The 288358-nt window shown below is 41.4% G+C and overlaps 3 protein-coding genes across 13 annotated transcripts; 1 reads left to right on the plus strand and 2 right to left on the minus strand.

Annotated features, from left to right (window-relative positions):
- Positions 1 to 6854: 6854 nt before the first annotated feature.
- CUNH4orf33 (chromosome unknown C4orf33 homolog) lies at positions 6855 to 24451 on the minus strand. 5 transcript variants are annotated; one of them, XR_005880379.1, is made up of 9 exons: positions 24038 to 24355; positions 22032 to 22161; positions 18078 to 18258; positions 16154 to 16214; positions 13221 to 13272; positions 12935 to 13134; positions 9649 to 9807; positions 7774 to 7860; positions 6855 to 6894 (listed from the first exon to the last, which is right to left on the minus strand). XR_005880379.1 is itself a non-coding variant. In XM_021226892.2 (7 exons), the coding sequence occupies exons 3-7, from the start codon at positions 18256 to 18258 to the stop codon at positions 9702 to 9704; spliced, it is 600 nt and encodes a 199-aa protein (XP_021082551.1). In that variant the 5' UTR covers positions 22032 to 22161; positions 24372 to 24451; the 3' UTR covers positions 7228 to 9701. The 5 variants fall into 5 exon arrangements, 3 of the variants coding, with proteins under 3 accessions (XP_021082551.1, XP_021082552.1, XP_040610388.1); XR_005880378.1 differs by lacking the exon at positions 6855 to 6894 and having other exon boundaries at positions 7228 to 7860; XM_021226892.2 differs by lacking the exons at positions 6855 to 6894; positions 24038 to 24355 and adding an exon at positions 24372 to 24451 and having other exon boundaries at positions 7228 to 9807.
- A 363-nt stretch (positions 24452 to 24814) lies between these two features.
- Positions 24815 to 158481, plus strand: Sclt1 (sodium channel and clathrin linker 1). 3 transcript variants are annotated; one of them, XM_005069675.4, is made up of 21 exons: positions 24819 to 25018; positions 31518 to 31585; positions 39324 to 39376; positions 39857 to 39926; positions 45086 to 45141; positions 49157 to 49292; positions 52142 to 52264; positions 53710 to 53775; positions 58628 to 58698; positions 78077 to 78167; positions 83228 to 83319; positions 90286 to 90463; positions 92088 to 92186; positions 96544 to 96615; positions 103487 to 103561; positions 105799 to 105944; positions 118501 to 118693; positions 120932 to 121128; positions 153476 to 153554; positions 155897 to 155992; positions 158180 to 158481. In XM_005069675.4, exons 1-21 carry the CDS (start codon positions 24985 to 24987, stop codon positions 158240 to 158242), a joined length of 2058 nt encoding a protein of 685 aa, XP_005069732.1. In that variant the 5' UTR covers positions 24819 to 24984; the 3' UTR covers positions 158243 to 158481. The 3 variants fall into 3 exon arrangements, with proteins under 3 accessions (XP_021082553.1, XP_005069732.1, XP_012968498.1); XM_021226894.2 differs by lacking the exons at positions 78077 to 78167; positions 83228 to 83319 and having other exon boundaries at positions 24815 to 25018; XM_013113044.3 differs by lacking the exons at positions 24819 to 25018; positions 31518 to 31585; positions 39324 to 39376 and having other exon boundaries at positions 39856 to 39926; positions 49219 to 49292.
- Positions 158482 to 171942: 13461 nt separating this feature from the next.
- Positions 171943 to 227732, minus strand: Jade1 (jade family PHD finger 1). Of its 5 annotated transcripts, none has more exons than XM_005069676.4 (11): positions 227593 to 227732; positions 210826 to 210903; positions 201052 to 201137; positions 198306 to 198463; positions 196384 to 196571; positions 193275 to 193486; positions 189191 to 189358; positions 187825 to 187941; positions 184292 to 184813; positions 178795 to 178912; positions 171943 to 175633 (listed from the first exon to the last, which is right to left on the minus strand). In XM_005069676.4, the coding sequence occupies exons 2-11, from the start codon at positions 210875 to 210877 to the stop codon at positions 174750 to 174752; spliced, it is 2505 nt and encodes an 834-aa protein (XP_005069733.1). In that variant the 5' UTR covers positions 210878 to 210903; positions 227593 to 227732; the 3' UTR covers positions 171943 to 174749. The 5 variants fall into 5 exon arrangements, with proteins under 5 accessions (XP_005069733.1, XP_012968545.1, XP_040610390.1 ...); XM_013113091.3 differs by lacking the exon at positions 227593 to 227732 and adding an exon at positions 227243 to 227552; XM_040754456.1 differs by lacking the exon at positions 227593 to 227732 and adding an exon at positions 226149 to 226249.
- Positions 227733 to 288358: the final 60626 nt, after the last annotated feature.

Below are 288358 nucleotides of genomic sequence, written 5' to 3' on the forward strand. Positions count from 1 at the left end.
TCCTTGGGAGATAAAAGCATTGAAAGATTTACAAGGATGTTGGTTCAGAAAGGCACAACATGACATCATGATCCAGTGGCACTAGAATACCTACTCCTAGAGCACGCGTAGACTGGAAGGCTGAGGGAGCAATCAAGTGGACTTACTCACAAAAGCTCTCCTTGGTTTGGGATTTGAAAACTAAATATTAAATAGTTGCTCTTTCCAATCCACTGACAGATAACTGATAGCATGTTACAGGGAGTTAGTAAAACTCTTTCTACCATCACAACAAATGATTCAGAGAAATACATCATTCTACCCTTGAATAATGTCAGAGGCATTAAGTAGGGACAGAAAAGTGAAGCTTTCTAACAAAGACGAACACTGTGTACATCAGTGCAGAAATATGTAGCATTGGGGTAGAGAATACTGCCTACAAAAGCTGACTACATCATAGCTTCTCCATCTATATCCCAGGGAACATTTCAGAAGAGCAGACAGAAAGATTGTGAGAGCCAGCTACAAAAGTATCACCTAGAAAAAGCCGAACAAACAAGACCAGAACAATGCAATGTCAATAGACATCCTATGTGGAACAGAGAAAATTTCACAGGGCACCACCTAGTAAAAACTATAGACAACTAATGACCTCTGGGAGGATGAGAACTAAACTTTCCCAGGGATAAGCCCCTTTATTAGTAATCCAGTACTAAGTGGTTAACCTTGAAGTCATATACACACAAACGACAAAAATGGACTCAAGCAGGTTATATTATGTAACAATAATAAAGAGAAATGGGGCTATGGGCAGTGGAGAGGTGGGAAAGAGGAGACCTGGGAGGGACTGGAGGGCGGAAAGGGGAGAGGGAAAATGATGTAATTCTAACTAAAATATATTTTAAAAAGCAAAGAAACAAATTACATTGCAAACGGTTTTAAGCTGTGCTGGTGAACCTTCCGCGCCTGCCTTCCCCACAGGCTCTGTGATGTGATTCTCTCCTGGCTGAAGCAAAGCATATACTGAGAGCACTGATGCGAGGTCGCTGCTTGAGTCTGGAAATTGACAACTGTGTGTCTTAACAATAAAAGATAAAGCCTCAAGGAGGAACTGGGGACATAGTTCAGAGGAACGGTTCTTTACTATACAAGCATAAAGACTTGAGTTTGGATTCCCAATACCCATATAAAAGCCAGTACAGCAGTGACATCTGTAACCCCAATGCTGGAGAGGCAGTGACGGGTGGAGTCCAGGGGTGAGAAGTCTCAGTGGCCAGCCAGCTTAGAAAAAATAGCAAACTTCAGGGTCAATGAGAGCCTCTGTCCCTGTTGACCTCTGGTGTCCACTCGCATAAGCACTGGCACATGCACATGTTGGATTTTTGTTTGTTTGTTTGACTCTTCTGACTGGCCTACCACTCAGCTCCCACATAAATCACACACATGGAGGCTTATTGTTTTTTATGAATTTCCAGCCTTAGCGTGGCTTGTTTCTAGCCAGTTTTTCTTAAATTATCCCATCTACCTTTTCTAATTTTTGTGTATCTTTTCTTCTTACTCTGTGGCTTGCTGTGTCCTCTCTCCTCCTTTTCTCATTCCTCAATCCTTTCTTCTCAGATTTCTCCTCCTATTTATTATCTCTGCCTGGCAGCCCTGTCTATCCTTTCTCCTGCCTTGCTACTGGCCATTCAACTCTTTATTAGACCAATCAGGTGTTTAAGATAGGCAAAGTAACACAGCTTCACCAAGTTGAACAAATGCAACATAAAAGAATGCAAAACATCTTTGCATCATTAAACAAATATTCTCAGCACAAACAAATGTAGCACATCTTAAAAAATATTCCACAACATGCACATGCATGCATGCTCAAACACACACACATTTGCGAATGCATGAATGCACACACACACACACACACACACGAGAGAGAGAGAGAGAGAGAGAGAGAGAGAGAGAGAGAGAGAGAGAGAGAGAGAGAGAGAGAAACTTTAAGAAAAAAGAGAATGGCGAAGTCTGAAACTTTGGCAGAGTTAAGAGCTAAGAGCTGTTAATTTATCAATGAGATAAGAATTGGGCTCTTGGTCTCAGAGTAGCTGCTACCTATTTACAGTCTGCAGGCTGATGACAATGGCAAATGTGCTCTAGATGACTAAACCATAGAGAACAACCTACATGACACTTAATCAAAAACATCTCTGTGGGTCATGCGGACTTAAGTGACTACCTCTATAATAGGGACTTGGGCACATGGGAGAAAGCACTTATACTACAAGGAATAGTATTGCTAGTTGGAAGTATCAACTATCCTGTAGCGTGCGGTATATTAACCTCTTTAAACAACATCGTGTAGCAAATTGTGTGTGTTCATTTAAAACATAAAATAATAGAAAAACTTAAGTAAACAACAATTTCCTGCGATTTGACTCTCCTACAGATATGATATCAGGATTCTGGGACAGAAGAAAGGAAAGTTAGCTTTAGAAAAAAATATGAACTCAAGTTATATATGCCTCCATCAGTACATATAACATAGTAAATTATATATGTATATATAATAAAATGTAAGCTGTAGATGAAACAGGACAGAGAATAATTGAGCTATTAATAGTATAAGTGATCTATACACAATAGTGTGAGCAATAAGCTGCTTTTATAGGAATTTTCAGTCTTCGACAAGTTATTCTAAATCCTGATGAAGATGACAGTTAATAAGCTTATACTTTGTGATAACATCACAAAAACAATTGATAAAATAACAAGAAATACCTAACTAGTCCAAGACCAAGAGACAGTGACCATGAACAGAAAGTGGGCTGAGGAGAATAATTACAGCAGTTGGACTATGATGTTTCTACTGATTGGGGAACACAGGTAGCACACAAGCATTCTATATGCCTTCCTTAGGCTGAAGACAGTTGCTATCAGGTTTGTCTCTATCTACGGAGTGGTTGGTTTCAGTAGGACTATCCCTGGACTCCATTTATAAAATGTGTTTCGTGAAAAAAATGTCATAAAACTCCTCTACCAACCAAAATGTAAAATGGGGTGTTTTCAGAATTTAAAAAGTCATTACTATGTGGGAACACCTGTACTTACTATGTTAGATCACTTGTACATACTATATGGGACCACCTGTCGTTACTATGTAGGATCACCTATCTTTACTATGTGAGATAACCTGCAAAACACATTTAAAGATTTTGTTTATTACTCTAGACCAAAGGATATGTCCAATATAAAAGTAAAAGCATACAAATTTTCAAAAGACAATCAATTCTAGCTTTAAATTTTGTATTGATCATTTTTTCAGAATATTAGAAAACAAGTGACTTTTAAAATCGCTAAATAAAAAACAGGAAACAACATTTCATCCTGTAAAAACAGTATTTGGTAGAATCAAGAATGCATTTATTTAAAGAATTAATTATTACTATCAGATTTTTAAACACTTCTGAATTTATCTAAGATACTTAGCACTACCTCAATGGCATGCAGTCATGAAGATAAAGTTCTTTTGACAAATGTCAGGTTCGTGTTACAGCAGCAATTTTTTCCCTATGGTGGGATGCCAGGCTCAGTCTTAATGCATGGGCGAGGGGCCTGGCCCTGCCCCAACCTATTCTGCCACACTATGTTGACTCCTCGTGGGAGCCCTTACTGGTATGGAGGAGTGGACTGAGGGTGGGCTGGGGGGGGGGGTGAGTGAAGGTGGAGGAGGTAAGGGGGTGGGAGGGAGAACTGGCTGGAATGTAAAATGAAATAAAGAAATAAAAAATGGAAAAAAACCCAAAAACCTCTCAGCTCCTTCTCCAGCACCATGTCTGCCTGCATGCTATCACACTTTTGCCATGCTATTAATGGACTAAGCCTCTGGAATTGTAAGTCAGCCCCGCTTAAATGCTTTTCTTTATAACAGTCGACATGTCGTGGTGGTTCTTCACCGTAACAGAACGCTGACTAAGGCAATAACTAAGGTTAAGAGGCTTTCAACAAGATGACTGTTGGGATAAAGGGCAAGGGGGACCTTGGCGGATTCCATGGCAGACCCAGGTTGACCGAGACAGGCCATGCAGACAGAGCTTAACTGAGAAGTTTTATCAGAAAGGGGAGGGAGGGAGAAGGAAAGAGAAAAGAGATAAAGAAACACAGAGACACAGAGAGGGCAGAAGAGAAGGAGACAGGAAAGTCTTGTCTGCCCCAGGGGAAGAGCAGAAAAGAGAGAGGGAAAGACAGAGAGAGTGCCAGAGAGAGTGTAAGTGGGTAGAGGTCTTTCTTTTAAAGAAGCCCTTTGCACCTGCATCATGGAACCCTGGACTGGCCAGGATACTGCCTGAGTGCGTTCTGCCAGGTAACAAGGACAGGCCAGCATAATGCCTCAATCCTTAAACGATCTTCTGTATGTTTTAACAAAGTGTATGTAGGTTCAAGTCTTTGCTTTTTTACTGCCTTGTCATTTTTCTAGTTTTCCGGAAGTTCTTTGTATGTGTGGGATCCAGAGCAGCTTGGCTACACTGCTGACCTGACAGGCTCAACAGAAACTAGCTAAAAAGTAGGCCTGAGTTTAGGTTTACTGGCAGACAGCACCATGTTCGAGGAAAAGCTGTAAACTGACACCATCCAGGGACAGCCAGCATCTAGGGGAAAGTACCTGGCATTCCAAACATTCCAACCATTAGGTAAGACTAGGTAAGAATGGCCTATGACCCTGAGCCCAGCACTCCTCTATTCCAGTTTCACCAAGAAACCCCTAGACAAATGCCAGCCAATCAGGGTCTTCAACCCCCGAAATTCGGTCACCACCCAACCTCTACTAAGACAAAAACCCTACCCCATCCAGGCTCAGCACTCTCCTACCTACCACTGTATAGGACACATGGAAGGCCCAAGCTCAAATAAAGGTTCTTTGCTTTTGCATATGGATTTGGTCTCCGTGGTGGTCTTTGAGATCTGGGCATAAGAGTATGTTCTGGATAAAAATCATTTTGTTGAATATACATACATATATATGTTAATTATATGTTACATACACATTATGTTTTTCCTTCCCAATCTACAGCTTCCTTTTCACCTCCTTAGGGGAGGATATTGGCGAATGTGATTTTTTTCTTTAGTTTTTATTTGTGTAGTCTGTGCATGAGTATATGTATATACATATTCCTTTAATCCCAACACTATGGGGGTATAAAAGACAGGAGCAGGGTGCTCAGTAGTCAGTATAAGGCATTCATTCTCCAGCCACATTGAAAATAAGAATATCCCAGCCCTATCAGAAGAAAGAGATCTCTGGTAGCTCTGCTGCTTTGCTTCCCTGATCTTCAGCTTGAACCCCAATTTCTGTCTCTGGGTCTTTTAGTAATTCCTGTTACAGATGTAAATCCCCTGACTCTGTTCTTTTTCAAAATTATCTAAGTCAGTTTTAATCCCTCTTTATTGCCATATAATTTCTGAATCCACTTGTCAGTTCCCCTCTCTTTCATGAACTGGCAACACAAAAATCTTTAGAGATTTTTCACTGGGATTACTATGAATCAATTAACACAAAATTTAATAATATTGAATCTAATCAGTATAGAGGTTCTGTAATTTTGATTAACTTTAGTCTTAGTTTTTTCATGTTTTGATTGGATAAGTAGTTTTGAACTATGGGCTGTTTATAACAGACAGAAATACAATATATACTCATATATTGACCATGTGTTGATACAAGTTGACTAAATTTACTTGCATTTATAGAAATCTGTTGTAAGTGCCTCACTTTTCTGTGAACTATAATCATTTTTCTGTATTAATATTTTGTGTATGAATGTTTTGCTTGCACATATATATGTGTATACCTGATACCTGATACTATCAGAGGTCAGAAAAAGGCATCAGATCTCCAGGAATTGAAGTTACAGATGGTGTGAGCCAACAAGTGGGTGCTGGGAGCTGAACCAGGGTCCTCTGAAAGAACAGCAAGGTTTCTTACTATTGAGCCATCCCTCCAGTCACTGATTTTATTTATTATTAATTATATGTTGCTACAGTGCTAGAAATTAATCCCAGAGCTTCTGACATGATGGATAAGTTCTCCACTAAGACACACCCCCAGCTCTTACATTATGATCATTTAAATGTAAATCCTACATTTGAAAATATTTTAACTCATTTCCTTATAACACGTGTCTTCTATTCCTCTAACATACTTTCACTGAACTGGCTAAAATGTTTCATACAATGTTAAATAAGAGAGATAGTTAGTGAAACTGTATGTGACTTTAGGAAGAGAACCCAACTGACATTTCCAATCTAACTGGAAGTTGGGAATATCATTTGACTAAATATGATAGAAACAGTTATTTTTTTAGTTTTGTGAACATATTAGACAATTTTTCTCCATTTAACAAGTCTGCTGGTAGGCAGTCCAGTTTTGATATATGACACTACTGTTCTTCCTCTGTCTTTTTATGAAATTCTCCCAGGGTTGTCTCCATAGGGTCAAAAATGCTGGGTAAATTCATAGACAAGCAGTCGAAGGGAAAAGGAGAAAAAGTACTGAGTTAGTTTTTATAATAGCTTTCTTCTTTCAACATTTTTCTTTTCACCCTGCTGGGAATTGAAATGAAGCAAGCACATACTAGCTATATACTCTCCCACTGAGGCATAGCCCCAGATTGAAATAACTTTTCTTCAAGCCCCACCTAAGACCAAATACAGCCTCATGTCACTTAATAGCATGGGCATTTTCCCAGAGACACATCCATATTTGATTTTTATCTCAAGTGTGATGGGGGAAGTCCTTCTATGTATATGTTTCTCTTACTGGTTAATGAATAAAGCACTGTTGGCCAATGAGGAAGCAAGATAGGCGGGACTAGGAGTTGAGGAGGATTCTTGGAAATGTAGTCAAGTGTGGGGGGTCACCATGTGATCCTGTAGAAGAGAGAACACATCAGGATGCTGTCGTCAGAAAGATAAGTCCTTATAGAAATATATATTAGTAGTCATGGGTTAATACTTAAAACAGAACTAGCCAATGAGAAGCCCTGGATATTGGCTGACAGCATTGTAACTAATAGAGTCTCTGTGTGTTATTTTGGGGGTTAAAGTGCCGACAGGGCCCCAGGTGGGAATCCTGCAACACAAGTACAAGTTTATAGTGTACGCTTATGTAAACTCAGTATCATCTAATGTGACCTATTGATGCTATCAAGAAATGCCTTCAAAATTAGGGGCTTAAAGCTGCTGCTTACATAACAAAGCATATTATTCTACCATAAAACTTTTAATAAGAAATATGCTCCAAAATGATGATGAAAGTACAGTATACTAAATTCATAAGCAAGTCACACAGTCATTTATCATCATTGTCAAGCATTTTGTGCCATACACATTGTTATATTTGATACAACTGGCAGTTCAGTAGGTTTCTTTATGTAAATATTACCACAGACATGTAGTACATTGTGCCATAATATTACAATGGCTATGTTATCACATTTCAGCTCAAGTAGAGCGTTACAAAAGCAGCACCAGCAGTCTGTTACTAATCAAAATGTTGTTATACAGCACATGACACAAACCATTCCATGGCCATACTACCTGCAAAGGAATCTGGGAAAATACAGGGGGGGGCTTTGTTTTTGTGGAAATAACATTTCCAAGAAAAGGCTCTAGAATTTCAGCTTCTGTTATAAAAGAAGCAACAATAGCAACAAACACACACACAAATAATCTTTTTTTTTTTAATGGAAGGAGATGGGGAAACTATACCGTTGATAGGCAAAAAAGTGTTTAAGTGATAAACTTTACCTTCTGTGAGTCTGGCCTCTGAGCTAATGATGTTGAGAAGGACTAAATATGATGCAGAAGTTCACAGACCTTATTAGAAGGCAAGCTCTGAAACAGTACAAAATTTGTGAGTTCTAGACTTTTAATTTGTATATATTAATTACACAGGATAGTGGATTTTACTTTGGCATATTTATACATGCATACAGCTGTGGACATTTTTATTCCCCACCACATCTTTTTCCTATCCCTATCCTCTCCTTAAATCATCTTCCACATTTCTAATAAGATACTGTCCAATATTCAGATGTTTTGCTTTGCTTAACTTTCATAGATAAGGAAAAACCATGAGTCTGACTTAATTTTCTTCCATTTTCCTGAAAATGGCATGATTTTGTTCTTCTTCTGGCTGAATAGTATGTCATTTCTGTCTCTGTCTCGTGTGTGTGTGTGTGTGTGTGTGTGTGTGTGTTCTTTATTCATTCATCAGTCGACAGACACCTAGACTGATGCCATAGCTTGAAACTGTGATGAACACAGCTATGCAGGTGTCTCTGAATTATGCTGATTTGAATTCCCCCGGGGATGTACTCAGAACTAGTAGAGCTGGATCATATGATAGCTCTATTTCCAGTGTTTCTGAATCTCCATACTGATTTCCACAGTTGACAGGACTAATACAAATCCTTATGGCTAGTAAACAAGGGCCGTCCTTCTCCTTACCTTCACTGGCATTTGTTACTTTTTTAAGGATAGCTATCTTACTGTTTTCTGACTGTAGACACAATGTGACCAGTCACCTCACATTCTTGTTGTCATGCTTTCCTCATCATGATGGACTATATCCTCCTTCAGAATTATTTTTGTCAATTATCTTGTAACTACAGGGAGAAATGCAACTAATGCACAAGGCTTGTTCCTAGATATTCTTTTTGCTGTGAATGAGACTGCTTTCCTGATTTCTTTCTTGGTAATTGGTTATTGGTGGTGGTGGGGGGGAACGCTATTATTTCTGCATATATGCTGACTGCTCTATGTGCCACTTGGCTGAATTGATTTATCAGATCTAAAAGTCTTCTGGTATAGATAACCCAAGCAGCTACAGCCATCTGAATTGCAACAAACATGTTACTAGTCTTATTCTGGAAAGTGATGAGCCCCTGAAAATAAAGTTCATTTTGCAGCTGTTGGTGGAGCACTCTGCAGCTGTGTCTATTTGATCTGTGGTGCAGTTTCACTATGAGGCTCCTTATGTTGGCATTTTTGTTTGCATGATCCATTTATGTAACAGGGGCTATTGATTTATTATATTTGAGTCTAACTTCAACCAGGAATGTTTGACACTTCAAAAATCAAATGAAGATTTCTGACATCTTGGTTAAAAGCATTAAGAAAATATTACTTATCTGTAAGTAAAAGTAGCAACTCTATTTCCAGGATTCAAGACTATTTCAGGCCGGGCGTTGGTGGCGCACGCCTTTAATCCTAGCACTCGGGAGGCAGAGGCAGGCGGATCTCTGTGAGTTCGAGGCCAGCCTGGTCTACAAGAGCTAGTTCCAGGACAGCCTCCAAAGCCACAGAGAAACCCTGTCTCGAAAAACCAAAAAAAAAAAAAAAAAAGACTATTTCATTTCTTCCTATACAGTAAAAATATCTAGTTAAATAAATCTTCTATCTTGATGACTTAACAGATATAGACCATCTCATCAACTGAAATAGATTATTGTTTTCTACTAATTTCAAGGATGAACAGGATATTTAAGTAAAAATTACTTTACATTACACATAATTTCAATTTCTTTGTTAGTCACATATAATTTGCCACAGAGATACATTTTAGTGACATCTGTTAAAATGTTTGTTGTTGAAATGTGTTTACATATCTTATTAGATTACCTTAAAAAATACAGAGGAGAAATGATTGACATGGTTGGTTATCTACTATACTTCTACATATCAGGTTTCTCTATTAGCCACAAGTCTGATTCTGGCTGCTTCCATTCTTCTCCAAGCGGGGTGTTAAAACTGAAAGGCTTGAAATATTCTAGACGGTGGCTAAAAGTAAAAAAAGGAAGAAACTGAAATGAATTATGCATTTGTGAAATTGTGGTCCTATAGAGCTATTTGTTTTGTCACACTGGTGATAGTACAGCATTCCATTTTAAGGAATAACAAATGTTAAATGTATTCTCTATGTACAATTTTCTTATTGTAGCTATCAAATACTCAGTTCTAAAAACATTCACCCATATTTCAAAGCAGTCTTCTTCAATTCTACACATAGCTCCCTCACAGCTCAGGGGAAAAGTAAATATCAGCTCTCAAGGGGCTCAGTAAAGTATCTGCTAAAGAAATACGAATCCCATTATCGTAATGCACATAAAAATGCCAGGTGTAGTGGTGCTCACTTGTAAATCCAGTACAGGGAAGGCAGACACAGGATGATACCTGTGGCTCACTGGCCAGTCAGCCTGCTCTTAGTAAGCTCCAAGGCCAATGAGAGACCCTGTACCAAATGAGGTAGACAGTGCTGCAGAAGAACAACACATGAAGGTATCTTTCAGAGTCTACCTGCACAAGCACATGCGCGCGCGTGCGCGCACACACACACACACACAGAGACACACACACACACACACACAGAGAGAGAGAGAGAGAGAGAGAGAGAGAGAGAACAGTTTAACTCATTTTAGCTGTAAGCCAATTTTAAGTTCTTGACTATGTTTTTATATTCAAACTTTCATAAGTTCTGGTGAATAAAGGACAGAGACAGATGTGTGTTCTTTCTCTGCCAATGTAAAGGAGGCTAACATAGAAGAGTGATAATCTTGTTTTCGTTTCAGAAAAGTCATTACTATTCTAAAGTGTTCTCTTGTGGCTTAGTGAGTAAAGAAAGGCTTTCACCTGTGCTTCAGTAAAGCTCTGAGCTATAGGAAATCGCTCTGCCATGCTTCCTTCCTAGTCAATGTACATTCATATGTCCCTGCAAAGGTACTAGCACATCACCTTAGTATGATGGCTCTCAGTAGGTGGCACCTAGATTTCTATTCCCTTCTGCCCACCTGGCCAGGATGAACCAGTTTAGTTACATCAATAAATCCCAGAGAAAGATGCCAAGGATCAATAGGGAAGGAAGAAACACAGAAAAAAAGCTAGGCAGAACGAGTCAGGACTAGGAGAAAGGCAAAGTAGATGTTTAAGTGTGTCATGCAGAATACAGGTATCTGCCAGAGGAAATGAGAGAAAAAAAGAGTTCAGTAAAAGCAAGAGAAGTTGAATGTGCGGAAGAAAGGGGGCGTCATATTCTAAAGGGAAAAAGGCAGGGATTTCTAGCAAGCATGGTGCTGCCCACTAGGATGTCTTTGCTAGGCTCTGCTAAACATCCAGACTCCCCAGTGCTGACCACACTGAGTACACTAAGAGACAGGAAGAAGAAAACAAAGTCTGCCCTAAGAGAGTACTGAGTTTCCCTCTTTAAGGGACTAGTCCTCAGAGTAATGCATGAAGCATTCAGAAGGCGCTATGTTCTTCCAACATGACAGATTCAGATGCCAGGAAACAAGACTAAAATGGGACAAGTGTTGAAGGTACCATGGCTTAACTATCTGTTGCCTCGCAGGAGTCATGACCTCTGACAACCACTCAGAGGGCATAAACTTGAGTTCCCACAGATAACATAACTGTTAAAGAGGAATCCCTAAGCCACACTGTCTCTACCACATATTTATAGGTCACTCAGAATTACTTAATGCAGATGTCATTTACCAATTAAGACGTTTTATCACAAGCATGGTTGCCTAGAAACATAGTTGGTACTCTTATTCTAATGAGGCAACCAAGAGAACAGTGATGTGACTAAGTACAAGTTCTTTAGTAACAAAGAAAATAATTTATAATCCCTCTATCCACACTACAAAACACAGATCCCTCTGGCTATTATAATATCTAGGAAAAGGATCATATATTAAATTGAAGGCATAACAGTATCAGCTGAAGGGTCTAAGCCCAAGCACAGAAAGTTGAGCTGGGTCATAAGAAGAGAAAGGGCACTGCTCTCCCATTCCCCAGCCTCCAAGAACCCTAGAGACAATCAGGCACAGCAGGGAATCTAGTCAAGCAGGAACTAGTTTATTACCACACAGCAAGCATCTTTTAAGGGAAAAAGCCTGCAATGGGGGGAGGGTGTGACAACAGCCAGCCAATGGTTCTAAAGATCAGCCTATCATGTGCCTAGGTGCCCTATGCTTTACCTAGTGAACATGAGCTGTTCATGCGGTGGCCTCATCTGGTTCGATCTAGGCAACCCAATAATCGTTTTGTAAACAACTCTGAACTCACCCATCTGGCTTCGCCTTAGCACCATCTTTGACTGGCTTGTATGCTCTACGTAAGGCAAGGAGTGTGATGGTAATGTCCCATCTTTACCCAAAATGCTCCCCGTTTTAGTCTCCCCATTGTGTGTTACCATTCTTTAGCACACAAGTCAAAACCCTCCTTTACATTAGTCAAAGCGTTGCTCCTTCCTCTGCTGTCCAGCACTTACTGCATCGCAGTGGGCTCAGGACCCTCACCTTCACCGAGAGGACTTATGGGCAATGTATAGTACTCTGAGCAAACACTTTACTTCTCCTGGCACTGATTGCCCGCGGGACAGATGTGTGGGGGTAGCTTTGTTGTTGTTGCTGTTGTTTGGTTGCTTGTTTTGCCTTTTTTTGTTTTTTTTGTCTTTTAAGTAAGGATCTGGAGGACTTGGATCAGAATGTGGAGAAAAGAAATTATTTGGGTCTGTAGTTTATGAAAAAAATATAGCACAGATAAGCTTGCTTGAAAAAAAACAGTATCAGCTGATGTAAACTCACTGGTATTCTTCTTATATAATCATGAAAGACTACTTTGCTGAAAATAATGAGATGCCCTACCTTAGTCAAAAGTTGAGGGTCAGGAGGGTCCTTATTATGTACTCATATATATTCCATATTCAACTATCAGGTGTTACTACTGCTCCACCAAGAACTAATTCCAGCACTAGGGATGCAGAGGCAAGCAGATCTCAGAGTCTGAGTCTATGGAACGAGTTTCACAACAGCTAGGGTTACACACAGAAACCCTGTCTAAAAAAACAAAAAAAAGTAATTCCCAAAATTCTGTAGTTTGAATGTACCTCCACTTATTTTCTACTTACAAATCAGGTCTTTGTCCTTGGTGGAGTTCATGCTGTGGCACTGGGTAAAGGGCTTCATAACTTCTTTTATCATTTGACCCATGGATGGCAAATGAGTTGAATTTTGTCACATTTGGTGGAAAATAACTCCAAGGAAGAAAAGCTATGCCTTTCCAGTTTGTCTCTCCTCTGAACACTTTGAATGATAATGCGAGCTCTTTCTATGAGAAACATTAAAGGCAAATTTAAACTTATAGGTACACATGCTGTGCATTATAGGTTTAGTTTCATATGTTTATTTACTCACTTTCCAAACATTTCTTCTTCCAGAGAGTAAAAGAACTAAATGCTGTCCATGTCTGTAGAATTAAGATTCCTCATGAGTGTTAAAGAATAACAATTAAGATTATACTTTCAGGGATCATTTCTATAGTCTGTCATTTCTATAGTCTGTTATTTTCTTTTCTAACTATAATATATGTACTTGTAGCTAAATTTCCAAATAAATAAAAAGTGCAGTATAATATTGGATAACTATAGGGAGAGCCAGTGTGTCAATTATTTAGAAGCTGCAACTTTGGAATTACTGTTTCATAAACAACTGCTGACAAATCATAGCATTTCACTGGCTAACACTACTTTTCATATTCGTTACCCACTGAGCAATTTCACTGGCCCCTGCTTTTCATATTCTTTAGATAGGAAATTATATAAAATACTTCATTTGGTTAGATTAACACAATGTAAGAAAAAAGAGATAATCATGATACTTAGGAGTTTAAAATAACAACAGCTGCAACAACTAAAGCACTCCAAGGAAAGCTGGAGCTGATTTCCAAGCCCTAACATAACAGCTTAACTAATGGTTATTTCTGTAAGAAACTTCCTTGAGGCCCATTAGGAAGGTAGAAGATGTAAAATATACATTGTCCAAAACTAGCGAACAAGGCACAGACTTTAACCTGTTTGTTTTTTCACACTGCTATCCTTGAACAGTTTGCCATCTGTTTCCCAGCTTTCTACCATTTGCTCAGGCACCAATGTCAAATCTCCAAAAGCAAGCATAATATTTCCTCAAAAGGAAATTCTAATGGGAATGAGTAAGTGGGATTATCGGAGTCTGTAAGAAGCAATGGATTGCATGTATTTACATGAAGCAAATTTTCCGCCTCTGGAAGTCTATCAAACATTTTCACCCAGATGGCCCTTTGTGAGCTTTTAGAGGGAAGATTTTCTGCAATAAAGTACTCCAACAGAAGACAAGTAATGCTTTCCATTTAAAAATCCTCTGATTAATTTTGATGTTTTTATGGGGCTTTGGAAGGATCCTAGGATGCGTAAAACTTCTTGCAAATTACAACCATGTTTTTCTTGCTGTTTTTCTAGCTGCTAATTAACCAGTACAGGAATTGACTGCCTGAGACAAAACCATGATTATTAACTATCCTGATGTATAGGAAACCAAAATACCTGAGCATCTTAATTTTAAAAACTTTTATACTCAATGGCTACCATTCAGTTTTTTTCTTAATGGAAAACTGTTTTTCTATTTATCCAATGTTAGATTGCCACTTCATGAAAATAATCCGATACAATATAATAATAATAATAATTAATAATAAAAAACTGCAGACACCAGTGAGATGGCTCCACAGATAAAGGAGATTGCTGCCAAGTCTGATGGCCTAAGTTCAATTCCAAGAACCCACTTGGTAGAGAGAACGGACCTCCACATACTAGACATGGGGCACATATGCACACGAACACATACATACACATATCTAAAATAAAAGAATAAGTACTTTGTAAACTTGAAAGTTTTGGTAAATCCAAATACTTTGTTGTCTTTTAGTCAAATTAAAAATGTTTGTCTTTTTTTCTAGACTGTGGGACAAAAGTCAGTACATGATAGTTAAAATTGTCTGACTTTTCATGATAGTTATTAAGAACTAATCATGGTTTTAACAAAATATTTTAACATGCTAGCTGAAAGATAATATGAAAACATATCTAATTATTCTGATTTTAAAAAAGATAATGCAGGCCTCATGTGGTAGTATGCATCTTCAATCCCAGCACTTGAAGGCAGAGGCAGGTGATTTTTGTGAATGCCACCCTAGCCAGGACTGCATAGATAGACCTAGTCTCAGAAAACAAACCACAACAAAAACAATTGCAAATAAATGCATTTTCCATGTTAGAGTTAGCAAAAAACAAAACAAAACAAACAACTACCAAGTTTCATGTGGATTAATTGTAGCTCGATTGTCAGTCTACAAAGGAACAAAGACTACTGGACACTGATACTGAGAAACATTTAAGTGACATCTAAAATAAATAATAGCAATATATAGAAACATCTCATGTATTAAAAGTAATGCTGTAATTTAGGTAACAGTAATCATACATTTCCTCTTCTTATATCTGTTCAGAAAAAAAAGTTTGCCGCCATGTAAAGAAAGTTCCCAAGTAAATATTGAAGTTCAGACAAAGAAATTCCAAGACAACTGGGTGTAGTGGCTCACAGGTAATATTTTTACTGTGAGTCTTGGAAAATTCTGATATGATTTAAATTATATTCTTGGGCATTAAATGCAAAAATGATATACTACTCATTCAAAAGAATGAATGACAACTAAATGAAAATTATATAATACATAAAATTCAAGTTTAATCATTCAAAAATCTAAAAGAAACATTTCTGTAAGTTCATTATATCTTCATGTCTCCCATATTTTATTGAGAATAAACTTTTTCATACAATAAATTCAGACCACAGTTTCTTCTATCTCTTGGTAGATTCTCCCCATCAATCTAACTACATACCTTCTTTCTCTCTTTAGAAAACAAACTGGCAAATAAAATAAACTAGATATGAAGATAATGTCTTGATTAGGGATAGGAACTCTCCCTTCACTTCTAGATAGTTAATATATAATAGTGCAAACATATAAAGTAATGATTTATTGGTACTGTTTTCCACTTTGTAAAAAAATTATCACGTTTATTACAAAATCATTTATATCGATAAACCAAAAAAATCACATCAACATATACACTCAAACATGTAGGATATAATCTAAACATAAATTCTAAAAGTATGCATTGTACAAGACAATAGAGATTTAAAATTGATACACGTTAATATTACCACTATGTAGCTGAACTTACTACTTATAACTAGAAAACAAAAATGTTCAAATCATGTAGTAATAGTTTAATAAAACAGTTTATACTTACGGACAAAGTTCAACTTCTAAATACTGCTCAGTTGTATCGTTCAAGAAAAATGCTTCTACAACTTATGAAAACAGAACATGGGAAATTTTATTTTGCTTACACAGTAAATAATTTATTCCTTACTAATATAAAGTGAATTACTAAGTTTCTTAAATCATCATACTATCCCCAGTAGGAAAGGGAGAAAAATAAATACAAAGTCTGGAAGAAAAGCATAGGAAATAAGTCACCCTCAATTTTTCCCATAGAAGTCTGCTATAAATTCAAAGGAAATACAAAGCCTAGCGATGGTGAGGCCATAGGGAAATCAACATGTCTGCAAAGATGGACTTTAGCCCAGTTATCTTCCTCTTGGAATTTATCCCAAGGAAACAAATCAGACAACTAGAAAAAGAAATTAAATATAATTCTACCCATCAGAGTATGACTCAAAAAACTAGAAATGATATAAACAGCTATCTCTTCTTACATAAGATTATTTCCTGGTACATAAATCCCCTACTATTCATCAAAACTTATAAAGTACAATACAGGATGCATACATTCTATGTAATAGAATATAATGGTGCCATTAAAATCAAAGACAGTGAAATATGTATGAAGCAGTAACTAAAGGTTGGAGCCATGAGCCAAATGTGGATGTAGACATGTGCACGCATGTGACTGTGTGCGCCAATGACTACCTGTCTACAACAAGGGCACACCAAATATGAGGCATGGTGAGGCTGCTGTGGTGGCTCAACCCTGATGATCCGAGTTCGATCCCCAGAGTCCACACGGCGGGAGGAGATAACCAGCTCCACAAGTCCCAACTTCCACAAGACTGGAAATGTTTTTTCAGCTAATTAAAAAAACTAATTAAAAACCTACTGGTTATTTGTAAGTGGTGACTTTTTATTCTAATTTCAGGGTTATTTTGAGGATGAGTTGCTTTAAAAATTAGTTAATTGAGAATGTAATGCATCTTTCTTGTAAACAGTTACAGTAACAGCACAAAATATATGAAGTGAAAAAACCACAGTCCTTTTCTTTCTATTTTGGTCTAAAACTTGCCAGACCTTTTCTAAGGTTCTACAAACAAATTACCTCTTAAGATATTTTAAAAATAAATATGAGATCATACTTGAACACAATTTGCTTTTTTGCATTAAAAACCTTAGCTGAAGGGTAAATTAAAATTTTCATTTAGAGAGTTAACAAATCCTTCTAGTTTCAAAGTGAAACACAGACTTAGGAAAAAAGATTACTTAGAAGCAAGGCTCTGTGCTAACTAAGTAAATAAATCCCAATACCCTGACTGAGAAATCTTGGAGTAAATTCTTAATTTCTATGTAATGTAGTGTTTTATATCTACGGGGATGGCATCATGAACAGTACTTCAGAAAGAACCCTGCAGCTTGATGAGGATGTAGTACAAGAAAGTCAGAGAACAAACCTGAAACCATTTAATTTCCTGTCATGTCTTTCAGCCTTAATTTGATATGTGAGATTACTTGAGAGCAGAAAGTAAATATTAAATCTTATGCTGACAGAATTTCTCCAGTAAGTAACACATTCTCAATTTTCCATACAAGAAGTTATTTAGGTAAAAGTGGCAATTTAAAGATTCTTAAAAGACAAAATGGGGAAAAAAACTCCAAAAACGAGCTCTTTTTTGAGAAGATGACATAAGTAAAGGAAGGAAATGTGGCAGCAACACAAACATCTGTATTTGTCATGCCATTTTTCTCTGTTCTGTTCATATATTGGAACCCATTGGTAATGGGAGGGAAGTCACAATGACAGATGGGTAGTCAAGATCAGAAACTGAATGTCAGTTGTTCAGAAGCATATTACTTCCTAACAGCAAGATAAAATAATAGTTCTCTGAGAGGTTATTAGAAAAAGATTTATGTTTGTAATAAAATACAGTACTTCTACTTACCTTCGTAATTCCACAGTTCACTGAAAGGCTTTCCTGCTTCTCCAAGAGGAGCTGGAGGATCATTGAAAAATGGAGCACTAACTTCCATCTTCACACCCTTTTCCCCTGGACTCAGCCGGACACACACTGGCTCATGCTTCACTGGAAAGCCATCCCAAGTGTATTCAATTCTAAAATCCATCTGAAGAAGCAAATTAAAACAGATTTGTTAACAACATGTAACAATGTCCTTTACTTGAAAATTGCAGTGCCAAACAGAAGACAGGTAGGCAGTAGAGTGACAAGAACAAGATCCTAGGAGTCAAACGGCCATCTGGGTTGTGGCAAATCATGGAGTCTAAAAGATTCATGACTTTTAATCTTGAAGTAGCTCTGTTTATTTGTAGTATGCAAAAATCATTGTAAAATGTTATAACTAAGTCCACTGAAGAAATTATAAGTGTACTTAGTTATACAAGTTTATGTATTTTCCATATTTAGTGAAGATTAATCCTTCACATAAAAATAAGTAAATATATCTACCTCATTAATAAACAACATTGTTTTTAACAGATGATAACATTATTTGTGTATATCAATTATCTGTAAATATTTTCCACTTTCATAGCATTTATTAATTGTATAAAATAATGGATTTTATTAGGACATTTCATACATGTATATAATACATACTTATCATCTTCAATTCCCTATTACTATATCTTGCTCACCTCCCCATGTTCCCTTCTTCCACTTCCAAGCCGTCCTTCTACCTTCATGTATTATCTCTCTTGTTTTCTTTTTCTATTTTCAGTATATTAATTCATATATACTAATATAAAAATACTACCTGTTGAGTCCATTCATTGTTGTTCATATACTCATACATGTTTTTAGGCTCACTATTTGGTATTGAGTAACCAGTTAGTGGGCTCATCCTTGGGGAAGACTGACTCTTCCTTTCTTAGCAGTCATTAATTGCCTGTAACTCCTCAAGAGAATTGAAGACCCAAACATAAATCTACACACCAATGAACACCTGATTTGTAATAAGAAGCCAGAAATACAGAGTGAAAAAAAAAACAACCACCGCATCTTCAACAAAAGAGAAATGTAAATATGAACCCAGCCACAAAGCCTTTGATCCACAATGGTGTCCTGCCTGCAAGACATGCTATGGTGGCACAAAGCTTGTAGCAGAAACCAATCTTTGATTTGGCTTAACGCCCACATATCTGACATTGCCTGGGTGGTCAGGAACCTGGGACCAGATAGGCCATGGACCTAGGGGAAAACCAAATACTACTGTTCTACAAAAGGAATATAGCAAAATAATGACTCCTAACAACACTCTGCTATACCCACAGATCCGTGCCTCACTCAACCATCACTAGAGAAGCTTCCACCTGCAGCAGACGGGAGCAAACAGACCCACAACTGGACAATGTGCATACAGTGAGAGCTTGGAACACACAGTCTGAAATGGATGTCTCCATCAAACCTTTCCCTTCAGACTTCAGGCAACTTGATGGAAGCAGAAACAAAAAGACTGTATAAGAGCCAGCGAGGGTAAAGACACCCAAGAAACAAGGCCTTCAAGACACAACAGGGACTGATACTTGTATAAATTCACTGAGACAGTGGCAGCCCAAACAGGGTCTGCACAGGTTCAAGCTAAACAAAAAGTCATTTCCAGTTGACAACTGCTCAGAAAGGAAAATTTAGTTTTCTCCACTGGAGTCTCACTGAACATACAAACAACTCTTAAGGATAGTCACCATGCCCAGTAGTATATGACCAACTCAAAATGAACTTAACAGTATTTGGGAAGGTATTTGGTTGGTTGTTTGGTTGGTTTTGGATTTTTTTGTTTGTTTGTTTGCTTGCTTTTGTTTTGCTTTGTCTTATAATGCTTTCTCTGGGCGCTTTTTTAAATCTTATTGGTCTTTTGCTTATATCGTTTCCGATTTTGTGTTTTTATGGGTTTTCTGTGTGTAACTGCTTCTCAATACTTCTTTGCTGTTGTTTTTTGGGGCTTTTGGGGGGGTTGTTTTGTTCTGTTTTCTAGAGAGAGAGAAGGGGTGGATTTGGATGGGTAGGGAGGTGGGGAGGATATGGGAGGAGATGAGGGAGGGAAAACGGTGATCAGATTATATGGGAAAATCCATTTTCAATTTAAAAATTAAACTAAAATGTATAATGTTGCTGACATGTTAATCTGAAAACAGCATAAGCTCAAGACAACTAAACCTTCTCCCAACTCCTTTAGTTATTTACTAAGATTTCACCCCGACTGTCTTTCTCTTTCTTTGCACATAGGCTGATGAAATAAATATCCTAACTGTCCATGGCCATCCTCACCTGGAGTGATCCTGACATTCTCTATCACCGCTGCACTTTTCCACTTCGATTCCCATAACTTACACCACATGATATGTATTTATTACTCAGTCTAAGCCCGAAGGCTTTAACTAGGTGATATTTACAAGTCAAATGAATACTGCTCTGGTATCTACAACTAAAATTCTGAGTGTACAGTTTTAAGCAGAAGAAACCCACTGTGTCAGTTACATCAATGTCTTGTTAATGCTATGTATTAATATAATAAGACCTTTAAATCACATCCTTTACCTAAGGCTCTAGAACATTAAGGAATAAGGGCTAGAAAGATTGTAAGAGCCAAAGGTCACGGAGAACAGGAACAAAATAGTGTGTTCTAGACACGACAGGACTATTATACTCATGAACTCATAGTAGATATGACTATGTGCACAAGACCTGTACAAGATCAAGACAGCCAACATTTCAGCATGAAAGAGAAAGGGATTCAAATGCACCTGATCCCTAGGTGAGGAGCAAATGACAGTTGATGGCTTCTGGGGGAAAAAGCGTTTTCTTTGAGGGTGTGGCCCCTGGTACATTGACCCAGATCCAGTCATGGCCCCATATGCATGAGTATAATAGCATCACAAACCAGATGCAGTGATTATTTGAAAAGAAAATTAAGTTGGAAGGGGGTAAAGAGGCAGGAATGGATCTAATAAGAGTTAAGGACAGAAATATAACCAAAATCATTGTATGCATATATGAAATTCTGAAAAAATAAAGATATATTATGGTATATATACATTATATATAATGTATATGTATAAATTTGTGAACAGCCTTTAACATATACATGGAGATAACTGTAAGTGTGGGTATAATGTACCATTCAGAAAGGAGATAAAGAATGAGTAATACTAAGTGATTCGGAAAGACATAATTCAGACAAAGGGAAACTTGAGTCATCACAGAGGATATAAGCTAATTGTTTTTCTATCTAAACTCTGTCATAGTTGTGTGGGAGTGTGTGACTGTGTGTTTGAGCAGCTGCCTGTTTGTGAGTTCATCACAATAAAAGTTGTAAATGAACAATTTGAGAATATTTTATAGTTCAATTTAAGGCTAAATCTCTTAACTAGCACTATGACGAAACATTTACAGAGTCAGCACTAACATTATCTAGGAGTTCCCCATCCCTCCACACACTCTTCAGCTGCTTTGGCATTCTTAAAACAAGGTTGTTACTCTGTAGTCTTCACTTTCAGCTTATCTTTCTCAACATACACTTTAAAACTTCAATCATTTTAATTTCTATATAAGGAAATAAAAAGAGAGACAGACTCCTGGAGCATTCATTCAGGAGACAAAAAAAAAAGCTGTAAAAAGATTTTAAAGAATGCTTTTTCAATAAAACAGTTGTCATAGAAAATTTCCAAGTGCCTTTATTTCCAAAACAAAATCTTTTAATTTTTCTACAGTACATACTTCTTTTTTAGTTTGCCTACTGCATTACACCACACATTTCTAAAAGAAATGGAGGAAGGAGGAAGTGAAGTCAGAGGAATCCGTGCCAGCTGGAGGCAGAGGGAAAGTAAAATGTTTTTAGTGGGAGCTTCTGACAGACTTTAAAGAGAAAATGCAAGGACATACCTATAGAACACACACCCGGAAGCTGTTAGTTCTAGTTTGGTTGTGGTCTCCAGCTCAGGTCTTAGAGGAGGGCTCCCTGTCAGGCTCCGCCCAGCACAAGCTCTAGGGGGCAGGACTCGGAGTTCTGAAACTGACAAACCCGAGTTTTCAGGGAAATTATTTCAAGGACATACAAAACGAACATTTGAAGCCTTTTAATTATACCATTTAAGTCTGGGCGTTTACTCCTTTTACTATTTTAAGAAGGAAGGATAATTCAGCAATACAAACATTATAAAACCTTTTGAAAATAAACTGTAAATCACTGAGATGATAATAAAATATGTAAAGCAACAATTCATTTATTTCAACTAGAGACTATAAACATTAAAACATTAGATATAATTTATACTACCAGTAGTTAAAGGTTGTGCTACTGAAACCACACTTTCTGGGCTCAAATCTTTGGTGTGATGTGATAGCTTTGAAACTTGCTTACTTACACTCGAACTTGGTATATTGTTCAGGTTTATTTTGCAGAATACTAGTTATTTCGTGTCAACTTATTAAAATTACTAGTGGTCCATGCCTTTAATCTGAGCACTCTGGAGGCAGAGGCAGGCGGATCTCTGTGAGTTCGAGGCCAGCCTGGTCTACAGAGCGAGTTACAGGGCAGCCTACGAAACAATGCAGAGAAACACTGTCTCAAAAAACAAACAAAAAAATTACTAGTGAAATCTGTCATTAATTTTTCAATGTATGGAAGTTCAAATGATTTGTGTTTATTTTTACCATGATGGTATAAAACCAAGCAGGTTAAGTACAAACATAAAGTCCTATTTCACTATTCAATGTAGACAAAACCCATTCATTTTTATATAGAAGTCACACTTTGCTTTTTCTGTGCCAGTATATTTTATTAATGCTGAGTGTAAGTATTAATTTTATAGCTACTTATACAATGCCAACTTACATTACAATACAGCATTCAAATGTAGGACACTGTCTTAGAGAGGAGTCAGTAGAAGTTTCATCAGAAAGTATTCTACACTGAAGAGGTGAAGCTTGCCCAATCAATGTTAAGTTTTTGTGTTAAGCTTATGGGCACTAAAGACCAGACCAGGTTGAATCTTCACTTACTCAAAGCTAATTTAAACCTTTGTACAGCTATTACAGACATACAGACATTTTAAAGCTAATCTTTTTAGAGGAAGAAGGCTAACACTCTTTACGCTAGTTTATAGGTACAGGGTTACAAAAGTTCTGAAGTTGTTCAACAGAAAGTCTAACAGAACTTCATCCGGCACATACTTGCCTTTTGTTGTTTTTGTGTGTGTCCCTGCAGAAGAGTGTTCACACCTGTGTATGGATGAGGTGGGTTGCTTTCTCAAATGCTATTCACATATTTTTAAACTTTTTTTCACCAGGTATTTTCTCCCAGAAAAACTAATCTTATTAACATACCTGACCTTTTGAGACAGTGTCTCACTGACCCTGAAGTTTTCCAATTTGTCTAGGATCCTGGCCAGAGAGCACCCGTTTTGCCCCAACCTTCTGTCTGCACCTCCCCAGTACTGGCTGGCACACAGGGCCCTGTCTGGCTGGGCCCTGTCTGGTATGTGCGTGCGTGCGTGCGTGCGTGCGTGCGTGTGTGTGTGTGTGTGTGTGTGTGTGTGTGTGTGTGCTGGGAATCCTAAATCAGGCAAGCACTTCATAACCAAACCAAGCCATCTCAGATCTCAGGACCAGGACATACTTAGTGAACCTTTATTTCAATGTGTAAATATATAATCAACTAAAAAGGTTCTATAAAGCCAGTGATAAACTATAGGTGAGCTTTTTTTTTTTTTTTTTGCTAATGTCGTTTACTCCAGTATTTTTGTGTACGTGTATTTGTGTGTTTTAAGCTCTACGGCTCAAACTCACACAACACCACGTCTTAAAAGTGGAAATGGTAATTTTATCTACCAATACAAATTTTACTTTTTTTTTTTTTTTGCAAAATTTTATCCTTAGATTTGAAGTACCTGCAGGGTTTGCAGGGTAGCCGGAAACCCGACTACGTGACCGGATTAAACATTCGACAAGGGCTCTCTTTTCTAGCAGCAGGAGGGTCACTACTTCCAGACCTAGAAGCCACAGCTCCAAGCTCACTTGCGGAGGACTCCGAGTCCCCTCACCCCAGGACCCACAGCCCTCCCCGCACACGCCCCACAAACGCCTGGGGTCTGCCAAACCAAGACACGCAGAGCAACGCAACTATGTATCTAGTGCCTGCTCCCGTCACAGTTTTCGGTTGTCCTACAAAAAGAAAGAAGAGAAGAAATATAAAAAAAAAAAAATCAAATTGCGCCACACTACCTCAGACACCCGCCGCAGCACTGCGGAAGGCGCCAAGCGAGGCCACTCGGCCCCCAGCGCGCTCAGGGCTCCGCCCCGCGCCTGACAGATAGCCAATCACCTGCCGCAACCCGAGGCAGCGGGATGACGCTCGCGCCGACGCACGCGTGATGACGGACGCGGCGTCACCGTCTCCAAGGAACGGTCCGGGGCACCGCTTTCAAAGTCGCAGGGCGGGCCGAGTGGACTCGGCGGCGGCTCGGGCTTCCCCGCGGTCCTGGCGTCGCCCCTCAGCCCCGCGGTGACGCCGCGGCCGAGCCCAGCGCGTCGCAGGGTCGCCCTCCCTCCGGCCGGCCGCGCGCCGCCCCGCCGCCCCTGCCCCCGCCCGGGTCCGGCCGAGCGGAGTCTGATGCGCGTCGCCTGGCTTCGGCGGAGCTGCGGGCCGGGCTGCGCCGCCGCGTGAGTGGGATGCTGATGCCTCCGCGCCGGGGTTCCGGTGCCCCGGAGAGCCCTTAGCTTTTAGTTTGCCCTCACAGCGGGAGGCTGTTTTTGTTTGCTTGTTTAAAAAAAAAATCTTACCTCCCCACTCGAGGAATCGGTAAAGGTGATGAAAACTCCAAACTAAAATATCGAAATGGCCACAGAATCCGACTTACTGAGAGACCCAAGTAAGCGCCCTATGCCCTGGTGGAAAATTCATCTGTAAGATGCAATGTCGCTGTCATTGACCTACTAATATGTTTTGTTTGTGGTTGGGTCCCAGCGTGGAAATATGTAGAAAACTTTAAGTCCGCTTGGTGATGTACATGAGATTATGTGTGTACTTAGCGAAGCAGAACCGCTGGTAAATACTCGTAGATTCCTTAAGCGTGCATAGGAGGCAGCTAGACGCGAAGTAGGTTTGTTATGCTTCTCTTGTGCTCGGAGAAACTCGAGGGCTGATGAGCCAGGAAGAGTTTCCAAGTCTGCAGTTGAGGACCTGCAGGCACTGCTCTGGTCATTAGTTTAATAGAGATTTGTTGAGCTACTGTTTTATTACGTGCCAGGTGCTGTACAAACATAGCTGGTGGAGGGATGGAGATATTCTTGTTCTCTCAGCATGTAATTGGCGGAGGGAGATACATAAATCCCATAAATACACTGACGCGGCAACTGCTGACTCGTTTGCATCAGTTACCAAGTAGAGTTGATGCAATTATTGAGCAAACATCGAGGTATAAAGGAGAATAACATGTGACACATGATGCTGAACAAACATTGACTATAACGCAGCGATTAAATCATGGCCAGAGGGGATGCCATTTGGACAACTTGACGTATCAATATGTGTTTACTGATAAGAACGGTGTAGGTATCCCAGATATTTGCAGCATTGAAGGGACTGGAACGTACGCTTTGTTTAAAGACAGCAAGGTTGCCTTGAACAGGATTATAGAGGTTTATTGAGGATTACAGTTCAGTTAGCTACAGCCATCATAGGTAAGGAATAATCTAAGGAGGATGTGGAGATTGAGGACTGAGAGAGATGAAAACAGGAAGAGAGCGACAGGGAAGGTTAGGGAAACATGCTGAGCTCTGTATTGGAAGCATCATAGCCCAGGGGTTAAGGACATAATCTCTAAATTTGTTTGTCTAGCTCTCACACTTCCTAAGTTTGATCTTGGGAAAATTCTTAGCTTCCTGTGTCTCTGGTTTTGTTTTCATTGCTTTTCACTCGTGAGTGTAAACCCTAGTTCTATGTTGTTGTGGGACTTAATTAGGATGATACAGATGAAACCCTTAGCATGGTAACTAGTACATGTTAAATATCCCGTGGGCTCTGGTGCTCTCTCTCTCTTTCTCTCTCTCTCTCTCTCTCTCTCTCTCTCTCTCTCTCTCTCTCTCTCTCTCTCTCTCTCTCTCTCTCTCTCTCTCTCTCTGTCTCTCTCTCCCTCCCTGTCTCTCTCTCCTCCACACACACACACACACACACACGCACACTAAAATCACTACACTACAACAATAGTGTTATTGCTTCAGTTTGAAGTGAAGAAAACCGCACTCCATAAAGATGAGTAACTGGCCACAATCTGATGTGGGACAGGAATTGTATGAGTGAGTTTTGCTTGGTGGAGGGTTAGAAGAATAAAGCAACCATAATTCTTAGATTAAAAACTGAGTTCCAAATACTAGCAAGCCCTAAGTAAGACAATTTATTTATTTTAATTGAAAACTGAATGGTAGTTCAGTAAAAGACAAGCATAGTGGAAGAAGTTCTTGAACAAACAGCAAAGCCTTGAAATCTGTGTATTCAGGAAAAGGGAGAGTGGAATTGTAAGGTTGGTATGAAGAGATGAAAACCTCATGTTCTAGTTAAAGGTGTGAGTGGTCCTAGCCACACCCACTCAAACTGTGTGCTGAAATACAGGTGGATGTCGTTCTCTGCATTGACTTCTGTCAGTCTTCTCACTCGTTCCATTTGGTTTTGGTTTTTTTGTTTTGGGAAGATCTAGCCATAGATTTTCTGTGTAGCCCAGATTGGCCTCAAACAAAATACAATCTTTAATTTTTTAAAAAAATCCTTAAGATTATATCTCTATGTCTTCAGGGTACAGGAGGATTTCTTTGATAGATTTGACTTTTAGTAAAAGAAAATGATACGTTAATAAACTTGAGTATTACATGATGCCACCAATATCTCCAAAAATTACAAATGCAACTGGTTAGTGCATTTGCATATTTATGTGCATTTGTTTATAACATATACACAAAAGAAAACAAGTAAGCTAAGTGCATCATTGCAAACTGAAAAATTCTTGTAATACAATTCAGGTCTAGAAATGGGAATGGCTAGAACCCCCCCAAAAATTATCCCTCCCTCTTCCTCAAAGATAGTGAAAGATAGCCACTGTCTTTAATTTTATTCCTTAACTTAGTTTTTTCTGTGTTTTAGTTTTTAAAAGATCATGAACCATATATTCTTCTGTGCCTCATTCATATTTTTTTAATTTATCTGTATCATTACATATAGATAGAATTAGTTCATTTTAATTACATACACACTTGGCAGTTTTTAATGAATCATATATCTATTATTTTGATAGATGTCTGAGATAGTTTAAGTTAGTTGGGTCACTAGGAATAGTACTGTTGCTTTTTTGGTTGGTTGGTTCTTTGTTTGCTTGTTTTTTTTTTTTTTGTCATGGTTCTTGTGCTCAGTCACACACATTTTAGTTGGTTATATTGCCAAGAATTGTGTTTGTATTTAATTTTGAAGTTTAGTGATTTTAAACTCCCATCAGCAATGTATGGAAATTCAGTTTGGTCCACATATTTACCAGTCTCTGTGTGGTTGCAAACATGTGTCTTTGTGGAGGTCAGAGGACATCTGATGTCATTCCTCAGGCTTTGAACTTTCTTTCTTTCCTTCTTTCTTTCACACTTTTCCTCCCCCACTCTTCTCTTTCCTTCTTTCTTTCTTTTTTGAGACAGATTCTCTGACAGGACAAGACCTTGCCAAATAGCCCAGGCTGATTGGTTAGGAAGCCCCGGGGCTCTCTGTTTCCAGCTCCCCAACACTGAAATTGCAAGGGTGTTTCCCCAAGGCCTACTTTTCTTATGTGGACTCTGTGAATTGAACTCAGGACTGGAGCCCGAAAAGCAAGCACTTTACCAACTGAGCTTTTTCCCCAGCCAGCCCTTCTTTTCACCAGTCTTGAATTTTAATTTATACTAATTTTAATTTATACTTTCCTGATGTCTACTGAGCTCCTTTTCAGTTAGTTAAACTTTTCAGAACTTTTTTTTGTATACTGAACCATTTTTTCTGTTTCTCGACTGATTAGAAATTCTTTATTCTAAATACACTGTCTTTGACAATTATAGATCTTGGAAATGTTTTCTATTTGTGTTTTTATTTTCTTAATGTTCTTTTTTTAATGAATGTAAGTTCTTAATTATATGTTAGTCCAGTTTGTTGGTATTTTTTGTTTTAAATGTTGTCTTACTTTCGTATTTGCTCTGATGTGACACCATGACCAAGGCAATTTATACAAGAAATGTTTATATGGGGGTTTACTGTTCCCGAGGGTTATAACTGTCATGGTGAGGAGCAGGGCAGCAGGCATGGTGTTAGGTGTTAGTTAGAGTGGTAGCTGAGTGTGCACATCTTGATCCCAAGCACAAGACAGAGAGGGAATGACTGGCTTTTGAAACCTCAGAGCCCACACCAGTGACACACCTTCTCCAACAGGACTCCACCTCCTTGTCATGTGAGACTGTGGGGGCCATGCCTTTTTAAACCACCACAAATGTTTGTTTCTTTTTGCTTTCTTTCTTTTTTTTTTTTTTTTTTTTGCTTTGCTTTAATTTAAAAAGTCTTAGGTTATAGAATTGTTTCTTGGTTCTTTTCTGCAAATTTATTATTTTGTATTTAGATCTACAGTTCACTTGGAATTGATTTTTGTGAATATTAAATTATTTTCCCTCAGTAGTCTGCTTGACCTAGATCCATAACCAGAAAGATAACCCGTTCTCCATCTACTGCTGCCCCAGTTCCTGAGTACCCCTTTGATCCCCACTTATTACCATAAATGCATAAGTATGTGTCATTATATTAATTGACAAATTTTGTTTAGTCTTTTACATGGTTTGACTCTTAAGTGTGTTCCGAAGGCCATGTGGTAAAAGCTTAGTCTCATCTGTTGATGCTTGTAGGAGGTGGGGTCTAACGGGAGGAAGTCAGTGTCTGTGAATTTCCTTGAGAAAGATGTATTTTGCCCCTAGCCCCTGGCTCTTTCTCCTTGCTTCCTGGCTGCCACTGATAGCCCTGCTTCACCTCAGTCCCTGCTGGGATAAATGATGCTCCTTCTTACCCCTGGCCTGTAACAGCAGAGCCAAGCGACTGAGCTGAAACCTCGAGCCACAATAAACTCTCTTCAAGTTCTTTTTCTGGGGATTTTACCACAGGGATGGAACATTTTCTCTTATCACCATCATGCTCTGTAAATTGTAACCTTATAATGCATGCTGCTATCTGATAGAGCTAGCCTGTCCTCTTTTTCTTCTTTTATAAGGAAGGTTTTCTTAGTTCTCTATTTCCTTTCAGAATTGGCCTTTCAGTTCCTGTAACAGTATTTTTGAATATTGATTGAAATTTCATTAAGTATAGACCAATTTGGGGAAAACTGACTTTAGGAGACAGACTTAAAACTGTGAATTCTCTTTTCACTTCTTTAGGCCTTTAATTCTACTGATTAATTTATCAAATACAAAAATGTTTTTGTGTAGGAATTTTATACTCCGTTTGTGAGAGTTATTTTTAATGATACTAGAAATGACTATCTTTGATTATTTAAAATTTGTAGTGTCACTATATATTAATGATTAATCTTTTGCATTTTGGCCTTGTAACTAGCAACATTATTAAATTTACTTCCTGATTTTCTTTGTGTTTTCTGGAGTAGTTTGCACACATGTAACTGAGTTTCTTCTTTCTGTGAATCTTCACACCTCTATTTAACTGCTTCAGTGTTGCATTAATTAACTTGGACTTTCACTAGAGTGCTGAATAAATGTCAGAAGAATTTATTTTTATGTTAGCCCTAAGGGAAAGGTTTTCAATATTTTTCCTCTTTAAGTGTGATGTTTATAGTGCAGTTCTTTGGTTTTTGGTGTGTGTGTGTGTGTGTGTCTGTGTGTGTGTGTGTGTGTGTGTGTGTGTGTGTGTGTGCGCGCGCGCAAGCGCGTGTATGTTTAAGCATCCATTTTAATAAGGTACTACTTGTCTTTTTTTTTTTTGGTTTTTTGAGACAGAGCTTCTCTGTATTGTTTTGGAGGCACTACTGGAACTCGCTCTGTAGACCTGTCTGGCCTCTAACTCACAGAGATCCACCTGCCTCTGCCTCCTGAGTGCTGGGATTAAAGGCATGCGCCACCAAATGCCCAGCGGTACTTCTAGTCTTATACACCATAAATATACCTTGAATTTCACCAAATGTTTGTTAAAATAAAATATGAAATTACTATATTTTTAATCCTCTTATTTGTGAGTTTATTACTAGATTCATTTCTGTTACTTCCTTCATGTGACTTTTTTGAGTTTATTTTACTGTTCTTTTTCTAACTTTTTGCAACAGATTTGTTTCTTCAAGCCTTTTGTTTTGTTTTGTTTTGTTTGTAATACAGATTGAGCATACCTAATTTGAAAATCCAAATTCCAAAACACTCTAAAATCTGGAACCTTTGAGTGCCGATATGCTAACAGATTTTTGTGGTAACTTGTATTTGGGATTTGCAGATTAGAAGTACTCAACAAAGTCTATACAAATATTTGTGCATGTGCTTACATGCAGTGCGTGTGTGTGCGCGCGTGCACATGCATATAGAAGCCAGAATACAACACGAGGGAGTGGTTCTGTCCTTCTAGCCTGTTGGTTCTAGAGACTGAACATGAGTCCTCTGGCTTGATGACAGGTGCCTTTGTCTGCAAAGCCATCTTGCTTTCCCTGTCTCTTTCCTAATGGGAATACAGATGTGGCATATTAGTGAGAACTCTTCAGCTTTATTCTGGACTGTCCTTTTCATGGTCTCATGGCATTCCCCTTAAATTGGATTCTGCGTCCTACAATTTCTCCTCAGTATAGAATGGGTAATCTTTTTAGCTGGCCTTAAGAATTCTAAAGAATTGGTCCACAGCTAGGTATGGTGGTGGCTCATGCCTGTAGTCCTAGCACCCAAAAGGCAAAGACAGAAAGGCCAGCCTGGACCACATGTGAGTTCTAGATTAGCCTGAGTGAAGCACTATCTTCAAAATAGAAAGAAAAAAAGGAAATAAGGAAGACAGAATATAATGCATATCTTCCCAATCCTTTTTTAGTGGTGGAAGTGGGAGAAAAAAATGGGCATGTTTTTCCACTTCTGCCAAAAAATACTGATAATTCAAACTTATGAAAAAAAGATAAGTTCTTTGTAGTTGTTCTGTATTCCATTTGGGAGTCATTATTTGGTTTATGAATATTAAAAGACCTAATTTTGTATTCTAAAACGATGTGCTGAAATTGATGATTCATCTTATGAGAAGCAATCTTGCAAACTAGAAATCTTTCATTGGATACATCAGATAGTATCTGCTATTTTTCTAACTTTACAAAATAGTCTTACTGAAATTGGTTTTCTTCTTTGTTTCAGGTAATAAACTGAATGATATTCTTAGGCAGCATCAAATTGAGCATATTTTCGAAGATCCAGCTATGCAGGTATGTGGAATGATTCTAGTATAACAAACTAGATTGAAATTCAATTGTAAATATATCTATATCCTTATGAATTATTGATTATAGTCAATACAAATCTTCAATATATATTCTACTTAGAATTATTCACATTTGAAATTGCCTATTACCTTTGAAATTTTGCTTTTAGCTTTGATTCTTATAAGGGAAAATTTGATTTTGCTAACTGAAAGTGAATTCTTTGTCCATGGAAATTGCTTATTTTTTTTTCTATCTTTGGAGCTGATGTTATATATGTTAAAGTATCTGAGATCTGAAATGGAAATTCACTCAAGTTTTGAAACATACTAAAGTGATTTCTCAAGATGTGGCTAGCTATATAATTATTTCAGTTCTTACAAATTATGATATTATTGAAAAGGCTGGGAATATTGATTAAGGGTCCTGCATGTGTAAGGCTGTGAGTTTGATTCCTATCTCCCCTACTAAAAAAACCCAGAAATTATAACTGAAGCATAAACTAATGCAGATAATAATAAAATATGCATTAGTATTTTAATGTTTATTTCCTGAGGTACTTTTTTTTACTTTAATTTCAGATTTTATCAACAAGATAAACTTAATCTTATAGCATAGGTCTGAAGGTTTGTTTAAGCAGTAGCAGCAGCAAAAGACACATCTTTGGAGCCCCAGAAGCTCTCTGGATGTGCTATTGCACATGGCTGGAGTCTATATTTGGCTTAATCGTGACAGTGTATTTACCAGTAACACAGCAGTGATTGCAAGACAACCATCAGAGGTGTCTGTATTATTCATTGTGATTGTAATTATTGGAAACCTCAAAGTAGCAAAACAGTAGGGACACATCTTCCCTTACCATTACACAAACTGTAGCAGCTCTAATTCTTAGCAGGTGTAGGGTCTTTTCTACCTGTACAGTTTTTATAATCATAAAACAAATCTTGATTCCTATTCTTAATCTTCATGGGAGAATATTGTTTCTGTCTCCCAACTCCTGTGTAGTTCTCCATGTCTCCCAGACTTCCATTATCATGCCTTGCTTTTCACTGTGTTTTGCAGTGGAGAGAGAAGGGGTGATATAACATAAATGGGTGTTGATCTCCTTCCTGGCATATCCTTGACCACGTGTAGTTCATCCTTGTAACAGCTGAGAAGCATGGAGAAAAGTAGAACACAGTCTGCAGATTCAGCCCTGGAGCCAGAAGTGGAGTGGTTGGTGAGGGTAGAGGGGCTGGGCTACAAGCAAAGAAGGTATGCCAGGAACTCCTAATGACATGCTCGCAGTTCTGTCCACAGGGAGAACCCACAGTTGTTGAGAATTTTAAATTCGTTGTGGTATTTGGTGTGATAGTGGCTCCTCCTGTGTGGTAGCCTAGCTTTGGAGAAGAGAGTAGTTGCATTGCTCTTATTATCAAAGAGCACTATAGACAGACTCTACCTTGAGAAGAGGCTATTGTTTGAGATGGAGCATTCTAGAGTCCCAAAAATAAGGAGCAGTTGTAAGTTACGAAGTTTTTGGGCATAGGACCTGGTAGAAGATGGTTAGGTGAAGTAGCAAGGGCTGAGGCATGGGGAGCAGGCAGACATAGATGTGGTAAGAAATTTAAAGAGCACAGAGCTCAGACTGTGAGGACGTAATGGAGGAGCCTCTGTGGCAAGGAACCAGTCTTGTTGCTAGTGCATTACAAAATTCATGGATATCAGATTACTTGGCCTCTGGAGCTATCTCACTGCTGCCTCTGGCTTGCTACCAGCAGTATTGAGAGCCTTGAACTCAGGTTCAGCAGTTAACTCTACTGCCTCAGCTTCCTCTCCACACACTGTGTTTTACTGCTGGGCAGAATGTGAGAGTCAAAGAGTGCTGTGTTCTTTCTTCCTCTCCAGTGTGAAACTGAGTGGTCTTGTACTTCGCTGCCTCTCCAAGGTCACCCTTCCTCCATTGGACATTTGTCACTCTTTGGTACACAAACTTTGGAGGCTCTGGAGCTCAAAGAAATCTGTCTAGTAGGTAATAAGCAAATGACAGAATAGGAATTTATACCATCATATCTCTATAGTACATAGATTTTTATAACCATCCACAGACAATATTAAATCCCTTTTTAAGAGCCCAAGAAGTTACAGCATACTGTAAGACAAAGTAAAACTAAATGAAATGAAATTGAAGTTTAAAGGCATCTATGATTGTAAAAACTGTTTCATTTTACCACACCAGCCCTTTCTCAAGGCAGCCTATGATTCCTCCTTTGGGTGGAGTGAGAATGTAGTGAGTGGTCTCCATAAGCAACAGGAACATACCAATAGGGGCCTCAGTAATTTTAAAAGAAGAATCTGTGTAACAAAAAGTAACAATATGATAAGACAAACAAAGTTTTAGATCTTTAAAATGTGATAGATCCTCAATGTCAGACTTGAAACAGAAGTAATCTGTAGACTTGAAAACAACTGAAATTATCTTTTCAGAGAAATTTTAGAAAAGTGAATGAAGAAAACATACTTATGGGACACAACCAAAAAATAAATATGCAAATTTCTGAGAGTCTCAGGAGGAGGATAAAAAAATTGTAAAAGTTACTTAAAGAAATAATGAAAACTTATAAGACCCTTGGGAGAAATCTAGATATCTAGAATCATGTTTCCAAAATATGTTCAACCCCAAAATGGTTCTGAAAGTTCAGTTATAAACAGCTTCCTCTGTTGCAAGTTTGATATGTTTTATGTATGCCTTATGCTCCTTATGCTAAAGCATTTAGGAGATACACAAATGATAGAGGAAAGAATCAAAACATACTATTTATAGAAATCATCAATACTGTGAAAGAAAGCAAAAGAAGATGAGAACAAAGGAACTTCAAGCAGATTGCATTGGTAGTAAGTATTGACAGTAATTACTTAAGTAATCCTCCAATCATAAGATACAAAGCAAGTGAATGCTATTCGTAAGACAGTCACTGTGGCTTAAAAGGACACTCACAGGTTAAAAGGAAGAGAAGGGAAAAAAGTACCCCATGCAGGTAGAAAGGAGGGAGGGAGGGAAAGAGGAGAGGAAGCCATTGACTTTTCTTGTCTAGGGTTTTTTATAGAACTATGGCAGAAACTGAACAGACATTAAGATAACTGCTATGAGATTGTTTACTGCTCTCTCATAGACCAAGTCAGTGGAGACTCCATTCTACATGTGCCACTGATCCAATACATGAAATGCTCATACGTTGTTCATGTGCTGTCCACCCACTAAGGGTAGTGGAACACCCCTGGCCCCATTTCTGACTTGAGATTGGCTAGCTGCTGACATTTACTGCTTGATATATTTGGCTCTGGCCAACATAACCATCATAGACCTTGCAAGTGTCTTGCTTGCTGTTAGTTGAACCGTGTTCCCTTTTTTTTCTCAGATTTACATGATCAGTTTATAGCTTTGCCATGGCAGAAAGTTAATGCTATCTCAACCATTAGCAGATAGCTGCAGTTATTCTTGGTTACCTCATATTTAGGTCCTTGTCTATGGGGTCATGTAAGCTGGTCTCCTAGGTAGAAAATTCTCAGGAGAAGCCATTCTTACTTGCAGTTTCATCTGTCACAATTGGCTGCATTATACAAAAGGTGGACCATAGTCCTAGTGGCAAGAATGTAGGAAGAACAAAGTATTGGTCAGAGTACAAACTGCTAATAATAAGATCATAAATTCTGGAGGTCTAATATGTGCATGCTATCTGCCATTAAGAATAATATGTTGTGATTTGGTTGTAAATATCTTTTATGTTCATTATTCAGCCTCACACAATCACTAAGTAAAATTTAAAAGCACAATGAAGCATTTCACACGATGGTTAAAAAATCAAACAGTGGCAATGTCAAATGCTATTTTGTGGTTTCTTTTCCCAAAGGTTCATATATCGGAGGCTTGGTCATTGCTGTGACAAAGTTCAGAAGAGGTAGAACCGCATGGGAAGTGGCTAGGTCTTTAGGGGCTTGTTTCTCAGAAGATACTCATGCTAAACTGTAGGAGTGAGTTTGTCTCATGAGAGTTGTTACAAAAGAGAAAGCCCGATCTCTGAGGCACTCTTAGGCTTCCTGTCTCAGTGTTATCCTTAACCTTTGTATGTGCTTCCAGCATGATGCCATCAGCCATGTGGTAAAGCCAGGAAGGTGCTCGCCAGAGCATAGCAGAATCTGGCTCTTGAACCTTTAGAAGTGTGAGCTAGTTGGACCTTCTTTCTTAAGACATTATACAACCTCTGAAATTCTGTTGTAGGGATGGAAATGGACTGTTGCAGCCATGCACTGTTGTGGTGGGAGTGTAAATGCTATAGACATTCTAGAAAATCATTCGGTAACTTATTTAACAGCCATTAGACTCGTCACTTGTGCTCCTGAGCATCTATTGCAAATGAATGACAACTATGTTTACACACATGTGCACCAGCATGCTCACATACATGAATACACAAACCTGTATATAAGTGTTTATAGCAGCTTTACTTATAATACAGACACCATCTGTAGGAAAGTGGTTAAATTAAAACACTTACCTAAAAGTCTCTTAAGTGTGTAGTTTGTACTTGTAATATACTATTGTTGGACAATAGAAGTGGTTAGTTAACTCAGTATGGTGGCTTACACCTATAATTCATCACCCAGAGGATCGACGAAGCTTGAGGCCAACCTAAGCTACAGAGTAAAATGTGTTCCCAAATATCCAGGATATTGTACTGAGGGGAAAAAAGCCAGTCCCATGAGATTACATTCACATTAACAGTCTTTTTTAAATGGGGAAAATATATGCATGCATATCTAATGGGTCTGTGGGGAAGGGAGGGTAATGGAAAGGTAGTGTGGCTAAAAGGGGCACTGAGGGATCCTTGACTAATGAAAACGCACGTATGTGGGGGGGGTTCTTATGTCTCACAATGCTTGGTATTTATCCTTTGTGTCTTTTACATCCTGTATCCCGATCCTACCCGTCTCTGCCTCTGCAACCCCCCCAAATAAAACAAAATAAAGTTTAAGGGAGGAAAAAAGAAAAGAAAAAGGAAGAAAGGGAAAATGTCATCATGGAAGCTTCAGTGTGACACAGTGAGTCACATAGTAACCCCCTTACATCTTTACATGCGTGTGTTCATCACAGAAGTCACTGGTCTAGTTGGAGTCCCTGGTCTCTGTTACACCACTGATGCTGGGCCCTCACTGGGACTCTTTCTACCCATTTCTGTCATAGAGACCTGCAGCCCTGGCTTCACAGGACTGACACCCCCTCCCCATGCTTCTGCAGATCACAAATGGGGTGGACAATGGGGGATGGGCCAACACTTGACCCTGGTTCTAGGCCTGAGTGGTTACAGGGTTAGTCAGCCTGCCAGCTCTCCTCTGTCTTCACCACCAAGGTGAGCTCGCCAGCACTGCCCTGGCTAGTTCATCCCTTGCAGCAATGAGCAAGGGGTGAGATCAGTTCTCACACACCTAAACCTTCAAGGTCAGCTCTTCTGTGTTGTCAGGCAAGCCCTGAGTACTGCAGCTGATGAGGGGCAGGGGTAGCTCTCCTGTTCTTATCAGCTAATCTCTCTCACCTGCCCCTTACCAGCTGATGCACTCATGAGAGAGGGCCCGACACCTTACGGGGGGGGGGGGGGGGCAGCACAGTAGAGCTGACTGTATTCACAGAGGCAGGGGCCAGGTGGCCCTGGGGGTGTGAAACTAGGAGAGCAGGTCACACCCCTCTCATCTGCCATGTGGTAGTGTGGTTGAGGGAAAGATGCCCACCTCCCCTCACCCCTTGACACCTGACCCAACAGGTGAGGATCAGGGCCAGGTTTCCCACACTCATGGGTAGCTCATCTGTTCCCTCCTCAACCAGGTCAGCTCCGCTGTGCTGCCCAGAGAAGGTGCAGGGCTTGCTTTCCTGGGTGTTGCCGCTGGCTAAAGGGGTCAGCTCCCTCACCAGCTAGAGGCAGTTGGGAAGGGGGAAAAGCACCTTTCCCTCACCCCTACCACCACACTGCAGACTAGAGAGGCAGTACCAGCTATGCCCCTCTCACTCCCTCAGGGGCAACTCTACTGTACTGCCCAGGTGAGGTTCAGGGCCTGCCTTCCCAAGGAGTTGGGTCAGGTGTCAAGGGGTGAGGGGAGGTGGGCATCTTTCCCTCAACCACACTACCACATGGCAGATGAGAGGGGCGTGACCTGCTCTCCTAGTTTCACACCCCCAGGGCCACCTGGCCCCTGCCTCTGTGAATAGGGTCAGCTCTACTGTGCTGCCCCCGTGAGGTGTCGGGCCCTCTCTCCTGAGTGCATCAGCTGGTAAGGGGCAGGACTGGTTCTGGTGTTGCAGCCAATGAGGGGCAGGGCCAACTCTGTACAGCCCTATCCTCTTGGCCTTTGGTGGTAACAAGGACCTCAGACATCAACACAGACCATGCCTGTATCAGGGCCATGAACATAGGCATGGGCTCCTGCCCAGATTCAGACATCACCATCACCATGTTAGCGTAGCAATCAGGTCACCTAACTCTGTGAGTTCGAGACCAGCTGGTCTACAAGAGCCTCTAAAGCCACAGAGGAAACCCTGTCTCAAAACTCCAAAAAACAAACAAACAAAACAACAACAACAAAACGTTACCATCATGCTCTTGTATGTGGTATTATCTATCTGGGTTATGTCATTATACTACAGAAGGTCCCCAGCCTACAGTGGTTTGACAAACAACTTGTCAGCTTTTGATGATGTGAAAGTGATGCACATTCACATCTTTTCTTGAATTAATGATATGTAGTCCAATAATGATGGGCAGCAGCTGTGAGCCCAGCTCTCAGTCAGCTGTGTAATCACAAGTGGGAACATACTCTGCAGGCTCTGGGTTGCTGAGCCCCTATGTTTTCTAGGGCGGTGAATTAAATGCATTTTCAACCTCAGGTGAGATTGTCATCCATCTTAAGTTAAGGAATATCTACATGTTATATTGTGACTTAACAAAATGTTTCCATTGAGGAAAGTTGCCCAATTTGCCTGTCATAATTTCCTACAACTACTACAATGTAAACCCAGTTATCTCAGAAAGAAAAAAAATAGAGTTTAATAAATACTTTTAAATTCATACATTGGAATTAGATTTATTTAATTTATAAAAGGTAGAAATGAGCAAATTAAATTCAGTAAAAGAAGAAAGGAAGTAGAACTTGACTAGTGGAAAAGAATGGCTGTGTGCAAATCATTTTCAGAGATCAAAGGGAAATGACTGTTAGTGTTTGAGAAAACTACTGAATTTTCTTGTGAGTGTTTTCTTCATTCTAGGACTTAGTGTACTCCCCAGTTTGCCCTAATGCTTATTGTTTTATGTGTTGTTTTCTAGGTAAATGATCAAATTCTCTGTATATTATAGTAATAGTCACATGCTGTTCTTTTTAAATCTTCCTTACACTGTGTTGACCAGAACTTTGAACAGTAAGCAGCCTTGTATTGTTACTGAACTTAATGTAAGCTTCCCTTGTTCATCACAAATAATAATTGGTGTTGATGGTTGGTAGATATTTCATCAAATAGAATATTATTCATAGTTCTTACTGGCCAACTTTTATCCTGTGTGGTTAAATTTACCAAGGGCAAATCAGTGTTTTTCTTTTCTTCCTCCTTTTGATACATTTTGCAAAGTTATAAAAATTTTAATGACATTTAATTTTAAGCCTGTTTCAATTTTAGCTATAATACTGTGAGAAAATGTTTTTAAAAGACTATTTTCTGTTACAGAACAGTGTGTCTAAAGGAGGCAGAGGTGATGTACTAGTAAACTCCAAACAAAGGTAAAGTATTACCTGTTACATATTATTTTTAAGTTGCTTGACCATTGAAAGAGTTCCTTTAGTTTAGGAATGTTTATTTTATGGCTTGCTATAATTAAGCATTAATGACATACTATTGAGTTCATAAAAATATTGGTGGAGTCTATGAAAGTGGATTATAATGGAGGATGATCTTGCCTGACTCGAGGATATTTGGTAATATCTGGGAGCGTCTCTGATTTGCTTACAGGTAATCCCTGTGGAAAGTGAGGCTTTACTGACTGGAAGCCAGAGAAGCTGTTAGTACTCAAGCCCTCTCTCCTCCTGCCCCTTCCACACAATCAAGGAGGTTCCAGTCTAAAATATTACTTGAGCTAAGAAAAAAAAGCAAACTATTGATTCCTACTAAACACAAATTTTTATTTTTAGATTTATTTACTTGTTAGATAATTAAAGTAAATGGAACTGAATACAGTCTTTTAATTGTGTGTTTTCCTTTAGTTCTTTACCTCTTATTGTTGAGTATGAGAAACATCTGGAAGAGCTAACCAGACAGGTGACCTATTACCAGGTAAAATTCGTAATCACTAAGCTTTTGTGTGGCTTTACTCTGAGAAGAAAATATGGAGGTCTCATTCATCTGTAGATGTGTATGTTTAGACATCTCTTCAGGTTTCTTTTAAATCTGGTATTCCATTGTTCTTGTTCTCTGGCAGAGGCATATTTCAGAAGCTTGGAGCTGTGTCCTAGTTGCTTTATTATTTGCTTGTATCTCTGTGCTCAGAACTGTTTCATAGCCTCTCATAACTTACCCTTATTCTACCCATATTAGTCACTATTTGTAGAATGGTTTTCCCCCATTTTCAAATCTATTTCTGCCACATGCCACTATCTTACGTCTTTAGATAAGATATTATTAACCTACTTCCAGTATAGGCTTAGGTTCTAGCAGATTTTTATTTTTATTACTAGTGGAATTATTTTATTATTTAAGAATAATAAAAATAAACTCATGAGGCTATCTATAGGCACATCTGTCTCAGGCCTCTGAGATTAGGCTCATGAAAAACTAAATATAATATAGGATTGTTATTTAAGTTACTCACATTTCATTTCTTTGAGTTGAAATAAATACCTTTTACCCTTTGTCTGAAATTTTTGATACCAGAATAACAATATAAATATTTCATCTTTAAAAGACTTCTTATTTTTAAAATTAGTAATAGGTTTCCCTATGGGGTTTTCCTGGTTTGTAATTTGCCTTCCATGTGTACTTGCACTTTTCCGTACCTCCTTTTCTCAACTATACCCCTTGGCCCTAGTGTTTCCTTCTCCACTTTTTGTTTTGTTTTCTTTTGTTTGTTTTTTACGAGACAGGGTTTCTCTGTATTGTTTTGGAGGCTGTCTGTCCAGCCCAGCCTCGAACTCACAGAGATCCGCCTGCCTCTGCCTCCCGAGTGCTGGGATTAAAGGCGTGCGCCACCACCGCCCAGCCTCCTTCTCCACTTTTGTTGTTGTTGTTTTCCCCACTGTCTTCTCTTAAAGTTGCTGCTGCTGCCTCCTTCTAAAATGTATAAAGAGTTGTAAAACTTAAACACTAAAAACAAAGCTGCCAATCAAATAATGGACAGTTCACAAACGAAAGAAATACAAATGACAGATAAATATTTAGAATTATTTCTTAATCAGAACTTCTGTGTCTCAGGCTAAGCCCACCAGCTGATAATGGCTGCTCTTTGTTAGAGCTTGAATAGACCAATGATTGTATTTGGTTTTGATACTAGACCCTGAATCAATTCACTAATGGTAAAGAAAGCAGGGTTAATTTGATGCAAATGTGAGAAAGCATAATGACTTTGTATAAAAATAACCCTGGAGACTGATTTTCTCAGAGTGCTACTATGGGGCAGACTCTTCTAGCCCCATTTTCTTTTCTCTTAATGCACGGATAGGAAGACATTCTGTGCTGTTTTAGAGTAAGCATTGATGACTTTCCATCTCTCTTACAAAATACCTGAGAAAAATCAACTTAAAGGAGGGAAGGTGGATTTTTGAAAATGGTTTCAATGGTTTTGAAAATGAACACCTGGCTCAATCCTGAGAAGAGACAGAATATCATTGTAGCTGGAGAACATGGTGAAGGACTGTTCACTTTATGGTGTCTCGGAAGCAGAGAGAAGAAAAGGGGTGTGATGACAAAATACACCCTTGGAAGGCATATCCCTGCTGACCTGTGTGTTCAAAATAGGCTGTGTCTTTGAATTGTCCATTAAGCTTTGGACTAATTTGTTGATGAAGTTAGAGCCTTTATGATGCAAAGTCCCACCTCTGAACATGAACTTTCAAAGTGAAAGTCTATGGGAGGCATTTTATACGCAACCTTAATATAGGCCTTTGAGTGTCAGGTAAATCCCATGGCTTGTGGAAACAAGAGAGTTAGATCTAAATTAATCATTTTTACATTATTTTTTGATTAATAGATTGATATATACCTTTTCTAAGAGAACACAATGCTTACAATTCCTAAGAATAAAGTTAGATATTTTTTGTATAAAGTTTATATAGATTTTTCATTTCCAAGTTGATTCCTTTATAAACTTAAAATAAAGTTATAGAACTAGATTCTGTATTATCATAAAGACAATTTCTTAAGTTAATTCATTTCCCATTCTTTATGATGATTTTTTTTTTGCTTTTGACCATTTAAATTTAAACCAACCATAACAATGTCTTTTTTCCTTTAGATAGGCAATTAAAGAACAAAAGTTCTTTTTGTGTAAATGGTGTTTTGCTTTTAGTTTTAAGACTAACAAATCTAAAGTTGCTGCTGAATTCATTCTATGAATTGCTGTGATGATATATTATGTATTTCACTTGTTTCAGAATAGCTAGTTGTCTGGAAATTAAACTCTCTTAACACCTCTTATAACCAGTATGATCCTGTGTCTCTTTGATGAGCTGTTTTTCTGAAGTGCTTGGCTTAAATTTCTCATTTGGTATTTGTAACCACCTCTGGGTGATTACTGACTTAGTTATACTTAGAAGCTACACTAGTAAGCCCAGAAGTTTTCAATGATAGTAATAGTGTTACATTGTTTAGAGAGGAAAAAAATGATGTTGATATCTGCAGGGTCTTTGCCCAACCATGGAAGGCTGAGCTGGGTCCTAGGATGGGTAAGTGAGCTGCTCATCCATTCCCCAGCCTCCCGAGATCCCGGAGACAATCAGTTGCAGTGGGGAGCCTAGTCAAGCAGGAACTTGTTTATTGTCCCACAGCAAGTACCTTTTAAAGCAAAAAAACCCCACAGAATGGAGAAAACAGCCAGCCAATGGTTTTACAGATCAGCCTATCATGCTCCTAGATACCCTATGATCTATCTTGTGAACACAGCTGTTCATGCAGTGACCTCATCTGGTTCGACCTAGGCAACCAATCATCTTTTTTTGTAAACAACTCAGAACTTGCCCTTCTGACTTCCCCTCAGTGCTGTCTTTGACTGACTCATATGCCTTACAGATATCTACTTCTAACAACAGTATATCTGTCGCACCTGCTGTGCGGCCTGCATCCGAGAATGTAGCATGTAGCGAGGTGGTCGGGATAGATGACACAGAGACCGGTCGGTTGCTTTAAGAAAACTTTATGCTTCCCAAGTCAGCTTAGGAGGAGACCCCAGTCTGCTTAGGAGAGAGCTCTCAGGAGAAGTCTCTCTAAGAAAAAGGAGCTTCCCTTTTTAAGGACTTCTGCCATTCATCTACATACCATTCTTTCCAGACTTCTCACCCTCCTGGCTGGTGGTTTAATCTCAGGCCCCAGAATCAGGGAGACACCGCAGGGAAACAGGAAGAGGCATCTAGCCATAGGGCGTGTGAAAGGCATGGTATCTCAGTGAGCGAGCCCTTATCTGAGCCCTATCAAGAGCTTTATAGCACTGAATTGTTTTCAGTAAACATTACACAGCTGCCTGCTCCCAGGCCGAAGGGGAAGTGGGTTTCTGCTCAAGGTCTGGTGTCCCCACATATATCTGTGCCCACGTAGATATAATTAATAAGTAGAACTAATTTTAAGAATTGCAGATGTACTTGGGAATAGTGGTGAGTGCTTTTGGTCCCAGAATTCAGGAGGCAGAGGCAGGTGGATTACATTGAGAGACTCTCAAAAACAAACAAACAAACACATAAAATCTAACACATTGAGAGAAAAAAGAATTACAGCTGTGACCAAGAAATGGTATACCTTCAAAGCAGGGAAGGCATGCTATAATTTTATGTATAAAGATTCCTACCCTCACCCCCAAAAAAATATAGTAGGGAAATTTTGATGATATAAAAGGTGCTATATAGATTTTCTTTCCTTCTAAATAATTAAACATTTTATAGTAAAGTTGTTAATGCAACTTATGTAGTACACATGTATTCTATGTAATCATTTACAGTATTAGATACTTTTCAAGTTAGTGTTTTTACAAATATGATCAATACTCAGTTATCTGGTAGTACGTTAATTCATTTTAGTTTGACTGAAATTCTGACCTAGCCAGAACTTGGGAAAAATTCAACTTCAATGCCAGTTTTGTATTAAAAGGTGGTTAGTGACTTAAGCCAAGCTGCTGTGAGCCTCTCTGAATAGGATAGAGATAGACTTGGAGAGCTGCCTCTTCACACATCTCTTGCCAGGTCTGCTCCAGGCTTGGCTCTTCTCCTTTATCCTAGAGTGTACAATCAAGACTGATGGATGGATTTTGAGCTGACTGTACCTTTGTCTTAAACATGTATTTCCATGACCAGCTCTTACTGAAAACTGACTCCTTATTTTGCCATTTTGCTTTTATTAAATTCCCTCTGCCTTTCCCTTTGAAATATTAATAATGTCTTCATTACCTCAGAGAAAATCAGTGAAACTTTTATCTCATTCTCTTTACAGTATGGATTATAATCTTGATTGTATTTTAGCTGGAGGGTTTTTAAGTCATCTAGCCTGCTAAATATGTCAGTGACCATGTCTTTACCATAGCAACCTTGTTTAGAACAGACTTCAGACAGTTACTAAGGGTGGTGAGATAGAGAGTGAATAATTGCTAAAGAAGACCTTAATTTTCTTTTTCACCATTCCCATTTTGCCTCTTGAAGTAGGAGAGAGTCTACATACTGATATGGGCTTCCCCTAAATTGAATTAATTAAGATATGTTTTCAAGTTATAGCAGTCAACCGGTTGTTTTGTTGTGTGTGTGTGTGTTTTTTTATTTTATTTTCTGAGACAGGGTTTCTCTGTGGAACAGCCCTGGCTACCCTGGAACTCACTTTGTAGACCAGGCTAGCCTCAAACTCACAGATATATCCCTGCCTCTGTCTCCTGAGTGCTGGGATTAAAGGCAACTCACATATATTTACCTGCCTTTCTCTCCAGTGCTGGGATTAAAGGCATATGCCACCATGCCCAACGCAACTGGTATTTTTATTATACTGATGTGTATCTTTTCTTTTCCTGGATATATATTTTAAATTTCTCAATTATAACATAAAATATTTTTATTTATAATCCATTCAAAATGAATGATTATGTTTGGTACATTATGAAACTATCTATATGTGATACTGCTTGTTAAATGTAATGAATACATTTTATCTGTGAATACCAAAAAGTCTGACTGCTTGCGTTTGAATTGAGTACTAAATGGAGATCTAATTGTCTGGAGAATGTATTACTTTGCTATGTTTTATTCTTATAGAAACACATGGGTGAGATGAAACTACAACTTGAAACTGTCATCACTGAAAATGAAAGGTAAATCAATAGCCAGTTGGTCTTTTGTTGCTCCACATAACATATATTTTTGTTCTTTGATACAGAGTACAGTGGTTTAGCATGCAGACTCCTAGGCTTGAATTTCTGTTGACTATTTGCTTCATAAACTGTGACTTTAAACAAGTTATTTAACTTCTTTCCTTTGGAACTTTCTTGCCTATAAATTGCAACTAATAAAATAATCTTTTTCTTCTTTTTCTTTACTTACTATTATTATAAGGGTTTTTTGTGTGTGTATGTGTGTGTGTGTGTGTGTGTGTGTGAGAGAGAGAGAGAGAGAGAGAGAGAGAGAGAGAGAGAGAGAGAGGGAGAGGGAGAGGGAGAGAGAGAGAGAGAAACAAACTTACTGAGTTTATTTAGTGCCACTCGCCACTCTCATATGTATTTTTTAGGACAGACTACATGGTATTGGGTAACCACTAATTTTGTCTCTCTCAGTAATTAGTCCTTAATTGCTTATAGTTCTTCCTCTAAGGGTAAAGCCTTGTTAGGTTTCCCCTTGTCATAGTCTTGTCAACCAATGTCATTGTTCAGATCTTTGTTTAGGTTACCATGTTGTTGAGACTTCTTTCTCTGACTTGTGCAGCAGATGTCCTGTTCCTTGGCTCTTAAAATCTTTTTGCTTCCTTTTCCTTTGTTCCCTGAGTCTCAGATATTGGGGTAGTATTATAGAATATGGCTGGGCACCTCATAGTCAGTTTACTGTATTTGTCCAAAATGTGTATTGCTTTCAGCAATAGAGACATAACTCCAAAGTCTGTGGAGCAACTAAAGGACAATGCCAGTAGCCTATGTTGTTGAGATAGGATGTCCTTTGGACTCCCTGACCAAGGTCTCGAAAGGAGTAGTCTCATGCTTGATACTGAGGTTTTTGTTAGACTATAACAAAAGAACAATTTTTCACGGGCTCATCGTAAGAAATAAAGTAATAGCTTGAAATAAGGCCCATAAATATGTTACAAATATAGGTAGTGTAAAAATATGTGTAGTAGGAAACATACTGATTGAATACAAACAACAAGCTTAAAAGCTAAAACTTTGATTTCTCTATCTATGATTTCCTTCTAGTTCCCATCCTCATTCCCTCTACAAAAAGTAAACACTATATTGAATTCTGCTTAATAATATATTGTTTAGGTTTGCATTTTAAAATTATCATTCAGTATTTTAGAACTTAATTCTTCACTATCATGTACAGGTATGAAAATTTCAAGATATGAAATTGCCAAGTTGTAGGTTTATAATTTGTATGTCAACTTAATTTATAAGTTGTCTATATTAGCTGGTTTATGTTCTTACCAGTGGCATTTTTTAATGTATATAGATCTATATTTCCAGCAGTAACTCTAATTAAACTTCTTAAATACTATTATTTTTGCTGTTAAGTAATTACTTCTTGTGATTTAATTTACATTTTCTAAATACCGATATGCTTGTCATGAAATGTTTATTCTTTTTTATATACTTTTCTCATGAAATGTTTATTCATCTCATTTCTCAATTTTTATTTTTCCTACTAAGATATGTCCATCTCTTTTTTTAATAATTTATTTTTATTTTGTATGCATTTGTATTTTGCCTGCATGTGATGAGGAGTGAGGGTGTCGGGTTCACTAGAAATGAAGTTACAGACAGTTGTAACCTGCCATGTGCTTGCTGGAAATTAAACCCAGGTCCTTTGGAAGAGTAGTCAGTGCTCTTAATCACTGAGCCATCTCTCTAGTCCTCATGTCCATCTCTTTTAATTACCTCCTTTAGTAGAATTTTAATCTTTCCTGCACCATCTATGAGGATATCATGGATATATAGCTTTAGAGTTTCAGGTACTTTATAGATCCAGACACGTAAAATGTAAATAAGAGTGCCAGTTGTCCATTGCAACATTCTAGATAATAATATCTATTCCCAGATTGTGATGTCCTTAATGAAATAAGTTTCTCTTTTCTTATTTAAATTTTAAGGTAATGGAGTCCCTCCCTCTTTTCCTATGGTTACTTTATTTTGTCTCTCCACTAGTGTGTCCTCTCTCAGCTTGTCAAAGAGAATTTTAAAACATGTTTATCAAGAATTGAGTTCCTAAGAAACTAGAAACTGTAGAAATTTTATATATGTTATGTTGTTGACTTGTAACTAAACCAAAAATAACATGGCCATTGGGGGTGGGAGGAAATGTCCCTAAATTCATTCAATGCATGGACTCCTAAAGTTTGACTTTCTTTTGTTCGTATTCTTCCATATTATATAGTACTTTATGTTTTATTTCTCTGTTCATTTTAATGTATTTGTATTTAATGTCGTTCTGGTTTATTTCCTATTGCTGTGTTAAACACCATAAGCTAAAACAAATTGGGGAGGAAAGAGTTTGACTATAGCTCATAGTCCCATCATTAGAGGAAACACTCAGGTAGTTCAGAGACCCTGGAGGAGGGCTTCCGATGGTGTGCTCAGTCTACTGTCTTCTACTACCTAGGACCACCTGCCAGGGGTGGTGCTGCTCACAGTGGGCTGCCTCACAAGCTTGCTTAGAGGCCAGTCTGGTGGAGGCATTTTCTCAATTGAGGGTCCCTCTTCCCAGATGACCTCAGCTTCTGTCAAGTTGACAAAAAACTAACCAGCACACCTTCTTTAGAATTTTGTAAAGTTCCTATGAAACTTTAACTTAACTTTAACTATAGTATCATTATCTCTCTTTAAAGCTCTGCTTGCCAACTTTATGCCTCTGCCCCCTCTCAGGATCAGTTTATGCAGCCCAAAGATTCTTGGGTGTGTCCAATGGAGCTTGGTTGACTTACCAGGGGATACACACTTAAAAGACGATTGTTTAACCATGAGCTTAGATTTCAGAGATTTGGCAAGACTAAGAAAGAAAAGGTGGTAAAAGACATTTGTTGAACTGCTAACAGAAATCTAGAACCATCTGTCTTTTGAGTTAGTGTTAAGTGAAACAGTTATATAGTCAGTCATTCATAGTTAATCTTCTTTCCCAACATGACTGGATTTAGAATCACCTGAAGACATATTCTTTAAGGGTTTGCATATAAAGGCTTTTCCAGAGAGGGACACACTGAATGTGTACAGTAACATCCCATGAGTTCTGGACTAAATAAAGAGGGAAAGCTAGAAATCCAGATGAGTGCTAGCATTCCCATTACTTTGCTTTCTCTGATCTACTTAGAGTTGAGCACTTAGCCTTATACTTACTGTGCCTTCTCCATTGTAGTGTGGTATCTATATGTCATGAGGCAGAATTAAACTATTCCTCCCTTAAGATCCTCTTGTCAGGTTAAGATCCTTCTGTCATGTATTTGGTCACAATACCAATAAAAGTAAATACTCACTAATATTTGAGTGCCTATTAAATGTTGGGCATTTCCAGCTATTCTTTCTCACCCAGCACAATTCCTTCCTCTTCGCAAGTAGGCTTTCCTATTTTTTTTTTGCCTTCTGTATGTCTTTAAAAGTAAATTTAACCTGAAATATTATGGTGATCTCAGGGTCCATCCATTTTGTTCCTTGAAGCTGAGTAAAATTCAGTTCATGTGCCATCTGCTGATATATATATATATATATATATATATATATATATATAGAATGTGAGTTGATTCCACAACTTCGATGTTGTGAATATTGCCACAGTAGAAATGGATATGCACATATAATATCTGTTGTATGCTGATTTAGATCCCGTCAAAGTATATCCCCAGGAGTGGTATAGATGCATCATACTATAGTTCTGTTTTCAGCTTCAATAGTGGTTGCACTAAGTTGCATTCTTAACATGCTTGCCAACATTTAAAAAAGGAACCCTGTCTCAAAAAGAAACAGAAAAAGAAAATATCCAAATTTTTATTCACATAGATTTAATGTGAATTTTTTCACTTAAATGACTGTTGTATGAACAATTATGTTTGACCCATGTTGATTTAATGACTCCCCCCAATTGGTAACTGTACTGTTATTAAAATGAGTATAATGTTAACTGCTTATCGCAAAGGTTGCACAGTAAATTAAAAGATGCTGTTGAAAAGCAATTGGAAGCCCTTCCCTTTGGCACAGGGATAGGAAATGACATCTGTGCAGATGATGAGATTGTGAAGAACCTCCAGGAACAGTTGCAACTAGCCATTGAAGTAAGTGACATACTATTTTTATTTAATAAGTTTAAAGTCTTCAAAATATGTGTTAATCTTTACATTCTTATTTTTGGATATTATAATTACATCATTTCTCCCTTCTCGTTTCTACTCCAAACCCTCAAAAACACTCTTCCTTGCTCTTTCAAATTCATGACCTTTTTCATTAATTGTTGTTGCATATATATACATGTACACTCTGAATATAATCTGTTCAATCTGTATAATGTCACTTGTATTTTCGATTTCAGGACTGACATTTTGGTACAGAACAGCATAACAAAATTTATAGCACCTGATTTTTCTGACTTAAAACTTGTAGTAAATGCTCTTAGCATTGGTGGCGCACGCCTTTAATGCCAGCACTCGGGAAGCAGAGGCAGACGGATCTCTGTGAGTTCGAGACCAGCCTGGACTACCAAGCGAGTTCCAGGACAGCCTCCAAAGCCACAGAGAAACCCTGTCTTGAAAAACCAAAAAAAAAAAAAAACAAAAAAACAAAAAAACCTTGTAGTAAATGCTCTTACTGTTATAAATACAGCTTCAAATATATTTCAATTGAATCATATATCATTTGAACAATTTTCGTCCTTTCAGAAAAATTAATGTTAAAAGAAAATTCTAAAGAAAGGAGTAATCAATGATTTAGTTTCCTTATATTGACATGTTTTTTGTTTCCTTCTGATATCATTTTCAATTTTCAAAGATGTAACATAATTATTATATATTCTCTGGCTTTTCCTTCATGGTTTTTGAAATTTCTTTTATTCTGTGTCCTGTGCAATTCATTTTTCATTGTTACAATTTTTGTGAATTTGTACATAAGGGAGCTTTATTTCACTTTATAATTTTAGATCTCTGCATTTCAGGTCATTTGTATGTTTTCTTAGTGCATGTTATACTTAGTAATCACTTGATAAAAACTTAAAGTCCTGTATTCTGAAAGCATACTCAGTATAGATCAAAATTGCCTATCTTTTAGCTCTACCTTCTCAGGAATACAACAGGTAATTCCCTAGTCTTCACTAGATAAAGAATGTATAGTTAATTTTCCCTCATTGTGATCATGTGCAATGGCCAAAAACAGCTTGAAAGGATTTTTTTTTTTTTTTGGCATATGGTTCCAGAGAATTCAGACTACATAATGGGGAAGCCATGGAGGCCATCAGCAGAAACAGAAAGATGAGAGATCTCATCTCTTCTCATCTACACACAGGAATCAGAGACAGCAACCTAGAAGTGGGACAAAGATACAGAGCTTCAAAAACCCGCCCCAATTATGACTTCCTCTAATAAGGCCCATCTCCTAAAGTTTCTATAACCTCCCTAAACAGCATCCCAACTGAGGACCCAGAGTCCAAAGACAGGTGCCTACTGGGATATTGATCATTCCAGTAACAACAAAGAGAAAACGTTTTTGTTTTGTTTTCCAATCTTAGTCAAAACTTGGTAAGAACCCTTAGACAGTTTACTGTTTGTATGGTCTCAGAGGGTTAAGTTAGCATTTCTTAGCCTTTTGGTTTCAAGACTCTACGTGAACCACCTACCTTATTTAAGTACCTGAAAGTACTTTTTTGTGAATTATATCTATTAGTCTATTATACATTAACAATTTTATTTTTTGAATAGTGATATAAGCATACTTTGTACCAGCCTTCAGCACAGGAATGACATAGCATATACTTTAGAAAATTCCATGGTGATAGATGAGAGCACATAGTAAATGGCTTCCTGTTGTTATAAACATAATTTTCATTTCAAAATCTCCTGAAGATCTTAAACCCTGAGTTGGTAAGACTGTATTCAAAAGTTAATTGATTAATTAAAAAAATCTCATCCGCGTTGGTGGCACACGCCTTTAATCCCAGCACTCGGGAGACAGAGGCAGGCGGATCTCTGTGAGTTCGAGGCCAGGCTGGTCTACAGAGCAAGTTCCAGGACAGCCTCCAAAACAATACAGAGAAATCCTGTCTCGAAAAACCAAAAAAAAAAAAAACCAAAAATCTCACTGTAAAATGTCAAGTAAAATAGTGTTACATTATGTGTAACACATAACAAATCATATGATTATAATTTTGTTTAAAAAAACTTAAAAATTGTATCCCGGGAAGCACATTTATAAAAAAAAATGTATAGACATGAACAGAGTCAACATTTATAAAGATTATTATATTCAAATAGTAGTATTTATTAGCAGGGCTAATACCTAAACTTCTAAGTAGTTCTTTATTGCTCTTATTTTCCATATTTTCCTAATTTCTACAATAAGCACTACAATAAGTACAATAAACTCTTTACAATCAGAAAGTCATACTGTACTTTCTCAGAATGACTTTTCTCCTTTAGTAATGTCAAGACTTAATTTGCACTTTTTGTAGAAAAAGTAGTTTTTATTAATATGTATTGCTGATAACATTAATTTTAGTTATTAAATATAAAATTTCAAAACAAGAAAATTTTAGTTTTTAAATTTGTTCTCTAAAGTACTGTTAAGACTTTTAAATTGTGAATATCATTATAGTACAGTCAGCATGCCACATAACAACCTTTCTGTCACTGATGAACTACAGTGTTATTCCTGTGAGTGCATCACCTAGTGATGATTGTAGTCATTGTAGCTTGTGTTAAGTATGTCTGCTATGGTCACATAATGGTTAAACTCCCTAATAGTACATTTCTCTGAAAGTGTTCCCATCATTAAACAATGCATGACTACCATCTTTATATACATTCTGGCTTTACTTTGTAACTTTACAAGAACCCATTTGCAAAAGAATATGATCCATTTATACTATCATTAAATAGCCTGCTGATACTTTAATAAACTATTTTTTTTTGTTTGATAGGAGAGAACTAGGGGTCTGGAACTCTGGCAGACTGCTTCTCAGGAGTTGGAAAATGTACGGAAACTCTACCAGGAACATATGACTGAAGCCCAGATTCATGTATTTGAAAATCGAAAGCAAAAGGTGAACCTAAGTTTCACGATTTTCTTAAATATCAGTGAGGAAATCATAAAAATTATGAAAAAAACTGTTTTGAGAAGAAATTTCTAAATTTTATGTTTTTTAATTAATTAATTAACAAATATATCTCAGAATCTTTTAAACATATAAGTAATCAAAGAACTGCTTCAGTGCATGTTGGGTTTGTTTGTTTGTTTGTTTGGTTTGGTTTTCTCAAGACAGGGTTTCTCTGTTCAGCTTTGGAACTTGTCCTGGAACTCACTCTGTAGACCAGGCTGGCCTTAAACTCACAGAAATCCACCTATGAGCCTCTGCCTTCAGAGTGCTGGGATGAAAGGCATGCACCACCACCACTCGGCTGCATGTCACGTTTTTAATGTGATTAGAAATAAAAGGTGTATTAGTTTGGGGAAGAAATATAAGGTTTTTTATATAAATTGACTCCAAAAGTCAATTTATAAAAAACAAAAATTGTTTATTGAGTTGCAGTAAATGAAGAAACTTGCTCAAATACAGTGACAACACTGTCAAATAGCAATATTCACACTATTAAATGTGATCTATTACTAAAATAGATGTCTAATATGTTGACTATAAATTAATTATTATATGGTTTTATCATAGAAAGAAACCTTATTAGTTATTGAAGACGTCTTTCTGTCTAAAACAAGAGTGTTTTTACGTTGGGTGTCTAGCTTTTGCTTTATACCTCTATTAACAAAACTATAAATAATACTTCATCTCTATTTCCCTGCTTGCCTGTTAATCATTACTTTTGTTATCTAACATGTTAACAACCAGTTCTAACTTTGTTATTTGTTCAAGTAATGTTTTAAAAGACCATATGACCTGATCAAATGATTTTAAATTACAAAATATGGGGACTTTACAAGAGTAGCACAATAACCACAGTGGATCCTTTGCACAGTTTATCTTACTCATTTTGGATAGGTTTGAATGTGTGGTTTCCAGTGTCATGCATATTCTCTCTAGCTTTTGAAATTTCTAGTCACTTAACAAATGTTTGTAAATGCAGGCCTTTTATATTTAAGATAGTATTTACCAGTGCATAAATTTATACAAATGATTTTTTACATAAAACATAAATCATTAGTATCACATTGACTCCTTTTAAATTATTTTTGTTTATTTTTTGTTTTTTGAGTCAGGGTTTCTCTGAGTAGCTTTGTAGACCAGGCTGTCCTCGAATCTCAGAGATCTGCCTGCCTCTGCCTCCTGAGTGCTGAGATTAAAGGTGTGCACCACCACTGCTTAGCTAAATTTATGATCAGTAAAAGTTTTTTCTTATTTATTTGACTACTAATCCACATAATAGAAGATATAATGTTGATGTTATACAAATTTAAGGATCTGATTTTGGACCTCAGTTTTATTTAAAGTATGGACTACAAACAAAATACTGTGGACTCACCTTACTTTCCTATTAGGATCAGCTGAATAATTTTCAACAACTAACCAAGAAACTTCATGTTGCTAATGAGAACATAGAAATGGTAAGTGGAAATAACCATTTCCTGTACCTAATTTTTATATTAGAAACGGTAACTATATTTATTTATGCTTATTCACATCAAAGTAAAAATCATGGTGTATTTATTGAAACATGTAGACAGTATCTTTTCTGATCTTCTTATATATTTAGTAGCTGACCATACTTCACAGTACCCTTTGAAGACATAACCAACATGTATTTGAATTGAATCCTAATTGGAAAACTCTCAGGGTATTTGCAATATCACTAAAAAATACAGGAATCTAGACCATCAGGTCCTCAAAAGTAATACACACCCCTAATCTTTATTGTTTCTTATTACACACAGACAGAAATGTGATAAGAATAGCATAACTCTTTGTCAAAAGAACGAATTGCTTCTTTGAGAAAATTAAATTAAGAACTATCTGTAAATTAACTGTCAATATTAACCATAATATATATAAATTTCCCTACATTTTTCTAAAACAAATATAATCCACCTTTTAGTTCTACTTAGTCTCTTTTAATTCTCAAATTTTCCTTTTGCTTTCCTTACCTCCTTGGAATTTTATTTTTACTCATTGTTGAGTAATAGAATTATAGCACTCCAGGTGATCCCTCCCTTTGCTTTTCATTCTTCCCTAGTTACTCTGCTAATTCTTGCTAATACCTAAACAATATCTATACCTAAGAGTAGTTATGTCATCAAAAGTAAGTCATCCCATTTTATTGCACTATTTTATTATCCTTGAATCGAATGTCTCCTACTTATACTAACATTTAGGACCTCCTTGTTTGTGTTATTTTTGAGACATAGGCTCATACTGTCTTCTGCTAGCCTGCATTTACCCAGGCTGGCTTCAGTCTCCTGACAGTCCTCCTGCCTCACTTTCGCTAGTATTGGGATTGTAGACATGAACCACCACACCTGGCTAATATTTGGGATTTCTAATTATAGGTTGTGTGTCTGTGTGGGTTTTTTTTTACAATATATTTCTGAGGAGTCTTAAAATTTAAGTGAAATGTACCAAAACAAAAGGATTGCTGAGTTCTGTAATTAAGACAGGCTTATAATAATATATTTCAACATGGAAACTAGTACTTTAACCTAATGTAACAATTATTTATCATTTGTCTCAATGTATCTACCAGAAGTGTAAGAATTATATAATCCCTTGGTATTCCTACTACAGATACCTCATTGTTTCAATAACCCCTAAATATTTTTAATGAAAGTCATAGGCAAAGTATGTTTGAGTATTCATGGGGTGGTACTGTTAAGTCTGGCATTCATAAGACACAGGCAAAGGTAGACCATGCTTGTCTACATAGTGAGATATAACCCTGTCATTATAAAAAGGAAAAATTCATAGTGTCAGACAATAACTACAGTTTTCTTAATGTATACAGTGGATGCCAATTAAGCAGTAAACAAGGCTGTCATGAAACAACTGTGTACAAATCAAAGAACATTAAGAGCTTAGTTGCAGGAGCAAAGCTGAGTCAAGATAAAAACAAAATGGAGAGTCCCTATAAAAGGCAAGCAGTTCCCATTTAAAAAGGTCATTTACTAGGCTCTTGTAGATGCACAATAAAGTAAGTAGTATAGAATAAATAAAGACACTGGAGGACACTGACACTGGAGGAAGGTGTCAGAGTAGAAAGACCTGACTCCTTTCTCCACAAACACATTGATCCAGCAATCCAGAATCCACTGAAAAGTTCCTGCATCCCAGAAGAGGATAAAACCAGGCACAGTAAAATCAGTGGGTTGGTTTTGTTTTTTGTTATTATAGGCGTGGTTCCCAGTGTAGCACCAGAGGAAATAAGAGATTGGTGTGCACATCTAGAGCCTCAGTCTCAAAAGATGACTTCCATCATGTTTCTCCTGGAGTTCTTAACAATTCCTAGACAGTTTAGCCTCTGTTCGGAGAATGGCAGTGTGGTGCTGCTGGTACTAGTAGATGCCATTGGTTCTGTCCCATCACCTTACTCATTACCAGCTAGTGAATGAAAGCTCATCTGTGACCTCCTCCTGCGGGAAAGAACAGATCTTTGCATCCAACACCCTATCTTCTTAGGGCTTTCCAGAAATGTGTCAATCTTGTTAGTCTTGGTGCTCTGTTCAGCCTTGGGGAATAAAGAGGTTATGACATAGATTGATGCATGCCAGAGTGTTGCCCTTATAACAGAGCAAGTACACAAAAGCTATTGCTGCTACTCTCTCTAAGGGGTGGAAAATAATCCAGGACACCTCCCTGACCTATGACCAGCTAATTGATGGTGGTTCTCTTTTGTAAGGTGTCAGTCTTTGGAGCCCAGGAGGATTTCAGTTACTTTCATGTCTAAAAACCACTACAGTCACCCCAAAAAGTGAAAAAACGAAGTTGTTTCATAGGAACCACATAAAACTTCAGAAATCAGCCCTAAATAAAGGAGATGGGGTTTATATCTCTGTCTGTCTGTCTCTTTCTCTTCCTTTCTTTCTTTCTTTCTCTCTCTCTCTCTCTCTCTCTCTCTCTCTCTCTCTCTCTCTCTCTCTCTTTCTTTCTCTGTTAGATAGAGAATATAATAGTAACTGTTATTAAGATACTGAGGTCAGTGAAAAACATTCATGAAATGTGGACTTTAAACAAAGAAAACATTTAAAGAGAGGAATTAAAATCTTAATAAGTCAAATTAAAATATAGAATCAGGAATTGAAGATAAGGTATAGAACTAATTCCTGGTAACAGTTAGAGATAATTAAAAAAACAATTACCACAGTTTTCAATAGCTAACAAAACTGAAGAATTTTAAGGGCAAAAGAAGGAGCTGGGTTTAAAAAAGCAAAGAGATGTATAAAACATGTTCACTATAGCAGAAAATTTCCCAAATCTACAAAAAGATATAGCAATCCGAGAATAGGAACCATTAAGAACTCCAAATAGGACCAGAAAGAATGTCTTCTTGTCACATTATGGTTACAAGAGTACAGAACAAAAACAAAATAGTGAAAGCTATAAGAGTGAAATCCCAAGTTGCTCCTAAAGGCAAACCCACTAGAATTACATCAGACCTTTCTTCTCAGGAGGAACTCTAAGCCAAGAAAACATGGGATGATTTATTTCAATCTCTTAGAGTAAATAACTGCCAACTAAGAATATCATATCCAAAATGTTATTTAAAATCAGTGAGAAATAAAGACCTTCCAAGATGAACACAACTGAAAGCAGCACATGACTACTAAGCACTGAGGAATATATTTCAAAGATTCCAAAGCTGAAATGTAGAGTAGAGAAACATGAAACCTAAGAATAAATTTTCATGAGGAACGGTGAACAAATAAGAATTAGCAACAAATTTTGCATGTTCGACTTAGGAAAAAACAGTCCTCTAGGATTAACAGCAGCAAAAACTCATATGTGCAGTGCATACTTCAAGTCAAAACTATTCTGAAGAGGTAAAGAAACCAACCCATAAAGAAATGCAACTGCCATTTATATATATGCAACAAATGTTGGTACATCCAGTTTCAAAAATAAACTTCAATCTGGATAAAGGAATGTAATAATAGTGGGTAATATCAGTACTCCACTCGATATTAGTAGTAGATCATCCAGATGAAAAAGTTAATACAAACTCCAGACTGAAATTATACAAGGAGCCAAATAGACTTAACAGATATCCCCTAGATGAATAGCTATAGTTGATTGAAAGCAACTTAAAGAAGAATTTGTCTTTCCCAGACATGAGTACCCTAAATGGTTATTCAGTCACAAGTGGCCATTCCTAAAAGAATATACATATAATCAAGAGTAAATCAACTCATTATATTGCACTTACACACACATACATACATATACACACAATAATAAAGAATGAGAGACCTTGAATTTGAAAGGGATATACAGGATAGAATACAGGAGGGGTGGGGAAAGAGAGGAAATTATGTCATATTTTTATTTTAAAGGGGATTATAGAGTTGTAAAAGAGTGAAGGGGAGAATAGACAAATTATAAAAGATTGGATAAATCTGATTGAAGCACTTTTTGTACATGTAGATGTCATAATGAAACCCATTATTTTATACAATTAGCATACATAATGAAAATAAAAATGCAAATAAGCTGGGCACAGATGAATATTCCTGTAATCCTAACACTCTGGAAGCAGTCAGAATGATGGAAAGTTTGAGACCAATCTGGGCTATATAACAAGACTCTGTCAAGTGTTTTTTTTTTTTTAAGTTGACCTTAAAATAAAATAAATTGGGCCAGAAAGATGACTCAGTGGATAAATGTAGTTCTGCTAAGACTGAAGACCTGAGTCTAATTCCTGAGACCCATGTGGTAGAAGGTGAGAACAGATTCCCACAAGTTGGATTTGACCTCCAGGTACTGTGACTGTACCTTCTTCCAGTAAATACATGTCAGTTTTTAATAACCAGATTAATTAGTCATGTTCTGGAGCTTAATCCCAGTGATAGACTTAGTTTTTGTCCCACCCATGAACATAGAGATATACATTATTAATTACGTCAGTCCCATCAATATTGTTAGACTGTTTTACAAGATTCAACATTGATTCCATAACCTACAGCGTTTTTCAGTTTCCTACTTATGTAAATGAGTAAAAGATCATCCAGAGGAAGCCCTCAGACAGGGATTCAGAAGGTCAGGTAGTTTGGAGCAGGATCCACGGAAGTCAAGGTAAGGAAGGAAGAGACCCAAGGATACATTTTACCCTCAAAACAGGTAGTAATCAATGAGACTCTTACCTTAGTTTTTATTTTTGTATTTGTTTTTTGCTTATACACTTTATATCACCTTGGGAAATACAGTTCCTTAAATGTTCTAATACTGAATGTTTTTGATTTGTTCTTATGGCAGACTAACCAACACTTCCTGAAAACAGTAACTGAACAAAGCATGGAGATCGAGCAACTTCGAAAATGTCTTAGGTATTTTCAGGCATGAATTTTGTTTTTATTATTAATTATATCTGTTCAGGGAAACTTCCTCATAAAACCCTAGATTTTCCCAAGTGTTTTCTTCCTCCCATTTACTAAGCCTTTCCCAGAAACACTCTGTATATATGAGCATCAGCCATGAACAGAGAGAGACTGAAGCAGTCAGGAGGGAGGGAACCATAGCGTGTATAGGATAGTACAGCAGTGCTACAGCAGAAAACTAACTCCCTAGAAAAGTGCTACTGTTTATCTTTCATTAGACTTCTGGCTGAGGGAAGGAGCACAACAACCTGGTGTTTGTTTCTTAGCAGACAGTCACAGGAAGTACCACCAGATGAGTGGGGAACTGAGATTGGAAAGAGAAAGATGTACCTAGTACATATAGCCATTGACTTCCTGCCCAACTTTGCTTTCTGTTTCTATGAGAGAACTTCAGACTAAAAGCAATTTGGGAAAGAAAGTGCTTATTTTAAATGCTTCCCTTCCATGGCGCTGTCCATCACTGAGAGAAGTCAGGGCAGGGACTATTGCAGAGACCACGGAGGAATGTTGGTTACTGGCTTGCTGTCTCTGGCTTGCTCGACTACCTTTCTTACACAGCTAGGACCAACTGCACGGAAGTGGCTCTGTCCACACTGGACTGGGTCCTCCCACATCAGTTCTTAAACAAGAGAATTCCCCACATTTGGCTAAGGCCAATCTGGTAGAAGCAATTCCTTTATTTTCCCTCTTCTCAGATGACTCTTAAATTGTATCAAAGTTGATTAAAAGAAAAAGTAATAACATTTGTCATCCATGGAACACTGTACACTTATTTAGAGGAATAAGGGAAGCAGTGCTACATTTAGCTTTTAGGATTTAAGGTAGGATCCGGAGTGGAGGAGTGACATTGCTAGGGATCAAACCCAGAGCCTTGCAAACTCTAGGCAAGTCCTCTGCCAGTAAACTACATACTCAGAACTAATAATATGTAAAAAAAATATTTTAATATGAGTAATTTTATAGCAAGTAGATTTTTCTAATTTATTACAATGCAAAATCAGAATATTTGCTAGGCAGTGGTGGTACACGCCTTTAATCCCAGTGCTTGGGAGGCAGAAGCAGATGTATCTCTGAATTCAACACCAGCCTGGTCTACAAGAGCTAGTTCCAGGACAGGCTCCAAAGCTATGCAGAGAAACCCTGTCTTGAAAAACATAAATAAATAAATAAAATCAGAATATTCACTGTTAGTTGTCTAGAACTCAGTGGAAACTGCTACAATATAAAACCCCCCTTTCGATCGATAGCCTCCGAAACAATACAGAGAAACCCTGTCTCGTAAAAACCAAATAAATAAATAAATAAATAAATATAAAACCCCCTTTCATCTCTAATTTTATTGACAGGTATTTTGAGTAGTTTTGTCAGTTTATTTGCCCTTTTCAAAGAATCTACTCTTTGTTTGATTAATCCTTATAATGTTCTTTTAGTTTTCCATTTCATGAATTTAAACTCTAGTCTTTATCATTTGTTTCCTTGTGCTGATTTGGAGATAAACCTTTCTAGGACCTTAAGTTTTATTAGATTATGTATTTGAGATCTCTAATTTTTTAACGTAGGAATTTGTGGCTACAAAATTTCCTGTTATAACTGTTATTTTCTGTTTCCCTTGGATTCTAGTATGTTGTACTTTCATTCTCGTTTGATGCTAAGAATTGTTTATTTCCTTCCTGATTCTTTTAGTGACTCTCGAATCATTCAAAAATGAGTACTTTGCAGCTTTGGGGTGGAAAAGTTTGTGGGTGTCTATTAAGTCCATTTGAACTATCGTATAGTTTAACTCTGAAGTTTCTTTGCTAATAGATTTTATCTGGATGACTTAGTTATTGATGAGAATGAACTATTATTCAGGTCACTCATTAGTGTTTTGAAGTCTGTTTGGGTCTTTATGACCAGTAGTGTTGATTATGATATTGGGTGTGATATAAATTGACTGTCCTTTTTTCTTTAGTTTGTTTTGCCTTCTTTTTGACAAAGATATTTAAACAAGCACAACAAAATGAATCAGCAAGCAATTAGGAACAACTTCAGAAATTTAAATGATAGGGACTGGGGAAACGATTCAGTGGGTAAGATTTGCAAGCATGTGGGCCTAAATTCAGATCCCTAGCAGAGATATAAAAAGCTAAGCATAGCTGTACATGGGTACAACCCAGCACTGGAGAGAGGAGAAGAGAAAAATTGCCAGGGTTTGTGGCCTTTACCTTAGCTGAGAAAATGGGGAGCCTTGCTTTCTGTGAGACACCAGGAGTAAGCAGAAAGCAATAGCGGGAAAGACTTGGTGTTCTCTTCTGTCCTCTACACATGTGTGCAAATGCATGATGTCTTACTCAAAATAAATAGAAATTTGCAATGATAAATTAAGAAATCTCAGCAGCCAGGTGGTAGTAACACATGCTTTTAATCCCAGCATTTGCTTTTAATCCCAGCATTTGAGAAGCAGATGCAAGTGGATGTCTGTAAATTCAAGACAAGGCTGGTCTACAGAGTAAGTTCCAGGACAGCCAGAACTGTTACACATAAAAATCTGTCTTGAAACCACCCCTCCCTCAAAAAAAGCAAACAAACAAACAAAAAAAAAAACTAAAGCAAAAACTCAGCAAAGAAATGGAAAATCTAAAAAACAAAACAAAATTGAGAACTTCACCAGAATGAGAAAAAGCAATTAGTGGGAATATTTAATGTAAGTTAGGCTAAATTGCTTTAAAGAGAGAGTCTGTGTGTGAGAAAGACAGACAGAGATCGAAAGAGTTATGGTAATCTAGTTTCTCCTTGATAAAATAGTAAAATGTCAATTACCAAGATGATTATATAGGGAAAAAAGTCTGTTGTCTTTAAGAGTGACATTGATCAAATAAAACAAAACAAAGTATATTCATGGAAGTGTATATATCATAACTAATAATATAAGTCAGTAGGGAACCATCATGTTGGGAATAGTTTCTATCTATAATAAATATTTATTAGATTTTTCCTTTCCACATTTATTTTTATATACATTTATGTGTTTAATATCTAAATTTTAGAAGCAAAACTTCACAGGTTTTTGTTTTTGCTTTTTACAGTGTTTTGTAGACTGCATACACAGAAACATGAATAGCAACAAGAGGAAACAGTCACCATCTATAAAGAACACATTCACAGTTAATAATGAAACCTCATCTTTCATCAATTAATGACTTTAATAAGGTCTGAGTGTGTAAAGGCAATATACTATATGTTTTCCATACCAGCAACTAATGATTAAGAAATTAAATTTATAACTTTCCATTTCTAACATAACCTATCTTAAAACACATGAACTCTACAGTCACAACTGAGAATTATTGCTGAATGCATTTTAGTCTAATCTGATGTACAGACACATGAACATGTTGGGAATACCAACATTGTTGAAATACCAAATTGTATGAAAACAAATTTAATTTGAGCCTAGTCATACATTTTCGAAAATATGTGATATTAGAGATAGTCAAAATCACCTGCAAAACAAAGATTCTAGAGAAGTTGCAAAGCTTACACACATTGGTTGCTGGCTTAAGAATAGGTAGTAGATGCATTAAATAGAGAATTCAAACACAGATTACACTTAGAAGAGCAATTTAATTTCTGTAATGTTTATAATATTTTATAAACAATCTTATTTTACATATCAGTCCTCCCATTCCCTCACCCTCCCATCCTCCCATGCTTCCCACTGACCCCTCCACCCCCTACCCACTCCTCCCAAGGATAGTGAGGCCCTCTACAGTGGGGGTGGCATTAAAGTCTGTCATATCATTTGGGGGAGGGCCTAGGCCCTCTTTCGTGTATTTGGGCTGAAATAGCATCCTTCCATAGGGAATGGGCTCCCGAAGTCCATTTGTGCACTAGGGATAAACACTGGCTCGCTGTTAGAGGTCCCATAGACTGCCCAGGCCTCCCAGCTGGCACCCACATTCAGAGGGCTTGGTTTAGTCCAATGTTGGTTGCCCAGCTTTACTACTAGGGTCTCCTACAGTTCAACTGTTTCTGTGGGTTCTCCAGCAATGTCATGGCTGCTTTGCTCATCCCTCCTCCCTCTCTACAACTGGATTCCAGCTGTGGATGTCTGCTTCTGCTTCGATCAGCTACTGGATGAAGGCTATTGTCCTAAAATTTAATCTTGTTCACACATATCCTCTCCAAGGAAATTAATCTATTCCTTTTAAGTTCAACTTCTCTCAGGAAATTGTTCTCAGGAACTGGGCAGAACAAATCCAGATTCTTTCGTTCAGGGGGCCTGGTTTGGTACTGTGTTAGTACCCAGCTGTCAGACTGTAGTCGGTGCTCAGGACAGGTGTTTCTGTGGGTTCTCCCATCGTGGTCTTGACTCCTTTGTTCGTCACTCATCCCTCTCTGAAACTGGATTCCAGGAGTTTGGCGCAGTTCTTGGCTGTGGTTCTCTGCTTCTGCTTCCATCAGCTACTGGATGAAGGCTCTAGGATGGCATTTAAGGTAGTCATCAATCTCATTGTAGGGGGACTGGCATTTAAGGTAGCCTCTCCACTATTGTTTAGGGTCCTAGTTAGGGTCATCCTTTTGGATGTATGTATAATTCCCTAGTGCCAGATTTATCTTTAAATAAGATAATTTAAAGTATTTAATTTTACACTTAAATTCTTTTTTACTGGTACATTAAAACATGAATATTGTACATATCTATGGAATAATGCTTCTTGTTGTAAGTCATTACATATTATATATGGGAAAAAATCTCTAATTCAATATTTAAAATATAAGCCAAAATAGGAAAAACTGATAAATAAGAGCCAAAGATAACTGGACAAAGACTGTGAGCAAACATTTCAAAGGTTACAGCATTCTGAGAAATGCAGACTAAGTGATATGGCTAAAGAGTTACAGATTTGAGTGATTTTTTTCTCAAAATTTGGTATATTTACATATATACAATGAAATCGCTTTTAAGTGGAATCAATTCTAAAATCAAAATTAATTTATTTTATGTATCTTACACTCAGTCTGAAAGTAGTTTAATACAATATCTTTAGTTTACAAATATTTTTACTGAAAACTAGCACATGTGATCAGGTATAAAATTTACCACTTATTGTGTTGCCTTGGCACTGAAATGTTTTAAGTTTTTTTTTTTTGAGCTTTAATTATCCTTTAATGGCTGCATATTTATAGTCAAATATATTTTTCCTTTTTTATTTAAATTAGAAACAAGCTTGTTTTACATGTCAATTCCAGTTTCATCTCCCTCCCCTCAAAATTTAGACTTCTTCCTGATGGATTTTTTCCGTGATAAATAAGAAATGCCCTTCATCTCTTTTGATTGATTTTACTTTGAAGTCTAATTTGTTAGATATTAGGATAGCTACCCCAGCTTGTTTCTTGGGTCCATTTGATTGGAAAATCCTATCGCAACACTTACTGTCAGGTAATCACTGTCTTTGAAGTTGAGGTGTGTTTCTTGTATGCAGCAGAAGGATGGATTCTCTCTTTATGTGCGTTCTGTTAGCCTGTGTCTTTTTATAGAAGAGTTAAGACCATTAATGTTGAGGGAATTAAAGACTATTGAGTGTTAATTCTTGTTTGTTTTGGATTTGTTGGTGGTTGTATTGTTTGTGGATTTACCCCACTTTTTCTTTTGGCTTTTGGTAAAGTGGGATTATCTCCTTAGGTTGGAGTTTTCATTCCAGTACTTCTGTAGGGCTGAATTAGTGAATATGTATTGTTAAATCTGGTTTTGTCATGGAATATCTTGTTTTCTCCATCTATAGTGATTGAAAGCTTTACTGGATAGAGTAGTCTGGGCTGCCATCTGTGATCTCTTAGTGTTGGTAGAATATCTATCCAGGACCTGCTGGCTTTCAGAGTTTCCATGAAGAAGTCAGGTATAATTCTGATAGGCTTGCCTTTATGTGTTACTTGTCCTTTTTCCTTTGCTGATCTTAATATTCTTTCTTTATTTTGTATGTTTGGTGTTCTGATTATTATGTGGCAAGGGGAATTTTTTTGTGTGGTTCATTCTATTTAGTGTTCTGTAAGCTGCTAGTACTTTCATGGGCATGTGTTTCTTTAGGTTGGGAAAGTTTTCTTCTATGATTTTGTTGAATATGTTTTCTGCACCTTTGAGTTAGGTTTCTTCACCTTCTTCTATACCTATTAGTCTTAGGTTTGGCCTTTTCACGGTATCCCATATTTCCTGGATATTTTGTGTTAGGGATTTATTGGACTTAAGATTTTTCTGTGGTTGATGAATCTATTTTCTCCTAGTGTATCTTCAACGCCTGAGATTCTCTCTTCCATCTCTTGTATTCTGTTGGTTATGCTTGAATCTATAGTTTACCCACCTTTTCTAATTCCAGCATTCCCTCAGACTGTGGTTTTTTTTTTTTTGTTTATTTTTTTATTGTGTCTCAGCTTTCAAACTTTGCATTGTTTGAATTGTTTTCTTGCAATTTTTGGTTTGTCTTTTCCTCCCTTTCTTGAAATTTTTGTTTGTTTTTTCTTCCATTTCTTTAAAGGATTTTCTCATTTCCTCTTTTAGAGTATCATCTTCATGAAGTTGTTTTTAAGGTCATGCTTTTCTGTTTTATCTGTGTTGGGATGTTCAGGTCTTGCTGGTGTAGAGTCCCTAGACTCTGGTGGCTTCATATTGGTTTTTCTGTTGCTGAATGTGTTCTTATAGTGTCGCCTTCCCATCCCTTCTTCCAGTGGATGCAGGTGGGGTCTCTTCCTCTCCTGGTAGGTATGGGTCCAAGGTTCTCTTCTAGTGGGTGTAAGCCTGTCCAATACTTTGAAGAATCTCACAACTGGTGCAGGTGGGTCTCCCTCTCCCTGTGGGTGGAGCTGGACTAGCACTGCTATGTCAGCAGACTCTAGATGACTTGATCTGCCTGGGGCGAGTTGACCTGCCTACAGCGCCTAGACCAGGAGATCCCAAAGAGGGCAAGTGGAAGTCAGGCCTGAGACAGGGGCCCCGTTACCTCTCCCCTGAGTAAGGGGCAGGCTGTTTCAAGTTTCTTAGTGTTTCAGATTTCATATTTTTGGATTAGAGATCCTAATCTCTGTGCTCAAAAATTGATGTTGGGCCTGCTTGTCGTGGGCAAATATCTCTAATTACAGCGCTTGGGAGGCAGAGGCAGGCATATCTCTGAGTTCAAGGCCAGTCTGGTCTACACAGCGAGTTCCAGAAAACCCTGTCTCAAAAACAAACAAACAAAAAATGATGTCAAAATGTAAGATCAAAGCTTGGCATGATGGCACACACCTGTAATGGTGGCACTTAGTAAGTATAGACAGGAGATTTGTTTGAGGCTAGGTCATGTAAATCCCTGTTTCAAAAAGTCAGCCTCTCGCATTCATTCATTCTCTCTCTCTCTCCATGTGTGTATATACATGCATGTACATATGTATATATTCGAAGTAGAATATAATAATGAAGTCCTTTAGGATATTATACAATTATATATAATTCAACAATTTTTAAATAATAGTCTATATTCATTATAGATAGAGATATGTATCCATATTTAGTATGTATAGTACAAGAACAAAGTATGTATTACATATATTTGTTTCTAAAGTAAAAACATTTCCAGCAATTGTATTCCCCAAATTAGTTGGTCATTGTTTCTGTGGACTGTGGCTACTTCTAGAAGTTGGGAAGTGCAGGCTGCTGTTTTAACTTCAGCACAGTGGCTGCACTTCAGTCTACTGCTATTTTAACCAGCAGTTGAGTCTCTGCAGTTACCTGCCTGCTTCTCTGGTAGCAGGCACAGCCTGATGGGAAGTTTTTTCGTGCAGGCACTTGCCCTGTCACTGCCACTCACTAAAGGTAGCTTTAACTAAATCTCTATTCTATTCGTAAAGAAGACTGAAGAATCAAAGGTTAGGGCAAAAACCTGCAAGTTCAGAGAAGCGAAGTAACAACTAGCTAACCTTCTCTTCTTGCTGGCATCTTCCAAAGAGAACTGTGCCACTCCAAATCCCTCCTGACTACTTCCTGTACATCTGTCTAACTCTTCCAAATGCCCTATGATAACTTTCTGTCAACTACTTGCTAACTCAGCCTCTGGACCCAAGGTTAATTTTATTTAATTAATACAAATGCAAGTTTGGGGTTCACAGTGCTATCGAATATCTCCCACAAGCAGGCAGCCTACGTATTCATCACCAAGGGACCAGTGGGTAGTATGTGGTAATTATGCTTATGGAAAATAAGGCATCAACAACAAGCACTGTGTATTTCGTATAGATAATTAAATGATAAAAACATAGATCTAAAAAACAAAGTTTATATTACACAGATAGGGATCTTTAGTATAAAAACTTGCACTAGCAATACATATCACAGTTTAACATGAACTTACAAAACAAAGAGGGACCAACAAACACAACTGAATGCATTGTCATGACAGTTGAAAACAATGAGTCATCTAACAGTGTGCTTAACTTTGAATTGAAGGCCCAGAAAAGATTGCAAGGAAAATACAAGTTTGGAATGCTCAGATAGTCAGATAGTGGTGGTGTACTCCTTTAAGAATACAGAAATAGAGCTGGCGTTGGTGTTGGCGCACACCTTTAATCTGAGCACTTAGGAGGCAGAGGCAGGCGGATATCTGTGAGTTCGAGATTAGCTTGGTCTACAAGAGCTAGTTCAGGACAGCCTCCAAAGCCATAGAGAAACCCTGTCTCAAAACACCCCACCCCCTAAAAAAAGAAAAGAAAAGAATGCAGAGATAGATCCCGAAAGTTGAGTGAGGAAATTGGTTCATAATGACCTGCAGTCATGTACTGAGAAATAAAGGGGATATGGAAAATCCCATGTTGAAGGGGAAAAGGGAGAACTAGGGGCTAAAGGTCAAGGTAAACTATTACTTGTTGAACTGGCAGACAGTATCTCAAGGACCACTTTTCTAACTTCTTAATATTATAAAGAAAGTAAACCAAATCAAAGACTTGAACTATCTCACACAGGGTTCCCCAGCAGACTGAAGGAAAGATCAAGTTGGAGCTCCTATCTTTTCATTGCTAATCCTAGTGAGTTGCTAAGCCTGGCTCTGTGACAGTATTCACAGCCTTAAAGAATCAAGAATGAGAGTTGATTAGAAGTGAAAAGATGATGAGTGGGTATGTTGATTTTTGACATCTGTGTAGAAGATTTATTTGTTTTTTGTATACTTGATGTAAAAATGTATGACTTGAGATTAAATGAGTTAAGAATGATAATGCTAGTTGTGGTTTTCTGAAACCCAAAGGATCTTGAATGTTGAGCTGTCTGTAAGCAATTTTGCCGTAATATTTACCAATGATATTCTATAGTTCAACATTAAGCAGTTCAGAGTTGTATACATAAAACTGTGCCTGCTTTTCCTGCCACAGATTTGAAGGAACATAAGGATAAGCAGATGCTTCTTTGAGGGAAAGGATGTTGCTTTCAAGTTTGACAGATTCTAAATGATGGGCATATTGACATTACCAAAATTCAGTTTTGAAATGTTCTGTATTACCATGCCAAGAAAAAGTAAACTAGAAATACTTTAAACACGTTTGTACTTACACTGAAACATGGCTTCATTTGTTGTCTGATAATATGATTCCAAAAACTGCAATCATGTTGACTATATAATTAAAGCTTCTTTTGTTTTTGTTTTTGAGAGTTTTGGTGATACTCTGCCATAGCATATAACTTCACAATCTCCATCCACCTGGCCCTCCTTAACCCTTGAGTGTAAAGTGCTCCAGGTGTCACTTTGTTATTACTCAAAAGCCTCCTGCTTCCTTCTTCTTGCCTTTTCGTCATTATTCTATTTCTCAGAACATTTGTACTCTCTGTGGCCACACTTGCTTTCTTCAGGAAGGTGTTCTCAATGTCATTACACCCGATTTTTATTCTTTTATTTTATTCTTTTATCCTTGCAGATCTACTTAGCACTCTCTCATTTAATTGAAAATTTATTTTATTTCTTTGTAGGTGCTTTTTCATTTCATTATATTTGCTTGTAGAACATGTCCAGCATAGTAGGCTCAAATTCTGCAACTTGGAGATGCTTTTAAAAGAAAGGGAGCCAAGTATGGTGGCACACACCTTTAGTTGCAGCACTGGAGAGGCAGACAAATACATCTCTTGAGTTTGAAACTGGCCTGGACAACATAGTGAGTTCTAACAGTGATACCTTATCTTAAATAAAATAGATTGCCAAGACCTCCTCACTGACACCCAAATTTAGGGGGTCTGGATAAGTCCCATGCTGGCCTCTCAGCCATCAGTCTGGGGTCCATGAGCTTCCCCTTGTTCAGGTCTGCTGTTTCTGTGGGTTTCACCAGCTGGGTCATGATATCTTTGCTCACCACTCCTCCCTCTCTGCAACTGGATTCTAGGAATTCAGTTCAGTGTTTAGCTGTGGTCGTCAATCCTTTTTCTCTTCTAAGAGGTTTAGTGTGGCTGGATTTATGCTGAGGTCTTTGATCCATTTGGGCTTAAGCTTTGTGCATGGCAATAAATATGTATCTATCTGCAGTCTTCTACTGTCTGCATCCAGTTATGCCAGCACCACTTGTTGAAGATACTTTCTGTTTTCCATTGTATAGTTTTAGCTTCTTTGTCAAAGATCAGGTGTTCAAAGGTGTGTGGATTAATATCAGGGTCTTCAATTCAAATCTATTGGACTACCATTCTGTTTTTGTGCCAATACCAAGCTGTTTTCATTACTATAGCTCTAAAGTACAGCTTGAAGTCAGGGATGGTGATACCTCCAGAAGTTCCTTTGTTGTACAGGGTCATTTTGACTGTCCTGGGTCTTTTGATTTTCCATATAAAGTTGAGTATTGTCCTTTCAAGGTCTGTGAAGGATTGTGCTGGGATTTTGATGGTGATTGCATTGAATCTGTAGATTAACTTTGTACATTTTCATCTCACTAACCTTTAGGGTCCATGAAAGATGATAAAAAATATTTTGAGTGATATTATCAAATAAAATAAATTATCCTTTATTGAAAGAATAAAATAAACTAATATATTTATATGGGTTTTCTATTCCTATCTCTTGCTCTTCAATCTTTCAGAGCCACAACTGCTTTCTTAGGCTTTCATTATTTAGAAAATTTTTGTATAATACTCTTTATTCAGCTATTCAGAAATGGTTGAGTACTTAGTGTGCTTTCCAAATGAGCACACCTGATCAATCATTTTCATATAGTAAACAGAAGTATTATAGTATTCATATCAGAAGACATTCTGTGTTCTATTACAGATGCAACCTTTGGTTTTTTTTTTCCAGTTTAAATTTAGATAAGAAACGAGGTTGCTTCACAAGTCAGTTCCAGGTCCCTCTCCCATTCCCTCCCCTCCTCCCATGCCCTCCCCCAACACCCCCCCCGTTATCCCCTCATTCCCCCAGGGAGGGTGAGGCCCTCCATGGGGGTGTCCATAGTCTGTCATTTCATATAGGGCAGGGCCTAGACCCTTCCCCAAGAGTTCAGGGTGAGAGTGCACTTCCCTTTATGTCTATTTTATTACCAACAATCTCAAAGCTGCAATAAGTGATAAAAGTTCAATGTTTAGTTCTGTATTTAAATAAAATCCAAAATTTAAAACTGATCATGAAATTATGTATAAGTAATGGTTTTATTGAAGAACATAAGAATTGATGTAATACAATGCAGTTCTTGTAACACCAGTAGCACAGACAGTGAGGTGAACAATTAATAAATGGGACGTTCTGAAACTGAGAAGCTTCTGTAAGGCAAAGGACACAGTCAGCAAGACAAAAAGGCAGCCCACAGAATGGGAAAAGATATTCACTAACCGCACATCGGACAGAGGGCTGATCTCCAAAATTTACAAAGAACTCAAGAAGCAAGTCTCCAAAACACCAAAGGATCCAATGAAAAAGTGGGCTACAGAACTAAATAGAGAATTCTCAATAGAGGAATCTAAAATGGCTGAGAGGCACTTGAGAAAGTGCTCAACATCCTTAGCCATCTGGGAAATGCTGAGATACCATCTTACTCCAGTCAGAATGGCTAAAATCAAAAACTCCAATGACAATTTATACTGGAGAGGTTGTGGTGAAAGGGCAACACTCCTACACTGCTCATCAGTCCTCTCTTTCTGTCACTGGTTTTCTTGAGTTAAGCTCAGTGTTAGCTGTGGGAGTCTGCCTCTGTTTCCATCAGCCATTGAATGAAAGTTCTGTTTCCCAGACTTTCTAGACATGGGATTGTAGGCTGGCACTCCCGAGATATAGGTCTAAAATCCATATATGAGAGAGTACATGCCATGTATCTCTTTTTTGTGACTGGGTTACCTCACTCAGGATGGTTTCTTCTAGTGTCATCCATTTGCCTGCAAATTTCAGGATTCCATTGGTTTTTTTTTTTCTGCTGAATAGTACTCCATTGTGTAAATGTACCACATTTTCTCTATCCACTCTTCGGTTGAGGGATACCTAGATTGCTTCCAGGTTCTGGCTATTACAAATAATGCTTCTATGAACATAGTGGAACAGACATCCTTGTAATATGAATGGGCATCTTTTGGATATATGCCTAAGAGTGGAGTTGCTGGGTCTTGTGGTAGGTTTACCACATTTTTCTGAGGAAAAATGGCTGGCAATTTGGCTGTACAAGTTGGCACTCCCACCAGCAGTGTCCATATAAGAATGTGGGTTGAGTGCCCATCCAACAATGAGAGATGCACTCTCACCCTGGACTCTTAGGGGAGGGTTTAGGCCCTGCCCTGGATGAAATGACAGACTATGGACACTTTCCCCCCGGCCCCCGGAAATGAGGGGATATTGGAGGGGTTAATGGGAGGGCGTGGGACAAGGGGAGGGAAAAGGAGAGGGACCTGGAATTGACATGTGAAACAACCTTGTTTCTAATTCAAATTTAAATTAAAAAATAAAATTAAAAAAAACAAATGCAGTTCTTGATCTCATGCTATCATAGTGAATGTGAAAGATAAATTATGTAAATTGAAGTTTATGTATATTCATTGTGATCAAGACATTTTTACAAATGAGTACTTTTTTCTCCAAAAATATGTGCCAGTAACTTATATACTGCTTATTTTTAAAATGTACTTTTGCCAGGTAATGGTTTTATTTTAACTGAGATAACAGATTTTTCTCAGATGTTTTATGTTTCAATTTGAATAATATTGTGTCTTCTATTATAAAATGCTGTGGAAATCTGGAATTCATGTACCACTAGTTTTGATTCATGGTGTCTCTTGGAATCTTTCCCACGTGAGAAACGGCCTTGAGCAGATGTGCTTAGTCATAGAATTGCCAGACAGTTCCTTATGTGTTGGCAGCTAACTTTCTGAGCATAGAAAACGAAAGCAGGTTCTAGGACGAGGATAGGGCTTTCCTGACATTTTTCTGTCTCCTCGCAAGGTTTAACCTTAGTCTTATCTAAGGGATGATTATATTATATATGTTTTTATTTTATTTCTCTTACTCTTTGAAGAACAAAGAATATACTCCATTTTACTTGTAGAGCACATGGGTCATGAGTAGACTTTGGCAGCAACTATTTAATATTATGATTTCTTATTTCAGTGTTCGTCAAAGGTAAAACAAAACTATTTATTTAAGAATGTTTTACTGATAATTGTAACTGTCTTTGGCAAATATTCTGCACTTATACACCTTTTAAGGTTGTGCTTTGACATTGTATGTTGTGTGAGAAGCATGACTGCATGCTTAGTCCTACCTTTACATTCTGGTCCTGCATTGCCTTAGTCCATTTCATCTAATTAACAAAATACTGTAGAGTGGAATAGTTTGGAAACACCATAAAGTTATTTCCTTAAAGTTCAAGAGAATGACAAGGACAAGATCAAGACACCAGCAGGTTCCATGTCCAGTGAGGGTTCTGGTTTACAACTGCACCTTCTTGGTGAGTCTTCACAGAGTGGAAGGGGCAAGCAGCCCCCTTCATCCCTCTTATTAGACTGCTGATCCCATTTTTGAGAACTCCCCAATCGTACTATCATCACCTCCCAAAACATCCTACCTCCTAATACCATCACATGAGGCTATCTGAATATTGTACTTTTACAGGATTTTAGCATATAGGTTGTGAGACAACAGGTACATTCAGACTAGCAGCTGTTTATTGATGGAGGGTTTTGACAGATTGCTGGGTGTGTGAAGCTCAGTTTCCTCATCTCTAGGAGTTCCCTTGCGGAGTTTTTCGGGTCACCTATGTAAACTATCATATCATCTGCAAATAGTGAAAGCTTGACTTCTTTTTTTCCTTTGTATCCCCTTGATCTCCTTTTGTTGTCTTATTGCTGTAGCTAGAACTTCAAGTACAATATTGAAGAGATATGGACAGCCTTGTCTTGTTCCTGATTTTAGAGGAATTGCGTTGAGTTTCTTTCCATTTAGTTTGATGTTAGCTGTTGGTTTACGGTATATTGCTTTTATTATGTTCAGGTATGTTCCTGTTATCCCTGATCTCTCTAGGACTTTTATCATGTAATAGTGCTGGATTTTGTCAAAGACTTTTTCAGCTTCTAGTGAGATGATCATGTGGTTTTTCTTTCGCAGTTTGTTTATATGGTGGATTACATTGATAGATTTTCTAATGTTGAACCATCCCTGCATTCCTGGGATGAAGCCTACTTGATCATGGTGGATGATTTTTCTGATGTGTTCTTGAATCTGGTTTGCGAGTATTTTATTGAGTATTTTTATATTGATGTTCATGAGGGAAATTGGTCTATAGTTCTCTTTCTTAGTTGTGTCTTTGTGTGGCTTGGGTATCAAGGTAATTGTAGCCTCATAAAAAGAGTTGGGCAGTGAGCCTCCTGCTTTTATTGTGTGAAATAATTTGAGGAGTATTGGAATTAGCTCTTCTTTTAATTTCAGGTAGAATTCCGCACTGAAGCCATCTGGGCCTGGGCTTTTTTTGTTTGGGAGACTTTTGATGACTGCTTCCATTTCATTAGGGGTTATAGGTCTGTTTAGATTGTTTATCTGCTCTTGATTTAGTTTTGGCAAGTGATATCTATCCAGGAAATTGTCCGTTTCCTTTAAATGTTCGAATTTTGTGGAGTACAGATTTTCAAAGTATGCCCTGATGATTCTCTGGATTTCCTCAGAGTCTGTTGTTAGGTCCCCTTTTTCATTTCTGATTTTGTTAATTAGCATGCTCCCTCTCTGTCTTTTGGTTAGTTTGGACAAAGATTTGTCTATTTTGTTGATTTTCTCAAAGAACCAATTCTTTGTTTCATTGATTCTTCTCAATGTTCTCCTGGTTTCTACTTGATTGATTTCAGCCCTCAATTTGATTATTTCCTGGCGTCTGCTCCTCCTGGGGGAGTTTGCTTCTTTTTGTTCTAGAACATTCAGCTGTGCTATTTATTCTCTAGTGTGACTGTTCTCCGGTTTCTTCATGTGGGCACTTACTGCTATGAACTTTCCTCTCAGCACAGCTTTCACAGCGTCCCATAAGTTTGGGTATGTTGTGTCTTCATTCTCATTGAATTCCAGGAAGTCTGTAATTTCTTTTTTTATTTGTTCCTTTACCCAGGGATGGTGCAATTGTGCATTGTTCAATTTCCATGAGTTTGTAGGATTTCTGCGATTTGTGTTATTGTTGAATTCTAATTTTAATGCATGGTGATCTGATAAGATACAGGGGATTGTTCCAATTTTCTTGTATCTGTGGAGATTTGCTATGTTTCCTATTATGTGGTCAATTTTAGAGAAGGTTCCATGTGGCACTAAGAAGAAGGTATATCCTTTTGTGTTTGGGTGAAATGTTCTATAGATGTCTGTTAAACCCAGTTGGGTCATAACGTCTATTAGTTCTTTTGTTTCTTTGTTAAGTTTCTGTCTGGAGGTCCTGTCTAGCGGTGAAAGCGGAGTGTTGAAGTCTCCTACTATTAGTGTGTGAGATTTTATGTGCATTTTGAGCTTTAGTAATGTTTCTTTCACGAATGTAGGTGCCTTTGTATTTGGGGCATAGATGTTTAAAATTGAGACTTCATCTTGATGGACTTTTCCTTTGATGAATATGAAGTGTCCTTCTTTATCTCTTTTGATTGATTTTAATTTGAAGTCCAGTTGATTAGATATTAGGAATGCTACACCCGCTTGTTTCTTGGGTCTGTTTGATTGGAAGATCTTTTCCCAACCCTTTACTCTGAGATAACGTCTGTCTTTGATGTTGAGATGTGTTTCTTGTATGCAACAGAAGGATGGGTTCTGTCTTTGTATCCATTCTGCTAGTCTATGTCTTTTTATAGACAAGTTGAGACCGTTGACACTGAGGGATATTAATGACCATTGATTGATGATTCTTGTTTGTGCTTGATTTATTGGTAGTGGAGTTATTTTGTGTAGGTTCTCCTCCCTTTTTCTTTTGGTGTTTGGTAAAGTGGGATTATCTATTGCCTGTGTCTTTGTGAGTGTAGTTATCTTCCTTGGGTCTAGGTTTTCCTTCTAGCACTTTCTGTGGAGCTGGATTCATGGATATGCATTGTTTAACTCTGGCTTTGTCATGGAATATTTTGTTTTCTCCATCTATGGTAATTGAGAGCTTTGCTGGATATAGTAGTCTGGGCTGGCATCCTTGTTCCCTTAGCATTTGTAGGACATCTGTCCAGGATCTTCTGGCTTTCATAGTTTCCACTGAGAAGTCAGGTGTAATTCGGATAGCTCTGCCTTTATATGTTACTTGGTCTTTTTCTTTAGTTGCTCTTAATATTTTCTCTTTATTCTGTAGGTTTGATGTTTTGATTATTATATGGTGAGGTGACTTCTTTTTCTGGTCCATTCTGGTCCAGCCTATTTGGTGTTCTGTAAGATTCTTGTATTTTCATAGGCATATCCTTCATTAGGTTAGGAAAGTTTTCTTCTATGATTTTGTTGAATATGTTTTCTGTACCTTTGAGCTGTATTTCTTCGCCTTCTTCTATACCTATTATTCTCAGGTTTGGCTTCTTCATGGTGGCCCATATTTCTTGGATATTTTGTGTTAGGGAATTGTTGGTTTTGATATTTTCTTTGGTCGACGACTGTATATCTTCTAATGAGTCTTCAACACCTGAGATTCTCTCTTCTATCTCTTGTATTCTATTGGTGATACTTGCATCTGTAGTTCCTGATCGTTTACCCAGCTTTTCCATTTCCAGCATCCCCTCGTTCTGTGTTTTCTTTATTGTTTCTATTTCAGCTTTCAACCCTTCAACTGTTTGAGTTGTTTCCTTCATTTGTTTGGTTGTTTTTTCTTGGTACTCTTTAGATTCTTTGAGAGATTTGTTTATTTCTTGAATTTTCCCCCATTTCATGGATTTTTTTTGTTTGTTTTTTCCTCTATTTCTTTAAGGGATTTCCTTGTTTCTTCTTTGAGGGTCTCTATCATCTTCATAAAATGATTTTTAAGGTCTGTCTCCTCTGCTTCATCTATGAAGTGCTTTTCAGTCTTGCTGGCGTTGGTTCCCTAGATTCTGGTGGAGTCATGTTGGTCTTTTGACTGCTGAGTGGGCTCTTATTCTGTCGTCTTCCCATTTCTTCTTCCAGTGGGTGCTGGTGGGGTCTTTCTGTCTCCACTGGTCCCCTTCCTTCCTGACTGGGATCGCCGGAGATTGGGGCCTGGAAGGGCTGACTTCTTTCCTAGCTAGCTGGGATCGCTGGAGATTGGGGCCTGGAAGGGCTGATGTCTTTCCTGTGTGGGCAGGTCTTCTGGATGCCAGGAGCGGCCCCGGAAGATTGAAGATCCAGGGGATGGGGGTCAGGCGGTGGATGGGGAGTGACCACCCGGAATCTCAAGTTCACCTAGCTAGCTGGGATTGCTGGAGATTGGGGCCTGGAAGGGCTGATGTCTTCCCTGTGTGGGAGGGTCTTCTGGATGCCAGGAGCAGCCCCCAGAAGATCGAGTATTCCCCCAGATACCCAAGCTCACCTGAAGCTGGGATTGCCAGAGGTTGGGGCCTGGGAGGGCTGATGTGTTTCCTGAAGCTGGAGTCACTGGAGATTGGGGCCTGGAAGTAGAAATAAATTTTTTAATTAATTTATTTTTTACATTTCAATCCCAGTTCCCACTCCCTCCTCTCCTCCTACTCTTTTCACCTCCCTCCTCCTCCGATCTGCTCCATGGAGAGGGTAAGACCTCCCTCAGGAAGTCTTCTAAGTCTGCCCCATTATGTAGTTGAGGCAGGACCAAGGCACCTCTCCATCTCCACACTTCTGTGTCTGGGCTGGGCAACTTATCTCTCCATATAGAATGGGCTCCACTAAGTCAGTTTATGCATTAGTGTTAGATCTTGGAGCCACTGACATTGACATCATTTATTGTCCCAGTCACACCATTGTCACCTATATTAAGGTTGTCTAATTCAATCCCCATTCATCAGACCTGAGTCAGTGATTTCTTCCTAGCTCAAACCAGCTGATTCTGTGGGTTTCCCCATCATGGTCTTGACTCCTTTGTTCATATCTTTGCTCCGCCCTCACTTTGATTGTACTCCAGGAGCTTACCCCATTGGTTAGTTGTGGATTTCTGCATCTGCTTCCATCTATTTCTAGAAGAGGGTTCAAGCTTCTCTGCGATTGTGGATTGTAGACTGGGTATCCTTTGCTTTATGTCTGGTATCCACTTATGAGTGAGTACATACTATTTTTGTCTTTCTGGTTTGGGGTTATCCCACTTAGGATGATTTTTTTCTAGTTCTATCCATTTGCCTGTGAATTTTAGTGTGCCATTGTTTCTTAGCGCAGTGCTCAGTATGCTGAGATTCTCCCAACAGATGCTTTCAAGTTTACTGGGCTCTTTAATGTTCCTTACTTTCACTTGTTCAGCAAACCATAAAACAAATAGAAAAGGCAACATTATAATATTTCTGAAGGTAAGAAAACCAAGTTACTATGGGTATGTAGATTTTACCCAGTTTTATAATCACTGTTCCAGGAACTGATAGACATGCAAGCTTTAAGTTCATTCTCCCAGAGGCCAATCAGCAGTATTTTTCTAATTAGGTATATTGAAGAAAGTATAAGCATAGTTAAATTCTTACTATACTGAAATTCTTGTTTAAAGATGATCAAATTTTTCTTCATTAAATTCACATGATTGTTTGTACATTAAATGTAATTTGTCCAAATAAAGTAATCCTCTTTATACCCCTCTATAATTAGCTATATTTTTCCTACTAACTTTTACATGTGTTTTATTAGCAATAAGGAAATCGTTCAGAATTTACCTATGGGATGCATATTTAGTTATGTAAACATTTGTAATGATTTTACTACAGTTAGATTTTGAACTTTCCATTCTTTATGATTTCTAACATAACACATGAATTTACTTTCTTTCTCAGGAAAGCCAAGTTAGATCTGAGAGTTGCAGTAACGAAAGTGGAAGAGTTAACTAAAGTGACTGAAGGTCTTCAAGAACAGATGCTTAAGAAGGTATAACATTGGCAATAATTTAGTGAAGACTCTATTTCCATTGACTTTAGCATAGTGAATTAAAACATCGTAGTATAAACAGATCATTAAAAGACAGTTTACAGCCATGTTTTGCTTAACTTCTATGAAAATGGAAAACAAACATATAATACCATAGTTTATATTGCTTATTTAAGTTTTTATTGTCATAACAGGATAATTCTTTCCATAAGTTATAGGGGACTTTTAGAAAGATATTGAAGAAATGTCAGGCTTTAGATTTAGATGGATATTATTATTAAAAATTCTACTTCTCATAGTTACAATCTCTATTACTATCTAAGCTTTATTTCCTGAGTTTTTAAAAGTTGATTATAGATTTCCTATAGTGATAGAGTAGTATAGAGAGGTATAAGAGCTCTCCCACAAATAAATGTTTTTCAGGTATGGAAAACATTCTAAAGTAGAAACAAAAGAAGCAAGAATTCCTAGGTTTTGGATTTCTGACCTGGTGGTTCTTCCATTACACTTCCTACACCTATGGCTTCAGAAAATAGCTTTATAATGGCATAAGCACTCAGAACCAAAGTTTAGGCCTACAAAAGCCATTGGCCATTTTAAAAGGACATGCTGCCACAAGAGGACCGAAAGGAAAAGTAACCATTCCTCTCAGTTCGTAGTCTTACTAATCCTAACCCTGATAGCCAGGTTTCACATACAGAGAGTTGAGAGCAGACTGAAACACCTCAAGGTCATTCTAGTCAGGTAGAAAGGCAATGGTTAAATACATCCTAGAAATATGTGTAAATTGAGCCTTGGAAAATTATCTTATTATTTAAGGTATAAGAGAACAAACTCCAAAGTTGGAAATTACAGGATATATACTTCTAGTAACAAGGAAATCACAGAGAAAGTGAACCTTACCTCTGCCCCATCTAGATTGTCCCTCACATTGCATAGGTTGGGGACACTCTATAGGACCTGCCTATATAAAAACAGAATGAAAATCAGCAAGAGCTAGTCATAGATACTAGCTGCTGTGTACCATGGAACAAATTTCAGAGATCACATGATAAGCAAAATATGTTGTTGAGAGTAGCCAGTTTTCAACCAAAATTACTAGACAGAAAAGTATAATCTTTTCTTTAAGGGCAAGGATTAGGGGGAATAGAGGATATGCTACCAATAAAAGCTTTCTCTCAGTGGACCTGATTGTTAAATTTTGAAGACAGAACATTTGGAATTGATGGTTATATTTACATTTTTTGGGTTTTTTTTTTCAATTTTTTTTATTTTAAATAGTTTGTTTTACATGTCAATCCCAGTTCCCTCTCCCTCCCCTCCTCCCGCACTCCCCTTTCCTCCCACCCTCCCATTCTTTGCCAATTTGCTCATCACTCCTCTCTCTCTGTCACTGGGTTCCTTGGGTTCAGTTCAGGGATTAATTGTGTGTTTGCCTCTGCTTCCATCAGTCACAGGATGAAGGCTCCCGGATGGTTATAGACATCAAGTTCATTATCAGGAATGGGCATTCGAGGTGGTCTCTCCACTATTGCTTAGCTTGCCAATTGGTGTTATCCCTTTAGATCACTCGAGGTCGCTCTGGTGCCTGATCTGTATTCGATCCTATGATTCCCTCTTCCCCCTATTCTACCCCCACCCCCTCAACTGCCTGTTCCCCCATGACCAACTCTCTTCCTTTTCACCCCCTCTCTTCTTCCCAGGTCCCACTCCCCCCCACTCCTCGCGGTGTTCCCCATCCATTCAGGGGATCTTGTCTCCATCCTCTTCTCTTGGGTACTATGCATATATGCATATCTTTTAAGTTCTTTCCTGTTTCCCAGACTCTCTATCAGTGGAAGTGCAAACTGGCACTATCCTGATCCATGTCTAAAATCCATATATGAGTGAGTACATACCATGTTTGTCTTTTTGCTACTGGGTTACCTCACTCAGGATGGTTTCTTCCAGTGCTATCCATTTCCCTGCCAATTTCAAGATTCCATTGTTTTTTTCTGCTGAGTAATACTCCATTGTGTAAATGTGCCACATTTTCTCTATCCACTCTTCAGTTGAGGGGCATCTAGGTTGCTTCCAGGTTCTGGCTATTACAAATAATGCTGCTATGAACATAGTGGAGCAGATGCCCTTGTTGTATGAACTTGCCTCATTTGGATATATGCCTAAGAGTGGAATTGCTGGGTCTTGTGGTAGATTAATTCCCATTTTCCTGAGGAATCTCCATACTGATTTCCAAAGAGGCTGTACGAGTCGGCACTCCCACCAGCAGTGGAGGAGTGTCCCTCTCTCTCCACATCCTCTCCAGCATAAATTGTCTTCGGTGTTTTTGATTTTAGCCATTCTGACAGGAGTGAGATGGTATCTCAGAGTTGTTTTGATTTGCATTTCCCTGATGGCTAAGGATGTTGAGCACTTTCTTAAGTGTCTCTTGGCCATTTTAGCCTCCTCTACTGAGAATTCTCTATTTAGCTCTGTACCCCACCTTTTAATTGGATCCTTTGGTGTTTTGGAGACTTGTTTCTTGAGTTCTTTGTAAATTTTGGAGATTAGCCCTCTGTCAGATGTAGGGTTAGTGAATATCTTTTCCCATTCTGTGACCTGCCTTTTTGTCTTTTTGACTGTGTCCTTTGCCTTACAGAAGCTTTTTAGTTTCAGAAGGTCCCATTTGTTAATTGTCGATCTCAGTGCCTGTGCCACTGGTGTTATGTTTAGGAAGTGGTCTCCTGTACCAACTCGTTTGAAGAGTGTCTCCCACTTTCTCTTCTAAAAGTTTCAGTGTGGCTGGATTTATGTTGAGATCTTTACATTTAAGATGTCAGTGATCTTTTGTTTGCCTAGCATTGGGTATAATGGTCGATGTTCTCAACATGATGGGATGTAGAATCTCATGTAAAAGGGAATTTCTAGATTGGGTTAATAGAGAGGAGAAGACCCCCTGTAAATGTTGACAGCATTATCCCATGGGCTAAAACCCAGTACTGAATAAGGAGGAGAACGTGAGCTGAACACCGGAATTTATTTCTCTCTGCTTATTGACTAAGGATGAAGTATGACTACTTCATGTTCTTGACTCCATATGTCCTTGCTATGAAGGGCTTAGAACCACAAACAAAAGCTGAAACAAACCCTTCCTTCCTTTCTTGAATTATTTTTGTCACGGATTTTAATCACGGCACCAAGAAAGGTAACTAATACAATGAGCAACCTCTAGAGTCAGTCTCCAATCTCCACACAGCACTACCAAAAAAAAAAATTCAGTGCAACGTAGCAGTGCACACCTATAATCCCAGCACTTGGGACGTAGAGGCAGGAAGATAGGGAGTTCAGGATCATTCTTGGCTACATAGTGAGTTTAAGACCAGTCTGTGCTACTATATAAAACCCTTCTCAAAAAAGAAGACTGCTCAAGGAATTGTTTTCTTTTATTTTCTTAAACTAGAGTAAAATAAAGTCTAAATAAAAGAAATGCTGGAGAATTTTGATTGAGAGCAAGAAATCAATTTTAAAATAAAAATTCTAGAGCTTTTATAGTAATTGGGGAAGAAGTTCACTAGATAGGTTCAAAAATAGATTCAAAAAGTCAGGATAAACAATGAGGTTCAGCAGAGAACATTAGAAATTTCATTATCCAAAAACCAGTTTCAAATATCTGTTTGTGGGTTAGTATGAACCATTCCAATATAGGTGCAATTAGAGTTTCAGAAAAAAGGGAGCAGGGCAGAAAACAACCTGAAGTTAGGAGAAAACATTAGCAGGAATATTAATGACCCCTAAAGAGGACAAACAAACAAAGGCATCTCTATGGAATTATGATGACATTGATAGAGTCTTAAAGAAGAGACATTGAAAGCAGAAACAGGTGACCTGGACAGAGGAGGGATGGTAAGAATCATGGCTTTGTTCTCCATGAGAATCTGTGACAGCACAAAGAAGGCATTTCCAATGTGTGGAAGTGCTATAAGAGAACACCTCTCAATGTGGGGAAGTGCTGTAAGAGAACACCTCTCAATGGGCTGTAGATCCAGTACAGCTGTTTTTGAAAAATGAAAGCAGAACATTCCAAATAAATGAACAGAATTTCTGCCCAGAAGACCTGGATTCAGAACATTCAGAAGGAAGTTTATTTATTGGCTGATGGGTTCCGTTTCTTGAGGTAGGATCTCCTGAAGCTCAAGCTGTGTTCAGGCTGCTCACAATGTCTCACTGGAGTCTGAGTTCCTGATGCTCCATCTGGAAACTCCAAAGGCTGGGATTACAGACATGTACCTCCATGTCTGCTGCTGCTATTTCCCCCTGAGATGTTTGTGAGGCCAAAGGAAATGGTACTAGGTAACAACTCAGATATAGGAAATAACCCACAACAAGTGGTAAATCCAAAATTGTATGTCTAAATACTGCTGAAAAAAATTTATAAGATTCCATTAAACCAGACATAGTAGAGCACACCTGTAATCCCATCAATTGGAAAAAAGATGCAGGAAGATTTCCCCAAACTGAAGGTCTGCCTGGTATATACAGTGAGTTCCTGACTAAGCATGCTACTAGGAGTATCCTGGCTGAGAAAAAAACCTTTTCAAAGATACTGTTAAGAACCATGAATAAATTAAAATGATAGCATTTAAAGTGTTTACTGTAAAGGAATGCAAGTGATGATGGGCAAGAAGCTTTTCTAGAAAAATGACATAAATAAAACCTGTTGATAGTGCAAAGCATCACTCTGTCAGGAAATGCTCTGTATTGCTTAATAGATCATGGGAAATAGTTAAGAGTATATTTTAACAGCAGAGTGGCCACATAGGAACCTTTGCCTTGTTTTGCTGGATGTGCAGTGAAAACATTGTGAAACATTGAAGTAACTCTTTTGATTGTCTAATATGGCAGTGATGAAGTTTGCCCCCAAACCCTTTACTATATGTGTTTACTTAACCGAATATATCTTTACATATTAGAATTCTAGTAACATAACTTTGTAGTCCTCTGCATTCATCGTACTGTAAAATGGTGCATGTGTATTATACATTGAGATGCTTCAAGTAAGCTTGGGGTTCTTTACTTCCTAGGAGGAAGATATTATGTCTGCCCAGGGAAAAGAGGAAGCGTCGGATAGACGAGTACAGCAGTTACAGTCAAGTATAAAACAGTTAGAGTCAAGGTAATGCTTCTGACCATGTCTCTATGCTTCATATGTGTGCCACACAGTAGAGTTTCAATTATTTATTGGAATAGGTATTTTATAAATACTAAATCAGAGCAAAAACCATGGGCTTAAAATCTAAGTCTTATTTTTAAAGCTATATTATTATTATACTTTGAACGTACAATCAAAAATCATTTAGTTGGTCATGGTGGTTCATATCTTAATCCTAGCACTCAAAGTTAGAGGCAAGAGGATCTCTGTTAATTTGAGGATAGCTTGGTGTACATAGTGAGTCCCAGAATAGCTCCTGTATAGAGAGACTGTCAAAAAGAAAAAAACAAAAGCACTCAGGAGGCAGAAGCAGGCAGATCTCTCTGAGTTTAAGGCTAGCCTGGTCTATAGAACAAGTTCCAGGATAGACCCCAAAGCTATACAGAGAAACCCTGTCTTTAAAAAAATTGAAAAAAATCATTTATATAATGCATCTAAAGTCTAGACACTCAAGCATTGACTCATGTAACAATTTTGGAAGAGAACAAACAGTTGTACCAAATTTAGTCTAATACTTTTTTGAAAAGAAATAAACTCTTGGTTAATATAGCATTTGGGTTAGTATGGTTGCTAGAGCCGCCATCTATAAAATCTGACTCTGTCTGAGCACTTAGCCACATTAAGAAAAAAATATATATAAATGGGAAGATATGTATGTGTGTATGTGTGTATGTAATAATATGTCCAAACCTGGGGGAAATCCCCAGTCTTATCTCTGCCTTACCTAACAGTACTGCAACTTAGACAAGTTGAAATTAAATCTAGAAGGTAGGAATGTGTAGATTTAGCTGTAGGTGCCTTCGAAAGAAGATAATAAGCTTTTCTCCTGGCACCAGGGGCTTGACTTTGTGAAGAGAAATACTTTGTCTCCTAACCTGATGTCCATTATGACCTCTGTTATAATACTATAGCACTACAGACATCTTTATTTTCAGTCTTCTTGATGTAAGGTTACAGATTTTGAAGTATTTCTAGCTATTTATAGAAACAGAATAATATTTCTGCTTCAGAAAGCCCTTCCAAAAAAAAGGTTTAAAATATCTAAATTTGAAACTTCCCCAAATCCTCCATAATTTTGTGTTTTAACAAATAATACATTTAAGGTCTAAAGAAGCATTGGAACAGAAGGCATTGAAAATGTCAGCTTTTAACTATTCCATAATGTTCTTAGGCCATAAACCCTGCAAGAATGATTATCTCTAAGAGCTGAATGTTGCAGATTATTCTTGCTTCTTAGGTTTAATGTGCCAGGAAAGCTCTGTAGGTTGCAGATTGATCCTTAATTTCATTGTTCCTTAAAAGTCAAGCCACCAGTGTACCAGTCTTTTCAGAATTCCCAGTCTTGGGAACTCTAATCTCCAGTTGCCCTTCTCATCCATTTTGCAATCACTGATCTCTCCTTCATGGCCATTAGAAAATGGTGTAGTAAGTGACATGCGTAAAAAGTTAAATAAAAAATATATGAAAAAAAAGAAAATGGCGTAGTATTTTTGACAGTACTGTTGTGGAATATTATTTTAACATGGGTTCCACTTGTTTATGTTGTGAAATATTTGTTTAGTGATGCATAGATGTGTTCCATTCTTTTATGTTGCATTTGTTTAACTCTGTGAAGCTGTGTGACTTTGCCTGACTAAAACACGTAATTGGTCTAATAAAGAGCTGAACGGCCAATAGATTGGCAGGAAAAAGGATGGGCGGGACTGGCAGACAGAGAGAATAAAAAGAAGAGATATCTGAGAAGAGAGGATGGAGGAGCAATAAAGGGAGAGGGAGAAAAATACAGGAGTCAGCTACCCAGCTACACAGCAAGCCATAGAATACGAAGTAAACACAGGTAAAAGTTCGGAGGTAAAATATGGGATAATTTAAGAAAAGCTGACTAAAAGCAAGCCAACCCAAGGCAAACATTTATAAATAATAATAAGACACAGTGTATTTATTTGGGATCCTGGTGGTAGGCCCCCAAAGAGTATAAGAGTTAAAAAAAAAAACAATACCATTCACCTTTTGTGGGATACTTTTTTTTTAATACTTTGAGACTGTGCCAACGATTATGAGATACCTAGTATCTCAGGCACCAACCTCTAAATTCTAGCAGTTCTTTTTACTATTGTAACCACCAAAAGGTCCCCACGGATTTCAAACTCAATGCCCTCTTGTTCTGTAGACTATTGAACTGTAGAACAACAGTGTATCAAAATGGTCCTGGTTCTTTTCACTTAGTTCCTGTTCTTTGTGCCACTTGAGCATCATAGCTTGAAAATTAGGTTGTATACTTTAAGTAGGGCCGGGCAGTGGTAGAATATACCTTTAATTCCAGCACTCAGGAGGCAGAGGCCAGCCTGGTCTACAGAGTGAGTTCCAGGCTCCAATCCAAAGCTACATAGGGAAACCCTGTCTAAGAAAAAAAAAAAAAACAACTAACCAAACAAAACAAAACACCTTATTAGGTAGGGAGAATATATATTTTTCCTTTTGAAAACTCAGAAGTAGTTTTTTAACATGCTACCAGTTCTAAAATGATGTCTTATTTTAGATATCCATTGAGTATTCTTGGGTTAGTGGTATACCCTAATACGTGAGCTATTAAATCATGAAAATTGATTTTAGTAAATTAATGATATATACTAATGTTTCTGATATTTTATACTTGTTTATGTAGGTGAATATACACATGAGCACATATTTGTGGAGGTCAGAGTTCAACATCAGGTGTCTTCCTGTGTTGTTCTCTACCTTATGTTTTGAGCCAGAGTCTCCTATAGAAAACCTGGAGCTCCCATGTGTCCTACCCTGGCTACCTGATAAACACCAGGGTTCCTTCTATCCTTGCCTTTATAGCACTAAAATTCCAAGACCACACTGCCACACCTGACTCTTTTATGTAGATACTATGGATCAAACACAGGTCCTCATGATTGTATAGAAAATACTTTTACTGATGGAGTCATCTTCCCAGACCCTGATAGTTCATATTTTTCTATAACACTGCTTTAAAGATTTTAGTGACCCAAGTTAAAATTGGTGTGAGATCTAAATATGAGTGTGTATGTGTGTGTATGTGTGTTCTAAGAACTTTAATGATTTTACTTGTAAAATGAGTAATTTTGTTTATTAAAATTTTATTGTTCACATACATATTCATGATAATGAAATTGACAATAATTGTTTGCCCCTCCTAACTATAAGCACACTGTCTATGCTAAGAATTTTGCCATTTAAGATTTAGAATATCTAAACTGGCAAAAGAAAATGAATATGGTACCTAAAGGAATCAATAATGATTATATTGGAAAGAGAGAAAAAGAGAAATGGTAAGAAGTTTTGACTTTGATAATTGTGTTTTAGATGGCTTCAGGAAGTATGTGTAAGGTGTTTTGGAACTCATTACTATACCTACAGAGTAGGGATAAGGCTGAGATATCTATGAAAAAATTAAAATAAATCCCAGGGAGACTGGGTATAATTTCCATGCATTATTTGGAGAAAAAACTTTGTATGTATGTGTGTTATGCCTACATGTGTGTCTGTGCACTGCTTTCCTGCTTGGTGCCCACAGAGGCCAGAGAGAGTGTGGGCTCTCCTTGGACCTGAGTTTACAGACAGTTTTGAGTCACTACATAGGTTCTGGAAATCAAACCCAGTTCTCTTCAAGAGTAGCCAGTGCTCTTAATCACTGAGCCATCTCTACCCTGAAGAAAAAAATTTAACAGTATCTTTAAAGCAACTTCTGTGTTCACAGGTGAAACCATTTGTTCAACTGAATTGAATACTCATTGTACACACTTAGAAAAAAAGAGAACATGTTGTCTTTAAGAGAAGTAATGTGAAAGTGATCTAAACATAAAATTTTCTGTTTGAGGCTGGAGGGGTGACTAAGCAGTTAAGAGCTCTTGTTTCTCTTACAGAGGATCCAAATTTAGTCCCAGCACCCACATTGGACAGCTCAGAAACACCTGTAACTCCAGCTCCAGGAGATTGAATGCCATCTTCTAGCTGTTGTGGTTACCCATACACACAACACATAACCACACACAGATATACTCATAGATATATAACGTAAAAAATAAAAATGAAGTTGTAATTGTTTTTTATCCAAGGTTTGATTGGGTAGTTTAAGGACTCTTTAGTACTGTAAAAGACCAGACAAATCAGACTTTGCAGTAGTGAGGGTGTTCATAATGGGAAATTCTTTTTAAAAATTAGGAAGAGATTTCACACAGGCAGATAAACAAATGAGGAATGGGTCTTACGGGAGACATCAGACAGGATCTTAGCATATGTGAATACAGGGTTTGCCCTTTTCTAGAAAGAAAAAAAGCCGTTTTTAGAATAATTATGGAGGTCTCTGTCTTCCTGGGAGCATAGGGCTCCAATAAAGTCCAGCATTATCCACATAAGGGAAGAACAAAGGCCAGGTACAGCAGGTGTAACATATCACTAGCACACCAAAGATCTGAAATGGAGAACAAAAAAATAATGATCGACAGTGGATAGTTGGGCTCTTCAAATCACATAATAACTGTCTAAATATTCTCTGGGGAATAAAACCTTAAACATCTTACCAATGAAACAGCATTTTCTTGTGAACTGAACACTTTAACTGCTGACCTAAATCACAGCTCTCATATCTACAGAAATAAGAGAGAGTCTGTTCTGAGCTAAACATGAGTGGCCATGGCCTGGGAACACATTCAGATTACTCTAGATAACATCTTCCAAAATGTAAGTGTTTACATAAACCTCTGTAGTTATAAAACAAAAGAAAATCATAAGTGAAGGCATTTTATGAATGCAGTGGTGAGAGCATTGGGCAGGTTTCAGGTGCTGTCTGATGACGTCCTGGGGTGTTTGGTTGGTGGTGGAAAATACTGATGCTTTTTCAGGAAGTCAGATACAGATCCCTGTCAGGAAGAGGTGTACAGAAGACCTAACTAACACAAGAGGTCATGAGTTCAAGGCCAGCCTTGGATACAGCATATGCTGTCCAAAACATGAACTTCAGCTAATAAAATCATAAGGTACAGAATATAAAGCACATATTGATTAATTCAGGGAACTATGAGGCATCTTTTTCATATACAAGGAAGTTTTTTACTGCCTTTACCTTTCCCCCAAGGAAGCGTAGCCATTGTTAGTTTTAGAATCATATTTTCTTTCCATTTTAAGGCAGAAAATAAAAAGATAATGAAGTTGAATAAAATTACATGTTAAGAAAGATATAAGTAGTTTCATGAGGGGAAAAAATACTTGAGAAAATATAGATAATTTCCCTCGAGTTTTTTTTTTTGAGCAATAACTTTCTAAATTATCTTTGAAGAACCAAGCTTCTTTTTAAAATATATTCTATAGCTCTGTCTTAAACTACTATTTTACTACAAACGTTTATACTAGAATATTATAATTTTGTATTGTACTGTCTAGATCTATAATGTTCCATTGAGGGGCTTGGAAGTTGTCATTAATAACCTATGAAAGATTAAATATGTACAGCCTATGAATTCACATTGTATTTATAGCTATAAGTCAAATACAAGATTGTAATCTGGTAAGTATAGAAACATACCAGCAGGTTTGTGCTGCTCTCACCTTGGTAAGAAAAGCTTCTTACTACAGACGGCAGTGGTTACTGCCCAAACTCACAACTCTTCAAAGTTCTGAGAATAGGTAGTTAGTCTCAGAATTCTCAGCAGTATGTAGAACAAGTGTATATACATCCCTCCCTACCCCTACTCCCAGGCTTAGATAATGTCACAGAAAATAGAACAGGAAGAATATAAGTGCCAGAGGATGAGGAAGTGTGCCATAAACGATTACCTTCTAGATATGACAAGAACTCACAGCTACTATGGTTGCCTGCCTGAACCTACTCAAGCTTGATCTCAAGCTACTTTAAAACTCTAGCATGGAACAGGGAAGGATTCTTAGTGTCTCATCCTTAGCTGAGGAGTGTAATGGACGATTGTAATAAAGTCCACAAAGGCCCGGATAAAGAGAAGTCAGACATTTTTTGGATAATCATTCACAAATGACAAAGGAAAGTAGAGGTCTTCTGCCCTTAGGTGCTGGATGCTGCCATTACCTTCCTTGACTACCACTTGTAGAACCTGGTACTCTGCCCTGAAGGGACCAGTACCTCAAAGTCTATTGGCTGAATGAGTTCCCACAACAGGGAAACTAATGGCATTTGATGGCTGCTGATAGAGGGATGTTAACCTTTATTTATTTATTTATTTATTTATTTATTTATTTATTTGTGATTTTTGGGACAGGATTGCCCTGTGTAGGTAGCTCTTGTAGACCAGGCTGGTCTCAAACTCACAGAGATGGCCTGGCGTGCCTCTGTCTCCCAAGTGCTGGGATTAAAGGCGTCCACCACCATTGCTCGGCTGATTAACTGTTCTTTTGGGAACAGTCATGGGTAGGTTTGCAACATCCCAATAAATGATCTCTCACACATTCCCATGTTGGTAGTAGAAACTGCGCTTAGTGGGAGGGGAAAACAAGTAGACATGAAATTAGGGAGTAGCTGAAGAACATGTTGAGGGAGGAGAGGTGGAGCTGGAGAGAGGCATTGGAGGATCCACATGACCAAGATACATTGTATACATCTATGAAATCTTCACAAAATAAAAGACACCAAAAAAAATGGGAGTCATCATACAATTAGAGTCAAAATATCTTATCTCAGTCTCAGATGTACCGCTCTTATTATTCTTAATCAAAAGCTGAAGCTCTCTGGGTATAGTTTTCTTTGAAGTGGAGATTGTAAAATCTACTTTTATAGAGCTTTAGCAAGGTTTAAATGAGAAATACATGTAAAAGTAACAAGCATAATACCACCTTATGGTGATGTTTAGTAAACCTCATGTGTCATTTCTTCCCTTTAAAATATTTAACTTTCATATTGTGGTTATTAATTTCTAGATTGTGTATAGCAATTGAAGAAGCCAATGTACTAAGAACAGGGAAATCACATTTGGAAAAGCAAATCAAAGAACTTCAAGCAAAGTGCAATGCATCAGAAAACGAGAAATATGAAGCTATTTCAAGAGCCAGAGATAGCATGCAACTCTTAGAAGAAGCTAACCTTGAAAAGAATCAGGTAACCAAACAAGCAAACATGTTTATAAAGAATAAGATCCTCACGTGCCTTAGCAATGACAGGATCATCAGCTACAGAGTGAATGCTTGGAAACAAAGTACTGCATTTCCCCTTATCAAATAATTATGCTATATTTTAGATGGTAAGAGTAATAGCATAAGCTAACATGTTAATCATTTTTCAAAAATAGTGCTTAAATATCAGACTTGTGTCTCCAGACCCTGAGTCACTGTCCTTCACCAGAGTGTGCTCAGTCAGATGCTCCTAGTCATGTTGATTCCTTTTTACCTGGGCAGTGACTTCATCAGGAAGAAGCTTAATTGACAAAGTTAAATGTAGCTCAGAAGATTAGATGGATCCTTCAATTCATGCTTTTTTTTTTCAACCTGTTAACCATTGTGATTTCTATAATATTCTGGACTGTTTCCCTATAAATGAATATAATCTATAGAATACAGAAAGTTAGATACTTTTTAAGAATGTTACTCTCCTTTTTATACAACTAATTCTAGCATTAATGTGTCCCAGCATTTATGAACTGTGTGATATATGCAGAGTACTCCAGTAGGAGATGCACAGGGGATAAAGCAAGTACATTATTTAGGTTTCTTTCTTGAAGTGGTAGATTTTTCAAGAGAGATACTGAAAATGCAAAAAGTATAAATTAGATTTTTACAAACCTAGTATAAAGGAAGCTGGGTGAAGTACCACATGTCTGCAATCCTAGTACTCAAGGGAGGTGAAGCAGGGGGATAATGAACTTAAGACCAGTGGGTCCTACAGAGAGAGGGGGGGGAAAGAGGCAAAAAAGAAAAGAATTATTTCTTCAAATCCAAACTGCAGAAATGCTGAGGTGCCTGTCTCGTAAAACCAAAAAAAAAAAAAAAAAAAAAAAAAAAAGAAGAAATGCTGAGGTGCTTATGCCTTTCAGCTAGTGTTCCCATCTGTTACTTAAGTTCTGTCTTTCCACTCTTAGAATAGTTACAATGTATGCAGTAGGTCTTGGGATAGAGCTCAGTGGCAGAATATTTGCCTACCACATGTGAGGCCCTTGGTTTGATCCTTGGTACCACCAAAAGTAGAATACTACCCACAGTAGACATATTATGCTTGTAAACTGTTTTAAATACCAAGTAAGCTAGCAAGTTTAAGAACAGGACAAAATTATTTGTCTTTACCCTCTAAAGCACAGTTGTGTAAATACTTATCAAATGTTGTATGTATAATGGAGAGAAGGCAGGACACCATTGCCTGTCTCATTTCAGTCCTAAGTTAACAAATCCTTCAGAAGCAGCCCATGGTTATTAGATTAATTTCCCTCTTCCTCTTTTTTTAAAGATTTACTTCTTTTTATTTGTGTATAAAAAGAAGAAAAGCTCAGAATGACCCTGAGACTTTGATTTGTGGAGATGAGAAAAGTGCTGGGAAACTCTGGCTGGAATAAATAGCAAAGATTTAATTAGGAAAAGGTGGGCAATCCTGGGAGATTCCTTATCATTTATGATTTATGCAAGATCTTCCAATGGAGCCATTCCAGAACTCTAGAACGAGACTCTGCTGTCAAAGAGCATATTACCTTCCCAGTGAAATGTGATGTTTAACGTGCCATGATTATCTTCTGAAGATTCTGCTTGAAGAGAAGCAAAAAGAAGATGACAGAGAGAAAATGAAGAAAACAATTTCCCAGCTTTTTCAGGATGCCGCAATAAAAGCAAGAAAAGAAGTAAGGAGCTTTGGTTATACTTAGACTACAAAATTAAATCCTAACTAAGACTAAATGATGCTTAAATACTTTAAAACCTTGTATGCTCACTCTCGAAGACTCTATGTGAAACTATTAATGTAAGTAGTTAAAAACTGTTGTCTCTTTCCTTTAAATTGAACTGCTGTGGTATAGTGTAATATACTACATAGTCTTTAACTTCAAGTGGGTTTTTTCTTACCTATATTTTCTGTGCTCAATATTTTTCTCCTCAGTGGACTAAAATTTCAAGTGACTTTTTTTTATAATTTACAAACATGAAGTTAACATATTTACTTTCTTTCAAACAACTAAATTGTAGTTTTCATTTTGTAAAGCAAATAGTATATATTTCAAATATAATCCCTTAGAAATATTCTTTAGTCATGCTTTATAAGGTCATTTTGGTTGAGAAAAGCTATGTATGATGACAGTGATCTCATGAAATTATAATAGAGCTGGTATTTTTACAGTACCCTTTCAGGCTAAAATATGTTTGGGTAAAAAAAAATACCACTATGTGTACCTTACTCTCTATATTACCATGCTGTATAATTTCATAGCCTGTGAACCCTGAACCTCCTAGGTTTATGCACATACACTCTTTGATAGTCACAATGACCACATTACCTAAACAGTGTTTCAGAGCAAACCCTATTGTTACATGATGTGTGACTGTACTTTATTACTAATTGAAATTAGATAATTCCGAAAGTAAAAATTCAAATTTAAGACAGTCAGACAAAACCTTCTTATTCTTATCTTCCTGCAAGAACCTTCTCCATATGTTAGCTTGAAAATGTTTCAATTTTAGACCATAGCATTCAGTACTCTTGACATACTTTTTTAATGACTAACAATAAATATTAGTTGTTTTCATGATCTTTGTAAAAATATTTTAACAAAGTATTTTATCCTGTATTACCATTCTAATTGCATTTTTAAGATCAATTAAGTACATTGATTTTTAAGGCTGCTTGAAGTTTCGTTTATGTTAACCTATCCTTTCAGTTCATTTTTTAAAAAGTGTTAAAGTCTCAATATTTATTCTAAACACCTTTATAAACTATAGTATCCGCCTCCTAAACTCTGTGTGGCTTCTTATTTGTAGGTAGCCCAGGTGGACATCTGAGCCTCTCATGTCTGCCCTCTAACCCTAGTTACCTCCCTGTCTGTAAGCAGCCCAAGTGTATATCTGAGTCTGTTGTGTATTAACTGAACATACTCTCTTAAACCCAGACCTTTCCTTTTATGCATGTTCCTGTTGGTTTCCTTAAACCCATCCTTCCCCTGCTGTTCCAGGTGTTCACGCACAGAGCATCTACTAAACACTTTCTGTATGCCAAGCATTTTATTTGTTCTCTACCTCCTGTTTTTTCTACACTGTTGCCAGGTTTTCATATTTGAACTTTAAAAATTATTTCAGAAAATAGTACATTCTCATGATGAAAAGAAATGGAAAAATACCAGCAAAAGAAAATGAAAATTACAGTATTTTTAGTCTTTTCTTTGGGTTTTCATTTAATAATTATCTATGGTATATATGAGACAAAAAGGTATATGTATCACCAAGTAAATATTAGAATAATGAGAGCCTTTACTGTCTACATCTTTTTATTCCTTCACTGTTTGTTATTTCAGAGAACAGGTAATGTTTTGATAAATAAAGAATATATTTATGCATATTCTGTGTCTTAGACAACACCGTAAATATTTGTGTACATTTATTTCTAATTATTCAGCTATAGCTAAAAGTATTTTCCTTGAAAATGTCCATGTTAGCAGTCATTTCCTTATTTATTACAATTAACAGTTGCTCTAAGTATTTTATTGAATATGGTAGATAGAATGAGCATGTTTTCATATATTTCTGTTCTAGTTATAAAATTGAACATTTTATTAGCCTTGTCTATTTATTAAGTAGAAAATCAGTTTCTAGTCAATTGGTATTTCATTTACAGCTATCCTTATTATTCATAAAATGTCTATGTAATGAATATGTTTATATATTTATATAAAGACAAAGTGGGTGTTGTGACTCAGCATATAATCTGAGCACTTGATTGACTGACACAGGTTAGTGTTTACAACCAGTCTGGGCTACATGACAAGAAACTAGAAAGAAGGAAGGAGGGAGGAAGGTAAATACAGAGGAGTAGGATAAGAGACATTTTAGTTTCTATATCAATTTCAGAGTCCTACCTACCTATTGTACATTTCCTCAGCCTCGCATTTTGTTTCATCAGATTCCAGTGTCAAAAAATCTGTATGAACTCTAGGTCATAGATTCCTGGTAATATAATCAGTGTTAACACCTTAGAAGATTCTCTTTTTGATTCAGCTAAGTTTGGCAACATTATAAATTACTTGTGTTGTAAAGCTTCATGTTAGTTGTATCAGTATAAGACACTGAAAAGAACACTTTATTCTAGAAATTATGTAGGGAGACAGGCAAATACAACTATACTTTTAAGAACTCAAATTTTTATGCTACATGAAACATTCATGGTTTAAATTCTCTGTCTGTTGCTGTGTATGTCAGTTTTCCATTGCTATAACAAAAATATAAGAGAATTAATATAACAAGAAAGGTTTGTTTTGGTTCCCAGTTTCAGTGGCTGTGATCTGTGATTAGCTAGTGCCATTGTCAGGCTTTCAGCAAGACAGCCTGTCATGATAAGGATATATGGTATAGCCAAACCACTCATCACATAGCCAGAAAATAAATGATAGGTGAGAACCGGGCTGAGATCCCAATGATCCCCTTCAAATGCATGCCTCAAATCAAAAGAAGATTTACCAGTAGACCCCAGTTTTTAAAGTTCTATTACCTCCCAGTAGGGCCTTGCTGGACACCAAGCCTTTTAACTGGAGATTATAGCAGTTAATCCCCTCATCAGTTATGGAGGTTAATAACTCATGGAGCTGTTATAAGAACAAATGAAATTATATGCATAAAGCATTCTGAGCAGTACCTACTGCATATGATCCCACAGCCACTATGCCCATATTATTAATGATCTGTAAGCAAAATAGATTGATTCTTAATGTCCTAATCCTTGGTTTATCTGAAATGTCAACGTAAATCATAGCCCAAAGTAAAAGCTGAAATTGAGCCATATACACTGTTTGGCAGGCTTTCAAAAAGATAACTCATATTAATTGACCAAATAAAGTATATAGCAAGCAGTACTAAATGTAGTCTAAGGAAAGTTTGCACTATATCACTAGAATAGGTTCTTTTATATGATAAAGTTTCTAAATATTTTAGATCATAAAACTTTCCTGTTGGTCTATATCCTTATCAGTAATCCTCTTAGTCCTTTAAAAAAAACCCTTAGAAGATCTTATGAAAAATGATTATCGAAGACATCCTAATTCTTCAAAATGCACTGTGCACACTAGTTATACTCTTTCTGAAAATCTCAATGTTTGTTCAAAGTTTTCCTTGAGCACTCATTTATTATCATTTGTATCTAGTATACATTGTAAAAAGATCCTATATACAGAACATAAGTGCTTCAAAAAATAACTGCATGTCCAGTGTATGATTCTTCTTTTCTATCCCTTGTTCTCTGACATTTTGCAGCCAGAGAGTCTGCAGAGGTTGCTTTTCACACTCGTTCTCTCACATGTGCAAAGTGCGACTTCTGGGGGCTGTGTGACATACGACAGCAGGTGGAGTGCCCTAGCGCCTTTGAGCCTGGCTGTCTCCTGTCCAGCCAGATATTCAGTAAATACACAGAAATTTTAGACTGGGAGAATATATTTTTATTAAAAATTACTTATTCTATCTAAGGTAATGATTAAATTATTTAAGGGACCTAATGATAAAACTTTTAGGGTTTTCTGGTTTTATTTCTAATAATGATAAAATGCTAGCTAAAAGAATCCATTATAAACAGAAGATCTGTATTTACAGTATAAAAGGATCCTGAGACCAAAATGTTTTTCAGCCATTGTTGTTTTGAATGTATCATCAATCTTCAGTTCTCATGACCATTCTTTATTTTACAATGCTGAAGATTCTGGAACCTTATGTGTACTAAATCAATGCGACAAGTGCAGTCTTCTGGTCTGATCTATATAACTTGTTGTGTAACTTAGGGTAGCTTTGAACTCACTATATATTATCGGCAGAATGAACAAAATCTCCCTACCTCAGCCACCTGTGTGCATGCTCACTACACACAGATCATGACAAATTCCTAGCTATTTCATATATTATATACCTGTTTATCTTTTATGCCATAAAAGTTGTTTTTTAAATAAAATTCATTCAAAATTTTTGTCAGTAATCATTTTTTATTGTTTACCTAAATTATGTCTTAATTCACAGGTTGAAAGCACAAAAAAACAGTATGAAATACTGATTTCACAATTAAGAGAAGAACTTTCAGCCCTTCAGATGGTATGTTGGAAAACCTTGTTAGTATTGCCCTCCAAATATTACTTGCTTTAATATAGGTCATTGGGAACTCGTTTGTTCCGTACACATTTTTAAGCATGACATATGCTAGGTGCTAGTAAACAAAATGAAAATCTACAGAAATGTTTTATGCTGCCTTAGGCTTGTGGTAGGTAAAGTAGGACAGGCGGGATTCATCACATTTCATTTGTCATTGGCAGAACACAGGGCCACTAAACCAACCAGCTGCCAGAAAGGAAGAAAACCTATGTATGTCAGTAGGAAAGAAGAAAGACAGTAAAGCTTTCTACAAACAAATAAACAAGAATGAGTAAACAAAGGGGGGTGGTGAGGAAAAGAATGTTCGTGTGACTAGAGGTTGGAAATTTAAATTTAACTTGAAGATTTAATGAGATGAAATGTAATGACTGTTCCCAAAAGATCAAAACACAATAATATTTAGGAAGTAGGAAGATACTTGCAAATTCACAAACGTATATCTTTTCTGAATCTTTACATCACTTTTAATCTGTTATAAAATTTGTCAATATTTAGTGCATTGTAATAAATAATGTGCATTCGTGTATGTTCAACACATGACCATTTGTACAACCATGCTCTTTCCAGGAAAATATCTCTAAATGGATTGTAGTATACCAAAGTAAGAATCCTCTATCATACTTAGTGTTCCCTATTGCCTAGCACTGTGTTTTTGCACAGTATATTTTATTTTATTTTTATTTTTTATTAATTTAGAAACAAGCTTGTTTCACATGTCAATCCCAGCTCCCTCTCCCTCCCCTCCTCCCGCACCCCTCACCATCCCCCCCCATCCTCCCACCCTATTGCGAATTCCTTCCGCATAGGGGATATCTAGAGTCTATCATTTCATTCAGGGTAGGGTCCAGGCACTTCCCTAAGAGTCCAGGCCACCCAATCGCCACCCCGATCCTCAGGGAGGGTGAAGCCCTCCATAAAGGTTCTCCAGTGACTGTCATTTCATCCAGGGCAGGGCCTAGACCCTCCCCCAAGAGTCCAGGGTGAGAGTGCATCTCTCATTGTGGGATGGGCACCCAAAGTCCATTTGTGTGCCAGGGAAAAATACTGATCTACTACCCAAGGCCCCATAGATTGCGTAGGCCTCCTCACTGACACCCACATTCAGGGGGGTCTTGATCAGTCCCATGCTAGATGCCCAGCCATCAGTCTGGGATTCAAGAGCTAACCCTTGTCAGGTCAGCTGTTTCTGGGGGTTAAACCAGCTCAGTCTTGACCCATTTGCTCATCAGTCCTCCCACTCTGTCACTGAGCTATTCCTTGAGTTCAGCTCAGTGTTTAGCTGTGGGAGTCTGCCTCTGCTTCCATCAGTCATTGGATAAAAGTTCCGTTTCCCAGACTCTCTGGCAATGGGATTGTAGATTGTCACTCCCCAGATCTATGTCTAAAATCCATATATGAGAGAATATATACCATGTTTGTCCTTTTGTGACTGGGTTACCTCACTCAGGATGGTTTCTTCTAGTGCCATCCATTTGCCTGTAAATTTTAGGTTCCATTGTTTTTTTCTGCTAAATAGTATTCCATTGTGTAAATGTACCACATTTTCTCTATCCACTCTTCTGTTGAGGGGCATCTAGGTTGCTTACAAGTTCTGGCTATTACAAATAATGCTGCTGTGAACATAGAGGAACAGATGTCCTTGTTGTATGAATGCGCATCTTTTGGGTATATGCCTAAGAGTGGAATTTCTGGGTCTTGTGGTAGGCTGATTCCCTTTTTCCTGAGGAATCTCCATACTGATTTCCAAAGTGGCTGTACGAGTCGGCACTCCCACCAGCAATGGAGGAGTGTTCTCCTTTATCCACATCCTCTCCAGCATAAACTGTCCTTGGAGTTTTTGATTTTAGCCATTCTGACAGGAATGAGATGGTATCTCAGAGTTGTATTGATTTGCATTTCCCGTATGGCTAGGGATGTTGAACACTTTCTCAAGTGTCTCTCAGCCATTTAGACTCCTCTATTGAAATTTCACTATTTAGTTGTTTGCTCCACTTTTTGATTGGATCCTTTGGTATTTTAGAGACTTGCTTCTTGAGTTTTTTGTAAATTTTGGAGATTAGCCCTCTGTCAGATATGGGGTTAGTGAATATCTATTCCCAATCTGGGTTGCCTTTTTGTCTTGCTGATTGTGTCCTTTGCCTTACAGAAACTTCTCAGAATCAGGAGGTCCCATTTATTAACTGTCGATCTTAGTGTCTGCTACTGAAGTTATGTTCAGGAAGTGGTCTCCTGTACCAATTCATTCAAGGGTTTCTCTCACTTTTTCTTCTAAGAGGCTCAGTTTGGCTGGATTTATGTTGAGGTCTTTGATCCATTTGGATTAAGACATGGATCTATCTGCAGTCTTCTACATGCCAATATCCAGTTATGCCAGGACCATTTGTTGAAGATGCTTTCTTTTTACCATTGTATAATTTTAGCTTCTTTGTCAAAGATCATGTGTTCATACATGTATGGGTTAATGTCGGGGTTTTCAATTTGATTCCATTGGTCTATCTGTCTATTTTTATGTCAATACCAAGCTGATTTGAGGACTACATCTCTGTAATAGAGCTTGAAGTCTGGGATAGTGATGCCTCCAGATGTTGCCTTGTTGAACAGGATTGTTTTGGCTATCCTGGGTCTTTTGTTTGCACAGTATATTTTAAAGTAAATAATTATCAACAGAATAATATTTAAATCTTCTAAAAGGCTACAGATAATGTGGTGTATGTTACTAGATGTTAATAATCATGTAGAAGTCCTGGATGTACCAACTAGGAATGGTTACTCTCTGCTTACTTAGTTTCATTTGTAGCAATGAAGTAGGAACAGTTTGTCAAACCAGTAGGATGCAGCATGGCCTATTGGTCATATAAATTTGTTACTTATTTTGCTTGTTCTCTTTCATAGATTATCAAAGCATCTTGCATCTTTGTGTAAGAAAATCAAATATTTCTTTACCATCATCAAAGATCACTTTAATGAATTGTAAATGGTATAAAAAACAAATATTTTTGTTGTTTTCCAAAAGAATGAGGACTGTCTAAGACTAAGAATCCTTAAAACAATGGTATAAAAACCAAATGTATATAAAGCTCACTATATTGTAAAAGCTATTTTGACAATTTCATTATATAACAAATGTGTTTTGTGCTATATATCAAACACGTTCATACCCGAGTGATTTTTCTAAAGATATGTAACATCTAATATCACATTTATTCTGTGGAAAATATTTTGCTGTCTGGTTAAAGATATTTTTAAAAATATGAATGTTTCTGGGGTGGATCAGAAATGCCTTTTTAGAGGCTAGGGGTGTAGCCAATTGGTAGAGTGTATGCCTAATATGTGGGAACCCTGAGCACCATGTAAATTGGATGCTGGTTCATATCTGTAAACCCAGTACTCTGGTGGTGAGGCAGGAGGACCAGAAGTTTAAGATTATTCTAGGCCATGTAGAATTGATACTGTAAATGAGAAGACATTTCATCAGGAGTACTTGAAGTTAGGAAAGCACACTGAAAGTGAGTAACTGACAGCCAGCTTTATTGTATTTAGCAAATGTACATTTTAAAAATGATATAGCAATAAACACCTTTCATGACAAGGACAAGCTAAAGCAGTCCATGACAGTATTGCAGAAGATGCTAAAAGGAGACCTGTACACAGAGGAGGACAAACCTCACTCAAGAAAACATAGCAAAGAGTGAAATTTCTAAGAGGAATAAACAAGTAGGAAAAAACCATGTCCAACTCAGGAAACCACCAAAGATCATCATGTGAATCAGGACAAAGAAAATAGTAATGGTCAAACCAATTAGAAAACAACCTAACAAAATTACAAGAATCAGCAAGTCAATCAATAATAACCCGAAATGAAATTGTTATAATTCTCCAATTAAATAATGCATACTAGCAATAAATTTCTTTTAGAAACTCACCTTACTGGCAAAGGCAGACAAAACTTGAAAGAATGGTAATTGATATAACCAGTGAGTAGAATCAAAAAATAAGCAGGATGCACCAGAATCAAATCTGGCCTAAAGAAGGCCACTTCATATTAATAAAGGGAAGAAATTGTCCACAAAATACATGAAGAGAGCCGGGCAGTGGTGGCGCAAGCCTTTAATCCCAGCACTCGGGAGGCAGAGGCAGGCGGATCTCTGTGAGTTCGAGGCCGGGCTGGACCGATAGCCTCCGAAACAATACAGAGAAACCCTGTCTCGTAAAAACCAAAAAAAAAAAAAAAAAAAAAAAAAAAACATGAAGAGACAGGACTTCCAGTTTCATAAACTGATATCAAATGTATGATTTGGTCCTGATAGAATAATAATGGAGGCCTTCAGTACTTTTTTCATATCAACGTTAAGTCTTCTTGACTAGAATTCAGTAAAGAAACTTCAGTGTTGAATGACACTAAATTAGGTAATGCACTTCTATAGAACGCACAACTTTCTCAGCAGCCAATTGGGTTTTCTCTAAAATAGATCAAGAGTTCAAAAGACAACTCTTAAAAAATACAGAATAATTGAAGTAATTCTTATTACTTATCAAGTCATGGGACTATAAAACTAGAAATCAGTAGCAAGGAAATTACAGAAAACTGCATGTATGTAAAAAGTACACCATTGAAGAAACCATAGAATATCTAGTAAATATGAAAGTCCATCTTGTGAGAACCTGTAGAATACAGCAAAGACAGGTAGTTCTAAGAAATACATAGTTATTTTTGAGTCTCCAAATGAAGAGGTATAGGCTCTCTCTCTCTTTTTTTTTTTAATGATCTCTATTTTGTTTGACTAGGGGCTGGTGATTGTGACTTCTGTGCTATCAGTTTTAATATTTCCTAAACCCTATATAAAGTATGATTTAGAAATTTTTCACAAATGTTTAAAAAGTTGATTTATCTCCAAAAGCAGGTGTATCAATGATTATGAGCAAAGCTTTTAATACAAATGTATAATGTTCATTTTATTATCATAGTGCATTTTACTAGAACTAGTATGATAGTATGGTAATTATAAATATTTCAACTTTTCTGTTTCATTTTACCCATTTTTAACTCAGTTTATCCAAATACTGTTGGACATTTCTTGATGTCAGTGAAATATAGTAGCTTATATAGGGGCATAGATGTATGCAGTTTTTCTTCTCTGCCTATATGCCAGAAGTGGGCACCAGATTGAATTGTAAATGGTTCTGAGCCACCATGTGGTTGCTGGCAATTGAACTCAGGACCTCTGGAAGAGCAGTCAATGCTCTTAACCTCTGAGCTATCTCTCCAGCCCCTGTTCTTTTCTTTATAGGCAACTTCCTTGATCTAGAAGTATGATCCAACTTTGTTATTAACATATGGTCCTAGTTTACTTTCTATTGCTGTGATAAAACACTGACAAAAAAAAAAAACAACTTGAGAAGAAAGGTATTTATTTTAACTTATAGGTTATAGTCCATCATCCAGGAAAGCCAAGGCAGGAGCTCAACGGAGGAACCTAGAAGCAGGAAATTAAGCAGAGACCATGGGGAAATGCTGCTAACTGGTTCCTTATGACTTGCTCCACCTGCTTTCATATACAGCCTAGGACCATGTGCCCCAGGGTAGCACCACCCACAGTTTGCTGGTCATTAATTAAGAAAACGTTCCCGTAAACATGTCTACAGGCCAATGTAATGCAGACAGTTTCTCAGTTGAGAGTCCTCCTGTGCAGATGACTCTAGTTTTGTCAAATTGACAAAGACTAACCAGTACACATATATATTAAAGTTACATGAGTGTCATTATGAACATAGAAGAAGTCATCAGTTTAGCATCATAAAACTACCACTCAGTAGGCAGAGAGACAGAATGATCTTGAGTTCAAGTTTGAGGGCAGCCTGGGCCATGTAGTGATACTGAAAAACACCCCCCATGGGAAAAACAAAATACTTTTATAGATAAGTACCTTATCGTATATATGAATAAGACATTACAAATGAATTTCCTACAAACTGAATCCTATTTTAACAAAAAAATCCTACCTTATTTGTAACAGGGTTCAAAGTATTCATTTCTGGGTCACAATTTAAAGGCTTGCTTTAAATTTTAGAAACACTGAGGTAGGCCTTTTGTGTAATTATGAAAAAATGAATCTCAGTGGTATACTGTCAACAAAGCATGTTCACAATAAAACTGCTTATTCTCAAATAAGTAGAAAAATAATTATGAAGAACTCACTGGTTGATTCTTGTGCTTTTAGTATCTTGGCAAAATTATCGTATTGATTAGTTGATACACTTGCTAAATTATTAAGTAAAATGTTTGACACACAGTCTTTTAAGTATAAATATTTCAAAGTTTTGTGCTCATGCTGATAGATTTCCCTGGATGCTGAGTATTTTGTAAAAAAAAGAAAAATTGATAGAATTTTACACTTTTTATGCCAGATGTTTTCCTTGGAATATTGTGACACTGTCCAGTTCCTTTTGCAAGATAATTTGGTAATATTATATGAAAAGAGAACCTGTAACATCCCCCCACAAAAAAAGGCTAATTTTTTCTCCCTTGAGTATTCCAGCCTCTGCCTCTTACTTATTGTTAATTTCTTGGTATCCTAGAGCTGAAAGCAATTTCTGAAATCCTGGGATAGGTCATTTTAGAAGGTTGACAATTACTATGCCCAGTAATTCTCCTTAGTTGTAAGTACTATGAACTTACACAAGGAGTCTATGATCTTACTTAGTTGATGAGGTAGCTATAATATTCTTGTTGTAAACAAAGCATTTTACTTTTCCATTTTTCTCACCTTAATATTTCACCAGATACATTTGTTTGCATTTTGACCTGATTTTATAGGACTGTGATGAAAAGCAAGGTCAAATCGATCGAGCCATCAGAGGGAAAAGAGCAGTGGAAGAAGAACTTGAGAAGGTAAGAAGGAAAGACAGCTGCCTTGAGGAACTGCAGCTTCTCCAGTGCTGCCTGCTGTGCTCCCACTGGCCTTGGAAGTACTCTGGGCAGTGTGTTTACTCAAATATAGCTGAAGTCTCATTTAAATATTCATATAACCTACAGCCATTTCTTTCTAAGAATACCCATATTCTTTGAACTTTGTAATTCAAGGTACAACTTTCTTAAATATCTACATTTATTGCGCTAGCCTCATTCCAAAAGTAGTTTTCATTTTGTGTTCTTTTTTTAAACTTGATGCCAATTTATTGAGGTTAGACTGGGGTGTAATAGATATGAACCAAAATATCATAGGATTGCTATGAATTTTACCTTTGTGCATCTATGTGTTTCTATGTGTGTGTGTGTGTGTGTGTGTGTGTGTGTGTGTGTGTGTGTGTGTGCAGATTTACATGTGTGCATGTGTTTAAAGAGACCAGATGTTAACATTGGTGTCTTCCTCAGTCTTCTTCCACCTTATTTTCTTGAGATAATGCCTCACTGAAACTTACCAACTCAGCTGGTAAACCACGAATTTCTGCTACCCAAGAGCTGGGATTTTATGTGGGTATTTATACAACAGCCTGTTTACTAGGTTATTTCTCTGCCCCAGAATTTTACCTTTTAAGAATATAGTAACTAGGGAGCTAGAAAGATCAGTGGTTAAGAACACTGGCTGCTCTCCAAGAGACTTGAGTTCAGTTCCTAGCACATGTATGGAGTCTCACAACCATCTGTAACTCCAATTCCAGGGAATCCAGTGCCCAGTCCTGACCTCTGTGGCCACTGGGCACTCAACAAGATACGCAACCCTACATGCAGGCAAAACACTCATACACATAAGATAAAGTATTTTAAAGAATATAATTAGATAAAATACTTACCCCAATGATGTTTGAAACAAAAACTACATCTTAAAAAAATAGTTGCATGCTTTTTCATTAGCAGTGAATATCCCACTGTCTTAAAGTGCCTTGAGAAAGAAAAAGCCATCAAATATGAACACTTACCATGTTTAAAGTGCTATGTTTGTAACTTGCATAGGAAGGCTAAGTACCTTATACAGCACTAAAAAACACTAAGCAATGAAGTCAGTATTTGACTTTGGAAGGCAAACTTTATGACATTCAAAGTATGTGATATATCCATGTTGTCGAAAATAATGACAAAGTCAGGTAGTAAAACAGTAATTTGCAAAGTAGAGCCTAGAATATAGCTTCATTTGGGCAAATAAGCATATGCACATGTGTTCAAGGTAGACACTTTTTGGTTGCCACCCTTCTAAAGTAGATCTTTCCAGATTTCCTTCATGTCATGTAAGTTCTATTTAGAAGGCTAACAGCTATATATCAGGCTTTAGGATGGATTTTTTAATATTACATGGCATATGTATTAGTGCAGTGCAAAACTTAGAAGACACAGCAATCAGTTCTCCATTATCCACACAGCAGTGAACCAAGGCCATAGCACTGTAGGACTGCAATAACACTCAGTGGTTGAGCAAAGAGAGCTGACATACTACTATTCCACCTCTGTGGAAAGGGTGGTGCAGTCTTACCAGTGGGGATAGCATAGGTGGCCTGGCAAAGCAGTCTTCTTGGGAGGGCAGTTAGATGAACTATTTGTCTGAAAATATGACCTGGACCTCAGGGCCTGCTAGGGAGTTAGGCCCCGTACTATAAGAGGAAACCCAGGCTGTAGCTGACCAACTACCCCTGACAAAGGTAACTCCAGTTTTAGCTATGTGGTTGCCCAGGTAACTTAGAGAAAAGTTCTAGAACTTTAAGATCTACTAGTTACACTAAAACACACTCTACCTTGAGTATTTCTGTAGAAGAATTTCTTGAAGATTATTCACTAAATAGCTACACTTTCTTCTTTCCTTGATGGTTTAGAGTGAAATTCGGGGCTTTATACATTGTTAGCAAGGGCTCTACCATTGAGCTACATACTCAGACCTACCACTGAGCTACATACCCAGACCTACCACTAGTTGTTTTTAAATTGACATTTTAAAGCATTTTTTAAGTTTCAGCAGCTGTTTAACATTTCTGTATTAGTTGAATAGTTTACAGTAAGCATGATTTCATATTTTTTAGCTGTCAGTTTATAGAATTTAGAAAGAGATGAAAACACAGTTATGACTTTATTTCTCAGCATTTTTTATTTATTGAGTTAATTTCTTCCTATAAGATAATGTTTATAAGTCTCTTCCTCAGATTTACCGTGAAGGCAAGCAGGATGAAGGTGATTACAGAAAACTGGAAGAAATGCACCAAAGATGTCTTGCTGCAGAACGTTCAAAAGATGATCTTCAGCTAAGACTAAAGAGTGCAGAAAATAGAATAAAACAACTTGAAATTAAGTAAGTTTTCTTGTGGAATTCCTCCTTTAACATTTTAAGCATTCACATGGGTATTAGTGAATTATTTACCTTTTTATAGAATTTATAAAAACAGCCAAATATGTTCTTTTTATACTTTCTATTTTTATTCATTTTAAGTTGGCATACAAAATAATGCATTTAGTGATTGCATTTCATACTCATGAGTCATAATCTTGTAATTTGTTCCCCTCCCACAACTGCCCTCCTCTGTGTCCCCTTCTACTTTGTTTGGTTTCCTTCACACCCACTAAATAGTAGCCCATTTCAGCTTTCCTCTCCCTCCCCTAGTATATCTTCCTAGCGCCCTCAGAATTCCATTCCATCTCACACACATATACACACACGATATATACACAGAGTGATAATTATCTTGGTCTGGCTTGCTTGGCTTGGCACGGAGATTTCTAGTTACATCAACTTCCTTGCAAATATTATTTTATTTTTCTTTATTGTTGAATGAAATACTACTGTATGTATATTTTCATTATCCATTCATCTGTTGGTGAACAACTAGGCTGGTTCAATTTCCATCTTGGCTATTGTGAATGGAGATGCAAAGATTGTGCTAGTATCTCTGTGGTATGTTGATTTAGAATATGTGTATGTGTTTTACATGTACATGTATATGCCTCTTAGTTGGATTAGATAATTGTTGTTTTTTTTTTTTTTAATTTGGAGATTTCCATACTGATTTCCATAGTGGCTGACAAGTTTACATTCCAACCATCAGTGACTAAGGACTGTTCCTTCCTCACAGCCTGGCCAGCTCTTGTTTTGTTTTCTTCAGGTGAGATGGAAATCTCAAAGCAATTTTAGTTTGCATTTCCCTGATGGTTAAGGATGTTGAATATTTGTTCGTATATTTACTGACCATTTATGTTTCCTTTGAGGTCTATTTAGTTCATTAACCAACTTACTGATCAGATAATTAGTTTTGTATTACTTAGTTGTTTTGTTTCATTTTTTGAGTACTTTTATGTATACTAGATTTTAATCCTCTACTAGATAAATTATTAGCAAAGATGTTTTTGAACAATCTGAAGCCTGGTTATCATTTATAGTTTATTTTATGTCATATAATCTCTTAGATAAATTCTTGATATTATTTCCTAAGCTATTACAGTATTTTTCAGATAGTCCTTGCTATGCCGCTATCTTGAGGTATTTTCTGTATGTTCTCTCCTAACAATTTTAAACATCAAAGTCTTTAATTTACTTTAATTGATTTTTGTACAAATTGAAAGAAAGGGACCTAAGTTTCCTTATACTACCTGTGACTATCCAATTTTCCCAGTGCCACTTATTGAAGAGATTTTATGTTTTAGTTTGGTTTGGTTTTTTTTTCCTATAAAGTTTTTGAAGCTTTTTTTTTATTTTTTATCATTTTTTATTTTAATTTTAAATAGCTTGTTTTACATGTCAATGCCAGTTCCCTCTCCCTCGCCTCCTCCCGCACTCCCCTTCCCCCCCACTCTCCCACCCTATTGCCAAATCCTTCCACATAGGGGATATCTAGAGTCTGTCATTTTACTCTGGGTAGGGTCCAGGCACTCCCCTAAGAGTCCAGGCTGAGAGAGCATCCCTCTTTGTGCTATAGGCACACGAAGACTGTTTGTATACCAGGGATAGACACTGATCCACAGCTCAGGGCCCCATAGGTTGCCCAGGCCTTCTCGCTGACACTCACATTTGGGGGGTCCAGATCAGTCCCATGCTGGCCTCCCCACTGTCAGTCTGGGGTCCAAGAGCTCTCCCCTGTTCAGATCAGCTGTCTCTGCTGGTTTTGCCAGCCCATTCTTTGCCAATTTGCTCATCACTCCTCTCTCTCTGTCACTGGGTTCCTTGGGTTCAGTTCAGGGATTAATTGTGTGTTTGCCTCTGCTTCCATCAGTCACAGGATGAAGGCTCCCAGATGGTTATAGACATCAAGTTCATTATCAGGAATGGGCATTCGAGGTGGTCTCTCCACTATTGCTTAGCTTACCAATTGGTGTTATCCCTTTAGATCACTCGAGGTCGCTCTGGTGCCTGATCTGTATTCGATCCTATGATTCCCTCTTCCCCCCTATTCTACCCCCACCCCCTCAACTTCCTGTTCCCCCATGACCAACTCTCTTCTTCTTCACCCCCTCTCTTCTTCCCAGGTCCCACTCCCACCCACCCCTCGCCGTGTTCCCCATCCATTCAAGGGATCTTGTCTCCATCCTCTTCTCTTGGGTACTATGCATATATGCATATCTTTTAGGTTCTTTCCTGTTTCCCAGACTCTCTATCAGTGGAAGTGCAAACTGGCACTATCCTGATCCATGTCTAAAATCCATATATGAGTGAGTACATACCATGTTTGTCTTTTTGCGATTGGGTTACCTCACTCAGGATGGTTTCTTCCAGTGCTATCCATTTCCCTGCCAATTTCAAGATTCCATTGTTTTTTTCTGCTGAGTAATACTCCATTGTGTAAATGTACCACATTTTCTCTATCCACTCTTCAGTTGAGGGGCATCTAGGTTGCTTCCAGGTTCTGGTTATTACAAATAATGCTGCTATGAACATAGTGGAGCAGATGCCCTTGTTGTATGAACTTGCCTCATTTGGATATATGCCTAAGAGTGGAATTGCTGGGTCTTGTGGTAGATTAATTCCCATTTTCCTGAGGAATCTCCATACTGATTTCCAAAGAGGCTGTATGAGTCGGCACTCCCACCAGCAGTGGAGGAGTGTCCCTCTCTCTCCACATCCTCTCCAGCATAAATTGTCTTCGGTGCTTTTGCCATTCTGACAGGAGTAAGATGGTATCTCAGAGTTGTTTTGATTTGCATTTCCCTGATGGCTAAGGATGTTGAGCACTTTCTTAAGTGTCTCTTGGCCATTTTAGCCTCCTCTACTGAGAATTCTCTATTTAGCTCTATACCCCACCTTTTAATTGGATCCTTTGGTGTTTTGGAGACTTGTTTCTTGAGTTCTTTGTAAATTTTGGAGATTAGCCCTCTGTCAGATGTAGGGTTAGTGAATATCTTTTCCCATTCTGTGGCCTGCCTTTTTGTCTTTTTGACTGTGTCCTTTGCCTTACAGAAGCTTTTTAGTTTCAGAAGGTCCCATTTGTTAATTGTCGATCTCAGTGCCTGTGCCACTGGTGTTATGTTTAGGAAGTGGTCTCCTGTACCAACTTGTTGAAGTGTATCTCCCACTTTCTCTTCTAAAAGTTTCAGTGTGGCTGGATTTATGTTGAGATCTTTGATCCATTTGGACTTAAGTTTTGTACAAGGCGATAAACATGGATCTATCTGCAGTCTTCTGCATAGCAGTACCCAGTTATGCCAGCACCATTTGTTGAAGATGCTTTCTTTTATCCATTGTACAGTTTTAGCTTCTTTGTCAAAAATCAAGTATTCATAGGTGTGTGGGTTAAAATTAGAGCTTTCGATTCGGTTCCATTGGTCTACCTGCCTATTTTTGTGCCAATACCAAGCTGTTTTCAGGACTATAGCTCTATAATAGAGCTTGAAGTCAGGTATGGTAATGCCTCCTGAAGTTCCTTTATTGTATAGGGATGTTTTAGCTATCCTGGGCCTTTTGTTTTTCCATATAAAGTTGATTAATGTTCTTTCCAGGTCCTTGAAGAATTGTGATGGAATTTTGATAGGGATTGCATTGAATCTGTAGACTGCTTTTGGCAAGATTGCCATTTTTATTATGTTGATCCTACCAATCCAAGAGCATGGGAGATCTTTCCATTTTCTGGTATCTTCTTTGATTTCTTTCTTTAAAGACACAAAGTTCTTGATATACAGGTCTTTAATTTCCTTGGTTAACATTATCCCCAGATATTTGATGTTGTTTTTGGCTATTATAAAGGGTGATGTTTCTCTGATTTCTTTCTCAGTCACTACATCATCTGTATATAATAGGGCCACTGATTTTTTTGAGTTTACCTTATATCCTGCCACACTGCTGAAGGTGTTTATCAGCTCTAGGAGTAACCTTGCGGAGTTTTTTGGGTCACTTATGTAAACTATCATATCATCTGCAAATAGTGAAAGTTTGACTTCTTCTTTTCCTATTTGTATCCCCTTTATCTCCTTTTGTTGTCTTATTGCTGTAGCTAGAACTTCAAGTACAATATTGAAGAGATATGGAGAGAGTGGACAGCCTTGTCTTGTTCCTGATTTTAGAGGAATTGCTTTGAGTTTCTCTCCATTTAGTTTGATGTTAGCTGTTGGTTTACTGTATATTGCTTTTATTATATTCAGGTACATTCCTGTTATCCCTGATCTCTCTAGGACCTTTATCATGAAGGGGTGCTGGATTTTGTCAAAGGCTTTTTCAGCATCTAGTGAGATGATCATGTGGTTTTTCTTTCGCAGATTGTTAATATGGTGAATTACATTGATAGATTTTCTAATGTTGAACCATCCCTGCATTCCTGGGATGAAGCCTACTTGATCATGGTGGATGATTTTTCTGATGTGTTCTTGAATCTGGTTTGCGAGTATTTTATTGAGTATTTTTATATTGATGTTCATGAGGGAAATTGGTCTATAGTTCTCTTTCTTAGTGGTGTCTTTGTGTGGCTTGGGTATCAAGGTAATTGTAGCCTCGTACAAAGAGTTTGGCAGTGAGCCTCCTGCTTCTATTGTGTGGAATACTTTGAGGAGTATTGGAATTAGCTCTTCTTTGAATTTCTGGTAGAATTCTGCACTGAAGCCATCTGGGCCTGGGCTTTTTTTATTTGGGAGACTTTTGATGACTGCTTCCATTTCATTAGGGGTTATAGGTCTGTTTAGATTGTTTATCTGTTCTTGATTTAGTTTTGGCAAGTGATATCTATCCAGGAAATTGTCCATTTCCTTTAAATGTTCAAATTTTGTGGAGTACAGATTTTCAAAGTATGCCCTGATGATTCTCTGGATTTCCTCAGAGTCTGTTGTTATGTCCCCTTTTTCATCCCTGATTTTGTTAATTAGCATGCTCTCCCTCTGTCTTTTGGTTAGTTTGGACAGAGGTTTATCTATTTTGTTGATTTTCTCAAAGAACCAACTCTTTGTTTCATTGATTCTTCTCAGTGTTTTTCTGGTTTCTACTTGATTGATTTCAGCCCTCAGTTTGATTCTTTCCTGGAGTCTGCTCCTCCTGGGGGAGTTTGCTTCTTTTTGTTCTAGAACATTCAGCTGTGCTATTAATTCTCTAGTATGACTGCTCTCCAGTTTTTTCATGTGGGCACTTAGTGCTATAAACTTTCCTCTTAGCACTGCTTTCAGAGTGTCCCATAAGTTTGTGTATGTTGTGTCTTCATTCTCATTGAAATCGAGGAAGTCTTTAATTTCTTTTTTTATTTGTTCCTTTACCCAGGGATGGTGCAATTGTGCATTGTTCAATCTCCATGAGTTTGTAGGGTTTCTGCGATTTGTGTTATTGTTGAATTGTAATGTTAATGCATGGTGGTCTGATAAGATGCAGGGTGTTATTCCAATTTTTTTGTATCTGTGGAGATTTGCTATGTTTCCTATTATGTGGTCAATTTTAGAGAAGGTTCCATGTGGTGCCGAGAAGAAGGTATATCCCTTTGTATTTGGGTGGAATGTTCTATAGATGTCTGTTAAACCCAGTTGGGTCATAACTTCTATTAGTTCTTTTTTTTTCTTTGTTAAGTTTCTGTCTGGAGGTCCTGTCTAGCAGTGAGAGCGGGGTGTTGAAATTTCCTACTATTAGTGTGTGAGATTTTATGTGCATTTTGAGCTTTAGTAATGTTTCTTTCACGAATGTAGGTACCTTTGTATTTGGGGCGTAGATGTTTAAAATTGAGACTTTGTCTTGATGTATTTTTCCTTTGATGAATATGAAGTGTCCTTCTTCATCTCTTTTGATTGATTTTAATTTGAAGTCTAATTTGTTAGATATTAGGATTGCTACACCCGCTTGTTTCTTGGGGCCGTTTAATTGGAAGATCTTTTCCCAACCCTTTACTCGGAGATAACGTCTGTCTTTGATGTTGATATGTGTTTCTTGTATGCAGCAGAAGGAAGGGTTCTGTCTTCGTATCCATTCTGCTAGTCTGTGTCTTTTTATAGGCAAGTTGAGGCCGTTGACATTGAGGGATATTAATGACCATTGATTGATGATCCTTGTTTGTGCTTGATTTATTGTTAGTGAAGTTATTTTGTGTAGTTTCTCCTCCCTTTTTTTTTTTTTTTGGTGTTTTCTAAAGTGTGATTATATATTGCCTGTGTCTTTGTGAATGTAGTTATCTTCTTTGGCTCTAGGTTTTCCTTCTAGCATTTTCTGTTGAGCTGGATTCATGGATACGTATTGTTTAAATCTGGCTTTGCCATGGAAGGTTTTGTTTTCTCCATCTATGGTAATTGAGAGCTTTGCTGGATATAGTAGTCTGGGCTGGCATCCTTGTTCCCTTAGCGTTTGTAGGACATCTGTCCAAGATCTTCTGGCTTTCATCGTTTCCATTGAGAAGTTAGGTGTAATTCGGGTAGGTCTGCCTTTGTATGTTACTTGGCCTTTTTCTTTAGCTGCTCTTAATATTTTCTCTTTACTCTGTAGTTTTGATGTTTTGATTATTATATGGCGAGGTGACTTCTTTTTCTGGTCGAGCCTGTTTGGTGTTCTGTAAGATTCTTGTACTTTCATAGGCATATCTTTAGGTTAGGGAAGTTTTCTTCTATGATTTTTGTTGAATATGTTTTCTGTACCTTTAAGTTGAATTTCTTCACCTTCTTCTATACCTATTATTCTCAGGTTTGGCTTCTTCACGGTGTCCCATATTTCCTAGATATTTTGTGTTAAGGATTTGTTGGCTTTGAGATTTTCTTTGGTTGACGACTCTATATCCTCTAATGAGTCTTCAACACCTGAGATTCTCTCTTCTATCTCTTGTATTCTATTGGTGATACTTGCATCTGTAGTTCCTGATCGTTTACCCAGCTTTTCCATTTCCAGCATCCCTTCATTCTGTGTTTTCTTTATCGTTTCTATTTCAGCTTTCAATCCTTCAACTGTTTGAGTTGTTTCCTTAATTTGTTTGGTTGTTCTTTCTTGGTGCTCTTTAGATTCTTTGAGAGATTTGTTTATTTCTTGAATTTTTCCCCCATTTCATGGATTTTTTTGTTTGTTTTTTCTTCTATTTCTTTAAGGGATTTCCTCGTTTCTTCTTTGAGGGTCTCCATCATCTTCATGAAATAATTTTTAAGGTCTGTCTCCTCTCTTTCGTCTATGTAGTGCTTTTCGGGTCTTGCTGGGGTTGGATCCCTGGATTCTGGTTGGGTCATGTTCGTGTTTCTATTGCTGAGTGATCTCTTATTCTGTCTTCTTCCCATCTCTTCTTTCAGTGGGTGCTGGTGGGGTCTTTCCATCTCCACTGGTCTTATTCCTTCCTGCAGCTGAAGCTGGGGATGCTGACACGGAGTTTGGGTCCTGGTAGGGCTGATGTCTTTCCTGAAGCTGGTCTCACTGGGGTTGGGGTCTTGGAATTGTTGACTTCTTTGCTGTGTGGGCAGGTATCCTGAAGCTGTACTTGCTGGGGTTGGGGTCTTGGAAGGGCTGATGTCTTTCCTGAAGCTGGACTCGCTGGGGTTGGGGTCTTGGAGGGGCTGATGTCTTTCCTGTGTGGGCGGGTCTTCTGGATGCCAGGAGCGGCCTGGAAGATCAAGGGGGATGGGGGATGGGCGGGCGGTCCCTGCCGGAGACCCAATCTCACCTGAAGCTGGACTCGCTGGGGTTGGGGTCTTGGAGGGGCTGATCAAGTTTTTGAAACTTTTATCAAGAAGCATTGCTATTTTTGTTTTTGCAACTATGCAATATAACTTGAAATAAGATACTGTGATACTGTCTTTTGTGCTTTATCACTTTTTTCCTAGTTCTGTGAAAAAATGCCAGTAGAATTTTTAAGGGATTACATTGAATATGTATGTGACTTTAAAGTAATTCAGTCACTTTGACTATATTAATTCTATTGATCTATGAGCCTGAGAATTTTTTTTTCCTATCTTCTAGTATCTTCAGTTTCTTCAAGTGTTTTTGTTTTGGGGGGGTTTTTTGTTTGTTTGTTTGTTTTTATTATTTTTTTTTTTTTTTAGTTTTTTCGAGACAGGGTTTCTCTGTATTGTTTTGGAAGCTGTCCTGGAACTCGCTCTGTAGACCAGGCTGGTCTCAAACTCACAGAGATTCACCTGCATCTGCCTACAGAGTGCTGGGATTAAAGGTGTGTGCCACCAACGCCCGGCTTCTTCAAGATTTTTACATTTTCCTTTGTAGAGTTCTTTGGCTTCCTTGCTCAGGCATATTATTAAGGTTTTTTTTTTTTTTTTAAGAGACTGTTATCTTTACGTTTCTCAGTATTTGTTATATATTGGTATATAAAGAAAGCTACTGGTTTCTTACATTGATATTTGTATCATGATGATTTGTTGAAAGTATGTATCAGTTCTAAAGAGGTTTTGTGTCAATTGTTAGGTTCCCTTTTGTATGACATCACACCTCTGCAAATAGAAATAACTTGGTGCCTTCCTTTTCTATTTGTATCCTTTTTATTACTTTCTCTACTACTCTAATTAAGACTCCAATCACTACATTGAATAAAAGTAGAAAGAGCTGACACTTTGTCTCATTCCTGACTTTCAAGGAAATGGCATGAAACCTGTTCCCATTTATTATAATGTTGGCTATTTTATCATGGGTAGCTTTTATTGTGTTGAGGTATGATCCTTGAATTCCTGGTTTCTTTAGGGGTTTTTTTCAAGGGATATTGAACTTTGTTGAAGGCCTTTCTGCATCAATCAAAATGATTGCATTGTTTCAGTTCTTGAATCTATAATTGTAGTGTATTACATTTGCAGATAAACATGTTGACTTAGTCATGTTGAGTGTTCTTTTTGATGTGTAGTTGAACTCAGTTGGCCAGTATTTCCTTTCTTAGATCTTTGTTCAGCAAGAAAATTACAATTTATGCCTTGAGTTATATCTTTATATGGTTTTAATATCAGGATAATACTGACTTTGTAAATAAATTTAATGCTGTTCCTTCCCTTTCCATCTTATGTAATAGTTTGAGTGACATTGGTATTGGTTCTTTAAATTTCTGTAGAATTCAGTCCTATTTTTATTTTTAAATTTAAGTTAGAAACAAGGTTGCTTCACATGTCAATCCCAGGGCCCTCTCCCTTTCGCTCTCCTCCTACTCTGTCCTCCCACTAACCCCCCTCAATATTCCCTCATTTCCCCAGGGAGGCTGAGGCCTTCCATGTGGGTGTCCATAGTCTGTCTTTCATCCAGGGCAGGGCCTAGACCCTCCCCCAAGAGTCCAGGGTGAGAGTGCATCTCTCATTGTGGGATGGACAACCAAAGTCCATTTGTGTGCCAGGGAAAAATACTGATCTACTACCCAAGGCTCAATAGATTGCGTAGGCCTCCTCACTGACACCCACATTCAGGAGGTCTTGATTGGTCCCATGCTGGGTTCCCAGGCATCAGCTTGGGATTCAAGAGCTAACCCTTGTCAGGTCAGCTGTTTCTGGGGGTTAAACCAGCTCAGTCTTGACCCATTTGCTCATCAGTCCTCCCACTCTGTCACTGAGCTATTCCTTGAGTTCAGCTCAGTGTTTAGCTGTGGGAGTCTGCCTCTGCTTCCATCAGTCATTGGATAAAAGTTCTGTTTCCCAGACTCTCTGGCCATGGGATTGTAGGCTGGCACTCCCCAGATCTATGTCTAAAATCCATATATGAGAGAGTACATACCATGTTTGTCCTTTTGTGACTGGGTTACCTCACTCAGGATGGTTTCTTATAGTACCATCCATTTGCCTGTAAATTACAGGATTCCATTGTTTTTTTCTGCTAAATAGTATTCCATTGTGTAAATGTACCACATTTTCTCTATCCACTCTTCAGTTGAGGGGTATCTACGTTGCTTCCAAGTTCTGGCTATTACAAACAATGCTGCTGTGAACATAGAGGAACAGATGTCCTTGTTGTATGAATGCGCATCTTTTGGGTATATGCCTAAGAGTGGAATTGCTGTGTCTTGTGGTAGGCTGATTCCCATTTTCCTGAGGAATCTCCATACTGATTTCCAAAGTGGCTATAAGACCACCAGCAATGGAGGAGTGTTCCCCTTTCTCTATATCCTCTACATCATAAATTGTCGTTGGTGTTTTTGATTTTAGCCATTCTGACACAGGTAAGATGGTATCTCAGAGTTGTTTTGATTTTCATTTCCCTGATGGCTAGGGATGTTGAGCACTTTCTCAAGTGCCTTACAGCCATTTTAGACTCCTCTATTGAGAATTCTAAATGAGAAAAATTTTATCACTGATACGTTTTCATTACTACAAATCTATTTTAGTTATCTATCTTATGGTTTAATTTTGGTAGGTCATTTCTAAAAGTTTTTCTAGATTTTTCCAATTCATTAGAACATAGATTTTTTTTTTCCAAATATGTTCTAGTGAAGCTCTAAATGTCATTGGTGTTTATTGTTGTTTTGTTGTCTTGTCTCTTTTGGGGGAACCCACCACCCAGCACTCAAAGGAGGCTTTTTCTTACTTATGAATGCCCAGCCTTAGCTTGACTTGTTTCTTGCCAGCTTTTTTTATCTTAAATTAACCTGTCTATCTTTGGCCTCAGGGCTTTTATCTTTTCTCTATCTTCTGTATATCTTACTTTCACTCTTACTTGCTTGTTGGCTGGGTGTCTAGCCCCTGATGTCCTCCTCCCCTTGTTCTCTCATTGCTCCCTCTTTCTTGTTTCTCCTTGTATTTATACTTTCTGTCTGCCAGCCCTGCCCGACCTTGCTCCTGCCTTGCCTTTGGCCATTCAGCACTTTATTAGACTATCAGGTGCTTGAGAAAGGCAAAGAATCACAGCTTCACAAAGTTAAACAAATGCAGCATGAGCAAAAATCACACACCTTAAAATAATATTCTTCGACATTGTCTCCCTTTTAAACTTTTATTAATTAGATCTTCTGAGAGTACACAAACTCATAGAAATTGAGCATTATTTCATTAGTCATCAAAGAAATCAAGACAGAAGTAGAATATTTTCTAGAATTGAATGATAACAAAAACACAGCATTCTCTTTCCTTGAATTAGTCTGGTTAAAGATTTGTAAACACTGGTTTGTCTCTATGTTTTTTGGTGTATATTAAGGATCGTGGTTGATATAAAAAGTCTTTCTAGTATTCTTGACATGCATGAAGTTTTTCTACCAGCATAAACAGAAGACAGCATCTTAAGACTTACATTGATTAGTTTCTTAGTTACTGTTCTATTGCTATGAAGAGACACCATGACCCAGGCAACTTACAAAAGAAAACATTTAATTGGGTCTTGCTTACAGTGTCACAGAATTAGTTCTTGATCACCATCATGGGCAGGCAGGCAGGCATACCACTGGAATAGTAGCTGAAAGTTACATCCTGATCCATAGGCAGGAGGCAGAAAGAGAGCTAACTGGGCCTCGTGGGCTTTTGAAATCTCAAAGCTCATCCCCAGTGACACACCTCCTCAGCACAACTATTACACCTCCTAATCCTTCCCAAACAATTCTACCAACTAAGGATTAAGCATTCAAATCTATGGAGGCCATTCTCTAAACCACCACATTATATAATGATGCTTTTTTTCTATGTGAGTCCTTTAAAATTATGGAAAAGATTTATCTAAAGAATTTCCCATTTTGCATATTTCCATACTAATTCTTTTCAGTGTGAATTCATTCTCATTATGAGTTTTCATGTGCAGCACATGGGTTATGAGCAATGGCTAAAAAACTTCCTTGTTCCTAACATGTAAAATCATCCTTTTAGAATTTTAAATGTTCCACAAAGGACAAGGGATAATCCATCTTTATATTAAGTAGACTTCTTCCTAGTGAGGTTCTTTTGCTTTGATGATGCAATGGGAGATCCCAAATCTTCCAGAAATTCTCAACAGCCATGTGCTTCTCTCCAGCATCATTTCTTGTGTGCTCACCAACCCATGGGAAAGTAGTGGGTGCTTTCCATGTATAGTCAGGCTATCCTTGATAAATATTTGCTTATGATCACTTCATTCAGAAGATTCCTTTTGAGTTTGCATTCTCTAGCCCAGTTCTAGTTTCAGAATACCACCTTCACTGTTTCTCAAGATTGATTTTACTTTAACTTGTAAGCTGCTGTGTTGTCCTATGGTACTAACATTAAGTAAAAGTTTGATTAGCAGCTGCTTCATCTGTTCACTATTGGGTTCACATTGTTCTCTTGAGGTAACAATTCTCAACATTAGGGAAAAATTAGAAGAAATTTCACATTGATTTTCTAAATCAGGTCAGCTTTCTTAAATTGTTAAATTAAATGCATTTACCTGGTATTGTGTACATTTTGAAACCACATTAATCTAAAGTAAAAAGTAGATATAGTCCTGGGCTCAATATCCAACACCATGATGAAGTGAAAAGAAGTGATTCTGAATAATGAAAACAAAAGTCTAAACTGTAAAATGTACACGTCTTTATCTTTTGTGTTCTCTTTCATCTGTTTAAAAAAAAAAGTTCTTCAGAAGAGATATCACGTTCCCATGAAATGATCCAGAAACTTCAAACTGTACTGGAGTCTGAGAGGGAGAACTGTGGATTTGTCAGTGAGCAAAGGCTGAAGCTTCAGCAAGAAAATGAGCAACTACAGAAGGAAACTGAAGATTTAAGAAAAATTGCTCTGGAGGCCCAAAAAAAAGCAAAATTAAAGGTATTTTCAAAATGAGTTAAATGTATTCTTGGCAAGATCAAGGTATAGAGAATATTCATTAGATTCCTAGTGAAACATTCTTCAGGTTCTGTGTATGTGTGTATGCATGCACATCCATGCACTCAGATGTGTGCACCTTCTCATCAAATAATACAAAATCATAACTCAAAGTATTAATCAGTGGAACTTAGCAGTCATTCTAACACAGTTTCCCCTCCCTCCCCTTCTCCACCTCCATCCCACCTACCCCCACAACCCATCCCCATCCACTCCTCTAAAGCCTCTCATAGGGAGTCAACAAAGCCTGGCCCATTAAGTTGAGTCATGACCAAGCCCCTTCCCCTCTGCATCAAGGCTGAACAATGCAACCCACCCTAAGGAATGGGTTCCAGAAAGCCAGTTTGGGCACCAGGAACAGATCCTGGTCCCACTGCCAGGGCTCCCTCAAACAGACCAAGCTACACAACTGTCTCACACATACAGAGAGCCTAGTTAGGTCCCATGCAGGCTCCCCAGCTGCTAGTCTAGAGTTCCTGAGCTCCCACAACCTCGGGTCAGCTATCTCTGTTGGTTTCACCGTCCTTGTAATCTTGTCCACCCCTAACTCCCCACCCCCACACTCTGCTCATACAATCCCTCTTTCCTCTCTTAGACTGGACTCCAGGAGCTTGGTCTGGAGCTTGGCTGTGGATCTCTGCATCTGCTTCAGTTGCTGGATGAGGGTTCTGTGATGACAAGGAGGGTAGTCACCAATCTGATTATAGGGGAATTCCAGATCAGGTACCCTCTCCTCTAGTGCTAGGAGTCTTAGCTGGGATCATTTCTCCCTAACACCACAATGGCTCCCTCTATCAAAATATCTCCTTCATTACTCACCCCCTCCCTCCGTGCCTCCTGCGTATCGGCCATCCCATTCCCTCATGTTCCCATCCCTCATTAAGCGTTCCTGAACCTGATTATCTTCTCTCTATATATACAATTTAAATATATATATATATATATATATGTTTTCCAGCCATACAACAAACTGATCTTCCTGCCAAAGGAATATGTGAAGCACTAGCAGAACTGTAACTTAGACAGCTTTATAGTCTGCCATCCTTTCTCCTTCATTAGCATCTTAGACATTGAATTTCTTCAAGATCAGTAAGAGGATGTTCCATCAGTTTTCGCTGAGAGCCCCTCCTAGCTAGTGTAAAAACAGCAGCAAGAAGAATGCACAGGGCAAAAGTCTCATCTGAGAAAATCCTTACCTTTTATTTTCTCTCCCCTTTCCTCTTCCTTTACCCTGTGATAATCCATCTAAGGCACTTTAAGAAACACATGGTATTCTTCCAACAACATCTCTTTTATCTCCCTCCATTCCATTATATTTTTGTAAATGCCACTAGCTTTTTATAGAAAAGATCTTCATCTTCCAGGCTCACGGTGAGGATATAAAGTAGCAGTACTGTTGTTTCACTTTGTTTATTACTGCTGCAAGGAATCATAAGATGTCATGTTCTGACCTAATTCCTGTCAACATGCAATTACTGACTGTCTTCTGTTTCAGGTATCCAGGGCTGTAGGCATTCATAAGAATATGAAATCAGAAATGAAAAAATAGTCATGTGTCTTATAAAGATTTTTACTCTGTAAAATATGAAAAAGAACCATATCTGTATAAAACTACAGTAATTAGATAGTATTGTCAGCATCAAAATTAAATCATATTGATCAGTAGCACAAACTAAAGTCCAGAAATAATTTTGTTTTAATGACAACCTAATTTTGTAGCAGAACACTGTGGTTCTTTATAATTATAATACTAGTTAAATTAGATCCATATCTAAAAGATAAAATGACATTTCATCATACCATATATGCAAAGTAATTTGTGCTACTTTACAAACTTAAAATATAGGGACACACAGCTTTAATTTCAGCACTTGGGAGGCAGACACAGGTGTATCTCTGAGTTAAAGGCTAGCGTGAACTACAGAGTAAGTTCCAGGATAGCCAGGGCTACAAAGTAAGTCCTTCTCAAAAAAATCACATACACAGTCCATGGTAGTTGTGTTTTCTTTATAAAGTATACATAGATTTCATTTGCAGTGGAGATAAATTGCTTACTTGGATGCCTCACCAAAAGGTTTCTAAATCTCATAAGGACAATGGATTACTCTTTTTGTGTATGACATTGACTGACATAGCTTCTAGAATCCTGAGAGGAAAGTAACTGTTTCTTTTACTCCTTAGGTCAGTACAATGGAGCATCAGTTCTCAATAAAGGAACATGGGTTTGAAGTTCAGTTGAGAGAGATGGAGGACAGTAATCGGAATTCCATTGTTGAACTGAGGCATCTACTGGCAGTTCAACAAAAGGCAGCCAGTCGGTGGAAAGAAGAAACAAAGAAACTTACTGAAAGTGCAGAAATGACGATCAGCAGTCTAAAGTAGGTCCACTGTTTGTAGTTGCTTGATACTTGTTTTACAAACCAGCAACACAAAGTAAGTTTACCATTCATAATTATTTAAGAATTGATGTTTTACAGACGAAGTGATTTAAACCTATTGTTTATTATTCTCCTGTTTGGTTTGTTTGTTTGTTTAATGTATAATTCTGAGGAGTAGGTGATAACTCTCAGTAAAACACTAGCAAGCATGGGAATTAGATCCCCAGAACCCACATATAAAAAAAAAAAATACTAGTTTTGGTGGCATGTGCTTGTTATACCATGGAGAGACAGATAAATACTTGGGCTCACTGTCCAGCCATCCTTGCCTACTTATTTAATTCCTAATCAGTGAGAGACTGTCTCAAAAAAAAAAAATAGTAGATGACACCCATGGTTGCCCCCTACCTGCACACACAGACAAACACATATGCATGCACATATTACACAACCAAGAGTGTAAGTCTGGATGTTATATTTTTATTCAGAAAATATTTATAGAAGCACTATAAAATATTAAGCTTGGAGCCAATGAGACAGCTCAGTGGTTAAAGCACTTGCTGCCCAATTATGAAGACCCAAATTCAGATCCCCAGCACCCAATTAAGTTGCTAAGCATGGTGATGTGCACCAGCGCTGAGAAGAGGGCATCCTAGGGCTTAACCTTCCAGCCAGACTAGCCAAATCAGAAATCTCCAGGCTCACTGAGACACAGAGTAATTGAGGAAGACATGAGATGTTGGCCTCTGGCCTCTGTGTGTACACATACCTATATACAGAAGCATATGTGTACACCACACACACACACACACACACACACCAAAAAAAGAAAGAAAAAATGGCATTATTAAATCAAATAAAATACCATGTTTTATTAATTTAGTGAACTTTCCACATAATACAGTGCTTTCAGGAAGACACAGAAGTATAGAATCTTACATGTATATATTTAGCACATGCCACGTTTAGAATTCATATGGCCTATAAAGCCTGAAATGCTTCCTCTCTGGCTCTTTCAGAAAGTTTTCATGGACCAGTGACATAGTTCAGTGGGTAAAGGTGCTTGGGGACAAGCCCAGCAACCTGAGTCCAGTCCCCCTGAATCTATAGTAAAGGTGGGAGGAGTGAAGTGACACCACATGTGACAGTGAAACAACTGAACCAGACCACTAGAAACACATCTCCCTCAGGGCATTCATAGGTTTCTGTTTAGCCAATTAAGAATCCTTCTGTTTACCTGCTAAGAATTTGGCTTGGACTAGGTTCTGGGCCATCATTTTAGGATGTTGCCTTGTCATTAACACTGCCATTGGGAGTTGGGGAAGAGCTATGCTTTGTGACCTAACAGCATAAAGTTTTCCTCTGACCTACACACACACACGCACACACACACACACACTATAAATAAGTGATTTTTAAAGAAAGTTTTCTGATGCCGCCTCAAAAAGATTTTGAGATTGTTCCAACAACCTGGGATATTCAAGAGTTGAGTAGAATTTTGTCCACTTAAAAGTTCAATAGATGTTATGAAATGGACTGCAGAAAACGTAAAATTATTCTAAAAAGAGTAAAGTATGTTTTAAAAACAGATCATAACAGGTAGAATACAAAGGTAAAGAGACCTGTACTATAATAGCCCAAAGAGAAGAGGGTGAAGTGTGATTTTGTTTGGTTTGTTGCTTGATTAGGTTTGGAGCTTTGGGTCGTTTTGTTTTGTTTTGGTATGAGGGTGGTATATAAATGTTTGTGTCGGAGGAGGCACACATACCAATGTGTGCCTCTGGACTCAAAACGACATTGATATCTATCTCAGTCATCCACCTTACTTTTGAGACAGGGTCTCATCATTGAACCTAGAGCTGTTTCAGCTAAGCTGGTTGTACAGGGAACTCCAGTAATCCTCCTGTCTGCCCCTCTGCTCTGGGTCTACAGATGCACAGTCACACCTAGGTCTTTACTAGGGTACAGGGATCCAAATTCAGCTCCTCGTGCTTGTACAGTAAGCACCTACCCACTAAGCCATTTTCCCAGCCCTAGAACTAAGCTTTAAAGGGTTGAAATAACTGAAGTTTACTTTGGACCATGATGAGTATGAGCTTCCCAAAAGACATTTAAGTCAGGTTGTCAACTTGTACTTAAAAATGTGGCATTAGAAGAAGGATTGTAGCAGGAACTATAAAGGTGACATACACATTGTGTTTAAAGTCGTAAAATGAGAATATTGTGAGTGTGCTATGCCAGAAATGTAAGCACATTTATGTCTTTCCACAATGTCAGAATTTATTAACAGTAAACACACAAACAATGTTGGTTTCATTGGTTGCAGCTTTTCAAATAATTTCCATTTCTTTTGGTAGCTGGCCATTGACTATCAAAGGTTACTTTAGTCCAATCATCACTACCAATACTAACTCTCAGATCACACATTAGATTTCACACTGTGTGTGTGTGTGTGTGCGTGCGTGCGTGCGTGTGAGTGTGTGTGTGTGTGTGTGTGTGTGTGTGTGTGTGAAGACAGAGATTACAGATAGCTACAAAAGGATCAAAGAGGCCACAGAGCTCAAAGGCCTTACTGGAGGCAGAGAGCTGGTACACACACAAACAGATCCGAAGCAGGTATTAATAAGCTATTAACTAGACCATTTGAAGACCTGCCAGGGACACAGAGCCCCAGGATTGCAGGGTCAAGCAAAGCTACATGCACAGAGAAGCTCCAAGGTAAGATACAGAACTGATCTGCATAGATGAGTAAACAAATGATACATAGGACAGAAATTCAAATGGGTTGCACTGCGAAGAAGGACTAAGCCCTGGTCTCATAGTCAGGAGTTCTCTGCCTGTGAATCCTATCACAGACACACAGACACACACTTACTGCTGGAATGCCAGGCCATGAGGCCATCATCATCTCCATATTTACTGTCCTTTTCTTGACGTACAGGTGAAGGTGTTGCACCAATTGTTGGTCTGGTGTATTTTGATAAGCTGTCAGTCCTGGTTTATTGACTGATTTTAATGCACCGGTGTACCATGTTACCAGTTTACTTTGACAAGTTTATGGGAGGTGCCGTTTTACTTGCAGAATTATTTAACATGCCTCATAGTTTATCAGGGCCATGAATTCAGGTGTGGCCCTGAGAGGAAAGACTCTGGAACCCCAGGTGGCTATGTTACAGCCCTTACTCTGAATGACAACAAAACCACATCCCAAGTGCGAAATGTGGTAAATATCCACCATGGCACAGGAAGTGCCAGCTCCAGTGTTCTGTTTGGTTTTTTAGTTGTTAGTTTTGTTTCATTCAGGCATCATACTGGGGCTTGAATATGCTGTTTTCATCACTTTTGTTTTGTTTTAACAATGTTGAGGTGAATATCCCAACATGGAGAGGAACAGACTCATGACCCTTCCCCGCTTCCTAAGTGAGAGCTGTTGACAGTTGATGGCTAGTTGGGGAAGAAGAAACCACACTCCAGTGGCTGTTCCCACTCCTAGACATATATGGGTAGCACAAATTGGACTCAGGAATTTTCAGGACAACACAGAAGATATCAAATTGGGAAGAAGTGAGGTAGATTTCACAAAAAAAATCAGTAAAAATAATAAATTTTTAAAAATATTCTGTTTCATTTAGTCCATGTGTCTTGCTGCAAACTGGAGGTCTCTTGATCAACCAGTGGCAGCATCTTGAAAGTTAAAATAGACTGTAGCTACAGACTATTGCCAAAACTACTATGGGAAATTAATATCAGACTAATTTAAACTAATGTTGTATGTATTATACCACATTGCTTTTAATTAAAGACTGCTTATTGTTAGTTGATCTTTGACTAAAACATACTAATATGCTCTTATATTTTACATCTTCACCTTGTATGACATATGCAGCTCTGAAAAGGAAAAAATGAAGTTTTTCAGTTGGTTATACTCAGCTTATTGAATGAGCACAGCACACCACCCAGGTCCTCAGAAATTTAAAATCCTCTCACCATCCTCAATTCCTCTTTGTGCTTCGGGTTATACACATGAGTACTCTGCTTTCTGCTGCAGTCACTATACCTGCCTGCTGCCACACTTCGCCACCATGATGGTGATGGACTCTTATGCTCTGCAACCCTAATCCTCAGATAAACTCTTCCTTATGTAAGTTGCTTTGGTCATGGTGTTTTAGCAAAGCAATAGAAAAGTAGCTAATACAATAACCTCAATTGTCATTTCATAGAGAAAAGAGAAACTATCAAAAAGGATTCCAGGTTGTTTTACTGCACTTACATTCTTTGCATCTGTTCTCATCTTCCCTGCTGTCACAGTGGATGTCCATGCTCCGTTGTAGACCATCCTCTCCAGTCATCCCTAGATTTCATTTCAGTGGATGTCCATGCTCCGTTGTAGACCATCCTCTCCAGTCATCCCTAGATTTCATTTCTGTTTCGTTACATGGCCTCCTTTTTGGAGTCCCAATTAGATATAAAGGATCTTATTAAAATCAGTTTTCCATAGAAATAGCATAGCATCGGATACTAGCTATATACACTTAAATAAATCAAAATATTCCATGAAATAAGCAATTTAAAACTAGCCAACTTTCCAGGGAGTGGTCCTACTTAAATGTGATCTTGGACTCAGGGCAGAGGTGAGCCCCAGCCCCCGCCTTGGCCCAACTTCCTTCCTTTTGCTCACTCTGGGATCTCCTGGCCTGGGGACAGAAGGCAGGTCAACTGGCCCCTGGTGGACCAAGGAACTGCAAGCCTGCTGTGATTGCTGAGCCACTCCTGCCCCCACTCAAGGCAGAGGTGAGCTCCAGCCCACACCTCGGGACCGATTTCCTTGTGCTTCCACACTTTGGGATCTCCTGGCCTGGGGACTGTAGGCAGGTTGACTGGCCCCCGACTCACCAAGCAACATCGAGTCTGCACTGTCATAATCCAGTTCCCACCCACCAGAAGAGGGTGTGCCTCAGACCTCCTGCATCCACCGTGAGACCCATCAAAGTATTGGACCTGTGTGTACCCACAAGAAGAGAACCTATACCCACCAGGAGAGAAAAAGACCCCACCTGTACCCACTGGAAGAAGGGATGGGAAGACAACAATATAGGAACACATTCAACAACAGAAAAACCAATATGACACCACCAGAATGTAGGGACTCTACACTAGCAAGACCTGAACATCCCAACACAGATGAAGCATAAGAGAATGAACTTAAAAACAACTTCATGAAGATGATAGAGACCCTAAAAGAAGGAATGAGAAAATCCTTTAAAGAAATGGAAGAAAAGACAAACCAAAAATTGCAAGAAACAATTCAAACAGTCCAAGGTTTGAAAGCTGAAATAGAGACAATTTAAAAAGTGCAGTCTGTAGGAATGCTGGAATTAGAAAAGGTGGGTAAACGATCAGGAAATACAGATGCAAGAATAACCAGCAGAATACAAGAGATGGAAGAGAGAATCTCAGGCATTGACGATACACTAGGAGAAATGGATTCATCAACCACAGAAAAATCTTAAGTCCAACAAATCCCTAAAAAAATATCCAGGAAATATGGGACACTATGAAAAGGCCAAACCTAAGAATAATATGTATAGAAGAAGGTGAAGAAAACCACCTCAAAAGGTCAGAAAACATATTCAGCAAAATCATAGAAGAAAACTTTCCCAACCTAAAGAAAGACATGCCAATGAAAGTACAAGAAGCCTACAGAACACGATATAGACTGGACCACAAAAAAAAAGTCCACTAGGCACATAAAATTAAAACACCAAACATACAAAACAAAGAATATTAAGAGGAGCACAGAAAAAAGACCAGATAACATGTAAAGGCAAACCTATCACAATCATACCTGACTTCTCCATGGAAACTCTAAAAGCCAGAATGTCCTGCATAGATATTCTACAAACACTAAGAAACCATGGATACCAGCCCAGAATACTCTACCTAGTAAAGCTTTCAATCACTATAGATGGGGAAAACAAGATATTCCATGACAAAACGAGATTTAAACAATACATATCCACTAATCCAGCCCTACAGAAAGTACTGGAAGGAAAACTCCAACCTAAGGAAGTTAACTATACCCATGAAAACATAGGCAATAGATAATTTCACTTTACCAAAAGCCATAAGAAAAAGCAGGAAAAGCCAGGCGGTGGTGGTGTCACATGCCTTTAATCCCAGCACTTGGGAAGCAGAGGCAGGCGAATCTCTGTGAGTTCGAGACCAGCCTGGTCTACAAGAGCTAGTTCCAGGACAGCCTCCAAAGACACAGAGAAACCCTGACTTCAAAAAAAAAAAGTGGGTACATCCACAGACAGTACCAACAACAACAACAAATCCAAATCCAAAACAAACAAGAATTAACTCTCAATGGTTCTTAATTTCACTCAATATTAATGGTCTTAATTGGCCTATAAAAAGACACAGGCTAACAGAATGGATACAAAGACAGAATTCATCCTTCTGCTGCATACAAGAAACATACCTTAACTTCAAAGACCGACATTACCTCAGAGTAAAGGGATGAGAAAAGATTTACCAATGAAATGGACCTAAGAAACAAGATGTTGGAGCTATACTAATATCTAACAAAGACAGATGCTACTTCAGAGTAAAGGGTTGGGATCAGATTTTCTGATCAAATGGGCCCAATAAACAAGCTGGTATAGAGATCCTGGTACCTTAACAAATTAGACTTCAAACTAAAATCAATCAAAAGAGATGAAGAAGGGCATTTCATATTCATCACAGGAAAAATCCATCAGGATGAAGTCTCAATTCTGAACATCTATGCCCCAAATACAGAGACACCCACATTCTTAAAAGAAACATTACTAAAACTCAAAAGCACACATAAGACCTCACACAGTTATAGTGGAAGACTTCAACACCCCACTCTCACCACTGGACAGGAATACCAGACAGAAACTTAACAGAAGTTATGACCCAATTGGGATTAACAGACATCTATAGAACATTCCATCCAAACACAAAAGAATATGCCTTCTTCTCAGTGCCACATGGAACCTTCTCTAAAATCGATCACATATTAAGCAACATAGCAAACCTCAACAGATACAAAAAATTTGGAATAACCCTCTGTATTCTATTGAACCACCATGCTTTAAAGTTAGAATTCAACAACAACACAAATTGCAGAAACCCTACAAACTCATGGAAATTGAACAATGCCCAATTGCACCATTCCTGGGTCAAGGAAGAAATAAAGAACTCAATGAAAATGAGTTATAGGACACTTTGAAAGCAGTACTAAGAGAAAAGTTCATAACACTAAGTGCTCACATGAAGAAACTGGAGGATAGTCACACTAGAGAATTAAGAGCACAACTGAAAGCTCTAGTACAAAAAGAAGCAAACTCACCCAGGATGAGTAAACGCCAGGAAATAATCAAACTGAGGGGAGAAATTAATAAAAAAGAAAAAATATGAAGAATCAAAGTAACAAAGACTTAGTTCTTCAAGAAAATCAACAAGATAGACAAACCTTTATCCAAACTAACCAAAGAGTAGGGAGAGACCATGCAAATGAAAAAAATCAAGAATGAAAAGGGGGATATAACAGTGGACACTGAGGAAATCCAGAGAATCTTCAGGTCATACTTTGAAAACTTGTACTCCACAAAATTCAAAAATTAAAGGGAAATGGACAATTTCTGGATAGATATTACTTATCAAAATTAAGAACAGATAAGCAATTTAAACAGGCCTATAATCCCTAATGAAATAGCAGTCATCAAAAGTCTCCCAACAAAAAAAGCCCAGGACAAGGTGGTTTCAGTGCAGAATTCTACCAGAAATTCAAAGAAGTGCTAATACCAATACTCCTCAAAGTGTTCCTCACAATAGAAGCAGAAGGTGCATTGCCAAATTCTTTTTACAAGGCTACAGTTACCTTGGTACCCAAGCCACACAAAGACACAACTAAGAAAGAAAACTACCGAACACTATCGCTCCTAAACGTTGATGCAAAAATACTCAGTAAAATACTGGCAAATCGAATCCAAGAACACATCAGAAAAATCATCCACCATGTTCAAGTAGGCTTCATCCCAGGGATGCAGAGATGGTTCAACATATGAAAATCCATCAATGTAATCCACCATATAAACAAACTGCAAAAGAAAAACCACATGAGCATCTTACTAGATGCTGAAAAGTTTTTGACAAAATCCAACACCCGTTCATGATAAAGGTCCTGGAGAGATCAGGCATAATAGGAACATACCTGAACATAATAAAAACAATATACTGTAAACCAACAGCCAAACTAAATGGAGAGAAACTTAACGTAATTCCTCTAACATCATGAACAAGACAAGGCTATCCAGTCTCTCCATATCTCTTCAATATTGTACTTAAGTCCAGATGGATCAAAGACCTCAATATGAATCCAGCCACACTGAACCTGTTAGAAGAGAAAGTGGGAGGCACCCTTGAATGAATTGGTACAGGAGATCTCTTCCTGAATATAACACCAGTAGCACAGACTCTAAGATTGACAATTAATAAATGGGACCTCCTGAAATTGAAAAGCTTCTGTAAGGCAAAGGACATAGTCAGCAAGACAAAAAGATAGCCCACAGATTGGGAAAAGATATTCACTAACCCCACATCTGGCAGAGGGCTGATCTCCAAAATTTACAAAGAACTCAAGAAGCAAGTCTCTAAAACACCAAAGAATCCAGTCAAAAAGTGGGGCACAGAACTAAATAAAGAATTCTGATTAGAGGAGTCTAACTAAAATGGCTGAGAGACACTTGAGAAAGTGTTAAACATCCCTACCCGTCCAGGAAAGCAAATCAAAACAACTCTGAGATGCCATCTCACTCCTGTCAGAATGGTTAAAATCAAAAACTCCAATGACAATTTATGCTGGAGAGGCTGTGGAGAAAGTGGAACACTCCTCCACTGCTGGTGGGAGTGCCAACTTGTACAACCACTTTGGAAATCAGTATGGAGATTCCTCAGGAAAATGGGAATCAATCTACCACAAGACCCAGCAATTCCACTCTTAGGCATGTACCCAAAAGATGCACATTCATATAACAAGGATGTCTGTTCCACTATGTTCATAGCAGCATTATTTGTAATAGCCAGAACTTGGAAGCAACCTAGATGCCCCTCAACTAAAGAGAGGATAGAGAAAATGTGGTACATTTACACAATGGAATACTACTCAGCAGAAAAAAATCAATGGCATCTTGAAATTTGCAGGCAAATGGATGACACTAGAAGAAACTATTCTGAGTGAGGTAACCCAGTCACAAAAAGACAAACCTGGTATGTACTCACTCATATATGGATTTTAGACATGGAGCAGAGGATTGCCAGCCTACAACCCCACCACCAGAGAGTCTGGGAAACAGAACTCTAAGAGAGATATGATGGTATCCCAGAAAAGGAGAATGGGACAGGATCTCCTGAGAGGATTGGGAGCATGGACGAAAGGAAGAGGGAGGAGGGGAGAGGAGAACATGCAGGAGCAGGAAGGTTGAGTCGGGAAGAATAGAGAGCAGGATGAGAGATACCGTAATAGAGGGAGTCATTATAGGCCTGAGGAGAGATATGACACTAGTGAGATTTCCCGAGATCAACAAGGATGACCCCACGTAGCAATCTAAGCAATAGTGGAGAAGCTACCTTAAAAATCTTTCCCCTATAATGAGATTGATGATTACCTTATATGCCATCTTAGAGCTTTTATCCATTGGCTGATGGAAGCAGAGGCAGGCACCCACAGCTTAACACTGAACTGAACTCATGGAACCCAGTTGCAGAGAGGGAGGAGTGAGGAGCAAAGGGGTCAATACCAGGCTGGAGAAATCCACAGGAACAGCTGACCTGAACATGGGGAACTCATGGACCTCTGCTTGATGGCTGTGAGGTCAGCATGGAACTTATCCAGATCCCCTAAATTTGTGTGTCATTGAGTAGGCCTTGGCAATCTATGGTGCCTCAGGTAGTAGATCAGTATTTATCCCTGGTATATGAATGGACTTTGGGAGTCCATTCCACCTGGAGAGATGCTCTATCATCCTGGACACATGGGGGAGGGCCTAGGCTCTGCCCTGGATGATGTGAAAGACTTTGGAAATCCCCCATGAATGGCCTTACCCTCCCTGGGGAGTAGAGTGGGGATTGGGTGGGGCGATGAAGGGTTGGTAGTTGGCAGGGAAAGAGAGGAGAGAGAGAGAGAGAGAGCTGGGAGTGACATGTGATGCAAACTTGTTTCTAATTTAAATAAAAAAAGTAAATGTGATCTTGGCCTAAAATTTTATTTGGGCATTCCACCATTGCTGCTCAGATGCTCCCAGATGTTCATATGGGTAAAAAGCCTGCCACATGCATAGACAATTGACTCCAACTATATACTTGAATCCAGTAAGTCTGACGGGATCTTGCTGTTTTCATTTTTCTATTTCAAAGCTTCCCTTTCTAACCATCTTTAAAACCAAGCCTCATTTAAATGATCTCCTGAACTCACAATGTGGGGCTTAAATGAGAATACCCCTTACATTCATATTTGAATATTTAGTTCCCTATTGGTGGAGCTGTTTGAGAATAATTGGGAGGTGTACCCTTGTTGAAAGAAGTATATCACTGAGTGGCTTGGGATTTCAAAAGCCATTTCCTGTGTGCTGTATGCCTCTTGTTTGAGGGGTGAGATGTGAGCTCCCAGTTGTTCCTGCCACCATGCCTTTTCTCTGTCATCATGAACTGTGGAACTATAAGCCAAACTAAATGCTTCCTAGGTTGTCGTGTTTTATCACAGCAATAGAAAAGTAATTAATACACTAAATGGCCTAAGACTACCAAAGTTTTAGTAATTTAGTAATTTCTCTTACCTCTTGGATAAAGGGGGGGAAGGAAATAGACTATTTCCTTCAAATTTAAGAGAATTAAGCCATCACTTCACCTCAAACAAGGGTAAGATTGGTTTTTGTTTGTTTTACACATTTAAACTAGGGAGGCATTTGCTGGTGCATTCTGGCAAGAAGATCCAAAGTTCAAGGTCATTCTTAGCTCCATAGCAGGTTCACATTAGAAGCCTGGGCAGTCTAACCCTGTCCAAGTAATAAAAGGAATGAAGAGCTATTGACTTTTAACACAAGGCCAAGATACCCCTGCTATGAAAAGCACTCCCTTTACTTTTTTCCTGAGAATGATTTATATATGAACACTGCATCTATATTACTCCTGCCTCTCCTGTTCAACTCTTGTGTCACCTCATTCCCACTGACTCACAAAGTCATGGCTTTTAATATAAACACCTGCAACCTACCAAGTGCCATTAGCATTGATTGTATGCACATGTGTTCAGGGTTAACCACTTGGGATTGGACAGCCTCAGAACTCTTCTCTAGCAAAAACAGATTCTTCCTCTCTCAGCAACCATTGAGCACCTGTAGCTCTTCATCTAGGGTGGGTGTTGAACCTTGTGGATATCCCCCCCCACCCATGTTGACTCTACAGCTGGTGTGGTCATTATGTAGATCTTCTTTAGGCAGCCATATTGAGATTTCATGAGTGCTTTTATACTTCCCTGGCATGTATAGAAGACACTAACTTGCAACTTAGGTCCTGGTCCTCTGGCCTTTACAATCTTTCCACCTCTCCACAGTATTTCCTGAGCCCTACACATAGGGACCCCCAGGTCCCTTATTCTCTGCATTTTGACCAGTTTTGGGTCTCTGTAGTAGCCTCTGTCTTCTTCAGACAGAAGCTTCTTTGATGCATAATGAGAACTCCACATAATCTAGGGGTATAAGAATAAGTATTAAAATATAATTAAAAACTATATTGATTCAGAAAAATGGCAGTAGTAGGTTCTCTTCTAGGATTTTGTTACCTCTCTATCCATGAGTAGTTTGCTAGATTTACAATACCAGGCATGAATTTCCTCCTATTGAATTAGACAACTGTTGACTACCCCCAGGATGAAGGTGCCACTATTGCACCATTGGGAATATTTTTTTATAATTGTTGTTACATTTACTTATTTATTGTGTGGTGTGCACATGCTACAGTGGATGCTTATGGAGGACAAAGATAACCTGCAGGAGTTGGTTCTTTTCTCCCATCATGCGGTCCCCAGGACTCAAACCCTGCTTGTCGGGTTAGCAGCCCACCCTTAGCTGCTGAGTCTCCTGGAAGACCCTTGTTTTGCTTTTGCTTTGCATGCAGTATTTGCTGCTACTCCTGCAAGAGTTACTTTTCCTCTTATGAAAAGAACTATGACCTTCAGTGTTGCTTCTATGCAAGTAAAATGTTAGATGTTGTGCACCGCTCCTGATTCACACCTTCTTTTTTTTAATTTTTTATTTTAATTTTAAATAGCTTGTTTTACATATCAATCCCAGTTCCCTCTCCCTCCCCTCCTCCCGCACTCCCATCCCCCCCCAGCCTCCTGCCCTATTGCCAATTCCTTCCACATAGGGGATATCTAGAGTCTGTCATTTCACTCAGGGCAGGGTGCAGGCACTCCCCTAAGAGTCCAGGCTGAGAGAGCATTCTTCTTTGTGCTATGGACACACGATGTCTGTTTGTATTCCAGGGATAAACACTGATCAACTGTCCAGGGCCCCATGGGTTGCTCAGGCCTCCGCACTGACTCTCACATTCAGGGGGTCTGGATCAGTCCCATGCTGGCCTCCCCGCTGTCAGTCTGGGGTCCAAGAGCTCTCCCCTGTTCAGATCAGCTGTCTCTGCTGGTTTTGCCAGCCCATTCTTTGCCAATTTGCTCATCGCTCCTCTCTCACTGGGTTCCTTGGGTTCAGTTCAGTGTTTAACTGTGGGTGTTTGCCTCTGCTTCCATCAGTCACTGGATGAAGGCTCCCGGATGGTTATAGACATCAGGTCTGTCATTGTTATGTTCATAGGCTTTACAGCTGGGTAGGATTACTCATAACTTTCCTCTCTTGGCAGCTTATATAGCACCTTAAGAAATTGAGAAAGCTAGCTCTCAGAAGATTCCCAGGTCAGTGCCAGCTTAATTGCTCCAAGTCCTGTGTCTGGAATGTGTGATGTCTTCAAAAAAATGGTCTTACCTTCAAGTTTTGGGGTGCAACTAAGGATAGTGGAAATACCCTGTATTGTTTGTGGGATCCAAGGGACCAATAACTTGAGAAGGAGGGTGTTCCTTTCTTGGCACTGGGGCTTTTTTGTTAGTCTGTGGCTCTTACAGGGAGCATTATCACAGTGTGTTATATAACTGTTTTTATACACACACACACACACACACACACAGAGGAGTTGTTATCCTCCTTCAGCTCCTGCCCTGACATCCCTGGATGATGGACTCTAACCTGTAAGATGTATTAAACCCTCTCTTCCCCAAATTGATTTTGGTCAGTGTGGATCAACAGCAAAAGTAACTGGAATGCTCTCCTTAGATGTAGTTATATTGTCATAGTAAGTTAGGACTTCAGTCACTTAGACCTTTTAATAATAATGACAGTAATGGCCTTTCAAATAAAACATAAGAGGTGGGGAGATGGCTCAGTAATTAAGAGCATTTGTTGTTCTTGCAGAGGACCCAGGTTTGATTCCCATCAACCACATGGTAACTCACAGTGATCCATAACTCCAGTTCTGGGTGATCCAATACCCTCTTCTGACTTATGCATTCACATGACACAAAGACTAACATTTGGGCAAAACACTCATACACATAAAATATAAAATAAATAAATCTTCAAAGAAAATCAAGAACCGAAAAACATTAAGGAAGTTAGGTATGGAGAGGCACATCTGTAATCTCAGCACTCAGGAAATTGAAGCAAAAGGATCAGCCTGGATACAAAATGAGACCTTGCCTCAAGAAAAAAAATTGTATTTACACACACATAGCATGCATGCATGAGTGTTTGTGTGTTAATTTGAACAGAATGTAGAAACTGAATACAGTTAGTTGGTAATTTTGTTCATGGTAATGGAAGCATTTCCAAGCCGATTTGAAAGATGATTTTAGAGAAACAATAATTTAAATTGTTCTTTATATATAAAATAAATTTCAAATGGATTAAAAAGCTTACTATATAAAAGACTGTGTAATATATTGTTTTTATTTCCTTAGAATAAAGAATTCTTTGTAATCAAAACACAAAACCTAAAGCCCAAAAAAAAGGAAGAGTAAGAAATGAAAATCACTGTGAAGAATGATGCTAAATAAAGACAAAAGACAAATAGCATACTGGGAAAAGAAGCACAGGTTAATTTTCAGGAAGATGGGTAGCCCAAGAGAAGAATGGATACATGCATGAACCTCTAGCTCTCAGCATAAATGCAGAATACCTTTAAACATATCCAGGCAAGTTCAGCCTCCCTCTGCCTTGAAAAAATACAAACCGAAACAATAGTTTTACTCAAAAAGTTAGCCAAACTGTCAAATGTAGCTGACATCCAGTGTCTGCAGGTATTTAGAGAAATAGTAATAGGCAGGCAGTGTTGAAGATGTGAACTAGTAAATCCTTCTCCAAGATAATGTAGCAGAACTTGTGCTAACATGTAGTCACATTGTTGTCTGTGCAGTTAATCAGGCCCAATCAGATCTTTGACCACAGCTCTTCAAAAATCAAACCTACGTCAGTCTGATCTCCCATCATTCATCTGTTCCAGCTTCCTGTACAGCTGTCAGACTGACTTTTCTAAGAAGTAAATATGCTCCTAGCCCTGGCCATTTCACAGCTTTATGTTGGTATTTCCATGATAGTTTTTCCTTTGCCTTACTTACCCATATTCTGCCTCTCTATCTCTGGTGTGTTCTGTGTTTTAATCACACTTAACCACCACATCTAAACCAATCGTGAATGGCCAGCCCTTGTTCAACAGCTTAGTCTTCAGATTTCTCATTATCTCATATTTATTGAAAAGTCATTGACCTAGAAATAGTAAGGATTTAGCAGACTGGGATTGTCCCCTTTTAAGATTATCAAGTAAATATATATGTATATATATTTAAAGCCAGGAAATGAGTGGTACGTCAAAATTTTTAAATAAGCCAATGTGGTAATGAATGAGTGAATTCGTGTATATGAGTAGACAAGGAAGTTTCTGTAAAGAAATGGAACTTAAGATGGTTTAAAGTATCCATGTAAATATCCTAAGTGAGCATTCCAAGCAGAGAGTATAGATATACACTTGACTTACCTCATGTGAAAGAATTGGTGTGTAAATGGAAAGCAGAAATGGTAGAGGAGGAGGTCAGGTTTCAGCAGTGTGTTAATGCCAAGTTCAGTGACAAACAGAGTGTGATCGTGAACTAATCAGTAGATTTTTCATCCTCGTGGGCATGTATAAGATAATTGGCTAGAGAAAATTTGCTGCTATAGCTTCTACAGTCTTGAACATGATTTTCTGAGATCACAGACACAGTGGGAGAGGAATGGAAGGGGAGTGTGAGTCCTCATTGGCTCAGCTCACTTCGTCTTATGTCCTTTGGTCATAATCAGTCAGATGGTCACACTGTAGCTGTAGAGCACAGGAGTCTGGGCAATGATGGACCACAGGTAATCTGTGTCATAGCTACAGACAGGAACATGATTATGTAGGAGCCTCACTGCAGTGTTTATATAAAGCCATTGGACAATTTTTTCTTTCTTTCCTTCCTTCTTTCTTCCATTCTTTCTTTTTTAGTAAAGCATATATATATATATATGTATATATATACATATATATATATATAATCCTAGTTCCCCCCTTCCACTCTCCCTACTTTCTCCTCAACCCACCCCCACCCTTTTGCTCCTTACAGAGGGATTCAACAGTCTGTCATATCACCATGTTGAGGCAGGACCAAGGCCCTCCCCCTGTGTCTAGGCTCAGCAAGGTTTCTCTCCATAGGAAATGGGCTCCAAAAAGCCAGTTCATGCCAGTGGCCCCACAAACTGCCCAAGCCACCCAGCGGCACCTGCATTCAGGTGGTCTACTTTGGTCCTATGCAGGTTCCCCAGCTGTCAGTCCAGAATCAATGAGCTCCCACTAGCGTGGGTCAGATGTTTCTGTGGGTTTCCCCATCCTGGTTTTGACCCCTTTGCTCATATTATCACACCTCCCTCTCTTCCACTAGACTCCAGGAGCTCATCTCAATGATTAACTATGAATGTGTGCATCTACTTCAGTCAGGTGCTGGATGCAGGTTCATATTTGTCTGTCCAGGTCTGAGTTACCTCACTCACAATGGGTTGTTTCTAGGCATATCCAAGGTTGTTGCCAGGTTCTGGCTGTTATGAATACTGTTAGTATGAGCATAATTGAACAAATGTCCTTGTGATGTGAGTGTTCATTCTTTGGGTATATGCTCAAAAGTAGTGTTGCTGGTTCTTGAGGTAGATTTATTTGCAATTTTCTGAGAAATCGCCATACTGATTTCCAAAACAGCTATACTAGTTTGCAGTCACACCAGCAGTGATGGAGTGTTCCCCTTTCTCTACATCCTTTCCATCATAAACTGTAATTAGTGCTGTTCATCTTAGCCTTTCTGACAGTTGTGAAGTGATATCTCAGAACTGTTTTGATTTGCATTTCCCTAACTGCTAAGGATGTTGAGCAATTCCTTAAATGTCTTTCAGAGATTTGAGTTTCTTCTGTTGAGAATTCTCTGTTTTGATGGAATATTTGGTATTTTGGTGTCTAGTTTCTTGGGTTCTTTATATATTTTGGAGATCAGCCGTCTGTCAGATATGGGGTTGATGAAGATCTTTTCCCATTCTGTAGGCTGCCATTTTGTCTTGCTGACTGTGCCCTTTGCTTTACAGAAGCATCTCAGTTTCAGGAGATCCCATTCATTAACTGTTGCTCTCAGAGTTTATGCGACTGGTATTATATTTAGGAAGTGGTCTCCTGTGCTGATGCATTCAAGGGTACTTCCCACTTTCTTTTAGGTAGGATTCAATGTGGTTGAATTTATGTTGAGGTCTGACCCATTTGGATTTGAGTTTTGTGCATGGATCTATTTGCATTCTTCTATTTGTCAACCTCCAGTTATGTCGACACCATTTGCTGAAGATGCTTTCTTTTTTCCATTGTATAATTTTAGCTTCTTTGTCAAAAATCAAGTGTTCATTGGTGTGTGCGTTAATATCAAGGTCTTCAATTCCATTGGTACATATGTCAATTTTTATACTGATTCCAGGCTGTTTTCATTACTGTAGCTCTACAATACAGCTTGAAGTCAAGGATGGTGACGTCTCTGGAAGTTACTTTATTGTACAGAATTGTTTGGGCTATCACGTTTTTGTTGTTGTTGTTGTTATTTGGTAGTTTTTCCATATGAAACTGAGTATTATTCTTTCAAGAATTGTGCTGGGATTTTGGTGGGGATAGCATTGCATCTATAGATTGCTTTTGGTGAGATTGCCAGTTTTACTGTGTTAATCGTACCTGTCCAAGAGCATGAGAGATCTTTCCACTTTCTGAAATCCTCTTCAATTTCATTCTTCAAAGTCTTAAACTTCTTGCCAAGGTCTTTCACTTGTTTGATTAGAGTTACCCCAAGATATTTTATGTTGTTTGTGGCTATTGTGAAGGGAGATATTTCTCTGTTTTCTTCCTCAGCCCATTTGTCATCTGTATATAGGAGTGCTACTCGTTGTTTTTGTGTGTGTGTGTGTGTTTGTTGTTGTTTTGGTTCATCTTGTACCTACCACATTGCTGAAGGTATTTATCAGCTGTGGGAGTTCCCTGGTAGAATTTTTGGGTTTGCTTATGTATACTATCATATCAACAGAAAATAGTGAAAGTTTGACTTCTCCCTTTCCAATTTGTATCCCCTTGATCTCCTTTTGTTGTCTTACTGCTTTAGCTAGAACTTCAAGTACTATGTTGAATACATATGGAGAGAGTGGACAGCATTGTCTTGTTCCTAATTTAAGTGGGATTGCTTTGAGTTTCTCTCCATTTAGTTTGGTGTTGGCTGATGGATTACTGCATATTGTCTTTGTTATGTTTAGATATGTTCCTTTTATCCCTGATCTCTCCAAGACCTTTATTATGAAGGGGGTATTGGATTTTGTCTAAGGCTTTTTCAGTATCTAATGAGATGATCATGTGATTTTTTTTCTTTCGATTTGTTTATATGGTGGATTACATTGACAGATTTTCATGTGTTGAACAATCCCTGTATCTCTGGGATAATGCCTACTTGGTCATGGTGGATGTTTTTTCTGATGTGTTCTTGGATTGAGTTTGCTATTATTTTTGCATCAGTGTTCATAAGGAGATTTGTCTGTAATTCTCCTTCTTAATTGCATCTTTGTGTGACTTGAGTATCAAGGTAACTGTACCTTGTAAAAAGAGTTTGACAATGTTTTTTCTGTTTCTGTTGTGGGGAACGTTTTGAGGTGTATTGGTATTAGCTCTTTGAATTTCTGGTAGACTTCTGAGCTAAAACCATCTGGCTCTGGGCTTATTTTTAAGTTCCAGACTTTTCATGACTGTTTCTGTTTCCTTCAGAGTTATGGACCTATTTAATTTGTTTATCTGGTCTTGACTTAATTTTGGTATGTGGTACTTACCCTGAAAATTGTCCAGTTCCTTTAAATTTTCCAATTTTGTGGAATACCAGTTTTTTAAGTGTGACCTGGTGATTCTCTTGATTTCCTTGGTATCTGTTGTTATGTCCCCCTTTTCATTTCTGATTTTGTTAATTTGGATGTTCTCCTTCTGCTTTTTGGTTAGTTTGATTTTCTCGAAGAATCAACTCCTTGTCTCATTGATTCTTTGAATTGTTTTCTTTGTTTCTGTTTTATTGATTTCAGCCCTCAATTGGATTTTTTTTTCTTGCATCTCCTGCTCCTGGGTTGTTTGCTTCTTTTTGTTCTAGAGCTTTCAGTTCTTTTAATTTGCAGGTGTGGGATTTCTTCAGCTTCTTTATGTAGGCATTTAGTACTATGAACTTTCCTCTTAGCATTGCTTTCATTGTGTCCCATAAGTTTGGGTATGTTATCCAGTCATTTTCATTGAATTTTAGGAAGTCTTTAATTTCTTTATTTCTTCCTTGACCCAGTGGTGATTCAGTTGAGCATTGTTCAATTTGCATGAGTTTGTGGACTTTATGCAATTAGTTTTATTGTTGAATTCTAACTTTAAGTAATGGTGATACAATAAGATACAGGGGGTTATTTCCGTTTTGTTGTTGTTGTTGTTATCTGTTGAGGTTTGCTTTGTTATCAAGTGTGTGGTCAATTTTAGAGAAGGTTTCATAAGGTGTTGAGAAACAGGTATAATTCTTTTGTGTTTGGGTGGAATGTTCTATAGATGTCTGTTAAGCCCATTTGAGTCTGTTCCTTTATTTCTGTTAAGTTTCTGTCTTGTATACCTGTTAAGTGATGAGAGTGGGGTGTTGAAGTCTCCCACTATAACTGTGTGGGGCTTGATGTGTGATTTAAGCTTTAGTAATGTTTCTTTTACTAATGTGGGTACTTTTTTATTTGGGACATAGATGTTCAGAATTGATACTTCATCTTGCAGGATTTTTCCTGTGATGACTGTGAAATACCCTTCTTCATCTCTTTTGTTACTTTTAGTTTTGAAGTCTGTTTTGTTAGATATTAGGATGCCTGCACCAGCTTGTTTCTTGGGTTCATTTTATTGGAAAAAAATCTTTCCCAAGTCTTTACTCTGAAGTAATGTCTGTCTTTGAAGTTGAAGTGTGTTTCTTGTGTGCAGCAGAAGGATGGATTCTGTCTTCATATCCATTCTGTTATCCTGTGTCTTCTTATAAGTGAATTGAGTCCATTGATATTAAGGGCTAATAATGACAAGTTATTGCTAGTTCCTGTTATTTTTGTTTGTGGTGGTGGTGGTGGTGGTGGTGGTGGTGGTGGTGGTGGTGGTGGTGGTGGTGGTGGTGGTATTGAGTGTGTGTTTCCCTTCTTTAAGATTTGCTGGTGTGGGATTATCTATTGCCTATGTTTTTGTGTGTGTGTGCATAGCTAACTTCCTTGGGTTGGAGTTTTCCTTCTAGTACTATTTGTAGGGCTGGATTCATGGAAATGTATTGTTTAAATCTACTTTTGTTCTGTGATATCTTGTTTTCTCCATCTGTGGTGATTGAAAGCTTTGCTGGGAATAGTAGTTTGTGCTGGCATTCGTGTTCTCTTAGTGTCTGCATAATGTCTGTCCAGGACATTCCTTTCATTGTTTCCATTGAGAAATTGGGTGTAATTCTGATAGGTCTGCCTTTATATGTTACTTGGCCTTTTTCCTTTGCAGCTATTGATATTCTTTTTTTTATTCTGTATGTTTAGTGTTTTGATTATTATGTGGTGAGGGGAGAGATTTTTGGTTTTGGTTTTTTGTTTGTTTGTTTGTTTTAGTCTGTTTGGTGTTCTATAAGCTTCTTGTACTTTCATAGACATGTCCTTCTTTAGACTGGGAAACTTTTCTTCTATGATTTGTTGAATATATTTTCTGTGCTTTTGACCTGGACTTCTTCTATCCCTATTATTCTTCCTTTCTGTCTTTTCATGGTGTCCCAGAATTCCTGAATATTTTGTGTTAAGAACTTGTTAAATTTGGCATTTTCTTTGACCTATGAATCTATATCTATATCCTCTATCGTATCTTCAACGCCTGAGATTCTCTCTTCCATCTCTTGTATTCTGTTGTTTATGCTTACAAATGTAGTTCTGATTGTTTACCCAGATTTTTCCATTTCTAAAATTCCCTCAGTTTGTGTTTTCTTTATGGCCTCTATTTCAGTTTTTAAGTCTTGAACAATTTCCTTCATCTGTTTAATTTTTCTTAGTTTTCTTTAAGGGAATTGTTGATTTCTTCCAATATTTTGTTTATCTTCCATTTTTTAAGGAAATTGTGCATTTCCTCTTTAAGAGTCTCAATAATCTTCAGAAAGTTATTTTGATGTTGTTTTCTTCTGCTTCATCTGCATTGGGATGTTCAGGTAGTGCTGTTTAGGTAGAACCCCTAGTTTCTGGTAGAAGCATATCATTCCTTGAGTTATTGAGTGTATCCTTGTACTGTTGTCTACCCATGTCTTCTTCTAATAGGTACAGGTGGAGCCTTGCTTCAGGGGGTTTCTCTTCCTTCAGTTAATGCATTTGGGTGCTGTGGCTCAGTTGATTTCTCTTCTAGGTGGAGGGGAGGCTCAAGGCTCAAAGTCTCTTCTCTCAGTGTAGGTGGGGCCACAACTCCAGTGGTCACTCCTCTAGGTGTAGGTGGTGCCAAGCTCCACAAGTAGCTCCTCCAGGTATAGGCGGGACCCTGCTTTGGTGATCATTCCTCTGTGCATGTGGGTCTGATGCTCCAGTGGTCGATGATGCAGCTTGGTATCAGTCTACCACAAGACCCAGCAGTTCCACTCTTAGGCATATACCCAAAAGATGCACATTCATACAACAAGGATGTCTGTTCCTCTATGTTCATAGCAGCATTATTTGTAATAGCCAGAACCTGGAAGCAATCTAGATGCCCCTCAACCGAAGAGTGGATAGGGGAAATGTGGTACATTTACACAATGGAGTACTATTCTGCGGGGAAAAAAAAAACCAATGGAATCTTGAAATTTGCAGGCAAATGGATGGCACTAGAAGAAACCATCCTAAGTGAGGTAATCCAGTCACAAAAAGAGAAACATGGCATGTACTCACTCATTTTTGGATTTTAGACATGAATCAGGGGAGTGCCAGCATACAATCCCACTGCCAGAGAGTCTGGGAAACAGAACCTTCATCCAGCAACTGATGAAAGCAGAGGCAGATACCCACAGACAAACACTGAACTGAACTCCTGGAATCCATTGTCAGAAAAAGAGAGAACGGATGGGCAAAGTAGTTAAGACTGGGCTGGTTTAACCCACAGAAACAGTTGACCTGAACAAGCGGTAGCTCTTGGACTCCAGATTGATGGCTGTGTGCAAAGCATGTGACTGACACAGACCACCTGATGGTGGGTATCAGTGAGGAGGCCTAGGTAATCTATGGGGCCTTGGGTAGTATTTATCCCTGGCGTACAAATAGACTTTGAGTGCCTATGCCACAATATGGGAGGCTCTCTCAGCCAGGACTCTTGGGGAGGTCCTAGGCCCTGCCTTGGATGAAGTGACAGTTACTGGAGATCCACCATGGAGGGCCTCACCCTCCCTGGGGATCGGAGTGGAGATTGGGTGGAAGACTGGGGGACCTGGTGGCGAAGGTGCGGGAGGAGGGGAGGGAGAGGAAGCTGGGATTCACATGTGAAACAAGATTGTTTCTAACCTAAGTAAAATAGTAATTATTAAAAAAAAATAATAGCCACAACCTAGAATCAACCTAGGTGTCACTCAACTGAAGAATGGATAAAGAAAATATGATCCATTTACACAGTGCATACACAGTAATAACTCAGTTGTTAAAAACAGTGACATCAAGAAATTTGCAGGCAAATGGATGGAACTAGAAAATATCATATTAGTGAATGAGCCCAGACCCAGAAAGAAACCATGGTATGTACTCACTACAGTTTACAGACCCTGAGAATTTAAATAACAAGGAAGGTTCAGTGGAGAACACTTGGATCTCCCAGGGAAGGGGAAATAGAATAGATTCTGCAGGTGGACTAAGGGTAGACAGGGATGGGAACAGGAGTGATCAGGTATGGGGGATGGAGGAGGACAGTACTAAAAGAAATGTCTGGAAATGGGGAAGCATTTAGGGATGAGATAGGAACCTAGTGCAATGGAAACTCAGAAATCTGCGAGTAAATCTAAGGCTTCTAGTAATGGGGAACACAGACAAGGCTTCCATTGGAGAGATTGGGATACCAACCCAGACACATAAACTGCAACTTATAATTTGTTCTGCCTATAAGACCTGCCAGGGTAAAGATGGCACAGAAATTGTGGGAGTGACCCCAGTGACTGGTCCAGCCTGAGACCCATGCCACAAGAGGAAGCCTACCTCTGACATAGCCTTGAATACAAGGACATAGGCTGTATAGCCCAGACACCTTCTGGGTCACCCTGTCCAAAAAAAATTACCTTCTTTCCAGATGCAACTCAAATACCATTTTTTTCTGTATAAAGCATTCCACATTGCCCTAAAACATTCTTACCTTGTTCTATACTCCCCTACTAGACTACTCAGTCTTTTTATGTCCCTGTATCATAGGAGAAACTACCTATTGCTGTGACTTTTACAGAACTGTAAGCTAACATCTTACCTGACACAGCAGTCAGTGAGATTGAAACAGGCTGTTCATTATCATTGTGTTCAAGTAATGAACAAACAGCTGATAAAATGTACAGTTATAAGCTTCTTATACTCTAGTTCATCCCTCCCTCTTCCTGCTTCCCAAGCCTTAAACTTTACTATTTTTCAGACTTTGAGAATATTTTATGCTTCAGATTTCAGTTTTTCAAATTAGAGATGCTCAACTCTGTGTTTGTCTGTGAGTCTCTGTCTGTCTCTGTCTCTCTGTCTCTGTCTCTGTCTCTCTCTCTCTTTATGTGTGTGTGTGTGTGTGTGTGTGTCTGTCTGTCTGTCTGTGTAGTTGATTACATAGCATTTAAGCCTAAGGACTTCTTTTTACTTTCTAAAACATAATTTTTTGGCTGTACATCTGTAGTGTTTGGCTACTATAAGTGTTTTTAAAAGTTGTTTTTTTTTAATTAACAGGATGAGCAGCAGCTGCAGGTACTGGCAGATTACAAATGCATAATTACTAAAAGTAGCTGAAGCATATTATAGTATACTTCAATAGAAAAGAAACATCTGGCAATGCTATGTTAATTTGTCATGAGAGGATTTCAAAGAAAGTACTTACTGCAGCTGGCAAATCCATCATTTCCCTGAGATGAATAGTATACCTTTTGTTTTTAATTTTCTTATACATTGTTGAATAGAACCTTTGGTGATTTAATCTTCAGTCACCAGGAAGGGTTTTCATGCACTGGGGGACTTTTCCCTTATATTGTAGTAACCATGGTCTACACAGCACCACCTTGTCTTAAAATGTGTCTCAATAGTAATGATTGGAACAGTTAGATTAACTGACTTGTAAAGGATGAAAATGTAAGCCTCTTTGTTTCCTCATGTATGTGTGTCTATGTGTCCAAATGTGTGCAAGTACGTATGTGTGAAAATATGAGGTTGATATCCAGAGTCTTCCTTGATCACTTTCTGCCTTCATTGAAACAGGGTCGCTGAATTACACTCAGAGCTTGCCGGCTAGTTTAGCTAGCCAACTTACTCCTAGGATTCCCTGTCTCTGCCTTTGAAGTGAGCCCTAGAATCACAGGCAAGTGAGCATGCCCACCCAGCATTTACGTAGTTCTGTGAATCCAAATCACAGTCCTTATGCTTGCACTGTAAGCTTTCACCCCCTGAGGCATCTCTGCAGTTCTTGTTTCAAATATAGACCTCTTACCTAAATACATTAGGGAACTATAACTTTTTGTTATTATTATTTACAGTATTTGTGGTATTTTTCAAAAGGGCTGTTAAACTGAAAAGAAACCTTGCCTGGCTCCTTTCCAGTACTTCCTAAGCCACATCACTCAGTTACAGCACACAGCAATGCAACTTAGAATTGGAGTTCACTTAATACTCTCAGCAGGGCATCATGGCACATCTTTAATCCGTGGAGGGATTATAGTCTGTATTTCCAGTTTCTTCCTCTTATCTCTATCCCCCGCCCATTCCCCATTCATATTGAACCTCCTACAGTCTCCTAATGTATTGCCCTTTCTTAACTCCTGGTCCCTACACATGGATTTGATTGTCTTTTGCACACTTCCTTCCCGCCTTTGTCTGTCCAACTTCCATTTAACTTTCATATAAAGCTTACAAACCTACTTCCTCTACTGAGTCAGCTCTAATTCCCTGCCTTTCCTTCCACATGTGTTTCCTTAGCACATAAACATGTCAGCACTTTGACTACCTACAGCTTAACCCTGGTTGCTTCCCAGTGCTTCCATTCATTTATAAGAACTGACTTGATCTGCTCTTTTGTCTCACTCGCACTTCACAGAGTGAGAAACATAACATACTTCCATCTCAGTATGTGTTAAACAAATGAACTTTGTAATTCCCCCAAGGTTATTCTAAGACAGGCACTTAAGAGTAAGTACCACCAAGAAATTTTGCTAATCACTTTGTAAGTTTGAATTTATTCAAGTAAGTTTTTAAACTGAGCTTCTTAGGAATAATTTTTATTTAAAGGGTGGGGCTTTAGAACATACTCATTTTCCTGGTTGTAGTGTCCCAAATGTACTTCACTATTTGAAGTGTACTATTTGAAACTGTAATTATTGGATTCTCATTAATTCTGATATGAAATCGAGTGACTAACAAATTTGGGAAAACATTCTGAAAATCTGACATTTAAGGTGGAGACAGAAAGATGAGAAGAAATGAACTACACCAACAAATGCAGCAGATACTGCAGGTTGGGGGAACAAGAGGAAGAGTCTGTGGGAGAGAAGGATGAGAACGGGATGCATATAAGCTCTAGAGCAAAGGCTTACATCAGCATAACAAGATGCAATAAGACTTAGCACAAACCATCATATCAAGGCTGGAGGAGGCAGCCCAGTAAGAGGAAAAGCATCCCAAGGAGAGGCAGAAGAGAGATATCCCCACTCCCATTGTTAGGAGTCCCATAGAAACCCTAAGCTAAACAGCCACAACATATATGCAAAGGACCTAGCACAGACCCATGCAATATCCATGGTTGCCCTTCAGTCTCTGTGAGCCCTGCTTGCCTGATTCTGTGAACCATGTCTTCCTAGTATTCTCACTCCCTGTGGCTCCTACAGTCATCCCCTCTTCTTCCAAGGGGTTTCCTGAGCTCCACCTAATATTGGGCTGCACATCTCTATATCTGTTCCCAACAGCTACTGGAAGAAGCCTTTCTGATAATGATTGGGTTAGGCATTGACCTGTGAGTATAGCAGAATATCATTAGGAATCATTTCATTGAGTTTTTTTTTTTCTCCCTTTGTTCTTTAGCCAGTCACATTTGGTTCTACCAGAGATCTGAGGACCATCCAACTTCCAGTTCCTGGCCATCCAGACAGTGTCGTCATGGGCTCCCTTTTGTGGCATGGGCCTCAAGTTAGACCGGTCATTGATTGACCACTCCCATGTGCTCTGAGCCCCCATTGCCCCAGCATATCTTGTAGGCAGGACAGATTCTTTATTTGCTGTAAATATTCTTTAAGTACCATAATGTCATATAGAAACAGGAAATGTCTCTCTGTACACCTCTACAGACTATTCTTAAATCACCTCTGAGAGGTAAGAAGTTTTCTTTTTTCTGAAGTTTCCAGAGAAGAGATTATATAGTTTTATTTGGAAAGTATTTCAATTGTAATACCACTGTGGAACTTTAATGTTTACACTTAAGTCTCCTATAATACAAGGAGCTCTCAGTTATATTGTGTAATGAGCATTTTCCTGTAAGTAGTACAGAGTCAGATCATCCTTCAGGATTCTTTTGTATTAAAGGTAATGAAACACCTGGCAGAGAGATGAGCTACGAATAACAGGCAGGCTCTAGGAACTCCTCTGGATAGAGGCAGTTAAATTGTATTGTTCTTCACCCTTTAATACCTCCTAAAGTTTCACTAGAAAGACAACACTTTCCCATCTTATATAGAAAGGAGGATGTGTTTACAAGTAAATTAAATCTTTACCCGAAAGCCTTTTCAGATAAATAAATGTTTATTGAACAAATACCATTTTGTGACTGCAAAGTTTTCTATAAAAAATTAGCCATGGGGCTAGAGAGATGACTCAGCAGTTAAAGGCCCTTGCTGTTCTTCCAGAGTATCCACATTGGGTAGCTCAAAACTGCCTGTAACTCCAGTTCTAAGTTATCCAATGCCCTTTTCTGACCTCTTCCAGCACCTGTACACACCACATACACAAACAGGCACATACACACATACACATAATAAATAAAAATAAATTTTTAAAAAGACAGCCATGAATTAGCAAGTTCATACTGATTCATACATGATGTTAAATATTTTGAAAACTAATAATTCCTTTTTTCCTCAATATATGTTTTTATTTAAATTAGAAACATGAATGCTTCACATGTCAATCCCAGCTCCTTCTCCTACCCCTCTCCCTTGTCTCTCTACCAGACCCTCCAGCACCCTCCTCCAGTCCCCACATCATTCCCCAGGGAGGGTGAGACCCCCCTAAAATAATTCCTTTTTTAAAATTCACATTTTACTTGGAAAAGTGGTGTGTGTGTGTGTGTGTGTGTGTGTGTGTGTGTGTGTACCACTGATAAGCATTAATAAATCCTTTTGCATATGTATCCTAAAGATGTGAAGTAGGGAGAGAGGTATCTAGATTAAAATAAATTAAGAAGCAGAAAAGAGAGAAAAGGGTGGGGTCTAAAGAGTGGGTGATTCTTTAATGAAAAAACAAATCTAAAAAGAAGGAACATAAGCATGGATCTGAAGGTGATAAATGTGGTGTATTTGTGAGGCACTCAAAACCCAGGCTTTAATTGGAAAGATAACTAACAAGATTTCAGAGTTCTGGAAGCCATTCTCAAGAACATAGGCTATTTATATTTAGTTCAAAAGCATAGAGATACTGAAGGCTATTAAGTAAGAAAAATATTTAAGGTGGTATTCAACAGGAAATAGGCTAGGTATGTGTGGTAAGGGATGGAGGGGGACAATGGTATGGTGCTTTCATGTGCCCCCTGCTTAGTGTGCATTGCTTCGGTTGAAGTTGCTCATTAGAATAAATCTTAATATTAAATATGAAGAACTTGAATTGTGATTGTAGCACAGAGGGAGAGCAGAACAGATGCAGAGGACATTCCAAAGGAAGACTTATTTAGGAGAGAAAGAGGTGTTACATTTAAGACAAAGTAAGGAATAGATTTTTAGCCTAGGTAATAGGGCAGAGATAGTGTTGAAAAATTGACTTCTCAAGATGAATTATAGGTTTGCAAGACAATGTAAAAATCTTGGTAATAGGCATGCTTAGTTTCATGACTTTAAGGGAAGAAGTCAGGAATAAGGATTTAACTTATTAGGTTGCCAAAGTATATAAAAGTCCTGATACACCTGTTCATACTCCTTCTTATTCATGCCTCCTCCTTATCTTCCTCTGTCCCCTCCCCCTCTCATATTTAACATAGATTTAATGGTTGCCTGCTATGCTTGTGTGGGGCACGGATTAGCAGCACCATCTTGAGAGGTGCTTAGTGGATGGAGATATGCCCTAGCAGTAAAGCACATATTTAGCTTCTTGAGGCCCTGGAGTCATTCTCCAGAACCAAAAGTAAGTCTATTAAAAGTACTAATTTTGAATTAAAAGATTAAAATTTTTGAATCCTGACAAGGAGCTTTGTGACTCTACCCAGTTTTTAAACTTTATTTTCAGTTTTCCCATATAAAATTAGACCTCACCAGGTTGTCTTGACAACTAAAATAAGTTCATTTCTGAATGTACTTGAACTGCCTGACGGGTGGGAAGCATTGTGTGTTTGGTTTCGAAACAAGTTTTCTCTGTAGCTTTGTAGACCAGGGTGACCTCGAACTCACAGAGATCCGCCTGCCTCTGGCTCCCAAGTGCTGGGATTAAAGGTGTGCGCCACCACCGCCCGGCTTCATCATTCATTATCTTTTGCTGAATGCTGGGTTGTAAACATGAAGTGGCCATCAATCTTACTTGAAATCCAGCGGAGTATGACAGAACTTGATATGCAGAGATAAATACTTAAAAAGACAAATAATTTAGTATAAAAATTAATATTTTTATTAAATTACTTGTATCTTTGTGATCGTTAGTTTTGTGAAAAATTATTACTGTCCATCATTCAGATAATTGTCTTAAGTAAATGAATAGTTATCAAATTATACAATGGGTAGTTTTCTGGTTTTCTGTAAAATGAATATTGACTAACTAACTATAAATGTTACTGATTTATATTAACCTCAGTTGTACTGGTTATTTTTCATCGATACTAATATGCATAAGTTTTGCCTTGAATTATATTTGGCCTAAAAGTCTGGCTCCTTTGGTCATTTTGATTTTTCTCTTCTCGCTTTTTTTTTTCTTATGTTGGAGATTTTAAGATGCATGAGATGCTGTAAGTACAGTGTTCTCTACCTTTTGTGACCATCAAAATAAGATTAAGCATTTAAGTTTGTGATGAAATCAGTTCAGACATACCTCATTGTGAAGCTGAGCTGGTACATCACTGGAGGGGGTGGTAAGCAGTGTTCTTTCTGAATGCAGGTTTGGGGATGGCAGCACTATGACTGTCACTCTTTGTCCCACATCAGCCTGTGACAAGTGGTCAGTAACTGTTATCGGAACTGATTATTAGTAACATGAATCTATCCTAGCTTATGTATTTATAATGCATATAATTTTAACACCGATTCCTCAAATAGGGACTTACTGAATTCTCAAGCTATTTACACAGCTCATTGAAAATATAAAAGCTGGAGCCCTTTGGGGGAGTATTTTGTTGTCTAACTTAGAAATATAAAGTTAAGAGATAACAGCCAGTACTGAATTAGCTATTTTAATCCCACAAAATGGATTTGAAATTTGTTCTGATTCACTTCTGTGTAGGCATGGAAGTCCTGTTGCTCACAGAGGAGCGCTAGGAGAACATGGAATGTTTACACACAAGAAAAGAAATGCAGTGCCTGTTGAGAGCACGTGTATTCTGTTCTAGTGACCTTTGCATTACCAGTTTCAGATCATACCAGACACTCCCCCAGACCCTAATCATAAGCTTGTTTTTCTCAGTCGATTATCTACAGAACCTATCTTTTTGGAAGGGTCACATGTACTTTAACAAAGAGTTTCAATGTAGTCATGTCCAGTCTTTATTTAGCTTGTTTTGTTCAAGAGACAGGTGTATGCTTTATTGTGCACATGGAATTGAGTTATTACCAGAAAAGTTTTTACGAAAATGGGCTGTACCTAAATATGCTTAAAATAGCCAGGCAGTGTTGACACATGCCTTTAATCCCAGCACATGGGAGGCAGAGAAAAGCAGATGTCTTAAGTTTGAGGCCGTCCTGGTCTACAGAATGAGTTTCAGGACATCCAGGGCCACACAGAGAAACTGTCTCAAAAATGTGCATGTATGTGTGTGTGTAGGAGTGAACCCCACAAAGCTATCCACCCATGGGGGCAGGGACATGTAAACTGACACAGGTAGATATAAAAGGAGCCAGCCAGGCTTCTAACTCCTGGTTTGTGCGACTCTCTCTCTCTCTCTCTGGTAAATAAACTTATTGTTTCCTTATAGCGTTGAATATCCTCATTAGTGTGTGTATATAGATATATATGTATATATGTGTGTATGTGTATATACATGTGTGTGCGCGCGTGTGTGTGTGTGTGTTTGCACGCTTAAAATAAACCACACAGGGTCAGACTCCCCAAGTTTGAACCAGCACCAGACATTTAGTCATGTTAAACCAAACTGCCTTTTATCTCCCATGTACTGTCACTCTACTGGCCATGGAGATCACAGACCCCTGCATTCTTGTATAGCTACATCTATTCTGAGCTTGAGACTTACAAATTATCATGGCCCAGGGTGATATAATGCTTGTGTGTTTAAATTTAAAAAAAGATGCCTGACAGAGTGACACACATCTTTAATCCCAGCAGTCAGGAGGCAGAGCAAGCAGATTTCTGAGTTTGAGGCCAGCCTAGTTTGAGTTCCAAGCCAGCCAAGATACATAGTGAGAGCCTGTCTCAGAGGAGGAAAAAAGAAGGCAACCTCAATTCGGTGTGTTAGATAACTTCAGCTTTTGAAGCATAATCAATAGTGATAAAGAGATACCAGATATGCATAGATACAACACAATTTGCTATATCAAAATGACATTTGAATATTTTAATAATTTGAAAGATTTGAATTCTGCTGTGAGACACTATACATGAAACTTGATTGGTTTGTTTTGTTTTTTGAGATAGTGTCACTGTGTACCCCAGGCTGATCTTGAACTCAAGGTGGTCCATTTGCCTCAGCCTTCTGAGTATTAGTATTACAAGCATGCTTGTGAATGTATGTAAATCTTAAATATAAATCCTGTAAAAGCACAGTGGCTTATGAATTTATGACAGATACTGTATTTAACAAGACACACTTTTATCTCAGTACCTAGTAGCATCTCAAAGTAAAATTGATGAAACATCTATAAATCATTTTGTCATGGTAAAAGCAACTATATAATATATATATATATTAATTGTGACCTAATTGTGTATTTCTTTGTCTATTTTTAAGCCAAGGTTTCCTTTTGTAGCGCCAGGTTGGCCTCGGATTTGTGATCTTGTGCCTTAGCCTCTAATGTTCAACATTACAGGCATCTATCACCACACCCAGCATGACACAATTTTTTTGAATTTTGAACTGTGTATATTTGTGCCTGCCTGTCTCTATGTGCACCATGTGTATACAATGCCCACACCCACAGAGACAAAAAGAGGGCATTACAAGCCCTGGAACTGGAGTTACAGGCAGGTGTGAGCTGCTGGGTTATCTTTCCAGCCCATGGTGGGCGGTGGATGGGTGTGGGTGTGGGTGTGTGTATGTTTTAAGACATGGTCTCACAATGTAGCTCCAGCTAGCCTGGAATTTGCTATGTAGACCAGACTGGCCTCAGACTCACTAAGATCCACATGCCTATGCCTCATGAGTGCTAGGATTAAAGATGTGTGCCACTAAACCTGTCTGTGGTATAATTTTTAATTGTAACAAAATATACATCACTTACATTTACCTTCTGAAGCATTTCCCTGGGTTCAATAGTCTTAAGCATATCCACAGTGTAACTACCCTAGAATATATGTATATTTTATACATTAGTTACTTTTTTATTGCTGTGACAAAAACACCATGACCAAAGCAATGTATAAAAAGAAGTGTTTAATATGGGCTATGGTTTCAGAAAGTTAAAGTTCATGATGACAGAGTAAAACCATGGCAGCAGAATAACTGAGAGCTTACATCTTGGTCTGCAAGTAGGAAATTATGAGAGAGCACTCTGGGAATAGTGTGAGTCCTTCAACAAGGGCATGCTTCCTGATCCTTTCCAAACAGTTCCACCAGCTGGGAACCAGTTATTCAAACATGAGCGTATGGAGGCCATTCTCATTCAAACCACTACATTTTATTGAAAACATTGATAATTGCTTGCTATTTCAAAAACTTTTGTTCAAAATATAAACATGTCTCACTAGATTTAGTTTTATATTGTTTTATTCTCGTTTTATTTTTGTTTTAAGTGTATATTTTACATTTACACATAGTTCTAAACTTTTTCTTATTTAATTTTATGTTTTAATCAGTCCTCATATTCTCCCTGCCCCTTCTCGGTTAATAGGAGTGAGCTGAGTCGACAGAAACTTCATACCCAAGAGCTACTTTCTCAGCTGGAAATGGCAAATGAAAAGGTAGCTGAGGTAAGAAAATGACTCCCCTTCCCCTAGGAAAGTACTTTCTACACACACTAGCATTTTAAAGGCACCAAATCCAAATTAATTCTCTACTTAGAAAATAGCCATATACAAATCACCCCCTGAAAGTCCACACTTAATATAATGTCAACAAAAGCTTTGAAAACCAGTGAGTTGTCTTTTGTAAATGGCAAAAGTAGAATTCTTATTTGGCGTTAATAGTATAAGTTGTGCAGTGTTTCAGAGACTATATACTTTAGGATCCTTTTACATGAGAATCTCTAAGATTGTTTTGTGTATCTAAGTCCTCTTCATTTGTTTTACTCCATCACAAAAAAGCACATCAAAAATACTTTTGTCTAATAGAATATACAAAAATTATATTAAGATAAATCTATCTTAGAATCATATGCAAAGAAAGAGTTCCTCATTTCTTTTCTTATGGCTTTATAAAAGCAAATAGTTTCTAGGTTTAGGGCTTCCTAGAGTCAAATTCATCATTAATGTTCTAACTTCAGGTACATATGGTAGAATTTCATTAGTAGCATATATGGGCTATGTTATATTGTCATCTACAAGATCACCATTCTTGAACAGCATGGCATTTTTTATATAAGACACTTAGAAAATAGTTAAAGATTTGACATTGAAATGTTCCTTGGTAAATTTTCCACTTGGAAAAATACATTGTAAGTTAAAAAAAAATCACAATTTTCAGTACAGTAATGTTAACAATGTTTGACCAAAAAGAAACAAAAAAAAAATCAGTCTGCACTTTGTTTTAACCATTATGGTAACCATATGGAAAGATATATATTATATGCAATCTGATTATAGCTATCAAAATGATTATTGTAGATAATGAGATCTCTCCCCAAGTTTTCACTAGTGTATGAGGTCCCTTTTAAATTTTAAAACTTAGATCTAATACTTAAACAACTTGGTTAGTTAGTACAGCTGATATAGATCTCTTTATAGATTTAATTTTGCTTTTGGACACTATCAGTTATAATAGGCTCATTTTAACCCTATGCTGTTTATTTCAGTGTTATATGTTGCTCAGAATGACATTCACTTTAACCCCTTTGGTGCTAGGACATGAACAACTATCTAATGCTTCATAGAAACGTTTTTTTTTTTTTTTTTAGCCATTCCTATTTGGCCTTGTATTCTCTGGATTCAGTTAAACACCAGAAAATCTATTTAATAATTTTATTTGTACAAAAATATCTTTTTAGGATGTATTGTGACAAGCAGGTAAATGTAAGAAAAAAACACATTTTCAGTTGACAAATCGTTTTTAACTTGTTGAAATGAAGTATGTACTGATCACTTGGTATATATTATAGTTCCTGTTATGTGATGGTACTTCAAACTAGACTGTGTAAGTAACATATAACTGTGTCCTCATGGTTCCAGAAGGAAGAAAGTATCTAGTGTTGGCTTCTTGCAGCTCTGAGCATTCCTTGGGTTATGGGTGGTGCTTTATCTTCACAGCATCTTCCCTGTGTATCTGTCTTTGTGTCCAGATCTGTCATTTTCATGAAGACATCAGCCATGCAGTATGACTCTGTATTATCCCCTAAACTTAATCTTCTGCAAAGATTATTTGCAAAATAAGGTCACATTCACAGCTACAAGGGATTACAACTGTAGCATCTTTGGGGGAATAGAATTCAATGCATAACAATGTCTAGTAACCCTAATAGCTTCTGCAGGATGCAGGTGTCCTGAGGAGCAAACAAAAACAGAGTTCACTCCAACCCTTTGCTGAGTCTGTGGTTGTAAGGCCCAGTACTTGGCTTCTGTGGTTCTAAAGCAATGGTCAAGCACCACAAAGTTACAGACCAAAAACTCTTGTTTTTTGTTGTGATTCAATTAGCTTTTTGATTTGTCAAATAGAGTCTTAGATGATATGAGGGGAAGAAATAACTTAGAACAGTGGTTTTCAACCTTCCTAATGCTGCAACCCTTTAATACAATTCCTCATCTTGTGGTGACCCCCAACCATAAAATTATTTCATTGCTACTTCATAACTGTAATTTTGCTACTGTTATGAATCATAAGGTAATATCTGATATGCAGGATATCTGATATGTGACCCCTGTGTACAAATCATCCAATCCTCCAAGGAGTCTTAACCCACAGGTTGAAAACCACTGACTTAGGAAGAAGTAAAATCACCTGTGTAATATGATGCTCATAACTTGGAAAATGTAAATACAGAGATGATAGTATCTTTATTTTACAAGTGGTAAAATGATGTCCAAGTTTTTCACTGGCTATTCCATAAAACATGTCCATATCACATTTGGATTTGAATTTGTTTTATATTTCCCCTTAAAAGAATGAAAAGTTAATTCTGGAACATGAAGAAAAGGCAAACAGACTTCAAAGACGTCTAAGTCAGGCAGAAGAGAGAGCTGCTTCAGCATCCCAGCAGGTAGGGAACACCCTCATTATCCAGAGCTAATAAACTGCCTTCATACATGAAAAGTAAATCAGCAGGGTTCCTCACAAGTTCCCAGAAAACTGACAGTTTGATCTTTACTCAATTAACCTGCATAAAATTATTCTCTTTAATATTGCAGTTGAAGTATTAGAGTATATAAAGTTTATATGTAAAATAAACATCAGTATCCTGTCTACACCTGTATCTAGAACTACCATCTCTAGTGAAGTATTTGGTAGCCAGAGAGAAGTTTTTTACTGAAATTAAATGAGATGAAAACTTGAGGTTATACTAGCCAGATTGCAAGTGTTTGGTAACTGTGGCTAGTAGGAAAGTTGGACAGAGAAGATACAGAACATCACTGCCTGCACAAAAGTTTGTGCTAGTAGCAATGCACTGGACATAATGTTCTGTCTAAAGTCAAGTACTCATGTTTATATTCCAAAGTAACTTTCTGATGTTTCAAATTGTTATTGTTATTTTAGGTTTTATGTAGAAACAAAATATTTCAGATACAAGTTACCTTTATTTAATGTACATTTGTATATAACCAAATAAATCCAAAATACAATATAAAAACTTAGCCATTGGGAAGTAATTTGGAAAATGTAATATATCAGTGACATTCTAGTGTAAGTAAAGAGTAATTTCTCATAATGTGTATATATATCATATAAATAAAATGAGCCATTTCTTCTAAATTAGGAGCAATAACTCCTTTTAGAAATGAATAGAGATCAGTTCAAAGAGCATTTAGGCAGTTGAAGTGGATGGATGGATGGATGGATGGATGGATGGATGGATGGATGGATGGATGGATTGATGGATGACAACAAAGCGAATCAAGTCAAACATACTATTAAGTAACATTGGATATAAATGTACTGTTATCATCAGAGTATTAGTCTTAGCTACTGATTGTATGGCATGGTGCCATTTAGTAGCTATGTTTTATTGTTATTGTTGTTGTTGGGTTTTGTTTTAGTTTTGAGACAGGGTTTCTCTATATAGCCCTGGCTACCCTACAACTCACTATGTTGACCAGGCTGACCTCAAACTCACGGAGCTCCTCCTAGCCTGCCTCTCAAGTCTAAATGTTGGGATTAAAGGCATGTGCCACCTCTCTTAACTTTCCCTCTAATTTTAAAAGATTAAAAGTCATACAAATACTCAACAGTTAATGACCAATGAAATTGTGTCAGATAGGGAAAAGTTTATAGATATTAAGAAAAATAATGGAAATCTATTATGCAGTTATTTCTGAAGCAGATCATCTAAGCAGTAAAGAAAATTCAGACTTTTTAACTACTAGGGAGAGGTGCTCATTTAGAAAATATATAAAGAGATATACTCAAAACTGCAAGTAGCTGGAGGTGGTAGCTTTTGCCTGTAGCTTTGGAACTCAGAGGGCAGATGCTGGAGGATCACATGGTTCAAGGCTAGTCTGGACTCCATAGTAAGCCCTGTTTCAAAAAATAAATAAATAAACTGACTGTAGAGGTTGTGTCTGAAGAGAGAACTAGAGTGAAGGACCATTTTGGGAAGGAAACCTGCCTTGTGTTATGTTTTTGTTAGATTTCTTTCTCATGTGTACATATAATAAACCTCAGTTAATACTCAAGTTATTTCCCCCATAGACTTGTCTTACTTAACATCTGTAATGATCTGATTGCCAGCTCTGCCTTATATTTGCCTAGAACACATTTGTGTTTGACACACTTTGCTGATTAACTTCTATCAGAATTTTTTCACCATCTGTGAAATATAGGAACCAGGAATCCCAGCACTTGGGAGGCAGAGGCAGGTGGACAGATCTCTGAGTTCAATGCCAGCCTGGTTTCTAGGTCTGTTACACAGAGAAGCCCTGTTTCAGACAAAAAGAAAAAAGAAAGAAAGGAATATAGGAACTCAAGAGTGTCGCTCTGAGCTATGGACTGTTATATTTAGCATGTATTTCTCTAGTGTGATTCAGACACTTCAAGAGTAAAATAGAATGACCACACTCGCGTGCACATGCGAGCGCGCGCACACACACACACACACACAAAACACACCTCTTTCAAGGCCCTTCCACTCAGACTACCTAGTAACCTTTGGTTGTGATATAACACACTGCTTTGTTTTAGTCTTACACTCTCCACAGAGAAACTACTTACTGATTGTTTGTTTTGTTTGCAGCTCAGTGTGATTACAGTGCAGAGAAGAAAAACAGCCTCCATGATGAATCTGGAAAATATTTAAGCATATTCATAGTTCACTGACAGAACTGTAGAATTGGGAAAGCTGTTGTACCAAAGTGCATTGACATGGAGAAGCCTGCAGAGAATGGGGAAAGCTTGTGTCATTTTGCATAAGCATTTTCCATTCTGTTTTGAGGGTTATTCGAAAACAGAACAGTGACAGCTTCCTGTAAGTAAATATATATATATATATAATCCTATACTTGAGATTCAGTGGAGAATAAAGCCAGCTGAGAAGAACACACTGCCTTCATCAATGTGTCTAATTTTAGTTCCCCTTTTTTCCCTTGAGAGAATATAGTATTTTCAAAAGAGGTTTAATAAAAACCCTAGAATTTGATATTTCAGGTTCTAAAATTTGGAGATTTAAGATCTCATTGTTATTTCTAAGTCATTTTTATAGTTCTTAAGATTCTCTACTATGAACTCAAATATAATAAATTATGTATTTTGTAAAATGATGTTGTCATGTATTTGGATGCATAATTGTAATGACTCATTTTTTTATGTATCTTTTTTTTGTCTTTTTTATGATTTTTTTTATTCTTTTTTTTAAATTTAGATAAGAAACAAGGTTGCTTCACAAGTCAGTTCCAGGTCCCTCTCCTTTTCCCTCCCCTCCTCCCGTGCCCTCCCCCCACCCCCCACCCCCGTTATCCCCTCATTCCCCCAGGGAGGGTGAGGCCCTCCTTGGGGGTGTCCATAGTCTGTCATTTCATATAGGGCAGGGCCTAGACCCTTCCCCAAGAGTTCAGGGTGAGAGTGCACCTCACATTGTTCTATGGGAGTCCAAAGTCCGTGTGTATACTTGGGATGGGTACTGATCTGCTGCCCAAGGCTCAATAGATTACCTAGGCCTCATCACTGACACCCAGATTCAGGGGGTCTTGATCAGTCCCATGCTGGATTCCCAGGCTGATGCCTGGGATTCAAGAGTTAACCTTTGTCTGGTCAGCTGTTTCTGGGGGTTAAACCAGCCCAGTCTTAATCCCTTTGATCCTCAGTCCTCCCTCTCTGATACTGGCTTTCTTGAGTTCAGCTCAGTACTTAACCAGCCACTAAATGTAGTTTCTGTTTCCCAGACTCTCTGGCCATAGGATTGTAGGCTGGCACTCCCCAGATCTATGTCTAAAATCCATATATGAGAGAGTACATGCCATGTTTCTCTTTTTGTGACTGGGTTACCTCACTCAGGATAGTTTCTTCTAGTGTCATCCATTTGCCTGCGAATCTCATGATTCCATTATTTTTTTCTGCTGAATAGTACTCCATTGTGTAGATGTACCACATTTTCTCTATCCACTCTTCGGGTGAGGGACATCTAGGTTGCTTCCAAGTTCTGGCTATTACAAATAAAGCTGCTATGAACATAGTGGAACAGACATCTTTGTTGTATGAATGGGCATCTTTTGTATATATGCCTAAGAGTGGAGTTGCTGGGTCTTGTGGTAGGTTTATTCCCATTTTTCTGAGGAATCTCCATACTGCTTTCCAAAGTGGCTGAACCACTTGGCACTCCCACCAGCAATGGAGGAGTGTCCCCCTTTCACCACATCCTCTCCAGCATAAATTGTCATTGGTGTTTTTGATTTTAGCCATTCTGACAGGAGTGAGATGGTATCTCAGAGTTGTTTTGATTTGCATTTCCCGGATGGCTAAGGATGTTGAGCACTTTCTCAAGTGCCTCTCAGCCATTTTAGACTCCTCTATTGAACACTCTCTATTTAGTTCTGCAGCCCACTTTTTAATTGGGTCCTTTGCTGTTTTGGAGACTTGCTTCTTGAGTTCTTTGTAAATTTTGGAGATCAACCCTCTGTCAGATGTGGGATTAGTGAATATTTTTTCCCATTCTGTGGGCTGCCTTTTTGTCTTGCTGCTGTGTCCTTTGTCTTACAGAAGCTTCTCAGTTTCAGTAGGTCCCATTTATTAATTGTTGATCTCACTGTCTGTGCTACTGGTGTTATGTTCAGGAAGCTGTCTCCTGTACCAATTCGTTCAAGGGTACCACCCACTTTCTCTTCTAAGAGGTTCAGTGTGGCTGGATTTATGTTGAGGTCTTTGATCCATTTGGACTTAAGTTTTGTGCATGGCGATAAACATGGATCGATCTGCATTCTTCTACATGCCAGTCTCCAATTATGCCAGCACCATTTGTTGAAGATGCTTTCTTTATTCCATTGTATATTTTTAGCTTCTTTGTCAAAGATCAGATGTTCGTACGTGTGTGGGTTAATACCCGGATTTTCAATTCGATTCCATTGGTCTACCTGTCTATTTTTGTGCCAATACCAAGCTGTTTTCAGGACTATAGCTCTATAATAGAGCTTGAGGTCAGGGATGGTGATGCCTCCGGACGTTGCCTTGTTGAACAGGGTTGTTTTGGCTATCCTGGGTCTTTTGTTTTTCCATACAAAATTGATTATTGTTCTTTCAAGGTCTGTGAAGAATTGTGCTGGGATTTTAATGGGGATAGCATTGAATCTGTAGATTGCTTTTGGCAGGATTGCCATTTTTACTACATTGATCCTACCTATCCAAGAGCATGGGAGATCTTTCCATTTTCTGAGGGCTTCTTTAATTTCTTTCTTTAAAGATTCAAAGTTCTTACGATACAGATCTTTCACTTGTTTGGTTAGCATTACCCCAAGGTATTTTATGTTGTTTGTGGCAATTGTAATGGGTGATGTTTCTCTGATTTCTCTTTCAGCCCTTTTATCATCTGTATATAGTAGGGCTACTGACTTTCTTGAGTTGATCTTGTAGCCTGCCACTTTGCTGAAGGTGTTAATCAGCTGTAAGAGTTCCCTGGTAGAGTTCTTTGGGTCATTGATGTAAACTATCATATCGTCTGCAAACAGTGAAAGTTTGACCTCTTCCTTCCCAATTTGTATCCCCTTGATCCCCCTTTGTTGTCGTATGGCAATAGCTAGAACTTCAAGTACCATGTTGAAAAGGTATGGAGAGAGTGGACAGCCTTGTTTGTAATGACTCATTTTTAATAACATAGTTTTATGTATTCTTAGACCTTGACAATAATTTAGCATTTAGGAAGGGCTTTTATTCTTTTCTTTTTCTTCAAAGTTTACTAATCAGATGGAGATCTTAAATTCTCAGGCTGCATAGCTTTGAGTTGTTGCAGTCCTGAAATGCTGCATAGACCTGTATGCTTACTCTGGTTTTCTAGTGTGAGTTTCCTGCACACTGATATAGCAGACATCTGAATAACCAGTTAGAAGGCTTTAGCCGTTTTCCAAATGAGTTGGAGGCAATGTGAATATACCCCTGTATATGCACTCACCCTCAGAGTTTAGGAATGGTGCTAACAAGCTGACATAATCACAGGAATCTTTGTCAGGAGCTGAGAATTGAAGTCCTGAGAATGTAGGAGTTTGCCTTAGAGCCTACCATAATATGGTAGCAGCTTCAGCCTCTTCACACACTGCTTTCCCTCTTTCTTGTTCTCTAAACTTGGTGGCCTTCTTTAATTCTGTTGGCACATCATCCTTCTTCCAGTCAACAAAGTCTGCATATACTTTTACATTTATATGAAACCTTCACATTTCAAATATCACTTCCTCAGAGAAGAGTTCTCTAACTTGAGACTAAGTGTACCCTCTCTTGTTACAGTGTTCTTAATACAGAGCTTTTTTCTCTCATTGCACTTACCAGTAATTGTAATTAACTGGCTTTTTTTTTAACTTTTAGAAGGTCCTTGAGACAAGATAACATCAATTTTCATTCATCGCTATGTCTTAGCACCCTGCTGAATTCCTGGCTCATTAAGGGTGTGGCATAACTGTCCATAAACTTAGGTTTTAAGAACAGGGTCCTGCAGAATGGCCTATTAGCTGAACTGAGGGCTCCTCTTTGCATCTAACAATAACCTCTCCACTTAGCTCTCTCTGTGAATATCCGAGTATTCTCCAAGACAGGGATAAGCTGTAGAGTGAGTCTGTCACTCCAGCCTCAGAAATTGTTAATAATTTTAATGTGAAAATGCTAGTGGAATTTTAACATTTCATGTGTTGGTCAATCTTAACCTTGTTTACAAAGACAGTATTATTTATGTGAACTGTGTTTTAGGAGACAGGGAAAATGAATGGGAAAGAGAGAAGAAATTATCTAAATCTAAAATTAAAGCCAACACAGCTAGTTCATTTTATTTATTCATCTTTTATGTCTGTCTAAGAAAGGAGATGTGATTACTACTTCTTCCCTTTGCGTACAAATATGCAAATTGGGACAGTCAGTAGTCTCCTAATTCTCCTCTGGTGTGAGAATTCCAGGTACCTCACACATAGGAGAAAATTAGCAACAATTCAGCCATTCATTTATTCTACAGATGTGATTTCCTAGCTGCACTGTCTTGTTAGAGCAATTCTGAAACAAATCATCATGAGCCCATTTGAACCTTTTTTTTTTCCCAAAAAATAGAAAATTCAGGGACTGGAGAGATGGCTCAGCAATTATGATGCACTTGCTGCTCCTCTAAGGACCCAAGTTCAGTTCCCATAACCCACATAGAGCAGCTCACAACCACATTAACGCTAATTCCAGGAGATCCAACTCCTTTTTCTAGCCTCTGTGGGCCTTGCCTTCATGTACGCACAATAATAAAAGGACACACACACACAATTTAAAAATAAACCCTCTTTTAAAAAAATAACATTTAAATGATATAAGCAGTACTCATGTAGAAAAATCCTTTAAAGATAAAAATTTAAATTAAAAGTAAACAAGCAAGGTAAAAAATTAATCTAGGCACTGTGACTCATATCTGTAATTCCAGAACTCAAGATATTGAGGCAGAAGAATGACTTTGAATGCGAAAACCAACCTGGCTACATCATGAATTCTGAGTCAGCCTAAGCTATAGAATGAACCCTGTCTCAAAACAAAAAATAAATAAATATAACAAGGAAAATGGTATTTGGGGAAGAAAAGTAATAAATTTGTAGTAAACCTTATCAAAAATAAATGTGTTTGGGAGTTAAGGAGGTGGTTTCACAGTTAAGGGCAGCATTAGCTGCTCCTCCAGATGCCCCAAGTTTGGTTCCCAGTACCTATGTGGCAGCTACCAACCACCTCCACTTTTAGAGGATATGATGACCTCTTCTGCTTCCCATGGGTACTGCACACATGTGCATTGACACACATGCAGGCAAAACACCCACACAAAACTAAACATAAGTAAAAATGTGTTTAGTTTCCCTAACCATGTGCATATATGTATGGCTTTACAGGCAAAAAGGTACTGACTAGTTTCTTTTACCAATCATAATGACATAAGCATTTGTGGTAATACCAATGCTATCATTTGTATAGCATTTGTGGTAATATTAATACTATCATTTATATGAAGAAGAAAAATGATTATGTACATACATAAAAAAGAAAGACATCTTGAAAGTAATTTTTTACAATACTATCATCTTTTTGTTTTGTTTTTTCAAGATAGGGTTTCTCTGTGTAATAGTCCTGGCTGCCCTGGAACTCATTGTAGGCCAGGCTGGCCTTGAACTCACAGAGATCTGCCTGTCTCTGCCTCCTAAATACTGGAATTAAAGACAAGGACACCACTGCCCGGCTACAATACTTCTACTTTTAAGCCCAAGGATTTAACATAAAACTTTGCAGTGGGCTGTGGGTATAGCTCAGTGGTAGAGCACTCCCCTGTTTGCATGAGAACCTGGTTTCAAACTCCAATACTGCTAAAAGCAAAAATCCCCCACTACTCCACATTGCTACAGGCGCTCCACTATGTGAACTCTGACCCCCATTATCTCATCCAGTCACTGTTGCTGCTTGTACCTTATCCTAAGGTACCAAGCCTTTTGACTTGCAAATGTTCATTTATGCCACACTAGACATGTTTTCCATATCTCATCTAATCCTGATCAACAAGAAAATTGCTAGTCTTCTTAGTAACTCCAGTAGCATCCTAGTAATCATGATTGATTCCTTTAGTGTTTTTAATTCCTTTGATAAGGCATTATGGAAATTTTCATCAGTATTTTCACTTGATGGTAACTAAGTCATTTCTTGAAAGGAAAAATGTACCAGAAGAATGTAGTATGATGTTAGCACTTGGATCTGTGAAAATAGAAAGACACTAGCATCTCTACTGGAGAAATAACGATTACAATTTTACTTATACCTAAAACAATTCATTGGAGACTTATCCTGGATCTGTGATAAGTATGCATATTACAGGTATATATTTATTACTGTCTATGGAACAGTAAGCATTTGCACTTACCATCACATATAATCCAACACATCTGCTTGGTGGAAATGATTCCCTTCCCAATAATGGAAAGTATGGTAAAGGTTAAATATTTGCCAGACATGTCACAGGCAGATACCACAGCTAGGTTTAAAACCAGAATCCCTTACACTCTGTAGCATGCCATCGTTCAGATTGTAGTATCTGTGCTGGCGTTGATTCAGTGGTAGGCTATATAAATGTTCTTGATGCCTGGGATAGAACTCACATGAGCCTCTGGGTACTCTCCAAGACTAGTGACATACCACTCTTTTTATTTCACAGGTCCATGTTCTTCATCAAAAATTTAGGTCTCTAGTTCAGAGTCCATCACATTACTCAGAAAAGCACCTCAGATTGGTTCTTCAGAGCAAAACCTCTACTTCCCTGGTAACAGCTTATCATTAGCTTCTGTTGCTGCAATATAGTTCCAGGAGCAACTTAAGGAAGAAAGATTACTTTGGCTTACTGTTCCCGAGGGCTAGAGTTCATAATGGTGGGTATAGTTTGGCATGGTCTGTAACCAGGCTGATCATGTCTTATCTGCACACAAGAACCAGAGTGTAGGTAGGAAATGAAGCAAGGCTGTAAGTCCCCAAAGCCTGTCCCCAGTGACAGCCTTCCTCCTAAAGGTTCCATAACCTCCCCAAACAGTGCTGCCAGCCTGGCACCAAGTGTTAAATACATGAGCCTATGGGGAACATGTCTTATTTAAACCACCACGCTCACCTATGCCCATGATTTGTATTTTGTCTTTTAATGATATGCAGTGTCCTGTTCACATTTTAACTGCTTCATCTTTTATTCTCAGAATGTATTAATACCTTTTTTAAAGCCCTCATAGTATCTGTCTTCCATTTGACCACCCTGTTGATGAAACTTCCCACTGAGTTTCTTTAATATGTTGAGATTTTTGTTTCTGAAATTTAAATTTGATTTTTCTTCAATATTTGTATCTCTTTACTAAATTCCTCTTTTGTATCCTGTATTGACTTACTTCATTCAACTGCTTTTGTTCTCTTTAAATTTATTTAGAAGTTTATTTGTGTCATCTTTGATTTTGTTAAACATTTTTGAAGGTGATTCTTTTGAATTCTCTGACATTTCATCTAACTCACTCTCATTGGAATGCATTGCTGTGGAATTAGTAATTTCCACAGAGGAATCATGCTGCCCTACTTTTTTCATATTTCTTCTTACATTTCTGTCTTGGCATTTGGGTTATCTGGGTGGTTGGTTGGATTTTTGTTTGTTGTTCCAAGTCACCCTATTCTTTCATTTGTGTATCCATGATATTCAAATCAGGCTCGGTTGTAGTACTGCTGACTAAGGGTGTAATTCAATAGCTAAACCCTCATCTGTGCTCAGGGTACCAGGCTTGATTACCAGCTGTTCTCCAAAAGCAGACTACTAATTGCAGGACTGTCACACCAAAAGATGAAAATACAGCAAAGCCAATACAAACCATCACTGTTTGAACTCTGATAATTGGAGACTGTGTAAAGGAACGAGGATAGTACAGTGTGCACTAAAATACCTGTTTCCTGTGGATAGGAATGGCAAGGAAATGAGCAGAGCATGACTGGAATACTAGAGCCCCAGAGAGAAAAGAGGAAAATAGTGAAGATAAGAGCCCCAGCTAGAGGAAAAGGAAACAAATGCAGTGGGACAATTTAAAACAATCTCTGCACCGAGGCTGAGGCAGGAAGACCCCAACTCCAACCTCCTATGTCTGGAGCTGTAGTTTGGAAAAAGCTTACCAAAAACAAAGGGCAAATGAGACAGAACAAAGCTGGTTTACTGCTGTAGTGGATTAATCACTGCTGTGATGAAACACCATGACCAAAAGCAACTTGGGGAGGAAGTGGTTTATTGTACTACCAGTTCCATGTAACATCATCAAAAGCAGTCAGGGCAGGATCCTGGAGGCTGGAGCTGATGCAGAGGCCATGGAGGATGCTGCTTGCTGGCTTGCTCCCCATGGCTCTGCCTGCTTTCTTTCTTTCTTCTTTTTTTTTTTTGTTTGTTTTTATTTTTTATTTTTAAATTTAAATTAGAAACAAGGTTCCTTCACATGTCAATTCCAGGTCCCTCTCCCTTTTGTCTCCCCTCCTCCCGTGCCCTCCCCCCCAACGCCCCCAGTATCCCCTCATTTCCCCAGGGAGGGTGAGGCCATTCATGGGGTGTCCATAGTCTGTCATTTCATCCAGGGCAGGGCCTAGACCCTCCCCCAGGAGTCCAGGGTGAGAGTGCACCTCACATTGTTGGATGGGAGCCCAAAGTCCGTGTGTATACTTGGGATGGGTACTGATCTGCTGGCCAAGGCCCAATAGATTACATAGGCCTCCTCACTGACACCCACATTCAGGGGGTCTTGATCAGTCCCATGCTGGATTCCCAGGCATCAGTCTGGGATTCAAGAGCTAACCCTTGTCAGGTCAGCTGTTTCTGGGGGTTAAACCAGCCCAGTCTTAACCCCTTTGCTCATCAGTCCTCCCTCTCTGTCACTGGATTTTTTTAGTTCAGCTCAGTGCTTAGCCTTGGGAGTCTACCTCTGCTTCCATCAGCCAGTGAATGAAGGTTCTGTTTCCCAGACTCTCTGGCCATGGGATTGTAGGCTGGCACTCCCCAGATCTATGTCTAAAATCCATATATGAGAGAGTACATGCCATGTTTCTCTTTTTGTGACTGGGTTACCTCACTCAGGATGGTTTCTTCTAGTGCCATCCATTTGCCTGCAAATTTCAGGATTCCATTGTTTTTTTTCTGCTGAATAGTACTCCATTGTGTAAATGCACCACATTTTCTCTATCCACTCTTCGGTTGAGGGGTATCTAGATTGCTTCCAAGTTCTGGCTATTACAAATAATGCTGCTATGAACATAGTCTGCCTGCTTTCTTATAGCACCCAGGACCACAAGCCTAGGTGTGGCACTGCTCACGGTGGATTAGGCTCTCCCACATCAATGACTAATTAAGAAAGTGCCCTATAGACTCGCCTGCCTACAGCCTGATCTTATGGAAGCATCTTCTCAACTGAGGTTCCTTACTCTCAGACAACTGTAAGCTTGTGTCAAGTTGACATAAAAAGTAGCCAGCACATGTAGTTCTTTGGGGGGGGGTTTGTTGTTATTTTTTTTTTGTTTTACACTTTGGCGGCATGCTACTCAGGTCCCAAATAAATACATGGAAATTTATTCTTACTTATAAATACCCAACCTTAGCTTGACTTAATTCTAGCCAATTTTCTAACTTAAATTAACCCATCTCTCCTCTTCTACATTTTGTCTCTGGGCTTTTTACCTTTCTTTGTTCTATATGTCTTTATTCTCTTCTTACTCCATGGTTGGCTGTGTGGCTGGATGGCTGGCCCCTGGTGTCCTCCTCTCCTCCTTTTTCTCGCTCCTCCTTCTCATGTTTCTGTTTATTTTCTCTGCCTGGCAACCTCGCCTATCTCTCTCTTCTAGTCAATAGCCTAGCTATTAGTCGTTCAGCTCTTTATTAGACCAATCAGGTGTTTTAAACAGGCAAAGTAACACAGCTTTACAGAGTTAAGCAAATACAGCACATCTTTGCATCATTAAACAAATATTTCATAGCATAAACAAATGCAACACATCTTAAAATAATATTTCACAACAAGCACATACATCATATTTAAATTAGATATTAACTAAGGAAAGGACAAAGTGAAGGAAAAGACACTGGGCACAAGGTCCAAGGTCTGTATGTCATCTCTAATCTAGATACAGGTGCCACATCTTCTCCATGCGGACTGGATTCTATAGACCAAGTCTAAGAAGCCCCCTGACATTTGTCTGGGCTCCCAAAAGGGCCTTTGCCTCAGTGTCTACCTAGCCCACTCAGCAGGGCTTTTAAAAAAAATGGCCTCCTGCCACTGCTCAAGTAAAGTGTGAGGAAAGCAAACTTCTCCCTCCCTCCCTCCCTCCCTCCCTCCCTCCCTCCCTCCCTCCGCCCCTCCCTCCCTCCTTCCTTTTCTGTTATTGAAAGTGCAGTGTGGGTTTCCTGAAAGCCCTGTGGTAAGGAGAAGTCCCCATCCTCTGTAACACTCACTGGGAAGACAGCATTCCTTAGTCAGATTTGAGCCCTCCTGAGTGCCACACTGAAAGTTTCCTAAATTTCCCTTCTTTCACGGCTACTGAAAGCAGGCTTTTGCTGTTGTCATCCACCTCACAGGGTGACTGCTCTCCTGGAGCTTCCAACAATCTGTACATGTGTCATTCACCTGCCATCTTCAGGAGTCTTGGTATAATACCCTGCCCTTTCTGACTCAAACCCTAACCCCAAAGCCCTTCATTAGTACCTTGGAAACTTCCCTGGGTGTCTTTCTATCTAGTGGCACTTGGTAATATTTCCAAACCTAGAAAACCCAAGTGTCCATATCCTAAATACTAGTCAAGTTGTGGAAAATCCAACTTTTCTAAACAAAACGAACTTAGCAATTCAAATACTGAAGCTGGAGCAGAGCCACAGGGGTGGGGGGAGAAAGTTTGCCTTTGAGGATGTTGTGTGGGGAAACAACAGAGGGAAAGATGTGCATCATTTTAAAAAAAACTTTTCCATTGGAAATAATTCTGACATTAGAACCACCAGCCAGACAGGTGAAATAACCAAGTAACCCACAGTTGGTAGACATGCTATGAAAGGTCTATTATGTACAAGCCTGCCATGAAGAGACTCTCGGAGCAGACTGGCAGTGTTATAGAACGAGCGCCGTTCGTTTTGCTTTGCCTTGCTACTTGAGTCGGCATTTCTTGTTTTTGTTGGTTTGTTTGAGACTGCCTCAAACTCAGTCTTTCAGCTTCGGCTCCTTAGTGCTGGGATTAGACAGCCACCACCACATCCAGCAGCATTGCTCATCCATTTATAGAAATGAATAGGTTTGTTATGGTTAATATCACACCAAAAATGTTTATTTGGAAATCGTTGCATTACTTCAATTTGAAGTGTCAAAACAATCTTCATACCAGAAACTGATTTTAAATAATTTTCTTTATCGTCTAAACATTGGTGGACTGTAGAGAACTATTGTTTGCATTCCTAATAGCAGTATTTTCTCTTCATACACGCGTTTGTTTTACTGTAAGTATATATGTTACATGAAGGTGTATGGCTAAAGTAGTTCCATTCTTCCTGGCAAAAGGCAGAACATAGTCCCTAACAGACTGGACTTCTGTCATTTCGTGCTCATAGTCTGTTAATATAATGTGCAAAGCCAAAACTGTTGATTTTACTATATATGATTTGATGAAGTAAAGTTCACATATATAGGCCTGTATGTCCTCAAGAGGATGTGAATTGCTTTATGTGAACTACTTTCATACTGAGAGCAGCAGAGCCTAGAGACTGTACCAGACTAGCTGGAGTGGTTTCCAGATCTCCCCACAGATGGTGAGCCTCAGTTTCCTCATTGGCAAAAAGAGAACAGTGCCTGCCCAAAGATTCGAATCGGTATACGTAACACAGGCCAGTGCTTGCCACTTGATAATCAAAGCCCAGTAATTACCAAGTCTAGAGGCTCCTCTGAAGGCTGTACAGAATGACAGAATCTGCCATTTGGAAGTTGTTACTGTGGAGATAGCATTGGCAAGGTTACAGCTAATTAGGGGAAGCAGTTCATTTCAGCACAGCGTGAGTCAAGGAAACAAGACTAGGCTGCTGCAACAATCTAGCAAGAAATGAAGAACCCTGAAGAGGTGATGGAACCACAAGAAACAGAAATGGTTGCGGTGGTAGAGGCCTTGATGAACAAGGCATTCACAGAGGGTTCAGAGTCTCGATGCCTAAAACAAGAGAAAAACTGAATTCCCAAACCTCAAGCATCAGTATAATCTTAGAATTAACACCCCTCCCCCTTGAGACAGCAGTACACTCAAATGAATTCAGCTGCACGAGAGCAGCAGAAACCCAGGAATGCACAGGATAGATTAGAGTGGCTTTTAATCTTTTTCAGAGACAGCTCTCAAAACCGTGGCATAAACTAGGCTGAATATCTAATGCAGTTCTGAGCGAGCATTAAAGAGAAACTGGGGGAAAGATTTCAGTGTTGCAATTAATGGCTGTTTGATGCAGATGGCTAATGTTTCAAAGGCAGAACCATTTTCTCCTTGTTTTGGGTGGAAACATGAACTCAAATCCCTGGTGCCACATTTCCCGTCACAGATTACAGAATTGCCAACACTGGGCCCTTCCTTGGGCTCCTGGGGACTTAATTTCCCTAGGGAGCTATTGTGATTATTCAACTTGAAGACCTTACAAGAAGAATCACTGTTATTTCTCTCTGGAGTCTTATGAGAGCAAGCAACATGGAAGTAAATAGTCACTAAGGAGGACAAGGAGAAGTAAACATGGATTTAGCCAAGTACTGGCTATTCATGTTGGAAAAGACTCTTGCAAATTATAAATATGAGTAGAGTGGTAATGACATGCTATCACTGCTTCTAATCATAATCTACGTGGGGATGTGTATGGTACATCAGGCTTGCTTCTTCCAACACAAAGATGCATTTGACTGCACTGATTGTGTAAGACTGTTTCCATAGCAAATATTCAAAACTAAAAATTAGAGGGAGGCTCAGTTTTGTCAAGTCCCACTCCTGTGATCTTAGGGATCTTTTTTGTGGAATGTAGATCGGTTCCTCTTACTTGACCTGTTAACATTGTTCTCTGCTCAAAGGGATTTAATGAAATCACTCTGAAAAATGTTAAGTACTTCATACTTCATAAATACAATCTTCAGGAATAACATCAGCCTGGGCAAGCTAACCAAGTCATAGCAAGTCCTTGAGCATCCTAATGGTGAAAAACTATGGCTCACCACAGTTTGATGCCTAGCACAGGCTTTGCAACTCCAGTAAAACACCAAAAAGCTGGTCTTTGCAGCAGCAAAGATGGAAAGCAGAGTCTTGCACATGCTGGACAAGAGTTCTCTCTCAGAGGCACACCCAATTATGTTTTTAGGGGTGTTATTTTTGAAGATTTTTGAGAATGTACCTTCTGATTCTTCCTCAACTTCCCAAGTTACAGGGTAACAGGCATATGTCACCTCGCTGGGGAGATCAAGGTAGGAGGCATAAGGCTCTGAGAAAACTGAAGCTCATGAGGCTTAATGACTTTGCTATGGTTATATGAATAGTAAACCACAGCTCAGCCTTTGAACCCTAAAGTCTGTGTCACTTCAATAATTGTGTTCAAATCTAAATAATATCCTGCTCAAGGTGACACATGGAGGGGTGGAAGGGAATGGGACCCACACTGGGCAACTATTAGTGACAACGTCTAGAAACCAACCTAGTGATTCTATGTCCTCTGTACGTGTGTCCCCTACAGTTCTCATTCTCCATGTAACGGTGAGACAACAAACCCACAGTAAGGACCCTTCACCAAAAGCAGATTAACACAACAGACACTTAAAGTTGTATTGCAAAATGTACAGCATTTATTCACATACAGACAAAAAGGCACAAATTCTACTAAATAGTTCAACAAAAAAATACAGCTGTCTTCAACTAGTTTTATAAATACTTTCAAAAAGGGGGTAGAAATAAATACAGGATTGGGCCATGTAATATAAAATAGTCATCTCTACATATACTTTGTTTAACTTCTGATTTTAACTCTTCATGCACCTTTTTTTTTTTCAATTTTAGCTGAATGGACACCAAGCTAGGCACATAGTGAAAAATCCTCTGTACAAGGTTACAAATGTAATGACAAGTTTGTCCATTTTAAAATAATTAAGATTTGTACACAACACATAAAACCCTTCATTTAAATTTTGTGTTCATAACCTAACAAATGACATTCCAGGCAACTTTACAAAAGTTTAACTAGCCTACATTTTGACATAATACATTGATCATAATAAAAGATATTTCTTGGTCAGGATGCACAAGGAAGAACAAACAAACAAAAAAGCTCCATACTAATAGAATGCAAGTGGGTAGTGGGCTGTCGCTGCGTATGGCCGCCTCATACAGAGTTCCCAGCATGACATGAAACTAACTTACAAAGCTGTCGTTACACTGTCAGAAACCGCGCTCTATACCATTTGAACTTCAAAGCAGTAATAAAAAGTGGGCTTTTATTTTTTTTGTTTTGTTTTTGTAGGGGAATTTTTTTTTATTTTTTTATTTTATTTTGTTTTTTGGTTCAGCAAACTTGGAACATTTGAAAGCTTTTCAACCTAAATGTGGGGGGAAAACAGGTAAGGCATTATTTTTGCACAAAACTAGCATTCCTAATAGTGCAAATGGGTCTGGTGCCCCTTAAACTGGTGAGAGGCTATACACTCACTAGATTAATTTAGTTTTTCTTTCTATGGCTTCACAAATTATTCCTCTATAAATTCTATTCTCACCCAGTGCTGTTGCTGCAATCCAAAGATAACTAGATAGAGTCCAACCTTTTCCTGGATCCAGCAAAAGGTTTTTGCTCATTGCAAAACATCTAATTTTTAAATTAGTCTACAAGCGAAAGTACAACTTGGGACTCCTAAGAACCTTCAAATACCAGTAGCAACAAGCTGATCTGGACAGCAGTCTCAAAAAGAGCTCCACAGCTCAAAAATAGTCAATCTAAAACCTGGGTCATCCTTTCCCCTCCCCTGAATTAGCTACTACAATGTACTTGAGAAGTTAAGACTTGGTTTGAAAATATACATACAATGGGATGCATCAGATCTGTCATTTGATCATCTGATAATACTTGCATAGCAAGATGGAATTCAATAAGCCTTTTCTGTTGTTTACGATCATCTGGAAGACTTGAAAGCTTCTACAAACGCAAAGCATTGCTCATTAAATATCAGAATGTCCCTGCCACATGGAAACAGATGTATAAATGAATCAGGAATCTGAACATTGATTTAACAAACTAAGGGTAATTTAGGGGAAATGGGGCTTATTCCAAACGCCCTTAATTCTAAATCTCATTGCTATTTCCTTCTCTTAAATCTGATTCACAACTACACTGAATGCCAAAGAAAATAACAGGACTTTTAACACTATCCACTTGTCTGAATACATACGCACTACATGAGTGCAAAAACAGAACATTGTACTCAAATTTAATGCTAAATTTATTATTGCTGATAATTTACTAGTTATTGCCATTTGCAATTCGAAAGTCCAAGTTACAAATCAGAGTTTATAACTCCAGAAAACCTACTCAAGGGTACATTGACTTCTTTCCTATATAGCCTTAGTCAATATAAGAGCTTGACGCAACATATTGCCTTTCTATTGTTTTAACATATAACCTGTTTTACCTTTTTTTTCCCTTTTGCTTAAGGAATCCATTCATGGTGGAAGCCTGGATTCCTCAAATATGCACTAGTGGTCGACTCTGGGGAGTAAGAGTCACCAGAGTCTGAAGTTCATCACTTGAACTTGAATAGTCACTGTATTATTGGAAGCCAGGTGGTCAAGTACTGGCAGTAGCCAGGGAAATCCAAATTGGGTCCGAGGACCAGCAGTTAGGAAAGAGGAAGGTCAAGAGGACTAGTAACACTTGGTTCTTGGCTGCCCTTTCTCACAGAACTTTCTCAACAGCGTCCTCTCCACCCGCTCTATGTCAACAGCCCACTCGGGGCTCAGGACCTGCTACACCGGTCCTAAGTCTCACTTCAGTAGCTCAGCTCTGTCCCTCCAGCCTTCCATCAATGCCTGTTGTGTAAACTCTTCCCCTGGATGCCACGGTGTGCAAGATCCCAGTGTTGCTGAAGCTTCTGAGTCCCGGCTATTCACACCCACAGCCTGGGAGCCAAAATGCTGTCAGCATTTACCATTCCTAGAAAATAAGTTTTGTGGGCTATAAATAGTACATGAAGACTTCTATAAATAGAATTTATTCATAACATCAGAATTCTATCTGATTCTGAGTATCCAAGAGTTTGTGCTTTGGAAAAAACCGTGGAGGGCAGTAATGCAAGGTGCCTCTGAAGCCTGGCCCTCTCTGTCACTTCATTTCTAGTGTTTAGCTCAGGTTCTAATCTTAGTGTCTTGTGGCTACAATCTACTCTTCTGTTTCCTCAACAAGTTGCAAATAACACAAACTTCTCACAACAATGATTTATAAATGACTCTGGAAAAAAATTCAATCTGAATTGCAAGGAAAAATGTTTGTGTAGCTCAGAAATAATGGGTTTTTGCTTGCCCCCATGTTAGAGCTCTCCTCAGCATGGCCAGCAACAAGCCACGTGCTTTCCACACCGTCTGTTTCATCAAGAGGCCAATATGCTTCTCCTGATGATGTCTGTCCTCCTGCTAATGGTGCTGCTGGCATGGATACATTTCTTCTCTGATGCCTCACTCTCTGAGTCACTCATTTCCACATCAGGGACATACCCATCGTTCTCACTGTCAGATCTTAACCTGTTCTTTGCCCTTTCCTTGCCTGGAACTCGGCCTAAGCCCAGGTGGGAGCAGTCTGAGTGCTGGTGGCAGGCTCCCTCCAGGGCTTCTCCTTGCTGCTGCCGTTCCCCCTTCTTTGGAATCCGAAATCCTCCCCAGCTTTTCACTGGGCTGGCAGGTGTTGTAGGCACTTTGACTAGGGAGCCATTGCACTTGGGCACAATCTCCTTCCTCATGCCAGGTGCTGACTGCCCTATTCCAGGGGAGGCGGCAGCTCTTGTGTTGTCCAGATGCCTCTGGGATGTGTCTGTAGACCTGAGAGGCTTGTGACTCTGCTTAAAAGATTTGTCCTTTAAGTCTCCTTTAATGAGATCACAATGAAAACGATTGTCTCTTCTTTTCCCGTGGTCTGGTGTCACCACACCGTTTTTCTGTTGTGCTGATGATATGAGACGTGCTTCTGTAAAAGTCTTTTCAAAGCTCAGAAAGCTCTCTGGGACCCCCAGCCCCTCCCTTCTACCACACAGAGCTGGCTGCTTTAGCAAGGTCTTCCCCTCACTCCCAGGACTATTCTGCAATGGATCCCGCTTATGGGACTTTTTCATCGAATGAACCAAAGAAGTACTACCCATTTGTTTCCTGAAGAATGCAGAATGCCACTTCAAGTCCTCTATCTTGGGAGCATTGGGACCCACAGAAGGACTATTGAACAAAAGCATGTTCTCCAGTGAGGAGGAGCAGGAAGAAGGCACACCTACAAACAGAAAAACAGGGGGAAATTACATAAGCAAATCCAAAAGAATAAAGTTCTAGACTGAAGCATCATTACACAAATGCCACCCAAGAGGCTCCAGCACTTTGTAGGGAATGTTGTGAAAGACATGACCTGATTCGGAATCTGCTTTCAATCTAAGTAGTCAGTATACTACATTTTTTTCCAAAGCCACTAAAATACAAATTTTCCTGAAACTGTTCAAGGACAAACAAAATTCAAAGAGGATCTGACTTTCAAAGGAGAATCCATTCAGAGTCTTGCCAAGGGCTGCACTTCCTCTACCTGGCTACATAGCAGCCACTGTACCATCTCCAGTCACCATCCACCGCTTCCCTTTCTGAGACTAACTAGAGTGTTCGTTCACGGTTTCTCCAAAGGGCCATTGAGGAAAAATACATGTAAATATATAAACTGAATAAAGGTAGGTATTCACAATAATTCTGGACATGTAATATGAAAAGAAGTTCATTATATGCAAAATCTATTTGGGTTCAATTTGTTGTCCAAGTTAAAGATAAGTTAGTCTTTTATGTAAATCATACAACTTAAGTGTCTTAGCTTAACTTAGTAAAAGCTTACATTTTATGAAATAATATCAATTCTCATCTCTTCAATAGAAAGTGATACTTCTATTTTTTTAATTTTTTATTTCTATTTTATGTGTATGGGTGTTTTGCCTGCATGTATGTCTATGTACTACATTGGTACAGTGCCTGTGAAACCAGAAGAAGGTGTCAGATCTGGAGCTAGAACTGAAGTTTATTAAAATAGACAGTTGGGAGCTGCCATGAGGGTATTGGGAATCAAACCCAGATCCTCTGAAATGCTAGAACAGCCAAGCACTCTTGACCACTGAGCCATCTCTCCCGCCTGACACTTCATAGTCTATTTCACACTTGTTCTGTATGTTAGTCATGACCCACCAAATTTATCTCATACCCTCCTACTCATTAACCTGGTCTGAAAACTACTGGTGACATAAGGACCATGTTTCTGCAAGAGTATCAAGACCAGCTACAAAAAAATTCTCACATTTTGTGTCTCCTGTTGCGGAGAGTAAGGTTCAACTCCAATGTATTACAGGAGCCCTCACAAGACCTTACTACCCATCAGTTGTAGGCACAGCAATACGGCTGAGGCAAACTGTTGGCTTGGAAATGCCTGCTTTCTCAAAAACACAATCACTGGAGTGAGTCTGTTTTTATGAAAGCCACGTGTGAGGTGGGTTTTCTGTTGGTTTTATTGAAATACCCAAGCAGGAAACAAAGGTGACGAGGGTTCAATGTTGTCTGAACTGTAATTTCTATCTACTGGACTTGGAGCCTATGTCTCTCAAAAGTATCTAAGATAGGCCTCCTATAAGCACCATTTCCCCCAAAGATGCTCTCCCTACTTGTTCCCAGAATCACAACAGTTTGAGCCATGAATTCTAAAGAACACATGTAAAGTCATGGTCATTGCCCTTGAATCTGTCTTACAAGGCAGGATACTTTAAGCATCAGAGTCTAGAAATGGCAATGAAAAGTCACCCTAGAAGACTTCGCCCATCCCACAGAAGAATAAAAGTCATTTCAACTGACCATCGTGCTCAGCAGTACCAAGAATTCTGGATGAATCTACATTACAGTGTCATAATCCAAAATACATCCTAACCTTGTGAAAAGAGTATCATTCACTCAGCCAACTATAAACTTCAGCCATGATGCAAGTGGCTGCCTGTGATACTCATAAAAAAATAACTGCTTTCAAGCCACACGAAAATCATCCTTCATGGGTAATCAATTACTGATTCCATAGCAAGTACTAAAAGCTTCAGCTGGCAGGACTCTGCAGGGTACACTACATTAACCATCCCAGGCAACACCAGCTTCCAATGGAAGAATGAAGAGCTGGAGGATAACATTAAAGGATCTAACCTGCACTGCTTTACCTATGACGCTGTACTGTGAAAAACTTACATTCAACTGTTTGCAACTGAAGTTCAAGTTCCAATAATGAAAAACACTTGGTCCCTCTGAAAAATATTTATTCTTAGCAAGAACACATCTAAGTTAACGTTACTAATATTGGAAATTTCCCTCGGTCATTTTTGTGTGTTCAGCTAGCCAAGTTATATCTGGTCACATGTATCTAATTCTGAGCCAGTGTTTGGATTTCAACAGTTTTGAACAACATATGTGTTGTTTGTATGCCATAATTATCTAGAGAAAAGACCACAAAAATCAGAAAGGGAAGAGTGAGTCGACTATGACTCAGCACACACCAAGTGTCAAGAATGCTGTTGCTCTAATTTTAAAGGGCAGTCCAAGGTGGAACCACTCATCCTCTTCCACGGAAGACCAGCCCAAAACTACCTGCCCCTGACTCAAAGTGTTGAACAAATCCCAGGACAGACTTCCTCCATGAAACTCCTTGAATTGTCCTCACAGAACATTGGTGCTAAAAGCATACTTTAGAGGTCATGGTTCTACACCAGACTACTTAAAGAGCAAATGAATCTCAAGAGTAAAACTCTTGCCCAGTTTGAAGTCGAAGAAGCATACACCAAACATTTTTCTTCCTTTTTGGCTGGCCAGAACAATGTAAATAGAAGACAATAAATGTCCGCACACTCAGAATTCCATCTGTAGCTTCAGAAGTCCACCCTATGTGTTATAAAATGAGTTTATGTGGTGAGTAAGCAGTCTTAACATTTACATGTCAAGTCGCTCCAAAGGCTAGAGAATGCATACCTTTGTAGCTACCCCATGTTCATCAAGAGCACTGCAATGAAGTCACTTTCATCTTAATCTCCCCATAGTTACAAGAGGTAGTTTGAGCTAGCATTCCCACTTTACATAAGGAATTGGAGAGACAAGTAAGGTTTACAACTTTACATAAGGAATTGGAGAGACAAGTAAGGTTTACAACTTGCTTCTATTTGGTCAGCAGGGATATGCTACAGGCCTCAAATCCTATTTAAGGCCAAATTTAGCTCTTTCCCTATAACATAATGTTTAAAAATGGTCTTTAAATATGAACAGCTGTACTATTTAAACTTTCTACAGGACAGATGAAAGAGCAACTGTTTTCCCTCAACAGCAGTGTTAAGGCTACAAACCCCTGCCCTACATTTTGCCCTTCTATGGCTTAATGCATACCTGAAACTCTTTCTTGCTCCAAGAGCTTAGTGTAAAGACTGAAAATCTGTTCCTGGACTTTGCACACAGATCGTTTAATCTTTTCCCTGCGGGTCACCATGTAAGTGAGGTTCCGAACCTAGAATGTAGAGAATAAAGATTCTAAGTGAGCAATACAGTAATACTTCAGTACTCTCAGTTTTCCTTTACCTGAGACACACTGGCCCTACTCGGGCCCCGACACACATGTGAAATCCAAACATGCTTTAAGCATTTCATCCTACCACTAGAAGGATTACGCTTGTCTATTCCCTCAGTGTCTGCAGCAGCCAGAGTGACACGGGAGGAGCCGCACAGAATAGAGTCCCACTCCTCCCCCAAGTCTGCAGCGTAGAGACCTCTACTGTTTGCTCAGGACTTGCTGCCTTGTGCCTAAGTTCTGTTTACCATCCAACAGTGTCATCCCAGCAATCTTACTGTCAATGGACCTAGCAAATTCAGAAGCAACCTCCCTGCATGCTTTTATCAAGAGTCTTCCAGGCCATGGCATAAGACGAATCCCTTGCACAAGGTTCTCTGGAAGATCAGATGAGCTGCTTGTCCACTGGGTACAACTTTGCAAAGCCAGACCAGCAGTGCAGTGTACTCCAGAGGTATGCAAATGCCTAGGAACCGATAATGAATGAATCTATGGATCATCAGTTTAAAACCGCTACTAACCTCATTCTAGTTCATTTGTAACTGAAAGATCAAATGCTAAGATTCCCCACTCACACAGATCATGTACACATCCACTAGTTTGTTGTCAGTAATCTACCTTAAAGCCACCTGTCATCAAAACTAAAGAATTAAGTCACTAAATCCCACTGATCCCTTGATCCTAAAGTCCCCTGGTAAAAGGGACACTGGATTGGCCTAGTGGTGGCGCACGCCTTTAATCCCAGCACTGGGGAAGCAGAGGCAGGTGAATCTCTTGAGTTCAAAGCCAGCCTGGTCTACAGAACTAGTACCAGGACAGCCAGGGCTATACAGGGAAACCCTGTCTCAAACAAAAGTGACTAGACTGCATGGGCCTGAAGACAAAATGTCAGCTGCAGCCCACCACTGAACAGCTGAGCCTTTCTTCAAGAAGATGCCCATAAAACCTCAATAACCTCAGTGGCAGTGGCAGAAGTGGATGACCACAGGCTCCTGACTATCATCAATGGCACCCTAAAAACACATCCTTCTTTTGAGCAGTCTTTGTGTCGTGCTGCAAATTCAAAGTTCACTGGCTGCTTCTCTGGCACAAGCCATGCCATTTTGCACACTGACCACCACCAGGGCTCAGTCTTCAGACTCTCTAATCCTCACAATCCCAGCTGTGTCAAGGCAGGCCAGTTTACAGGACAGGACAGGAAGGCAAACACTACCACTTTGCTGACCTTGACTGACTTGACTATCAGGGTCTTCCCGTGTCTATTTCTACATTAATCACTTACATTATTAATACTGTCAAAAATAGGCTGATTAAAAAATTAAAAAGAAAATCACTCTCCTTGTCTAAGTTAAATATAATATCACTGGACCTAGCTAACTCTGACAGCCATAATCCCAGGCAAGGAAGTAGGTGTTCTTTAGAGAAAACTTAAGCAACAAGGGATTAGAAATGGCTAGCAGGCTATTCATTCTCTTTAATAAGTAGTATCCCACCCAGATGAGATTATGGGTGGGAGCTCAAAAACAAAGAATCAAACCTAAATCCTCATCTCAAATTCAAAACTTTGGATAGTACACATAAGTCAGATTTTACATAAAGATAAATGTGATTTTTGGAAACATGAAATGGGCATTCTAGTTTATGCTGATATTCAACTCTGATGGATAGCAAATACATCTCAAACTTGATTCACAAAAATAAAAGTAGGGAAGCCGATCTCAACTTTGGTGGCTTGTATGCCAGGAAATTTACCATGGCCTCTAAGTTGAGAAAAACTCCTTTATTTCCAGTGATCTCAGATGAGGAGTTTCTAAGTAAATCCACAAAGCAAAAAGGCCATGTTTCCTAGCTGGGATCAGTAAGATCTAATTGATCTAGCTCTGGCTAGCTAACAATTGTAGAGTTGAGCTCCCCAAAGTAGACCAAAACATTAAAAAAAAAAAAGGCATTCTTGGCAGGAATCTAGCCATGGCCTCATGGCCTTTGCCCAGAGAACTTGACTGATATCACTCAGTCAAACTTCCCCAATTCATCTTCCTTCAGCTGCTAGTATCAGGAAGCCAAACCCATCACTTCATGTCCCAACACCAGACTACATCCAAGCCATCAAAGGGTAGGCTCACAACCAAAAGGTCACAATCAGAAACAATGCTGATGATTCCAGTTTGCACTTTTAAGTTTCCAGAATGTTACTGTTACATCAAGGACTCTACCCTGAGACCTATCAGTCTACCAGCCAGGAATAGTTGCAGTGGGTTTTCTTAACTCTAAGCAATGCTCACCACACCAATGCCTTATATGCATTTTGTTCAGGGAACAACTGTGGTCTCAAGTGGGTTTTCAAAAAGTTCCATTCCACTAAGTGACAAACCATAGGACTGTCCCCCTAGAACTTGGCGCCTTTCCAATACAACTTAGTGCAGAGGGAGAATGTCTTTATCCGAACCAGTACTCCGTTTCTGAGCTAATATTTAGTACATCTTCCTAAGCAGATGCAATAAATTTCCTAACTAGATGGTCAGGAATCCTGTAAGAGTGAGGTGGCAGCCTTAAGAACTTGGAGAGTCGCCCATCACATTACCAATCATCCTCTCTTTTCAGCACCTCCTGATATCCATCTAATTTTCTGGTCCAGAATTGGTACCCAGGTGTGCAAGGCCCCCGAGATGTTCATTTGTCGAAAGAACCATTAACATAGTTACTGAGTCACCTGCATTTCTAATGACTGCTACTCACTCGTTAGTTTAGGAATGACCACATGCCTTGATTCCAGTCACCTGTGTTACCTCCTTCTTGAATGCCTGTCTTGTACTGATATTGAATAAATAGGCAGATCACTAACGTACTGAGAAAACAAGTTAATTGTAACTTTGTTTTTTTTTTCTTTTGTCATGCCTGCCCTGATGAGCCCTTGGCCTGATACACTTGTTTATAATTGCAAAGCACTATACAACTCTCCAGGGTCTGGCACAGACTTCTGCGTTTTCAGACAGCACTCAGAGCAGATGAGGAAAACATAACTTTTCATTATAAATAAACCCTTTTACACTGACACTGAATTCATTAAAACTTTAGAGTTTTTAACAATAAATGTTAAGTAATGCCACCTACACACACACACACTCACACACTCACTCGCACACAAACCCTGATTTATTCCCTAATACATCACAGGCATTATTCTACTTAAAAAGCAAAATGACGACTCGGAAAAAAGTTCAGAATTTAATTATAAGTGTATGTTAATCTCAGTTAACTTAAATACAGAAAAAGAGTTAGTACACCACAAGCATTTTCTACACTTTTATTCTGTGGTGATTGTGAAACAAACACAGTCAAAACATAAGACTTCTAGTCCTTCACTCCTGAGGACTATCTGACTCCATGCACCCCAATTACAGCAGCTGTTGGGTTAGAATGGTACCTTCTTACCATAATACCCATTTACCCTGAATCCCTTTCTCAGTAACATACCACAAATGCATGTGGTTCTTTGCACTAACCACCAGGGGGAGTATGGGAGCCTCATCAACCTGCTCCTGCCTCCCCTTAGCCTGACAACAGCCACCTTACAGAATCCTAACATGGTTTAGAAAGGGACATCACAAAAAGCCAGCATTAGATGGTGTGTACTAAAAGGGCCTCTAATGAGCACTTAACATGACTTTCATGACTACCCATCTCTCACAAGGTGCTACAGGCCTCTGTGAGAACTGATCCTTTTGGCTAAGTACATCTGCCGTCAATCCCTGCCCTGCCTACACTCTCATTTCAAATCATCTAGGAGTCAGTTCTCTTGCTGAGCAGGTGATGAATCACTCCTCTCTAATAAGTGAGGGGCTTGAGGGAGATATGCATTAACTGTTGCAGGCCACTTGGGTGCCTCTTAGCACAGGCTGCTTCAGGCCAGAACTCTGCATCCCAGCTCTGCCACACTAATGAATTTAATAGGTAGCTAGCAGTCAGGGGAGTAGGTGTGAGAGGGGCTGAAGACACATCCCCAATTAGTAAGCCTCAGTCAAAACTACCTCAGGGAGCTGGAGACCCTGGGGAGGACAGTCCACTCCTAATTATTCCTGCAGCAGGAAGAGCGGTTCGGACTGGGACTCCAGAGGTAATGGAGGGTGGGGGCGGGCGGCACCAAGCCGCAAACGGCTGAAGGAAGTGCCAGCAGCTGAGGCTCCAGGCAGCCAACAGCCACTTCATCAGCAACCCAGTGTGACAAACACATGTCTGTGTATGCAGTGTACTGAGACCACTAAGGACTCCAGACAGACCCAATGCCCCTGTGCACCAGGAATCACACACACACACACACACACACACACACACACACACACACACACACATCACAGAGAGAAGAGAGAGACAGAAGAGAGAGAGAGAAAAGAGAGAGAGAGAGAGAGAGACAGAGAGAGAGAGAGAGGGAGAGAGAGAGGGGAGAGAGAGAGGGGAGAGAGAGAGGGAGAGAGAGAGGGAGAGAGAGAGGGAGAGAGAGGAGAGAGAGAGAGAGAGAGAGAGAGAGAGAGAGAGAGAGAGAGAGAGAGAGAGAGAGAGAGAGAGAGAGAGAGAGAGAGAGAGAGAGAGAGAGAGAGAGAGAGAGAGAGAGAGAGAGAGAGAGAGAGAGAGAGAGAGAGAGAGAGAGCGGACAGGGATGCATGTACACACAAGCACACACTGTATGTACACAACCTCTGTGATGACTTAGCACCTCACTGCTAAGTGTCTTCTGTAACAAGTGTGTGTCTAAGTCCATGCACACACATCAGCACCCATAGCCTGCTCTGCTCCACAACAGAGCTGGGAATGCCCCTGTGAATTAGCCTAGAAGCAAAGATGGGCCATTGGGAGGCAGTGCTTAGCTCTGTCTGATGAGCCTTTCATCAGCCCCTAGGAAATGTCTCCCCAGGTTGAACAAGAAATTCCCCTACTGCTGCCCCCTCCCCCGTAAGTCAGACACATCCCAGTTCTCAAGATCAGGCTGTAAACAATGCTGAGTCAACCCTGTGGTGGTGTTCCTGGTGCTCAATCCCCTCCAGCGCTACAATGACAGGAGCGAGCGGGAGATGGAGGTACGCCCCATCTGATCTTGGGAAAGTGTGTAAAGAAAGTCATCAGAAAGCAGCTCCCACACTGGCAGTCTTGCACACTGCAGTGAGGTTACCAGCCCATAATATATTTAGCCAATACAACCCCATGCTGTAGTGTGTACAAGAATCTGAGAGTAACAACTGGCTATCATCTCTTGCTCTGGGCAAGTGCTCGCCTCTTTACATCTTCTTCTCTAAGTCATTATAAGGTGTCAGTGTCAATCATTACCCTCTCCAGGTCCTGCCGCAGGTGCGTGAACAGCTGCAGCCTCCTAAACAAGACATCCTGCTCCCGCTTGGCTAGATTGTCCTCTTCATCTTTCTTTGGGGTGATGAGGGGCTTGTTGAAGTTGACCTTCCTCTTCAACTTCCAGTACTGGTACAGGAAATCCACTACTTCCTCGGGCAGTCGCAGGGCCCTGGCCACATCCAGCAGGTTGACGAACGTATAGAACTCATCCTCCAGCTGCTGTAGCTTCTGCTTGCGAACACTCACGCGGTGGGCCTCTTCTCTGTTCTGCTCCAGACTGGCAAAGGGCTCCAGTGGGCTCCCAGGAGAACACTCAGGGGCCCCGTTCTCCTGTGCAGCCCCCTCACCCAGGCTCTCTTCGGGTTTCCTGTGTGAGCTGTGCTTTGGGCAGTAGGACTTGAACTTGACTTCATCATTCTCTGCCAAAATGGTCTTCATCTCTAGGCCACGGTCAAAAGCACAGGTCACATGGAAGGCTGTCCGACAGTTCTTCACAGAGCACTGCAAAGAACACGCAGAGACCATTACAGAGCAGCAGTAACAAGAGCCCCTAGTGCTGGCCACCCCACCTGACGACAGAGGCACACTCACTGAGACAGGAAAGTTGGACAAGGATGAACAGGAAAAGGAAGGCCACTGGGGAACAATGCAGGTAAAACTTTCACAGCCCAAACTATAGCTTGCTTCAGTCGCTGCATTACAATCTCAGGGGAGGCAGGGGGAGTGTACAACTAATTGGCCCTGTAGATGAGGATGGCAAAACCCTTAAAAAAACATGCACTCCATGTACAGAGGATACTCTGAGGCATTAGTCTAGTTCTCAAGACTTGTGCTCATGTGGTTTTATACAAAATGTGAACAGGAATCTCCTCAGCACACACATTCCTAGAAGGTTTTAAAAGACTGAATCCTCGGTGCAACCCCTAGCTGGACAAGGTTCCAACTCAGGTAGGTAAATACAAGCAGATTTCCTGGAAGCAGCATCCAGGATCACGCCAGAGGAAGACAGAATAACAGACAAGAAGCAGCTCAGGGAGGATAGAGAAAGGCCTCCCTGCTAGTGCAGAATGACCACTGCATCAGAGGCTCCCTTCCTGTGGGCCCCCGGGAAGTCAGCACAGCGGCCAGGCCTCATCAAGATGCACTGAACACCCTGCTCCCTCCCCGCCTGCACAGGGCTACAATTTAGTGCCTTTGATCCCGACACAAGCCTCTGGCCAGCAGGAGCAAAGTGATTAACTTCGCCCGTCTGATCTCACTGAGCAAATCCCTAGAAAGAGGTACCTCTCGGAGGCTGAAGCCAGTCCCTTAAAAGCAACTGTATTGTGTGAGGCCAAGGGATCCCTGGGGCATGCCAGGGCTGCACAGACAACCAAGGATCTTGTGCTCCGGGATAGCTGGAAAGCTTAATTAAACTCATTCAACAGACCCTGCATCACATAACCACAGAGAGTAGAGACTGGAGTTGGATTTCCCCCTCATCATTTCAGTGTTTGAGATACAACTCAGTGCCAGCCACAATTTAATCCTTTACTATAAAAACCCAGCCCCTTCACCACCCCCAATTCCAACCACCTAAAACATATGCACTAAGATTAATCTCTACCTTTATAACTAATCTCAATTACAAGAAACGTGTGAAACCAGCTTTGGTGGCAGAACACACACAGAGACACACCTGGCCACTATCAGGAAAAGGCACTACTTCTCCCCAGCAGCACGAAGCCAAGTGGGAAGTAAAAGTGGGAACAGATGACTGAGACACAATCTGTGTTTGGCTTAAACTACACTTAACCCAGGCATTCTAACCTTAAAGAGAAATGAGCTGCAGCAGAATATTTATACAAGGCTCTGAAAAGACGCCAAATGGCCTTCCTCTGGGGTTTCCTATTCAGGTTGACTCAGCAAACAGATGTTACAGAAACATAAACCAGAGTCTTCCCAGCTGCAGACATTTTGGAGAGGAATTCTTTTAATAAAAATCTAGTATGTGAAGATATGAAAAGTCATCAGCCTTCCTTGGCCCCTTCTTCAAATTAATGCTCTGGGAAAAGAGGTCAATGGCAATAGAAAAGCCATTACATCGCCTCTCCTTGAAAGACAAGCAGGGCTCCCATCTGCCGCTCATGGAACACCAAGTAAGGAACAGGGTTGGTAAACTCAAAAGAGCAACTAACACAGGCACGGGGACAGCCATTTTCCCTGATATGCAACAAGCAAAGTGTAAGTGTGTGTGTGTGTGTGCGCGCGTGCATGTGTGTGAGTGCTGCCCACATGTGCAAACACTCAAATCCTTCTTGACCTCTCCTCTAATTCTCTCTACCCAGACCAAACCTCAGTCAGAGGCATTTCTCATTTTCATTTTCAACAAATTCCACTGATGAAGAAAAACAAAAAACAAAAACACCACAACTTTAAGGTCCTGAAACCAAATCCCCTCAGGTGCCCTGTGCTGGCCCTGATACTCATTTTAGTGTTTTCAGATGCCTGAATACCAGTAGAAATAGTAATAATGAAAAGTAAAACCACTTTGAACTTGTTTAAAAACAGGAAAAGAATATAATACCACCCAGCAGTGATTTTGGGTACCTTATTCAAAGAACCATAGATCAGCCAAAATATAACATATTCTGCCAAATGAAGTAATTAATGTGTTTAAAATCAGGACCGCACTTGACAAGTGCATGCCTGTCCCGGTTGCATTCCCTGCATTGAAAGAAGTTGCCAAAAATAGTGTTTCAGCCTCCCAGATTTCAACAGAGAGGGAGACAGAGACAGAAAGACAGAGAAAATATTTGATACATATGCGGGGTCTATCCCAAAGGAAGAGACAGACCTCACCTTTAAGATCTCAGCCATACACAGGACTCCAGGCCTCAAATCATAATTGACTAGTTATCAATGAGTCCCAGAAATCGATTACTCGGTTTCAGGCAATATGAAGACACAGAAAGCACATCGACACCACTTTCTCCTGAATTCTGCCGACCTCATGACTCTGCACTTACCTGTACCTGGACATGCCAATGCAATCAGCATTTTTACATGCAGACTGGCTCTCAGTAGTCCAGACTATTTTCAGACCAGGTAAGACTCCAAAGAGCACCCAGGGCAGCAAGTTGCTCCTGCTCTTTCCCCAACTAGTGCTCCAGGACTGGTTTCTCAGTGTGAAAAGCATGGGTCTGCCTCACACCTCGGCTACTGGCACCCCCAGCTGGCAGGCAGAGGACTTTCTAGGCTGTGGTGTAATATGACTGACTCCAAGTAGGAAAGGAATCGTTAGAGTGCCACAGCCAAGGAGTGTCTAAGACTCAGGTTCGAGCCACGAATGTCTACTTGTGGAAAGAAGCGGCCATAAGCTTAGGGCAGGCAAACTGAACTGCCCCCACAACCAGGTGGATTTCCAGAAAAGCTCTCCTCTCCTAACCAACTAATGATGTTCAAAGCCCACCCCTCCCCGCATCCTGCTCCCTACCACACAGAGCAGGGAAACACTCTGACTGAGCTGTTACCTGTATGGAAGCCCCAAACTTCTCATTGCAGAGGCTGCACACGAGTGCCCACCGACTGCTGGGGATGTGTGACACCTTCGTGATGGGCTCCATCTTCTCAGGGCTGCCAATGCTTACCTAGAGATCCAAAACAGCAAGATGGGTGTGACAGAGTTCATTAGAACCCTAGCACAGGCCGGGTGGTGGTGGCGCATGCCCTTAATCCCAGCTCCGGAGGCAGAGGCAGGGGGATCTCTTGAGTTCCAGACCAGCCTGGTCTACAAGAGCTAGTTCCAGGACAGCCTCCAAAGCCAGAGAAACCCTGTCTCAGAAAAGGAAGGAAGGAGGAAGGAAGGAGGGAGGGAGGGAAAAAGGAAGGAAGGAAGGAAGGAAGGAAGGAAGGAAGGAAGGAAGGAAGGAAGGAAGGGAAGGAGTGAGGGAGGAAGGGAGGAAGGACAACAAATAAAAAAAATAAAATAAAATAAAAAAAAGAATCCTAACACAGACCCCAGGGCCCAGCTCTGGACTAGCAGCAGGAGAGCCTTGAGCTCAACCTCATATGACACCAGCATGCCAGTAAGTAAAAACTCATCTAGAAGTTTATACTTCTTTCTAGTATCTGATGGCAAATACACCTGTCTTAATTAAAACACTGTACCAAATCTCTAGATCGACAAGCATTTGTCAAGACTAAAAATACCCATTGTAAATATATTTAAATCATGAAGTGAGCAAACAGATAAACTATATTTAATCGTATCCCATCAGAACATGTAACTATATTACAAGTAAAAATCTACCAAGACACATATGGTATTGTTCAGCCTGGATCACTGAACTGCAAACTGGTTAATATCGAACCAGTGAAACCTTGATGTAAATCATACCCACAGTTTTCCTCTAAAGGGGAAAAAAAACCACACCAAATCACATACTAAAAATACTAGGATTTGAATCACAAATGATATACTCATCACAAGCCATGCAAATTAAATTAGTTAAGGTCTGGGACTGGAAATAAATTAGACCAGACCTGAAATTAACAAGGCTGAGGCTGAGTAAGAATTTAAATAAACTCACAGACGTGTGGCCCAGAGCACCGTGGTGCTGCACATGCCACACACAGACTGGCAGGGACCGTAGCATGGCCACCCTCAGGACATAAAAGTACTGGTGGGGTGATGTGTGGACATGACCCAGCTGTAGCCCAAGCCACTGCCGCCTGTAGGGACCCTCCTACAGACCCGCATAGGCAGTGATGGCAGAGCTCAGCAGCAGTGTGGACCCTCAGCTCCAGTGCCGCCTATAAATCACTCCCACCCACCTGCCCATTCCACCTGAAAACCAGGCCCGTCTCCACTAAGACGCTCTCAGGACCCAGGCTTACCTCAGGGATCCACAGGGCACAGCTGACGTGCACCCACTTGGTTCCGCTGCGAGTGGGCTTCATAGCGCCACCTTTCTTGGGACATAGCAAACATTTTGGCTGAACCCCCAGGGCACATGTCCGGCATAGCCAACTGCCCTCTGGCACCTTGAGGATTCCATAGCAAGCCTGAAAGGGCACAACACATCACCAGAGAAGGGAAAGAGAAAAGAATTACATTTCCTATTTGATTCTTGTCTGCTGTTTACTTACTGTTTGTGTGTTTGTGTCTTTTGCCTGTATATATGCCTGTGCACATTTCTGCAGTGCCTGCAGAGGCCAGAAGAAGGGACTGGATCCCCTGGAACTGGAGTTACAGCCGGTTGCAAGCTGTCAAAGTGGGTTCTAGGAATCAAGCCTTTGTTCTCTGGAAGAGCAGTCAGTGCTCCTACAGCTGAGGCTCCTCCCCAGACCCTATTAATTAACTTAAAAACCACCTAGAAAGATTCCACAGAACCACCACCAAAGTAGACGTGCACATATCCACCTAACTGCCCCCAACCCCTGAGAAACATGCCAGCCCTCCTCCTCTTCCGAGCACCATGTGCCTGAATTTCAAAGACAAACCGCTTGCTTACTGAGCACCAGCAGACTAAAGTAACCGGTGCTGCAGTGTTACAGAAGAGCTATCCACGGGAAGTTCCCAGTCACTGAGCAGCATGCTCCAACCTGGCTGAAGACTGAGAGGGTACACCAGACCTCTCTCTCTGCCATTCATGATGGGCAACGGGGGACAAGACTCTCACGGGACTGCTAAGGTGACAGGGGTTGAGAAACTACCTGAGGAGCTCTGCTGCCCAAGCTGGACCACTCCACCAACTGGAGTCCAGTACTGCCCACATGAACGAACAATCCCAGGAAAACAAGACACTTCAAAATGAGAATTTGACTTCTTTAGCTGATGTTTAAAACAAAGTCTGTTTTACACAAGTTGGCAAAATTACACAAGACAGCACAAACTGCAAAAATCAAGGCTTTTACAACTAAAGTCATTATGCTGGTTTGAAGAAAGAAAAAGCAAATGTTTCAATGAGCAGAGTGGAGAAACAAAACCGCAAAGGCATTAGGAGTGCACGCAGAGAGCCCTTTAAATCCCAAACTGTTCACAACTTTATCCTTAGATGAACTGGAAGTCAGGAAGTCAAGTCTCAGGAACACAGCTCTGTTTCTCCCGGCAGAAAAAGCACAACCGCCATGAAAATCTGAAAGCCCAGGACACGAGAGAGGAAACCACGGGAGAGGAAACCACGGGGAAGAGCTGAGCACGGCAAAGGACACTAACACTGGGGCCCTGAGCGCTGCCGAGGCCATGAATAAGCCGCTGTCAACAGTCTACTGGAAAAAAGAGATTCTGGTAGCAGATCTAAAGAGTACTATGAAGGCCTCAAACACGAAGGTTCGGCATCAGGCACTCTAGAGATGCCTTTGAAGAGAGAATTTCCTTTACTGGAAGGGCGTATCTACACTAATTAAGTATGCCTTAGAGACAAATCATGAAGGGTTCCACCAAAAGAAAAATGAAGTGAACATTAAGTATGTCAAGAGCAGAAGAAACTGAAACCCGAGTACCAGGGCCAACTCTGCCACCTACAAGCTAAGGCGCTGGCAGGCAGCCTGACATCAACTTCCACTTCTAAAGCACAGAGCCCAGCCAGATTTCAAGCAGAAATCTTGTAACAGAGCAAATGTCAGAAGGACACAGGGTCCTCAGGTAAGTGGGAAGCGCCAGCAACAATGGTGGTCACGCGGCTTCCCATCCTAACACACCACCACCACAGAGACTACAGTGGCCGCCACCAAGGACACTCTTTGACCATTTGAAAGTCCAGAGATACAAAATAGACTACAGCAAAACACTATGGTCAAGACTCCTGTGAAAGCGGGCTGAAACAAGGCCACAGCTGATGTAGTTTTCAGTTCTGTCAAGCCCTAGAGGTAAATTACAGACAAAAGGGTAATCAAGACCTCCAGGGTATGGACGTGAGCATGGGCGATCTCAGCACTCCTGAGGACTGTCTCAGTAGGAAGCTACACTGGTCTACACACTGAACTTCCGACCTGCCATGATGACCTCAAATTACAATAACAAAACACAAAGTTCAGAGGTCACCCAAGCAACTAGTCCACTTTTTTTAAAGTTTGCTTTAAACTTCAGTGTCACTCATTAATAGTAAATAGCCTCGGTCTTTGTCAACATAGAAATTAGAAAACCTAAGGAGCAAGATTGTTTCAGTATGTCTTAATACTTATGTCAAATAAATAAGTCCCACGTTTTTCCATTATTTTTTGTTGTGTGTATGGGTGTTTTCCTTGCACATGTGTCTGTGCACCATGTGTCTGCAGCGTCTCCAGGTTAGAGACACAGACGGGGCTGGGGTCACCGACAGTTGTGAGCTGTCGCAGAGTGTGCTGTGGAAGAGCAGATCTGTCACTCCAGCTCCAAGGCTTGGAGTTTTATAATTTCTTGTCGGAAACATGCTAATCAACCGTGGTATATGCAGTCTGTTTCCTGCTCTGCTGCACACTGCCCTCTAGTTTATTATTGAGAGAGGCATCGCAAAAACACAGAGTTATCTTACCAGGGTAAATTGTACAACAAATCCAGACCTTCAGGGGTAGGGGATTTAGAAATATGGTCCCTAACCGGGCGGTAGTGGTGCACGTATTTAATCCCAGCACTCGGAGGCAGAGGCAGGCGGATCTCTGTGAGTTCGAGGCTGGGCTGGACCGATAGCCTCCAAAACAATACAGAGAAACCCTGTCTCGTAAAAACCAAAAAAAAAAAAAAAAAAAAAAAAAAAATTTTCAGTGTCACTGATGGACACCTCTCTGAATCCCAGTGCACTTGTCCCCACACAAACCCACGACACTTCATTGCTGTATTAAAAAGTGAAATAATCTGAGGCAGCTCAGTGGTTAAAAACATTTGCTGCTCCTGCAAAGAACCCAAGTTTGGCTCAGAGCAGCTCACAACCTGTAATCCCAGCCCCAGGGATTGTCTTTGACATCCTCTCGGGGCTCCCTTGGACATTCACTCATACAGACATACACACAAAAAAATAAATAATAATAAAAAATCTCAAGTTAAATGAGTGGTCGGAGGCCCTGCATCTGTGATTAAGTTTTGTAAATTGCCCAGTGCCCCCCCTTCACCGCAGGAAAGGACAGTGACAAACAACCACCATATTCTACTTCCATCTTGAAATAACACTCAAGAAAAGGGCTTCTTGGAGTTAAAGATGTCTCAGCAGTTAACAGCTCTGGCTGCTCACGCAGAGGACCCAGGTTCAGTTCCCAGCACCACAAGGTGTCTCCAGTCCCAGGAGATCTGATGCACTCTTCTGACCTCTGTGGGCACCAGGCACAGCTATACACAGACATACATGCAGGCGAAACATCCACACACATAAAATTAAAGTCTAAAATGAAAAATAAAAGGGGTGCCTGACCTTCCTCCAATAGCTAAATTTATATGAGAACACATATTAATGCTATTGGATTATCCTATATCCCCCAAAAGATAGGCTCAAGTCTACACCACTACCTGAAAAGTGACCTTTAGGAATAGTCACTGGACACGCTACTTGGAATGAGACCACACTGTTGTGGGCAGGCCCCTAATCCAACAGGACTAGGGACTGTATAAGAAGATAACCCTGTAAAGATAGACACTCAGGGAAAACAGCATGAGCACTAAAGGTAACTGCCAGCCAAGAACATCAAGGGCTGACAAGTAAGGCAAGAAGAGACAAGAAAGAACTACATGTTCCTGAGATAGTTCCCACTGTTTTTAGTCACCCCACTTGCGGTACTTAGGAAACTAATGGAGAGTTTAACCCCCTTTTCAAGGATTCGTTTTTCAGTGTTCACACTTGGATTCTAGTGCCTTCAGGTTGTAAAGGCAGAGATTGGGGTTAGCAATAGGACAACTGTGAGGATGGGGCCCCATTTGGAAGCATCCTGGGCTCCAGAAAGCACAGGCTAGCAGACAGGCTCACCCCAGGACCCCAGGAAACTTCTCTCTGGGCTTTGCTGGCCCACTTACCTGATGCACACAGATGTTACACTTGTCACAGAATACCATCTCGTTGCCATCCTCACCATCAGGAGACTGGCAGACATCACAGACAACATCTTCATCGTATTCAATCCCCAAGCCCTCTTCTGTCTCTATGGCATGATTCATATTATCATAGCATCGTTGTTCAAATTCCTCCAAGACCCTTTCCATGGTATACTCATCTAGCTCAGGCATCCCTAGAGGAAAACACACAGACACTTGACTAAGTGCACATTAATAATTACTATAATGAAACAACATTGGTGTGTTTAAACGCCTAAATAAAACATAAATAAAGAAAATCTGAGTGCCAGAGAAACCTCCATCAAGTGACTCAGACCAAACCACAGATGAGCACCTCCATTCCAGAGTGTTCCATATGGAAGATGCAATAAAGAAGCAAGCCCTCCCGACCATCTCAGAGGCAGGCTAGGATATAAATATGCACACTGTTAGATGCACCACTGTTGCTATGGCACTAATTTAACTTAGAAAGTTAGGACCACATACTATAGTGTTTGGATTTTGTTGTTTCAGGTTTGGGGTTTTATTTTGTTTCTTGTTTTTTGTTTTTTGTTTTTTTTTTTGTAATTTTCTTTCTTGCTGCTTAAAACAGCTCCCTGAAGCAAATTTCACAGCAAACATCCAAATGTCTTTAACTGGCTTTATCCTTCTCCACTCTGAATTCACCAAGTTGACAGGCATAATCAGATCCACGAAAGGCAAACACGAGGAAATGTCTGGAGCAAAGAAGTCAGTTCACTATGAGTCAAATACAACACACTTCTATAAGAACCATCAAAAATAACTTGAGGGCGCTCAGTGGTCAAGCAGTTACTGCTACGGCAAAGAGCCTGGGCTAGATTCCCAGCACCTCTGTCAGGCGCCTCACAACTGCCTGTCTGCAATTCCAGATCCCAGAGATCTGAAACCCTCTTCTGACCTACCCTGGCACCTGCACACACCCACACAGACACATACATAATTAAAATAAAGCCTTGCAAAAAGAAAAACAAAATAATAACAACAAAAACAAAAAACAGAAAGTGGCTATTGTGGCCTTAGTGGCGGGAAAAGGGCTATTTTCTTCTATTTGCAGATGTTCTCCAAATTGCCTATAATGAAAATATTTGTAAAGAAAGGAGTTCTCTAAAGAAATTCTCAGGAGTCAGGTATGGAGCTCTCACTTTGTAATACAAGAACTCAACAATAACGAGTCTCGGGCCAGCGTGAGCTATATGATGAGACGTGGAAGGGGGAGGGGACAAACTTAAAGATGGGGAAATAGCACTTGAGCCTACAACCTATATGCATTATTATAAAAATGAAAACCATCACATTTTCAAGTTTTTAAAGACTGGAGATGGGCTAAAAGCAGCTGTTCTTTCAGAGAACCTGAGTTCAGTGGCTAGCATCAATGTAGGGCAGTTCACAACCACGTGGGATTCCCACTCCAGGGGTCCAATCACCTTTTCTGAACCCCTAAGAAGCACCCACATGCACCCATGCCAAGTGCACGCGCACAGGCATAAACACATAAACACACACACACACACACACACACACACACACACACAGATACATCTCTTCTTTAAGGGAGAAAATACTGAAAATGTACAGTGGTAAGCACTGCACACACTCGGGAAGCAACTAATTAAAATTATGAAATGTTTTCACAGGGCGTTTTTCACCCAGGGCCTAACTTGGCTTTACCTTCTAATGTACCTTTACCATAGAAAGGTCAGTAGCAGCTGGAACAGACATCTTTAAACTGGTGTTCAATCTGTATCAAAGGACATGATTTATTCTGCCAAGTTAGTTTATCTTACCTAATGCCCTAGCCAAGTGAGTTCTTACAATTTAAACCACGGCAAAGCCAGACTTTCGGCTGACTCTTTGGATAGGACCCTGGACTGGACAGACACCTACAGATGGTCAAAAGCTTCACACTGTCTTTAGCAGTTTTAGACAGGCAGTGTAAAGCATTTGGCCAACTCAAAAGAAAAACACAACTGCATCTTCTACACTGGCATACTATAGCACTCAGATACATCAACCACACATAATACACCACTCAGATACATACATATATATATAATCACATATATATATCACATATAATATACCACCCCCAGAGCCTTCTAAACAGATTCTAAAGCCACCCAAGGCTTGCTACTGTTCTGATCACTAATACTTAAAGCAGGGAACAAGAGCAGGAACGTCTACTGAGTCGACACACCTACGTAACTAACCAGTAGGACATACCAACATTCCCAGCTCAATCCCAGTCAGTCCCATCCAACTGGGTGGGACTCAAGAGCAGGACAAGCTGCTGTCAGAGTCCAGGCTGAGGACTGGGCACACAACCTTCAAACAGCCCTGGCTTGCCCTTCCAGCCTTGGCAGCCAAACACACGTGACTTTCCTATGCGCTGGAGAACAGATAGCCCATGCCATCACTTCCCACCCTGCTTCCGCAACACTAACGTAGTCTTTCACAGAGTCCAGTGCGTCAAGGCAAGCATTCAGAACAACCGTGGGAAAGGAAGGCTGGAATGTGAGGAGACCTATGTCCCACCCCATCCTCGACACCAGGAAACACAGGTAAGAGGTCTGAAGGTCCAACCAGGAGAGACCACCAAAGTCCACACTGTCAGCCAGGGCCACACCTCACTCAAAGAAAGTCAGAAGAGTGTAAACAGGGAAACTCAAGAGGGTTTGGAGCGGGCTTTAAGGCTCACTCGGAGAATCAGCAGGCTGTAGGTGGGGGGTGGGAAGTGGCATTGTATCACAACGGGAACGTGGGGGCAGGGCGCTGAAGCAGACCTCCTACTCATCTCCCTGGTTCCTGTATAGTAACTCAGGGTGGGAGCAGAGCGGGACGGGAATCCAGTCACCGCAGCCATGGAGCCATCCCTCATCAGCCCACCACTGCTCTAGGAGCCCCAAGTGGACTCTGTGTCGCATCACATGTGCTGGAACCAAATAAAGCGGTCTCCCAACAGCTGGGATTCTGAGATGACAAAAGCAGCTTCAACCTCTCACAGGACTCCATGAATCACTACGGACAGAACTAAGTAATAACACAGTCTCACCCATCTCCTTAAATTCTTCATTGGTTAGTTCTAGCCATGCAGCATCCATATCATTGAGGTCATAGCGACACACGCTGTCCGCCAGTGTCCGGATATCAACGTAGCCCAACTCTGGAGACTCAGAGCCAGAAGATGCTATGTACTTCTTGGGCCTGATGAACATGAGAGACTTCTCTTCAGACACAACCCTGGTAACAAGAAAACAAATACCCAGATTACCCTTTCTGCCATGTACAAGAAAGTTTCAAAGCCCAGACACAACTTCTTCCTCCGATCCCCAAGCCCAGACCACTCCTGTGGTCATAAAGATTATAGGCTTAAAACCCAAATATCGCAACACCCCCAGCTAGAAATCTCTAAAGGCCCTAATGCCAAAGCAGAAGTAGATGCTGCAGTCTTCAAAAGCTGTTCTTCCTAGCACAACCCTACCCTACCACCACCCCACGTTTTTTTCCATACTTGATTTCTAATTCCCTTCCCATTAATCAGGCGTGCTCATTCCACCTGGAAGTTGTTAGAATCCGACAGACCTTGCTAAGCAGAGTTCTCAGAACAGAAATGACAAGAACAGCGACAGTCTAGGTGTACACAGCGCATGCTGCCGACCACAGGAGACAGCTCTGAACCCTCACCTTCCAATAAGACTGAGCAAAACCCCAGAACAATTCTTCTACTATCATTCTCTCACAGTCTGTGAACACCTGGAGAAGGGCTTGCCAACTTCACCCTTGCCAAACTAAGGAACAGCGCAAAAAAAACGAACAAGGCAGCTCCAGGCAGGAGCTGAGGGCTCTGCCCATTGCAGGCGCTGAGGTCACGGGGTTTCCCACCATGCGCACTCACACCAACAGGGTGCCCAGAGTTCACAGGTTTTATCACCCTGAAACTGACAGGATGAACCTATCTGTGTGACAGAGATGGGCAAACTGAAGGGATTCATTTCTCCTACTTGAGCAAGAGCAGGTGTCGAATGCAAAGCTCCGATCTATTGGGCATTTCCATGCTGACTCAGCACTACCCAGAACCATCCAGCACAGGCTTCCAAGACTCAGAGCCTCCTGGTGCTGGTCAAAGGGGACTATATGCACCCAGCACTCCATGAGCCCTGCTTCACAGGCCAAGACCCTCATCCAAAGGTGACTCCTGGTGGTTGCCTATGCCTGCCTAGCCACAGTGGACTACAAGATAATTTGAACATCCATCAACATTCCATACTCTTCAGAGATCCCAAAATGATGACAATCAAATCAATCAAGTATGTAGGGAAACATGGACTAAGGAGCAAGAGGTGAATTTGGCCCATACTTGTCCCCAGTAAAAGACTATTCCCCACAGCAAGGAGCCAGCGGGTACTACGGCAGCAGAGCCAGATGCCAGCAGAGCTACTGGGCACTCACTCCATCCTGTCAGAGGACACACCACACCAAAAGGTTAACTGGAAAAAAGGCACCAACACGCCTCAGCCCATCTCAGAAGACGTCACGGAGACACGCTGTGAGGTGAGTGTCAGGAGGTCAAGAGAAAACACCAGCATCCAGAAAGAGTCTGTCCATGGCAGAACTAGTCAAGCAAATCTGTTATCTAACTCACTGCCATCCCTGTCATCTCCTGAAACACAATCAGCAGGCCTGGGAAGCGCCGAGGCCACCACTGCCCACAAAGCCACTCTTGAATCCTATGGAATGCATAGAGAGAAACGCAGCCAGTCGCTGGGACCTTCTATTCTCCAGGGAGAGAGCACTGCCTCTCGTGAGGCTCAGAAGCCCGCTGCCCTCTGGCTCACCCCCCCCAGGGCTTGAACCACCACACTTCCACCTCTCCTCAGGCCTCACGGCATGGCAGTGCTCACTCAAGAACTCCCCCCTCAGGAGGAACAAGCAGTGGAGGAGAGAGAGATGTGTGCCTCCTCAGGGTGTCTCTACCTGGCCACGGGCTGCGGGATGGTCCCCGGGCTCACGGGCACCTGGACCCCTTTCTCCCATTCCTGTCTCCAGGGATCCGCCAGCACGTAGTACTCGTCGGGGTTCAGCTGGTAGGAGTCATGCAACTTCATGGCAGTGATCAGGTCAGTCCTAAACACCTGGAGGAAGAAAGGAACACTGACAGTTGATGTCCGCACTCATTTCTGAGCACTGGCAGCAGCGAAGTACCATAGAGCCGCCCATAACAAGGTCACTGTATCAACACAGAGTAAGTCGGCCCTGTTACAGAAACCCTTCACCTGACTCTCCTTTCCCTCACCCAGGCCTGGGTGGCTCCAGCTCCCTCAGTCAGCACAAGCAGAGGCAGCAGCGCCTATATCGACACAACTGTTCCCCTCTCTAAGACCTCTCAATTCACCAAGGGCTGCTGAACACAAGCCTTGGAAATCCTTCAGGGAATGAAGACAAGTCACTCGGGTGTGCTCTTTGGTGCCCATGTTTAAAAACAAAACTTCATTAGCCAAATAACCTCAAGGCAAAAACCTAGAACCACCTGGTAGAGGTCACTAACTTGCCAGCCAGCCCACCTCCTGAGGGGCTAACATTTAGGGCAGGTAGCTGGTGAGAGCCGAGTTCACATTTGCTAACACCAGGCAGAAATGCAAGCCTGCAAACATTTAGGAGTCCAACAACAGGGCACTATGGAACCAAGTCAGAGGATGTCGTAACTTCTACCCAGGAAGCGGTGTGTGTGGAGAAACAGAACCCTGTCTTCACTGCAATCAACACTCAACGCTCCTGTCCATCTACCAAGAAAGAAAGCACCCAACTCATCATGAAGAAGCAACAAAGAAAAGGACACTGCAGGAATGACACCCCAGCCTTGCTCCCTGCCCTGGGGACTCCTGGGCACTTGGCATTCACATCAGCTGTGCTGACCGACAGTACAGCACACCCTGTCTGGCAGCCAGGGCTCCGTAGCTGCTTCCCTCTCCGGCCTTCTCCTCAGGCCGCTCATCTGAGGGTGGACAAGGAAACTCTGGCCTCGGCATCAGCAGGCCCCACCACACACCAGGCACAGAATGAGCTGTCCTCCGTGTACACAGCCTCACTCCCTCACTCAGGACAGGAAGCTTCCTGGTGCTGCTAAGCGTGGATCACACGGCATGCCTGCTGGCTTTGCAGGCTGGCAATTGATTTCTCTGATAAACCCTGTCTTATGAAAGAATGAGGTAGTGTCTAAAGAAAAAGGCCACTCCTCTGGCTGTCATTTTCAATCCTGGACTTCCCCAGGATTCCACTCCTAACTTCTGCAGGCCCATCAACCAACAGCCTGGCTATGCACCTTCTGCAAAGACCACGTAGAACATAAGGTCCCCTGGGGCACAAAGCCCCGGATCTGGAGATAAGCCCAGTACCGCCCCACCCCAAAAGGCCTTCAAGGTCAGAGCCATGAGTCCATACCCTCACAAGGCAAATGGTAAAACAGAGTCCAGCTAAGCTGTACAAAGCAAATCTGCCAGAAAGGCGATCAGCCTGGGGAAGGAGACGAGAAAAGGCAGCCCCATTCCTAGAGACCTTGGAGAGGCCCTGGCCCAAAGTTCAGGTGGTGGAGTCGACCAAGGGCAGGTGGGCTGGTAACCCGGGTGCTTTACCCAGGAAACAGCTTGCTCTCCCAGGACAGAGTGCATGCCGGCTGCCCAGAGGTCTCCATCACACTGCTAGGCCCAAGCAACAGCAGTGTAGACATCAAAAAGGTTCAGTGCACTTACAGAGACAACTCGGGATCTAAGAAGAGAAGGAAGTACCGCAGCAGAGGGGTTCCAAGGTCATACACGGGAGTGAAGGTCAAGATGGACACAAGGCCCGCAGCATTTTCCACACCCAACCACGGAAGTGGTTCCTGGTAGGCAGTGTTACTCCATCACCAACAAACTCCTCTGCCCCTGGACAAATCATTCTCCAGTATCCTAGGACAGCCTGGGAAGAGCCTCGGAGAAACACCTGTCACTGTGTGGCCACTACACCATAAGCCAGATGAGGTCATCCCACAAAAAGCGAGATGCCAAGAGAAGTTTCCCACAGCTTTCCCTGAGAAAGATGACAGGCTCGCACACCTGGCTTTGAATCCTCAGATTCTAGAGGGGGTTGTAGAGAAAACAGATCTCGGGGCAATGGGGGCCCCAACCAACCAAGGCCAACAGGGAGATGCCTCTAAAAACAACTTCAGCAGGGAAAATGAACGAGAAAATGTAGGGCACCCGGGAAACATAAAATGTGAAACAAATTGGGAAGGAGGGGGAAGCCTTAAGCATAATCCCCAAAACAAAACTTCCAAAATTACACTGGGTTGTTGCCAAATAAGCCACAAACTCATGGCTAAAACTAACTTGAGGCTGGCAATGACTTGGCAGCAGCTCAACCACCTCATCTCCTGGCCAGAGGAAAAGCTGTTGGGAGCCAGCGAAGACAGAACAGGAAAGGGAAAAAGAACAGAATCAATAATAATAGCTAACATTCACAGCACACCATATCCATGTACGAGCCTATGTGTGCTAGCCCACTTACTCCACCGGAGACTCCAATGAAGATGCTTCTCGCCATCTTCCCGGGGTGCGATGTGGTGCATAGAGGTTAAAGAACTTGCCCAGACCTGCACAGCATGAGGCAGGCATGTGGGCAGCAGGTTGGCACGCACACATATGTAGAGCACACATGACCAAGGCAAGCAAGCACTCAGAAGTACCTCAGAAGGCTTTCGATCTTCATGTCTAGAGCAGGCACTCCTCCCGTGCTGGGATCGGGAATGCTGGGACCACGTCGTTGACAAGCCTAAGGAAACAAATATCCAAACAGGAACCATTAAAACACACACACACAGGGTCAGGGTTTCAGTGGTGACGTTCTAGTTTAGTTGCAAGAGCATGAGGACCTGAGTGCAGACCCCCATCGTCCCAGGAAGAAGCTGGCATGGCTGTGGGTGCGAGCAAGGCCAGCCAGCCAGTAAGTGTAACTCTGAGCTTCAGGGTTGGTGAAAGACCTTGCCCCAAAAGTAAGGTGGAAAACAGAGGCAGCCTTCCATCATCAACCTCTGGCCTCCACGTCTGTCCACACAGGCGAGCATATCCTCACATGTATGCACACACACAGCACACGGACAAGAAAAAACTGTGCAGGTCACGTGAGTGTCAGGGGTTCTACTCCAATAATACGCCTCCAGTGACAGCCTGCAATGCGCCCCCGGCCCTCGTACAGTTCCTTCTTTCCTGTCGTTTTCCAAACAGGCCTGTGTGCAGGGTGCTCTGTTTCATGAACAGGAGAGAGAGAGCACCACAGCATACTCCAGGAGTGGAGGCTGCACCGCACTGGTACAACCAATTAGAAAACATTCCCTAATTCTTCATTAAAGTGTCTATGCCAGGTCACTGGGCTCAACCTAAGGCCATGCCCAAAACACTAAAAAAAAAAAAAAAAAAAAGTCTGCCTCCACAAAGCACAGAAATTTAGCATTCCCTAAAAAGCAGAAAACCTCCACACAGCTTTAACGTCACCTCTCTCCCCAGGTGCTCCAACCCCCTCCGAAGGTTTCTCACCAGGAAACCCAGGTATCCTAAGTGCCACCAAGACTGAGCACTCCCAGGGCCTGAAACGTCTGGGCAGCACCGAGAGCTCCTCCTGCCTTGAAACACCCCTTCTGCCACACGGCCTTTCTTCCTGGGGTCCTTATTCTCTGGGTTTCTCCACTTCCAAGCAGCTCCTCCATAGCTGAGTCTCTAACCAGAACCCAAGCCAGCCTGTGACATCCTTAGCTTAGTCTAAGAACGACTAAGTTCCCTCTGGACTCAATGCAGACCCAGTGTCACCCTGGTGATAGACATCAACTTCTCAGTCATTCTAAGATCGGCTAACTCTGCAACATAAAAACCAAGCTCCAGGCTTTGAGCCATTTCGACCTCCTGAGATGAGTCCACCACCTTTGCTCCTTGAGGTCAGAAACCCACAAGTCATCTAGACTCCTTCTTCCCGCTCAGAACACAGCCAGTCAGTGGCCAAGTCACAAGCTAGCCTTGCAATGCCTCAGAACACTAGCTCCTCCTGCCACCCCCACCACTGGCCCTGGCTCCTACTTGTCTGTCAGGTGGACAACCACAATGGCCTCTTCCCCATGTGTCACACTGCAGTCAGAGCAGAAATAGGTGTCCCAACCACCTTCACTTTTTGCCTAACCTGCTGATAACTCATTTCAGCCTCCTGTCTGTAACTACAGCATCCGGGCACTGAATATCTATCTACCTTATCATTTCTCAGAAACTGACAAAACCTAACAATGTTAAAAGAGCAAAATTCCAAGAAGGCCACCATTTTACCAGGGAAACCACCTGTCACTCAAACCCTTACTGCCACAGAATCTATAGACAGATGCGGCCAGACTTAGGACAGATCCTGCACATATGCCTCACCCAGGTCTCAGTGACCACTCATGGGACTGCGGGCTCTGACAGGGAAGTCCCTGAGCCACCCTTTACTAAATCAGCTAGCTGCTGTAACATCTGTGGAATGAGACTTACAGGTGACTCACGACATTCCTGTGACTACTTCAGAAGATTCTGAAGGAAGTGAGGCTGGTGTGTAGCCTAGTGTACAGTGCTCGCCTCGCATTCTCCAGGCCCTAAGTTCCAGTCCCAACTTCACAGCAATAATGGTACTTAGATTCAAAATGAATGGACGGACGGACGGACGGACGGACACAGGGACACGGACACACGGACACACGGACACACGGACACACGGACACACGGACACACACACACACACACACACACACACACACACGGGGTGGGGGGAATAGAGTGAGCAGTGGGAATGAGACACACCTGCAGAAATTCCAAGGCTCGTCATCACAGAGAAAGAAGTGGCTGGGTGGTTCCTGAAGTCCACAGAGGACTCTGAGGACCAAGGCCCTCCTTTAGCATAGGGATCACACACCTTCCCATTCACAACTCTAAGTATATATAGGTATATAAAATAGGTACAAAACAAAATCAAACATTTGCCAACTACAAACCAAAGAAATTCAGCTTAAAAACATCCATTAGCAAACACGTTTTTCTATATTTACTGACAAAAGCAAATGTGCATTGTAATAAATGTAATAAAGGTGCTACTTTTTATGTAAGGAACTAAGTTTTGGTTGAATACTTGCTACGTCACAACACGGAGAATCTACATTTTTCAGTTTGGTCACTATTTGCCCCTTTACTTTTTTGCACACTTAGAAACCTTTTACTGTTGCCAAGTGTTTCGTGGCTCGGTCACTTGTGGGGCTACCCTCACTGTGTAAGGGCTGGAGAGGTGCCCGGGTGTTATCTTAATAGCACTTGCTGTTCTTGCAGGATCCGGCTTCAATCCGCAGCACCCACATGATGGGTCACAGTCAACTGAAACTCCAGTTCCAGGGGCTTTGACGCCCTCTTCTGGCAGGCATACATACAGTACACAGACAAAACAGCCATACAAATAAAACAAACACTTGAAAAAAGAAAGCCACACTCCAGGTCCACAGGCTGTAAAGGAGGGGAGCACAGGCAGACATGCGATTCCGAGAGGTCCCAGACTGGGCAGAAAGTGATGATCCCTTCTGCTGTTCTTGGTGGTGCTGGGGACAGAGCCCAAGCCTTGCATGCGCTGGGGAAGTGCTTGAGCCCAGCCTAAACCCTGTCCTTTAAATTGCTCTGGAAATAGTTATACATAGGGAATCAAACAAGCAAAAGGCTTTATAGAAGACTCATCCCTTTGCTGGGCTTTACACATGACCATTAGACAGGCAGTGGAGGGTCCTCAGACTTCCAGAGTTGAAGCAGAAACTCCATTTGTCCACTCTCGGCTTTCACACTCCTTTCTGTGTCTTGTTGGGATGTCAGGACGCCTGCCAAGCAATCTGAGCTTCCAGTGAAGTCTGGAATTGTGTGGGCTCAGACTGCAAAACCAGGAAACTGCAAATCTTGAAAATCTGTTTGTACTACATTTGCTTTTAAAACAGACATCCAAGCCGGGCAGTGGAGGTGTACACCCTGAATCCCAGCACTCGAGAGGCAGAGGCAGGCAGATCTCTGTGAGTTCAAGGCTCAGCCTGGCCTACAGTGTGAGTCCAGGACAGCCAAGGCTACAAAAAGAAACTGTCTCAAAAACAAAGACACCCAAGGCTGCTACAAGCCGGTTACTCCATATTAACCAGTTGCCAGTTGGACCCTCTTACTTTACCTGGTGTCAATCAATATCATACAAGAATGAGCACAAGAAACACACTGCCCTTTAAAATTTATTTGCAGAAGACTGGAAAAGAACTTAAATTCAAATTACCACTGACATAATATTTTCAATAGCTCACTTACTACAACTAAAAACCAGTGGTTCTCTGCCCTCATCAAGGAAAGTTTTCTATGCAAGACAGAGACCACAAGCAACCAAAATGCAGAGTCAGGGAGCGCAGTGACAACTGATAAATGTGCCACACAATCCCAGCACCTAAGGCTCCAGGACACTATAGAAGAGAGGGCACGGAGACTGTGAGAGCCAGAGGACCAGGGAGTTTGCTCTGAGATTACCTCCTATGTCAGTCTAAACACGCGCTGAGCAAGAGCAGCAAGAGACATGGGGAAACGACCATGAAGCCTCAACCCTGGACAAAGATTGGCAGGTAACGAAGGAATTCATAGAGCAATAGAAACAGTCTTCCCCAGTGAAGGAATTCATAGAGCAATAGAGACAGTCTTCCCCAGTGAAGGAATTCATAGAGCAATAGAGACAGTCTTCCCCAGTGAAGGAATTCATAGAGCAATAGAGACAGTCTTCCCCAGTGAAGGAATTCATAGAGCAATAGAAACAGTCTTCCCCAGTGAAGAGCACACCAACTGGTTATCCTGTATCAAATGGTCAGCCATGAGAACATCATACACATAAGTGAATACTGTAAAGACTGGGCATGTTCTGTTTATACACTTAGAAATGCACATGTACATGTACATATGTATATATACATACATACATACACACACACACACATACATCAACAACAATAAAGGAAGCCATGAGTTTAAAAGGGGGGGAGATATGGGCAGATTTGGAGAAGGAAAGGAGAAGTGATGTAAACATATTATGATTCCCCCAAAATAAAAATAAACCCAGAAATAATCTAAAAATCTACCACCAGACTGCAAAGGGACAAATAAACTATGACACATCCCTTCAATGAAACACTAGCCAGCAATAAAAAGGGACGCATTATAAACAGATGGGTGAAACACTTGCTTCGTGTACCAGGGATAAATACTGACATAATTACACTAAATGAGAGAACCCAGCCCAGGAAAAGGTGCGCTGCACTGATGTAAGGTTCAGGAAAAGGAAGGCTAATCGAGACTGACAGCAGATCACTGGCTGCCTGGGGCAGAGTTGGAGGGACAGATTATTTTGATTTTGATGACATAATAAATGTTAGCATGGCTAAACCTCTCCAAGCACACACTTAAATATGTGCAGCTTGCTGTACATAAGTTACCCGTCAGGAAACTATGAGAAGGCCATCACCACTAACAGGGCAGACCATTCTCAGTAAGGACTGCAGCCACCTTCCACACAGAAATCCTAGACTTCGATGGGGACCCCAGAGAACAAGGTCAACTCCCTGCTCCAGCATCTCTGCTGGAGGCCTCCATCCTCTGACCTTCCTATTTAACACAGTCCCTGTTCCAGAGAGAATATGCAAGCATAAGGCAGACTTTGTCAGTACACGCACACACAGCAAATCCTCAGTCAACAGATTTTTGAAAAGTAGATAAATTTTCTACCTAAGTGTTGTTCAGGAGAGTCACTCACTGGCTGTTGCTCTTTGGAAACTATCACAGTAAGCCTAGAGCTGAAGACGGCAGACACACTCCTGTCTGACTTAACACAAAGATGTTTCTGAGCTCCCTGAAAACGAGAGCATTCAGCAGCAGGTGGGTGGGGCTCCCCTGCGGACCACCTGTCCATCCAAAAGGACCCAAGCCACTCCCTGGCTTGTCCTACAGCAGCGCCCTCCCCTGTGCCGTACTCTCCAAGCCTGGGTGCCCTTGGAGGGCAGCATCATCAGGATGCTCCTACTCCAACATCAGCAGCAGCTTTGGACTGGGCATGCAATGCTCCCCCATCCTAGCAACTAAGGGGATGAAAGCAGGGAGAGCGGAGGCTCAAGACCGGCCAGAGTAATAGTAATTCCTTACATTCCTCACTAATTAAACGGCCATGGCATACAATACTTTTCGGAGGGTGGTGTGTCAAACAGGAAATGAGAAGCCTCAAAGTCTAGGTAACTCACACTACAGCAAAGACAAGGCATCTGCCAAAACCAAAACCAGCAGTGACCGAGCAGAGCAGGTGTGCCACTCTGTTCGCATGCCCAAGCTGCTGACAGCCGAAACCACAGGACATGGAAAGGCATCTTCACTCCTGCCATCACAACACTGGGGGATGGGGTCAGGAGGATCGGGAGTTCAAGGTCATTTGAGGGCAACCTGGGCACCATGAGACCCAGTCTCAAAATGAAGACATAGTACACAGTGAGTAAATCTTTGTTCCCTTTCCTGTTTGCCTTCATCAAGGAGTAATGATCTTGTCAATGATGTCTAAAAAGTATGGCCATTCATTCCTAAGTAAATTGATACCTGAAGCTAAGTCCTTTCTATTGACAAATCTGAGTCAAAATCTCTACATGTACACTGTCCAAGTAAAAACAGCCTTGTTAAACTATTCTGAAAAGAATAGGAGGGAAAGAGCATGTCTTTTTTACCATGCCCAGTTTCCATCAGGACAGAATATTTGGGGCTAGCACAGTTATAAAGGCTCCAAGATCACAGCAGGCAGCAGGCCCTGCCCATGCAAGCACCAAGCCCCTTCTGCTTCTGCCAGACACCACCAGCACTCCCCTTTGAAATATTAAAAATAGCCCTGCTGGCTTGCCCTAGAGCTAAAATAAGGGAAAAGCCTCAAGAGTAAATCTAATGCATATTACACACCACCTCCGAGCTTTGGATCAGTTGCATGTAATAAGCTGTTCTGGCTCTGGGTTAGGCCCTACTGCTACCTCCAAAAATAAGAGGTAGCAGAAGATTACGCTGTGCAAGAAAGGTTCTGGAACCGGATACCGTGCTCATACCACCACTAAACACAGACTACGAGAGCCCTCCCCCACCACCTCAATGGTGACTCTCCATGACCGAGACATGATTCTAAAACAACGTAACATGTAACATAGGTCTAGTAATACTTTAACATGTAACGCAGGCCTAGCAATACTGAGTGCCATGGGCCAGTGTCCCAGCATCAGGATGCAGACCTAGTACATTGGCCCTAGGAAAATAAAGCAATGGTCACATAAATCCCCAGGTGATATTACACAAACAGCATCAGAACAACCTGTTGTCTATGCTGGGAGGGAGCCCTACACATGCCACAGCTCCTGAAGCCAACCTCGACTGTCCATCTACTCCCGCCTTCTAAAAAGCCTGAGGCGAACCTCTACTGTCCATCTACTCCCACCTTCTAAAAAGCCTGAGGCGAACCTCTACTGTCCATCTACTCCCACCTTCTGAAAAGCAGAAGGTTTGACAGTATTCCTTGCATAGTATTTAATTTTTCTTACTTTTATAGGGAAAATATATAAGGCTATAGATCAGAACTATAATTAGTCTGACAACCAGCAATATTCCTGCCCCAAAAGGGATGTTTTATTCTAATTAGCCTGTGCAGATAAAGTGAAATCTTTAGAAATAATGAAACTAAATGGTGGCCCCTACTCCCACCTTTGCCAGACTCCTAAGGACCAAGGACCCTGGGTGGAAGCCGGAAGTTAAGGGCTTACTTCCCCAGGCAACACCCAGGCACAGGGTATAACTTCAGGCTTTGGCTGGGCTACCCAGACCCAAGAGCCTAGCAATTACAGACACGGCCTACAAACACCCCAGCACTATCCATCCAACTGCAGGGATGGGCCTCCAGAGGGGTTGGAGAAAGACCAACAACCATGACTGCAGGGGATGAGGGCTCGCACCTGGCACAGAAAAGGCCCATCCATCCCCAACTGTAAATACCACACTGCTATTCCCCAGGGCCAGGCCAGCAAACAAAGCAATGGGCTCCAGACTCAGAAGCCAGCAGGCCCCAGCTATGCCTGTGGCTGGTGCCGTGGCCCCATGCTGACGTCTGCAGCTGCCTCTCCTCCACTTGGACATCCTGCCAAAGTCCCGGCAGGCCTGCAGGCTGCACAGGCTGGGAGGTGGCCACTGCACAGACCCTGGCTGTAAACAAGACTCAGCACATGGAAAGCTATCACAGGTGGACCTCACTGCAAGAGCAAAAGATTCCCCAGACCCTGCTGTATACAAGGGGAGGGGTCCCAATGCAATTCACGGCTTAGGGGCAGAAGCCTACACCATGAACTAGCTGCTAAGGAAGGAGGGGGAAAAGGCCACAGATGAACTATGCAGATACTGCCACAGGGCCTGGCATTTAATAAGAGCTACATGCTCACCGCTATCATCACTCACCATAACTACCAAGTCACCAAGCCTGACCAGGCAGCCATAAAGCACCACCAGCTACCATATGTTCCATACTGAACCAACTAACTGCATGGCAAATACACAGGTGACCTTCTAGCAACTGCCATTCCTATCCCCCACAACCAGAGTCCCATGCGTAGCCAAGAGCTGTTCTTGGTGGCATTCTATCTGAACCTCCCAGATGAACAGACAGAAACAGAGGAGAAAGGAAATGGCACATCACAGCCACAGTTTTGGGATGGACACTTTAGTCTGTGTGTGCGTGTGTGTGTGTGTGTGTGTGTGTGTGTGTGTGTGTGTGTGTACGTACAGTTGTGAATACATGAGCAAACACACACACACACACACACACCTGCCACAGCATGTGTATGGAGGTCAGAGGACAACCTGTAGGAATGGGTTCTCTGTTGAGGTCTGAGTGATGGAACTCAGGCTGCCAAGCTCACAGCAAGCACCTCAACTCTTTGCCAGCCCTGAACAAACTTGCAATGGGAGCTTTCTAAACTTAAAAAGTCCAACTCAGAAAGAAAAAAAAAAGCTTCAGGACCAAAGTAGACGGGGCAGACAAAGAAAAGACAGCAGACTTTTGCCAGAGGAAGTAAGAAGCAGAAGCTGAAGCTCGAATTGAGGGCCTCACAGACAACTTGGTGTCCCCAAGCTCACACACGTGTCTTTACCTGCTTGTATAGTGGGAACCTCTAGGAAGCAAGAGCAAGCCCTCCCCTGGAGACGACTTCCTGCCTCCCTTGACAGTGGCCTCCTGGCTTCAGTTTCTCATCCAGCTGTCAGATCTGACCAAGCTCCCCTCCACACTGCCCCCTCCATCACTCTCGGTTCAAAGCCCACTGACTGCCCCATCCACGCCTTCCCACAGCTACAGCCACACTTGCATGGCTGTTTCAGGTTTGTGGCACGCCCACCTTCTCCATGGCTGTCCACTCCTGCTGGCCACCTAAGACATCAAGCCTTCACACACGCTCTCTGTCCAAGGGTTCTCATCCCTAGACCTGCCCAAACACTGCCTCCTCCCTGGGTCCCCCCAGACCTCCTCTCGAGTTCCTACACGCCACTTCCACAGCAATCACGAGAGCTGTGCTCACATCAGAACCGTTCTTAATGTCTGAGGCAGAGTGCCTAGAAAGCAGGCCTGGCTCCCTTCCCGCCTCACAGTGCAGCAAGCTTTCTCTCAAGGCTTCCAGAGCTGAATGTGTAATGTCAAACCTAAGCTAATGGGCCAGAGTGCAGACACTGAGCTAGGTACAAAACTCCCTGCCGCGGCCTGAAGGGAGAGATGCTCTCAGCAGGCTGTTAGCTCCTCCACACAGACACTGTGTGACATTTTATTTTGACTGCCTGGAAGCCAACTCGCTCCTGGTTCTCAGCTACACTGTGAAATTCTGAGGGTGCCAGAGAGCTGAGATGCAGACAGTGACAGCACTAAACACCGTCCTGTTCATCCGGGAAAGGGCAGGGACTCATGCGCCATCTATGAACAACCCGGACTTGGTACCCTCACATCACACTGGGCAGTCCTCCGCCTGCCCTTGGAGGCCGGGCAGGTTGAGCTGGTTAATAATTACCTGGCTTTGATTAAGTTCCCTCTTCATAGAGAGCAATGTGAGGCACCATAAACGGTGTTTAATGAAAACAGACACACCAGTGGCTCTTGGAACTGAATTCTTCTCCCTGCATAACACACGGGAAGCCTGCGGAAGGCCTGCCTGCAGCCAACCTTGCCAGCACAGATCTGGTTACCGCGCTGCAGTATCACGCTCAGATGTGTTTCTCTCCAGGCCTTGCCTTTCTCTGACCTGCTCGATATGCAAAAGGCCTTGGCTATTCAAAGCATTATATTAAAAAATCATGTTTTTACACTGACCCCCAACCCTAGCAGGCTCCAAGAACAACAAAGCAGGACTTACTGCCATTGTCGTCAGAATCCTCACTGCTGCTGGGAAGGCGACCTCGTTTCATGATCTCCCCGGGAGACAGCAGGCAGCCTGCAAAGCAATGAGACAGCACTTAACCCAAGATGGTAACAGCGACCATCAAGTTGTGCTTCAGATGGCAGCCAGGATGCTGCAAACAAAAGCAAACACAGGGCCTTGAGGAGCATTTGAATTACAAACAGTGAAAAGACCAAAGACACTTAATTAGCTGAAATCATTAACAGGCCAGGTGAAGAGTCGGGGGAGGGGTAAAGTCGCATGTGGGCAGGTCTCCCAGAGATGTCACCCTACCCTCCACAGTCCCCAGGCATCACTACAACTACTCCAGGAGTCTCCTCAGCCCTGGCAGCCAGCACTGCAGACAGCAGTCCACAGCAAGGAGCGATGCTCCCTCCCCTGACAGATGCTGTATGTTGGGGGGGGGGGGCAGAGATGGGCCCGGACCTCACTGCATTATCTGGAGGGCTGCACTGGGCACGATTTGGCTTCTTTGGCAAATTCTGCTAAAAAGAGCCCCACATTTTGCTTCGATGAACTAAGTGACAACCTGTGGCTCTAGGAGGAGCCAGTGGGGTAGTGAGGAGACACATGCCACCTGCATCCCTTCAGAGGTCCACAGCTACAGCTTCAGGAACACTGAGCCAGACTCTCTGCTCCTTTACAGGTAACTTCTTCAAGGCCACACTGAATAGGGGACTCCTCATTACCCGATTCTTTTCAGGACAAGTATGAACAAATCAAACTGATAAAAAAAATAAATAAATAAGGGCTAGAGAGGTGGCTTAGTGGTTGAGCACTGGCTGCTCTTCCAGAGGACCTGGGTTCAATTCCCAGTGCCCACGTGGCAGCTCACAGCTGACTGTAACTCCTCTTCCAGAGAATCCAACACCCTCGCACAGATATACATGCAGACAAAACACCAATGTGCATAACATACAAATAAATAAATTATTAAAATAGTAATAATTTAAATTTCAAAGAAAGATCTGTTTAACCGGGTGGTGGTGGCTCACAACTTTAACCCCAGCACTCTGGAGGCAGAGGCAGGTGGATCTCTGAGTTTGAGGCCAGCCTGGTCTACAGATAAGTTCCAGGACAGGCTCCAAAGCTCAAAGCTACAGAGAAATCCTGTGTGTGGGGCGGGGAGGATCACACACACACACACACACACACACACACACACACACACACACACACACACACACACACACCAAATATAAAGAAAACCAGCCCACCCAGCCAGCCCTCCAGATAATGCAGTGAAGGCCTCCAGCGCATCTCAGGTAAGAAAGACTACCTTGATCAAAGAGGGCAGTGGGCAGCGACTACTTGGACAGATAAGTCAACACTGTTTCAACAAGTCTAAAAAACTTTTCCAAACTAAAAGTACTGTCTTGCCATCTGTGGAGCCATGATCTTACTGCCATATCAATGACTCCCAAAGAAAAGGAGAGCTTTTCAAGCCAGAAGAATGGTAGCCCTTCACCCACCCATCCAACCAACCCCCTTTGCTGGAAAACAGCACACGTGTAATGAGAGTTGTTTCCAGTGAACACACAGAGTAGTGTGGACAACCACTGCACCCATGAGGTGGGAATTAACAGCCCAAAGCCCTGTGCTGACTGTAAAAGGACCTTCGAGAGGCAGAAAAACAGCAGACTACAACGGGACTGAAATATGCCACTTTGGCCTAAGGGTTACTTGGAGTTGCCTTCACCCTACCTGACCAACAGCAAGACATAAATTTCTCTTTTGTAAAGGAAATTTCACTTATAGAGGTGCCCCACAAAACAATTCTCATTCAGACATAATCCTCAATTACCATTCATCCAAACTTGAAGGTCTTCGTCTTCCCACAACTTGCCTTCCTCAAAGTCCAAAGACCCCTTTCCTTTAGCCATATAAAGGAAAGACGCCCCTGTTCCCTGGGGCACGGAGAGACCAGGAAACACCTCTCATTCCTCACAACAGCTTCAGTTCTCCAAAGCCTAACAGGTTAAAGGAGTTTTCTAAAACTCAAGTTACCACCTAAAGAGAGATTCCTTAAGTAGCAGTGCGATGCAGCCCAGCCTGAAGGAAGTTCACCACCTCAGGAGCAGATGAACGATAAACTCTGAGAGTCTGGGAAGGCCAGAGAACCTGCCTGTTAAACAAGGTAGTGCTTGCTCCGTTTCACTGGCTCAGGCAACTTTTACCTACACAGAATGGATGGCTCGGAGATCTCGGAATCTATCACTGCCCATCAGAATGCCTTCCTCCCAGTTTTCAGATGAAACTCTGAAGAACGCGTGAAATTAGCATTTTCCTTCTCATGAATTCCACTCTTGTTGGCCCTGAAGACCCTGAGTAATGGAACTGAGAACGGTGTGTTCTGCCTGTGGTGGGGGCTAATGTTCAGCAAAATTCCCTCCTCTGAGGCTCTATCTAATGTACTTAAACCTTGACACGAGGCTGATTTATCTCACCCAGGGTTACTTACTGTATCAGAAAATCAAAGTCCCAGTTACTATCTTTAACACACACAGGAGGCTGTATGTTGCAAGCATCTGTCCACTAAAGCCAGAGCAAGGAGCGAGCTTCTGTGTCACTAACCCTGACTTTGGGAGCACTAACTGATTACTACCTACACAGATGGTAGGGAGCTAAGTGATAATCAATTGAAAAGGCTACTCACAACACTCCAGACAAAGCAGTTAAGACACCTACCAGCAGGCAAAGCACCCACAAAGACCTGAACAGATGGGGTCCAGCTTTGGGGAGCTTCTGGCCTACTGAGTGACCACAGGCAAACAACAGAAATCCAGCATCCCTGACGCGCTCAACAGTGGTGAACACAGAGTCTATATGAACCCAAAGGTTCAAAGAGAATCAAGGAAACACAGACACAGACACCAAGGGGAGACAGCCAGAAAGCATCTCTCTACATATGACACGGGGCACCATCTGCATACTCAAGACAGTAGAGTGTTCCTTTCCAGTAGAAATCCTTTCCATTTAGTGTGTACGGGTGTGTTGTCAGCATATATGACTGCGTACCACGTGCATAGCTGGTGCCTGAGGAGATCATGAAAGTGAGAGGACATAGGGCCCCCTTGAACTGGAGTTACAGATGGCTGTGAGCCCCCATGTGGATGCTGGAATTCAAGCCCAGGTCCTCTGGAAGAACAGCTCCTACATATTCTTTCTTATCTATATGTGGTTGCCAAAGCTTACTGATTGACTTTGGGTAACTCTGTCTAGTCCCCCTATTATGGGTTTGGCCTTCAACTACTATCAAGATTTGAATTCATCCTTGAAAAAGAAAACATGCCTGGGCTAAAGTCTAGAGAGGTGGGGAGTCATGGAAATGTTCAAAGGCTGAACCGTCATGACTGCTTCTACCTCCACGGTGGGTATCACAGAAGTGAATACCTTCTACCTTCTTACAAGGCCCTTCCAAGCCAGCATCCCTCATTCCTGGACTTCCCAGCCTCCCAAACCAGAAGCCTAATAAGCATTGATTGCCCTTAACTTATCCAGCCTCCGGTATTCTACTGTAGCGACAGGAAACAGACTAACGCATTCGCTCCCACCTAGATTCCCTCCCTACAACCAACTCTAAGATGTCCTCAAGAAGAGCCACAAACCTCCCTCTCCAGTCCACACTGAAGGCCACAGTGCAACCTGCCCGGGAGGAAAAACCCTGGGTTCTCAGACCCTTCCCAGATGTACCCCAAGACAGCACCTAGGGTGGGCCAGACCTCTTGCCATGAAGCCATGTCTGGAATGGGTCTCAGCCTGTACGAGGCTGCCCTGCTGCCCTCTTCCCTAGGGCCAAGTTCAAAGATGCCTTCATCCTCCACTCTAACTCCATGAAGCTCACTCTGCACCACTTAGTTCAGCAAGCTTCCTCTTCTGGATCTTGTTAAGGTGCTGTGCAAGGTCATTATTTACTTGAACAGTTAACAAGCAGGACGTGGTGGCACATGCGTGTAATCCCAGCACTCAGGAGGTAGGCGCAGGATCCCTAGTTTAAGGCCACTATAGCTCAATAAGGAGATCTTCTCTCAAAAAACACACACTTGGGTCCATCAAGATGGTTCAGCGAGTAAAGGCATTTGCCACCAAGTCTTAAGACCTGCGGTAGAAGCCCAGAACGTACACGGTAGACAGAAGGAACTAGCACACACAGGCAGGCACTGCATGTACATACAGACACATACATACAGGCGTGTCCACACACGGACATACACATGCATAGACACATGAACACACATGTATATACAATCGTAATGGAAAAGCAAACATTATGGCAAATCTCTTCAAAGGAGACCATGACAGTCTACGAAGTGACCACAACAAGTTGTCCTGCAGCAAGGGAAGATGAGTCAAGGCAAAAGCAGCACACAGCCCAACTGAGGAACAAGGAAGGATCAGAGTGAAGTTCCTCTCAGGGAACTTCCGGAAAGAGGTTCTAGCTAAACCAACTTGGTAAGATGAGTGCAGAAGCCCAGCCAGATGAGTTAGTGTCCAAACACAGGCGCAGGTGACTTTTACTGAACTTACTGAGCAAGACTCTACATTTTTTGGGGGGGTTTTGTTTGTTTGTTTGTTTGAGACAGGGTTTCTCTGTATTGTTTTGGAGGCTGTCCTGGAACTAGCTAGCTCTTGTAGACCAAGCTGGCCTCGAACTCACAGAGATCAGCCTGCCTCTGCCTCCCGAGTGCTGGGATTAAAGGCTTGGGCCACCAACGGCCGGCAAGACTCTCCATTTTTATTTTATGTGTGGTGTTTTGCTTACATGTATGTCTGTGCACCACTTGAGTGGCTGATGCCTGAGGAGGCCAGAAGAGGTCGGCAGATCCCCTTGGAACTGGAGTTAACTCGTGAGCAGCCATAACTGGGAATTAAACCTGGGTCCTCTGGAGAAGCCAGAGCTCTAAAGCATTTCTCCATCTATCTTTGGGCGGGGTGGGTGGGTGGGTTGGTTGGTAGGTTTAATTTGGTTTTTCAAAACAGGGTTTTCGGTGTTGCCCTGGAGATCCCTCTGTAGCCCAGGCTGGCCTTGAACTCAGAGATCCCCCTGCTTCTGCGGGATTATAGGTGAGTACCACTACCACCCAGCCTATCTTTCAGTGTTTTAACTAGTCTTTTAAGTTCGCGTACAAAGCAATGGGCTAACTTATGGCCCTTCCACGCTTAGATGGTTATTCTTTGTTTTTATTTGCCCCTCTCCCTCTATTCTCCTCACCCCTCACCCGCCTTGCTGGTCCCCTTCCCCCCTCCCTCCAGTATCCACTTCTGCTTTCATGTCCCATGTATTCCACTGACCTTTCCTCCCTACTCCCTCAGAGTCTGTACCTTCAACAGGACTGACGAGGACAGAAGAGGAAGGACCAAAGCACTTTGAGGTCCAAGAGTAACTGCCTACCAGCATACAGCGTTCTGAAGGTTCCAGTTTCTGGACAACAGCGACTTCTTTTTACAATGCCTGACTTAAAGGGATCCAAGGTCCAGGAGCCCCGAGAGTCTCCCTGCTGTGAGAAACTTGACAGCTAGATAGTACCAAGCAGCAGGCACTGGAACTGCATTTCCAGGAGAGCACAAGAAAGTCGGGTTTCAATGAGAACATCATTGGTCCTTCCTAGAGAGCACAGGAGAGGTACCTGGCCAAAGACCTGGCTGGACCACCAAACAGCAATCTGGCATCTCTGTTCACTGCAAGGTGAGAAGCACCAAGTCACATGGTCAGCTGTGGTGGGGGTTCAGGGCCCATCTCTCTGGAGGACTGAACACACTCAATGCCCTCTGTCACATGGGCTAAAACACGGTCACTATACATCAACTCAAAGAAAACTGCACCAGGTAGGAGGCTACAATGTGAACCAGCTGTGGACTCCTCCCTTCCTGGATGGGGCAACCCCAGAAGCTACTGTTTGCATGGTGAGAGCAAGGTCGGTCCCTCAGAACCTTCAAGCGTGCCTTCCCTTTGACTGACACTGAGGAAGTTGCCAAGCAGTGAAATGAAAGAGGCAGCAGATGACTGAGCCACCCCAAAATAGCCCCAGAACTGGGGTCAGAGTTCAGTGGCCCCAGTGTGGTCCCGGAGACAGAGCAGAGGAATTTTACCAAAGATTAATGTAGAGGGTATTTATTCAACACTATTCCTGGAAAAGGGACTCATAGAAAAGACAAACCAGCCAGGACTGACTGGACCAAGCAGGGACCATTTATCAGGCCATAAACTCCACAGCCCTAATAAGGATCACACCCCAGCGATTTTATTATCTTATGGCTCATATGCAAAAAGGCTGCCTTTTTCCTCCAAGTGTCAATTTTATGCACTATGTCTCCATTGTTATTTATGTCACCGGCAAGAAGTTCCAGAAGGTACTCAATTAAAACCTCCACACGCTTTCTTAGCCATCATACAGCCCAGTTCAGTGTGGTGTGCTGAACTTACCTCCTGGATAAAAATGGCTGAGTTCCTGCACATGGCCTACATCGTTCACAGGCTCACCTTACTCACCACTCAGGTGTCTGACTGACCTTTAACTGCAGTGCAGTCTGTCACGCCAGTGTGAGCCTTACTGCTGTCCTTCCATTCTCTCACTGTTCTCTAAGGAACGTACTTTCAAACACCAGGTGACCTTACACAAACCCGAAATCATGTCAACTACTTGGCCGCACTCACATTTCAGTCTTACATGACGACTGACTCCCAAGATGAAATAGTGAGGCCCTCACAGATGACTTACGAGTTCTCCCCCTGGGCCACCTTCTTCTGTCCTGAGGAGTGGACAGCTTTCCAAGCAACCAGTACATAGAGAAACCTGTCTGTCTGTCCCTAAATTAATGTGAAAGAAACCCCAGCGGTATCTGATCTCACTTTTTAAAGCAAAAGCATAAAATATCCAAGTTATCAAAAGTAACCCATATGCTCAGTACCAACAGCTTACACCACATTTCCCATTTTAACCAAAATGAGAAGCCAGAACACATCTAGCCATATCTAATAACAAACAATCGGGAAGCTAACTAGACCCCAGTTAAACTTACAGGCACTGCAATCTAAGTATTTCAGCCAAAATAAATGGGCTTTTGAAAATGCTTGTCATATACCAAACTTTAAAGAAAATGCTGGCTACGATAAGGCCTTGCTGTAGAGGTGATGTTGGTAATATGTCCTCCAAAAGAAGACTAACAACTGAACCGGTACCCACTCTTGTATCAAGTGGTGTAAACATTAACACCACCCTGTAAACACCAGCTCACGTGGGTTCTTTACCAGTAAGTTTGAAAACCAGCTGGGAGAATCTTAGAATGTATAAAGAAGTGCTCCAGAACAAATCACAAGCTGCTTCACTTGTCAATTTATAAATAATGACTCAATCACTGCTTACACCTAGGACAAGCCTTTATGTCCCCCACCAGGTCTATGACTGAGCACTCAAGTAACACTCAGAACCAAAGGAGGTTAAACAAGGAGATGTGCTTCAAGGCCAGCCTGGGCTACATAGGTAGAGTTCCAGGTTGGCCTCCTGGGCTATACAAGCAAAACTAAGGGGGGTGGGAGAGGGACAGGGACATGGGCAGGATGAGACACATACACACCCTGAGTAAAAGTAGCTGTGACATGAGCACTGTGGGTCATTGGTGCCTTGATGTATCTTAACTTCATTTAACAGGAAAGTAAATAAATTCACACCCAAACAACTTCAGTAGTCACCCTGGCCTCAACCTTTACCCTCCCAGCCCTATGTCTACCTATGAGGCGTCCCTTCCTGTGAGATGTGGTCACATATAGAAGGATGCGCTATTATAGACTTACAGCAGGCAAGCCATTGGTGTAAAAATTCCAACAGGAAATAGGCCCGCTTACCCTCAGGGAGGAGGGCAAGGGATACGTCCAATTCCTTATACTCAAAGGCAACTTTGGAGGAATGGAAAAGGGCCATGGTGGTTCTGAGAAGGAGGGCAGTGGACAGTCATATTCTAGACAGAAAGCACGCGTGCATGTACCCCTTCCTCAGACGGGGCACTACAGACTCCTCTCAGGAGTTCCTGGAGGAAAGGCACACAAGAAAAGCTTATTTTCCAAAGCATTCAGAAGTTACCATTCCATTCTGCCTTGAGGTCTCAGCACCAGGTTCTAACACACAGGTCACGCTCGATCAAAGATGTTTTAGGCAAGAATGAACAAACGAGGTAAGGGTGGGGAAGGGTTCCAAACCCACTACTGCACCCTTGGTGAAGTCCAGTATCTACGGAGTAATTTAAAGATTTTTCAATGCTCAAACAGATGTTCTTGCTGGGGTTATACAAATTAGCCTTTGCAGAAAGCAGGCTCAAACAGCTAATGACAATTATGCTATGCAGATTGACATGCAGCTGCTTCTGCGGAACTCTGGTCCTTGATTAGAGCCGATTGTCAAAAGCGATCAATTACCCCTAACGATGTTAAGTTACCAAAACCTTTACAGCGCTGCCCTAACGGAAGCAAGAACAACTGGAAGTGTGAGTCCCAAGACACAGACAGCACACTCAGCGGGCACGTATTTCACATCACAAGTTCCACGTGAGAACCAACATTTCATCTCAATTGCACGCCGAGCTGGGACGGCTGCAGACACATCAGATGGTCTGAAAACTCGCAGGTCTGCAGAAGGCCTCTCACAACCACGCAGCTACACGGAAGTCCCCAAAAGAAACCAGAAAGTCATAACTGTAGAGCTGAAATCGGACTCCAGAGATTAAAAACGGGGTGCACTCTCCGGACTTTAAAGAATACCCGGAATCCGGGAGAGGGCCAGCAGCACAGAGAGAATTCAGAGGATGAGGGCGAAGGCACGAGCTGAACCAACGCCCCCTTGTCAGGGTAGTGGGCGCCCCTCCTCCTGGGCCCTGGACCCTGGCTTCCCAGATTCCTGGAGGACTGCTGGGCAAGCGCTGCCTGTCTATTAGACTGAGGCCACATTGTGTATCAGTGAGAAGACGAGTAGCATGGAACCCAAACAGCAATGTGTCAAGTGAAGCGTGTCTCTGGGCAAGCTAAGTGGTTGCCACTGCCACTCTGCCGAGCGGAGGACAGCACACAAAGACAGAGCTGGAAGGGTCCATTAGAAGCTCCACAGCACGAGCCACCACAGGAAGCCAGCCCTCAGAACAGCAGGCGCAAACTGGTTGGCAGGACACACACACTCTGCTTGGCATCACCTCCCTCTCCGGAGGAATCCAATCAGAGCGCATGCTGCTCACTCGGGACCCCTTACCCACACAAGTGACTGTGCAGGCACGCAGCATCCCAAGAGGGACATAGGAGCCTAAAACCACAACTCTGAGTACCCTGACTCCAGCCTGAAATAACACAATAAAGTCAATTGAGGTTGAATAGATGATGACTGATTGACAGGCGACAGGAAAAGGAAGAATGAAGGGCCACCCTCAAACTAACAACTCCCTCTGTATTTATCAAACTTTTGGGGGGGACAGTGTCATATATCCCAGAATGGCCTCCCACTCCCTAGCTTCAGATGACCTTGACCATCTAATGCCCCTGCCTCCACCTTCTGAGTGTTGAGATTACAGGGCTTTTGTGGCTGTTAGGTGACAGGTTAACACTGTCTTAGTATAAGGCCAGAGGTCAACAGCCTGTTGTAGAGTTTGGATTATGAGCTGCTTTCAGATAGCTGAAAAGGGAGAAATGACCCAAGACTCAAATTGCTGGCCATGTGCTGTCCTCACACAGCTGTTCAGTAGCGGCAGTGGCCCACATGACCCACGGAACCTAGAACGCAGACGCCCTGGCCCTCCCTATCAATCAGCATGCTGGCAAAGTGGTGTATACAAACACAGGGTATGTCTGCCTACCTAGAGGAATCAATTACCCGATCCTGGGCAGTGACCTCACAGCACAGAATGGAGGACCAAACATGCTCAGTCCTTACCAAGTCCTGAACTAAAACAGACAAAAAGCAAGCCAGAGGGCGGGGCGAGCAGCTGAAACACCGGTAAGGGTCAGAATGCTGGGGGTCACCCTCAAAGGCAAACCCTGCGGGCTCCTTCTTGGAACCACTGGCCCCTCTGTAATGAAAGATCCCCGAACAAACTGCTTACCTGAGTTTCCGGCTAATACCAGAAAAGCCAGCACTCCAGACAACAATTCAACGCCAGAAGGCAAAGGATGGGAGAGAAACCTACAAAGTCACCAGAATTCAAACGCTTAAGGAAATCTTGAGTTCCTAAAAGAACATGCAGAAGTCCTACCCCTTTGGGGGACTCTGGAAGCCACACGCTACCAGCCAACAGTCCCCAAGCCCAGGCTTGGACAGAGAGCCTTGGGTAATTGAGAAGATTTAAACTTTGACTGAGCATACCATGTGCTGCATGAACGCAAACCAGGCACTTCAGCCTCAAGAAGCTGCTGAGCTGGCTCTATTTCTTGCTTGGTATTTACCCTGGAGTAGGAAGGAAATAAAAGCTACCCAAATGTACTCCTCAGCTTGAAGTCACCCCCGAAACCTTCACTTTGAGTAACTGTGGAGAAACTAACTGCCTTGGTTACGGGAACTTGGAGTGCAGGAAACATCTGACACTTGGTACTGTTTCAGTTATTCCAATTGAGTGCATTCAACAAGGGCAAACTATGGCTTTAATTTCCTCAGAAAACAGCCCAAAAGAACCTGAAGTTTTAAAACAAACTTAGAGGGCTGGGTGGAGGTGGGACTCAATGACGGAGTGAGCGCTCAGTGTGTATGTGTGAGACTCGAGTCCCACCCCCAGTACCCACACTGTAAGGTAATCTAAGAATAAACCGACCTCAGCAGCCTCGGTCACTTTAATGCATCTTTACCTGAAGAGCCTAAAGCAAAAAGGCAAATATGGGTCTAGTTTAGAGTAACTGGAAGTGTGGTTGGTGACGGGGCTGCGGTTTTAGCTCAGAGGTACAACACCTGCTCAGACCGCAAGATGCCCAGGGGCTCTTCCCCAACACTGAAGAAAAACCAAGACTGCTGTCTGAACATCTGTTGAATGCACGGTACCTACCACTGAGCTAGTGTTAATAAAGGAGCAAGAGATGAAAGTGTGTAGCTCTCCCCCAGGACCAAGCTGTCCGGTCCACGTCTAGTATTTTCATTTCTGTTGCTCTCATGAGTAAAAACTTCCCCAGTAATCACTCAAGTCCTAGTCTAGATAGAAAAGGTCTTGTTGTAGTGTCTAGCACAGACCCTGCTAAATTTGAGTGTCACGTTCAGGCGCAGGTATAAGGGTCTCTAAGGCCAAGCCTGCATTTAGAAGACAGATTAACTCCCTAATGGTGCCACCAACTGATCACCCCCTCAAAAACAAAAATCAAAATATACACCTTCTTCACAGACCTAACTTTGTGCAGAAAAGTGTCCTAGAAATGACAAGAGACTTTCAATTAAATCTTAGTGCAAGATACAGTCTGCAAATACAAAAGTACCAGGGGCTGGGAATGCTTCAGGGGGACAGTACTCACCCAAAGCCCTGTGCTGGGTCCAATGCCCAGCACAGAGGTAAAATAAATGAAATAACCAAATCATAGTAACCAAACATAACAGTCATCCAAATGCCTAGAGAGACCGTACTAGGAAAAGCCCTAAATTCTAAATGCATGACCAGAATGCTGCAAGATTCTGTGAGAGAAAATCAATTTACACATAAAACTTTCAGGGAAACAGAGAATTACAATTAAACTGCTTTGCTAATTAATGTTAGGAAGTTAATACACTTAATGAAAAAGTGAAGGAGCTCCAAGCAATCCCCCAGTGCCAATGGGGGGAAAGGGGAAGGGAGTAAGGAAAGAATACAGCACATAGGGCCAGTTTCCTAAGGTAAGAAGCCAGACAAGGGAAGGCATTTAAGATGCTCAGTGTTTCTACCAAGCCAAACCTCTTAATGCCATTCCAAACCATTCAAACGTTGCCTGCAACATCCCAACAATCATCAGATCTATAAACCTGCAGGAAAACTGGCTTACAGAGTCAACTCTGACAGACCACGAGCTGTAATTATGAGACAGGTGCCCTTAATACTAAACCACAAGGAAGAGCGTGGATAGAGGCGGGTGTTTGATGGTGGTAGTCAGTCATCAGTCACCTACCTTCTCCTCACTCCCAACCTTGACTTTCGCATAGCTATTCCAGTCACCTCAACTGAACTAAAGACCTTTTTCCTGTGCAATCTGAACACACATACGCCAGACAACCATGCTTCCTTCAAGTACTTTTCAAACAGATGATTTCCAAATCTAAAATCCCCAAATTACAATGATGACGTCTGAGTTGCAATTTTAACCCAATTAACTGCATGACCAAAGGCTCACCTCACTCAGTATCAGGCATTTTGTCAAAATGTTAGGTCCAGATGCAATAAATGGTCCTCCAAGGGCCAGCGGTTTCAAAGAAGCTTGTCTTATGATACAGCAGGATCATAAGCAAATTTGCCTTAGTAATCAATGAAAAAGATCACCAAGCTAGCAGACAGGGAAAGCACCTTACAGGCATTCATGCAGACCTTATTTTGATTCAAGCACAGGCGCGTGTGTGCACATGCACAACACCTCTACAGTGACCCTGTGGTAACTCTTGGGTGACAGCCAAGTGTCCTGTTCCTCATATCAACATGTTAACACCACTGCCCAATAACTTCTTAACCCAAGGGCTATCTCTCTACCACCTGTGGGGCATATGAGCATCTCCATGTTTAGTTCATCTCATCACTGGGCTGGACAAGCTCTGGTAGCATCATTGGGCTGGACAAGGCTTGCTTCTAAATGACAATTCCTTAAACTCCTTCCCTTGTCTGTTACCACATGGATGACTTAGCCTGTCTACTTACTCTTGCAACCTTGGTAACTACAGCGAAGCTTTGCATAGGTTAGAAGGCTTCAAGTGATGGGAGGAGAAAAATATGCCCCTCCCTTCTTTGGCTGTGCTGGGAACTGAATCTAGGACTTCAAACAGTCTAGGTCATCTACTCTACCACTTAGGTATAGTCCCCAACCAGCTTTCTCTGACATTCAGGGCTCTAAAGTAGAACGAAATTCAAGTTCTGCTACACTCCTGGGAATGGCCACTCAGTCGGCTGGCATGGGCAAGACGTGGGGAAGCCTAGCTCATTAGCTGGAAACTGTATTTGTTCTAAAAGATGGAATTCCAAGTCAAATACATTTGCAAAAATATGCAAACTTTAAGAAAGGGCATAAAACACAGAACATTCAAAAACTGGTCTTTCTAACCAGTGCTTGATAACAATGCCAGACTCAGGGGCAGAATCTCGGGCAGAGCTACATCCATATGCACGCGACCAGGCTAAAACTCACACATGGTTTGACATTTTGGAGGGGCCACTTATTTAAGATACGTCTGAATATAAGCTGAGTATAAACCTCTAGGTGCTTCTAAACAGACATAGGCTATCCCCTCCCACCCACATTTTTCAGTTTTCTATGACAGTACCCTCGGTCAACCTCGGTCCTGCAACATTAAATACAATAAGGACTTTTAAATGTGTAAAAAGGTTATAGTGAGTGGGACTAATCCCGAGCGGGAGTGAGTTTTTTACATTCAGTGAGCTCTTCCTTAATCCAGGTAGACGTCGTTCTATCCTAACTAATGTGGTCTAACCACCGATCAATCACTGCTTCCATCGGCTTTCGGGAAACTTATTCCCTGTGTCTTAAAACTTGTTCATTACCTTTCAAAGGCATTAGGCTTAAGCAACAAGCAGTGAGAGGTACCCTCCACCGCCGGTATTCTAAAACGGAAAAACACTCCACCTAAGGGAGTCCTTTGGGAAAGACCCCCACAAACTTTACCGGGAATGGGGGACCTCAGGCCCTCTTCCACTTTCCTAAAAAGCGGAGCTCCATGGCCGAGCCAAAATTAACATTCCACAAAAGGAAATTTTAGATCCCCTCCAGGTCCGGGTCAACACAAGGGCGAAAGACCTTCGCCACCACCTTTCTAGAAAGTCACCTAAAGCTGCTTTTAAACGGGTCTCCAAGAGATGACGAGTTCTAACTGGTTTCGAAGGCACATTTAAATCGCCCGCTTTTTTGTTGTTGTTTGCTCACAGCAATTCGCCGGCGCCGGGAGTGCGGCCGCCCCCGCGTGCCCAGAAGGGGGAGCCCGGGTGTGAAGCCAGAGCGGGGACGCGGAGCCCGGGAAGCCGCGGGCCACGGAGGCGGTCAGACTCGGGGGTCTCGGATGTGTGGGGGAACCCGGGCCAGGGAATGCGAGGTCGGAATGGGAGGCCCGGAACCGAGGGTCAGAAGTGGGCAGGCCCGCAGAGGGGAGCCCTAGGGGTTGGAAAGTGGGGGGCATTGGGGGAAGGGAGAGAAAGGGGCCTCGGAAACGGGGTGCAGGGCCCCGCACCCGGGCTGGGGAAGGCCCAGGTAGGGCGGGGAAGCCGGCTGGAGAGCCGGGGTGGGGCCGTGGACCGCGGGCATCCCCGCCGCCCTCCCGCTCGGCGCAGGGCCCGGCACTGCGCGGCGCCGCCCCCTCGCACTCCCGCTCCTCCCGAGGCGACAGGAACAACAGCGCGGGAGGAGGGGAAAGTAACTCCGGCCCCGGTGCGGGGATGACACCGCCTCCCCGCGGCGCAGCCGGCCCCGCGCCCGCGCCGCCGCCCTCGGCGTTTGAAAGTGGCCACCCCCCGCCGCCGCTCCCGCCCGCCGCCGCCAGCTGCACCAATCCGCTCGGCCCCAGTTGCAAATCAAACGCTCCCTCGCGTCCGCACGCCACTTGCGCCGCTGCAAACGGCTACGCCGTCCCTCCCCGCCCGGCCTCCCCGCGGGCCCGGGGAGCTGCAGAGCGGCAGCAGAGCTACGCGGCGGGCTCGGCTCGTGCTCCCGCCCCCAGACAGTTCTGGAAACTGTGGATCACCTCTGTCACAGGAAGCCATCCGGCGCGCAGGGCGGCGCGCAAGCAACAAACAAACGCCTGCGGCCGCCGCGACCGCGGCGCGGGAACGGGGACGGCGTCGGGCGGCGGCCACCCCGCGCCGCGGGCTTTGTGCGGGGCTCCGGCGTGGGGACGGGGCCGGGCCACCCCCGCGCGGACCCGGAGCGCCTGGGACCGTTAGGCGACGCTCGGGCCGCGGCAGGGAGCCGCCTTGGGGCCGCCGCCCGGCCCCGTCTCTATGCCCGCCGCCTCTCACCCGTACAGGAGGGCGGGCTGCAAAAGTTGGCCCCGGGGCCAACCAGCACCTGCCCACGTGCCGCGTAGGCTCGTGCCCCGGCGTCCCCGGTCCCTTCCCCCGCCGCCCGCGGCCGCCAGGTCACCTATTACCGGTGGGAGGGGAGCCCGGCTGCTATTTAAACGCCCGCGGAAGTTGAGGCACCCCCACCGGCGGTGCTGTGCACCTGCCTCCCGCCGCCGCGCTCCGCCACTTTGAGCAGCAGCGGCGTCCTCAGCCCCGCCTCCTGCCCGAAGGCGGGCGGCGAGGGGGGGGCGGGTAGGAGGTGGAAGGTATCGAATTTCTCCAGCAAATGGGACCGTTCCGAAAGGATTCGGTTCTCTCTCTGGTCAACATTCCACATTCCATCCCTCTCCCGCATTTGCAAGCCCACGCCGAGCCGACCCGGAAAGCCTACTGGCTACCGAACAACAGCACCCAACTCGCAAACACACTCACAGGCACCAGACACGTGCACCGGGAAGATTTTGCAACTTGCAGTCCCGGGGTGCACACCGCATGTGCATGTGAACGTAAGGCAGCTAGGAGACCCAGAGACCCCACCCCCACAATTTGCAGATGGTGCCAAAGGTTGCAATCTGCAATCCGTTTTAAGTTCATGATTAATAGGTACTTTGCTCAAACGATGAAGTCCTTCCCAATTTCACCGATGAAGTCTTTTACACTTTATAAGCAGTCTCGCTGGAAGTAAAAGGTCTCATCATTGAAAACCCATTCTGAAAAAAATCTAATTGCCCAGCTTTCCCTTCGCCCCCTTCTCGCTGCCCTTGAATTGATGCAATGAATATTTTGGACATGTGGTGACGCGGTGACAAGAACCAGGGCTGGCTGCGGTCACTTCACACAGATGTACCCCCTCACACCTATGTTAGGAAAAACATACCCTCAGATCCTCCTTCCCCCACACACACTGTCACACACTCTGGAATCATATATGTACGCGAACCTGCGCTCTGCCATAACCATCTGTCTACCAAGTTGCTACTATGCTTTCCACTTTGATGCAGCCTAAGGCACTTTGGCTCTTTTTTTTTTTAATGTATAAACTAAACTGGGTTTCTGCTAATGAAAACGTCTGATGAATCACCTGAAAAACCTCATATCCTTCGCACATTTAAAAGGAAAAGCTCTAAGCCTTCGCCCTCCTCCGACTGAAAATAATAATAATAATCGAAATAGAACTTACTGATCCAACACCGATCAATTCTCGGGCTCCGCGGCCATCCTGGCCTCGTCGCCGGCCCCCGCCCGGCGATGCCCAAGTTGCTGGTGGGATAGTGGCGCGGCGCGGGCGGCCGCCTCCTCCCTCCGCGCTACAGATCCACAGCCCAATCTTTTGGCGCCATATTAATGACGTACTATATTATTTCCACTAGGCAGCGACCTTCGGCATTACATTACTCCCGAGAACTCCTGAGCAAAGCAACAAAACCATCAAATATGGCTGAGCCTCTCGGCTCGTCCTGCAGCCGCCGCGGCCGCGGCCTCAGACGCGCACCCCGACCCGCGCGCCCCCGCGCCTCCGCCCCCGCGTACCTGCTGCGCACGGGCTGGGCCTCCGCGGACTGCGCGCCGTGCCGCATGGGTCCGGGCCACCGAGACCGCGCGGGGAGCCGGGCGGGCCTCTGCTGTCGCCCGCGCGCTCCGCCGGCCCGGCGCGCCCAGGCCCTCCCGGTCGGGCTTGCGGCTGGCGGCGGAGGAAGCGCGGGGACGCAGACTCATTTCTGGGTCACTGCTGCCACAGGGGGGAGCACTTTAATCCCCAGCCAAAAGGAGAGGGTGGGGACGGGGGGGGAGCCGCTGGCGGGGGCTCGTGCCCATTAACTCTTGGGGTCCTGATGGCAGCCAGCGGGGCTCGCCCCCTGCACCCACCTCGGGAGCCCCAAGACCTCCAGGTGTCTCCTAGCAGAGAGAGGGTTTTTAAATCATCCCCTTCAAACTTCTGTCCCAGTTCCAACTCCGGGCGACCTGCAGAAATGCGTTTCTGGCAGATTAGTTTTAAATCAGGTCGATTAAAAACGTGGTTATTAAAGCATATAGTTTGGGTGTTATTTTTAGGCTGAATAACAAAATAGTTGTTTTTGTAGTAACAGGTTTGAAGGAGTTGTGAATTCGAATGACAGTTTTAGGCACTGACAATCCAGTTCTGGAAGGGGGAAAGCCAGCTTTACCTAAATTTCTATTGAACCCACTGCAAATTAGCATTAATACACTAAAAGAAAATCATCCTCTGTAAAGTGTCACTACTTGTATGTTACAAAGCATTCTGGTCAGAACTGGACGTTTTCTCCTTCCAAATAGGGCTGGGGCTAATGCTAAAACTTGAACTTAAGACCACTATAAAAGCAGTCGCCAGAGATCTATGTTGATACGTATGTATACATATGTGTAAAGTGAGTGGTTGTTGTGTTTTTTTGCATACTACAAACTAACTTTTATATGGAGAATAATTATTTTCATGAGATCCTCAGGAAATACACATATATTACATTCAGCATGGTGGGGATACACATTAAAACTCCCATTTAGTACATAGAAACAATGATTATTAATTACAAAATCAGATATTGAACCCAAAAGCACGTTTATGCACTGGAATCATAATTCTGAATAAATTTTCATACAGTCATACATGCAGAACGTGATAGTCTGATAAATGGGAAAATAAACCTTTCAGCTATTTTCAGGAGACAAAATAAAGCAGCTGAAATCCTAAATGTCTGCATGTGCTCGTTCTTCTCCCCGACTTCCTTAATAAGAAGGAGAAAGACTCCCTGGTAGAATGACTGGGGTGCCCCCTCAGTCTCGCTCAGAACAGGAAAGGCACTGTGAACTAAAGATGGTTGGAACCCTTCCTGGTTCTGCGTGGCCTACAGTTACTATTGCTTCACCAGTCACACACCACAGAGACCCTGGATTGGATCTGGTTCTACTCCGTAGCCTGCTCGTTTTGTGTGGCCATGGAGTGGGGTTTGGAACTTCTCTCTCTCTCTCTCTCTCTCTCTCTCTCTCTCTCTCTCTCTCTCTCTCTCTCTCTCTCTCTCTCTCTCTCACACACACACACACACACACACACACACACACACACACACACACCAGTAACAGAATGTTAAAGCCTGGCCCTTCTATGAGGAATGAGATAAGCTGGGCCAGGTAGTGGAGACCTGTCAAAACCTGTGAAAAGCAAAAAGCAGGCTGTAGAAATAGTTCACTGAAAGAGTACCGAGAAGGGGACAGAGAGAGAGAGAGAGAGAGAGAGAGAGAGAGAGAGAGAGAACCCAATGGAAGTAAAGAGTAGGCTTTCAAAGGCGGTGTCTCCTTCCCCACTGACATCTCTATCTCGTCATCATCTCTTCATGACAAACTGATTGCAACCATTCTACCTTCCAGCCGGCCTTTCTATCATAAATGAAGAATAAATACTTATTTAAAGTTCTGTTTGGGGGCCTGAGACATGGCTCAACATCAAGAGCATTTGCTCTTGCAGAAGCCTGGGGTGTTCCCATCAGCCACATCAATTCACAGCCATCTCCTGTTGCATGGGCATGCATGCATGCATGCATACATACATACATACATACATACATACATACATACTGATAAAACACTCATACCATATGCATAAGAGAACTAAATCTAAGGATTTTTTTAAAATAAAAGCACTAGTTTGCTTTTTTACTGACTGGTCTCATGCCTAAAATATCAGACAATAAAATCAAAGTATACCAAATTAGTATAGGACCAAAAAAATGTAAAATGGCCAAAACAGCCTCTGAATTATGACAGATTCAGAATACTTGTCAAGGGCTGGAGACTGTAGCTCAGTTTGCATAGTGTTTGCCTAGCATTTGATCCAGGATTTGATCCCTAGGACCACATAGAATATCTATAAATAAATAAATCAATGCTAGTCCACACCGTCATTCCCAGAAACAGAAGCAGGAAGATCAGGAGTTCGAGACTAGCCTGGAATACTCAACTGAGGCAGCACCTTAAACTATAAATAACCCTGGCCTGGCAGTAGGAAGACCCCCCCCAACTACTGTAGGACTCAGGACTTAACTCTGTAGACCCTGCTTTCGCCCCTGAGATGACAAAAATGATATTTAAAGGTCTCTTTCCTTATGCACATTTGATGATTTGACTGGGGGGGAAGGGTAAACAGGGTCTCACTATGTAGCCCTGACTGACTTGAAACTCACTGAGATCTGTCTGCTTCTGTCTCCCCAGTGCTGGGATGGAGTTATGCCCCCATCACACCTACCTAATTTGATTAACAAACTAACAAAAGTGATGATTCATTGAAGAAACGGCAGACAACTTGAAACCACAAGAAACAGGTTAAAAAAATTGTCATTCATGATCAGAGCTGGTATTTCTTAAAATCACAAACATCTCTTGCCATCCAAAGGAAACTTTCATATGGCCGTTCTCTAATCTGGAGAAGGCAATGACAGGGTTTGCTCTGAGCAACACAGACAGCGCAGCCAAGAGTAAGTGCGTAAGTGAGAAACTGACAATTAGGAAATCAAGCTCTCATTCCTCTGTCCCTCTCCCCTTGCCAAATCATCCAAATCACCATTGCCTAGTCTCTGGAACATTCTGTTAATTCCCTCTGTATTACCAGAGATGGAAGGGTGTTCAACAAAGTTGCTACAAAGTGTGGTACAAATCCAAAGATGTTCCTTTCCTGGCAGATGTGTTTTCATGTCACACACAGCTCAGCCATGGTATTCCACATTAACGGATTTTGATAACAAAATAAAAATTTAGATATTTGCATTTATATTCTTGATGAAGGAAGCCACATAGAATTATTCCTCTGAACATTCACTGGGTCATTTCATTTGCACACTTCTCTTTAGGTCAAGATTTGAAAGGCCACCGGGCAGTGATGGTGCATGCCATTAATCCCAGCACTCGGGAGGCAGAGGCAGGCAGATCTCTGTGAGTTCGAGGCCAGCCTGGTCTACAGAGCTAGTTCCAGGACAGCCAGGGCTACACAGAGAAACTCTGTCCCGAGGGGTGGGAGGGAGAATTGAAAGGCCTTGGCAAGAGATGAATTGTTAATATTTCAGGACAATGCATCTTATCTTGGTGGCAGAGCTTGGGCCTGGCACTCATGAGGCCCTGGGTTCAGTTCCTAGTACTAGCAAGGAAAAGGCACTGTTTGTATTTGAATTGAGAGGCAGTCCTTCACGGAGGTGAATGAGAACAGCTTAAGGCAAACCCTGTTGCCTGCTGGCATGTATGACACACAGATTTTTTTTTAACAAGGCCAGTCTTAGACAGAATGAGTTGCAGTCTAAAGTACTTTTGTACTTTTTTGCAGTCATTTGTACTTTTTTAACTTTAAATTTGATTTGTATCTTAAATAAATGGTGCTATAAAAGGGATTTGTAAGGATAATCTTGACCACTACATGATTGACAAGGATCACTCAGTTAACTTAGTTGGATTTTATAACATGGAAGAGGGCTCTATTTTCACAGTAGGATGAGTATATAGAATTCTTAACAAGTCAAGAACCATCTTTAGTTCCTGTCTAAAACCTAAGAGACGAAGCAGGAGACAGCAGGGTGAGAGACTGGACTAGAATTCCCTGGCTGTCCTAGAACACAGGTCACCACTCCTGAACTGCCTATGAACCTTCTACATAGATTTTGACAGTTTTCAATCCATGAAATTACTAATAACCCCAATACCCCTCCCCCATGACACTTTTGTTGGTACTGGTACCAAATACAGTTTTGTTTTGCTTTGTTTTTCTCAAGATTTTTCCTTTTCTCTGTTCTCCTTTGTCAATTTTGTTGTTGTTGTTTTGGCCGCTTTAATTCTGCTATACTTCATAGTTTTAACACAATATGTCAAAGAGAAATGTCTAAAATGGGAGAAGATGTGAATAATTTAATCCATCCAGGTACAAATGTCCAAGGCTGAGGAGGTCCAAAATAAGAAGTCATCTATTATCTATAAATATCATAGAACTTTGAAACTTCAGAAATAGAAAGAAATACAATTCAATCACAGATGTAAATTTTGTAACTGCTTCCACATCTTTGTTTTCACTGCCATTTTCCTGAAATTGGAATGATGTCAAACACCCTTTTCACCTACAGTATTCATTTTTGTTCAGTGTCCCTCCATGCGTTTAGTGGCTTGCTCACACCTTTCTCTGCTGGACACGTCACGCTCCCCGGACCTCATCAGCCTGTGGGAATGTCTGATATTTCTATCATCAAGCTCAACTACCTGCCTATTTGATAACTACTTTTAAGACTTCCAAAGCCTTTGTACCCCACCCTACCGTTCCTTTCATCTAAGAAAGGACTCTAACCCCATCTACCCTTCCCTTTGTACTAGAAGGGTCGCCATTGAGAAGGCAATCTCTAACCAACCCTCGCATAGATAGCACCGAGGACTTGTCAGAAACCCATACCTATTGACCCCACTCAGTCCTGAGGATTTAGAAAGTAAAATCCAGCCATCTACATGGCCAGAAGACTTGCGGTAATACTAACCCACTGGCGTTGCAGAAATCATTTCACAAGACCCAGGAATGGTGGTGCACACCAGTTATTCTTGCCCTTGTGAGGCTGAGGCAGGGGGATGAGTTGGGAGCCAGGCTGGGTTACACAGAAGCACTTGTGTAGGTCCTGCCTCCTCCCCTAACACTCTAACCAAGAGTTTTCCCAACTGTCTGGTCTGTTTCTCATTCCTCTGAGGAAGACAGAGGTCTAATAATACTCATTCCCAAACCCCAACCAAACTAGAGGGCCTTGCCTGTGTAAGAGAAGCCTTCTGCCTCTGGACTACATCTCCAGCCCTATTTTTTACTTTTGGTTTTGAAACCGGGTCTCATTAAGTTGCCCACGCTAGTGCAGGGTTCACTCTGTGGTTCAGGCCTTGAATTTACAATCCCACCTCAGCCTCTGCAGAAACCGGGATTGTAGGATTATGCCACAAGACCCAGACAACGTCGGTATCTATCTTTCATGAACCATGGGACTTGAGGATGGAGAATGGAAAGGCTGACAAGGCAGTGTGAGGTCGGGAATGGAGTCAGGAGGCCTCCGCAGGTAAGAGAGAAAGGGGGTCTGATGCAGGAGAGGGTCACCGTTGGGAGACAGCAGGCAAACCAGCCTAGAGAAAAGACGTTGCCAAGGGCAACTATCCGTTCCTACCCCTCCTTGGTGAGGGCTACGACACTGAGGGATCCTGGGTCACTGCAGGGGTGCTTGCCAGGAAAAGCAGAGGAGAAAGTGACCCTGGGATCCAGCTAGCGCCAGCTGTAGGCAGTGGCGTCCCAGGTAATGGCCCCAGGTAACGGCCCCTCCTCCCACAGACTCCTGGGGTCCTTTTGAGTAGCCACCCCAGGATCTCTTTATGCCTTGACCAGAAAGCTCCATTTTCCCCTTTTCTTCCACAACACATCTTAATGGTCTGCGCCCATTTTATTAGCAAATGAAAAAACAGCACAGGTTTCCCTTTTTCTGAGGAAGAGCTAGCTGGGTGGGAGCCGGGAGATGAAGAAAAGCTGTAATGTAGCTATCTCCCACTGAAGCTGCCTTGAACATTAATGAAACAAAGGAGGTGAAGTCTTAGTGTGACACACTTTACCAGACTGGTATGTGGGGCATGGAGTGTGGGGGATGGGGGAGAGCTTCCCTGAGGCATCTAGGTTGGGTAACAGTTGAATAATTAGCACTGGGGAAAAGGGCACGCCTTTCATCCCAGAACGCGGGAGGCAGAAACAGTCAGATCTCTGAGTTCGAGGCCAGCCTGGTCTACTGAGCAAATTCCAGGGCAGCCTCCAAAACCACAGAGAAACCCTGTCTCAAAACCTCCCTAACCTCCGCCTCCCCCAAAAAAGAAGATAGCGAAGACTCCCTAGTCTTCCGGGGCCTAGTAAATTCCTTCCTGTGGGCCTACAGTGACAAATGAGCCGGGTAAACCAGACCCAGACGCTTGCAAGCGTCCATTCTTCCGCAGAAGGATCAATCTGAGCTTCCCATGTGACACCACCTAAACATCCAAGATACCCAGAAAACAGGATGAGGAGAGTGGTCCCCGAGGGGACAGCGGGTTCAGAGTTACAACACACAGATTAACAGGAGGTGGATGAGATAGATCAATTGCAAGAAGTAAGAACACAGGGCCTAGGCTGGACACAGCAGAGAAAGCAAGCCGCAAAGTTCCACGGTTTTCCTGAGGACTCTTCTGGAATAATCCAAAGATATTAGCGCTCCCTATGGCTGAATTAGGACTGGAAGCAGCTCCGGAGAGAATCGTGGGGCTGCAGACGTAGCTCAGTTGGGACAGTGCTCGCCTAATATGCACAAAGCTCTGTGTTCCCTCCATTGCATCGCACAGATAGATTAGTACTGGTATTTCGTGCCTGCGGTCCTGCTGCTCCGGGGCCAGAGGCAGGAGCGTCACAAGTTCCATTTCACCTAATCTCCAGCGCCTGTTCTCCCAAAGACCGCCTCTCAAATGCTTGGTGGGAGCAAAGCAGAGAGCGAAGAAAGGGAAGGAAATCCCAGACTAATGGAGGTCTACGATCACTGGTTCCAGGACACAATCGCTATCTCCGACCTCAGCAATCCCGGAAGCCACGCTCATTTCCCTCACCAATGTCCCCAGGACCCATCTCAAAGGGGTGCCACCTACCTGAGTACTTGGAGCAGAGTCCCTGGCTTCCTCGGAGGTAATAGGCCACTGGACAAGAATGTCTCCTGCCTTCTAGTACCAAAGTGCAGGTGACCTTCCCTGCAGGCTCTTTTCTCTGGGCTTTCCAGTCACAGGGGGAGGAGCTGACCTTTCCACACACCGCGGCACCCACCAGCCCACCCCCAAGCTCCGAAGCCCCTCCCAGCCGGCCCTCCAAGCCTCCAACTCTGCCTTGCACGTCTCTGGCTACAGACACCACGCGGGTACATTTGAATGCAACATGGGGCAAAACAGCCCCTCCACCCCACCCTACCCCTGCTCCTTACACCCACATCTTTGGAAAGAACAGTGGGTCAGCCGGGCGGTGGTGGCGCACGCCTTTAATCCCAGCACTCGGGAGGCAGAGGCAGGCGGATCTCTGTGAGTTCTAGACCAGCCTACTCGGTCTGCAGAGTGAGTTCCAGGACAGCCTCCAAAGCCACAGAGAAACCCTGTCGCGAAAAACAAACAAAACAACAACAACAACAACAACAAAACAAACACTGGGTCTCTGGCGGTGATGGTGCACACCCTTAATGCCAACACTTGGGAGGCAGAGGCAAGCAGCTCTCTGAGTTCGATGATAGCCTGGTCTACTGAACGAGTTCCCAAGACAGCATCCAAGGTTACAGAGAAACCCTGTCTCGAAAAACAAACAAAACAAAGAACAGTGGGTCAGCCACAGAGAGAAAGACACGAAAAGACACACACAGAGCTAACACTGACGTTCTAGGTAAATCCCAGGACAGTCTCTTGTGTTTAGGTTGTTGAACCTCACCAAATTTGACACCGTAGTTATTCACACCATTTCCTCTTTTTTTCTTATTTAATTTTGTTGTCTGTAATACATAGGTAGTTCTTACAGATTACTTATTTATTTACAGAGAGGCAGTGTGCCTGTGTGCCGGGCCAGGCATGCAGAGGTTGGAGGACAGTATGCAGAAACCGGTACTCTCCTGCACCAGATGGGGCCTGTCTTGGCGGAAAGTGCCTTCATCTGCTGAGCCATTTGAAATGCTGTCATCTGGCTTGCACAGAGCACCAACATTCCTGTTTCCTCACCTACCTCTCTGCTGATTCCCTGGTCAAGCCTCACACGTGAGAAGAGGCGTTTTGGAAAGTCTCAAAGAAGGGGAAGTTTTAGTTGAGATGTTTTATAAGAAAAAAAAGTTTGCCTGATGATGTATATAATGGGTACAAGAGAGATAAGGAAAGAAAACATCTGGTTAAAGATTATTAGACTAGTCAATCAGCCGGGCAGGTAACCCTAGCTTCCCAGAAGGAGTTCTTTTGTCTTATTAAAGTCTGTCAGTGAACTGTTGACACACTTTATCGAGAATGCTAATTGCTTCCCTGAAGGAGTTGTAAATTACATCACACACAAAAAAAAACTCTATCCCAGACTGAGTTTGAACCCATTTTCTTCCTCATCCTCTTAAATATGAGTTTCCCCTAGAATTCTGCCCAAAGTTATTTCCTATTCTTGGTGAGATATCCCAGGATTCTCCAAACACCAGTTTCATACTTGACCTTCAATTCATACCTTTTTTGAATCTTTTTTCAAAAAGATTTAAACTTTTTTCAAAAAGTTTTAAAAAGGTGGGGGGGTGTTTTGTTTTGTTTTTTGATGGCTTCACTATGGAGCTCTGGCTGTCGTAGAATTCATTATGTAGACCAGCCTGTCGTGAATTCACAGAGGATCTACCTATTCTGCGTCCTAAGTGCCCGGATTAAGAGTGGGACACTGGACTCAATTCATATGTTCAGCACTTTTGTTTTGTTTTAGTTTTGGTTGTTTGTTTTGAGACAGAGTTTCTCTGTGTAGCTTTGGAGCCTGTCCTGGAACTATTGATCTGTAGATCAGGCTGGCCTCGAACTCAGAGATCTGCCTGCCTCTGCCTCCTGAGTGCTGGGATCAAAGGCGTGTGTCATCACCCCGGGACCTTCAACAACTTCTTAAACATTCCTCTGTCTACCCTAAACAGGATTAATCTTCCTCCCACTTCATGACTCTTCATCTCTCTTCTCTGCCTCAGTTGGTGATGCGCCTTCGAAGTTTTGAGGACATGGAGACATGGGGAGGAACTGGGGAGGGAAAGAACTCTTTATCTTGGTATCTAGTTGAAGGCTCTTGTTAGAGCAGAAAACCTCCTGGTCCAGGGAACAAAATGTCTGGCCTTGTTAGAGACCTGACATCACAGTTGGGCTGGTTCAGTTAGTTTGGAGGACCACCTCTACAAAGCAGCTCACCTTAAACTGTGCTAGAGAGGTAAGCTGAATGAGAGCCCTTTAATGAGATACTGCACATTCCTGTCCAGCATCCCATCCCTTAGGGCAGAAGCCTATGGACCACAGCCACATAAGGATCACGTCCAGCTCCTTCTCTGAATTATTCAGAAAAACATTAACTTTTTCTACCTTTTAGCGTGCTTTTTCTAACACTCTGTGCTCCCCCTGCCCCACAACATTTGGACTTCCTGACTTCGTCAAAATCTTGCCTCGCCCCCATGAGGTGGCTCATCAGCCCCCTTGTCTGGCCTCCATGCCTGCTTCAGTAACATAAGGTTTTCCTTCCCTCCTCCGCCCTTCTCTTCATCCTTCTCCAGGCAGCTGCTGAGGTTCACAGCTTGTCCGTCCTGGGGTTTTTCTTTTAAACTCCAGTAAAACTATCCTTCAGCTTCCATTCTTAGATTCTTTTATCTTTGAGACTAGGAACCACAAGACCTGGATTTCCCTGCATCACTATCACCGGCTGAGAGTTCCAACACAATTAGCAGCTTTTGTTGAAGGCCTTTCTCCCTTCCCAGCTATAAATCCACAGTTCCCAGGACTTTCACCAGAAACTCCACTTACAGTAGAAACTACACATCCTCATCCCCTTGTGCAACCCTGATGGCTTCTGGTTTTATCCTGTCTTACTGTAATCCTACCCCAGGCTCCTCTAGAACCACTCTATAATCTCAATTATCAATAAAGAAAGTAGAGACAGTAGAAGAGAGAGGCCCTAGAAACCTACTGAACGATGAAATTCAAAAATCCCAAACTTATATGTAATCACCACTGGAACACGTAATCACACTCAGCTCTCGGTGTTCCTTACTCTCTATTTCTAATAAATTCCAACTCTGTTTTATGTTGTTTTGTTCTCAAAGGCTATCAACAGTTTCACCGAGTATCAAGTTTTGCTTAAGTGGAAGCCTCTCAAAATGAACTCCATCTGTGCCAACCCCGGTGGCACACGCCTTTAATCCCAGCATTTAGGAGACAGAAGTCAGTGAGTCTCTAACTTTGAGGCCAGCTGGATCTACATAGTGAGTTCCAGGATGACCAGGACTGCATAGTGAGACCCTGTCTCAAAAATAATAAACAAATAAATAAGACAAAACAAAACCCCATTGCTTGACCTGGAGAGATGGCTCAGTGGTTATGAACACTTGCTGCTCTTGCAGAGGACCTGGGTTATGTTGCTAGCACCCATGTGTTATTCACAATCATGCGTATGTAATTCCTGTTCTAGGAATCCAATGTGTTCCTCTACCCACCATGGGCATTATGCATATGGTACACATGCATACATGCAGGTAAACTCTCACACACATAAAAAAATACATCTTATATATTAAAAAAAAAAACCTCCATCCTTGCCACTGATAAACATGTCAACACTGATGCCTGCTTTTCCAACACCTCTTCCTCATACCACAGCCCAGCCTGCTCTTAAGTCCCATTCAAGTCAGGTCTCCTCCCCTTGTCCCTATGGCTACCATCACCTCAGTGGCCTTAGTTACCTGGCTTCCCTGATTCATTCTTCCATTCAGAAGTCAGTATGATCTTTCTAGGACAAAATTCATGCTGTTTTATCATTATCATAAATAGTGATTACACTGAAAACAGTTGACTTTTTTTGCCTGATTATTTCTATGGTTTTTGTTATTGTTGTTTTTGTAGATAGGATCTTACTACATAGTCCGGGTTCGCCTCCAACTAGCAATGGGCCTCCACAGTGACAGCACCACAGGTGCTCACTGCAGACACACCCACTTTCCCTATAAGAGTGACCTTAATGATTAAAAGTCCAAAGTCCCCAACAAAGTCTTCGAGGGCTCTGCTTTTCAATTCTTGCTTCATCTGGCTCATCCTTCCTCCAGAAGCTTCTCTAGCTTAAGGTCTTTTTGCTTTTCTTCAGTTCCATTCTTTTAGAGCCTTTGCAAATTCTCATCCCTGAGATAGAGCTCTCTTCCCCATTTAGTCTTTCCCAGTCAGTACAATGACCCCAGTCATGACAAAAACACCTGGTCGATCTCCCCAACCTTGTCCTTCTCTGGGCCTCCTTGGTGCTCAGCTGTATTTCTGTGTTTTCATTTTCCTCCATGTTGGTGATGTTTACCTAGGCCCCACTAGACTGTTTATTCAAGGACTTTGTCGCTTCTGTCACTGGGCCTGTTGGTAGGTACTTAAGTCTTTGAAGTGAATGATAACTATATTTGTATAATTAGTCTCTGAAATACCTTTAATAGGACTCTCACAGAAGGCCACACCCACACTCTTGGATGTGTCTATGTCCTGAGCAAGTCTTTCTCTTAACCCTTAGGCTTAAAACATTAGATAGATAGATAGATAGATAGATAGATAGATAGATAGATAGAGACATTTTTATATCTTTTAAATATATATTTAAAGGATTCCTTCCTTCGTTCATTGTGCCTCTGTGAATTTATGTGCAGCACTTGAGTACAGTGCCTGAGGAAGCCAAAGAATGCATGGACCCTCTAGAAATGGAATTTTATAGGCAGTCATGAGCCACCACATAGGTTCTGGGAAACTAAACCTAGGTCTTCTTTTTATGAAAGCCAGGTGTGATGGTGCATGCCTTTGATCCCAGCGCTCTAGAGATAAAGGTGGGCAGATCTCTGAGTTCGAGGCCAGCCTGGTCTACAAAGCTAATTCCAGGACAGTCAGAGCTACACAGAGAAACCCTATCTCAAAACAAAACAAAAAGAAAAAAGAAAACCAAAACAAACAACAACAGAAAGATCTGTGGGGTGTGTGTGTGTGTGTGTGTGTGTGTGTGTCTGTGTGTGTGTGTATTAGAGTGTTATTCAAACATGAAGAATAAACGCATGTTGTTTGTGGGGAAATGAACAGAACCAGAGACCTCCTGTTGTCCAGGGCTGCACAGCAGGAGACACAGATAAGAACTACCACCAGCAGCCTGAGGGGTTTCTCCACTAGAGTAAAGGTGGATTCTTGTCTTTGCTAGAGAAAAGAATTCCAGGATGAGCCATCATGAAGCAGTTGGAGACAGTCTGAAGACATTTTTAACATAGATCTCAGCACAGAGGTTAATAGAAGAAATGCGTGAGCTCCCCAAAGGAGAGTCACACTTGTGTCATCAAGATGACCTTCTGTAGGGTTTTGGAAGCCTTTGACTACAAGGTGTGATTGTTCAATGGGTTCCTAAGGGGCGGTCCCTCCTCTGTCTCCACGGATGGCTGGGTTTACTGAGTGGCTCCTAGGATGCCTTGGGTGGAATTTCAATCTGTGAAGATAAAACCAGGAAGGAGCCACCAGAGTTGCGCAAGCAAGGCCCTCTGACATCTGTTGAGATGCCTAGAAAATTGCAGGTTTTCAGGGAGAAAGGCCTGAAACAAATGCTACTTGTGTTAGAATACTTAGTCTCAGCTCCACAGACTCCCCATCCTTCTGTCTGGCTTTAGTTTTAAGCAAAATAAGCCAGACCCAGAAAGTCAAATACTTCATGTTCTCTTCTATTATGCAAAAATACAGTTTGAAAAAAAAAAAAAGACAGGAGAGTAGAAGGTGAATGATTTGGGAAGGTAGGAGATGGGACACAGATGGTAATGGGTGAATATGATCAAAGTATGTTATTTACATGAACAAAATGTCTTAAGACACGTGTTAACCTGGCATGACAGGTATATGCTTTTAAAAAGATACATTTTTAAAGTCTCTGACCCGATGAAAGTAAAACATTGTTGTGAAAAATCACACTAAAAAAAAAAAAAAAAAGGTCTCTACAGCCTCATTTCCACTTGTATTTTGATGTAGATGAGAAAAGTGATCCATGAAGAAGTCAGATAATTATAATAAGAAAAAGTATGGTTCCCTGTCCTGGTGCATGTCTGTAACCCACTTGGGAGGCAGGAGGATTGGACTGGTCTTGGGGCCAGCCTGGCAAAGATGCAAGACTCTGTTTTAAACTAAAACGGGAAAAAGCCAACAAACAATAAAAACTCACCAGGGACTATAGCTTTCATTTTTATTTTCCTTACATTTTTTTTGACATTTATTTTTGTTTTTTCTGTGTGTGGGAGGGGGCGGGGAACGCGCTGAGGCTTGGTGTGAAGGTCAGGGGACAGCTTGTGGGAGTGGCTTGTCCTTCTACCACGTGACTTCCAGGAACTGAATCCAGTTAGACTTGGCGGCTTGCACCTTTACCAGCTGAGTCATCCGGCCAGCCCTCATTCTTGCTATTTCATGTCAAAATAATAAATGCTAGCTACGTCCTGGAGAAGCTGTAGCCGAAATGAAAATGACCAAAAGGCTACATTGCCATTCCTGCGTGAGTGTTTGTGTGCAGAGCTACATGAAAAGACCTTTATTTAAACAAATGAAGTCATATTGTAATTCTGTGTTTTAACAACTTAATTTATCCACTGGTCTGGCTTCAAGGCTAATTTTGCGTTTATAGAGAGATGCCTTTGCAGTCGTATAATCCACGAGACAATTTTGTTTTAAAATTGTGTTGACAGTATAATATTCCACCATATAAGACAGGGTTTCTCTGTGGCTTTGGAGGCTGTCCTGGAACTCACTTGGTATTCCAGGCTGGTCTTGAACTCACGGCGATCCGCCTGCCTCTGCCTCCCGAGTGCTGGGATTAAAGGCGTGTGCCACCAACGCCTGGCTCTAAGTTCTTATTTTTTACAAATAAGAAGTATTTCTATCACATTTTTTTCCTTTCAAATATCTGACCAGTTTTAAATTTCTTGGAAAAAAGTAAAACACTGGACCAAAGGGAGTGAAGCATTTTATTTGTTTGCTTTTGTTTTTGTTTTTGTTTTTGCGATGGTTCCAGGGTTCTGATCCCAGGTAGAACTTTCCAAATGCTAGACAAACAATGGACCACTGAGCTACATCCTCAGCCTTGTGTTTAAGGTTATGCAAGATTTATTTTGCCAAATTGCTTTCACAAGACATGTTGAAGGGATGAGCTATGTCAGCTGGTAACTGTGTCTGCTAGCCAGGCCTAGTGACCCGATTTCAATCCCCAAGACCCAAATAGTGGAAGAAGAGAACCCATAGCTTTCTTCTGACCTCCATACACACGTACCATGGGACAGATACATTCCTTCAAACACTAACTAAATAACCAGCTAGACAAATGTATAAAAATGTAATAAAAATGTTTAATTGTTCCGTTAGACCCCTGGTATCAGTATGTCAGAAACAGGTTGGCTTTTCATAGCATGGAGCTACACCCTGAATAGGGTTGGCCACAGCATGCCCACAGGGGACATGAGGTTATATAGAGATTATAACAGATGCAAGTGATGAAAGCTGTAACATGAATGTGAAATAAATTCTATCAAGCCAGGCAGTGGTGGCGCATACCTTTAATCCCAGCACTTGGGAGGCAGAAGCAGGCATATCTTCATGAGTGGGCCAGCCTGGTCTACCGAACAAGTCCCAGGAGAGGCTCCAAAGCTACACAAAGAAACCTTGTCTCGAAAAAAAAAAAAAAAGAAAAAGAAAAAAGAAAAAAGAAATTCTATCAAATGTTGAGGTTGACTGGGAAGGCTTCAGAGATGAACTAGATTAGTTTGTACTTAGAGGTAAAGAGGAGAGTAGGGAGCTGAAGAGTTGGCTTAATGCTTGAGAACACTTGTTGCAAAGGACCTGGGTTCTACTCCCAGCACCCACATGGAGGCTTCCCACCTCCATGGACATCAGGCTCTCATTTGGTGTACAGTCGTGCATGCAAAGCACTCATCCACAAGAAATAACAGAAACAAATCTCTAAAAGTCTTGAGAAAAGATAGAGAAAGGGCACTGTGGAAAGATCCTCACATGGGCACATGGGGGAAGTGTCAACGGTTATTACTATTTTCTATGTAGTTGCTCAACAGTGTGCAAAACATTTTACACACAGTTCTCCACTCACCTCTTAGGACAAACTTGCGAAGTATTATTACATTCATAAAGACGTGTGTGATGTGAAAATTTGATGTTCAGAGGTCCAAGTGACATGCTAAAGATCATGAAGCTATTTTGAGGTGGCACCAGGCTTGATCCAGGGCAGTCTGGCTCCAGAGGCCATGTTCTTGAGGACATTACAGGACTGACTCACTGCATAGTCAGAATCACGTGACCAGGAGCTGCGTGCACAACTTGAGATCAGTGACTTGAGTCATAGCAGCTCAGTGGCTGTCTGAGAAAGAATGTAAGGACAGAAATGACTCTATGACTTATTTTAGACAGCAGAGATGTGAAACAGGGCTTAATGGCTAATTAAAAACATGTGGAAGTGAACTTGTATAAAAACATTCCTAAAGTCCACACCGAAAGCACAATCCTTAAAGGAAAACCTTTTTGTTTTGTTTTGTTTTGTTTTTGTTTTTTGAGACAGAATTTCACTGTTGTAATCCTGGCTGTCCTGGAACACTCACTCTGTACACTAGGCTACCCTTGAACTCAGATATCTGCCTGGCTCTGACTCTACCTCTGCCTCCCACATGCTGGGATTAAAGGCATGTGCCACCACTACCAGGCATTAAAGGAAAAGTATTATTGTATTGGATCCCTCAAAATTAAAACTTGTGGAAAAAAGAAAGGAGAGTAAAAATATAAACTACAGATTGGTAGAAATATTTGTGAACTGTGACCCAAGCAAAGGACTCCTGTGCAGAAGGGGTAGAGGACACGAGGCTGATGATGGGTCAGTTAATATACTGCTTGCTGAGCATGTATGCTTTCACCCCAGCACTAATGGGTATCAGGATGTGTGCCTGTAACCTCAACACTTGGAGATAGCGGCAGGAGGGTCAGAAGTTCAAGGCCATCCTTAGCTACATAGTGAGGCCATATGGACTATAGGAGACCACTTATAAATACAAGATAAATAGATTGTGTGCACACGCATGTGTGTGCAGTAGTAGTTGTAGTAGTAGTAGTAGTGATATAACTAAAACCTGAACAATTAAAAGAAACAATTTAGTTAGAAAACTAAGAACAGGCACATCACACAGAGAGTGTTTATCAGGCAAGCAAGCACATAGAAGAGTGTTCAGCATCTTCAGGAAACAATGCAGACCAAATCACTAGATTTGACCACAGAATGGTTAAGATGAAAAGGTGACAACATCAAAGGCTGGCAAGGCAAATTTTTGCCTTCTCAGACTGGAGATTGTAAGTCTACGACCAGGGTCAGGGTTGGTTTGTAGAGGCCTGCTTCTGTAGATTGCCATGTAATGTAGCAGTTCCCGCCAAGATGGAAGCAGTCCATCCCGCAGGGAGGTTTGTGAAGACAAGAAGTAAACAACTCAAAATTCCTTCAGGAAGTCCTTGAAATTCACTAAACCCCTCCCTCCTAATTGCGGTGAGAATGAAAACAGTCTTCTGAAAACGCTTTGGCAGTTTCATACAAAGTTAAAACAGGCCAGCAAGATGACACACAAGGAAAAACACTTGCCACCAAGCCCAGTGATCAGAGTTCAGTCCCTGAGACCTCCATGGTGGAAGGCAAGAACCCTTCTCTTCAAGTTGTCCTCTGACCTCAACCTATGCGCTACCACACATGCCTTCTCCACTCCCGTGGTAAATAAATAAGAAGTAATAACTTTTTAATTAAAATACAATAAAGCCAAGCAAACAGAGCCTAGGATATACCCTGTGGGAGGATGAAGGGTTAGTCAATTTCAAGGACTTCCTGAAGGCATTTTGAGTTGTTTACTTCCTGTCTAGCATGCTCAACCTAGGCTTCAACCTGCAGAACCACAAACAAACAAACGCAGTACATAAATAAACACAAACATACAAGTACCATATGGCCCACTAATTATACTTCCACATTTACCCAGAAGACACGAAAACTAACATTCCTATAAAAGCCACTAGTGAATGTTTGTAGCAGCTTTCTTTGTAATAGACCCAACCTGAGGCAACCCAGATGTCCTTCAATGAATGAACAGTAAAACAAGCTACACTACACCACAGCACAGATATCACTCAGCAGTAAGCAGAAACAACCTGCTCCTGCGTATGTATGAGTCTCCAGGGATGTGTGCCTAGGGGAAAGGGTACCAAAAGGTTTTACACCACATGACTGCATTTATGCAGCACTGTTGAAATGACAAAATTACAGATAGGGAAAATTGATGAGTGGCTGCCAGGAGATAACAAAAGAGTCTAGGCTGGAGAGAAGGTTGTGTGGCTAAGAAAGAGCGACATGAGAGACCATGTCATGACCAGGTTTCCATCAGTCTCAATTGTATCCATGGCACTATCCCAGATGTCATGTTGGACATCATTGGAAAGACGGAACTATGGGGGAAACTAGATGGAGAGGACACAGGATCTCCCTGTTCAAACTGTATGTGCATCTACAAATCCATCAAAATTAGAATTGCAATTAAATACATACACGCTAAAATAAGGTAAAGGGATGTCAGTCATACGAAGGATTCATCTGGCCCTGGGCTGTGTTGATGTACGCTGCTGAGACCCGTTCTGTGGCAGGAGACCAGAAAGTTCAGTGCTAACAGAAAGGGGGCAGACAGAGTGGAATGGGTAGAGAGAAACGAGCTGGAAAACAGGGGAAACACAGAGCCCTTTACAAATATTCTGTCTCCACACGGACAACCAAAGGGGGAGAGGGACAGTGCCCTTTCTGTGGCAGAGACCACCAAACACCTACTGAGGGCAACAGGAAACTCAGATAAATTTTACCTAATGGGATTTCTCCAGTCCAGCCCTGGAGATTGTAGGGAAAAGGGACCAGTCAAAGAAACACACCCTGAGCAGAGCCAAAGAAACACACTTTGGCCCTGCAACCAGAACCAAAGAAATGTACCCTGACCCTAAAACCAGTGCCAAAGGAACACACTTTGTCCCTGGAATCAGAGTCAGTGAAAGAAATGTACCCTGGCCCTAAAATTGGAGCCAAAAGGCTAAAAAGGACCAGAGAAAGAAACACACTTTGGCCCTGAAACCAGAGCCAAATCTGACCCTAATCCTGTGTAAAAAAGTAACCAATCCCGGAGCAGAGCTCTAGCCAATCTGAGCTCAGCACTGAAATCGGACCAATCCCTACCCTGGAAAAACTTCCCCAACCCCAGGAACCCCTATATAAACCCTGTGTATGTTCAGCTTGGCTGGTCCAGCTGTCTTCCAATAAACACCTTTGGATGAGCTTCGGGTGAAGATCTTCTTTTGCGGCTGCGACAGAGCAAAGGCGACCCTGGGCAGAGCAGAGCAGAGCGAGCAGAGGCGACCCTGGGCAGAGCAGAGCAGAGCAGAGCGAGCAGCGCTGTAACACTTGCCCGGGAAACCTTCCTTGGCAGAGCGGAGTTGTTACACTCTGCTCCCGCCCGGCTCCCTGCTCTCCGCTCGGCTCTCCAGGAGCAGAGCTGAACTGTAGCAACTTCGCCCGAGAAACCTCCTGCGGAGCAAAACTGCTACACTAGGCGAACATCCCCAGCTGGAAGACCCTGTCCTGCCGTGCCGGAGCGGAGCTGACACACCGGAGAAGCCTTTCTCTGAGGCAAGGCTGTAAGCTGCCAAGCTTACTGCAACCTGTGGTGGTCCTTGGCTCCCGAGCTCCAGGATACCTTTCTACCTGAGCTGTGTAACACTCAGTATCCTTGGCTCCCGAGCTCCAGGATACCTTTCCACCTGAGCTGTGTAACACTGGGTATTCTGTGACTCCCGAGTGCCAGAATACCTGACCCACTCCTGTTCCATCCTGTCCTGACCCATCCCGACGAAACGCTTACATTTGGTGCCGAAACCCGGGATAGGCTCTCCTGGTGCCTGTGCTCCCTTTCATGGTCTGAGCCGCACTGGGATCCTATCCCTCATCTTCAGTCTACCCGTGACTTGGATAGGCTCTCCTGGTGCCTGTGCTCCCCTTCGTGGTCTGAGCCGCACTGGGACCCTATCTCTCATCTCCAGTTGGCCTGCAGCAGACTCGCCTTCCAGCTCACCAATCGCTTGACACTACATCCACCATCAACGATTGGGTAAGTCTCCCCTTCAGTTCCCTAAGTCAGGGATACTTGTAGAGACGGAGGTACCCCAGCCAAGGCCCTTAAGGCTACAGCTGACCCTCCTCACCTTACCCCAGCCTACCACCCTTGAAATTGCAATCCTGCAGTTTCCTTAGGCCCCACCGGGTCATTGCGTCCCTTCCTGACCTCCTCCCTTGGAGCTGGCTGTCGTTGCACAGCTCCTCTAGGCCCTTGCGGCTTCTACGATTCCAATCCTGACCCTTTCCTTTGGATGAGACCCTTTTAGAGCTCGGTTTCCGTCTCACGCCTTCTGGCCTCTAGAAAAGCCCTGGTACCAGGCGCCGAGTCTCTTCTGGCTTAGCCGGGCTAAGCCTGACCCCCGTTGAGTTGGGTGACGACCCTCTGAACGGCTTGGTCCTCTTTCGGTGGTCCTCCCTGAGTCCTGGGGACGCCCTTGACTACAGGCTGCAGTGACCTTTTCCTTCTCATCCATGGGAACCGTGTCATCCGTACCCTCCCATTCCCCCTTGGGATGCCTCCTAGAAAACCTCAAGTCTCTACACCTGACACCCGAACTAAAGGGTTCTAAACTTATTCGCTTTTGCAATAAAATTTGGCCTAAATACCATTTAGATAATCAGTCCAAATGGCCACGTAATGGCACCCTCGATCCCAATATTATTCGGGACCTTTACAACTACTGTGAGCGATTGGAGAAATGGAAGGAGATTTTCTATGTCCAGGCTTTCTCTCTGCTACGCTCCAAGCCTTCTCTCTGTGCCTCATGCTCTCCCACTCAACTTCTTTTGGCTAGGAAGTCTGAACAAGATGATCCCTCTACTACTTTTGATCCAGCCAATGAGCCTTCTCCCCGTCGAACAAAACCCTCAGCTCCCCCTCTTGTGCTGGCCCCTCCGATTTCCCTTCCTCCCTCTTCAGTGACAAGTCACCCTAGTCAGCATTCACTGGCACCCTCCTTCAGCTCACCACCAACAGTCCCTAGTCCTCCCACTACTCGGTCCCGCTCCACTAAGGGACCACACCCTTTACCTCCCCAACCTAAACCAGCTCCAGTTCTCCCCTTGCGAGAGGTTGCTGGGGTGGATGGCTTAGTCAAAGTTCATGTCCCCTTCTCATTGACTGAACTCTCCCAAATAGACAAAAGATTGGGATCCTATAGTGCCAACCCTTCCACCTTTATTAAAGAATTCCAGTATATTACCCAGTCCTATAACCTTACCTTCCATGATGTTTATATGATTCTTACCAACAATCTCCTCCCTGAGGAACGCAGGCGAGTTTGGGAACAGGCTAGAATCTATGCAGATGACATCCATCAAACTGATGATACCTACCCAGTTGGATCTATGGCAGTTCCTGACCAGGAACCTGACTGGGATTACAATACCCCAGGGGGCATTCTAGCTAGGAAGCGGTTTTTAACTTGTCTCCTGGCTGGTCTCCGTAAGGCTGCTCTTAAAGCAGTAAATTATGAAAGGATCCAAAGGGTCATCCAGGACAAGGATGAAAACCCATCCCAATTCCTAGACCGTCTTACAAAGGCCCTCTTACAATACACCAATGTGGATCCTGAGACTCAAGATGGAAACCAACTCCTTATGACCTACTTTTTTTCCCAAAGTTACCCTGATATTAGGGCCAAACTCAGACGTCTAGAAAAGGGCCCCTTAACTCCACAGTCAGAAGCCCTAAATGTGGCATTCAAGGTGTACCATGGAAGGGATGAAAAGGCCCAAAAACAAAAATACCTGATGATGGCTAAAAGCTCTTGGCCAGCCAAAACGAAAGCCCAGGCTCCCAAAGGACAAAGGCTCCTACGTCCTTGTTTCAAATGCGGTCAGGAAGGCCACTGGGCCCGGGCCTGTCCAAACCCTCGTAAACCACCAGGACCATGTCCAAGGTGCCATCAAGAGGGACACTGGAGCATTGATTGCCCCCATGTTCCTGACAGCATGGGGACATCAATCCCAGATCGCCCTTCAACTGACCTCCTTGGCCTGGCCATTGATGACTGACGATGGGGCCCGAGCTCCCTTGGCCTGACCACCGCCATCTCCGACAGGGAGCCTCGGGTAGTTATCATAGTATCAGGGAGGCCTATCTCCTTCCTCCTGGACACTGGAGCCACTTTTTCAGTCTTGACAAATTTTTGGGGACCAACCACTCTTTCTTGTTCCTCTATTGTCGGAGTAGGAGGACAGCCCTATCAGGCCCAACAAACCCCACCACTTAACTGTATCTTTAAGGGTATCCCCCTTACTCATTCCTTCCTAGTGATACCAACCTGTCCCATCCCATTGCTGGGAAGGGACCTTTAGCCAAAGTGGGAGCCTCCATTTCTTTTGCTCCTCCTATCCGTTTGGCCTCAGGTTTGCCAGCTGTTCCCCTTCTCCTCCTCCTACAAACCACACAGTCTGACACACTTCTTCCCTTACCATCCTCTCAGGTAGATCCTCAGGTATGGGACACCCAAAATCCCTCTATAGCCAAACATCACACCCCTCTAATCATCCGACTACAAAACCCTGCCAAATATATAACTAAGGCTCAATACCCACTTTCACTCCAAAGTCTCAGGGGACTCAAACCTCTCATCTCTGACCTCCTGAGAAAAAGTCTTTTTGCCCCACTTCTTCCCCCTTCAACACCCCCATACTTGCAGTCAAAAAACCTAATGGAACCTACCGCCTGGTTCAGGATCTCCGACTTATTAACTCAGCAGTAGTGCCCCTTCATCCTATGGTTCCCAATCCTTATACTCTACTCTCCACCATCCCTTCAAAAACTTCTCATTTCTCTGTCCTTGATCTCAAGGATGCCTTCTTTTCTATTCCTCTGGACCCCCAGTCACAAAATATCTTTGCCTTTACTTGGACTGACCCAGACACTCACATTTCTACACAACTTACTTGGACAGTCCTACCTCAAGGGTTCCGGGACAGCCCCCATTTATTCGGTCAGGCCCTAGCCTCTGATTTATTCTCTTTGTCTCTCCCAAAATCCAAGTTGATACAGTACGTAGATGACCTTCTCCTTTGTAGTCCATCCCTAGAAATAAGCCAGGCCGACACATCTACTTTGTTAAATTTTCTATGTAGCCGAGGATATAGGGTATCACCCTCTAAGGTCCAGCTGTCCATTCCTCAGGTAACTTACCTAGGACTAACTATTACTCCAACTCATAAGGCTATTACCCTAGATAGAAAAAACCTAATACAATCACTTACAGTCCCCACCACAAAGGATGAAATCTTATCCTTCCTAGGAATGGCCAGCTTCTTACGTTCTTGGATTCCTTCCTTCTCCCTTCTTGCTCGCCCTCTGTATCAGGCAGCCCTTGGCCCATCACATGAGCCTCTCCTTGCACCTGTTACCAAGCCATTTCGTCAGCTTCAACAGGCCCTCCTACAGGCTCCAGCCTTACACCTTCCAGACTTAACACGTCCCTTCTCTCTCTATGTTACTGAGAAAGAGGGATATGCCCTCGGGGTCCTGGGTCACCAACTGGGACCTTCCTTTGCACCAGTCGCATACTTATCAAAAAATTAGACCACACTATCCAAGGTTGGGCACCTTGTCTGCGGGCTCTGGCTGCAGCTGAACTCCTCATACGAGAATCAAAGAAGTTAACCTTTGGGTCTCCTACTACTGTCCTCTCTCCTCACCACCTGTCCCATCTTCTAACATATAAGGGTCTCCAAACATTACCCCCTCCAGAGTTCTCTCCCTTCAGGTAGCATTAGTAGAGGATACAACACTTACCTTTCAGCCATGCCCACCTCTTAATATTTCAAATCTTCTCCCCCAACCAGTCTCAAAATACTCCCCATCTCACTCTTACATTGAGACCCTAGAAGAGTTACTACCTCATCCTACACATATACATGAGGGAGCTCTACCCCAAGCCACCTATACATGGTATATGGATGGCAGCTCCTTCCTAAACCTGTCATACCATCTCTTATTTCAAACCTTAATCTCTACATACCAGCTATTAAATAATGTCTTGCCTAACCGCTTTGAAGAATGCTGGTTGTGTGTCCCTCCTGGGTCAAACTCACAACCACCCTTTGTGGCCTCACCCATTGTCTTAACAGATTTTCCCACTTTGCCACTTCTAAACTGCTCTGAGGCAAACATTACTACCACCCCTTATCTCTCCCACATCTCTCTCTTCGGTATCTCAGACTGCTTTAGCTCAGCAGGAACACACCTTGTGGGCATTCTAGATTCTAAAGACTGCAACAATACCATAACGCTTAATACTACCACACAGCCCCTATGTCCAAACATTCACAATGCGTCGATTCTCTGTGGCACACAGGTATACCACTGCCTGCCTGCCAGTTGGTCTGGGACATGTACCCTGGTGTTCCTCTTCCCTAAATTAGGAGTGATACCTGGTGAAGAGCCCCTACCAATTCCCATCACTAAGTTTATAGCAGGACGACATGACAAGCGAGCAATTCAGATCATACCCCTCCTGGCAGCTCTGGGCATAACTGCAGGTGTGGCCACAGGAACAGCAGGATTAACCATTTCCCTAACGATGTACCATAGGCTTTCCTCACAATTCATCCAGGATTTCCAACAGGTAGCTCAAACCATCCTCACCCTTCAGGGTCAGATAGACTCCCTATCTGCTGTAGTACTACAAAATCGGAGAGGACTAGATTTACTAACAGCAGAAAGAGGTGGACTTTGCCTCTTTCTCGGGGAAGAATGTTGCTTTTATGTTAACCAGTCAGGAATAGTAAAGGATAAAATTCAACAACTTCAAACAGACCTTCAAAAATATAAAAAACAACTTAATAGCTCTGGCCAATGGATCACTAATAATCCAATATAAAACTGGATGCTACCTTTTCTAACTCCTCTTCTCTCTGTTTTCTTAATTCTACTAGTGGCACCCTGTCTTATAAATTTTTTGTCTAGATTCCTTCAACAACAAGTTCAAAAAATTTCTAACCAAACTTTCAACCAGTTGTTATTACAGGGTTATCAGCCCCTAGCTAAGGAACCAGAAAGCTACAACACCTGGACACATCTGGACAAAGATGAAGATTGCCCCATGAACCTCGACGCCCCCATTCAGCAGGAAGTAGTCTAATGATAACACCGCCCCTTTTCCAAACCCCAGTTTTATTAAACAAAAAAGGGGGGAATGTAGGGAAAAGGGACCAGTCAAAGAAACACACCCTGAGCAGAGCCAAAGAAACACACTTTGGCCCTGCAACCAGAACCAAAGAAATGTACCCTGACCCTAAAACCAGTGCCAAAGGAACACACTTTGTCCCTGGAATCAGAGTCAGTGAAAGAAATGTACCCTGGCCCTAAAATTGGAGCCAAAAGGCTAAAAAGGACCAGAGAAAGAAACACACTTTGGCCCTGAAACCAGAGCCAAATCTGACCCTAATCCTGTGTAAAAAGTAACCAATCCCGGAGCAGAGCTCTAGCCAATCTGAGCTCAGCACTGAAATCGGACCAATCCCTACCCTGGAAAAACTTCCCCAACCCCAGGAACCCCTATATAAACCCTGTGTATGTTCAGCTTGGCTGGTCCAGCTGTCTTCCAATAAACACCTTTGGATGAGCTTCGGGTGAAGATCTTCTTTTGCGGCTGCGACAGAGCAAAGGCGACCCTGGGCAGAGCAGAGCAGAGCGAGCAGAGGCGACCCTGGGCAGAGCAGAGCAGAGCAGAGCGAGCAGCGCTGTAACACTTGCCCGGGAAACCTTCCTTGGCAGAGCGGAGTTGTTACACTCTGCTCCCGCCCGGCTCCCTGCTCTCCGCTCGGCTCTCCAGGAGCAGAGCTGAACTGTAGCAACTTCGCCCGAGAAACCTCCTGCGGAGCAAAACTGCTACACTAGGCGAACATCCCCAGCTGGAAGACCCTGTCCTGCCGTGCCGGAGCGGAGCTGACACACCGGAGAAGCCTTTCTCTGAGGCAAGGCTGTAAGCTGCCAAGCTTACTGCAACCTGTGGTGGTCCTTGGCTCCCGAGCTCCAGGATACCTTTCTACCTGAGCTGTGTAACACTCAGTATCCTTGGCTCCCGAGCTCCAGGATACCTTTCCACCTGAGCTGTGTAACACTGGGTATTCTGTGACTCCCGAGTGCCAGAATACCTGACCCACTCCTGTTCCATCCTGTCCTGACCCATCCCGACGAAACGCTTACAGAGATTCCACCCGGGATGCCCTCCTGTGTTTCCAGAATCCCATTTGCCTGCCGGCCTCCCTAGGCAGAGCAAAGCACTGGTGTAGACATCCAGCATATTACTGCCTGACTTCCCATTGTGGGTCGAGCCTACTAGGTCATGCTGCAACATTCATCTTAGTTTTAAAAACATGAGAGGGACACTGTTGGCAAGGATCCAGGGGTAATGAATTCTATGTTCTAGAAAAACAGACAAAAAGAACTATTTTCAACTTGAAAGTACAAGCTGGCTGGAAACCAACAAAGCAAAGCCCTCTGGGGGCAGGGGTGGGGGCGGCGAGCTGGTTAGTTAACCTCTAGATCTCTAAGGTGGGCAGATTTCACTCACACAAACACAGCCCTTTTAGTTTTAAGAGACTTAGTTGCCATCCAGGGCCAAGAAGACTAAAAGTGTTGTGAAAAGGACTTGCTCAAGTGGGGATCCTGCAACCCAGGCCTTGAGACTGTAATGGCTAAAGCTTAAAGGAATGGAAAATAGGAGCAGTACCTATTTATCCAGTCACATAGCATAGGATCAAATATCTGTTGCCTCAAGATCTGAATTTTCTTTCGCATCACGAGAACAGTTGATGTTTTTTGACTGTCAAGGTCTATGGAAGCGCAGAGCCAAGAAGCTTCACTAGGTAAAGGAGGGTACTTTGTATTTTCCTGGATAAAGTGGGAAATTTCATTTAGGTGTTCAGATAAAACTAGAGAATTCATAATAGCTTAGTGACAGTCTAGGTCACTGTAGTAACAAAGGACAAGGAATAGCATATACAAATAAAATTCAAGGATAATCATCACCATCTTTGCTTTATTTGATCCTCTCTTATACCTTTCTTGCCTCCCTAAATTATTAGCTGAGAGCCAGGAGAAAGGCACAGGAGCAAAATCAGGACAGTGGCTGGGAGTAGTGATACACACGTCTAATCTCAGCGCTGGACCAGAACCAGTGACTGGAGTCAGTACAAGAAATCTCTCTGTCTCTCTCTGTCTCTGTCTCTGTCTCTCTCTCTCTCTCTCTCTCTTCTCTCTCTCTCCCTCTGTGTGTGTGTGTGTGTGTGTGTGTGTGTGTGTACACACATGCATGCATGCCTGTAACATGGGAAGTCACGGGGAGACACCAGGAGGGACGAGGCAGAAATGAAGTAACTCAGTTACAGGGAATGCCAAGGACAGCCCACAGCTGCCCGAAGCTAGAGAGCCCTTCCTGCATGAAGGGGGTGTAAGGTTGTGTTGGCACCTTGATTTTAGACTGAAATAATTAATTTATAGTGGTTCTTTTGTCTTTTTTCAAGCAGGTGCCCTGTAGGCCAGACTGGCCTTGAAATTGTTGTGTGTCCGTATCTCAGAACTCCTGACCCTCCTGCCTCTACTTTCTCAGTGCCAGTGCCAAACACTTGGCTAAATTTATATTGTTTGAAAACAGCAAGTGTACTTACTGTAAATTTTCTATTACAGTTGGTCAAACGGCACCCTGTCCTCTGTCCCCTGTCCTCCAGCATCGGGACTTGAACCCCTGGCTTCCTGCTTATTAGGCAAGCTTTCATGGCTGAGATATCTCCAGTCCTGTCCCCCCCCTTCTTGTTTTTTGTTTTGTTTTGTTTTTGTTCCTCAAGACAATTTCTCTGTGTAACAGCCCTGGCTGTCCTAGAACTTGCTCTGTAGACCAGGTTGGCCTCAAACTCACACAGATTTGCCCGCCTCTGCCTCCCAAGTGCTGGGATTAAAGATGTTCGCCCTCATTGCCCAGCTCCCCCTTTCCTTTATTTCTGTTCACTTTTTTTTTGAAATGTGTCTCACCGAGTTAGAACCAGCCTTGAACTCATTCTGTAGCCTAGGAAGACCTAGGGTTTACGATTCTTCTGCCTGAGCCTCCTGAGTAACTGAGATTACAGATTTGTGCCAGTAGGCATGGGTCAGTTAGAAGCTTTTTGATAGTAAACAACAACAACAAACTACCTTCAATTTAGCTTAAGGAAAAAGAAAAATTATGCTAAAGCTTTTACCTTATTTAGGGAGCCCAGAGACAGAAACGCCTCTGAGCCCTATGGCACGCTCCCCTTTTTTCCGCTTCGTTACCCCCTTTTCCTTCCTCCGCCGCCCCCTCTCTCTTCCTCTGTTTCTCAAGATCAAAGCCATTGATAGATCTGGAGTTTACCTTTGATATCCAAAGAGAAACTGACTGCCTTTTCTCATTTGCAGTACCAAAAAGAACCAAGGAAGAGAGATGAGCCTGTTAGATGACTATTCTACTAACAGTCACTGGCCAGCAGGTGTGACCTTGTAGTCCTGTGAATCTCACAGAAACCACTGGCTGGAAAGGAGAAGGGAAAGAAACTGTTCACCCCCTAAAACACCCAGCTCACAATATGTGAAGTAACTGCGGATGTATAGATTGCTGCATCTTGGAGTCAGTATATGTACTTCCTCCTATGCCCAGGCACAGGATGGACCCCAACCACACCTTGTGGCATGACACAAAATAGAAGAGTCTTCTTCAGCTACCAACCCTGGGGCTCAGATCTTAGTGCCCAGGGGAAGGACGTCACTCCCAGAATCCCAGCTGTTCGAGACCTCGGGAAGCAGGAGGAAACAGAGGAAGGGGAGGAATAAAGGGCCTGGACCGCTAGGGAGGATCCATGGAGACCGTGTATGAGAATTTTACTCAAGTTGCTGAGGAAGTACTAAGAGATCAAAGACTGATGGCTGAATAGAAATTCTAGATTTTGGAAGGGAACGTTAAGGAGAAACAAAGATTCCATAAACAGCTAGGAAACAAACCAAAAATGTTGGTCAGTTGGAAGTTGCCTCCTGGGTGGAGTTCTAGAAGACCCACTGCCTTAGACCACATCAAGAACCTCTGAGGTTGAGGCTACAGCTATACACCACAGATAGCTGCCCTGACAGGGTAGGGGGGAAAACGGGAGGCCCCCAGGAGACCTCCCACTGGGAAGTTATAGTGGGTTCTAAAACCTATGCTGTTGAAGGGTATTGGAGCCAGGCAATGGGCAGATGCTAGGTGTGTGTACACACATCCACCGCCTCAAATCAAAGCCACTCCTTGCCCCAGACATCATGGACTTCTGAGACACTCTATCTGCACCAGGAAAACAGCATGGCCAGAAGCTAGACTTTGATGGAAGACAAAAAAAAGAACAGGTTGTAGAGAATTCAAGAGTGCTCCTCCCCACAGCCCAGTTGGCTAGGGGTTCATAGCAAACTACAGGTCCAAGTATGGGGCTCTGCATCCGTTATCAACCAATGAATGACTGGGTATACTTTTTGTCTTAAGTGATTGGCCATATTCCTGCAGTTAAATGAACTGGCACCTTTTACGCAAAGGGATCTGCAGGCTTTTGCTGTATTCTGCTGAGTGCAGCCACAACTAGTCCTGGAGGTCAGTCAGGACTCCCTCGGACAATCAAATAACAATAAAAGAAAGACAATCATGATGTGTGTGGCTGTTTTGGGGAGAGCAAGTACCATGCTGTAAGCTGGTAATGAGGCAAGTGTCTCACTTATTACCTACAAGGGACACCCTACTGATGAGGGGGTGGGGCCACAGGCAGCCAGGCAAGGGAGTGACTCCCTGCTTCTCTTCCCATTCTCTTGGCCTTGGCAATGAGGAGAAAAAGTCAGGCCAAGCTTACTCTGTCTAGGTCTGGAACATCAGTGGAAAACTCTCTCCCCTGCTCTCCCATCCTAACAGGGTCCCACATACTCGGTGTATAGCCAAGGATTACACTGATCTGCTTTCACCTCCGAGTGGGCCGTGGACAACAGCGCTGGGTTTAAACCTAGGGCTACAGCACGCCAGGCAAGCACTGTACTACCCGAGCTACATCCTAGCTCTCAAGAATGACTTCTGTACATTGTTGCATGAAAAATAGAAGATCCAGAGACAGACATTGGGGTTCAGACTTCAAGCTATAGGTCAGAAAAGCAAAGCAGTCGGTCACTAAGCCTTACCTCTACCCCAGGCTGAAAGGGCTGACCCACGAGTTCTCTTCGAGACTGGAGACTGAATGCTCCTATCTTCAGTGTGGCTAGAGAATGAATTCCTCATATTCAATACTGAAGACCCTGCTTCTATCTTTTATACCCCTCTAGCGCTGGGATTAAAAGCATGTGATCTGTTACTCTCTTAGACTGTCTCAGTCTCCTGTGTCCCTGGGTGGCCTTGAACTCAGATCCATCTACCTCTGTCCTAGGATTAAAGGTATATACCACCATCTCCTAGCGTCTGGCTGCTGGGATTAAAGGTGTGTGCCTGGCTTTCTACGGCCTGTGGCTGACTTTGCTTTCTGAATCCTCAGGCAAGCTTTGGTAAATCATAAGTATTATATCACCATAGCACATAACAATTATTCATAAGAGTGAGAAGGCCCAGTGACTGGTAAAGGAGCTTGCTGAGAAGCCTGGCCACTGGAGTTCAGTCTTGGTGATCACATGGAGGGATGAGAGAAGCAGCTCCCAAAAGGTGTCTCTCACCTCCACTAGAACACTGCCATGCTCTCCCCCTTAGAAACGCATGCAATTAAAAAAAAACAACTTTAAAAACGCGACTCAAAAGTCACAGAGATCCTCCTGCCTCTGCCTCCCTAGTGCTGGTATTAAAGGTGTGCGCCACCACCACCCAGCTGCATTTTGTTTTGTTTTCCCCAGTGGTTAGTGTTTTTTTCTAAAATATTCAGTGTATATTTTCATTGTTTTTATTCACGTGGCTGTGTGTGCATGGATTCTTGTAGACACACGTGCACTGGGTACCCACAGAAGCTGGAAGAGGCTCTAGGAGCCCCTGGAAATGGACTTAGATGTGACCTTGAGCCTTATGCCTGTGCCGGGAACCAACTTCCAAGGCTCTACAAGAGTAGCAGGTGCTCTTACCCACTGAGCAGCTCTCCAGCCTGTTGCTTAGTTTGGAAAAGTGTTCTTTAACTTTGCAAAATCAAAACCCTAGAGAATTTTTCTGCTACTTTATAAATTAAACATAAATTTTATAGATGTGGCTAAATTTAAACAATCTAAGAGGGCATTTGATTGATGTTTGGTCACGTTTACAAATTCCCTTAATTAGCCTACTTTAAATATTTTAACTGCATTTATAAATTTAATATATTCAATTTATTTTGTTGAGTACTTCAGTTGCGTGACTAACAAATCTTCATGGAGTACTTAAGTGATTCATATATAGCCAATAAATTAATCTTATAAATATGTTAATCTTACATTCTTATACATGTCTAATACTGCATTTACATTTTGAAATAGTTCCACTTAAAATCACAAATGTAAATCAATTACTTAGATTATACATTTTAAATAAGGGCTGCATGTCTAACATATTTCATGAGGCCACATTCTTTGCAATACTACAAATACTTTAATCCCTAAATATACAGATTTCTTTATACAAAAATACTACTAATACAATGTGTGTGATTTACTGAAATATTTATATGTTCATCATAAACCTTCCTGGTGTTCAAAAAAGTTATTGCTTTTGAAAGTTTATTTTTCAAGTTATTTTCATCCTATTTGCCAAACTGATTGAATTGTTCAGTAAACCTGGAGCCACAGACATATGGGGACATTTTGCTCATGACACTATTGCCAGCATGGGATTTTTCCTCCTGTTCTGCCTCCTCATTCCCTCCCCTCCCCCTCCCTTCCCGTCCTCCTCTAGTCTCCTGTTTTGAGACAGGATTTCATATAATGAGTCAGACTTCACGATTGCAACCTTCCTACCCCAGCATCCCAAGTACTGAGATTGCCTGCATGCAACACCCTGCCTGGCCCACTTGCTCTTGGTCTCTCCTCCCTCCCTCTTTCCCTCCCTCCCTTCCTCCCTCCCTCCCTTCCTCCCCCTCCCTCCCTTCCTTCCTCCTCCAGCCTCCCTCTCTCTTTAACCGTGTCTTGTGTACCCTAGGCTGGCCTTGAACTCAATATGCAGCAAAGGGTAATTTTGAACTTCTAATTGTCTTGTGTCACCTCCTGAGTGTGCCACCAAGCCCAGTTTATCCTAGGCAAACACTCTACCAACTCCCTGACTCCCCGCTTCTCTCTCTCTCTCTCTCTCTCTCTCTCTCTCTCTCTCTCTCTCTCTCTCTCTCTCATCTCTCTCATCACCAGAGATGAAGATGCCTGGGCTATGATTTTTTAAAAGACTGTGTCCATTATATTCAAACGAAGGAAGAAGTGTTGGCAGAACAGAAGTGATGTGTCCAGAGAGTCCTTCCTAGAGATGTCGCTGAGCAGTGGGAGGTCATCAAAGCCACAGCCACAGCAACATGGAGAGCGTGGACTAGACTATATATACGCTGTAGGTAGCATTGAAGTCTGTCTGATCAAGTGTACGTCACTTTTGCCTTGTGCTCTGTGTGGCAAACTTAAAGCATACAGGAGTTACCAGCAGCCTCTGAAAAGACAGATCCCCAGCGCTTCTCAACCCCGGTCCTCACTCCCAGGGTGGGCCTACATAACCAGCTGGATATTGTGGGAGTGCCCGTGAAGGTCAGGTCATAAGTGACACTGCTGCTTCCATCTTGCATCTTAGGTCACTGTCTCTGGCGGAAGCGGCTGCTAACCCAGTCCGGTGCCATGGTCTGATGAGGGTCTGGACCACTCCAACCCACAGGCAGCAGTAGCTTGTGTGTGATTCACCAATGCAGAAAGAAGTCTAGGCAGGCCTTCAGATCACCACAGTCCTGGCCCACATTTCCACAGTGGTCTCACAAGAGACACTGACTCAAAACTAATCAAATTATCTCCTTCTCCCCTCACAGACATCCCAAACGATAAAGTTCTCGCAAAGTACTTATCTGTAGAAACCCTGTGCACATTTTGGGATTCATCTATTACATAGCATTGAATAACCAGTGAATGGTCACATAGGGCTGGCTAGAGGCTTTGAGGGCAAAAGTTTGCTGACAAGCCAGAGGACCTGAGTTTGATCCTTAGGACCCACGTGGTAGGAGAACAGAGAATTGCAAGTTCTTTCTGACCTCAAACACACATCGAGGCTTGGGACAGGGGGGCCACAGTGACCTCCACACAAGCATTGTGGCAGGGGTGGGGGGGTACATCCACAGGTATGCTATAACTTCATCCCATCCTACAGACTTTCATTCTTATTTTGTTTGGGCCAGAGTCTGTGTATGTAGACCTGGCTGGCTTTGAACTCACTATGTAGCCCCAGCTGGTCTCATACTCATAGGAATCTCTAGCCTTAATACAGGTAATTTAGCACAAGACTATACATATTGCTTTCTTAATTTTTTTTTAGTTTTTCAAAAATTGTCATTTCTCTTTTTCTCTTTCTTTGTGAGTACTCAAGTGTCACAGCACATGTGTGGAGATCAGAAAACAGTCTTCAGAAGTGAATTCTCTCCACCCACCAGATGGACTCTGGAAATGAAACACACACCACCAGGTCCCAGTGCCATCTCTCTGGCCTTCTCTTCCTGTTCCTTCTATCATAACTGTCCACAGTTCCACAGAGACACAACATTATACTAAATTCAGTATTTCTGTTTTTGTTTTTCAAGACAGGGTGTTTCTCGGTGTATCCTTGGCTGTCTTGGAACTCACTCTGTAGACCAGGCTGGTCTCGAACTCACACAGATCTGCCTGCCTCTGCCTCCTGAGTGCTGGGATTAAAGGCGTGGGCCACCACCACCTGGCTCCTGAATTCAGTATTATACAAACATCATTCATGCCATCAGTGATTGACAGTTTACTTGACCAGATTAAAGGTTTATGTTTTACTTTATTGTAGCACAAAAAAAGCCCCAGAGACTAATATTGGGGTTCAAGCTTCAAGATGAATATCAGAAAAGCAAAGCAGCCAAGTCATAGTTCTCACCTCTACCTCAACTCACACCAAAGGGGCGATCCTCAAACTGCTCCCGATTTCACTGCTCCTCAGATTCACTCAGACTGCTATCTTCTTCTCATTGTGGCTAGAGATTTCAGTGTCTTCCCATCCTTAATGTGGCTGGAGAAAGAATGCCAGCTCTGAGACCCTCTTCCTGTCTTAAATACCTCTCATGAGTCCTGGGATTAACGGCGTGTGATCTCAAGTACTGAGATCATCTTTGTGTGAGCTGTTTCTCTTTAGGACTGGATATATTTCTTGTAGCTCAGTGTGGTTTACCTCTACCTCACAAGTGGTGGGATTAAAGGTGTGTACCACCACCACCACCTGGCTTCTATTGCTTGTGGCTGACTTTGTTTTCTGAATTCTCAGGCAGGCTTTAATAATTCATAAATAATATACCACCACACATTATTTTATACATTTTGGTGTTTTGACTGTGTGTATGTCTGTGTACCACTTGTGGAATAATTTTTTTGTACACTGTGAATATATGTCTTTGTCAAGGTGCTTTCTGATTGGTTTAATACAAAGGTGAATGGCCAATAGCCAGAAAGGAAGAGGTTAGGCGGGACTTCAAGACAAAGAGAAAGAGTAGATGAATCTAGGTGTAAGAGAGATGCCAGAGCACACAGAGAGGAAACAGGAGATGCAAGATGGAAGAGAGGTTAAAAGCCACGAGGCAAAATATAGATTAACATATTATAACAAATTCATTATAATTTAAGTTATAAGAGCTAGTGGGACAAGCCTAAGCTGTAGACCGAGCTTTCGTAATTAATAATAAGTCTCCATATCATTTTTTGGGTGCTGGTGCCCACCCCAATTCTGTCTACACACTTGTGTGTCAAGAGCCTGCAGAGGCCAGGGGAGAGCATAACATCCCCTGGAACCTGAGTTACACATGGTTGTGAGCCTCCACGAGAGTGCTGGGCACCATATCTGAGTCCTCTGGCAGAACACTTAAAGGCTCTTAACTGCTGAGCCATCTCTCCTGCTCCAAGACTTTGTATTTGAGTGGGAAACATCTTTGCCAAAAATCTGCTGCTAACATGGTCATAAGTCTAGCTACTGTCACAGCCTTCCGAGTGGTAACAGAGAGCTTTGGAACACCTTCAACTCCAGCCAAATCTTTCCAGTAATCTACAATACTGTCAATGACATCATCATCTAGTATTAGGTTGCCTATGCCAAAAACCTAAGAGACATTCTTTTTCAAAAAGTTTTTATTACCTATAATGTATTTACTTTCTGTGTGTATGCCCACATGCCAAAGCACTTGAGTAAAGATCAGAGAGCTAACCTTTAGGAGTTAGTTCTCTCCTTCTGAGAAACTGGGGTGGCACCATTCCTTGTCAGGGTGCCCCGAATTATGTGAATGGAGAAAGAGAGCTGAGTAGGGGCCTGGGTTTATCGTTCTGTCTGCAAGGGGACCATCCAGCTTCCCACCCCTGCACCTTCTCCACCATGAGGAACTGTTGGAACCTTCCTCCCTTAAGTTGCTTTTGTCAAGGTATTTTATCACAGAAACAACAAAAGAAATGAAGACACCCCCTTTCAGTCATTCCCCACTAGAGGCAGCCACTTCTGTGATAACTGCACTTTGGTTTTTCTTTTTCCGTCCTTTTCCCCCTCCCTCCCTCCTCCCCTTCCACCCTCTCTCATGTGTTTGGTTGTTGTTGTCCTCATGTAGCAGGCTGTGAGTTCTGGAAATGGCAGCTTGTGAACCACCAAACCCCAAAGGCCTGACAGCAGCTTTCCCTCAACATAATGGTTTTGGGATCCATCCATGTTTTTGCATGTCAGAGCTTCTTGGCTTTTGCTATGGAGTAATATTTTATTGCATGAGTATGGCATGCTTGTTTATCTGCCCCTTTGGGAGGGTGTTTCATTTCACTTTCGCTTTTTGAGACAAGGTTTCCATATGTAGCTTTGGCTGGCCTAACACTGGGCAGACCACGTTGACCTCACGGTTATGTCCTCATGTGTCAGTCTCCCAAGTGCTGAGATCACAGGCATGCACCACCATGCAAAGTGGGTAATTCACATTCTGTTACTAGAATGTTACTGAAGTCTCATTCCTAGATGTTTATTGGAGAGAAATGAAGTCATGTGCAGTATTGTATCAAGCCTGAAGGCCTTCAATGACCAGATCCCAAGAAATGGAAGGAGAGAAATGGAAGAAAACGTCTTCAAGTAATTTTCTGATCTTGTACTGCGTGTGTGTATGTGTGTGTGTGTGTTTCTGTGTGTTGATAGGCAAGCGTGCACAAACACACAAAATGATTAAAAGAGTTTTTAAAAAGAACAAAGAACTAGCTTGCTTCTTCTCTCCTCTACTTTTCATTTCCTTTCTTTGTCTTTTCATATTGTGCTGGGTTTTGAACCCAGGGCCTCATGTTTGCTAGCAAGTATACTATCACTGAGCTACATTGCATCTCTTCCACTGCAATTCGATCTTCACAGGGCAACTAGAGGGATCTTTTAAGTAAATTACTCAAATCTCATTTTTCTTCTGCTTAATTCCAGTTGTTGACTTCCCCTCCTACCAAAGTGGAAGAAGTCCAAGCTGCCTACCACAGTGAGTAAAATCCACACCTCAGTAAGTCTCAACTTGGCTGCACAGGGGACTCTTCAGGGACCTTTTGATCAAGTGAGTTGGACTCTCTGGAGGAGGTCTGCTGCTCTCTGCAGCTCCCTGGGAGATGCTCACAGGCCATGGCATGTGTCATGGCCCCTGGCTCTCCAGCTTTAACTTCACACCACAAACCTGCCTCCTGGTCCTCTGAACACAGCGACTCCATTCCCCACATCAGGGCTCACACTCATATTTCTTCTCTTTGCAATGTTCTTTAGATCTTAGTGTGACTGGTTCTTTCTTGTGATTCAGGCTCAGCTGTCATCTGCTCAGAGGGGCTTTTTTTTTTTTGCCCACCTGGTCTAAAAGAGCCGTATAGTCACAGTAGCTTGTCACTTGTTCAGCCTCTCCTCGTCACATTTGCGTCTATTGTTGCTTTGTTCATTTTCCCCCCTGGGTGTTTCTCTCCAGCGAGAGGATGGAATTTGTTAGCTTCCTCGCTATGGCATCTCTAGCATTTATAACCATGCCTGACACACAGCAAGGTCTTAATCAGTGTTTGCTGGCAGGTGTGTGTTTGGACAAGATGCGTGTTGCCCAGCAAGAGAGCAATAATCCAGAAAGGTTTTTCTATCTGTCTTTCCCCTGATGTTCATGTAAGACCATTAATTTTCTGGAGAATGGAGATGCAAGCCTTAGGGGAATGAACCCAAGTAATAAAGCTCATTAGCTCTTAAAAAGGAGAGACATAACCTTTAGTTCACAAACAAATGGGGATTTTTGTCATTGTTTGTTTGTTTGTTTTGACAGACAGGGTCTCAGAGAGTGCAGGCTGGCCTTGAACTTGCTATATGACTGAGGAAGACCTTGCTCTTCTGATCTTCCTGCCTCCATCTCATGAATGCTGGGATTACTGGAATGCCTGGCTTACTGATGTTGAGGGTCAAACCCAGGGCTCTGGACTTCCTTGTTAGGCACTGTACCCACTCGCCACTCCTGGTCCCTAACGTCTTATCTTTTGTTCCAGTTTGATGCTTTGTCCTGATTTTATTTGTTTGTTTGTTTTTCCTTGTTAACAATGAGGTGGTGATGATGACTTCAAGGAGATAGGAGTGTGGGACATCAGTGTCCCCTTCTCTTCTATCTGTAGATTCTCTTTACAAGCAAGACGATGTGTTAAAGCAGTGTTTTAAAAGTGTTTTAAAAGGCAAGAAGGAGAATAGAAGACAAGGAGGACATGGGAGAATTCAGAGCACTCTCTAAATACCAGGGATAGCACTGGGTGTGCCTAGGATTCACTTACTCATGGTGATTTTATGTGACATATGTATAATTATTTTTATTTTACAGATAGACAGACTGAATGGGGCTTAGGAAAAACTCGCTTTCCTTCAGAGGATGCCTATCTCACAGCTGCTATAATTTGTAAGAGTGGAAAAAATACACGACATCCTCATCAAAACATAAATGGCATTAACAATGGAAAAGCCATCTAATGAAAGAATGATAGATCTATCTTGTCGGGCCAGTACACTGGACTAAAGCCAAGAGTCAGACCCAGCATGCTGGGTAAAGTGAAAATCCCACAGTCGGCTGCAGAGACACAGGACTGGTTTGGCTGGAATTTGTGTAAATATGATCTTGTGGATTTAGCTGACTTCGGGTCCATTGGGAAACAACAGAGGCTGAAAGTATGACAGGGACGGTCCTGTCATGACCGTCTTTCGTGATGGCTCTTAATATATTTGACTTTTCTGATATTTACTGTCAGTGCTGTTTTTAAATGTTCTCTTCTCTCTCCATTTCTATTCCATCTGGTTATCTTTCATCCCTGAAGCAGATTGTTGCTGATACTAAAACTAATAATTTAACAGCCTCAATTTATTAAATGTCCGTGCTAGCTAAAATATTTACCATATCTCATCTGCCCCTAGAATAACACTAATGAAACAGATAATAACTGTTTCCCCTTACTTTGTAAATGAGAAAACCAAGGTCTACAAAAATCTAAGTGACTTCCTTGAGACTCAGGGGCTAGTAGGAGTGTCCCACTCAGTGGTGTGACTACAGAGTCCTACCTTTGTCCTCGGCACTCTTCTGTCCTGCTCTGTGGCTCTCAGAGAGTCCTCTGCCTCCTGTCAGTGTGCTCCAGGATCCTGTGCTCAGGTGTTACCAGGAAACATGGCTCAGCATCTACTGGCAGCTTCTACCCTGGTGAAGCCTACGGCTGCTATTGACAGCTGCTTGCTCCAAGGCACGGCCCTCCCCACTTTCTTCCTTGCTGGAAGCAACCTTGCTAAGCTGCAGTGGAGGCTGGATAATGGCCCAAGCCTGGCTCCCCTGAGCCAAACAGGATGCTCTCTGTATTCTACGAATAACTTAAGCACTGGGAGGCCATCAGCTGAGGGTTGCTGAGGAAGGATCATTTGGCTTCTTCCCTTTCTTTTGCTTTTTCCTGACACAGGGTCTCATATATCCCAGACTGGACTCCAACTGGCTTTGTAGCCAAGATGACCTTGGATTTCTGATCCCCTGCCTCCATTTCTCAAGTGCTGAGATTACAGGCATGGACCACCACACCAGGTTTAGTTGCACTGGGGACAGGCCCTAGGACTTCATGCATTCTAGGCAAGCACTCTAAACAGAGCTACAGCCCCAGCCTCCATTGAATGGAAGAATTAATTAATGATTAATGTCCTTTTGTTATATGTCTGTGCAGGATGTTAGGTAAGATGGCTCTCTTGAAGCCTTTAACAGTTTTCAGAGATTTCCTGAAACCAAAATATTTGAGAACTACTGCCTATCCCCTAGCACCTCCCTACAACTCCCCACCCCGTTTTTAAGGCAGTTTCCTAAAAGGGTTTTCTACTGCTTGTCTTGTTACTGGGAACTTTGAGGAGTCACCTTGATGGTTGCTGAGTGATGTTGGAGAAATCAGGGTCTCAGTCTCATTAATGAAAGAATTCTAAGATGGACTCAAGTGGAAGCTTGAGCACAATTTTATTAAAGTTTAAGAGAAAAATTCCTGAGCAGGCAAGATATAAATCTCAAAGGTTCTGGGGGGAAGAGAATGGAGAAGAGAAGGGGGAAGCTATGTATTTAAGGGAGGCTGGCAAGCGGGCCAGTTACACAGCAACGGGCAGCCTCACGGTGAGGAGAGGAATTTTAGACACAGAGTAAGGAAGCCCAGCATCGGACACTTCTTCAAGATTGAGAGGGAAAGAAAAAGAAAAGCTAAGCTTTTCGAGTACTTTAGAAAAGTGGTCCTCGTCCTCCCTTCCTGGGGGTGGTCCCGCCCTCCCCAGGGGTTGTCCTCCCTTCCTGGGGGTGGTCCCACCCTCCCCAGGGGTTGTCCTCCCTTCCTGGGGGTGGTCCTGCCCTCCCTAGGTGTGGTCCTTTCCTAGGCATGGTCCTTTCTTTCTGGTGGGTGGTCCTGTCCTACAGGGGGTGGTTCTGTCCTCCTGGATGTGTCCTTTTCTTCCTGGGTGTGGTCCTTCCTTCCTGGGAATGATCCTTTCTTTCTAGGGGTGATCCTGTCATCCTGGGGGTAGTCCTACTTTCCAGGGGGTAGTCCTGCCCTCCTGCTGTGATCATTGGTCGCCACCCAGGCCAGAGATTTCATAGTCCATGCCTTCTTCTTCACAATCCAACCCAAGCAGGCACAGGAAGCGGCCTCTGACCCTCAGGGGAGTCTACCTTGGCCCCCTTGTCTGTGCTTCCAAAGCTCCCCTTATCACAGCCCAGCTGTTATCTGAAAGTACAGTGACTACTTGCTCATTCAGTGTTCACAAAGGACAATGAGCGCTTTCAGGACTAGGGAGGCATTTTTTCCCTTTGTCTTAGTGGAGGCCAGTATTGTGTTGGGAGCTTCAGGGTGCTGAGAAAGTGTCTTCCGGAGATACTAATCAATTAACTACTCTCAGATAATTTGCTTCTGGTGTGGGCCCCATGTTTGGACGCCTTTGCTTCTGCCTGGATGGACCCAGAGAAAGGATGTTATTTACCCGATTTCCATCTTGTCACCTCAGCAGAGAGTGATTTAAATCTTCCTTCTACCTTCTGAATTCCCAGTCCCTTCCTTTACTTGGAGCTGTGATCCTGGAGCCAAGGCCCTGTTCTTTCTTCCTAACTCTGGGATTAATTCTGCAAGTTGCCTTCCAACAGAAGCCAACATCGACTGTAGACTGTATGTGCTTTGTGCTTTGTGTGTTTGTTTGAGATAAGGTCTCTCTACATAGCTCTGTGGCTGTCTTGGAACTCACTATGTAGACTAGGCTGGTCTCCAACATACAGAGATGCACCTGCCATTGCATGTAACACCATACCCAGCAGATGCTATGTGTTTTCACATTCCTTCTTTCATTTTGGATAAAGATAATAGGTAATAAAGGCTTTGCTGTATTTTGAGGATCCATGGTTGTCATTTAGATATGACCTTGTGCCTAGTAATGTGTTTGACACAGTCTCCAGTCTGTGTATGTACTAAGAGTTCTTCTAATAGAGTGATAACTAATATTGATTCATGATATAGAGTCACCTAGGCTACAAACTCCTGGAAGAATTTGTGACAGTGTTTCCAGAGAGGTACAACTGAGGAGGGAATTGCTACCTGGAATGTGGGTGGCACCATCCCCTGAGCTAGGGTCTGGGATTGAATGGAAAGCGTTGAGTGGCATTCACCTCTCCCTGCTCCCGGGCTGTGGATGCAATGTGACTGGCTGCGTGCTCGCTCCTGCTGTGGTATTTCCCGTACCTTGATAGACTGTGTCTTTCCCCAAACCATAAGTCAAAAGAGACATCCTTCCTTGAGTCACTTTTGTCAGAACAACAAGAAGAGCAATAGATACAGAGAATAAGAAGACAGGAAGTGGTGAGAAAATAGTACCATCCATATGCAACCTACCTCAACATCTCAGCATCACCGTATCACCTCAAAAACGACAAGAAATTATTGGACTGGAGAGATGGCCTTCCACCTCTAAAGACTAGGCTCACAACCAAAAGGAAAGAAACTGTCTACCCTTGACAGCTGCCTACCCACTGACTGTCCCTGTGGATTTCCCTCCAGATAGACTCATGTCATACATTATTCTGTACAGTCCAGAGAGCAGTCTATGATAGCTATGCATTCAGTTTTGAATGGGTGACCTTATTAAGCATAGCAAGCAAAAGTAAAAGAATAAATAGCAGCAGATAGATATCACAGTCAAATTGGAAGCTCACAACCATTCAGCAGAAATAGACTGGGCAAGCTCTGAAACAGTCATGCTAGACTGACCGATCAGCACGTCCTCTCCTATGACCTCCCAAGCTGGGGAGGATTTTGGCGATGTTTACAGTATCAGGTATGAATTCCCTCTAGTAGAACAGACCTCCAATCCATTCAGACAGCAGTTAATAAACTCCATAACTTTCATGCTACTATTGTACCAGTGGAACATCTTGTCTGGAAGGTTGCCACCAACATGTAGGTATCTTTAGCAACAAGGTCTCAGCATCTAGTTCTGGTGGGCAACCGTGAAGGTCTGAAGAGGAGTGTGTCCCTCACAGGTGGTCCCCAGTTAGCAGTACTGTCTGGGATGTTTACGAAGTGGCGACTTGAGGCATGCCTCCAGAGTTTAAAGACTCATGGCATTTCCAACTTGCTTTCCATGTTTCATTCTTGGATTTCAAGATGTGAACTCTCAGCTTGCTTTTCCAACTACCCTGCTTGCTGTCATGGCTCTTCAACACCATGGTAATGGACTCTTATCCCTCTAGAACCATCAGCCCAAATAAACCCTTCCTTCTCTAAGTTGCTTTGGTCATGGTGTTCTGTTACAGCCACAGCAAAGTAACAAATGCAGCAACGGAGAGCAGTGGCTATAACCTGTATTGTTTTGGGAGCCGCCCTAACCAGTAATTCATAGGGAGGTATCCCACTCTGGCACTGAGACCTTCATTCAATAATCTGTGTTGCCTGGGGGAAGCACTGTGCACCAAAGCATAATACCTGTGTTCGAACTTCTTTTTAAAAAGTGGATGTCTGTGCACATGCGCATAAGGATGCCCACCCATCCTCTGGAGCTGTAACTGCCCAGCACACATGCTGGGAACCAAACCCTGCAAGAGCAGCAGCAAGTGCTCCTAACTGATGAGCCATCTGTGCAACCCCAAAATTCTTTTTTTTAAAATCACATGCATATTTAAAAACGTTAAAAATTGCGTTTATTTATTCTGGGAGGTACGTTCATGTGGACGTCAGAAGACAACTTTGTGAAGTCAGTTCTCTGTTCCCATCTTTGTATGGGTCTGGGGATCCAACTCAGGTCATTCTACTTTCCTGGTAATTGCTTTATCCCTTTGAATCATCTCACTAGATTTGTTGGTTTTATTTCATAAATGTGCACACGTATGAAGGTCTGCGCATGTACATGTGTTTGCATGCCTGTGGAGACTAGGAGACTAGAAGTCACTCTCCACATTTTAGTTGTTATTTTGCTTTTTATTTTTGAGGCAAGTTTTCTCATTAAACCAGTGAATTCAATTCTCATCATGCCAGAACTGGGCCTTTAAAAAAAGTTCTTTTTAAACTTATGTGTGATTCTGTGCATTTGTATGAGTGTCAGCCATGTATATGTATGTGCCAGAGGAGTCCCGAAGAGCACCTTAGATCCCTCAGAGACAGAGCTATGAGCAGTTGTGAAGCCATTTGACGTGAGTGCTGGGAACTGAAGTGGGGTTCTTTGGAAGAGCAGCAAGAGCTCTTAAAGGCCGAGCCATCTCTCCAGCCCCACACCTGGCGTTTTATGTGGGTGCTGGAGAACTGAGCTCAGGTTCTCATGTCTTGCAGCCAATTGAGCCATCTGCCCAGGCCCGTAGATGGTATTTCAACAAGTCTTAGTTGGAAAAGATTAATCTCTCCATACATTCGCATTGGGCAGTCTCTGGAGACGGCTCTTCTGAGCCAATGTTGTGTTAGCACAGGGACAGCTCAAATGGTGCATTTTTCTAGTTCTTTCCATGCTGAGGAAATACCAAGATGTCACTTTGGATACACCAGGAACTTCAGCTAGACCTTTGTTGTTAAGCCCAAATGCTTCTTGGGTACTCTGAGGATAGCCATCAGCTCCTTGTGAAAGAACATTAGAATGGTTCATTTTCATGAGAGGAGACTTGCCTCAGGACTAGCAGTTTTGAATTCTGCTAAAATGAGTCTCAAATATGTAGATCAAAGTATAATTCTGATCAAAACAATTTTATTTGTCAAAATTCATCACTGAAACTTTTTTAAAACAGTACACATTATTTCCTTGGCATCTGCTTTCATTTTCTTTTATACAAATGAATTTAAAATGAACTTCTAAAATTTCTTAGATCACTTGACCCCCAGCCCTGCGTACTCCAGGCACTGTGGTACATACATAGTGAGTGATACTTGGAATCTCAGGACTCAGGAGGACGTAGAGGTAGGTTGGCCAGAAGTTCAAAGTCATTCATAGCTACCTAGTGAGTTTGAGACTAGCTTTGGCTATGAGAGTTCCCATCTCAAAATAGAAATAAACAAATCTTGAACATATAGAATCTTGTTATGGCATTTATCAAACACTGACTTACAGATAATATTTTTTTGTTGCTGTTAGTGTCTCTTTATCTGCTAGACATACTTTGCCTCAGAGTGATCACTATTTCTTTCATGAATTTGTTTGCCCCATCATTTTTTTGGTGTCTTCAATACAGCAGCTCTTCATCAAACATGTGTATTGGTTGTTAGGTCTATTAATAACTTGCACACCCACTTCTCTGGTCAGAAACAGGAAGTCTCACACTGGAACAGTTAAGGAGAGATATAATAGACCATAGATCTCCAAGGACAGAAGCAAAGCACACCTCGTGTGAGACACAGAATGTGACATACAGAATTCACAGCCATATTTCAACATCCTGGGGGCCCTGTAGCTTCAGGTCAGTGACTTTACCTGTGTGTCTCCTTCATTGAGCTTCTTTGAGTAACTGACTCATTTTTTTTTTCATTACAGCATTTTAATCCTCTGGGAGTCTAAGTTTGCATTTGGTGTTGGTTTGCTACGGTCCTTCTCATCTATTTTATACCAGCTCATCTAATTGGTTCGTTTTCATGTCACAATTCCTAATTCCATGGAGATCACCTGGCAGAGCAACTCAGAGCAATTAGTCATGAGTTGGAAGGAAGTAGGAAGTACTGAGGAATCACATAATAAAGGAGCTGAAGGTGGGCTGGGTTCTTTGAGAAGGAGCCATGGGCAAAAAGTTACAACTGATATACTTATTCTAGTTACTACACCCTAGAGTTTGGGCATGTATGCAAAAGCTGGACAGTAGAGACAACTAGGTTGTAGTTTTGCCCTTAACTAGGAGTTGACAAGTGTGATGGTTAATGTTGTCAACCTGACAGATCTAGAATTACCTGGGAGACAGGCCAGTGTGGGATTATCTTGATTGCTTTCATTGAGGTGGTGTCTTAATCAGTGTTCTATTGCTGTGAAGAGACACCATGACCCATTGGCAACTCTTATAAAAGAAAGCATTTAATTGGGGCTGGCTTTCAGTTCAGAGGTTTAATCCATTTTCTCTTTTTACTTCTTTTTTTTTTTTTTAAATGGTAACTTTGGAACTAGCTCCATATACCAGGTAGGCCTCAAACTCACAGAGATCTGCCTGCCTCTGCTTGCCAAGCACTGGGATTAAAGGCGTGTGCCACCACTGTCTGGTGGTTTAGTCCATTTCATCCTAGTGGGGAGCATGGCAGACTCAGGCAGACATGGTGCTGAGCTCCACATCCAGATCTGCAGGCAGCAGGAAGAGAGAGACACTGGGACTGGCTTGGGTTTTGAAAACCCCAAAGCCTATCCCCAGTGACTCACTTCCTCCAGCAAGGCTACATCCACTTTAACAATGCCATACCTTCTAAGCAAGTAATGCCTTGCTCTGATGACCAAGCATTCAAATACACACACCTGTGGGGATTCACAGTTCTACTGAGGGTGGTGCCATTCTTTAGCTGGGATCTCAGACTGTGTAAATGAATAAAGGAACGAGTAGCACTTAGGAGGTCATTGCTTTCTGAGCATGGGTGTGATGTGACCGCTGCTTCCCCGTCACAGGCGGTGGACAGTACCCTTGAACTGGGAGTCACAATTAACCCTTTCTCTTTTAAGTTGCTTTTGACAGACTGTTTTATCACAGCAACAGGAAAATAAATGAAGGCAGAGTCTAGTCTGTAGTCTTTTTATTGTTGTTGCTCTTTTTATTTGTTTTTTCTTTTAAAAACGTTCTTGAAACTTTGGCTTTTCTTTTTTTGGAAAGGTTTCATTTCTTTATGTGCATGTCCTCTGACAACCTGAAGGATTCAGTTCTTTCCTTCACCGTGTGGATCCTGGGGTTTGAACTCAGGTCATCAACCTTTACCCATCGAGCCATCTCATGGGCCTAGGTACTCTGTCTACCATGGGGCCTGTCTGTGGTCTTTACATGAAGAGTCAGTGACAGAGGCCTTAAATGGCTACAACCTAAACTTTTCACTATTTTATTTCTTCTTAAAAGGAACAAATCCCTGTCCCAGGTCACCTTCTTGCTTCTTTTCTTAGTCCCAATATCAAACACTCACTGACGATCTGCTATGTTCTAGGAAGGGTTGTTCGTGCTGCAGATAGAGTGATATTGTAAGACCAATGTGGTTCCTGCTCCAAAAGCCAGCTGTAGGTAGGAAAATACCAACTGTAAGCATCTGTGCTAATAAAAAGAAGAAATTTATGTCACTGACGCAGTAAGCAAAACACACAATGATTACCAGTAATTGAGAACAGCCAAGAAAGGAAAGGCTGCCTGACATTCACAGCTTGGGAAGGTGCTGCCATGGAGATGACCATCATGAAGGCTTGGAAGGTCACTGCTGCACCAGAAGGAGCAAGGGCAAAGCCCTTGAGGAAAATAACCTGACTCAGCCAAAGGCTGCGCAGGTATTCGGTGTTGGGGAACATGAGGCGTGAGGTTGGAAGACAGTAAAGGCTAGACCATGTGTGGCCTCACAAAGGCCATTGGAGATTTACTCACTGGAACTCAGGGATTTTTTTTAGTCTGACTCAGGACTTCACAGTGAACTGCTGAGTGGATAGTAGGGTCTGTGCCCTCATCTAGGCCATCATCCATAACAGAGCCTTGGATGCTCCAAACTTAAAAGTTTATCTTATGTATCAGGGAAAGTGTCAAGGCAAGAAAAGATTCTCAATGTTGAATTCTCTTTGTTTCTAAAAAAAGAATTCATTACATTTATTTATTTATTTACTTATTTATTTAGTGTTGGGGACAGCTTGAGGGAGTTGGTTCTTTCCTTCCATCGTGTTGGTCTCAAGGACCACACTTCGTCACCAGACTTGACCTAGAAGACCTCTTCCTACTGAGTCATGAGGGATTTTTGTTTGTTTGTTTGTTTGTCTTCTTTTTTTTTTTTTTTGAGACAGGGTTTTTCTATGTAGCCCTGGCTCTCCTGGAACTCACTGTGTAGACCAGGCTGGCGTAGAACTTAAGAGGTCCTCCTGCTTCTGCCTCCCAAGTACTGGGATTAAAGGTGTGCACCACCATTGCCTGGCTAGAATTTTCTTGACTTATTTGCATAATACTTAAAAAAAACACTTTTTAAAAAGAGTTACTTGAACATAAAACACATTTTTTGGCAAATCTAGTCTAGTCTCTCTCTCAAAAAAAGGGAGTTTGTTTTTTGTTTTTGTGTTTTTGCTTATTTACTTATTCTTTTTTCTGCTGTCTACAGTGACAGCTGCATGAGGTGGCCAGGGTTGCCATTGTGTCCTGACATCTTATGACTCTGACTTTCCCTTTAACAGACGCAGTGGGAGAGCCTGCACCATGCCCCCACCCCCAGTACCCTGTCTAGTAGGACACACCCAGCACCCAGGCCTCTTCTCTTCTCCCGGATGTGTGCAAGATCAGCCTACTGACGTGGAGAAGCATTCAAATAGGAAATGGGTGCTCAGAGGAAGCTGCAAGTTTCTTTCTACTTGAAGAAACTGGATTGCGAAAGCTACCTCTGCCGTGTTAATCACCAGGTCCAGTGTGAAGCCAGCCAACTTTAGAGTTAGGTAAAACGGCTCGGCTCTTTCCTTACCTCAGTCCCTTCAAGCCTGAGCTCCCAGACACCAGTCACTTCAGTAGTTCCTCCCATGTTCCCTGACCTGTGGTCTGTGTTTAAAGGGGTGTGGCCTAGGACTCTGTCCTGCAGACGACGGAAACTTTCAGTATTCAGCCCAGGGCTGAGGGGCACTGTGAGCAGACAGATCTAATGTCAGACTTGGTGGTGGCAGTTTAGGCGCCACCTGGACTCCCTGAGAGATCTTGATCTGCCCAGTTGAAAATGACGCTGATTACACAGAAATCTTTTCTGACGCTAGTTCTTCTGCGTCAGCCCTGATCTCCCTCCCCCGAGTAGGGCAAGGACTTATCTCAGAGCTAAACTTTTACTGAGCTCCCCATTGTTTCAACTTTAACTTTGCTGATCAAACGCCTAAGACTTTGTTTTGATTCTGCTTTGTACTTATTTTATCTTGTCTTTCAGAGCCTCAGATTATACCAAGCAATCATTAGTTACCACGGATCAGCAGACGAGCTGCATGACCCCTGATTATAACCGTGTGTTATTCTCGTCACAACGCTCCCTCAGAGCTTGTTCTAACAGCTCTCGCCTCCAGTGATGTCCACTCTCCCGCCCACGCCGGGCTCTCGGTTTCCCTCAGTCAGAACTGCACAATCCCACCAGGCCCTCTGCTCCTATTCAGTCAGGTGCTTTGGAGGTAATGAAGTCTTTGGGAGGAAATAAACAAAGGAAATGCACCAGGTTGATGTCAATGGACTTGTTTAACTATTTAAGGCCACCTCTCAAAGTCTAAGTGTGCTGCGGTGTGTTTTATAAAGTAGCGCTTACAATCCGCTCAGCTTCCCCAACAGCCCTCTTGCCTATTCAGCCTGCACTGAGAAGTGGGTTTAATTTGCCAGAGTAGGTTTTTGTGTGTGCGTGTGTGTGTGTGTGTGTGTGTGTGTGTGTGATAATTACAGGACTTGCAGATTAGCTTGAGTGACTTGGCAAGGTTCTGTATCTAATAAAAAACGCACAGGAAAAAAATTGTTACATTCAATTGCTTCAAGGTTCTTCTTGAGAGAAACATTAAACAAACCTGATAGGCCAGTTTCCAGTCCACGCAGCACGATAATACATACTTAGGGAAAGATACCTTGCAAGTGACACCTGGACTGACAGCCCCAGAATTAAAGGCATAGTTCTCTTACTCAGAGACTTGAAACTTAAATCACAAGGACAGGTAAGTGTCACTAACTAGGAGGTATATAGCGTAAGGTTTTTAGTTATTTTGCCAGGTATGTTATATAGCTGTTTGTTTTGTGAGAGATGTACACAAAACACCGTGACTGCCCGCTGAACTTTGGTGTATAATGAACTGTTTTTTTTTTTTGAAACAGGATTTCACATAGCTCAGGCTGGCCTCATTTTTTTTTTTTTTTGCATCATTGAGGCCAGCCTTGAACTCCTGATCCTGATTCAAATGATGGAGTCACAGGTGTACAGCACCACACCCAACTAGAACATTTGTTAAGTACCTACTGTGCATCCGGTTTCAGTCTAGGACCAGAAGGAGATGGGAACCCACAGATAATCCTCCCTCAACACTTTTGCTCGAAGACCTCATAGTGTAGAATCTTTGTTGTGTCAGACCGCTTAAAACATCTCCCTAGTTGCATGTGGCTGGATGCTGAGAGTTGTAAGGAAAGCAGCTCTGTTGTAACACCGAGCCGCTACTGCCATCCGCGCCCACCGCCACCTTGGGAGTCTCTTCCAGCGCAGTGAGCTGCGGGCTGTCATTGCATCTCCTAATCAAAGCACCAGGCAGCTGCCTTCTGCTTTAGCTAACCCAACTGTTCCCAGCACCAGCCGGGGCAGCTCACAACTGCCCACATAGCTCCAGCTAGGGGCCTCAGACTTGTGGCCTCCATGGGTACCCGCAATGTGACATACACACCTCCACAAATAAAAATAAGTCTTAAGAAGAGGACTAAAATTTGTTATTAAAAAGGAAATGATTTTCCAGGACACTGCGTGGACCTGCAGTCTCCTTAGCTCTTTCTGGCTACCACAGTCCCTCAGACAGTTTTTCTGTTTTTGATGATGCTGACATTGTTTTCTTTTTCCTTTTCACATTTGCTTATTTACTTAGAGGGTGTGCAGGCAGGCAGAGGACAGCTTTCAGGAGTCAGGTCTCTCCTACTATGTAGGCCCCAGGAATGGAACTCAGGTTGTTGGGGCGGGGGTGCTCTGCCCATTGGGCCATCTTAATGAGCCGGGTGTTGGTAGTAGCTGAGAGGCACACTGACTAGATGTTTAGCAGGTACGCCACTGTTGAAGCTTATCTCATATTTCCCCATGATTAGATAAGGATATGAGGTATTGGGACAAGGATCATTGAGGACGTTTGTGCCAGTATTTATTTGTTTATTTCTCTAGAGGTGAAGTTTCACTGTTGCGCTGACAGGATTTCACTCTTGAGCTCGGGTAATTCTCCTGCCTCAGCCTCCCGAGCACCTGGGACTACGGGTATGTGTCATCGCAGCTGTCTATAGTGTCATGTACATTAAGTAAGACCTTGTTATCATGACTGCTGGCGCTGTTTTTTGCCTGACTGTAGTACAAAAAAATAAATGACTGAGAGACAGATATTGGGGTCCAAGCTTTAAGCTGAAGATCAGAAAAGCAAAGTAGCCAGACACTAGCTCTTACCTTTGCCTCAGCTTAATCCAAAGAGGTGATCCTTAAACTTCTCCGACTTCATTGTTCCTCAGATTCACTCAGACTGCTATGCTCTCCTCATCATGGCTAGAGACTAACAGACTTAACGCCTCCATCTTTTGTATCTCTCAAATCCTGGGATTAAAGGTGTAAGCTCTGACTCACTCTCCAGTAACCAACGGTGGTCTTGGACTCAGAGATCTGTCTATTTCTTAAACCTGAGTCCTGGGATTAAAGGTGTGCCCCAACATCACCTGATCTCCATAGTTTGAGGCTGGCTTTGCTTTCTGAATCCTCAGGCAAGCTTTAATAAATCATAAATTATCACCACACCTGGCTGTGACTTTGTATTCCCCTTCTATACTGCATTCTTTCTTTGGATGTTTTACTTGATTTCTTTTTTCAGTACTGGGAACCAAACCGAGGTCCTCACATTAGCACTGAGCTAATATAATTAACCTCAGCCTCCTGGAAAGGTTAATTGTTAGCAGTAATTGAGTATGCATACAGGCTATTGAAGATTACCACAAGTTAGAGGCAAGTCTGGACTACAGAGTGGGTACTGGAAGGAAGGAAGATAGAGAGGAAGGAAAGGAGAGAGGGAGGGGGGAGGGAAAGAGGGAGAGAGGGAGAAGGAATTAAAAAGAAAACCTTTGTCAAGGCAGAATGGGATTAAACTCAAGCAAGCTCACTCCAGAGCCCCAAGTTTACCCTCATCAAGTAGAGAACTTTTAGTTGGAGGTTCTTATGGTACAGAAGGGAAACTGAGACCCAGGGAGGGATAACAGTTTTCTAAGTTGCAAAGCCAGTCATGGTAGCCCAAGCCTTCAGGCAACTGGTTCAACCTCTAATGCACAGTAGGGATATCTTTCCACAGTCGATGGCTAGAGGAAGTCTTAGCTCTGAAGGGGGGGGGGTCTGTGCTCCTTTTCATGGTATAAATTATTTGTATTCTTCTGTAGAAGAACAAGACAGAATTGTCTGTTTATTAATTTATTCCATAATGTATTTATTTTGACACATGTTGAATCATAAGCCAATACAACTTTAATATTTTGTTGCTTAAATTACTTCAACATTGCCTACAGAATTTCTTCAGTCACTCTCTTTTCCCCATGATATCCTATTCCCGCCTCCTCTGCCCATTTAATCAGGTTTCTTTGCTTTTGTTTTTGCTTTCCAAGACCCTTTTTGATTCCTTTTAAAGAATACAGTCTCACATGTCCTCGGCTGACCTCAAACTATCTGTGTAGTTGAGAATAACCTTGAACTTTTGATCCTCTTGGCTCTACCTCCTAAATGCCAGGATTTGAGGCATAGAATAACCTGATGTTTTATTCAGTGTGGGGACTGAGCCCAGAACTCAAGCCAGTACTTTTTCAACAGAGCCGCATCCCAAACATGACCTTTTAAAAAAAATTCCTGGTTATCTCGATGATGGTGGCATACACCTTTGAGGCCAGCCTAGCTTACAGGATAGCCAATGCTACACAGAAAAACCCTGTCTCAAAACACCAAACAATAAAATAAATAAAAATTATTAGATGATCAATCTCTAACGATGAGATGGAGCCATAGAAGAGTATTGTTTACTTTATGTTTTAGGTACCTGGGTCTAGTGTGAAGGTGCCAATTGTTTAGACTCATTCAAAGATACGAACTATTTCTGCTGTCTACCTCTTACCCTTACCCTTTGTCTACGTGTATAAAGATGAGGTAATGCTATTTCTCATCTCAGAGTACATCATCATCATCATCATCAGTCTGTGCAAACAACCGCTTTTATTTATATATTCTTCCTTATTTTATTATGCATTCCTCCTTATTCCAATACTCCATTTATTTATTTATTTATTCCTCCTTATTTTATTTATGTATTTCTCCTTATTCCAATAGTCCATTTGGATGCCCTTCCCTCTGTCTCCAGAACCACTGCACATACCATCATAATACAATTTGGCTTATATGTATTCTTAACTTGTGCGTGCGTGCGTGTGTGTGTGTGTGTGTGTGTGTGTGTGTGTGTGTGTGTGTGTGTGTGTACATGCTTTCAAAGGCCAATGACTGACACTGGGTTTTTTCCTTTGTTGCTCTCCACTTTATTTTCTACATTAGTTTTTGAGCTAGGGTCTCTCACTGAACCTGGAGCTCACTAATTTGGTTAGACGGCTGGCCAATGACTTCCAGGGATCCTCTTGCCTCTGCTTTCCCAATTCTGGGCTTACCCATCTTTATATGGGCGTGCTGGGAGTTGAACTCATGTCCTCAAACTTTCAAGGCAAGCACTTTACCAGATGAGCCATATCTCCATCCTCTGTGTGTATTCTTGAAAAATAGATATTGGTTTTGGCTCAAATTTTCTTCATTGAGGGGTGTATTATATCTTTCAATCTTGTCTTCCTTAAGTACGTACTTAACATCCGTGCATGTGATCGAGTATGCGCTGCTCCCTGTGGACTGATGCTCTGTGTAACACCTATCACTATCAATTGGTCTCCATCTGTCCACAACTGCAAATAAGCCTGCAGTAAACACTCTGTATGTATCTGTGAGTGACTGTGTTAGAACATCTTCGAGATGCATATCCAGGAACAGAACTGCTGGATCCCAGAATATCTTTATACTTAATTTAACTAAATAGAGACAGATTGCTTTCCCAGAATACACCAGTCTGCCTTGCACCAACACACATCACCACCAACACTTGGCATTAACCAGATAATTTTTTCCAGGCTACTTGGTATAAAGTGATACTTGGTTATTTTTATTTTAATTTTTAAGAGTTACTCTTTACATTTTTGATTTGTCTCCATGTAAGTTGCCTATTTTAGTCTATGTCCAGATTTTTCTTTAAAGTTTCTGTCATTTTGTCAATTTGCAAGAGTTCTTGTATATTCCAGATAAAAATTAGTACAATGACGATATGGTCTTCACTCTCCACTGTTTTTTTCTCTTAATTCTAGCTCTTAGATAATCAAATGCCTTAGTGTTTATGTTTTGGAATATTGTTTTAAAAATACGTCTATCCCTTTTACTAAACACAGATTCTTTTCTATTCAATATATTTTGAATACAGTGTCCCCTCGCTCTGCTCCTCCTAGTTCCTCCCCATGTCTTCTCTTATCTGGATCTACTCACTTTCTGTCTCTCATTAGCAAGGAACAGGCTTCTAGGAGATAGCAACAAAATGTAACAAATAAAACAAAATAAGATAAAAAAACCGTCATGTCAAAGTTGGATAAACCAAGCTATCAGAAAAATAAAAGAACCCAAGATGCCAGGCACTTGGGAGGCAGAGGTAGGCATATTTCTGTGAGTTCAAGGTCATCCTTCCTTCTTTCTTTGAACAGGGTCTCATGTATCCCAGGCTGTCCATGAACCTTCTGTGTATTTGCGGATGACCTTTGAACTTGGGGCCCACTACCACATCCTGAGTGTTGGCATTATGAGCATGCACCACCAGGCCTGTTTTATTAGGCAGTGGGATGGAAATCAGGGCTTCCTAAGTGATGGATAAGTACTCTACAAACTAAGCCACCTCCCCAGCCCCATATTTGAAATCTTTCAGCATTTAACAGTTAATATAACATTCTTTCTTTATGCCACACAATTTCATATATTTTCTTTTATTAATCTTATTAACACAATTTTATTAATTTTGTAATTGTACTTTTTACGTTCAGGTGTGTAGGTTTAGGCAGACACCTAGATGTATTTTCCCTCAGATTTCCCCCAAACCATTTGCTACATTTTCTTCTCTTCTTTGGCTTGTGGAGCCCCAAACTTAACAGCACAGACCACCATAAACTGGTGTGCCATGTCTCAGCTGCTAGGAAGCATGACAAGCTGTAACTGAAGGTCATGTCTTGGCGTTCCAGAGGTGAAAACCCAGGGCAGATGCTGCAGATTGCATCTGGCTCCTCACACGTGATCATTTTCTCACCACAAGAACTTGTGCCCAAAGAGCACTCTCCCCCTGCTCTCTTTACAACAGCCGTGCTCCAACTCAGGAAGAGTCTTCCCCCTATTGCTTCAACACCTTAAAAGCCCCTGTACCCCAATAGCATCACCTTGGGGGTTCAGTGTTAACACAGGAACTCTGACCACTTTAGGTTGTTGCATATTTTTGATTTGTTCCTGTATCAACCTTTACTACTAAGTCTTTTTTTTCTAATCTGAAGGTTTCTTTTTATTTTCTTGATATACATACATACACACATACACATACACTATATACATATATATGTATGTATATATGAGCAAGAAGGTTTTGGACCACCTAAAACTGTAGTTACAGTGGTTATGAGTGGCCTGAGGTGTTAGGCATCACACTTAAGTTCTTAGCTTCTCTGCAAAGGCAGCAAACACCCTTAACCACTAAACCACCTGTCCAGCCCTTTATATTAAGTCTTCATACCTACTAATATCCCTTTGCTTTTATTTTTAAAAGTCAAGTTAAGCATTAATGCATCTTCTTCATATAAATTCTAGCTATACTTACCAAGTTCTTAATGAAATCCAGATGCATATATGATTGTATTTATACTAAGCACATAGATACGATAGAGAGGACCGAGAGATGTGAAACCATGGCTCTTTCCCTAACATACTGACTTAATAACACAAATACACCTAAGGTTCTTCTCTCAGAATCTGGCCAATCCATGTTATTTGTCTGATTATTAATGAGCTACAATATAATTGAAATGTAAAAGTGGATAGAACTGGTTTCCAAATACTAAGTGGGTGGCAAGGAAATCAGAAGTCAGACTCATACAAAAGCACTTATTAAACTCGTAATTATTCATGTTGCTATGTTAGATCCTGTTAAGGGGGGTGCTCAGTGTGTGTATCTCAGCTTTGGGAAGCTTACACTGAAGCAGTCAGTGCTGAGCGGATGAGCGTGTGTAAGATTTGCCACTAATTAAGGAATGGAATGTGTTGCTAGCATACAGAAGTGCAAAGCATACGCCTATTAGGGGTGAGAGGGTGAGCGCCAGAAAAGAGGACTAGCCAAGGGGAATTCTTCGAGGATCTCACATTTGTTTGTTCTTGAAAAATATCAGCTCAAGAGTATACGAAGTCGATTGCTATTTGTGTAAGCAGGGATACAGGGACCTCAGGAGTATACCTTTTCCTGTGCCTATGTAGCCTATGCCCAGAAGAACACGGGAAACTGCAACATGGTTTGTTTGTGGGATGAAGAAGTAATTGTTTAGACTGGGACAGAAGGGGGATAAAGGCTTCTTACTATGTACACTTACATTAAAAAAATCAGAATCATGCAAATTAGTTAAAATGGATGAAACTTTCAAATTTGATGGCTATATAAAAAAGAAAAAAAGCTTAGTATAGTGGTACACACCCTCTGGAGGCTGAGGCAGGAGGACCATGAATTTAGGGTGAACTTGGGCTGCATAGAGTTTTGGATCAGTCTGAGTTACATGGAGAAATTCTACTTTCCATACCCTTTGCCTCCCAAATAAAACAGGAAGAAGGAATAAATACATAAAATGCAACAAAACTCTGGATACTTATAATATAGGATTAGAATAATAGGCATGTGGACATGCATATTTGTTTGTATTCTACACTGTAAGTTGAGGGGACGGGGACATAGTCCAATAGTGTGTTACAGAACTCCCAAATCAAGCATAATATCAGGGCAAAGCATCCATTTCTGAAGAGGGTCTGTTGTTTAAAGACTATTTAATCGTGACGTGTGACGGAAGCTGACTCCTCCACATGCTGAGTCATGAAGCATGCTGGGGAAACATGCATGAGCAGCTTTTCCTCTGCTCCAAAGTCTAATGATGGAGGATTGGTCTGTGGCATATAAGAACTGATAATCACCTGTCCCAGCAGATTCATCACCAGTCATTAAAAAATTCCAGACAATTCACTGTACCTACAGGAGTGCTGGCTTCTCTACAGGCTCACCAGGGCTTGGAGCAACAGAGAGAGACTCCAGGGCCTTCTCCTTGGCTCCTCCTGGACACTGTGCAGGTTACCCTCCTCTGAGTGACAGGTGATTCCCACCTTGGCTTATGTCTCTGGATGACAGACACACTTGCGGCCGCCACCAGCCCAGGTGAATCTACCACATCATCTTGACATCTCCCTGCTCTACATGCATTCCAGGACTCTCATGTCACAACCCTCCATTTCTGCACTGAAATTCTTCTAAATTAAAATTTGCATATTGATTTCTAAACTCACTCACTTAATTCCAGTACGTACGTTCTGATTTCTTGGGCCCTCAGAGGTTAGCAAATTCTCTTCTGGTTCTTTTAAAAAATTCTGAAGCCAGGTACGGTCGTCTACACCTGTAATGCCAGTACTTGGGCAGCTGGGGCAGGAAGGGTGGGGCAGTTCAGGGCTAGTCTAGATTACACAGTGAGTTCCAGGACAGCCTGCGGTACAGTGTGAGACCCAGGCTCACAAGGCAGGGCGGAGGACGTAGCTCAGATGCTGGGATGCTTGCCTCACATAAAGCCCTGGGTCAGATCCCTAGCACCAAGAAGAATCCAGCATAGTGGTGTATGTCCATAATCTCCATTTAAGGGGTGGAGGCAAGGGAATCAGAAGAAGTTCAAGGCCACTCTTAGTTACATAGCAAGTTTGAGGCAAGATGGTACCATTTGAAGCCCCATGTTAAAACAAATAAGGAAGAAAAAAAACCCTTAAAAATAAAAAGTATAATACTTATAGCTTTCACATGAATTGATTTTCTCTGGAAACTATAATTTAACAATTATATTCCTTACTGCTCCTATTAAAACATCATATGACTGTTGAGTTGCCTTCATTACAATTTTACTGGAATCATGGATGCAAACAAAGATTTAGCCATAAGGTTGTATTAGTCGGTATATACACTGGTAAAAGTTAGGTACTGCGGCGATGCCCTCTAAGAATTGAGGACTTTCTTCTGTTATTGGGACCCCCTCATTCTGGCTTCCCTTTGTTTCCCCCTGTTTACAGTGTGATGATATGAGGTAGAAATCTTGGGAGGTGGTTATGGTCAGACAATATTATTCTAAGCTACTGACACCTTTAATCTCATCTTTTTCCTCCTGTGACACTGGAGGATTAAGCTGTACTTAAACCTGGCTTCTGAGTGTGGTGGTGTACAATGTAATTCTAACATTTGGGAAACTGAGGGAGGAGGATCACAGCTTTGAGTCTGACTGTGCTACTGAGTGAGACACTGATTACAAATAAACAGACAAACATATTTTTTTTTTCGAGACAGGGTTTCTCTGTGAAGCCCTGGCTGTCCTGGAACTCTGTGGACCAGGCTGACCTCAGACTCATCAGATCCACCTGCCTCTGCCTCCCAAGTGCTGGGAACATACTTGCTTAAAAAAAAAGTAAAAATTATTTTGTAAAGCCTCAAACACAACAGCAGTTAATTTCACGAACAGCAATCCTGTGGCCATTACACACCAGAGGATAAAAAGTGACAGCCTACAGGTAGTGAGATGGCTTGGTTTGTGTCCAAGCTTGACAAGCTGAGACCTAATGACCGGTGTTTGAACCCCCGGACCTGTGCTTATGCTGGAAGGTGAGGGCTAACCCAAGTTGCCCTCTGACCTCCACAGGTGTTTAGTAACACACACACATACACACACACACACACTCACACACACACACACAAGTAAAAGTAAAAGGTAAGCAAGCAAAAAACCGCAGCAAAACCTTAACCAAAACATCAGTCAGATCTCTGTACGATGGATTTTGGCTGTATGGTCACCAGGAAAAAAAAGTCTGCCCCTCTGATCTTTTGTTTTATCACTTGGACAATTGGGCTTGAGATGAACTTGCCCTCCATCTGTTGACAAAATGTGGAGGGAGGTTAAAATAGTTTAGATATAGTAATTTCAGATGCATGATAAATAGCTATTTCTACCCAATTAAGTAGTCTGGATGGCGACTATCTGGAATATTTGTACTTGCTGCCCACCCTCCCCCCTTTTCTTCCCTCCGTCTCCCTTCTTGTCTTCCTCCATTACCTCACTCCCTCTTTAGAAAGTCCTGACTTTCCACTGGCAGCGGCATGCCGTACCCAGCGCTCGTATTGGATGGACCTCAGTTCCCCACAGAAAAAAACGTTAACTACGACTTTACCTAAGCCAGGGCCATTTTCCCCTTCCTTTCTATTTATTGCTCTGACTTCTTTCTTCTCATCTTTGACCATTTGTTACTTAGGTGACAACAAGCACGTTGGGAAGGAAAAGGCCATTGGTCCTGCAGGACCCCAACAGGTTTCCCCAGCAGCATGATGAAAGACCCAGACATTGTGCCCAGAATGGCTCCACAAAGCTAAAGAGAGACAAGACTCTGACCCAGGAACTCAGTTAATACTGAAGCTCGTTACCGGGGGAAACACTGTGAGAGTTTCTTCCTCTTCTCATATGGAGGGCACACGCATCAGAGGGGGTCACAACCAGGAAGAGAACAAGCCACCTGGCCTCGGAGAAAATGAAGGGACCGAAAGTCAGAGGGAAAAGAAGAGGGGCTGTTTTTCTTAAGAGCAAGATTTGACAAAGAGGTAGGAGGAACAGGCGTGGAGATGAGAAAGGAGAGCGCTTCGTCTCCAGGGAGAGGCGTGGGAGTAAATGTTATGCTTAGTGGGTGGCAGTTAGCAGGTTACACTTTGAAAATGGGAAATAAAGGGCAGGAATCTGGGGAGACAGCCGGGGCTCAGCAAAGTGCTTGTAAGCATGGGGACCTGAGTTCGATCCCCAGAGGCCATATAATGAAACCCGGGATGTGGCAGCATGCACTTGTTAGTCCAGCACTGGCGAAGCAGATGCGCAGACCCTGGGAGTTGCCAGCCAGTCAGCCCAACCTAGCCTACTTGGTGAGTTCCAGTCCGTACACATTCATACACATACAAAAAAAAAAAAAAATCAAAGGGCAAAGAACAATACCAGAGAACAAATGAGACAACAGAATTCACAGACTTGAGAAGGGAAAGGAAGCTTCTCTTTCTATTCAAGCTCCTTCCTATACCATCTGAAAACATTTGTCACTTCACCCTGTTTCCACCTTTTCTGACATTTACTTTCATTCAACTAGGCTACAAGTCACCCTCATAGGCCCTTGCCAAGCTGTATTTTGAAACTTTCTGAAAGACTTGTCCCTCCAGGAATGGAGTCCCAAGGCTACCCTGTAAGCCATACAGCTTTCTTCTGTCCCCACATAGTCACAGCAACAGGCAAGTTGCAACTCAGCTCCCAGGTTGGAGTTGAGGGCTCAGGTTACTTCCTCATGTGGCCCAGTTGGCTGTGCTTCCTTCTGTGGCTGCAAACCAAACTGCTAACCTAGCCAGCTGTCAGGGCTGCCCGTGGTCAAAAGATGTCCCAACTCCCTATGTAACTTGGGATCCTTGCAAGGCAGGCCTCAGGCAAGACCAGCTCCCCAGGCTCTCAGGGGTGGGCCAAGATCATCTTTACTCAACAAAGGCTCTCACCTGAGGCTACATTTGAGGACTCTGCTCAAACTAGTTAGACTCTGGAAGCCTCCCCACACAAAAAGATTTCTAATCACCCTTTTCCCTCCTTTCTTGTCTTCTATTGATACCTGCAATGTTCTGTTTCTCCCTTTGGTTTGGAGCTGATAATATTTCCTTTCTCAATGCGACTTTTATGGATTAAAAGGAATATAGGAATTTAAAATATGTACAATTGTCCTACAGTGTGAATTTCCCAATGAGTCTGTGCCTAGCTTCAGCATGTATCAACAGAGCCAGTTTTTATTTGTTTTGTGTTTTGAGCTATCCCTGTCTACAATACTTGGTTATTTGAAGAAATCTTAGACCATGTGTCATTCCGCTGGTCCATGGTTCAGTGTTACGTTGTAAGGGTTAGACCTCTTCTGAAAAGACACACTAGGCACAGTTTCTTACCTAAAACATCAGTCTCCTCCCCTCTCTGCTGCTGATTGAATTCGGGGCCTTGCATATGCTGGGTAAGCGCTCTGCCACCAAGCTAGAGGCCCAGTGAAGAAAGCTAATTGCTTTAAAGTGTTTTTTATCGTTTATTTTGTCATTGCTTTTGGATATACGATTACACGCGGAGTGCATGTGTCCTGTGTGTGTGTGGAGGTGAGAGGGAGTCAGTTCTCCCCTCCCATCTTCACTGAATTCCAGGGGTCAAACTCGGGCTCTCGGCTGGTGTCTTAGGGTGGCAAGTTCAATTATCCACTGAATCATCTCACTGGCCCAATGTTGGATTTCTTCACATCTCCACGTATGTGTCTATGCGGCTTCAGCTGTCTGTTTTTGCTTTTTTACAGTTTCTCTGTCTCTGAATAAGACCCAGACATTGCGATTGATTGGCAGGAGTTTTGGCAGCCTCCCTGCCCCCACCTTCTCATTGCAGTCGCTGACTCTTCTCCTGGGTGCATGTAAAGATATGTGTGCACACACGCGCAGGTCCGTGTGGAAGCCAGGGGCCAAAGTCAGGTGTCCTCTTCTGTTGTTTTTCTTGCTTTTTGCAGACTGGGTTTCTCAGTGAACCTGCAACTCAGTGACTCCTCTAGACTTGTTAGCCAGCGAGCCTCACGGATCGCCTGCCTCTGCCTTCCCAGAGCTGAGATGACCCATGCTGTCACAAGCAGCTTTTACATGGGTGCTAGGCATCTATCTCAGGTCCCTTCACCCACTAAGCCACCCCCCCACAGCTCCTTTTCTCCCAATACTTTTAAACTTAAGAATTGTTCTTTCTACCGAGTTTCACCCAGTCTAGATTTTTGTTGATTCTATCTTTACAGCAGTTTAATTTTAAGATTTATTTTATTATATATGTATGTTTTACCTGCATATATGTTTGTGTTTA

Source organism: Mesocricetus auratus, unplaced genomic scaffold (genome assembly GCF_017639785.1).
Source record: "Mesocricetus auratus isolate SY011 unplaced genomic scaffold, BCM_Maur_2.0 Super-Scaffold_100011, whole genome shotgun sequence".
In the NCBI taxonomy this organism is placed as follows: Eukaryota; Metazoa; Chordata; class Mammalia; order Rodentia; family Cricetidae; genus Mesocricetus; species Mesocricetus auratus.

Excerpts from the sequence above, each read along its gene's own strand:
- CUNH4orf33 (XM_021226892.2), bottom strand. The coding sequence starts at position 18,258 with ATGGATTTTAGAATTGAATACACTTGGGATGGCTTTCCAGTGAAGCAT. Across the intron at positions 13,135-13,220 it reads GAAGAAGAAATGTTTGGAAA|AAAGAGCTCGCATTATCATT; the intron begins GTGAGTAAATAA and ends TGTTTCTCATAG. Across the intron at positions 9,808-12,934 it reads CAAGGACAAAGACCTGATTT|CCACCGTCTAGAATATTTCA; the intron begins GTAAGTAGAAAA and ends TTTTACTTTTAG.
- Sclt1 (XM_005069675.4), top strand. The coding sequence starts at position 24,985 with ATGGCCACAGAATCCGACTTACTGAGAGACCCAA. Across the intron at positions 53,776-58,627 it reads CTAATGAGAACATAGAAATG|ACTAACCAACACTTCCTGAA; the intron begins GTAAGTGGAAAT and ends TTCTTATGGCAG. Across the intron at positions 103,562-105,798 it reads TGGAAGAAGAACTTGAGAAG|ATTTACCGTGAAGGCAAGCA; the intron begins GTAAGAAGGAAA and ends TCTCTTCCTCAG.
- Jade1 (XM_040754455.1), bottom strand. Across the intron at positions 198,464-201,051 it reads AAGATCGAAAGCCTTCTGAG|GTGTTTAGGACTGACCTGAT; the intron begins GTACTTCTGAGT and ends TTCTTCCTCCAG. Across the intron at positions 193,487-196,383 it reads TGAAGAATTTAAGGAGATGG|GGATGCCTGAGCTAGATGAG; the intron begins GTGAGACTGTGT and ends GTTTTCCTCTAG.